The sequence below is a fragment of the Syngnathus scovelli genome, chromosome 6 (assembly GCF_024217435.2).
Source record: "Syngnathus scovelli strain Florida chromosome 6, RoL_Ssco_1.2, whole genome shotgun sequence".
NCBI classification, from domain to species: Eukaryota; Metazoa; Chordata; class Actinopteri; order Syngnathiformes; family Syngnathidae; genus Syngnathus; species Syngnathus scovelli.
In genome coordinates, this window is record NC_090852.1 from 5,520,804 (window position 1) to 5,744,467 (window position 223,664).

Below are 223,664 nucleotides of genomic sequence, written 5' to 3' on the forward strand. Positions count from 1 at the left end.
CAACCACAGCGCGCCGGCGGGCGCTCACTGTCGCATTGCTTTAAGAGCGTCTTTGTGTTTTAGGATGGCTTTACTGCTCCCACTTGCTTTCTTTGGAAGCATGATTAGGGGTTAATACAATCCTCAAAGTGACGAAAATACGTTAACTACGGAGTCAGTCGGCATCCGGGCCGCGCGGTCGGGTTTTCTCGACCGCCTCATCTCGCGAGGTTCGACCTCCGAATTTTGTTCAACAACCGAAGAAAAAAAAATCTCGAATTTTTTGTTCAAATTCCGATTTGTTCGAGAACTGGGACGTTCGAAAACCGAGGTTTGACTTTAAAATAAATAGATGCAGCTCACAGACAAGTCCCGCTATTTGAGCTAATTTTAGAACAGTCCTGCGGGCGACTCATGCGGTCCTCACGGGCGACCTGGTGCCCGCGAGCACCGTGTTGGTGACCCCTGGTCTACCTCATATCCTTGGCTCCAGTAATGCCGACTCCACTATTGTTTGTCAAATTATGCATCAACACCTTGCTTTTTTTTATCTTTCAGATACCTGTGGCAGCATGCTAACGACACTTCAATGATTTTCTCAACAAAAAAAACCCTTGATCCTCTAAAGTAATGTTTGCCAAATTACATGCGTCTCTCGCTTTCAGATAACTTTGGCTGAGCTATTGTTTCTCAAATTATATGCGACAACACCTTGATTTTTTCTCTTTCAGATAACTTTTGGCACCTGTAATGCCGCCTCTGTCACAAACACCCCCTCCCTCTCGTGACCCCCCACTCTGACACAAACACCCCCTCCCCTTCGGCTTCTCAACAAAAAGGCTCCCTTCAATCTCACACGTACGGGCCGGAAGCAAAGGTAGCTCAGAGGGCTTTTAGCAAAGCTAGCTCAGGTGCTGCACCTGTCTTGATTCATAAAAATACATGCCCATACATATCCACATCTTAAAAATGGCGCCAGCAAACCAAAATGGCGACGGTCAAAGATGGCGCCGTCACGACTGGCGCCATCTTGATGCCCCCAACCCTGCCACAATTCAAAAGAGGGTGATTTATGATACCATAACAAGTCATAAAAAGGTCATAAAATTTTATGACCCCTAACTCATTTGCATATGAATAGACGTCAAAGCCTGGTGCATTGAATATCTCTCTCACGGGCTCCTGGAAAGAGGCCAGGAAATCGATGAAGGAGGTGAGAGCCCAGTGGAGTGACACGGTGGGCATCGCTTCCCCATAGCAAAAGAGAATGCCGTTGGCCACGTAGAAGCCCGTGACCCCCGACGCTCCCCTGCTGATGCGGCAATCGGGGACAATGTAGGTGTTGAAGGTTTGCTCGTCACAAACGGCTCCGATCTGGACGATATCGCACACCTTGCTGTCTGCGGACCAAGGAGAGTTCAAAAAGGCATGTTAGTTTCACTAAATTGTCTTCAATGTATACAAAACAGAAGATGTAAATGTGACAAAATATCAAAGAGAATTGGGCCTAAACACAAGTATGGTTGAATATGTTCATAGAGGTGATGACGACACAGGTGGACTCCGATCATTTAACTCAACGTTAGATCATTCAGAAATAATTAAGGAACTACTGGAGGAACTGCACTAAAAGGAAAAAAAAGGGGAGGGGTGTGTGAAGAATTCCGTATGCCCTACTTTTCCTATCTATTTGTAAATAAAAGTTTAAAATATACATTTCATTCCACTTTACAATTGTGTCCATTTTACTATTCTTTCACAAAAAAACATCAATTGTATCCTTTCACCTGAAATGTAGAAAAAGATCAAATAAAGTGGGCTGATACTTTTGCAAGGCATTGTAAAGACAGCTGCCTGCATCATAATGATGGACAACATGGACCAATGGGCGCTGCTTCCGAATTGTCGACTAGTCTCGAAGATAGAAGGAAAGAAACCAAGAGGGGAAAAAAATCGCCGTCGGACTCATGTGCACTGGCTTGCTCCTGTCGCCGTTAAATAAGTTTGAAAGGAAATATGGGACACTTAAATGAAGGCGCAGTCGACGAAATTTGTTACAACCGAACAAAAGTTATTTTGGCTCATAAATTCTAAGAACATCAACTGATAAAGACGATGGAGTACGCATCATCATTCCGCCCAAATATGTCGAGTACATAACAACTCGTAAAACGTCTATCTGAGATAAAACGAGTTGGTCATTAGTTAAATGTTTTTAAATGCCATTAAGTTACATACTCAATCCAGTTGTCGCCAAATCAAAGAAAACCGAAGTCATCTGCAAAAGACGATATCAAAAACAGATTTAGAGACAGTGACAGTCGCATCGTCGTGTAAATTAAAACATGATAAAATGAAAAACATGGCTTTTAAAAGCAACGTTATAAGCTCGGCAACTCACCGTGATGAAGCGTCGGGCAACCGCTGTTATCTTGCGCTTTCGTCGCCGGTGCATGCTGGGAAATGGAGTCCAGCGCTCCTCCTTCGGCGCAGCAGCATTTCACGCGAGCCAGAAGACACTTCATTAGACACACGCGCCATCTAAATTGGGCGGTCTACTTAAAAAATGTCCAATTAAAATACATTTCCCCTGCGACATATCACTATGGAATTTATGAGGCGCATTTCATTTCTAATTTTTCTACTATTAACATTATCAAAGTCAAAGTCAAAGTCAGCTTTATTGTCAATTTCTCCACATGCCAAAGACACACAAAGAAACCGAAATTTCGTTCCACCCTATCCCACGGCGACAAGACAGACAAACAAGTAAACAAGTATAACAAAAGCGTGCTGAATAAATAATGAATAAATAACACAACAATAAATAAATAAATAAGAGGAGCAGAAAAAAAAGGAGCAAGTGCGCGTACAGCAGACATTCCCGAAAATAGCGCAACAGTGCCGCACGCTACGCAGAAGGGGGTAGCGAGTTCAGGGCCCTAACAGCCTGGAGAAAGAAGCTGTTGGCGAGTCTGGTGGTGCGGGAGCGCAGGCTCCTGTACCTCTTCCCAGAGGGCAGAAGGTCAAACAAAGAGTGAGCCGGGTGACTCACATCTCTGGCAATCGAGGTTGCCTTGCGGGCGAGATGGGAGGTGTAAATGTCCTTCAGGGAGGGGAGCGAAGCACCAATAATCTTACCAGCCGTATTCACTATGCGCTGCAGGGCCTTCAAGTTCTGTTCACTGCAGTTACCACCCCAGACAGCGATGCAACTGGTGAGGACGCTCTCAATGGTGCCATGGTAGAATGTAGACAGGACTGCCTGAGGAGCACATGCACGCCTGAGCTTCCGCAGGAAGTACAGGCGGCGCTGAGCTTTCTTTGCCAGTGACGAGGTGTTTGCGGACCAGGAGAGGTCCTCACTGATGTGCACCCCCAGGAACTTGGTGCAGCTCACCCTCTCCACCACAGCACCGTCGATGATCAGCGGCAGGTGTGTTGTGTGACCCTTCCGGAAGTCAACAATGATTTCCTTGGTCTTATTGACGTTCAGCAGGAGGTTGTTGTCCCTGCACCACGTGGTCAGAAAGTCAACTTCCGACCTGTACCGAGTCTCGTCGCCCTTCGTGATGAGACCCACCAGAGTTGTGTCGTCAGCAAACTTCACTATGCGGTTGTCGCTGTAGGTCGCAGTGCAGTCATGCGTCAGCAGGGTGAAGAGCAATGGACTGAGCACGCAGCCCTGGGGGGCCCCCGTGCTCAGCGTGATGCTGGCGGAGATTTTGTCGCCAACACACACCACCTGAGGCCTCTGACAGAGGAAGTCCAGTATCCAGTTTCAGAGGGAGGTACTGAGGCCCAGCTCGTCGAGTTTGCAGATGAGTCGCTGGGGCACAATGGTGTTGAAGGCAGAGCTGAAGTCCACAAACCTCACATATGAGTCCTTTCTCTCCAGGTGGGTGAGGGCCGAGTGGAGGGCAGAGCAGATGGCATCCTCAGAGGACCGCTTGGCACGGTACGCAAACTGGAAAGGGTCAATGGTGGGGGGGAGAACGGACTTGATGTGCTCCATGACCAGCCGCTCAAAGCACTTCATGATGATGGGCGTCAGTGCCACAGGGCGGTAGTCATTGAAGCAGGACGGTGCAGGTTTCTTCGGCACAGGAACGATGGTGGCAGCCTTGAAGCACGAGGGGACGATGGCCTGCTGCAGGGAAACGTTAAAGATGTCCGTGAAGACACCCGACAGCTCCCCAGCGCAGTCCTTCAGCGCTCGACCCGGGATGTTGTCAGGGCCCGCCGCCTTACGGGTGTCAATAGCGGCAAGCGCCCTCCTCACACCGTCGGCAGAGAGGCGCAGGGGCTGCTCGTGTGGGGGGGGACTCGTCTTCAGCGGGCAAGTGCTGTTCTGGGCGTCGAAGCGAGCAAAGAAGCGGTTCAGATCGTTCAGCAGACGGACGTCACCCTCACAGCTCCTCGGCGCGGGCTTGTAGTCCGTGATGGTCTGAATGCCCCGCCAAAGGCTACGTGCGTCCTTGCTGTCCTTGAAGTGGGTGGAGACCTTGCACGAGAACGCCTTCTTCGCTTCTTTGATGCCTCGGGACAGGTCGTCCCTCGCTGTCCTCAAGCCAGCCTCATCCCCCGCTCTGAAAGCCTTGTCCCTGGCCCTCAACAGTCTGAGGACAGCCCCCGTCAGCCACGGCTTCCAGTTCGCGCGAGTGACGACGGATTTCGAGCAAGTCACATCATCGATGCACAGAGTCAGTATACTCCTCTATGTCCGTCCAATCGTTGTAGGTGGCTGCCTGCTTAAACAAGTCCCCGTCAGTGGTGTCGAAGTAGTCACGAAGTGCCTCGGAGGCACCCTCAGGCCACACTCGAACCTGCCTCCGAACCGGCCTGGATGCCTTTACCAATTGTCTGTATGCGGGCAAAAGCAAAACGGTGAGATGGTCAGAAAGCCCCAGATGGGGGAGGGGGGTGGCTTTGAAAGCTCCCTTTTGCGCCGAGTAGACTAGGTCCAGGAAGCTGTCTTCACGTGTCAGAAAAGGAACATGCTGGTGAAGCCTCGGGAAAACAGACTTCAGGTTGGCATGATTGAAGTCTCCAGCGAAGATGGTGAAACCGTCAGGGTGCGCTGTTTGCTGTTCACTGACAGCCTGGTACACTTCACCAAGCGCCGCGATCCTGTCTCCTTCGATGTTGGAAGGCGGGATGTATACCGCGACTAGCAGAATCGCGGTAAATTCCCTCGGCAGATAAAAAGGACGGGACTTAATGATCACAAACTCCACAAGCGGCGAGCAGTGCTTACATACCACCACAGAGTCCCGGCACCATTCTTCTCGGATGTAGACGCATTATTTTGTGTGCTGTGAAATTGACAAATACAGCTGAACTGTACTTGGGATGCGTTTCTTTTAAATGAACTAGAGAGAGTCTGCGTAGCACTGGTAGTGGTTTTCGTATCACTGATAAAAGAGTAAAATAAGAAAACATATTTTTTGGAAAATAAGTGTATCATCATATAGTCATCTTTAAAAATATTCATATTATTTTTTTAAAATAGGTGTATCATATAGTCGTCTTTAAAAATATTTCTTTTATCTTGCATTTTAAATTATTCACCTATTTTGTGTGCTAAATTGTTATCATTATTTTTTATGGATTTTTTTGGTTAAAAAAGAAATTGATCAAACGTTTGGACACCTGTCGTATCCACACGAGTAAGTTCGCGGAGGATCAGCCCACCCACAAACCGGTGACAAGAGAATCCCAGGATCTTGACAGATTTTCTGCCGCAGAGTAAAGAAAAAAAATATTGTTTGACAAGAAACATGAAGTAGGCACACTTGAGTTGCTTTACTGAGATTTCAAAAAAGTGACATCATGTGCCGGTTCTGACCACCAGGCCTCGAGTTTGATATACTACGAGGTGATCATGGAATTCCACACATCATTCCACTTTGGGTTCCACACGTAAAAGAGCTCCTGCAGCGCCTTGGCTTGCTCCAGCGCGTTGTAGACGTCAAAGCGCTTGTGCAGAAAAGTGTGCACCAACGCTTTCAATTTGTGACCACACTCATGTTGGAATCTCCTGCTGAGCAGCCAGGTGTCCAGATAGCAGGGCACGAGACTCTGCAACTTGCACAGGAAGGAGAACTGTGCCAGTACCCTTCCAAGGATGGGGGTGTCAAAGCGCTTGGAGTAGTGAGCCGCCAGGAACACGGGCCTCTGGAAAGAGGCCAGGAAGCGGAGGAAGCAGGGGAGAGCTCGCTGGAGTGGGACGGTGGGCATTTCCCGCCCGTAGCGGAACAGACGGCCGTCCTCCACGGTGAAGCCCGAGCGTGTGCGGGTTGCGCTGCTAATGCGGCATCGGGGGATAACGTAGGCGTTAAAGGTCCTCTGGCCACAAGCCGCCCCGATCTGGATGATGTCACATTTGTTAGTGTCTGCGGACAAAAGAGAGTCCAAAAGTTAGTTCCACTTTGGGCTAAATCGCTCAGCTGTTGTTAGGTTACGGATTCTAGTTATTGATCTGACTCCAAATTGCGATCAACACTTAACACATAAATTGCTATGTCCTAATCCACACACTGGCGCACCTAACAATTTTGCGAGTTCGTTGTGTCAAAGAGAAGACCAGTAGATCAATCAGACCAAATTTACCAATTGTTTATTCCTGACAAAGCGCACTAATACAGGCCTGGGTCCCGGGTCCCTCACACTAAAACTCGTGCGTTTTTGTGACCACCAAAAGACGACACATTCTTCCGGGTTGCCCAGTTTTAAAGAAACACAATATGAATATTAAAGCATGCAAAATATTGTGAGATGATTGGTCGATGGCCATCTCCTCCCCGTGTCGGCGTTATCGCTGAGGTCAGGTGGTTGGATTTCCCCGCGAAGCCGGGCAACATAGACGTGCTGTTGTTCTCGTTCCTCAACGACCTTGAGATGTTCTCGTCCGGTACTCCCTGTCTGGGCCTATACACAACACTTCAACGAAAACAAGTTCATGCAGTTTGCCTGCACATTCTTCGCCAACCACCAATCCACACGAGCACTCCAATACTAGATATTATATTAATATGATTATAAGTCTAACACAACCTTAAAAATATGTTTGCAAACTGCCGAAAGCACATTTTCCTTTATTCCCTCTCATGACCTCATTTATGAGGTCATCACCCGTTACTTTAGCAAACAGCTACCAGCGCGCTGTCGATCCTTCCTTCCCCCCGCTGCTCATGTTGAGTCACCAGGGCATATTGGCCCATCGGTGGCAACGGGCCAACGGTTTTCTCGATCAACCGGACAGTGAGTGACCTAATACATGGAATACAACAACAATCGCATAAAATCATAATTGTAGTAAAAATAGCTACAGCAACAAGCACAGACATGATGAGCCCTTTCCAGCTTCCGAACGTTTTCATCCAATCAGACCAAATATTGGTGTGTACACCTGAATGATCTTTCATCTTTTTGTTCAGTGTCCTTAGTCCTTCCAACGCCCTGGTCAGTCGGCCTCCTGGTGCCGTGTTGTTTGGGATGAAAGTACAACATGCATCACCAAACATTCCACACACACCATGTTCCTTACCCAATAGCATGTCCAACGCAATTCTATTTTGGAACGCCATTAACGACGTTGCAGCCAATTGTTCATGAACTGCGGCAAATGATTCAGCTGTATAATTACCCAGTCGTTGGACATTGTAATGAACGTAATTAATACGGTCTACATTTTTATTGGGGGTGATCCATAGGAAGATACTTTCGAATCCCGAGGACACTTGATTAACGAGTTTATACTTATCTGGCACACCCCGGGGCACTCCTATAGTGTCAATATATGTTGGATCGTCGTCGCTCAACCACGGGGGCAAAATGTCTCTTTTGGCTCGCTTCAGGAGCCCCGCCAGTGGGGACTCCAGGTTCCAATTGAGATTCTGTATTTCAATGGGGACAACCACCACAGGCATTATCAACGACACGAGGGCACAGATACCTGATGCATTCTTCGGCAAGCGATCCTATAATTTGTCATCTCCACACCACAACCAGATGTCACTGGTCTTCCTCTGCTCCTTCCATCATTGCTGGGTGAATTCTGGCATGTCCTGTTAAAGCTTGAAAGCAAGTGAATTTGGAAAAAAACTTTGTATATCACAATTACAAATTGAAACCTACTCACCCATTTCTATTTTACCACTCTCCCCCTTTGACACATTCACCCAATGTGTCATTACGTATCAAAAGGAACCTGCAAAGCGTCCCCTCTCATCACCACACTCATTGTAGCCAGGCCTGCGGAACCTCTAGTTACCATCTGGGCCCCGGGACCATCACCCCAAGTCCTTGAAACTTGACTGTCCACCACACACACTCAGCAACACAAACAAAAATCCTCGCACTGCTGTCAGTGAGCTTATAGCCCGGCTGACAGCGGACATTTGTACACACAAAAACAGACATCAAGTATCAAAATTAAAACAGTCATAAAATGAATCCTGGCGCCCGCGGATCATGTCCTGAAAACCACGTCATCAACAAGTTCATCATAAAAACCAAAAGGGCAAGGGTTAACATATTCTTGTAAATCCAACACAAACTTTCCACGAATGCAATCGACAACCTGCAAGAAGGAAAACAAGTTACGCAAGCAACGCGCAATCCGCTCCTTGGCTGGTGGCTGATGCTGCAAAAAAAAAAAAAAATAATCAAGTCACACAGAAAAACAAAGCAGAGCGTGCTATTGTCGCAAACACGTTCAAGCGTCAAACAATTGGTCACTGTCCACCTAGTCCGTCACCCCGTCGGGTGAGCTCAAAGTCGTCACACGTCAAATCGTCCAAAGTCTTGCTGTTCCATACTAGTTCTGTCTTGTCTGACCATATCACTGAAATGGGCCTTCTCCATCACACCGTTTTGTTGTCGATGGTGCCCCTGATTGATCATTGAGCCATGGTTCCGGTCAGAACTCATCACTTACCAGTTCCAGACCCTCCAGTCTGTACCACCCCTTCAGGTGAGAGGAATTTTATCCTCAATTGCAAACACATCACCCCAACTTCAGACCTCTCTGGCCAATCATACTGCGCACACACAGTCATAGAGGATCACATGCGCACGCACCCATCCACACACTCGCAGACACACACATCCGTCTCTATCACTCAGCTCTCCTCCCACACTAAGCAAAGTTAGTATGTTAGTGTGCAGGCAAACATTGACTCCTAATAGTAACTCTTCACATTTGGACATACTTGTCAACATGACCTATTGTAAAATCTCCAATTCAATTTTCCATAAACTCGCCCATCAGATTCATCGCAAATTGTCATATATGTCTATCTGGGGGGAGACGACTGTGGGACCCGCGTGTCAGGGGAGCCTCCATAACCTCAGATTGCTCCTACAAACTCGATCTCTATTAATTATCCTAATTAAATTCAATAAAGATGGGTCCGACTATTCCCTCTGGATTTTTACATCATCATTTGGCTCTCCCGTTTTTTCCTGTTGTCTAGCTCAAATATGTTTCTCAGTCTGCTTCTCTTTATTGCCCCTCTTGGCGAGTCTAACTCGCCCCTTTTTCTCTTGACCGAATCCACTTTAGTCCAAATGTCCTATTCTAAAATGTATCTAACTCGACTTCTACTTCTTATGCCTGACGAGCCAAAATATCAGATCTCGCTCTTGTTTCTTACCGTTTTAGCCTATTTGTTTTATCCAAATCTGTTCAATCTCTGACTATGATGCTTTTCTCTGTAGCTCTACGCATTATTCAATTTTTTATCAAATCTCCTCAGTTTTGTCAAACTCAGTGCACAATGAAGCTCCTGTCCACCTTGACCCACGCTCCACCCAGTTTGGTAACGCCACAGCAAGGAGTGCGATTTGGCCGTCGGACACTTCCAACACCCCTGCGTCCCAGAGGCCACACAGAGTGTCTTCCATGCCTTGGTCCGCCTCTTTCGGCCAACGATATTGAGGCCGTTTGATAGGCTGCGTCTCATCCATTTGGAGATCAATAGGGGCCACTGAATGACAAAACCCGACATCAAATGGACCCTGGGACCACAGTGTGTCGGGCAAGGCCGCCAGCATTACTTCAGCATCCTCATGATCAGTTAACTCCCTACCGTGTGTGCGGGACACCAACATCATCTCCAGCAATCCTGTGTCTGCCATGGGTTGTTTAATTTGGTATGCATTCTGAGACTCAGACCAGTACAAATTAGGAATGTGAGTTTTCCGCCAATCGGTCTATTGCAACAACTGCTTGACCATTGAGCCCAATTGTCTGGCCTCGTGTCCTGGGGCAAGAGCCAGCGAAATGTGTGGCACCCCTTTCTCTGTCATTTTGAACCACTGCATTTGTTCATATGTCAATTCAGTTGCCGCTGCGACTCCCTCTTTACCAATAAAAATGCACGATGAAGTTAAATCCCACATGTGCCCTTCAATTTCTTCAAACAAATCCCGATATACATCATCACTTTCGGTCATAATATAGAGTGCAATGCAAAGGATCAACAGGTGGGTGGTATGGCGCCAGTGAGCAGATCCAGGGCTTCCACAGTAGGTAGGTCGAGAACACACCACCACCAGCAGGGGTCTCTGGCTCCAGCCTGGCCCAGTAGATGGTTGCAGTTTCTGCTTCTGCCGGTAGGGGCGCCATCAGCCACTGACCATGTTGTTGTAGCTGCTGTGAGCACTGGATGCTGACGCCATCTGGAAATTGAATAATCACTCCCTCTGGCCCACACAGAATTCTGGCTTGAACGGCTGACAGCAAGTCCCTTCCCATCAAATCGATTGAGTGTCTGTGGAATGGATGTATTTGTACCACAGTCTACACCAGGGGTGGGCAAACTTTTTGACTTGCGGGCCGAATTGGGTTCTAAATTTTGACCGGGGGGCTGAACCAGGACCAGATGGATGTAGTGTTTGTGTGAAGTAATATTAACGACCTGTTAAGGTCATTGCATAAAAGGTTTTGGCCTTTAGTAGGTAGTAAAGCGTGGATATTCAAAAAAAGTTTTTTGAAAACAAATGCATTTATTAACAGCATTAAAAAAAAAATCCCTAAAAAACTGCTATCAGTGATTCTCATAAAATACGACACTGTTATTATGAATAACAGTCTCCATCACTTCAGTGCCTGCAGGTCAGATTAATGAAAGATGTTTATCTTATGAGATCACATCAAACGGCAAACATTCTGACCAAGTATATCATCTTGAAGAATCGGTGAAAGCATACATCCAAATAAAGTAATCAAAACGGCAACACGGTGAGGGGTATCTGAAAATCAGAGTTTTAACTCACAAACACCTGGTAACAGAGGTGAGGAAACGGGAAACACTTCCTTAAAGTAAGCCTTAAGAACTTTACAGGTTAAGATTAGTCACAAACAGGTGGTGCATCAATGTCCTTGAGCATCCTGCATTGTTTGAAAATGAGAATGGTCGCTAGTTTCAATCCCTGCTATTTGTACAGATCATATTCAAAATGCATTGTTTTACAACAAACTTGAAAGCCTCCCCTTCATTTTCAGTGTTCATTTGATGTTGATGTTCATGTGGCTGAACGTCACGTCGCGTACGTCGAGCCAAATTGGCCACTCTTTTTAAACACTCGGCTTAAGAACTTTACAGGTTAAGATTAGTCACAAACAGGTGGTGCATCAATGTCCTTGAGCATCCTGCATTGTTTGAAAATGAGAATGGTCGCTAAGTTTCAATCCCTGCTATTTGTACAGATCATATTGAAAATGCATTTTTTTACAACAAACTTGAAAGCCTCCCCTTCATTTTCAGTGGGAACAGTGTTGTTGGTCTCCCTTTTTTTGCTAGTGTGTCATAGTCTGGAGTAAAATTTGTTGTGGCAATTCTTAGGAGAGATCCGAGGTGTTGGTCCGTTTACCTAGATCTGTGACGGGTTGATGTTGATGTTCATGTGGCTGAACGTCACGTCGCGTACGTCGAGCCAAATTGGCCACTTTTTAAACACTCGGCACTCAGTGTCCACCTTGCTTTTCCTTGGGCGACTCATTTTAATGGAAGGATTCCAGGGGAAGGTTTGTGGGTGGCTTTAGCGTAAAACTGTATCCGAAAGCTCGGCGCGCAAATTACAAGAATGCTGTCGTCACAGCCCACGCTCTAAATTCGGTACTGATACAAATAGAGCGCGAGTGCGCCATTTCCGTACTACTGAGTACGTATACGCACTTGTAAGTGTGCACCGAGCTTTCTGACACGGCTTCCGGTAGTAAATGCGCAGGCGAGTGGTTCCCCATCTACTGGGGAGACGCAGTCATTGCAGGCAAAATTACTGAGAAAAAAAAAGTTTAATAATACAATTTATTTAGGGTTGGCGGGCCGGATTAAACGGTCCCGTGGGCCGGATGTGGTCCGCGGGCCGTAGTTTGCCCATACCTGGTCTACACCCTGTCCGGGTGATCACAGTTTCAAGTGGTTTGGTAAAACGCAGAGTACGTGGTTGTCCCGAGAAGCCGACTAAAGTTGTTGTTTTCTTTGACAGTGAGGATACAGGAAGGGCAGTGTTTATTGATGAATAAGTTGCTCCTGTGTCCACCAGCATCTTCACAGGTTTTTCCTTCCACTGTCACATGAAGCATTGGCTCCGCCGGGCCACTGCTTTCCTGGCTCCCCGGGCAGCCCTATTCAAATGGTCCACACCAGAGATCATCATGTTGGTAGTACTGACCTCCGTGCGTTTGTGGGCGGGTGGCTCCGCGCGGTCGATACTGTGGGCATTCTTTTGCCCAGTGGTCGGTTTCGCCGCAGATGAAGCATGCGTTGGGCGAATGGGGTTTGTATGCTGCCCTCCCCGGGTAAGCAGGTGCACTCCCTCCCCGGCCTCTGTATCCGCCCCGGAACTGGCCCCTTCCGCGCCCCACCACCTGAAGAGCCTGTGACATTTGCATTTCCTTTTTCTGTGATTTAGACTGTTTAGCTTCACCATGCATTTTTGCCAACTGTAATTTCAACAACTGTTTAGATAATGCGTCTGTCTCGTTTTCAACTTTAGCTTGTGACTCAGTGAACATTCTGCAGTGATGCAAAAGATGACGTTTAAATCGTTCTTCGGCACAAACCAGAATGTCAGGATCTGACATTAGCTGCTTCTTCACATCTGGCGGAAGTCCATCCAGCAGCGCCGTTCGGAAGAGCACCTCTGCCTCGTGCGTGAGAGCCGGATGGCGACCTGTGGTTTCAATCCAACTCTCCACACATGTTACATAATGTTGTGCAGGTGACATTTTCACATCATAAGGAAACATAGTGGGGGCCAGATCGGTGGGTTGTGGGAAAGTCAATTTAATGTTTTCAAACAGGGGCGCTGCTACTTGTGGCAAGGGCACCTCCCTCCCCAGTCTCGCTGTGCCTGCTGCTTCCTCAATTGCCTGCAATTGCACTAGGGAGCATGCTCCTGCCAACATCTGGCGCATGTCACCGAGTGTACAGCTCTGCCCACTCATCAGAGCCAAAAATTTGTTTAGCCACACCTTGCCTCCTCTGTGAAGTGGGGGCATATTTTCCATCATCGCGGTCACATCACGGAGCACCATGGGCTCGTAGTGCTGACCGCCCGATGTGGTCACCAGCGGACACATCAATTCATTTTTCTGCACCTCGGCCTGTGTCATCTGTCCCTGACCACTCCGCAAATTATATTTTCTCCGTGTCTCTCTCTCTCTCTCTGTTGCCCATTTTAACATCTGCGCCGGACTGGCTTGCTCTTCCTCCCCTGGTTGGACTGCGTCGTGAGCTCGGACTGCTCCGTCCTAGAGCATTGTTGGGATGCGTCGGTAGCGGGTCTGCGAAGCAGCGGAAGAGGGGCCAGCGCGGAGACGTCGGGCCAGGCTTGCGGCCAACCCAGCTCGCCAGCCGTGCCTTCCATTCTCCTGGCGTACGTTCGTTCGCGGGACGACAAGATGGGTTGCGTTCGCCTGATAGGATCCACGAACCGGACAGTGCGTGCCTGCTGTGTGCTCGTGTTCACAGTGGCCTGGTTGACTGTCATCTTTCCGGACTCTGCTGTGCATCGGGAGCGGCTAGCGTGCTATCACTCTTATTGTTCATCTTCTTGTTTTATTTTTCCTGTGTTGTTTACTTGTATGTGCGTTGTGAACTCTGTCTTGTCACCCTGGGATAGTGAGAAACGTAATTTCGATCTCTTTGTGTGCCTTGACATGCGGAGGAATTGACAATAAAGGAGACTTTGACTTTGACTTTGACTTTGCTTCAAACATTCACTGAGGAACTCACACTGTCCCTGCCCCGTCCGGGCTATAGCACCCCCCGTGCGAGGGGGGGTCGCGGCATCAATGTTGACCGGTTACAGGCTGGCCATTTCCTGCAACAATCATGATGCCGGCCCACCGCCGGCACGAGCATAGCACAGGCCCACGCGCACAGCCCAGACCCGCGACTACGCGCGAGTGCAGGCACGCTCATCAGTCTCAACCTCTCAAAGGGCAGGCCAACTTTGCTGTTGCGCCCTTCATCATGTTCACATTCGACATCTTTCAATGTCTTCTACACAACATTTGTTGTCTCTTATTCTCATCCTATCAAGCCACCGTTCTAGTAACTTTCTGTCACACACCTTATTTTCTCTACTGCCACACCTTGCTCATCTTAGTTTCTCTAACCAACTTAAACACACCATTGTCCACTTCTCAATTTCCCTATTATCGCTCAAAAGCCTCCTAAACATTCTCCATTACTGATTTCTTCCATAGAACACACATCTCACTCACACACACTCATATACACACCCACTCATGAGGATCCTCTGCGCGCACACACACTCTCCCCCCAATTTGGTTCATTTTGGATGTTTTAGCGGTCTGATCTCTCACAGAAGGAACTTTTACCACCGGATATTTTTTGAGGAGGCCTCACTTCCCCTCGGGGATCTCTTTATTAACCCCAGCTATTTGAATACGATCGTCACCGCACCCTTGTCCGCCACGACGAAGCACTAGGTCCCTGACCTATCCGTAGTACGCGCAAGTCCCTGACTTTACCGTACACGTTACACACGTAAGTTCCAAACTTATTCACCGTATGTATCTTAACTTCATGCACACCTTATTTGATCTGAACGACAGTCTCCTCTTAAATTTCCTCTTTCAATTTGCAGCATTTTGACTTATAGTAACAGGTATTCTGCTTACCTTATCGGTGATGAGCTCAGGGTTGAGGAGACGTTGTACCAGCTCAACGTTGTGCGCTTATTCCAAACGGTTCGCCGACCGGGAGACAGTGTCCCTGACACTGTCCGGTGTCTTGGCTAAAGACCACGAGTTGTCAATTACCCTTCTCTTGACATCACGTCCGCGGTCACCAAGAAATTGTTAGGTTACGGATTCTAGTTATTGATCTGACTCCAAATTGCGATCAACACTTAACACATAAATTGCTATGTCCTAATCTACACACTGGCGCACCTAACAATTTTGCGAGTTCGTTCTGTCAAAGAGAAGACCAGTAGATCAATCAGAGCAAATTTACCAATTGTTTATTCCTGACAAAGCGCACTAATACAGGCCTGGGTCCCGGGTCCCTCACACTAAAACTCGTGCGTTTTCGTGACCACCAAAAGACGACACATTCTTCCGGGTTGCCCAGTTTTGAAGAAACACAATATGAATATTAAAGCATGCAAAACATTGTGTGATGATTGGTTGATGGCCATCTCCTCCCCGTCTAGGTGTTATTACTGAGGTCAGGCGGTTGGGTTTTCCCCGCGAAGCCCGACCACCTGGACGTGATGTTGTTCTCGTTTCTCACCGACCTTGAGGTGTTCTCGTCCGGTACTCCCTGTCTGGGCCTATTCCACAACACTTCGAAGAAAACAAGTTCATGCAGTTTACCTGCACATTCTTCGCCACCCACCAATCCACACGAGCACTCCGATACTAGATATTATATTAGTATGATTATAAGTTTAACACAACCTTAAAAAATATGTTTGCAAACTGCCGAAAGCACATTTCCCTTTAATGTTGTGGGGATTTTTATATAAAGGAAATTTGTCTTTTGTGTCTGTTGAAAATTAAAGATTACTGACAGAGCCATAAGAAAATATTGCTTTATTTATCTGATCATATTGGAATATATTTGTTAGGTTTTCAGTAGGTTTAATTAGGTTCACTAGACTATATGCGTCATTTAAAAAAATTTCAATGAACATTCGATCAGTCCGGCCCTTGGCTTGTAGCAAAATTTTTTATTTGGCCCTCCGTCCATTTGACTTTGACACCCCTGGTTTAACACAACCTTTAAAATATGTTTGCAAACTTCCGGGTTGTTCTGACAGATCGTCGCTCTTCGGACACCAAGTATGGCAGCGGACAAAGAGGTATGTACGGCTTCGTGCACCAACTGCACCCTCCTCTTAGAGAGGTTGTCTCTGCTAGAGGGACGTGTCCGCCAGTTAGAGCAGAATAGTGCGATAACAGTAGTTGCGGCGGACACAGACGCGGGCTGTAGTCAGCCCGCTAGCCCGGTTAGCATTAGCCCCAAGCGGCTTGCTAATCGCGATGAGCCAGGTAAGACGCATAGCCGTCCAAAGTCATCTCGGTCTACTGGCCCTCGCACTTTGGTCATAGGCGACTCCATTACCCGCAACATTACCCTTAAAAATCCAGCCACGGTAATGTGTATTCCTGGGGGCAGAGCACCCGACATAGAAGCTAATCTTAGGGAGCTGACTCGCAATAGGCCTAGTCAACAGCGTAGTTCCAACAACACTAGCTACTCGGACATAGTGATACACGTCGGCTCCAATGATGTTTGGATGAGACAATCAGAGATCACAAAGAAAAACATAGCGAGGACTTGTGATCTTGCCAGAAAGATGAGTCGGCATCGAGTATTTGTCTCTGGCCCCCTGCCTGGGAGAGGCACTGATGAGAGGTTTAGTAGATTAGTCTCCCTTAATCGATGGATGGCTGGGTTCTGTAAAAAGCAGGGACTGTATTTTATAGATAACTGGTCCTCCTTCTGGGGCCGCCCCGACCTGCTGAGGAAGGACGGCCTTCACCCTAACCGTGAAGGCGCCTTCACTCTTTCTAGGAATATAGATGACTGTTTGAGCCACTCGTGACAGGTCACTTTAGAGCAGGCCAGGGCACAGGTGATTAGACCACCTGTGAGGATGGGTTTGGAGTCTGTTAAGTTAAAGTTAACTAGCGCTAGGCTAGACTTTCAGCATACACATAGCTCCTCGTGTAGACTAGAGCGCGACAGTTTAAATAGTGCTGCAGTACACATAAACACACTTTCTACTGGGGTAGTAGACAAATCCAATCACTCCGTCCCGACCGGTCTTGCTGATGAAACGGTGCCTGTTTTAGATAACTTTACATGTGTAACAAATACTCATCATCAAATTCCCACGGTCGTTTCATCCCACCGCCCTAATAAACTTTTGAGAGGTGATATTAGGCCTAGAGAACACAATTTTACTCGCATCCCGTTTAAAAATCCTTCGATAGATACGCACCCTGATCAACCAATTACACTTAAATTCGGTTTTATGAATATTAGATCACTTCATACGAAAGCAGTTCTCGTTAATGACCTTATCACGGAACATAATCTAAACGTTTTTGGTCTTTGCGAGACCTGGTTAAAACCTAATGAACTGCTGCCACTTAACGAGGCCTCGCCTCCAAATTTTGTGAGCTCGCATGTGGCTCGTCCTCGGAAAAAGGGTGGGGGTGTCGCCCTCATCTCAAATTCTGAGCTTAGATTTAGGCCTCGCTCAATTCACGTATTTAAAACATTTGAAGTTCTCATTGTGCGATCCACTGCGTTACCGTCATTCTATCTTGTTGTTATTTACCGCCCACCCGGGGCTTACTCTGGCTTCCTGGATGAATTTTCAGAAGTTGTGGCTGATCTAGTGACAAATGCAGATAATATAGTTATCATGGGTGATTTCAACATCCACATGAATTCACCGTCAGAACCACTGACTTCGGCATTTCAAACTTTAATCGATACGTTTGGTTTTACGCAAGCTGTACAGGCAGCAACGCATAAGAATGGAAATACCTTAGATCTGGTATTATCCCGGGGACTAGCAACCTCAAATATAACAGTACTGCCGTACACTACTGTTCTGTCTGATCATTTTTTAATAAAATTTGAAATTTTAGTTCCTTGTCAAAGACAAGAGAGCAATCAGAATTACAGCAGCCGTAATTTTAATTCCATGACTGCAACTGCGCTATCTGAGTTACTGTCGCCGGCAACCGCCATGTTTCCCGCGTACAGTGGCTCTATCGATAATCTTACAAATGAATTCAATGCGACATTATTAAAAGCCATCGACTCTGTGGCACCGCTACGTCTGAAAACTCGCCGTAGATGGCCAACTCCGTGGTTCACAGATGAAACACGTACGTTTAAACAATTATGTAGAAAGCATGAGCGCAGATGGCGTTTAACCAAACTTGAGGTTTTCCATCAGGCATGGAAGGACAGCCTCCTGAAATATAAAGATGCGCTTATTTTAGCAAAAACTCGTTATTTTTCGCAAGTCATTAATCTTAATAAAAACAATCCTAAATACTTATTTGATACAGTGGCAAAGCTAACTCTGCGCCAGCTGACCCCCGATAGCTCCTTCCACTCAGCTGACGAGTTTATGAAATTTTTTGCTCAAAAGATTGAGTCCATTAGGGACGAGATCAAGAATACAATGCCAATCGCTCCGCCGGTTACTAGCGCTGGGGATCATGCAATAACCCTCTCAAATTTTAAAAGCGTGTCCCTTGAAATGCTTACAAAATTGGTTAGTACGGCTAAACAAACAACATGTTTACTCGACCCGCTTCCAGCCAAACTACTTAAAGAATTATTTCCAATTTTAGGACCGTCCGTCTTAAATATAATCAATCTGTCTGTTTCCTCTGGGATAGTGCCAATAGCCTTTAAAACCGCTATTATTAAACCACTACTTAAGCGAGCAAATCTTGACCCGGACTGTCTCAGTAATTATAGGCCAGTTTCAAACCTCCCATTCATAGCAAAACTTCTCGAAAAAGTAGTAGCACAGCAGCTTATTGATTACATGGTCGCTAATAATCGATATGACTCTTTTCAGTCTGGTTTTAGAGCTAATCATTCTACAGAGACAGCACTTGCTAAAGTGACCAATGATCTCCTCATAGCTATGGATTCAAATACGTCGTCTGTATTGTTACTACTTGAGCTTAGTGCTGCCTTTGACACTGTAGACTTCGATATTTTATTAGGGCGTCTTAAAAGTTGTGTTGGTATCTCAGGGTCAGCACTAAGCTGGTTCAATTCCTATCTATCAGGCAGGACGCACCGAGTGGTCCATGGTAATACGTCCTCTGAGCTTTCTAATGTTACGTGTGGTGTCCCACAGGGATCGGTACTCGGACCGATTTTATTTAATATTTATATGATTCCGCTTGGGGACATAATACGTAAATATAATATTAGTTTTCAATGCTACGCGGATGACACCCAATTATATATGCCGTTATCGATGACAGATCCACAGGACTGCTGTAATCTCGAGGCGTGCCTTGCGGAGATTAAGCAATGGATGTCTCTCAACTTCCTTCGTCTTAACCCGGATAAAACTGAGATGTTGATAATTGGTCCTACTCGTTATCAACATTTATTTAAGGAAACCACTATAACTATAGATAACCGTACTATCACTCAGAGTGATACGGTAACTAATCTCGGGGTAATATTTGACCAAACGCTCTCCTTTCAAAAACACATTAAGAATATAACCAGGATTGCGTTTTTTCACCTTCGTAATATTGCTAAGATTCGTCCTATCCTCTCGACCGGGGATGCGGAAACTATTATACATGCGTTCGTCACGTCGCGCCTGGACTACTGTAATGTATTATTCTCTGGTCTTCCTAAATCCAGTATCAAAAGTCTACAGTTAGTGCAAAATGCCGCTGCGAGGCTGCTCTCACGGTCAAGAGAATTTGATCACATTACCCCAATATTAGCCAAATTACATTGGCTCCCGGTCCATTTAAGATGTGACTTCAAGGTTCTTCTACTAACCTATAAATCACTGCATGGCTTAGCGCCTTCATATCTCGTCGACCTAGTCGTTCCTTATGTTCCGTCTCGTAACCTTCGTTCGCAAAACGCTAGTCTTTTAGTTATACCGAGGGCCAAGAAAATGTCTGCAGGGTCTAGAGCAGGGGTCACCAACACGGTGCTCGCGGGCACCAGGTCGCCCGTGAGGACCGCATGAGTCGCCCGCAGGACTGTTCTAAAATTAGCTCAAATAGTGGGACTTGTCTGTGAGCTGCATCTATTTATTTTAAAGTCAAACCTCGGTTTTCGAACGTCCCAGTTCTCGAACAAATCGGAATTTGAACAAAAAATTCGAGATTTTTTTTTCTTCGGTTGTTGAACAAAATTCGGAGGTCGAACCTCGCGAGATGAGGCGGGAGGACCCGAGAAAACCCGACCGCGCGGCCCGGATGCCGACTGACTCCGTAGTTAACGTATTTTCGTCACTTTGAGGATTGTATTAACCCCTAATCATGCTTCCAAAGAAAGCAAGTGGGAGCAGTAAAGCCATCCTAAAACACAAAGACGCTCTTAAAGCAATGCGACAGTGAGCGCCCGCCGGCGCGCTGTGGTTGCGCGATCGGACCAAATTAAGCTCCCTGCGCACTGAGGTCCACTAAAATTTAAGAAAGTACATCAGGACTTTAAAAATATTTTCAAAATTTCAGCGACGGCTCTGTCACAATAATGCGACCAGCGCGGTGCAGTTGCGCGCTACGGTTGCGCGTTCGGCGGTGCGCTGCAGTTGCGCGATCGGACAAAATTATGCTCCCTGCGCACTTGGGTCCAGTTAAATTCTGGAAAGTACATCAGGACTTTAAAATTATTTTCTAAATTTCAGCGACGGCTCTGTCACAGTAATGTGACCAGCACGGTGCAGTTGCGCGGTGGGCGACGCGCTACGGTTGCGCGTTCGGCGGTGCGCTGCAATAGCGCGATCGGACAAAAATGCGCAAATGAAAAAATGCTTAATAAAAGAGTTTTTTTTTTTTTTAGTCTTGGAACGGACCAATTTTTTTTCCTATTATTTGTAATGGGAAAAATAGATTCGAAATTCAACCGATTCGCTTCTCGAACCGCCTTCTGGAACGGATTGTGGTCGAAAACCGAGGTTTGACTGTATTTTTGCTATTCTTGTTAAAATCACACTTACATGTGAACTGGAAATGACAATAATAACACATAGTGAAAGCTAAATTGAGCAAATTGGCTATTTCAGAAGTGTGTGTCAAACTGGTAGCCCTTTGCCTGAATCAGTACCCAGGAAGTAGCTCTAGGTTTAAGAAAGGTTGGTGACCCCTGGTCTAGAGCATTCTCTATTCGGGCTCCAGAGCTTTGGAATGCCCTACCAATGGATATTAGAACTACTACCTCAGTAGAAACATTTAAGACACGTTTAAAGACACATTACTATGAGATGGCCTTTAACTAACTTGTGATGGCCGATTTGGCCGGAGTTTGTTCTGTTCTCTCTGCCCACCTCCTCCCCGGCTGGGGAGGGGGTTAGGTGGCTCAAAAGCTGATAGCGGCTGGCTGGATTCTCGGGGACCAGTTCGGGATGGGGGAGCTGCGGCTCGGCCCCCTTGTGGACACTGCCAGGACAATCGAGGGCACCTCCGACATCCATTTTTTTTTTTCATTGATTTTCATATTATGTATTACTTGTGCACTCTCTGCATCCATTAGAACCTGGTGATCCTGAAAGGGGGATCCTTCCATCTGTGGTCCCTTCTCAAGGTTTCTCATTTTCCCCTGGCAGGGGTTTTTTGAGTTTTTCCTTGCCCTTTTGGGAGCTTATGATCAGGGGATGCTTTGAGAATAATTGTCAATTTTGGCTATGTGAAGCCCTTTGAGACTGTTTGTGATTTAGGGCTATACAAATAAACTTGACTTGACTTAACTGCCGAAAGCACATTTTCCTTTATTGTTATCTTGAGAATTTCGGACCTAACCGCAGATGCTTCTATGAAATTGTTCATGCAGGTGATGAGGAACTTAATTATGAAGTCCAAAAAGCATTTTGTTTGACATTTGACAAAAAAATGAATCGCTATTAACGGCAGAAGCTTCATCATACCATCACACTTGAGGCGGAAAGTGGAATGTCCAACTCAATCAGCAGACCTTAACCAAATCAAGCTTGTCAATATGTCAAGTGGACCAATGGGTGTGTGCCGACCCTTGCATAAATGAGGATGAAACGAGCGTTTGCATCGGCTTCTGTTGATCACCATAAAACACTGTTTAGTCCAGGGGTCACCAACACGGTGCCCGCGGGCACCAGGTCGCCCGTGAGGACCGCATGAGTCGCCCGCAGGATTGTTCTAAAATTAGCTCAAATCGCGGCACTTGTCAGTGAGATGCATCTATTTATTTTACAGTCAAACCTCGGTTCGAACGTCCTGGTTCTCGAACAAATCGGATTTCAAACAAAAAATTCAAGATTTTTTAGCTTCAGTTGTCGAACAAAATTCGGAGGTCGAACCTCGCGAGATGAGCCGGGAGGACCCGAGAAAACCCGACCTCGCGGCCCGGATGCCGACTGACTGTTGTTATTGTATTTTCGTTACTTTGACGATTGTATTAACCCCTAATCATGCCTCCAAAGAAAGCAAGTGGGAGCAGTAAAGTCATCCTTAAACACAAAGATGCTCTTAAAGCAATGCGACAGTGAGCGCCCGGCGCACTGCGGTTGCGCGATCGAACCAAATTAATCTCCCTGCGCACTGAGGTCCACTTACATTTTGGAAAGTACATCAGGACTTTAAAAATATTTTTTAAATTTTAGCGACGGCTCTGTCGCAATAATGCGACCAGCGCGGTGCAGTTGCACGGTCAGCGACGTGCTACTGTTGCGCGTTCGGCGGTGCGCTGCAGTTGGGCGATCGGGCCTAATTAAGCTCCCTGCGCACTGAGGTCCACTTACATTTTTAAAAGTACATCAGGACTTTAAAAATATTTTCTAAATTACAGCGACGGCTCTGTCACAATAATGCGACCAGCGTGGTGCAGTTGCGCGGTGGGCGACGCGCTACGGTTGCACGTTCGGCGGTGAGCTGCAGTTGCGCGATCGGACAAATATGCGCAAATGAAAAATAATGCTTAAAAAAGGCGGGGTGTTTTGTCTTGAAACGGATAAAAAAAATTCCCATTATTTGTAATGGGAAAAATAGATTCGGAATTCGACCAATTCGCTTCTCGAACCACCTTCTGGAACGGATTGTGGTCAAAAACCAAGGTTTGACTGTATTTTTGCTATTCTTGTTAAAATCACACTTACATATGAACTGGAAATGACAATAATAACACATAGTGAAAGCCAAATTGAGCAAATTTGCTATTTCAGAAGTGCGTGTCAAACTGGTAGCCCTTTGCCTTAATCAGTACCCAGGAAGTAGCTCTCGGTTTAAGAAAGGTTGGTGACCCCTGATGCAGCTGTATTGATATGAAAAGAATTGTGGTGCTCCGATGGCCCATTTTTCATTCAAATATTCTGCATTTCTTTTTATCAAGAAAATCAAACAAGCCTGCAGTTTCAATTTTCTTAATTTATTTTGGAAAAAGATTGAATTGCGAGTGTTTTCCAAGGCAGTAAATGTTGCGTTCACGTGAGAGTTCGCAGGGTTGTTCAAGATGAATCATAATACTGAATTTGTGTTTGACTTGAATTCCCCTTAAATAATCACGAACCTAAGGTCAGGTTTTGCTATTAGTAAACAGATTTGTGAAAAAGAATCAACAAAATAAATAACCTCCCATTTGCATAAATCTGCAGTTAGTCTGATGAACTTCCCCCATAGTCTTTTATTTACTCTTACAACAATAGACATGTTTGTGTCATTAAAATAATAATAATAATTAAAAAAAAGGAACACAAATTGCACCTCGTATATAACTATGTACAGAGTGGCGCAGCCAAAACCTTGTTTAGTTTTTCTTTGCTGGCCTTGTAGCACTTGATCGTACGCAGGATAATATATCCTTCATAAGAAATCCTTTGAAACCGCAGTAAGCGTGGACATAAATAAAACTCACATACAGTACATACACTGTGTATAAAAGAGGAACAAAAAGGACCCAAGAAAGCAGAGCATGCCTTCCGGTGACACTTACATTCACTTTTTTTCCCCGCACAAATTATGCAAAATGAAATAAACGAAGAATAGAGAACGATTATCACTTTTGTTCATCCAGCTCATTTTTGTGTGTGTGTGTATATAGTAAACTGAGGCGGTGGAAAGCTGCTTAATACTGATGGTCTTGTCTCACAGTTTTATTGACGGCCACCCATGAGGCCTTCATGAGCCTCACTGCACGAAATATTTGGCTGCTACGTGTTTTGGTTTCTGTGTATTAAATGCTACGAGTGGACGGAAGAAGGAGGAGGAAAACGTCAGAAGCATCTGGACAAGCGCCTTAATGCGTGTGAATGAAAACCAGTCAGCTGTCAGAGTGAAGTTTTCCCCAGTTTGGAATAAAATAGCAAATACTTTGATGGACTGACCTAGAGAATATGTGCGTGTATGTGTGAGCCGATACGTAAAAAAAAAAGTCCGTCAAGTGTTGACCGACAGAAACTAAGCATATCAACACTGTAACAATGACAGCACACGTTATTACAGTAAAAACGGAAGAGAGAACTTCAAGTGGTGACGTCATAACACTGATGTTCACAAGCGTGGCACCGGAATGAAAGCGTGTCCTAACTTTCGCTTGCTCTCTATGTACATGTTCTTGCCATGGGACATGGTCAGAATCATCCAATCTTCCGCATCGCTAGCCCGCGTTTGAGTGGTCGCCAGCCAAGCGCGTTCGAAAGTTTGAGTCGCGATGGAAGGAGGCGGAGGTGCTAATCGCCATGACGTCACGCTCAAGCATCGAACTTCCGTGTCACCGGACCACTTGAGAGAATGGATGATTATGGCCTTCTTTACTAGGGCTGAACAATTCCTCAAACTCATGTCGTCGAACACAATAGGTTGCAATGAGGGGGGGGTTAATTCACTTCTGTGGGTCAGCATTTTTTTTTTTCCCTTAAAACGTTGATGTGATAAAAGCCAAATCTGCGGCTTGTGTCCTAATCTTATGATTTATGTTCACACTTACAAATGTTGTGAGGGTGTTATAGTCAACGCCTTAAAGATGGCTAATGTTTGGTAAATATATAAAAGGTTTTCATATTAATTTGTCCTTTATTTTAGTATCACCTGTAAGACCAAAACATTTTGGTATGATGAATCTTGTTTACGCCAATGCAGATGAATTTATTGCTTGTGTTTGTTGAAAAAAGGCTGGGGAAGAGAAGCTTGAAAAGGATGCCCGCATAGTAAATCACAATGGCAATATTGAGGTGAAAAAAATACAATGATATAATTATTCAAAATTGTTCAGCCCTATTCTCTTCCGCGTAAAGTGTCAGCTGTGGCGCGCTTTCTTGACAGGAAGTCAAGCATGCTGCATCTCGGCTAGTGTGTAAACGTGACAAGCGGATTTAGTTTAGCCTGGCTTAGCTTAGCAGAGTTCAGCATAGCTGAGCGATTCGGTCATGATGGCTACAAGCTGAAGAGGACAGACGGCCCACTCCAAGTTCAGTGGCACTTCCTTCGTCTTCTTCTGCGCTCTGGCTCAGTGCTCACCTGCCCTGCCGAGGAGGGGGACGGGCGGGGGCGACCCCCGTGACCAGTCTCGGCCGAACCTGAATATCGAGGCCTTCGTTCCTCCCCGTCACACCATGAACTCGTTACTGCCGTACAGAACCAGCTGCTGCGGCGCCGAGCCGAACTCGGGTTCCCTGCGGTGTCCGCCTGACATCTCCCTCGGTGAGCTGCGGCTCAGGCGGAGCCTGTGGCTGGGGCGGCCTTTCCCAGGCCGCCGCCCTGACTCGGACGCATTTCCTGCCCCTCCCGGGCTGTAGGGGGCCAGCAGGGGTCCCGACGACGATGAGCGGAAGCGGTAGTGAGGGGAAAGCGAGTCCGACGGCGGCTGATTGAAGCAGGAGACAACGGAGGCCGAGTCGGCCGAGTCCACCGAGTCGGCATGGCGACGCAAAGGTCGCCTGCAATTCATCTCCCATTTTCGGGAGCCATAAGCGCCCGATTCTGTGGAGTCGGAACAACTAACGCTAAAAAAATTTCAAAACATATTTCTCCTGTGCTGATTGATAGCATCGTCACTTACAGTTTCTGTGTATCTAATCAAATTCTATGATTTTAGTTCAATCCTTACCGGGCTGCTCCCCTGTGGCACCCTCCGTTTCCATGGTGATGTTCTCGGAGCTGTCGGCCGTGCCGACGGACGCTTCCGATTCTGGAGTGTCGTCGTCGGACACTCGCGGTTCCAGGATCAACATCTCATATGTCAGCTCCTCCCTGGAAAAAAAACAACACATTGTGTACTTCCTATGTGACCCTGCTCATCAACTATTTAATTAACTAATCAACAAACAGCAATCAAATCTTTCATACTTTTCTTTCTGCAGACTCTCAATCTGCTTGTTGAGGATCCGTTCCTCTTGTTGCATGGCGAGCTGCTGCTGCTCGCTCAGCGTGCCCTCGGCCGCTTCCTCGCCGGCCACTCCCACGCTTTCGCTGTCCGCCACCGGGGGGCCCGCCCTGGGGCTGAGCGGCGGAGACTGCGCGTGGGCGCCGCTTTGCCGAACGCGGCTCTTGCTCTAAAAGTTTGGACACAAACAAAAACAAAACGTGCGCTTCTCAATATGGCCTGTAAATATTTTTAAAACAAACAAAAGAGAAACAATGATGGCAAAACACACTGGAGACTTTCTAAAAAAACTGGAGACTTTCTAAAAAAAAAAAATACACTTGCTTACAACGTACAGATGTGCTAATCACAAGAACACAGCTAACAACAAACTGGAGGGGATGCTAGTAGGACACTCACAGACTCAAAGAAAGGCTTTACCTTCAGTCGGGCAGCGTTAGGCTGCGTGTTAGCCAGTTAGCAAAAACAAAAATGTGTCAGTGCGGCAATAAAATTATCGTTCTCTCTCCGAAATACTCATGGAAGACACACAACACAACACCGACAGCGCCGCTAGCTGCTATTGCTAATATTGCTATTCAAACAACAAAACAATAAGCTTTGTGATTTTTTAAATTTGTGAATAAATTTAGACATGGTGCTTATTTTGGTGCGTGTATGCGCTGTGGTGCCTTGATAGCCGAGTTTGAATTTTTTGGGGCATACAAGCGGGCAGACGAGACAACTGCGAAGACTTGGACTGAACGGGACAGACAATGGTGATGGGCGGGCGCACTCGGAGAAGGGGGCATACATACCGGGGTGGCAGTGCGGGCTATGCTCATAAACCTAACAGCGATTAGTACAGGTTTCTGGAAGGAGGGGTCGGGGTTGGGAAGGGAGGACAAGTCGGGGTTAGAGAGGCTCGGGGGGCCTGCCGCCGTTGCTCAAAAACGGCTCGTAACACACTCAATACAGTTGCACATCCGGTCTCGTGCAAACAAGCCACTGCTCACCCCGCCCGCCTCGAATATTGGGCTCTGAAATTAAATATTGATATTTTTCTACGTCCACCAAGGATCTTTTTTTTTTTTAAATAGACTCTTAAGTGAAAATGTTGAAATTGTTTTTCCCCAGTGTCAAAACGCAAACCAAAAAAATTTGTTTTCATGGCGAAAATATGAGCTGCAAACATGGCTGCCGCTTCCTGAAGCTGACAATCGCGCAATGCCGAGCGTGGCGCTCTTACCATGGACCTCCTGACATGGCTCAGTCGGCTCTTGGCTTTGCTCTCGGCGAACTCCAGACTGTTGATGTCCTTCAGACGCGCTCTGTACTTGCTCATCTGCTCATTGATGATCAGCTCCACGCACCTGCAAAAAGGCCCCAAAATGTACATAGCATCAACAACAACGCAAAAGAACCACGATACTCTTCAAAAGTACAGTAGTACAGAAGAAGATGAGTGGACGCACGCTGTGGTCTTGCTGATGTCTTGGACGCTCTGCAGGGGGTCGATGGTGTCGGGGCAGCGCAGGACGCACGGGGCGAAGACGATGGCCAGCGCGTTGGCCGACATCCTGTTGGTGTCCTCCTGCAGCGCAATCCTAAAACCAAACATGAAGAAACGGAAAACATTGTGATGCGCTATGAAGTCGTGACATTTTATCAGCTCCAAATTAAAAGCAAAAATCTAGTTGCGGTCTCACCTGACCAGGTGGAAGATGAGGCGTTCCAGCGTGCTGAGGTGTGTGCGGCTCAGCTGGTCGATGACCGAGTACACACCTCGGATCACCTCCCGCTTGTCGGCTTGACCTGAGCGCCCAAAACGGCACGTCGTCACAAAACGAGGACAAAGGGCGGGGCGGCGTGACGTCACTTCACGCCACGCCACGCCACCACACACCACGCCACGCCACGCCACGGGCTTACCCATGGCTCGGAGGAACTCCTCGTAGAGCTCAAATGTCATGAGCGGGCTGGGCAGGTCGCGGAGCCACTGCTTGAACACGCTGGCGATGACGTGGATGTTGTAATCGTCCAAGATCACGCTGCTCACGTCTGGAAAGTGGCCAGCCACACGTGACTTCCGTTGCCTCGCAACTGGCCGAGCGCTTCGGAAACTGACCGGTGTCCAGCCCCTGGCGCAATTCCTTGATTTTATTGGTGGAGCCCGACTTCCTGTAGATGCCCTCCGTGTAGAGGCCGTGCATCTCGATGTAATTGATGAGCTTCTCCACGAGTTGGGGGACATTACGCTCCTCGCCGGTCAGCCTGGAGAGCTCCACGCCAAACTGACGAGGCGACAGCTCCGGATCGTACTTGGCCGCGCGCGCGACAGTCTCGTTAAGAAGGAAAAATAAAAAGACGACGACTTTCGCCAGCAACGAGCGTGGGTGCCTACCTTCTTGCTGCACTTGGTGGCCATCTTGGAGCAGCACTTCCTGTGGCAGGCGTAGCGGCAGACTGCAAGACAGCACACGAGAGTCTGTGCTTTGATAGCTCAGTCGAGGCATCTCATTGGTTGACACGTGAAGCCAAAAAGTGCCAACCCCATCCAAGATGGCATTACCGTGGAGAAAAATAATTTAATCAAATTTTTCCTCCCTCGGAGAAGAAGGATAAGTGTCAGGTAAGTGAGTTAGTGAGAACACGGCGCTCACGTTTGCAGACGCAGGCTCGGTCCATCATCCAGATGAGCGACGAGCAGTACTCGCAGTACGTGGGGATGCTGTACTGCGTTGACTTGAAGATGTGGCCGTCGTGCTCCTCAACCTGCGGGCGAGGGGGCGGCAACGACCAGCTCAGGCGACCGAGAATCACCACTCAAAATGGCCGCCTGGCGTTTTTAACTCACAATGTCAGTGTCCTTCTTGCGCGACTTCTTGCGCTCTCGTTTGGTGGCCTGGGAACAAAGACACGGAATTGAACTAAATTTGATATTTATCATTTTTAAAAACTGACAGCGTGAGCTGACTGATAAAACAAATCATATTTTTGGGTTGTAAGTGGAAGTTAATGAGTAGCTTACATTTTTTTCCAAAAAGCAAATAATTAATAATAAAATAAAAATGAAACAATAAAATTAAAATAATTTAAAAAAATAAAATGAAAAATCAAATAATAAATCAAAAATACATATATTTAAGGCTAGTGTAACATGAGCTTGAAATGATGTTACTTTTCATCCAGGCAATTCGATTTTTTTCTAAATTGGCTCCCGCGGCAATGACGGTTCATTCTTTTCTTACCCTGCCGATGGTCCCCTCCATGGGCTTGTACTCGGTCATGAACTCGTCCAGGAAGACCTTGAAGGTGTTGACCCACACCTTGACCGGCGACTCGTTCCAGTCGCGTTGCTCCAGCCGCATGCTCTTCTCCAGGATGTGCTCAAAGAGGGCGTGCAGGTCCTTGTAGCGAATACTCCTCCCGTCGTCCATCTGCCCGGCGACACACATGTTCGTTTGACATGGTCCACATGGGCGAGTCCACTGCACAAGATGGGGGGATGGCGTACTCACAGCCAGGGCGGTGGAATACGAGTTGAAGATGTTGATGCGGAACTCCTTCAGGGCTTTCTTGAAGACCACATCCACCATGGTGTCCTTCTTGCCGTTTTCACTCTCCAGGTCGGCGATCTGAAGGTACAAAGGCAAAAACATTTTGGGCAGTTCCCACACGTTCATAATACTAAGTGGTGTTTCCGGTGAGGTCATGGAAATATTGGGAGCAGCTCTGGGATGACCTAAATGCATTTTTGGGGCGGGCACCTTCTTGAGCAGGAAGTCGTTCATGGTGCGGTAGTCGTGAGCAGAGCTGAGGATGTGCAGCGTGTCATTCTGCCACTGGGCGGGTTCCAGAGCCACGCTGCTGATCTTCAGGCTGCGCCGCCGCCGCATCTTGGGAGACGGCTCCTTGTTCTCCTTGCTGTCCCGCAAGCCCCGTGGCACCGACACTGCCTTCAGGTCGGGACTAAGAGGAGGCGACGGGGCCTCTGACGGACGAAAAAATAAAATCAGCTGATGTAAGATGCAGCTTTTTTTTTTTTTTTAACCTCTCTTACCGGGTGTCTCAGCAGCACTTTCGCCCCTGCTGGACACTTTTTTCCCACCATGTTTACTTTTACTCCAGAATCGCATCTTCCCTCTCATTCTGCTCCAAATGACGAAAGTGAAAGAAGTGACAAGACACACATGATCATTTGCGTGCATCATGTGATCTCTCTACCTTCCATCGTGACTGGAGGTTTTCCTCAGCACCTCCACTTTCCCCAGATCTCCCGATGACATGGTCTTATGCATCTTCTTTGGGTCTTTGTGGGAATCCTGCAGCGGAAGACATAAAACCAGAAGAGTGAGCAAGCAGAGCGTTCCCAAAATGGCCGACGGCGTCCTGGGATGCTGCGAATGGCGACGAAGCGAGAAGGTTTGTCCCCAACGTCGGAATATGCGACTCACAAAAAGTTAGGTCACTTGGACTTTGGGGTGAAATTCCAGGATGGAGCGTAACCTTTACAAGTCACCTTTGACCTTTTAACTGAGCGCATTTTTGGTTCATCCTGAAATTTCTACTTTGTGTGGGTCGTGTCTCATTTCTCTTTTCATGGTGAATTAAATGTTGATTAGTAACAAGAAAGAGGACAGGATGCTCTTGATCAAGCGTCATTCGAGCCAGCATGCATCAGCGCAGCTTCTCTTCTCAAGAGTTGGATTGGGTGAGTCCAGGCCGTGCAGCAGCTGGCGCCATCTTCTTCGTTTCCAAGCAGACAGAAAAACACTTTGTCGTTACGGGAAGAGAGAGCCTGTGAAGTAAGAAGGCTCTGCCCCCGAGAAGTCGGCGGAAGTGGCGGGCGGGAAGACAAAGGAGGCCGAGGAGGGGTCACGGGGGGGATTTACCATCTCGGAGTCACTGTGATAGTCGGCCTTGGGGCGCGTGCGCGGTGGGCACGGGGAGGGGGGCGGCGTGCGGGAGTGGGCGGGGACGTAGTACTCGTCGTCGTCCGAGCGCGTGGCTCCTTCCGAGTTACAGCGCGTGAGGAAGTCGGAGCGCGTCCGGGACATGCGCGCTTTCTTTTTGGGGCCCGGCCGCCCCACCTGCTGCTGGGCAACCACAGCAACAGCAAAAATGTTCACAAACCGCCAAAGCGACTTGAGGAGACCTTTTATAGCGTTTTTCCACAATCTCAAAAACGGTTGTCCGTCAAACCTCGTTAGCAATTAAGCGGGGCCGGACCACTTGCTGCAGTGTGTGAAGTGTACATTTACCTCTCTGGTCCTGGAATCATCTTTGAACATGGACAAAGATCTTCCCTGGGTCACCAAATCCTTATCGGACCTGCAAGGAACACACATACACGCGTCTGGACCTTTTAGTAAACAAGGTCAAAGGCCATGTGGTGGTTGGGACTTACTTGGAGAACGGAAGCTTGCGTCTGGGTGGCGCCGTGTTGGTGGGCTTCTCCGTCATGTTGACAATGACGGTCTGAGCCGAGTTCTTCTTGTGGGCTTTGGGTGGCTTGGTGTCAAGGAGCGGGCTGGCGGCTCCCTGCCCACGCGGGACCGTTTTCTTCTCCCGCTGACCCGGGCGGACGGTGGGAGAAACGCCGGCTTTGGCCTCCAGGGTGATCTTGATGTCCACTTCTGAGCAGCAGAGGCCAGGAACTTCTGGGCTTGCCTCAAAAGTGGCTGGAGACGGAACCATGGAGGAATCGCCTTCCTCAAAAGTGGACTGTGGAGTTCTTTCTTCTTCAACGGTAGATGCTATCTCCAAACCCAATATGTGTGTCCGTTGGGAACTGGCTTGCGGTTCTCTGCATTCAGAAGTTCTTTCTGGACTTTGGACTACCGACGACCCCTCTTCCAGAGGACTCTCTTTTTGCATACTGATCAAGACCACGACGGGCTTTCGAAACGTGGACTCCCTTCTGTCCTTGGAAGACTTGCTGGGACTTTCGCGTGTCGGTTCTCGGACCGGACTTTGGTCCGAAGCGATGTAAAACGTTGCCCTCGGGCTCTCGGTCCTGAGCGGTGACTCCGTCTCGGGCTTTTCGTTGTGGTTTGAATCTCTCGCTGGCTCTGAAGTCAAACGTTCTCGAGGCGCGGTCAAACAGGACGTGAAAGCTCCTGAACTTTCGGTCTCTGTGTCCTCGGCAGTGAGCGCCTCAAAGCTATCGAGAGGCGAATGTCTGCGATAGTCCTCCGGGCGACAGGTGGCGCTGTCTGGTTCCAACTCTCCTCGAGGAGGCGTGTTGACATTTCCGGTGCGAACCTTGAGGAGCTCCAAGCTGAATTGTGCCTGCTCCAGCTCTCTCATGCGCCTGCTCTCTCGCTTGGCTCGAGTCTTGTGGCTGGCCTCGTCCGCGCCCCGACTTCGATTGTCTTCCGCCGGTTCCCCGGAGAGGTTCTCCACGTGATCCTGTTCCGAGGTGAGGTCGTCGTCGTCGGGTCCTTGAGTGATGGGCGCCGCCGCTTCGTGCTGCTGCTTCAGTTCTCGGAATCTATCGATTTTTGAAAAAGATTCATTACCGGCACAAAGGTTTTTTTTTTTTTTTTTTGCCTCTCCCACTCACCCTTTTGCGTACCTTAGGCGGGCCAGGTAACCCCTCGCCATGGCCTGCAGCAGCATCGCAGTCCTGCAGGTCTCACAGTAGCGTCTCCTCTCAGCGAATCCCCTCCAAGCCGCCTGGATGGCGACAGCCGCCGCCGTCCTTCGGCGCCGGCGCGTCCTCCAGCTCCTCTGGATGGCCACGGCCGAGCTGCGCCACCGCAGGAATGTCCGGCGCTGCCTGCAGCGCCTCCAGGCTGTCTGGAGGCACACAACCGCTCGCTCCTCCAGCCTCAGATCCATGGCGGACTCTCGAATGAGGCAGCATCGCCACCAGCGCTTCAAAACAAAAAATGGAGGCCAACGGGTTTTATTTGATTTGCTGCTGTTAATTATTTGTAATCAAAAAAGTCCCACTTGGATGACACGTGCAGCCAGGCTCATCCTGACAAAGTTGCTCCTCTCCAAGACGGCTCGGAAGCGACGCTGCAGCGTGATGATGCGCCGCAGAACTTCCTGGTGCAGGAGCGTCTGAAGACGTTGACGTTCCGCCTCCCGCAGGAACACCTGCAAGGCCGACGGGTGGATTGCACCCATCAAAATGTGCGGATGACACCAGGAGGAGTTTGCGGCTCTCTTTACCGTGGTGTTGCCCACTTGGTAGCCGGCCGGCATCAGATGGATCTGCCTGAAAAACTCCCTGATGCCCAACTTGGTTGCGGTTGTGCCTCGAGGCAGCAGCACGTGAAAGTGATGCACGAAATCCTGGAAATGACATCACGCTTACTGATGGGGGAGGAGGAGGTCACAATTTTTTTTTTTATTTCCAAGCACAATAAAGTATATTACATTTTATGCCATTTTTTGCTCATAGCATCAGAATCTAAAATGGGCCCAAAGCTTTACCTGGAAGGTGTACTTGACGCTGTAGCCCGATTGTCGGATCCGGACGGTTTCCAGCATCCCCGTGTAGCGCAGCTGCCTCAGCACTAAGCTGTCATTAAAGCGCAACGGCAGCTGACAAAGACAAGAAAATGATTATTTTTAAATTTATTTATCTTAGATCATATTTATTAAATTAATATATAATATAAAGAAAAGTATTGTATTTTTAATATAATATTATTATATTAATATTTATAATTGTGTTTTTTTTTCGTACCTTCTCAGCATTGGAGCGGATGCACTTGACAAAGTACGGCTCCGATTGGTTGAGCGTCTCCATCAGTTTAGTGAGGGAAGCCTGCACACGCAAACACATTCTCGTCTTGTCCAATCAATTTAGTTGAGTCCGACAGGCAAATTTTCATATATTTTTTTAAGAGTGAGCAATTAGTATTTTCTTTTGAAGTCCAGCAGGGGGCAGCAGAGAGCAAGCACTCACCTGGAACTGAGCGCTGATGCTGGGCGGTTTCTTCTTCTTGTGCAAGTGAAGCAACGACTTGGTGATGCGATCGTGGAGCGTCACACTGCTCAGGTGACGCAGAGATTTTACGTCCAACAAGTGCTACCAATATTAAAAAAATATATATATTAACACAAGTCCTCTTTCATAATTTGATGTCGTATTATCTATCACCTTGGGCAGGCTGGGCTTGACTTTGCAGTTTCTGTTTCTTCTGAAAAGTGAGATAAACAAGTCAGCAAGGAGAAGTTGAGGCAAAAACTTAACTTAGACAATAAAATACTTACAGTAAGATTCCCTGAGCTCGTTCCAAGAGTTTGCTGTTGGACGAGTTGACGAAGATGCCGTCCTCTCCCAGGGCCGTCAGGCTCCCCGCCGACGACAGGCGTCCCGACCTCGGCCCGCGCCCATTGCAGCCGGCGCCGAAGCCATCCCTGTACGGTGATAAAAAGCCAAATAATGACAAGGAACAAACGACGAAATGACGTCGAGGACTCACCGGCCGGCTTTCTCGTTCAGGGTGTTGGCGCCTTGAAGATCTGCCAGCGGAGAGCGAGGGTTCTTCCTGGTGATGCCTGCACGCCAAGGAATGAGAGGAAAACAAGATGAGCCGTGACTTTGCTACAACAACAAGAATATCACAAACGACAAAAAATGTCCAGTGCAGGCTCCCGCTTGTCCACAGGGGACGAATTCCAGATTTCTTTTCCGATCAGTCACAAAGGAAATTGCGCGGGCGAGGTTGCATTTCTTACGGCGCGCTGCCGTAATAAAAGCTTCTTGCTTCTGGTGTTATTGACCACAAGTGACAGCCTCAACCTGGAATTGATTTCTGAGCGTTTTCACTTGAACTCACCTCAGAAATGTGCCGCCATTTTAAAGCCCGTTAACAAGGCGCCGGCTTCCAAAAAAACGTCGCTTACAGGAATTTGTGGGGGCTCTAAAAGCGTGCTTGTTTCACACATGACCAGTCTGAATGTAATTTTATTGAGTTGGACAAATGTCTTCTCTTAAATCAAATCAATTTGTGGCAGGAATCGACGTTTTTTTTTTTCTTAATTGTGAGCAAGTTGGAGCTGTTCCCGATTGAACCTACTTACTGTATTTCTCATCCTTGCACCTTTGAAGGATCTCAAGGCTCCTCTGGTGAACCGGGTGATGAAGGAAACTGAAACTGTCCACGGTTTTGACGGCGGCGCAGGGGACGGCGGAATCGTGACCTAGCCATCAGATGTAAAAAAAAAAAGGTCATTTTGGGATCTGGTGATTGAATTGATCATTGATTTTGTTAATCGATTATTGAAACAGAATTGTTGAGCCTCTAATAATAAAAATAAATCGCTGTCGTCCGACCTGTCTTCTTGTATCGGCATCCGGCCTCCCTGAAAGCCACCAGGGCCCGGAAGTAGGCGCGCAAAACAGCCCAGCGGAATGTGGCCACCGGGTCGATTCCCATCAGGCCGCAGATGAAGGCGTTTTTGCTGCTCTTCAGCAAGGCCACCACGTCGGGACGCATGTGGTCCGTGTTCTTCTCCCGGAAGTCCTGAACAAGGCACAAAATATTTTTCGGTGTGGTAGATATCTCGCAGCCGATACCTCTCGGCCGCCGGCGTGATCCAAAAGACTGGAGCGCTTCCAGCAAAGTCAAAGTCAAAGTCAGCTTTATTGTCAATTTCTCCACATGCCAAAGACACACAAAGAAACCGAAATTTCGTTCCCCCCTATCCCACGGTGACAAGACATGGCTCACAACAGACAAACAAGTATAACAACAGCGTGCTGAATAAATAATGAATAAATAACACAATAAATAAATAAATAAATAAATAAATAAATAAATAAATAAATAAATAAATAAATGGGGTAGCGAGTTCAGGGTCCTAACAGCCTTGTGAAAGAAGCTGTTGGCGAGTCTGGTGGTGCGGGAGCGCAGGCTCCTGTACCTCTTCCCAGAGGGCAGAAGGTCAAACAAAGAGTGAGCCGGGTGACTCACATCTCTCGCAATCGAGGTTGCCTTGCGGGCGAGATGGGAAGTGTAAATGTCCTTCAAGGAGGGGAGCGAAGCACCAATAATCTTACCAGCCGTATTCACTATGCGCTGCAGGGCCTTCAGCACATGTGCTTCTTATCAGAACGCAGCTGGGAGGCGAGCGGGAGAATTAGATTGAGCGGGTGGACGGGGAGGGGGAAAGACAAAAGTAGGTCGGCGGCACGACGAGAAGTTCATAAAAGGCTTGGACAAAAAGGAGAGGAAAAGATGTGAAACGGGCCAATTACACTTGAGCTCCGCTGTAGCAACATAATCTGCTGCCGCCGCAAAAGTAGATGAAAGTTTTTAAACTGCCTGCATCTATATTGAGCAGGAAAGAAGCCCAAAAAAGTGATTTGTACTCTAATGAGAAAGAATCAGATCCGATCATCTTTTTTTTTTTTTGTCACACTGCAGAGCCAGAATTAGAAATTCCGAGCTCACCTTAACTCCGTACTTGACTTTGCCGGCGTAGTGCGTGATGATGAAAGCGGGCTCCATGACGGCGGGGAACTCGATGTAGCTGTTTCCCTCATGCTGACGCTTGAACTTGTCCAGCAAGGTCTGATTGGACGCCTGAGGGAAGCTGCCGTCAAACCAGACAAATGAGGACATGTCGCTTCCTGATTCACGCACCCCCCTCTGAGGCGTACTTGCACTCCTCGTCCAGCAGGTGGAAGAGCGCCGTGGGTTTCTTGCTGATGAGGTTGATGCAGCTGCTGTTGTCGATGTAGTCGATGGTGTGCCAGCTGATGCCCTCGACTCGGTACTCCTCCTGCCAGAAGACGGCAAAGCGCTCGCAAATTTGGAACCCGCAAAACAAAGGAATGTGGCCAGAGTTGCACCTGCTCCAGCTTGAAGATGTGCTGGTTGAAGTAATGCTGCAAACGCTCGTTGGCAAAGTTGATGCAGAATTGCTCAAAGCTGTTGTTCTCGTAGTCCTCAAATCCAAAGATGTCCAACACACCGATGGAGAAGATCTGGAGGAAGGCAACACGTGCTGATAATGTCAGCTGGGTTTTGTATTTTTCAGATTTGCGGCCATTAAAGACGATATTGGCGATTGCCTTTTAACTCATTCAGTGCCATCGATGGTTATAGACGTCAAAGATATTAACTGGGTCGGCAGGACGAGGCCTTTCGTTAGGGATTATTTATCTAATTCAGGGGTGGGCAAACTTTTTGACTTGAATTGGGTTCTAAATTTTGACTGGGGGGACCGAACCAGGAACAGATGGATGTAGTGTTTGTGTGAAGTAATATAAACGACCTGTAAAGGTCATTGCATAAAAGGTTTTGGCCTTTAGTAGGTAGTAAAGCATGGATATTCAAAAAACGTTTTTTGAAAACAAATGCATTTATTAACAGCATTAAAAAAAAAAAACACCGCTAAAAAACTGCTATCAGTGATTCTCGTAAAATACGACAGTTATTATGAATAACATTCTTCATCACTTCAGTGCCTGCAGGTCAGATTAATGAAAGATGTATGTTTAATTTATGAGATCACATTAAACGGCAAACATTCTGACCAAATATATCATCTTGAAGAATCGGTGAAAGCATACATCCAAATAAAGTAATCAAAACGGCAACATGGTGAGGAGTATCTGAAAATCAGAGCAGAGTTTTAACTCACAAATACCTGGTAACAGAGGTGAGAAAACGGGAAACACTTCCTTAAAGTAAGCCTTAAGAACTTTACAGGTTAAGATTAGTCACAAACAGGTGGTGCATCAATGTCCTTGAGCATCCTGCATTGTTTGAAAATGAGAATGGTCGCTAGTTTCAATCCCTGCTATTTGTACAGATCATATTCAAAATGCATTTTTTTACAACAAACTTGAAAGCCCCCACTTCATTTTCAGTGGGAACAGTGTAGTCTGGAGTAAAATTTGTTGTGGCAATTCTTAGGAGAGATCCGAGGTGTTGGTCTGTTTACCTAGATCTGTGACGGGTTGATGTTGATGTTCATGTGGCTGAACGTCACGTCGCGTACGTCGAGCCAAATTGGCCACTCTTTTTAAACACTCAGCACTCAGTGTCCACCTTGCTTTTCCTTGGGCGACTCATTTTAATGGAAGGATTCCAGGGGAAGGTTTGTGGGTGGCTTTAGCGTAAAACTGTATCCGAAAGCTCGGCGCGCAAATTACAAGAATGCTGTCGTCACAGCCCACGCTCTAAATTCGGCACTGATACAAATAGAGCGCGAGTGCGCCATTTCCGTACTACTGAGTACGTACACGCACTTGTGAGTGTGCACCGAGCTTTCCGACACGGCTTCCGGTAGTAAATGCGCAGGCGAGTGGTTCCCCATCTACTGGGGAAACGCAGTCATTGCAGGCAAAATGACCGAAAAAAAAGTTTAATAATACAATTTATTTAGGGTTGGCGGGCCGGATTAAACGGTCCCGTGGGCCGGATGTGGCCCGCGGGCCGTAGTTTGCCCATACCTGATCTAATGGGAAGGCAAGAGGAACAACCTCGATAAGAAGCGCCGCCGCATCGACCCACCTCGGCGTGATCGACATGACGTCAGTGCCGAGGGAAAACAAAACACCAGAGGGGGTAACGTGAGCTGATGGGGAATTCAATGCCATCTGCCCAAATCTCGGGGTGGGGGCGGCATCCTGGACTTTAGCAAAAACGTCTCACCTTTGACTTGTCCTCCAGGTCCTTGTTGTTGAGCAGAGCGTGATTGGCCCGGAACACGATCCAGTCAAAGAGAGCGCTGTACAGCGATTTGGCCATGGAGTCCCTCACCGTGCCCGCCTGCGCACAACGTAAACAAAATTCAGCTCCTCAGTGACGGGTAACAACGTCGAGTATAAATTGGCATTTTTCAAGCGGTTCGGAAAATGGATACATGGATAGATGGATGTTCTGAATGTGAATATTGAAGGGTAGGTGTCGGGTCGGGTCGTTCGGTTCAGGGCTTGGTGTCGATGTTGACATTTGACATTCATGCAATATTTGCGCTGCCTTCAACACAACAGCAGCAAAACAACAGATTTGATTTGGCCTATTTTCCACTGAACATGAGCTCGCCATAAAAATCACAGACATACTATAACAATAATAATAATAATAGTAATAATTAAAAACTAATAAATACTAATACTAATAATAATTAAAAACGAATAAATAATACCAATAATAATAATAAACATCTTATCAATAAAGTCTGATACGTAAGACGGCCAATCACAGAATAGTGAGACAGCGCAGAAATGTGAGAGAACGTCTGGTTGAAATGTATTGAAGGAACTCTGAATGCTAGAAAAAATAATTGTTGAAAGTATTGCCATGAACACATCCAGTTTTTGTTAAGAGTGCAAATTGCGAGCCGGTCGCAGCCTTACTGTGGCGACAACCAAAATATTTTGGCTTGTTTTGAGGTCTCAACAATAGCTCCTATTTTTCCACACTGAATGAAAAATGAAGGGAGCAAATATTTGTCCCGCTGCTTCATGGGCACGCCGAGCTAAATATGACTTGCAAGAAAATTTTTGCATTTAGGCAAAAAAAACACCAAAAAAACATTTGCATTATTGATTCTTTGTGTTATTTTTAGCCGCTCAGGCTGCATTGCTTGGGTTATGCAAGAAGGTTATGAATAATTCAAGCAGAGAAATCATAATGGGAACCCGGGGGGACTGAGAGTTGTGATGCAAATGTCGAAGTGTTTTCCTTGTATGCTTCCTTGCTTAACTCTTTGCAACCATCGCATGCACGCGTCTCCATTAGATAAGAGGAAACATTTGTCGACTATTGCGGAAAGTATCTGCAGACAGCGGAGGCTGACGGCGGGAAAAAAAGAAGTCTACACACCCCGCAGTATGAATTGCGGCTGCCTCGTCTGCCCTCATATTTAAGAACATGTGGCATCATAAAAGTCAGGACTAAACGTTTGCAGCTCTTTTTTGGGTTGCGTCAAAGCACACTTTGGAGGCTGCCTGACTGACATTATGGCGCTCAAATAAGTGACATTGATAATATACTTCAAAAACTTTATCTCGCTACCAAAACAATATAAAGTTGAGTACAATCATTTGAATTAAAATAAAGCTCCTTCACCGACTTAAAAAATACAATAACAAAATAATTAGATAAATAAATAAAAATAAATAAATAAAAATAAATATAACCAATCAATCAACTGAAAGAAAAAATATAATGAGCTCAGCTTCTGACACAAGTCAAGGTTTCAGATCCAACAAGGCGTATTTCCGCGGGCAGCGTTTGCCCATTGTGGGATTTATTAAAAGCTCAGTTTATGCCATAAAGCTTCTACAAATCTCAAGTTACAGATCTGCTAAAGCCATTTTGCAGGGGCTCTCTGCCAAAGATAAAAAGTCAGCATTGTCATTTCAGCAAAGAGAGAAATCTGTATGCGGCACTCGCATCGGACAAAGCTCATGCGGAAGCTCATTTGTCACTTCCTCCGGGACAGCGCCAGTGTCGGACCCCTAAGAGCGGGTCAGGGTTCTTTCTGTGAGATGAGCTGCGAGCGCCCGTGAGCCAAATTGATGGGTGTTTCTGCCGGAAGGCAAACGGTCAAGGTCCGGCTCCGAGCCCTGTGGCGCTCCGCTCCATATGACAGCGTGACAATCGGGTCGATTGATTGTTCAAGCCTAAAATAAAGTCAAGCACCATCTCGTCTTTTGGTTCAGCTGAGGGACAGTTACAATGTCAGCTCGTTGGCTGTGTCGCATATTCCAGTGGAGGCTTCACATTCCTCAGACAAGAGCACATGACTACATGCATGGAGAGGGTGGAGGTCCGGCATTGGGGGGGCGGGGGGCTTGTGAGCAACTATTGTTAGTGCACAGATCAGATGTGCATGTGGGTGGTGGTCGGCTACGAAGACTGTGTGTGTGTGTAGTACTTCCTTCCTCAGACAACAAAAGCCCCGCGGCCACAAGCAGTAGGCCGGACGGCAAATTAAATTCTGCACAGTAATCGAGTACTCGCAGATGAACTGCTGAACGGTCGGCGTGGGCCCAATATCACATCAAAGAGGCGGGTGGGCGGCTCCACGACGACGGCTGCTTGGCACGACAGGAAACGGGAAGTTGCAGGGGGAAGCGGACGAGTTTGCGCGTGCGAGTCGGGCCACAGAGACAAACTTGAGGAAGCGCACCAATACAATCGAGGCCTGACGCATTTTGTCGCAAAACCGTGACTGAAGCTACTTCCTAGTCAATGATTGGAAATGGAGGGAATTTATTTATTTTTTTTTTAAATAAAAGTTGCTACTTCCTGGTCAATGATTGGAAATAGAGGGATTTTTTTTTAATAAAATCTGCTGGTTAGCATTTTGATACATGCGCGAATCACCTCAGCAAGTTTGTAGGGCACGATGAGCCTCTCGCCAACAGTGATGGTTTTCCTGGTGGTCAGCGCCTCCAGCAGCATCTCCTCTTTCACCTAAAATCAAGACAATGCTTAAATCCCTGCGGATGATCCTTATATGAAATAATTATAAACATAATGAATTTAATTTAACAGCAACAATTATTATAATAATAATTATTAATATTGACAAAAAAGAGAAAATCCACGTGCAATTCACACTATCACATCAATATAGCCATTTAAATTGAATTGAGAAAGATCGAATTCACACGTCAATACAAACAGCCATTTAAATTGAATTGAAGATAAGGGAAGTGAGCCCACAAAGGGTAAAATGTTGGTTTTGACATTAGAACAACTTGTTCCACTGTTGCTCATTCATCTTTGACTTGTTAGTCATCTTTAACCAAGCAAGGAAAGTCCTTCCCGCTTTCGGCATCTTCCTGGCGAGCGCCCACCAAAGCGGACCAAACTTGGCAGCGGCCCAGCCATTGATGACACATGGCGCGGCGGGAGAAGCAGATGTCAGAGCCGCACGTCACACGAGGCAGCCTCAGGGATTAGTAAATAGTATCACCAAAGCGAGTGTGGACGTGCGAGGGTATTAGCGGACTTCATTTCACACTGCGGGCTAATCCCTACGCAAGGTGCAAAGAGCACGCTGGAAGCTGCCAGGCAATTGGTGGGGGTGTGCTCGGTAGCACAGATCAGAGCGTTCATAAACACAAAAGTGTCAGAACTGATCCGAGGTCACATCAAAACATCACCATTGACAGAAAGCTCCGGAACACTTTGGATGTTATTTCCCCAGAGCCGCGACAAACGTGTTGTCCCTGTGGAGCTTTTAAATTAGACCTTCAGAGAAGCAAACGTTTTTAGCATTTTTTTTACCTTGATGAATGCGGCGTCATCACGCAGATGACTTTAAGCGCGTCAGTCCGTGGCCGCTAGTGGGTAAACGAACCCGCGTGGCACAAGAGGTTTAAAGGGCTAGGGACATCCCTTTTTTTTTTTTTTCAATTAGAACGGAATTTGATAGAATGTATAAAGTGAACACATTTGCCGCATTGGAAATTAAAAATGGACACCGATTACTAAGAATAAAGCTGAAATGAAATGCCAGTTTAACGATCGGGTCCCGCACGAAGCCAAACTGGCGGCGCCATTACTGTGACGTCACAAGTTGTACATCTGGATGTCAACAAACCCAAACAACATGGCAGATGATAGCGACAGCTCCGTTTCTAGCGGCAATATTAGCATCATTTTATCCGATTCAGAAACCTCTTTTGACGCAGAATATGATGAATCTAGCAGTTCACTTGGGCTGAGCTGAGCACATTTTCTGAATTGTGCCCCTCCCGTCACTCTGGTTAGGTTGGCATAGTAAAAAGTGCTCTCGGGGGCTTTAGAGTGCCGAGTTGATCTCGGCACATGAAGACATGACCACCTGTAACGTTTGGTTTAGGTTTTATAACCATTTTTAATTTTATTGCTTAAATCGCATTTTTTCGTCGAGCTGAGCACGTTTTCTGAATTGTGCCCCTCCCGTCACGCTTCGACATACTTTTCAAAGTCAAAGTCTCCTTTATTGTCAATTCCTCCGCATGTCAAGACACACAAAGAGATCGAAATTACGTTTCTCACTATCCCAGGGTGACAAGACAGCGTTCACAACCCACATACAAGTAAACAACACAAGAAAAATAAAACAAAAAGATGAACAATAAGAGTGATAGCACGCTAGCCGCTCCCGATACACAGCAGAGTCCGGAAAGATAAGACAGAGTTCACAACGCACATACAAGTAAACAACACAGGAAAATTAAAACAAGAAGATGAACAATAAGAGTGATAGCACGCTAGCCGCTCCCGATGCACAGCAGAGTCCGGAAAGATGACAGTCAACCAGGCCACTGTGAACACGAGCACACAGCAGGCACGCACTGTCCGGTTCGTGGATCCTATCAGGCGAACTCAACCCATCTTGTCGTCCCGCGAACGAACGTACGCCAGGATAATGGAAGGCACGGCTAGGCGAGCTCGGTTGGCCGCAAACCTGGCCCTACGTCTCCGCGCTGGCCCCTCTTCTCTTTTTGTTTACATTCACTGAAGCTAAACGCGTACAACTTGAGACGTCATGAGATGTCACTTCCGGCTGGCGGCTCGGTGCAGTCAAACTCGTCTGTGCGGCAAATTTAAATTATATTTTTCAGAGCAACAGCTTCCTTTTCGTTGTTTCGAGCGTCAATTTATATTTATAAGCCCATAAGCTAACTAAAACCGATTTATACATATACCGGTGTCTCTAGCCCTTTAAAAATAGAACGCGGCCTGCCGGGACCTTGTGTAAGTGCAAGGCGGTTTGTGTCAAGCACCTCTTCACTCCCACCGTCACCGCAAGCTGTGCTTGGACCAACTGAGCCAGAGACGGACACTTTTCTTTTTGAAAGCCACAAATTTATATGGTTATTATGCTCCTCCGGTGGGCCATACATCACGGGATAACTTGAGGGAGATGACAAAAAAGCAGCCAAAAGCAACAAAAAAAAAGCCCTGCAATGTAATGTCACGTAACACACACCCACAGTAACACGTTAGCTTTAGCCTTAACATTACAAACAAAACCATTAGCCTCAACATTAGCCAAAAGCTAGCTGGCGCTAACGCTGCCGCCAACGGATGATTTTTTTGTGAACCGGAGTCGCATCATACCGCGTCACATCTCGTAAGACGATGGCTCCGACTCACAACTCAAGTAGCAATGACACGCTCACCTCCAACAGCTCCGAGACGATGGGAAGGACCTCTGGGTTGCAGATGTCGATGGAGTCGTCCCTGTAGGTCTTCTTCTTGTAACGGATGTTGCCGAGGTGGAGGATGGCCGACAGCAGCGAGAAAATCCTGCCAGGGGGTAGAAGAGACCCGTAAATATTCATCCGTCACAACCCATCATTGTCATAAATATAGAGACTGAGACACTTTTTTTCAGTAGTTTTGCAAAACAAAGTGCTAGCCTGCTAGCTAACATCAGCTAACAACAATCTCATTGTTTTTATTTCAGACAGCTGTTTTGTAGGTGGCTAGTGTCTGAGATAAACGAAATATGAGCTTGATTCCAAGTAGAGACAGAAGGAATTTTGTGAAGACAGTATCTATTTCAACGTCAAAACAGCAGACGTGCCGAATCCGAGCAATGGAAAAGTCAACGGATTAGCCTGCCTGTCTCTCAATGGGCATGCTTGCTATGTTGGCACCGCACTGTACTATTTGACTATTATACATTTGCGACGCAGAGACAAAAGCAGCAGAGCACAAAAGGGGAAACGTGAAGCTGAACAAGTGATTGTTCTCATCCTCCTTAGTCGCCGTTGCGGCAACCGCATTGTGCTGAGCTGGTAATGAACAGCCACAAAAATGTTGCGCATTGGCTTCACTCTGGCATGGCCCGGAGGCGGCCACGCACAATATCGCTGCGGTTCCCGACTAAGTATCTCATCGCCGCGCACATCACGGCGGGTGCTGGCGCTTACTGTTTGCGTGTGGCGGGAAGGAAGCCGACCATCTCCATGGCCAGCTGTAGACGCTCAAAGTCGTGTTTCAAGTCCTCGCCCTCCACGCTGAAGCAGTCCTGCTGGTATCACAAACACCCACAGGAAGACATGATGTGGGTTTTTTTTCTCCACCTCGTGTTACATATTACATTCAAGAGCAAGTAGCGAGCGGGCCTGCCGGATCCGCATTTGGCAGCAGAAACAACTGAAATAAACATCAATGCACACATTGGGTACAACCTCAATTGGAATCAATTTTCTTGACTTGTTTACAGTGGTAAACAAGCACAAATTTCTGGAGCAGATCCTCTTCTGCGCCTACCCGTTACTTGACGGAGATACACGTCGGTGGCAGTCGACGTTTCGAAAACAAGCAAGCTCGTCTTCACGTCCAAAGCTTCTTCCCCACATTGTTTCCTCCCGGAGAACAATCGAGCCACTAAGCTCGGTACCAGACGACACACATTCATGTTTGTTTGCCCAAAAAAACAAACAAACCCGAGTCAAGTCACCAACCAACATGGTTAATAAATTTTGTTGTCATGTCAAATCTGTGAAGGTCAGAGAAACACGCCACTTAAGCTACGTGTCGCCACGCTGCCTTCACACACAAACCACGTTGGGATTTACTGTACCCTTCCAAAATGGACTGAACTGCGTTGCGTGGTGGAAACTTTACTTTGACTTCACTCAAATGAAAGCAGCTACATGACAACAGCAGCAGCAGCCATAAACATATAAATAAAGCAAAGCACCGTGCGCGCACATTCCACTCAGGCGAACACCTAAACAAGAGCACGCATACGATGGAAGAAGCACCACGCCGAGGAGGCTCGCGACCCAACAATGTTTGCTCTTTGCGTGGAGGTCTAAAGATGGTTGGTGACATCATCTCTTTGGACAGCAAGGTCACAACCCACGAGGAATTTGACAAATAACTGTGTGTCAGTCAAATACTTTCAAAAACACAACCACCGGTCAGCGGAGTTGTTAGCATAGTTCAAACTTTGTTTTCGTCCGTCAAAGGATCCCCTCCCTTCCCTTCCTCTGATTGGCGCCAAGCAACCCTCGTGTATATCAAACGCAAGCGCCATTTAGCATCTGATCTTAACCTAGCATAATAGCGGTCAAGCTAGCAAATAAACATTCGGGATAATTACAAAAAAAACTTTGTCACGATCCAAAGAGCAAAAATGACGGAAGCGCCTTGCACAGCAAGCAAGGGAGAAAGTTCAGGACAGGAAGCCAACAAAAACAAGCACGTCGTCTTCATAAATGGGTCAAAAAATGGATCATAATGAGTGGCGTGTGGATCCTGAAGCCTCTCCCCTTGAGAAGGTGCTCTCCGATTATGACATCATCAACCTTTGCCTCGCAACAGAGCACTTCAAAATCGGTTCTCGAGGGTTTCCCTTGACGCAGATGTGATATACTGACCAGCTCGCTGTCAGAGTAATTGTCCCAGCAGAGTTTGTGCGATTTCTTTGTCATCTGCAAATGAGGCAAAAAATGTTAGCAGGATCGCAACGACACACCGCGACACCGATCGCTGGCTGACTCAAAATGAAAGCAACAGCAGCAGATGAATGATGGGAGGAAAAATGAAAAATACTCATGAATATAAAAAAATATATATATATAAATATAAATACAATAAAAAATATAAAAATAAAATTAACAAATATATAATAAATAAATAAACAACAGGCTACTTTAATCATTAGCGTATTTATATTGTTGGGAAAGACATTTGGGATGGAACATTGAGACAGATGGACCGAAGGGGACAACAACGCGCCGGCAACTAAATCTGAAGGAAAAAGCAAAATATGGATGAGCATGTGTGCAAGACAAACATACTCGAGTGCCAGCGGCCCTGGCGCGTGAACCGCAGAGCGCGAGTTATTTTGTTACCATGGAAACAGCAGCGCATAGTAACTAGATGCAGTCGGGATGATGCGACGGGGTCGTGTGGGGATTTGCTGAGTGGCACACGATGGGCAAAGTGATACTTTGTCTTGCTCGGGAGCCAAAACGCTAAACAGACGTTTGTCCCGATGGCTCACGCGTGAGGGCTTGGAACCATTCCGCTGATGACATCAAAATCACAGCAAGGTGCTCCGCTTGAGTCAACATGACAAAGTACTGACCTGGTTGAGGTAGTGGTATTCCTCAGGTTGGAGCAGGTGGAAGGATTTCCTCTCCTCCTCGCTGGCTCCAGCCAGCAGGTAGTAAAAGACGTGGTAGTTCCTGCAGCACGACAATCAAGTAGCAGCCCATGAGATTCTTTTTTTGGTGGCTGATATCGACTTTCTTCCCGAGAACCGATACCCCCCCAAAAATAGGACAGGTATTGGTATGATACCATCTTTCTAATTGACAATAATTACTTGTGCAGTAAAACTTAAAAAAAATCTATACGAGCAAAACGGGAGGGTCTTAGTTGAGTGCCTCCAGGCGGTCATGAGATGCTAAGAAAACGGAGGTGCTTTCAGGATTGAGTTTCTTTTTCAAAGAAATGTGTATCTGACATTTCATCTCCAAGACACGAAAGCGCGAGGCTCAAATTTCTGCTTTGTGTGATTTATGACTGCGGCATATCGGTCAGGCCCGATTGTGGTTGGTTGATTAAATCATCGAGTACAACAGTCAAATCTGCTCACTTGTACACAAACTGCAACTCGTACCTTTCATTATGCTCCTGGTAGACCAGGCGAGATTTCTCCAACAGGTACTTCTCCACATAGGCCCTGAAACCCATTTTAAGAATGAGGTGGCAACACTTTTGCTATCTCTCATTATTATTATTATTATTATTGATTGATCGATTGATCGATTGATTGATTTCTTTATTTCAAACATCCAAAACAACAAAGAAAAAACAAAACAAATAACACTCTAAAGTGCCACATATAAGTCCATACAACAAACAAACAAAAAATAAACCAACAAACAGAAAAAAAAAAAATAATAATAATAATACATAAGTAAATAAATCAATAAAGAATGCTCGAAAAGGAGTAGGAGGAAGCATAGCTTTTTAGATTCCTATATTATCATGACGAACTTTACAGTTTTTCTTCCTGCATCATGTGTCTTACCCTCTAACAGTGCCGCTGGCTTGGTAGTTGACCTGGATGAACTTTCCAAAGCGGCTGGAGTTGTTGTTGTGGGCCGTCTTGGCGTTGCCAAAAGCCTGAGTGGAGAGGACGGAGAGAGAAAAAGAGAACGCCACCGTCAGGTCGTTGATGACAGACAGGGTGTGTAGAATTAAACAAGCAGGTCATTTAGCCAGTCGTGGCTCCGCCCCCACTACAAGCCAGCCCTGCACCATACTGCTGAATTCCTAACACACCACCGTCACTATTCATGGAAGCAGACGCATCCATCATTAGGGGCCTGGAGAGGTTGCATGTAGGTTCTCATTAGGGATGTGCCGGGGCCCTCACTGGCAGATAAAAGGAGGAGATGACAGGATGTAGAAGATGACAAGAGACAGAGCGAGTGAGAAGCCAGAGGGCCGCAAGGCAAAGAAAGGTGAGGTGAGAAAAGAGATGTTACATGAGAAGAGAAACATATTAAAAAAGTCAACACATTTTATAGAAAAAGTAAAACGCTAATAATGTACCCAGGAATTTAAACACGTAGTGTATGGAGCAACTTCAAGTAAAGATTATTTCGAAAACTGCATGTCCAACAGTTTTGTGCTTAATTTGCATCTTTGTGTGCACTCATTTATAGACACGCAAAAATAATGATTAACTTTTGAAAAAAATTAAATAACTCATTTATGCTAGCTCAGTTCAAATGACAGATTTGGATTGAGCTGCACATTTGTTATGATTCTGCAAATGCAGCACGCTGCACTGGCTACGAAATAGCATTATGCTAATGTATGCTTCACACACACCCAGGTTTTTCCACGCCGTCACTTGTTTCTTCCTCTCCTGCTAATAATCATTTTTTTTCAGCCTAAGAGGAAACAAGTCATGTATTTCCAAGACAGGATTTAGCTTGTTAAGCAGAGCGTGCGGAGGGGGTTAGCCAGTTAATTATCATGTCAGGATCTTCCTGTTAGCAGGGGGTGAAATCATACCAAATACCAAAAACTTTATTACGTTCTTCCTCGCAGCACAGCAGCAGTATTTTGCCATCGGCTACTGAAAACCTTTCAGTGACCTACATTGGGAAACACAGGTGGACGCGTGCCAAATGGGCCACAGTTAGCTTAGGTTTTGTTAGCTTGTCTGTTTTGTGGAGATTTAAAATGATGACATGCTGGCAGCTACTTCAGTTAGCTTTTTTTTTGGTCGATATGAATGAAAAAGGTCTTTGAATAGGCTCATCTTTTTCTCAAATTGTTGTGTGACACTAAGTGGGTTTGGGTATTAATTACAGTAGCGTGTCAAGATCTACCCCAAAGCAGATCAAATATATAACCTTCATACTTCTTGCCTCTGGCACATTGACTGTCTTTTACAAAAACATTGGCTGACCTACTTACTGAGCTAGCTGTGTTAGCTTAGCATTAGCTGAGTTACCGCACCTGTAGAACAGCTGGACTGAGGTGCCAAAACAATGAAAAACTGCTCTTATCTTACAAGCTTGTACAATGTTTTTGTCTGATTAACAGATTCCCTGGTGAATTAATACAATATTTTGGAATTTTAGATGGTTGGGAGCAAAATGGAAGCTCTGTAGTTAGCATAGCACAGCATAATCATCATACTGATGGCCCAAAAAATGAAATCAATTTGCTGACCTACTTATCGAGGTGGAGACCTGCTACATCAACTGTTAGCTAAGCATCCATTAATTGAAATATCATGCCCGTTTCATTGAGAACAACGGTGTTAAAATGAAAAATAAAAATAAAAAAAATCAATATTTGTCCACAATTTTAAACACCCCAAAGCTAATTTCAAACACTTAAAAATACTTCTCTGTTCATTTTTTTGTTCTATTAGCTGAGATGATCCTGCTATTGAAGAAAAAACAGACGGGACTGGAAAAGAGGAAGGGCGGTTACATGACTGAGGCTCAAGAGCTTTTAAGAACATGTGTGCAGTGATGGCAAATCATGGACATAAAACACAAGAAGGGGAAATGAGTTCATGAAGTGTCTGGTTATCCCCTGAATCAAACCCAATAGGCATGCATTCAACGCTAAATAGCAGCATTTCCTTCAAGACCGTGCCTTTCTTTGGAAATGTCAACCTGCCATTGACCTCACTTATTGGCTGAACATTTAGTGTGCTCGTTAAACGGGAGCGCTCTAATCTTTCTTCTCTCCTGTTTACGAGCTGTATTCGCCAACAATTTATCTCGTTTCACCACCAATTAAAAACGGTGTTGTCGTTGAATTTTTTTATATACCGAATCCCAGGGTAAGTTATTATACGAATGTCAGTGTGAAGCTTTCAAGTCCGTAAAATGTCTGTAAAAGGTAAGCTTGAACGGATTTGGAGTGGAAGAACCTCCATCGGGTCGTGGGAAAGGAATGGTGGAAAAAGCACAAATGTTTGAAGAAGAACAAGTCACTGTGCCGTACCGCATCCTTAAAAAGTGTGATTCACTGTCTTTCTTTACGACTGGCGCAAGCACGCAAGTGACACATTTGTTGACTCTTGAGCCATATGAGCTCTGGCCAGCACGTGGGTGAGCTGGAGCCCAAGCCAGCACCCGGGACTGGTCCTGGAACCTAGAACTCACGTTCACACCGAACGACCGTTGAGTCTTCAATGACCCTAACACGAAAGATGGAGTAATGAAGTAACAATCTCTCTCTCTTACTCTCTCTCACTCACTCGCTCTCTCCATTAATGGTTGCTGTCACTGCGTTGGACTACATCTGGATCTCAATGGCCACGGGAACGACTCAACTCAAAGGGCCAGCGGGTGGGGCGGCAGATGAAGCGAGAGAGGATGCACAATGAGGATGAGCCGACTTTTGCCAGACAAGTACAACCCGGTGCAAAACAATAAAAGTGAACGGTGTGTTCATCAGTTATTCAAAAAAAATTGTAAAAATATTTACCTTTATCATATCATTATCATCATGTCTTTCGAGGCAGCCAAGGACAAAACAATGGCTAAAAATATTATATAACAATTGTATTTAAAATTAAAATTAATTAACTAAAAAATATTTAAAATTAATAAAACTGATTTACATTTACATTAAAATTTACATCATAATATAGCCAAAATATACATTAAAAATACAACATACAATAGGAATATAAATGAATATAACATTTTCATACATAAAATAACAAAACCATAATAATAAAATAACCTCCATGTTTTCATTCATTTACACAAACTTTTGCTTCCAAATCATTATTATATCATAATAAATTGAAAGTGAATCTATTGTCAACATTGATGCTTTACTGCTTGGCTGAGTCCAATCGTGTGCGTCTACAGTTTAACAGCCACCGACTGTAAGTGACCAAATATGGCATTCAAATGCTAAGAAGCTTGCGCATGTTGTTGACCCAGCCAGTATACTACAAAGACATTTTACTTGACTTGTTCAGCGTGACTCAGAAGCCAAAGCTCCTTCTTTACGAGTCCATTTGAGACCCAATTTGACTTTTTTGGCTGCTGTCATCAAATCAATTCCTCTCGAGTCTTGCGGCCACAGATGTCGTACGGCGTCCCCGCCGCCGAACCCCGTGGAAAAACTTGACAGGCGTTTAAGTCCGACAAAATGCATCAATAAATTATAAGGCAGCTGCGGTGGTTAGCGCCGCTGCCTTTTAGCAAGAAAGCTTGGCATTCGTTGAGGACTGCGGCTCTACTAATTACAAAAGTAAAGGCCAAAACATCCTGCCAACGAGCATCTCGCAGCATAGCGTCTGACGGCAAACGCTAGAGTTTACGCCAGGAGGTAGTGTGGGAAAATCCCGCAGTGGAGTGCTAATCCCCTCGGGAGAGCAACACGTATATAAGTGCAACCAGAGATGATTCATTTGTGGGGGTGGAGGCTTTATACACAAAGTGTGGCACATGCTGTGCATTGGTGCTCTAGTTATACATCATATAGAGGGAAAAAAATGCTATATGAGGTCATGAAACATCATACGGTGTTCCGTTGTTGCTTCCACTATAGAGCCTGACCATTTGTTTTTGTCTAACGCCTTCATGGGAAAAATAAGACGTCATCAAAAACAACGGGACCTAAAACGCATCCCTGAGGAACTTTGTTAATAATTGTGACTGACTGGTTCTTACTCAGGCTGGATGTACGAAACACATTTGGAGCGGACTTGAACCAATTCCCTGAGGAACGCCACTCAAAATTGGGACCGTATTTGGAAAACAAAATCATGTCTGGACTATACAAGCCATTAGTACCATGTACTAATTTATACCAGATTTTACTCTGCTCTGCCTCTGCCTCTGGCTCTGCAAACACACTTGGATGAATTTGGTGTGGAAGAACAATCCCTGACTTGAAGGCGTTTGGGAGGGCAACAATACTTTTAGTTCTCTCAAGTTCATTCGCGAGGAGAATTTTTTATCAGAAGAACGGAAGTAGAGAACAATGACCTATTTGCCTTGCTCTGAATTTGGCTCAAAAAGCCATTTTGGTCCAATGGGAGGGAGCAGAAACACCATGAAATATTTGTCTAACAAAGCCCGCAGTCAGAAGCATTTAATTTAGTGCCGAAGCTTTGTTGGAGCGAGACCGAGCAATGAAACCTTTGGTGCTTCAGAGCAGATGTGTCTGTCACAGAAAACCGCAGTCTGACCGGGGAGATGCAGACTCTCCAGTTGTGGTGTAAAAGTCCAAAGCGACGAGGAAAATCTCACATGACGAGCTCGCCGCAAGATTTTGAGTTGTTCGCCGTATTTCACGGCTGTCAAGAAGCCGAGAGGTCATTAGAGCGTCCCGGCGAGACACACTGCCCACGGCTTGGGGGATTTTCGCCCCGGTGGTGAGATGATAAACATCTTCCCACACTTCGACGGCACGATCATTTCTCAGCTGACAGCTCGTACGAACCGACGTTTGCGTCAGCGGGGCCGTTGTCGGAAAACTCGATATAGATGTAAAGAGGACCTCTGCTGTTGCCATGGCAACCACAAAAGATCATACTGAGGAGACTTAAAACATCCGTGAACTAGCCAGGACGGCGCATGTGTTGGAGTGTGACCAAAGTTAGCGAGTAGCATTAGCATGATGTGCTTAACTTCTTACCACATGATCATGGCAGAATGTTCACAATTTACAATTTTTTATTAATATTTTTTCCCCTCTGAAATAACTCATTCACCGCCAACCCAGTTAATATCTTTGACGTTTATAACCGTCAATGGTACTGAATGAGTTAATTGAAATAAATAATTGACAGATTTATCACCACCTAAAATAATTGGCTCTAAAACTGAAAAATGTGCAGCCGTGTGATCGGTATCGGAATCAGTATTGGCCAATCTCGCTCATGGAGAATCGGCACCGGAATCGGCAGCAAAAAAGCCCAATTGGAACACTACTATTCAGGTCATATCACTCCAAAAAAACTTTTATAATTCATGACATAAACATGGTGGACTTAGTGCGATTTTGGCCAACAAGTCCACTTTCCAGTTTCGCCGAGTCCAAAAATCTACTTGTCGGCGTCCAAAGCAAATAGCTGCAGTTTGGATGGCGAGTCTTTTGGCGGTGAGTTCATAACTCAGTGCACAAGAGCCAAAATGGAAGGACTTGTGGAATTCTGGTCCCGCGTCTCGATACATTGATGCGCGCCGTGTTGGAAGCATGAAGGGGGCTTACAAAGGTGTTCGATTAAGACACAAGTATCTCCTGTTGTCTTGGATGAGAGACTATGTGGAAAATTGGCACACCATGCATTATTTCCTTTTTATTTTTTTTGTCCCTCTCTTCTTGCCATCTTTTTCTCCCTGCTCTGCCTATCTCAGGCCGCATGCAAGCATGCAGCAGAAATAACAGCACCAAAATTCTGTTTTTACGCCGCAGATCAACCGGGCGTCTTCATTAATCTGTTATGGAAAAAAAATGCATGCAATTAGCATGCGTGAGCACGGAGAAATGTACAATAACACGCATCAGCCAAATGCAACCCATTTTTGCCCCTTTCAAAGTTGGTGAAAGAAGGAAGAGAAGAAGACAAACTTTACTCCCCCTTGTTTTCCATCAACCAATATTTTCCATCAATCAAATGTCATCGGGACTTGGAATGGGGTTTGTTTGCTCCACTTTCTGCCTCATGTCAAGGTCAGCTAAGTACACATGGCGCTTGTTTTGCTTCTGCATGCGGAAAAAGGATTGGGCTGATGTTCAGTGCATCGATTCGAGTATGACAAAAGAATGTGGGCCGGCCACCCAAAAATAAAATATTGGCTTTTATCGCTGATAAATATATACAACATATGATTCTATCCGTCAAATATCTTTTGTTCCTAAAATGAATCAAAATACTTAGCAGCACTTTTGCTAGCAAAAGTGGGGCACTGGGTTGATACAAATGACTCCCATCACGTGTCCCTCGCCAGCCCTTTGAGGATTACGCCACCGGCTCTCATCCCTCGGGGGGGGGCTTTCATCTCCTGCTTGTACCATCAGGAGGACCATGCAGGCCTCACTTTGATGGATCCCAAGCGGGTTCCAGCCCTCTCTCCTGCGTGTCCTGGGTCGTCCCCAGTTGGGACATGCCCGGAACACGTCACCTCGAACACATCATCCTAACCAGATTCCTGAGCCACATCGTCTAGCTCTTTGTTTTGAACGCAGGTCCGTGCCAAGTCAAGTTTTATTTTAAAAAGATTGACTGACAAACCACTTAACAATAAGGCTACCATTATGAACAGTTTATCAATTCAAATAAACGACTTCATGAAACATTCATACAGACTTCATGCATCGTGGTTAGATTTAGGTGGGGCAGCAGCTTAACGTGCCCAATTGTGAGCACACGTCTTATTTGGAACATCATCACTTATAAATCTCAATACAAATTAAAATATATACAAGAGGGCTTATGGGTGTCGGTCATCATAATGCCGATGATAACCCAAACACTGATGGAATATTTCAAATGGAAATCCCCATTATTTAAAATAAAGACTCAAAAATGAGAAAGGTTTACTAAAGAGATTAAATCATTAAATGATTAACTTCATTGTTCATCACAATAGCCTGTGGGGTGGAGGGAGGGGCTGTCTTTTTTTTTAATTTCTTATTTTGATTTTGCGGCACATATGAAGATTAAGCAGCTTTGAATTTCAAATGAAAGCCAAAACAGTTGCCCTATCTCTTCCAGCAGAAGGATTTAGCATGATTAGCTTGAGGCACATAAAGGCCCGAGGCAACAAAAAACACACCGACACATTTTCACATTTTCATTCTCAAAAATAACTAAAAGGACGCTTGAGACTTTTCATACGTCTTGACTTAACAACCGATATGCCACATTCTCGCTGGTCGTAGCTGGAACGGAAGATTGAGTTAGCGCAAGGGGCCCAGATGGCTTCTTTGCAGCTAATGCTTGTAATCGCATCTGCTTCTGATGGCGGTGGCGGCAGCGGCGCTTCGATTGAATCAGGCCCATTTGGAGCGTTGGGCCACTTCCACTCGAGTCTGTTACGACACGTGTACTTCCTTCGCTTATTCCAAAGTCGAGTTGGCTGCGCAAAGGGAACATGTAGCGTGTTAGCATAAAACATTCAAGCAATAAGTTGTCAGGGGAGCCACGGGGCACAGATGAAAGATTTTTTTTCTTCATCTGTTCAGAAGATGGGAGCCCAATTTCAGAACTTCCAGCTGGTTCTTTGTGTTAGCTTGACATTTTGGAACCTTTTTAATTACTAGTCTACAGTTAGCCGTGCCACAATGTACAATGGTGACCATGTTAGCGGTCTTTAAACCAGGAAAAGAAAAACTCAATGTTTCCAGACCAAAAAAAATGGAAATTGGCATATTGTATCATCTCTGTCCTTACCACAATGTTTTATAGCACAGCGATTTGTTTTTTATTTTGGAATCGAGCGCAACTTGACTGCTTTGGCTCTAGCCATGTGTTCATTCATGTTTAGCATCTTGACTAATCTTCTTACAAGCTAAATCAATTCTAGTCATCATTCCAATCGCACATCAATCTAAAGATAGACCACGATAACATCATCAGTCACAAAAATGGGGAAATTCCCATTCAACAAGATCAAAACAAAAACAAAGACGTGCTCTACCAGAACCAGTGAAAAACGTGTTGTCGCTACATCACGTCTTTCCAATGCGCAACATCCCACTCGGATCGAGCGAGTCCACGCCGCGCAGCTGTCTGCAGTCAAATTGTCCTGGGCTTTCCTGAGAACGCAAAGCAGGAATGCTCCCCGAGAAGGACAGAATGTGAGCACCATAATCTGGCAAACAGATGTTTGGGGAAGAATGCTGGCTTGCCCAGAGGACACGGATTACCGGCGTGGAAGCGCTAACAGGAAGTTGTGCCGGCGCATCAGTGACGGTTCGTCAACGCGTAGCCATGTAACGGCGCTAACCAATCAATGATCACTTCTACGAGAATCCTGGAAAATCAAAACGTCCCGTCACAACGTACGAATCATAGCATCGGCTAGCATAGTGCAGACAATGATATGGTAAGAGAAGCAGAGGGAAGTTTACAAGTGGCACAATGGAAGGCGGCTGCGAAAGCCTTTTCCTTTTGTCTCGGGTGAGCGAGTTCACCTCTTCTGGTGTTGTAACTGTACACCGAGCTCGAGACTGACTAGGTGAAAGCGAGGAGCTGTCCTCCATCCCGGGCCACTCGTCTCCACCTTCTGGAGCCGCAAAAAGAGAGGATGGCCTGGGAACTACCTGGAACCATCCATCAGCCGCAGGAGACAGGACGTGTCCCTCGGGGGGCCTGCCTGCCTTAGTGCACTGAGGACATCTGGATGGGAAGCATCTGGTGGAGGGGGCGGGGGAGGGGAGGGGGCACTTCTGCGAGAGGCCACAACAGCAGGCTGTCATCTGGACTCGGTTAGCATCGCGCAATTGGGCTCGGCGGCCCAGAAAGCTTTTGCAGAAGGTTGGTAAACAACACAAGTCAAGGCAGAAACGTGAGTGAACATCTCAAGTTCAACAGAGCCATTACAAGACAACATTGACATTGAGCTCTCGCCAACTAATTGTTTCTTCCAACGTGCGTACTTACGGGCATCACTTAGACACATGGCAATTAGAGTAATAGTGGGACTCAAACACCTGATGCCTCAGGAGACATCTGTTGCCACTTTGGAGGCGGAACCACGCAAAGTGTCTTCATGCAGACGACGTGTTACATTGCCTGAACAGTTGCTGAGGGGGGGAATCATCTCATTTCGGTGTTGACCGTGAAGTCATCGCAATAGAAAAAGAATTTGTGACGTGTCGTCATTTCCAAGCAACATTGAGCAGTTTCACGCCAAGCAGCTGCACTGGAAGCTGTCAGCTGTCAGCCCCCTTGACGCTTGCCAGATGATGAAGCGTAAATAAAGAGCTAGCAAGCGAGCAATCAAATTGCCCGTCAACATCAAGCGCTGCGTGCGGACAACACCTCCACGTGCATCCTGACAGCTCAACTCAACAATTCAAAAAAAAAAAAAAAAAGGTCCTGAATTGACCGGGTTGTTTCATCACCTCGCAAAACATCCCCAATGATTTTTCATAATCCATAATCCATTTTTGGTTTTGTAATCCAGGATGGATTAGTCACCATTTCATGATCTTTTTTTTTGTGCCATCAATGCAGAGATTGAGCAAACTCGGTTTCTAGGTCACATAGCCTGGATATACTCGTCATATCATACGCGCTAAATATAGGCCGCGGGAGCTTTCTAATCTGTTTCACAAACTGCGGCATCCCGAGGCCAGAGGACCAACCTGCTGCCTTCTCGTTATATGTCGTCTGGGCTTTTGTCACCTCCGCGTCTAATTTAGAACATACGAGCGGGAAGTGAAGCCCCGGGAACGAGAGTGAGGCAGCTGCACGCCAGCCGGACTGCTGGGAATTCCCGACCGACTAAATGAAGTCCAATGAGCCTTTGGTTCTGGAGAGAGCACATTTACAGCCACGATTACTTGCCGTCTTATTTTTTAACTCGCTATGCCGATTTTGAGCAGATTGAGTTAATTTTATTCTAGGTTGCTGATTGGGTGGGTTGAATCCAAATCGTTCTTTGCAGAGGATAAAAAATATATGCCCACCAGTACACCAACAAAACAAAAAAAATGTCCAAAGCACGGCTTGAGGCAGGACTGCGCTTGCTCGGACAGACGCCAAAAAAAGTGCAGCGTCGTTGAGTCTTACCTCCAGCACGGGCCCCGCCCCCAGGATGATCTGCTCCACGCCGCTAGCGAAGCCCTTCTGGCTGAGGGCAGTCAGGTGGTGAATGAGAAAGTTGGTGCTCTGCGTCTTGCCAGAGCCGCTCTCGCCCGAGATGACGATGCACTGGTTGTGGCGACGCTGCAGCATGGCGTGGTAGGCCACGTCGGCCACGGCGTAGATGTGCGGCTCCAGCTTGCCCAGCATGTGATTGTCGTAGAGCTTGACGTACTTGGGGTTGTAGATGGGCAGGAACTGGAAGGGGTTGACCACGATGAGGATACTCCCCACGTAGGTGTAGATCTTCTCTTGGCGGAAACGTGCCCGCAGGCTCTCCAAGAGGGCGCGCTCCGTCAGTTCGGGGAGGGCGCACAAATCCGTCGGGGGGTCGCTCCCCGCCGGTTGGGGGAGGAAGCCGCGCTCCACCATGCGGCGGCGCTCCTGCGTCACCCGCAGCCACATCTGGAGGCTGCCGCCGTAGTGGATGGAACCGTCCAGGTTCTTTTCGCGCAGGAGGAAGCGGTAATCGTCGCCGCTGCCCAGCCCACCGCGGTTCTCCAAGGCGCTCCTGGGCCACAGCATCATGCGCTGCACAGGGCAGTCGCCAGGGTTGAGGATCCACTCCTCGCCGCCAAACTCCTTCACCTCGGCCAGCACGTAGCATTTGGTGCGCTCCAGGCGCAGCCGCTCGATGAGGCACTCTATGGCCTCGGCCGCTGTGGTGTTCTTGCAGGCGCTGACGGGGCAGTAGATGGTGCCCTCGGCCAGGGAGCCCGGGTAGACGCGAAGGCTGAACTCCTGGTCCTCCAGGCGCCGCCGCATGCTGCCGCTGGCGGCAGCCATGTTGGTGCTGCTGGCGTAGCTGCAGCTGCCATCTTGTAAGCTCATGGTGGCACAGCCGCTCCCATCAGCGCTGCGCTCTCGCCGGGCACGCTGGCAGCAACTCAGGACATCCCAACCTGAAGGAGACAAAGCCTGGTTGGTGAAAAAGCACGTGCTGGGATACTGGTGAATTTTTTTAAAAATATTTGGAAAAAACTAATAATAATAATTTGTTTGCTTCATTATTGACAACTCATTCATTAATGCATTTCTCTCTGGCCGTCAATTAGGGCTGCATATTATTGGGAAAATATCATTCAGCACTACAGTCAATCAAATGCGTATTTTCACTATTTGTGAAAATAAATCCATTCCAAACACTCATTTTCAATCAGAAATAATCGAAGTAGCATCTATCGTGGGAAACCAGCCGAGTCGTCACATGGTGGTGACCACTCAATAAACTCTCTGTTGGGGTGCTGAGAGGGAACTTCGGCGATGAATGCGGTGAAAACCAAGTCCGCAGGCACATGAAGTGATGCACAACAACAAGATGCTTTATGCATTGACGCCGTGTCACTGCCGTAAAACCATTATGCGTGTGTGCGCGTGTGTGATCATGTGACAACTCAGAGAACAGAATCCCGCCAAGTGCCAAAATTAACAGCTGCCACCTTCCGCACAAAAGTGGCTGTAATGAGCCAAACAATGGACTAATTCACCGCTCACGTCCTTGTCTATAGTGGCCAGTCTCTCACACACACACACACACACACACACACACACACACACACACACACACACACACACACATACATACACGCACACACGCACACACGCACACACACACACAAACACACACACACACACACACACACACACACACACACACACACAAAGGTTAATTGATGCTAACAAGGGCAGTGACCAATGTCGCTACAATGAAGCACAAGACTGATTACAACATACTGTACAAGGGTTATTTCAAAGGCAACATGTCGCTACATTAGTTAGCTTTCAATTTCACAGGCCTCGGAATCATTTCTGCTTTCATAGTTCAAGTTCCTGTAGTTTTCTTTACTTTGCTGAACCCAACAGGATTTTTTTTCCAAAGCTGTGGAACCTAACGAGAACATAACATTTAGGAAAGCCTGAGCTGGGATTCGAACGCAGAACCACAAAACTATGAAGCAGATGGTTGGTAAACGATCCACTATGCCCCTATGGAAAAAATAGTGTCTTGGTTGAACTCAAGCAAAGATCTCAAGGGAGCTTCTGTGAGCTCCTGAGACACGCCTCCTTCCACGCTTCGCCCACCCTCCGTGGAGCAAACACACAGCCGACAAAGAGGCCGACTGTGATCCGCGACTATACAGGGCCCGATTCCAAAACCAGATAAAGTGAGCGACTGAGGGCCGCGACCAAAAGGAACAAAATGGAAGACAAACAAGATGACCCAAGGAAGTGACAAGCTCTTCATTGACTTCAAATGTCGGCCTTGCGAGTCACACCAGTCGTGCGCTAGTAGAAACAATTCAACATGTATTAAAAATTTTGGTAGGTCACAGTGTTCAGAAAATTGCTTTTTGTAAAAGATACTCAACAAAGACAACACCAATGGTCTCAAAATAATCGCTCACAACCTTCATGTTGTCGCAGATTGCCAACAAACATTTGGCTAGCTGTAATTGCTAATGTACTTATTTGAATAATTCTATGTAAAAAAAAAAAAAAATCATGCTTTGAATCAGCAGGCTAACATAGCAACGGTTGCTAAGCTAGAGTTCATGACCCCAAGACGCAGGCCTCTGATGAGCATATCGCCGTTTGTTTGAGTTGCTGTAGCAAGTTAGCTAACCGCCGTGACAGCCATGTTGGGAGGGGCGACTTTGCCATTAAAGGCAATGTGTGGACATGAAGAATTTTCAGCGACAGTAAAAATGTACGCTAGCAGCTGCCCTAGCTACTGTGAATTTCTGGAGAACAAGCTGTCAGAAATGTAAAGATGCCCTTTTGGAAATAAAGGATATTACAGATTACCATAGGATAAAGCTAAAGCCCTACTTCGAGTAATGGTTTATTTTTTTAGGGGATGTGAGGAGGGGGCGGGGTCATAAGCGATGAGTCCCACTGAATTGACTTCTCAAAATCCACTCGACAACCATAAAACACACACACACACACACAAAGCGCAATGGATTAATTTTTGGGATTTTTTGTGGGTTTCTCGTGTCCCTTTTAGGAACAGAAAAGCTATTTGTCTGTTGTTTATGTGAACACTAAAACAAATTGAGATGTCCTTTAAGACCAAAACGTTCCTGGTTTCTTTTTGCCTTTATACTATAAATTCATTTGAAAAACAAACCAGTTCTGGTCTGAATCATTCTTATCCTCCTCTTCCGCTCCCCTCCCTCATTCTTGCTCTGCGGCCTGCATTCAGTTCTCACCAGTGTAACAGCAATAAACACCAAATCTCAGCATTCCTCAACACACACACACACACACGCACACACACACACGCACACACACGCGCACACACGCACGCACATATATAAACATACACGGACTGCACTTCAAATCTTTTGACACAGGAAGTGTGTTTTCCTGCCTGAGCCCAAACTCAGACTGATACTGTAAACTCAAAGAAATGGATCATTGCGGGAATTACATCATGGCACAAAACACATAAACTACACGTGCATGCACTAACACATACACTAACCCAGTGTTTCCCAACCTTTTTTCATTCATGGCACACCTTTTCATTGGAAAAAATCTCGCGGCACACCGCCAACAAAAATCTGTTAAGCTCCTATATTAAAATCAGTTATATTACAACGAAACACGTAGAGTCCTATTCCTATATATGTATGGAGAGTCGAATAATTTAATAGAAATAAATACTAAATATTCTTTAAATTGTATTCCTTTTTTTAAATAAAAGTGACAGTTTTTTAAAAAGGTTTTAGACGGTGTAAGAAATAAACTATTTAAAGTGATTGTGATTAAAATAAAAGAATCAACGTGATTTTGTTTATTGTTTTAGACTAGGTCTATAAATATTGCAACAATAAGAACAAAGTCACTTTTAAAGACGCTCTTCTGTTCTGACAGCAGCTGAGTGGCTATCACAGTCGAGGAGTCTCGACTTGACTGCTTATTTTACGTATGTGAAAAATCCAATGCAGGTTCTCCGGTTGAACTGCATTCTCTGATTTCCATCGGACCACAAACGCACCACAACCATCATAGTGTCTGTCACTGTTAGCAAAAGCACACAGCAGCACACACATAAACTGAATATGTGCCGATGCAATACAATCATATCGACACAATCTGAAATCTCAAGATTCTCCGATTCTCCACACATGCACGATTAGCAAGTGGCTGACCAGGCCTTGCGCGAACTGACCACTGGTTTGGCGATCCTGTTTACAATGCGCTCCGTAATTAATATTGGACAGTCCCACGGCACAGCTGAGCGTCTCTCATGGCACACCAGTGTGCCGCGGCACAGTGGTTGGGAAACACTGCACTAACCGACTCACTCACTCACTCACTCACTCACTCACTCACTCACTCACTCACTCACTCACTCACTCACTCACTCACTCACTCACGGAATTGCTATCTTATGTCACACAATTAAACAGATTAAAAGAATAATAAAAAGTTTGTCACAACAAATGAGTGCCGAGTCATTGGAGGCTCTGCTCGGTTGAGATGCCACAACAACACAAAATATGTCACTAGACACACACACACACGCACACACACACGCGCGCACACACACACACACACACACACACACACACACACACACACACACACACACACACACACACACACACACACACACACACACACACACACACACACACACACACACACACACACACACACACACACACACACACGCAGGTCCGAAAGTGCATTGTGGCGTCACTAATATTGCAACAGCGTCCTGTTCTGGGATGACATCATCCCAAAAGCGGAGGTATTGATTTGAAACCCCAACCCTGTAAAAGGGACAGCCACTAAGGGAGCATCTGTTGCTATGGTTACCGCCACACACTTGCTTGAAATCAATTTGAGCAACACTTTGGAACGAGGGCCAAATGCAAAAATGTAATCACTTCATTGGATGAAGAACTTGTTTCATATTATGATCAACTTTGTTTGTGAACTCTTCTATTTATACTGCATACATTATATAGTTTTATTATTATTTATTTTCATTGTATTTATTATTATTATTTTTATTAGTAGTAGTTATTATTATTGTGGCTTTCTAGATTTCGTTGATAAATGATCCAGAATTCATATTATGCACTCTACATTTTATTTGTAATTGATTCAGTTGTAGTTTTGTATTTTCACGAAGTTTTAACATAGGTATTGACTGTAACCATAACGGCAGCGGGGGCAGGGGGCGGGTCCTAACGCCTCCCTAATACCGCCATCATTTTCATTGATCCGCCGGTTAGCCACGTGCCTTTCTGCGGGGACAATGATCAATATCAACTTCTGGTTTCTGCGCATTAAAACGATCGATGCTGAGATGAGACTCAATTTTTGGAACACTGCAGCACATCATGCTAGATTTTTTTTTTTATTATTTAGCTGGGCCGCGCTCCAAAACGCACTCGAGAGGAGCGCAACAAAATAACAACTCAGCGCGAGGAGACGCAACATTGACCGACGGCGCTCAAAACCGCACGACGTGTTTAGTTCTTGGGGAAAACCCCACTATTGTGCGGATATGACCTTTTTTTTTTTTTTTTTTTTTTTTTTAAACCTTTTCACCATGACGTCACAAGTGGCAAAAGCTCAAGCGATTTTTCAGAGCGGGACTATAGGGGGAAAAAAAAACATCTGAAATGATCAGCATTCAAATGTCTCCGTCCAAAAAAAGATGTTATGGGATGTAAAGGAAACGATCATATATATATAGCATTCGTCCTATCTTCTTTTATCAAGGGATCAGCCAGACTGCAAATATGCGAGGGTCAACTGCGCTCTTACTTCGCTGACACTTTTCTGTTTTTAGACGCGTCACAGCAGGAAGTGCCGACAACTCCGACGAAAGCCGAAACTGTCAGCGAGGTCAGAGTTCTTCTCTTGGCCCCTAAAACATTTTGTCAGAGCACAGGAACTTGACTTCATTCATTTTTCCTACTTTTGTCATCATCTGTGCAACATGGGTTCGTTTCACACTCACAAAACAGGTTTCTGATTAAAACGTAGAGAGAATGAGTTTTATCTGTCAACCAGAACCGACACTGATATTAATCTTGCTGATGTCAAACACAAAGCGATGCAATGGCGCTATTTGCCAAATACTGATTCATAAACCCAAATTTTACAGACCCTCTTGCACGCCTACACGTTGAAACATGTGTTTGACGGACATATTTGTTGATGGCAGTAAATGGTTGGATTTTGATCGACGGGTATAAACGTCCACAGGAGTGAATGAGTTAAATAATTGTGCCTTGGTGTCTATTGTTTAGAAGCATTAAGAAACAGTTGCTGCTTTTATACAAAAGTGGGCTTTGTATCCAAGTGTCAAGGTCCTCTTTTTGGTTGAGCTGTGTGGTCACTTTCACTTCCACTTTGGAGGCGCTCGTGTCGCATCACTTCCTGCCTGGGTTACTCCAAATCATCAGAGAAGCTGTGCTTCCCCTAGTCATGGAGAAACCAAAACGAGTTGAAACTAACTCGCAGTCTCATCATCAAATAACTTCTAAAGAATTGAAATCCAAACTTACGCTTAGTCATCATTTTTACCCTAACCCCATTTGAAACACTTGGCCCAATAATCATCATCGTGTGTGTGTGTGTGTGTGTGTGTGTGTGTGTGTGTGTGTGTGTGTGTGTGTGCGTGTGTGTGTGTGCGTGTGTGTGTGTTTTATACAGAGGCTGTGTGACGGACGGGATGGTTGCCACCTGCACGACGTGACATGACAGCGCGTGAACACACTCGCGTGTGCATGCGTGAGAGGAAAGAGCGCCACGACGAGTATCAATAACAGTTGCAAGAATGCGGTCATTAGGGACGAGCCTCGGGGCACATCTCGTTCAAGCGAAAGCTCATCGTGCCATCAACGCGTATCCGTCTCATATCAAAGTTCACACACTTAAGAAGATGCGCCCTGGACAGGTCGCCAACCAATCACAGTGCGCAGAGCGATAAATGTTTCCGTTTAGCAGGCAAGACCTCACCGATGTCGGTACACGTGCTGAGCGCAGCATAGGAACATCGCAACAATAACAATTGTGGTTTTGATGTGATACTAACGCGGAACGACCTATTTTCCTCAAACGCATTTTTCAAAATTCATCATACATGCATATATACAGACAGACGTGTCATTTATCACAAAGACACGCACACAACATGTAAGAGGTGGCGTGCAGATGCTGCGCCCCCTCCCCCCGCCTTCTTCCAGCCACCAAATCCATTTAGCGGCCACTGTTGGTGCGCGTGCGCGCTTGCCTTCTTCTCAATGGCAGTCGCTGTCCTTCCTACTTGCTCTAATCGACTGTCAGTCAAAGACGAACAGCACTTGCACTTTGACTGGCCTCCAGTGCACCTCGAAGAGTCTCAAATCGTCCAAATACGGAATCACAATAAACGACAAGAAGTGCCGGTTCAATTTAATGCGGCCGAGGCCGACTGTTCATGAATATTATTGTGATGACGATCAACAATCAATCAAGTGAGATTAGATCATCACGATGGTCACAATGGAAGACCAATCCATGATGGATTAGAAATGGGGATTAGGCATCAACAAGCGTGCGTGTGTGTTTCTGGTTCTTTGCCTTCATTTGAATTAATTAACTCCATTTTGACAACACACACACGCACAGAGCCATTTCAGCGCCACGACAACAGCCGACGCCACAAACCAATCGCCACCCACGTCTCATTGTAGCCGGCCAATCAGAGCGCTCGGTGCTCCTCACAAGTGGAAAATACTATGATGATGAATCAAGTTTGCGTTATTTGAGGAGCTATTTGCATGCAATACGTTCAAATATCACATTTTCCATCGCATCTCGCCTTCGCCGCACGGCAGTTGAAGAAGGGGTGATTCCGATTGCTGCGACTTCCTCTAGGACGAATAGTTTCCAAAAGCTAAGTGCCTCGCAGGCTGTCGTAAAAGTGGAGCCTCAACCAAGGGTGACGTTTTGCACATCTTTGACAACGAATGACATTTAATGGCGAGTGTCAGTCGACGCGCAGATGTTGATCATCTGACTGCAACCACCGCCGCCGCGCTACAAAGCGTTTGATTGTCTCCAGACGCTTCACTCTAATCAGCCAGCGTGACGCCATTTGCTTCATATGGCGGATCTCTTCTTTGTGCCAACAACTTCAGACGAACGTACAGTACATACTATACTCCAGCTCACCTGATAAGGTTTGAGGCAAAAAAAATTCCACAATCACTAAGTCAAATGATTATAAAGCAGAAAATGAGTAAACAAAAGTAGCGCCTAAAGCAAAACACACAAAAAAAATGGAGCACAAGACAATTGCGCCACTGACAGAAGTGAGTGGCCCTAAAACACACCAAATCCAATTTTACTGCAATATTCTTTGTTTTGCCCTGAAGGAAACATTTGAGCTGAAAATGACAATGATGGTATCAAATGAAGATGACCCCGCCCCTGTGGCATTGTGTGGCGCTCTATTAATAGACCTACATACGGGAACGTGGCGCCAACACGGTTTACAAAGCCATGACCTCATCTTGGTGTTAGCTTACGCCAAACAAACCTCCGGCGACTTTCCAGCTCGACGGCAAATGTAAAGCTCCAATTCGAAATCGATTCTCGGCCATAACGTAAAATGAGTCGTGCTCAGAAATCGGAAAGCCCAAAGTCAACGCAAACATGCTCGGCTTAAACTTGTGTGACGTCCCCCACATTAAACACAACGCAGGGAAACTGGGAAATACAAGCCGCACTAAAGGCATCAGTCAGAACAAGACTGTCGCAGTCAACTATTTTTCGATTATGCAAGCAATTAATCGGATAACATTTTATTTTGCACAAAACCATTTTCATCTCAGTTATTGTTTTCTAACGACTTGATTGAAGTTTATTTGTGATGGAACAAAACTAAATAACAATTAAGCAATGTAACATGCGAAGGATTGATGTTGAGAACGGTTTGGAACCGATTCGGTTAACTGCTTAGGTCATTATGTTGTAAAGTCAAAGCAGATGTTTGCAAATGTCTTATTTTGAAGAAACACAAAACACGGTCGGTCCGTTTTCGAAAAGGACGACAAATATCACAGACTGTTGATTTGAACAATTTTACATGCAACAATGACTTGAAAAGATGACTCAATTATTAAAATAGTCGTCCACGTGGAACCGAATTGCGGCCTTGCAGCTTGGGGGACGGGAACAATTGCTTGCAATCAGGTACATAATGTTGTCTTTTAGGAGTCATCCAGTGCGTTTGGTCGACAAAAACCCAAACTGCGAGCGGCACGCTCTTGAGAGAACCCTCATTGCGCCGTCATCTTTGCTGACATTAACATTTCATTTGGCTTATTATGTAAGTGGCAAAGCCTGCACAAGGCGGGCTGAGCACATCATTCTGACAGCAGGCAGCTGGCCTGCAAAGTCACCCACGCAGCGGCAGCACAGACAAGGCCCCCCCCCCTTATCCCCTCCCTCCTCCAAAATCCCTCATGTGCACATGCAACTCAGGGAGACGTCAGAGCTAAACGTGCGAACATGCCAACGTTGAAAAATCCACGTTGGATTAGGCCGGAAAGGCGGGAATGTAAATTCAGAACTACTACAGCCGGTGTGCCACAAGGGTCCGTGCTTGGCCCCAATTATTTCTGGGTTTTCTTAAATGACAGTTAGTGCTGGCGCTTTTGCTTTCTGGGAAAAAACGCGTGACATCCACGTGAAGGGGATCACATGTATTCAAATTAACTAAACATAATAATTAAAGCCCCGATGTGATGTCACGGTTGTATTTTGGTACAAATAGCCACAGGCTAGCTGTTTTGCCCCCCCCCCCCCCCCCCCCCCTCCGTCGAGCAAGTCTATCATGTGAGCTATCGGACAAGAGACTTGAGGGGCCGCCGTGTCGTCTGGATGAGATGGCCAGTCTCAACTTGTCAACTAGCCCACGGCAGCGTTGTCACACCGGCTGACCAACAAGAACACGAGTCTCCACTGAGCCTAATGTTTGTTTAGGGAATTTGCAACCAAGTCGAAGTACCTGGACAAAAAGTGTGGCTTAAGTTGGAGCCTTCGAGTTGATCATCAGCCAACTGGGAGCAGCACAAGACTGATAAACAGCCGCTATTGTGTACACGAAGATGGTCTCAGCTCCTCTGTACGGCGCTAATACGTCTTGCATCTTTGTTTTTGCTAGTTTGACGGTTAAACTTCAACTAGGAAGGGGCAATATGCAACTTGAAGCCTTTTTTGTGACAATCGCTTGGACCCCAGTCTTTCTATCGGACTAGTTGGGACGCGTGTTGAGTCACGGCCACCATTGTATGTCAAGTTAAAGAAAACATAAATCAGACAAAAGATGGTTCACATCTCAAAAATCATGCAAAATTGGACCTCAAGGCACAAGTGTATGAGGGTCATAGTAAGAAGCCCCAAACAGCTTGAGAGCCCGCGAGAGTCCAATATGATGCTAGCAATGAATGACTTGCATTTGCGGCTTCATTTTACAATCACTTAGTCTTTCATTTTTAACTCCTCAAGCAACATCACTTGCAAAAATGGGAGGGGGGCATTCACATCAGAACCTTGCTTGATTTATTTCTTTTTTTGGGGGGGCGGCTGCAAAGGAGATTGGAAGCACCCCCCTCCCTTCTGTCCTTCCCTCCCTCCCTTTAGAAGGGACTGCGACAATATGACTACATGAACACACATTGTTCAGAGCAAAAATATATCTATGCGCATGGAGACGTTAGATAAGAAAACCATTTGACATTCAAACGAGGCGGCTGCGACAAGGGGCGCGTGTGTGTGTGGGGGGGAGCATATTCCACCTTTTTGGTTTCATAACCGCGGTATGTGACTGTGGACATGATGACAGCGTGCAACATGATGTCCGCACAGAAAAGAAAAAAAAAAAAAGACAAGGAAGGAGAAGGGGGCTTTGGTCTTACCTTCTCCACCTCCGCCGCCGCTGGGTCCTCCTCCAGTCCGCCCGAGCAACGAGGAAGAGCGGCCAACCGCCACCGAGTCAGCCGGAGCCCACTGCGGTGCGTCCGGACACGCCAGCCACAATCCGCCGGTCCGATGTGTCGATCATGGAGAATCAAATTCCGGGGGGAAAGCTGCTCCAGTGTCTGTGTGTGTGTGTGTTTGGAGGATTCTGGCAGAATCTGTCTGCCGTCCTTGCCGTCACTTCACGTCACCTCACACACGTCACACACGCCGCCGTCCTCTCTTCAAGGCTTCCTCCACACAACTGCGCGTGGCCGCGCCGCGCGTCCACGCGTGGGATGCAATAGGGAAGTGGTGAGAAGGGGGGAGGGCGGAGGGGGGGGGAACCCTCCTACGACCACAATAACAAATCAGATTTAGACTAGCAATTGACCGCTCACTTCGGAGGGAAATTGGATAGATAGAGAGAGAGAGAGAGATAGCGAGATTTGACATACTCCATCAGTACCCAAAACCTTAAAATAAGGCCACTTGCCTGATCCCAATACCTGGTATATTTGTACTCGCTCATCCCTAACTTATATACATAAATATGAAAATATAATTCACTCCCAAATCACTGCTTGCTCATTTTAGTAAAATTAACGTTTTCATATTATTTTTATGTGACATTGTCATTTAAAAATTCATTTTACATTGTTACATATTCCACAAAGACTTCAAAAACTAATTTCGCCTACAAATGATTTGACGTTTGCTACGACGCTTGACCTACATCCGATAATCAAGGTAAGGTCGCCCTTGTGTGGTTAAAATGAGTATTACACATAACCCGTTTGGTTGAGTCGCGCAAACTAGTCACCAATTTGTTTAATAAACCGCAGCTAAAGTTGTGATTCAAAATACGCAAAAAGTATTTATAGTAGTATAGTATGTACAGTACAGTATAAATATTTTAAATTGCAATTTTGAGTACGAGCGGTACAAAGCTTGTGTACACTGACCAAATTTGAATAGTGTCTACAAAAAGTGACATTAGAATTAGAACAGTTTGTTAAACAGCATACAAAATAGAAATGTTTAATATAACAACAATAATACTCTGTAACGTTACATTCGACGCCATTTCTGCATATGGTTTGTGTTTAGGCGGGAAAGAGACGCTTGTGTAGACAACATGACGTCACAATCACGCGACACGGTTGTCAAGCCCGTGACGATCAAGTAAACAAACGACAACAATGGAGAACATCCAGTCGATGGTGTTCTTTCTGCTTGGCATGTGGCTCTTTATCACGAGGAGAAGGCAAGCTTTGTTCGAGAGGAGATTGCAGGCTGCGCGGAGGAACACTGCGGAGAAAATGAGGAGAGTTTGGGAATTGTTGGAGGACGACCCCTTTCCGAGACGAAGACGGCGGCGCCAGATGGTAAGAAAACATTTTGGGATAAATCAGCAACGATGTGACTTTTTTCGGCACGATGGTCCAGTAAACAAAAAAAAAAAAAAATAGCTGATACAAGCTACAATAACATACTTGAGAATAGATCTTTAAACTGTCAGGAAAAATGTCAACAAAACCAAGCTTTTTGAAAAGCCAACAACCATTATTGGAGCTAAGAAACCCATTTTTATGGCAAAGAAAGAATTGGTTTGGTGAACTACCACCACGAGTCAATGAATGATACTAATAAAGAAACAGCAATACATTAATCCAGCAAAAGTCATAAATAGGGTCAGTCAAAAACAACATATTACGTGAACGTGTTGTGACTACTAACAATCTCCACCAGGGTGTCTTTGCAGGCATAGTACTACTACTACTATTTCTCCTTTGATAACCAAACCCAACGCGATGTGCTTTCCAGATGCTTCAATTGCTGCTCAAGCGCCGGCGCCGTCCGAGCATCTGGGTGGTGCACCGCTCTAACATGTGGTGGGACCAGATCGTCCCAGGCTTCACGCGCGCAGAGTGGGTGCGCCACTTCCGCATGTCCGAAGCGACCTTCCTGGACATCTGCTCCAAGCTGCGGCCGGCCATGGAGAAACGTGACACCAACTTCCGCGTATGTGTCCCGCTCAAGAAGCGAGTGGCCGTCGCTCTGTGGAAGCTGGCCACCAACAGCGAGTACCGAAGTATCGGCCACCTTTTCGGCGTCAGCAAGACCACGGTGTGCCGCTGCCTGCGGGAGTTCTGCTCGGCTGCCTGCGCACTGCTGCTGCCATGCCACATTCGCTTTCCCGACCCGGAGATGCTCGCCGAAACGGCGGCTGACATCGAGGCAAGGTGGGGGCTTCCCCGATGCGTCGGGGCCATCAACGGCTCCCACATCCCCATCATCGCGCCTCAGGAGAAGCACCGGGATTTCATCAACGCCAGGGGCTGGCATTCCATCATCCTTCAAGGCGTGGTGGATGGCAAGGGGCTCTTTTGGAGCGCATGCGCCGGCATGGCAGGAGGTCTGCGCCACGCCCGAGCACTCAGGGAGTCTACGTTGTGGGAAACAGCCGAGCAAGGGTGCTTGGAACCCGGCTACTACATCCTGGGAGATTCGCCTTATCCGTTAAAGACGTGGCTGTTGAAAGCATTTCGGCAGGACGGTACGCTGATGCCAGCGCAGCGCGCGTTCAACGAGAGCGTGCGCTGCGCCAGAACCATGGTGCGCACAGCATTTTCCAGACTCAAAGGTAGGTGGCGCTGTCTGACCAGGAGGAATGACAGCGACATCCAGATGGTCAAGTCCATGGTGTTGACCTGCTGCGCCCTGCATAATATATGCGAGAGACAAGGAGAGGAATACAGGGACCGTTGGGACACTCCCGCTGTGACAAGAATGCAGGATGTGAATGACGAAGAGGAGGAGGAAGAGGAAGGTGGACATGTACGAGACGATGTGGTGAGATTTTTAAGAGATGTAACAACTTGAAATAATAAACTTTTATTTTGTATTAATGTTGCCTCTTGTCATTTGTAGAGTTGCAAGGATTTAAAAAAATGTTGCCAATTAGTCGGGAATCCTCTGGTGAGGTTTTAAAGCAATACTTTGTGTGGTGATACACATACGTGGGGTTAAACATTAAGCCGCAGGTCCAAGAATGCGCCACAAGAGAGCGCTGCTGCATAAGCGTTGCTGCAAACTCGGGTCACTTGTCCACTGGCAGACTTGAATAATATTGGTAATTTGGGGAAAATATGATCACGTGGAAGCATGTATGTGAGCACATTTTAAATCACTACTAAAATCACCCGAATGGCCTTGATCTTAAATAAAAGTATACACACAAATACACATTTAAATAGCTTTTTAGTAAATCAAACTGCTATAAAAAGATGTGGAAATTCTTGGTGGTTCACGATGAGGGAGAGCACTGGTGGCCGCATGTGACCTGTGCATTTGCAGCGTTATTTTCTGAGCGGAACACGAGAAGGTGCCTCATTAGAGTGTTGTTACAAGAAGAGATTAAAAGCTCAAAGTGTGTCACGGCCTCAAAGTGCAGCAGATGGCCTTCACGCATCCTGCATGGATTGTGTAACACACACTTGTGCTGTTATGAAATAACCAAGAGCACACACTGGTCATCATTTGTGTTCACTCAAAGAAGTCTTTTGTGATTTCAGTTGAATTAGCACACTAACATAAATATTCACACTTGTCGTTAAGGTCATGGTCAAATTCCACCCATCAAGACGAATAGACACTTTGACCACATTTTTTCCTGCAATGGCCATTGTTGTGCTCTCTGTTGTGCGCACCTTGGCCACCTGGGAGCAGTATAATAAGGACATGCATACTCAGAGGAGGTCATGACTGCTCAGGAATGGGTGTTCTTCACAGAAATAAAGAATAAATCCCTTCAGCAAACACATTTGACCTGAAAAAAAACAACTTGTTACTTTCACAGTATTTTACGCACTCGGGCGCTTGTCGCCTCTGAACCGATTCTGTGCCGCTTAAACTGAGTCTGCTTTGTACCTCTCAAAAGTCAAAAGTGTCTCGATGCCTCAGCGCGTGGCCTTTAAAAGTAAGGCATTAAGAATGAGGTTTTTATTTCAAATTGCTTGATGTGAGTCGCACGTTGACAAACACGAGGGCACGAGCGCTTTCCGAGAAAGGCCGCGGTCATCCGTCGTCCTCCCTTGTGAGCTGACTTTACATAAATGTCTGATTGAGATTAAGGTCGGGAGAGGACGGCGGCCGTCATGGGCATTAACTAAATGACACAAATCCAATCACTACAATACAGACCAAAAAATATGACCGCAATTCAATGAGGTTGGGACATCACATAAAAAATAAGAGCGTACAACAATGTGCAAGTTTAATTGAAAACAAGATATTGAAAAAATTTTGATAAATGTCCTGACAATACATCAATAGTAGTCATTTTAGAGCTACAATATTATTAAAAGAATACAAAATGATAAATGGAGCAAATCACTACTTTTTCCCCAGTAATTTTGCTCTTTTTTTTCTTCTCTGTGATAACAGCAGACACGGCAAAACATTTTTAAAGCCTTTTTATTTTATTTTTTTACAATTATTTTCCCCACCACAAATGACAAGCTTATCCACAGTGTGGACTGTCCAACAATGGAAGCAAACTGTCACCGGGAAACAAAACAATAAATACCTCAACTATGCCAATCTTAAGAAATATATACACATAGAAAATAGAACTTTGGAGAGAAACTGCGTAATATTGATTAGACCGGGAAGATGTTTTGAAACAAAAGTTGCCCCGTGCCCGCCCCCCCAAAGCCAAAGTTTCTTTGGCAAAGTGCTACATTAAAAAGATATTACAAACGTACGCATCTACGACGTTACAGCTGATTGCATATGATCGTACACCCCGAAATGCTTTATTTGTTCTGTTTTGCACACGGAACCGACGTTTGGGCTGAAAATCAGGAACACATTCCTCCATAAGACTTAAAAGGTGAAGTCCGTTTGTTTGGCACAAACGGGTCGGGAAGACAGACGGGGCCACAAAAATGTAACCAGGTCTTACCTGCAAGTATTCTGCGAGCACCTCGCCAATGTCAACAAAAAATATATTTAAGTTTTCAATGTGGATAAATTAAGACTGGCCAATGACTTAGTGGAGTCAAAAAAGTGGCGTGACAATAGCCAAACGCGACATTGTAACAGTTTCATTGGCTCACACGATCCTTTATTGATGTCGACCATCTGATGACTTCTCATATATTGACCACTGACCCTTGACGTTGATAAATCGAACTGGCCAACAAATTCAAATGAACCAGAATGACTGACGCCTTACGGAATTCTTTTAAGTACTTGTAAAAAAAATAAAAATAAAAAGTTGGTTGAAACTCACATCCCTGTCGATGAAGCGGAGCGGTCGGCGACATGTTTTGTCCCAACGTGGCCGTCACAAAGTTGTCCCAAAGCTACTTTGAAACCAATGCAATGGGGGGTGTTAACAAATCTTGTTTCTTACTCGACACCCTCTCATTGATGGTGTCAAGAAAAAGGAAGCAGGAAGGGGGGGTCAGGTAAAAGCTGGCATGTGACAACTTGCTTTCAAGCGAATTAATTCGCAGTCTAACAGGGGAAAAAAAGAGCCTTGATCCTTAAGGTATTAGGAAATGGCAGGTGGGGGAGGGGCTGTCGAGGTGGGCTCACTCCTCATCCGAGCTGCTGGCGACGTCCAGAGAGTAAAGCATGAAGGCCAAGTCGGGGCGGGCCGGAACCGAGGGATTCCCCGGCTTCACCATCTCGAAGCCCATGTAGTGGAACGTCTTGACAATGGACACTGGCAGTGAAAAACAACACCTTGAGTTTTATGGAAATGTATCAGTGATTATTTTTTTTGGGTTGGAATGTCTTATTTTTATTTATTCATTTTTTTGGCCGGCAAGTGTCCAATTGGTGGCCGAGCCAACAATTGTAACGAGCTTGTTACGGTGCACAGAATCAAAAAATAAATCTTACGTCGATCCTCTCGCCCTTTGCAGAACCACAGGAAGACCGAGTTCACCTTCAGCTTCTCCTCTGCAAACTCCAGCAAAGCGGTGAGCCTGAAAACACAAGTCCGTCAGTGGATGGCGGACTAGGGGTGAGGGGAGGGGGTGAGCGATGCCGATGACGCAGTCTTCTCCTTTTACATAAGAGCTGCGAGCGCTTTATATAATATTGCGGTGGCACAGCCGACGTCCGATTGGCCGCGGCGGATGTGCATGTGCTCACAAACTTTTGACAGCAAGTCCCTGCCTCACCCTTCTTTGCTCCCCTCGGCCAGCGGCCCGGCAGGAATCTCCAGGAAGAGGCTACCTTCCGACAGCACCGTATCCCAAGAGGCCAAGCGGCGCTCGCTCAGCTGGTAGCGGAAGCGCAACGGCGAGGGGTTCCCATTCAGCTCCACTGCCTGCGTCACCGTCAACTTATCATCCTGCGGGCGTAAGAGGCGCCTTCCGTCAGACGAGGCTCACGGCAGAGTCACTCGCTAGGCGGCTAAAGTGCTAGCTGCTGGGCTAGGTGATTGCGAACTGTTGCTGCTGTTTTGGTTAGCAATAGAGTTCATATGGGCACACTGGGCATGTTGAGTTAGTGGAAAAATATTCACAGCTGAGTGCAAAACTGCATTCAGATGATGCCTATTCAAGTTCAAGTTCAAGTTTACTTTATTGTCAAAAATCCTATGTAACAGGGTTACCACAGAAGTTTGAAATTGCGTTTGACCAGTCTCCAATGTGCAGTTTAACTAAAAACATTTAAATAAGACATTGACATAAATCTCTTTCTTTCTCACACACACATACACACAACACACACACGCACACAGCTAACTTACTCATACTGAATTTACAATTTCTTTCTCTGACATATTCATTCACAACATAAACACAGACAATGCACACTTACACATTGCAGTCATTCAAACACTAACATGCTGATAAACATGTGCAATACTATACAATAAAATACTCTCTCTCACATTCACACACACGCACACACACACACGGTGTGTAATAAGAGTATTGACAATACAGACCCACACACACACACACATACATACACAGCAGCAGAAGTACAATCAGTGGTCATAGAAGTAAAGTGAAAAAGTGTAAATCTGTATATAAGGTGCACGAGTAAAGTGCCAAGTGGCATGGTGACTTTGGAATGTTCAAGTGGTTTTCCTCAGTGTGTTCATGAGTCTGATGGCTTGAGGAAAGAAGCTGTTAGTCTGCTTGTGCGGCACCGCAGGTTTTTTGTGTGTGTGTATTTCAAGATGACGGTGATGAAGCCAATAAGCTCCATGCGAAAGACAATGAGTTGGTTATGGCTGGTTCCCCCGGCGGGCAGAGTCACATGTGCGGCCTACGACACACGCATGCTAATAACACAGCAGCTTGTGTTTGCTTATGCCTGAAATTGATGAAATTTAGCTTGAATGATTTAAGTCAAGCACAAAATTGTGTGCAGATGAAGATAAGAGAACATTACGATGTCCTCAACCCTAAAAAAAAAAAAAAAATACTACAGAAAGTCCAATTCTTTTACTTGTACAATTTTTAATTGGAGAAAAGTCATCATGTCATTTTGTGAACACATGTGTGGCTTCTTCTTAAGAAAACTCATTTTGGTGTTCAGTGAGACAAAATTTGAAGGACACAAACTTAAAAAAAAAAAAAAAAAAAAAAAAAAACACACAACTACCCTCACATGTATACAAAAAGGGATTTTATATTTCTACATTTCATTACAAGGTAAAAAAAAAGCGTATGAAATGTTTGACTCTCGCTCACCTTATGTAGAAGCACGTCATCAAGAGCGTGATCCCTGAAAGTCCCTCGCCCACCCGGGATCTTCAGCTGTGGGTGAGGGGCATCAGGAGCACCACTGAGGCCCTGGGGGAGGAGGAACGGAGCCTGGAAGCCGCAAGCCCAATAACCACGAACTGCACAGAAAAAACGCGCCGGTGAGTTGCGTTTGAGGGAACACGTATGCTTGTTTAAATTTTCCTTTATGAGTGGATGGGCAGCGGTTTCCTGAATTGAAAAGAATCTGTCCATTTGATACAATATCTGACTTTCTTTCTCCTCAGCCTTTTATTTGTTGTCCCAGTGTATGCAAAAAGTGTGGCAGCAAAGCGGACAAGGAAATGAAAAAGAAACAATAATGAAATGAAAATGTCAAAGCTATTATTTTGACTCCAGGGCAAATGCGTGACAAGACGGCCCATTCGGTCTTTGTGCGAGCGTCCCATTCAAACATCTTTGACACTTGCAACTGTGTGCCACGTTTCCACAAGTAAATAAATCCATTCAATTCACTTCATTTTGTTAAAAAATAAAATTAAATTAAAAATAATACATAAAATTAAAGATAAAATAATTATATATGAATGAAGAAATAAAAATCAAGCTCGACCTTGGATAGTAACAAAAAAGCACATTCCTCAAAAAAATGGCGCGTAGTTCCGCCCCCTGACAATGAACGCGATGCTGGGTGGCAATGCGTTGCGAAAGAAAATTGCGAAAGTGCCAAAATGCCGTGCTTTGACATCAGCACAAATCCAGACCGAAACTATAACAAATTTTGGGCTCAACTTCAAATTCGGGTCCGGTCAGTTGAATACATATCGCTATGCAGACGACATCAGTGATTAGAGGCAGAACTTCCCAACCAGCACATGATGGATGGCATGGCAAGACTCCTCCGCAAATAGCCCACCGGGGGTTTCTGCCAGCACTCCTCTTGACTTGCCACGGCCTTAGGTGACACGAGACAAGACTCATTCATGTCCAAGCGGGTCAAGCAGGGGAGCCGGCGACCCAATTGCGAAGCCATCCAACCAAACTTTGTTTGCTAGCAAATGTTGACATAGACGTCACGTGCGGCATATTTGTTTTTCTGCCCATGACGACCAGCGCAGCTCCCATTCTGGCCCGACTCGGTGGTAAAAAAAAAAAAAAAAAAAAAAGTGAGAAGCGCCGGACCAGCGCTTGCCATCGCAAGTCACGATAAGAATCACAGGAGGAGAAACAGATGGGCAGGACACAGATGAAGGAAACGATTAAGACTCAGCTACCACCGAGAGCTGCTTGTCTTTTTTTTTCTCCTCCATTGCGCTGCCAGAACCCAATGGACGCGCCAGCTTGTTGTGAAAGGAGACACTGTGACATTTCAATCGGACCCCCTTCCCCGAACAAAATAGTCGCCCTGGTCAACCTAAAAACTGAATCTAGGTTATGTTTTGAAGAAGGTCAAGCAACGCTGGTGGCGAAGACATTCAGAGACGTTGAGAAGCGTTGCCCTTCCTTGCGCCGTTTGGACCAGAATCGGACGATTGGTTTGAAAGGACAACAAAGGAAGGAATGAACGTTGAGGTGTTTGGAGGACAGCCAAGAGACACGTGGGGAACAAAACATCCCTGGCTGGAGAAGAGCGGAAAGCCTTCCAACGGCACAATGGGATAGAGAGAGGTGAGTGGAAGTCGTACGCTGGGCCGTCGAGGGCGAGGATGCCGCCTTTCGACTCATTTGCATTTCGGCAAATCTGCATTTGAAGAAAATTGGAGCAACAAGTTGAAAAATCATCTTGCGGACAAGCCAAGTGTCAAATAGCTTGATTATTTTTTTCTTGTGCTTTTCTGAGCACATCTGGCTTTGAGCAATTTCCATGGCAGCTTCTCCAACACCAACTGTCAATGTTTGACCTAAGCAAGTTTGGCCGTGTTGAAAGTGCAGATAAGAAAAAGCTTGATCGCGTCGCGAGTGCCCACCATCCTGAACCCTGAACGCGAGTCAAATAACCAAAAGTAGCCCAAAACAACAAAACATTGACTTCTTCTCTGGCGGCTTAATTTCTTCTACACATTGACCCAAAGTGAATCAAGTCAAAACAAGGCTTGGCCCCGCCCACCTCAAAGTCATCCGCCGACATTGTTTTTGCTTTCGGTCTAATCTGAAACTACTAGACTCCACACATTAAGCAAGACAGTAAAAACAAAAGCGTGTGCACAACATGGCAGGGCGTGTCTGAAAGCACCGTGGCGGCCAGCCAGCGCATTACAAAACAAAACCCAGCACATGGACCGAGAACACAACACGTGAGTCGCGCTTGAAACTTTACAAGAATGTCTTTGAAGAACCATAAGGTGAGTTTGTTTGTGAACAAACGGGCCATTGCAAAAAAAAAATATTTTGACATTAAAAGCCTTCTCAATATGAACGGAAAAAGACTCAGTATAAACTACTCTGTGTCTCGAGATACAACAACTGATTTGAATGAGAAAATCAGTTTGGATTCAAAGCATGTACAGAATCGAATCAAACGCTTCACTTTGAAATTGATGGGAGACTCAAATGATGCTTTATTGGCGTAAGAGACTGGAGCACTGACAAGTTCACAAGAACATCATTACATCATCCTTCTTCAAACTCAGCCGTACCATAATGGATTCGGAATTCCACCGTATCGAACCAGATCCAATGATTCCAAAGCGCTCCGCAATCGTATCAAGCCGCTTTGAAAATGGCTGGCAGCCAAAACGTTAACCTCTACATGGATAGGCCGAATTAGGACGTTGGCATGTGGCCCAGAAGCACTTAACATCTAGTGTGACGCATTCAAGCTCGCCCCAAGCCCAAGCGAGGCCTCAAGCCAAAGCCGGCACGCTCGGATGCTTTGGGCTCGGTGGATGGAAATTTTGAGCCCCGCCGTGCATAACAAGACGCTTCGGCGTGGAGTCCGTGACTATGCTTATACGTCCGGACCATTGAGGGTCAAGCGAAAAACTAAAGCAGTTTTGCCCACCTGGAATTTCCCAAAAATATTTGCCTTGAGTCGCTTAAACACAACACCATGATGCAACCACAGTAGCATTCAATCAATGACAACGTTTGCATCCAATTACAACTGGCACTCAACATTTCAAAGCCAAGCCGAAGAAGACAATTACAATTTGCACCATTGTGCTTGAGGGAAGACATGCCAACCAGCCGCAATCATAAAAGTGAATATAAAACAAACTGAAGCATTTCACCAAACCACAAAACCAATTAAAGTCTGCGAGCTTGATGCTGACAAATAGCAAAGGCAGGCAGCGTGACAATTAAATTGGGGAACTATACAACTTTTTCTTTTGAATTATGAAGAGTTTTGTCTTTTGATAACTTTTACTTGACTTTGATCCCATCTCATTTCAATACTACACCATTCATTTGGAATCACTCAAACTTTACAGTATCATGATGACGATACAACAGATTTGGAGAAGCAAGCTTTTCCCCATTCATGGCCTTAGTGAATTATTTTTTTCGGCCAAAATTTTTTTTTCCAGTACGAAAACTATGCAACATGGAAAAGTATATTTACACAACAGACAGTTCGCCAGTTCTGTTGATTTGCATAACACTACATTGGAATTGCAATTTGGGTGACGTAGTATATTCTCCATGTTTGTCAAGGCCAAAGGTCATCACTGTATTAAATCATACGATCAATGAATAAGAGTGTCGTGCATTAAAAACAAAAGTTCGTATGCGTGAAGGGAAAAGGTCTTCATGGAGACACGATGGAACATTCCAGGTACTCGACATGAAGAGGAAGTCGCGACATGTTTCCAAACATTACACAGCAAGCATGTCAGTCCAAACATTACACAGCAAGCATGTCAGTCTAGGTTTGTTTTTAAGTTTTGTTTTTTTCTAGGAGGCGCGGGGTCACTGGAGAAAAGCTTTGCCTCGGAATGCGGTCAAAATGACAAAAAGTGAACCAGTTCTTAACATTATTATTAGCACGAGTCACTTCCTACCTTTTGTCTGCGTTCAACATGACAGCCTCGACAACAGCTTTTTACGGTCCTTGTTTTTTTGAAGGAATAAAAAAGTTTTATGGGAAGCAAAAAGGTTAGGCATAAAAACTCTGCGTTCGACGAACTCCAACGAGTTTTATCCGTGTGCTTCAGTTTTGTTTTGGTCAAGGCGGAAACGGAATCAGCATAAATTAGCTACAGCCAACAAACTGCTAAAACAGCGCTTGCGCTATTTATATAAAGAAGACGCCGCGGTGCATTGTGGGTGAGTCCGCCCCCTCCCAAGCCTCATCAGGCCATCTCATAAACAAAAGGCTGAAAACTTCAAACAACACTATTAAAAAGTTGTTTTTACATTTTATGAAAATATTCTTTATTTATTCGCATGTTACGTCAATTAAAATTAAGGGTTACTCACGAGGGCGGCTGTAGGCAAACTTTAGTGCATTTTCTTTCTTCATTAATGAACAGATTCTGTTGATAAAATCGTTCATTCTGATAATAAAATATTTTTTTTCTCATTCTTATGGTATTATTCATAATTAATCGTTTCCATCTCACTGTCTTCTATCTTATTCTGTCTCACCAACCACCTGGATGTCCTCCCTTAGCTTCTTTTTGGCCTAATACGTACTTGCATTCATAACATACTAGAGCAGGAGTCACCAACACGTTGCACGCGGGCACCAGGTCGCCCGTGAGGACCGCACGAGTCGCCCGAAGGACTGTTCTAAAATTTAATTTAAATTTATTTTACAGTCAATCCTCGATTTTCGAACGTCTTGGTTCTCGAACAAATTGGAATTCTAACAAAAAAATTGAGGTTATTTGCTTCGGTTGTCGAACAAAATTCGGAGGTTGAACCTTGCGAGATGAGCCGGGAGGACCCGAGAAAACCCGACCGCGCGGCCCGGATGCCGACTGACTCCGTTGTTATTGTATTTTCGTTACTTTGAGGATTGTATTAACCCCTGATCATGCCTCCAAAGAAAGCAAGTGGGAGCAGTAAAGCCATCCTAAAACACAAAGACCCTCTTAAAGCAATGCGACAGTGAGCGCCCGGCGCCCTGCGGTTGCGCGATTGGACCAAATTAAGCTCCCTGCGCACTTAGATCGACTTTAATTTTGAAAACTACATCAGAACTTTAAAAATATTTTCTAAATTTCAGCGACCGCCACAATAATGCGACCAGCGCGGTGCAGTTGCGCGGTGGGCGACACGTTACGGTTGCGCGTTCGGCGGTGCGCTGCAGTTGCGCAATCGAACAAATATGCGCAAATGAAAAAAATGCTTAAAAAAGGCGGGGGTTTTTTTTGTCTTGAAACGGATTAAAATTTTTTCCATTATTTGTAATGGGAAAAATAGATTCGGAATTCGACCGATTCGCTTCTCGAACCGCCTTCTGGAACGGATTGTGGTCAAAAACCAAGGTTTGACTGTAGTTTTGCTATTCTTGTTAAAATCACACTTACATGTGAACTGGAAATGACAATAATAACACAGTGAAAGCCAAATTGAGCAAATTGGCTATTTCAGAAGTCTGTGTCAAATTGGTAGCCCTTTGCCTTAATCAGTACCCAGGAAGTAGCTCTCGGTTTAAGAAAGGTTGGTGACCCTTGTTTTAGAGTATTTTTCTTCTTGCTGTTCACTTTGCCCGAGGGACTGACCTACATCTCCGCAGCTTTTTTCCACCCTAAATCTTTGCTCTTCGGGATTAGTTTACCATCTGATAAAGGTGTTGCGTCTACAAACCCTCAACTAGTTTTATTTAGCAACATCTGTAGCTTTAAATTAAAGCAGAGTTGGATCATCGTCTGGTTTTCTATTTTGAAATGTTATGCCATCATGGGATGATACACATCCTCAAAACGAGAACAGAATCCCTTTTCAGCTCAAGACGTCCTCTTTGAAATTGTCCAGGGGCCCAAACAAGTGAACATAGCAGCGGCGTTATGTAAAGTGGAATGGAAAAGAGTGCTTGTGCCAAGCAGATTACCCAATCAGTAATAAGATAGCGGGCCGGGCTACTTGATCCTGGCACGTTAGCTGCTTGCCTGACGAAGGCGGCTGGTGATGGCAAGCGTGGCGGATCAGGGTGGGGGGTGGCGCATTTCACAGTTACTCAGCAATATTACAGAGCCCCTCCCCCATTTAGTAGTTTAGTTTCTATTTTATTACTGGTTTATAGTACCCCCTCAGCATATTGATTGGTAACACCGAGCGAGGCCAAGGTCTCTAATAATGTCAGGAAATGTTGGCCCAGTAACCTCATTTGTGCTGGATTTTGGTCATTAACATGACACTGGATGATTGTTTTCTCGTCGCAAGCTCAAAGCACGAGGGATCAAAATAAACAGAGAGGCCCACTGGAGAGCTGTCAGCAATCAATTTGGAGTTGCTGCAATATTGTCGGTGATGGATCAGCTGCAGGGCCGCCGTCAAATGCTTCAATTGTTAACCTAAAGGGGTCAGAATACAATACAAATATTCAAGTAGAATTTTCCTATTCTATATCTATTTTGTAAGCGAGACACGCTAGATCCAAGTGTGAATGACAAAGACCCAAAGACACAAAGGCACAGGACGTAACGTGAACTTTGTTTACTCAATTGTATACGCAGTACACAATATGCACATGGACATTTGAGCTTTGCATTCTGAAACAAAACAGATTGTTGATCACACAAGTGTCCCAGAAAATAAATAGCGCTTCTCCGTGAGGTCACGCCACCCTCCCGTGATGTTCTCGCTATCGGTTCTTTTGTTTCCAAGTAGCGGGTCAGCAGTGTCGCGCTCAAATGATGACAAGAAAGACGAGATACGAACTCACCTGCCGGAGGGAGATGAGCAGCTAATCTCTTAGCATCTTGCACATTTTGTCTGCGGGAGTGGCAACGGAGCTGCTCTTTCCAAAACGGTCTCGCCCTTTAGCACTTTTGCCTTATGTAAGAGTTCCAAGTCAAACAGGGGCTCGCTCAACCGTCCACAAAAGTCAAAGATGACACAAGTACTCGCACTCTGAACTTAACATAAGTAGAACGTAAAGAATTAAACCGTTTGATGATTACGTGATCGTTCCGGTATGCATAACTCGGCCACCGGGAGGCAGTGCAACACACAGGTACAAACAAAGAAGACTCACAAATATTTGAAGTGACTGACACCAGCGACATTCGTTAGCCCATTCGTGTCATTTTGCATAATTTGTTAGCATTAAGCTAAGTGGATTTGATCTGAGGCAAAGCTATGTGGTTGTTTTCAAATCCCAACATGTAGTTTGTTTTGTTAGCAGGAAATATTCAATCGCTCATCAGCATGCTTGAGTAGTGTTTTTTCACAATGGGGGGGATGATGTAAATCTGCCCAATGGTGAGACGAAAGGCAGCGTCCTCCATGTTGTGTGCTTCAAAGGAATCCACTGAGGGATGACAGTGGGTGATTTATTGATGAGAATAGGAAGGAATAAAAAAGGCAAGTCATGTTCTTCAATTATTCAAGCACAAGCCATTACTGCTGGCGTGAGGCCACTGAATACAGTGCGGAAGCTGGGCAAGGTCAAAAGTCACAATGGTGACAAAGGGTTTGAAATAATTTTTAATACCACAACATGGTCTCTGTACAACACACAAGGACTTGGCATGAAGCCTTCAGCCCAAAAAAACTGGGTCGTTTGGCATAAAAGAGCATTTGAGAGCGGAAGCGGACGACGTTTCCCGCCTTATCATGGAAATTTGTGACCTCGAAGTCCGCACAAGCGTGTGAGAAAAGCTTCGCCGGTTCCCACGCAAGACAATGGCCCGGCCCAGCGGGAGCAAACCGAAATTAGCTATCGCTAATGCTAAGGAAGGCCGGCAGATTGTGGGAACCGCCCCGAGGCTCCTTCCAGGGAAAAAAGTGAGCGAGTGCCCGGCGAAGGAGGCCGAGAGGAAGCGTGAGAACAATGACGAAGCGGCGCGGCCGCCGTCGAGGCCGCCGTCGAGGCCTTTGGAGTAAAAGCGCGCTTTCCCAAAGTCATTGACAAAACAACAAGGCCCGGTTCCCACGCTGACCTTTCCCACGCTGCTCCGCCCTGAGTATTGTACTTTTCTATTCTCTTGTCAGGTCGTTTTCCTGCAACTGATTGTCTTAGCTTATCTTTGTGGACGTGACCACTTTTTTCTTTTGCAACTCCAGAGACGCCTTTTGACAAGTGCATAAAGCTGCTTGAGCGACGACAGCACAGGTGAACAACCATGTCATTTGTAAGGACAGAATGTTCCAAAAGAATTTGCATGGCCAAGCGTAAATGACAGATTAAGTCGGCGAGCGGTGCGTCGTGCTGGGATGCGTCGGCGGTTGCTTGTTTGCCGTGATTCTCTGCAATGTTCCCTTTAATCCACGTGACAAAGACTCATGCACAAAGCTATGTCAGATATGTCCGGCCCGACAACACTGTTTCAGTGCACAGTCCTCCCAATCGCCGCAGTCTAAACAAGCGAGGCTTTAAGAGATTCCCGGGAATTCTTTCCATATTTTTTCCCCGTCCCGGTGAGTCAGTGGATGCCTGACCGGATTTGGCCAAAACACCGTAGCGCACTTCCTGGCACAACGGCTGCAAAAGCCATCAGAAGAATTTAGGCCAACGGCAGTGACTTTAGTTGTGATTTCCAAAAAAATTTCTGATTTTCATGAGAACAAATGAGATGGTCACATGTGTGCCAATGACAATAAAGATCTATTCTATTCTATTTATTAAGCTGCAGCAAGATTTGTCACAGAGGATAAAGAATACATGCATGCGACTGTTATATAGGCAGACGGGTCAGATCTGACATGTGTGACGTAAAATAAGACAAAGACAGGAAGCTGAGGCAAACACTTGACAGATTTGTTTCCACTAGTGGATGCTTTGATTGGGACTAATAAGTTGCCCGAACTGTCACAATAAAAATGTTTATATGAAGACAGGAGAGCTTAGAATGCTAATGCGGCGGGCATGTGTGTGTGTGTGTGTGTGTGTGTGTGTGTATATAACAGATGCTGTTGCCGGGCAGAATTGCTCAGAATTTACAGCATTCTGCAAGCTGCAAACTAGCAGGTTGCAATAATTATGCCTAAATACTGCCTCCTGGTGGCTGCATCGGAAACCGGACATTGCAAAGCTATTCGTAGGACAATGACTTCCCCCAGGTGGTCATCGAGACAATTACACAAGAAAATTCACAAAAATTTAATTAACAAAATCTTGAAGCTTTATTTGAAGGAGTTCCTTCTTTTCCCCCCAAAAAAATTCAAAGGGGGAAAAAAAAAAAGATTGACCAGTGCACCTTGGAATGCTTGATGGTGTGGCCGGGCCTCTGGCAGCGGCGATGGCGGTCCTTCGAGGGCCCAACAAGCGTTCGTCTCCTCCACCACGCGATCAAATCCCCTGACGGTTCCTCTTACTCCTTGCCGATGGCGTAGGGCTCGTCCACTTTGATGACGCCGCAATCTTTGATGACCACGTCTTTCAGGGGCTTGTCGTGACTGTCCGTCTTTGTGTTCTCGATCTTTTTCACAACGTCCTAAATGACAACAACAATGAATAAAGTTTCACATCAAATTGCTCAGATCATTGTTTCATTCATTGAGTCTCAAAGATATCTGAGGAACACTTTTACAAAGTCATGTGACATTCTGCCGTCATGGGTTCACTGGCAGCCCAATTACAATGGATATTTGACGTCTTTAGCCGTTGATGGCGGAAAATGACAAAAAAAAAAAAAAGAACCGAGTAAGAAGAAAAGCTCACCATTCCCTCCAGCACTTTTCCGAAGACGACGTGTTTGCCGTCGAGCCAGGTGGTCTTGACGGTGGTGATGAAGAACTGCGAACCGTTGGTGTCCTTGCCCGCGTTGGCCATGCTGAGCCAGCCGGGGCCGTGATGCTTCAGCTTGAAGTTCTCGTCAGCGAAGCGATCGCCGTAAATGCTCTTGCCTTGGCACAAGAAGACAACACACGTGGATGATTAGCGTGCGCCACCGCAGTCACCGTTATGGCGAGGCCGGCCGGCGTCTTACCTCCCGTTCCGTCTCCCTTGGTGAAGTCTCCTCCCTGGATCATGAAATTCGAGATGACGCGATGGAATTTGCTGCCCTTGTAGCCGAAGCCTTTCTGCAAAACGGTTGATAAAATAACAAAACAAATCAGTCTCCCCTCTGATGATTTCATGGCACGGCAGCTTTTTACCCCTCCTGTTGCCAAGGCCACAAAGTTGTCAACCGTCTTGGGGACTGTCTTGCCGAACACCCCGATGACGATCCTTCCGGCATCCTCCTCTCCAATTTGCATATCAAAGTACACCTGAAATTCAAAATATTATTATATAAGCAATCACAAAAAAGATTCTTTAAGGCTAGCACTACATTGTCCTACAACATTCCGGGCTCAAAGTTACAGTGGCGGTCCCGAAGAGCAAAGGGACTACACATACGCCTGCCAAGACACCGGCCGGGTGTGTGTTTGAGACAATACCTCGAAGGTTCATAATCATGACTAAATTTCATTGGCCCTTCCGAAGCATTTAAGGTGTGACAAGCTCGCGGACTTTGGGAGATAAAATTAAATGGTGACCTCGCTTCAACAGAACACACAGACTTGGGTCCTGGGCGTAAAAACAGTCTAGTCTAGCGTGTTTGGAGGGCGTGTTGCACTCACATGAAGCAGCCTCGCCCCTGATAATTTGGTGACACAAAATAATCTGTGGTCCACATAAAAACAGCGCACCGACATTTTCCTGCCAGGGCAATGGACTGAATTTTGTAGACGTGCGATGCCTGACTGGGCATTTCCACCGCGCCTTCCAGTACTTGCTTTTGTGCTTATTAAGGTGACAAAAAGCAAAAATATTAATTGTTTTGCCAGACATGTTTCTTTTAGCTCATTTTTGATCAGAAACCACTGGTGAAGTCAACTAACTGATGACTAAAGAACAGATGTAGTTTGGGGGGGAAATTTTTTTTTTAAAAAAATCACTTTTGTATGGTGCAATGTCCTCCGGATAAGCGGAAGAAGATGGCTGGATGGAGCAGTGCTTAAATTGTCACAAATTTTTGGTGAGGTTTTAAAGATCAGTCAAATGGATTTAACGGCTGGCAGTAAATAAATTGTAAAAATGCCAACTTTTTTTAACGTAAAAGTTCTGCATTTCGTTAAGTTTTATATTCTAATAACAAACTCGCTGCATCACACCTATGGCCGAGTGCCCCCTCAAAGAATTGGTTGGAATTATTTTCTATTCTGATCATGGGATAGGAGATGGGTTTGAAATGTTTTCAAGCTTCCAGGTGGGCGAAATGACCTTTCAGACTAAAACAAAGGCGTGTGTGTAAGCGTGTGTGCGTCTGCTATATCGCTAGCACTGGCTAGCCAAAAATCCTAAAATTGACACAATGGAAAAAATAACCTCCGTTACAAAAATCAATGTACTGTAAAGGAATTCGACGGTAAGTTCAATAATACACGCGGTTTAGCAATCAGGCGCATGTTCTAAATTTTTCAAATGGAACCCGAGAATGGCAAACATCAGATTGATGTTCGCCGGAGGCGAGCGAGTTGGTTTGGGAATGACGTGGCTTCGCAAGTCGTTAGCATTAGCTCCGATGCAGCATTCCGCCACTCCTTTCATTTCAGTCGTTCTTTGTCGAGATGAAGCGAACTCACTTTAGCGGTTACTTTTGGGCCCTTCTTCTTCTCGTCCGCCGACGAGCCACTGGGAAAGGCGAGAAAAAACACCGAGCCCACGATGATCGTGGCAGCTAAGATGAACTTCATCCTTCTCTCGAAGAGTCTAAGCATCAACGAAAAACAGAGCGGCCAGACAGTGAAGGGCAACCCTGGTAGCTTTATATTCTGAGAGCGCAGGCCGGGGAAAGGGGTACGATATCCGGGGTGGGGACTGCGTCGGAGAGGCCACTCAATTTTCCAAAGTGCAGCTGCGCGTGATGAAGTAGCGACGCGCAGCACTCTGATTCGTTAATTCTTCAGCCAATTGGATACAGACGCGTGAGCTGCATTTTAAGGGGTTTCACGCGTCCAAAGCAGTTATATTTTCTATTTCTATTTTATTACTTCAAACTGAATATATTTAATAATTTTTAAATTCTCTTAACATTTACAAATCAGTTATTTTAAATTTTTGGTACATGTCTAGAATAAAGAGAAACCTTGGTGGCACTAACCTAATCTTAAAAACAAAAAAACTGTTAATTTATGCATTAGATAGCTTAATTGTAAATATTCACTTGGCGTTGATTATGTGGCAATCTTCCGAGAAACGTGCTTCAGTAGTGGCACTTTGACAAAGTTCTCGATTTTGTGGGCCTTTTATTTCACAATCCCTCCAAATGTACAAAAACAGACAACCAAAAAGAAGGCATTCACAATTAACGCCCCCCCCACCCCCCATGTGAGAACAAATAAAACAAAAAGTGTCGGATGCTGCGCAGCTCAAGTGCATCACCAGCTGCAGAGTAGACTTAAACCAAAACAAAAAAATCCTAAATTTGAACAAGTGGTCCCCTCTTTATTCCAAAGAAACAGCCCCACTTCTTCCACAGTATGGGTAGGGGACCCCGCCAACTTGGCTTCAGAGCATTTTGTAGTTCACTAAGACAGTGGAATATAATTTACGCCTCTCCTGTCGATTCCCCTTAACAATTAAAAAAAATAAAAATAAAAATCTAACTTGCAGCGAGGATGTCGTGTTCCCACTTTGGGATTATTTTCCTTTTATGCTTATAGGTCGCCTTCGTTGATCCTCTTCTTTTTTTTGGGCTCCTCCTGCACGATCACGGGGTTGGACGCTTCCCTTTTCAGGAAGGCGATAAAGTCGCTCACCTCACGGCCTCCCTGCAACACCACGACACATCATGAGCACTCGCCCGATTGCCACATTCCTTTTCAGTGAGCGATTTGAACATTTCCATCCTGATGCGATTTGGTGTCATCTGCAATACGCACCTCGTATTTCTTTGGTTGCATCTTACTACCAGCTGGCGCAAAGTAGATTGTTGGGAATCTAAGATCACAAAAGTTTTAGGTCATGCGACAAAGTCGTTTTGCGTTTTTTATTTACGTTCTGGAATTTTGCCCTGGACTCACCCGCTGACTTCATAAGGCGACGGCACGTCATTGGCTGTGGCGTCCATCTTCGCGATGACCAGGTTGGGATCGTTGGCGAGCTGAATGAGACACCAGACGGCGCTTTAGAATCGTGTGTCAACTGTAACCGGGTTTGAGTCGAGTTGTTGCGTGTGACAACCTTCTCTGCCAGCTCCGTGTATTTGGGCTCCAGGCTCTTGCAGTGACCGCACCACGGAGCGTAGAACTCGATAAGCGCGTCTTTGCTGTCGTCGTTCGCGATGGCATCAAAGTTCTCTGCCACCAAAATCTAAAAACGCGCGATTGGTGTGTGAAAGCGGCGCTTATATCGCTGGGGGGGGGGGGGGGGGGGGGGGTCAGCTTTCGTAACAGGCTCACCTTGACGGGTCCGTCGTTGTTCTCCGGGATGGGCTCAGACTTGAGGTAGCGCTTCAGTTTGCCGTCAAAGTAGTCCCGCAAGAAGCTCTCCAGAGCTTTTCCGTCGCGACTGTTTTGGACACCCGACGGGAAATTCGACGGGAAATAAGCACAACTCATCGACGTATGCTGGGTCCAACTTGACTTACGTGAACTCCTCGGTCATGACGTATTTGTCTCCGCCAGCTGTGCGCATGGCCACCACGGGGACCTCTCCTTGGGCGCCGTCCAGGCCGAACTCCGACAAGTCGTGGCTGAATGACTGTTTGCTGGCCACGGCGAAACGGAGCTCCTTGCCCTGGTCCAAAAAGCTCTTGGCCACCTTCATCACCCTGCGAACACACCAAGGAGGCTCACCGTGACGGTCAACCTTTGAAAAGAGAATTACTGTACCTGTTCCTCCAGTAGTTGGAGCCTTTTGGATTTTTGTCATAATCAACATCATAGTAGGCCACCAGCAGGTCTTTCCCCCTCAGCTGATCTTTGTTGTCGTCAGTCATGTGCGGGCAGATGCCAAAGCTGAATGAAGGACATCACGTTGTGAGCGCTTAGCAGTTTTAGGGTGAAGTCCAACATTTGTGCTTGAGAAAAAATTAATGTCTGACAATGTACATACACGCTGTCCTTGATAAATGTTTTGATTGTGTTTTTGGTGCATTTCTCTCCGCTGAATTTGACCGAGCCGTCTTCAAATTTATTGCTGAGTCGGGGCGGGCGGAACAGGATGACTCCTCTGGAAAATGAAGAAAGAAAGAAAGAAAGAAAGAAAGAAAGAAAGAAAGAAAGAAAGAAAGAAAGAAAGAAAGAAAGAAAGAAAGAAAGCGTGGTGACAGTTGAACATTGGTGTGATGAGCATCAAGTGGGGTGAAGGAGGCGGGTGGGCGCGTACTCACTCTCCGTCGACACCTTGGCTCTTGAGGAGTGCCTCCACGCTGGTGTGGGCAAAGCGGTAGTTCTCCCTCAGGTCCTTAGCGGCATTCTGGAATTCCGTGTATGCTGGGCTACTGTTGTCGGCAAAGAAGCCTGGAGGGGAGCAGGAAGAACGGCAAACCCAGAGAATGAGAAGACTTCCAACTTTCACTATTGGTTAACATGTCATGGTTTGTTTTTTTTACTGTTGAGAGCAAAATTTTGCTCGCCAACAGTTTGCCGGTGTTTAAGGGGTGGACTCACCAACAACGCTGGCGTCTTTGTCTGCAATGAACTTCTCAAAATCCGCCTCAGTGGTGAGCTCCACAGAGGCGGGACCGGCCTGCTTCTTCAGGAAACTCACAATCCCATCTAGGAGATACAGGGGGGGGGGGGGGAATAATCTAAGAATACGAAAAAATGCTCAAAGCCTCACAGTCCAGTCTGTTGGTGAGCAATGCAGTTCGCCTTGGTAGTTGCTGTAAAATCGCACCTGCAGATCTGGGGCCATCATAGGGCCCCGAGACTTCTCCGCTCCTGAAGATCTTCAGGGTTGGGTAGCCGTTGACTCCGAATTTGCTGCAAGTACTACTGTGAGCTGTGCAGTCAACCTGGGCAGAAAAACACATCAAGTGTTAAACAGACCACAAGAGTTTGAATAAGTTATATAAGCAATTGTCCTATCAGGTACCTTGGCCAGAGGGACGATGCCTTTGAGACGTGTGGCCGCTGCCTCGTACTCGGGGGCGAGACGTTTGCAATGACCACACCTTGAAAGGACAGAGGAGACATTAGAACTAACCTGTTCTCTGCTTGGTAATTAAGTGTTTGCTTGCCTGGAAATGTTTATAAAGCCAGATCACATATATGCAGGAACGCAAGGCAAGATTTCAAGGTACTGGGTGAGGTGCCTTACTCAAGGCCAGACAAGACACCAAGAAATTGTCATTTTTACATTTGTCTGACCCTATGGTTCAGTTCTTTCAGATGAGCTCTTGCTGCCGTTTTTCTTTTGATGTACTTTTAGTACTTTTTTTAAAAAATAATGGTCTTAAACAGTAATACTTGACCATTCTATTTTAACATTGATTTTTATGGTCAAACACTGAATTGTTTTTACCACCTTAAAATTTAACAAGTTGGTCCCTTATGCATTATTTAGTCTCCCCCCCCCTCGGTAGGACCCACAATGTACTTTGTTCTCAATTCTTGTGTGACGTTTCTTTGAAAAAAAACAACAAAAACATTTTGTTTCGCTTTTAAAAACCTTTTACGTTTCGGTTCTGAGAAACACGCCACAATTTGTATGAGCCAATAAGAGGCAGCCACCCAAACTTCACCAATCGGAGCATTACAACAGCGAGCAGTCACGCCTCCAACTTCCTAGTGCATGCTAAACGGTGCTTAAAAGTACAAAAACAACGTGGATACTGCCCTTAAACAATCACGTGAACGTCATAAAAAAATACGGCTCCGCTTTTGTGAACTATTACATACGTAAATCCTCTATTTGGGTACATGGTTTTATTGCAGTGTGACTTTCGTCTCTTGTTAGCCTGTTAGCGTGCCAACACTTCATCACGAGCCTTTTTTCTTAACCATAAAAAAATAAACAACTCCCTGCAACACAAGAGTGAAGTTACTTCTAATATGTGCATTAAAACAGGCATTGTTACAAACCTTGCAGGCAAGCTGCATATTGGGTCAATTTAGACGTTTAACGCGAAAAACAAGCTAGCGTCGCCATTAAGTTTACTAACGGTTCACTCTTTCTAGTGAATGTGGGGGTCGGTCTTTACAATTCTCACCAAGGGGCATAGAATTCCACGAGGATGAGATCCAAATTCTGAATGCCGCTGTCAAAGTCGTCGTCGGTGAATTCGAGCACGTCGCTGGCTCGGGAGAGCCCAGCAAGGGCGGCCAGGAAGATAAGCCTCAGCATCGCACTCGGTGCCGGCTCAACAAGTCTTCCGAACTGGATTGCAAATAACGTCGTGAAAGGGGTGCGAGGGGGAATAGACGAGGTTATGGTGTGATGGTTCGCTCCGGGCTGCGGATCGAAAGAAAAAGATGGAGGAGGCGGGGAACATGCTGAAACAGGCCTCGTCGCCGCTCCTTATCACACTGTGGCAGCCCGCCATTGGTCGGGTGGTTGTGTCACTCACCACTATCAGCCAATCGGAGGGCAGCACACCGGCTGTTCGTCGAGAGGCGACCAATCGGAGCGCGATTTCATCGCACGCATAAGTCATTATGACGAGCGTTCACTGGAAGACCTTTAACCACGGATAGCGCGTTTTAGCAACCCGTTATACGATGTGCCAACATAGCGGCCATGTTGGGAGGGACAACCTTCTCGTCAAAGTCAATGCATTGACAATGAAATTTAACTTCTCATTTTTCAACCCATTTGCATGAGGTTTACTTTCTGAAAACATCAGAACGTGTGTTATGAACGCAGAACATCTGATTTTCATTTGTTTTTATACTAGCTGAGAAATGCTATTCCCAGTTCCCTTGTCGCAATATTACGACGTTGCATGCAATCATGTCCTGAACAAGCTGAAGTATTTGCCCCTTCTAGCTCAGCATCGTCGAAGCCCAACATGAGTAGGAGTAAAACAGTTGAAATTCAACCTTTGTAACCCTTAATTAATCAACATGAATGGCCTTAAATGTATGTGATTGATCACTGCGCCTCTTGAAGGCTTTCTCTTTTCTGTTCCCCTTCCAAAGTATTGTCACATAATCGATCCTCCAAATATATAATCAATCATGTATAATCATTGTAATTGTCCGGAGATAAACTATAAATGCAGGAGCTGCAGTGAAAGCGATTCTCGATTTCCTGTTGTGACTAACCTGAAATTACATCAACTTGCCAGCAGAGTGCACTCTCAATTGCAAAGTTCACTGCACCAGCTTATTTACAGGAAATGTGCAATCCAGTTGCAACTTTCTAATTTACTGTAAACATGGAACTCCAGCAGAAGGCTCAAATGCAACTGAATATTTTAAATATTTTTGCCGGATGCCAAAACAAGACAAATTTGACTGAAATAGTCTTTAAATCCACACACTGTTGGCTTCAGCATGTTCTGTAATTCCATTTTTTCCCCTCTCCTTTGTCACCATACAGTGCTCGTTTCTTTCCTACCCCATCGGAGCCCCCAGTGAAGTGGTTGCCATGGCAACCTGCTGGCTCCTCTTATCATAATGTGGGTCAAGGAGGAGGGAAAGATGCTGATGTCATGGTTGCCGTTAAGAACCTCCAATGCTTTATGTCTCCACGAAAACACTGTACGCATTGTTGTCCACGTCCAGACAATAATATGTTGTGCGCCTCACAAGTGGAAACAATAGTTGATTGGGAAGACAAGAGAAGTCCGTGAAGACCTCCACCAAGGCTAAACGATTCAGTATTTTTAAAGTATTTTTCCAAAGAGATGTTATCCAATTGTCTTCAAACTGTACTTCATTTGTTGGCTTCCCAAAGTGAAAAAAAAAACAGTCAGGAGACATCATCCTTCCTGCTAAATAGATGATTTGTTTAATAAAAGACACCCGTGTGACATTCAGTGATGAGCTGCTATGATATTGCTTCCACAGCTTAATACAGAAACCGACTTGGACATTTTGAGAGTCACATTTCAATCCACTTCAAGTGATGTAATGAGTCGCATGAGCACCATGGAGGAGGAGGTGGCATGCTCAAGGGGGGGGGGCAGAGCCAAACCGGGTCGGATTCAGTGGGAGGGCGATCATCTTGGCTTGTGGACTTTATTACTTCCAATGATTACATTCAAATGAATCCCACTGAAGCCTAGCTCAGCGTTTGTGCGGCTCCGGAGTGTCAGGACAATTCAATATTTGGATTATATAAGAAGAGGAGGGGCTTATTCTGTATTAGCTATGAAGGAGCACAAAATGAAATATTGACATCGATATCTCTGTCGATATCGATGGCCACAGGCTGGGGTTGTGTCAAGGAGGTACGGTGTGAATTGAGGGGGGTGGGGGTGCAAGTGTGCTTAGTGGGGGGAGGGTAATCTACTTGAACTGCTTGATGGGCGCTGGCACCTTGATGTCCTGGCCTTTCTCCAGTCTCTTCTCACATTCCACCAGGTAGTTGACGCCGTCCACCACCGTCTGCACCAAATGGACCTGTGAGCGAGAACATGAGCATCTATGAAGTACGGGACCAGTTCAAATCATCTCGAAAGGATCCCTGGAAATTGGCATATTGAGCTGAAAATTGAAAAATGACCATTTTTTTGGGCAGCGGCGTTTGCATGGTTCATAAAGTACAAATTATAGTGTCAATTTTCTTATTAAAAAAAAAAAAAAAAAAAAACATTGGAAAAATTGTTGTATTATTTCGGAGGCTGAAACGACATTTGCATTCTTTGAAATGGGGAAAGATGATTTTGATGATTCAACTTAAAACTTTGATTCGATTTCTCGGAAATTCTGACAAGAAGGTGAGTTCTACCTCAGACTGTCCCAGGCGGTCCAGGTTGGAGATGTCAAAGGTTCCTCCCACGGCGGCGGTGTCCACGCCGCCTGTCCCTCTCTTCTGCAGACGCAGGTTGTCCAGGATCTTATTGAAGCGAGGGTCCTGGAAGGGTCCCGGCACAAAAATGAGACAAGCCCCACCCCCTCACCACGGGAGGTCTTCTCTCACTTGCCTTGCTCAGCAGGGGCAGTTTAACGTGGACCCCTGCCCGTAGTCCGGTGCCCAGGTTGGAGGGGCAGGTGAGGACGTAGCCCAGCCTCTCGTTCCACATGAACTCCCAGCCTCGCTCCTGGATCAGACGCTCCACCTGCAGGAGAAACCTTTGTGCTAAATTTCGCCATCTCCTCTATTTCTGTCCTCTGGTCTAAAAATGTTGCCCACACACAAACGCACACACACGACAGCAAAGGCAGAGTGAGTCGAACCTCCTTGAGGCCTTTGCAGAACCTGTCAAAGACTCGTTTCATGTTGCCTCCCTTCTCCATGGAGATGACCCTGGTGTGATCTTCCTCATTGATCCAAATCAGGAAGGTTTTCTCGTTGTTGTGCCTGCACAGCAAAAAAAAAAATTCGCTATTTTCTCCACAAACCAGCTCAGTGGCCTAGTGGTAGAGTGTCCGCCCTGAGACTAGAAGGTTGTGGGTTCAAACCCCGGCCGGGTCATATCAAAGACTATAAAAATGGGACCCATTGCCTCCCTGCTTGGCACTCAGCATTAAGGGGTGGAATTGGGGGGTTAGATCACCAAATGATTCCTGAGCGCGGCACCGCTGCTGCTCACTGCTCCCCTCTCCCCCAGGGGATAGATCAAAACCACACAGGGGTGGGTTAAATGCAGAGGACAAATTTCACCACACCCAGATGTATGTGTGATGATCATTGGAACTTTAACTTAACTTTTTAACTTTAAATGTGTTCATGTTTTTTGTGCTTCTGCTTGTATCTTCTGAGTTAAGTATGAAAACAAAAAAGGCTGATTCATTCGTAAGGAGACAATGGAAAGGAAAGGGAAAGGAGAGCAGGTGAATTATTTAGGGGAAGGTGATACGCCACGAGTTTTGCCGATTGATTCTGGCCCGGTGACAACGCCATGCACGGGCCTATTCATGACTATGCGGCAAAACTCTAAAGAGCTGCTTTGGACTCGTCCAGCACAGCTCAGCAACAAGAAAAGTGCATAGCTTAAACTTTGAATCCCCCAAAATTGGGAGCCAAGAGCCAAGTTTTTTTTTCTCTAAGTTTGAGATCATGCCTGAAGAAAATGCCTTTGAACCTACCAAATGCCGCGGGCGTCAGGCCAGTCACGAGCCATTCCGGCACAAGTTAGCAGCGGGGACACCGGCTTGTCAAACAGGAAGTGGTCCTGAGGCAAACAAAGGGGACACGTGCCGTTAAGCACACAAGAGGCAAAACACATTAGTCATTGTCTGTGGATCTGAATTTGGTTCTGGCTCACGTCAATGAGTTGCTGCTGCTCCTTGTCCGTCATCTGGGTCAGGCTGTAGTAGCGGCCGGCCAGATCGCCCTTGAGGCCGGCAAGGGCGTCCACCACCACGCGCTCCACTTCCCTGCGCTCAGCCCGCGTGCAGGCAGGCGGCAGGCCCAGCCCGCGGATGCTGCGGCCCGTCCTCACCCGGGACGACAGCACGTAGCGCTCGTCAAATTGGCCCGACTGGAGCTGAAAGCCGCCAAAACACTTTCATATTATTTCAAACTCACCTTGACAGACAATTGAATGGCTCTGTGTCACTTCCACTAACAACCTGTGCTAAACTTAGCTCCTGCCCGACATGCAAAGCCGTCGATGTAATTCCAACCTACTTCCCTGACAACATTTGCGAATTTCCTGTTGGTCAAGGCTTTGGCGCCATGTTGTGGCATTTTAGTATATAACAAAAATAGCTAAAAACAAACACAAAATCTCCGTGAAGCACTACCTTGCTGGAGTCCAGATCGGTGGGGTGCTTCATGGTTTTAGGATCGTAGCCGTTGTGCCGCTCTTTTATGATGGGGTCCAGCAGGTCTGCAAACACCTGCAAACAACAAACAGGCACAATTGAATCACCAATTTCATCAAGCTGTGCAGTGTTTTTGCCTGCTATCATCATTTTGTAGGCTTTAACGTCGGACCATGTTCCAATGTGCTTTAATTGCAATTGAATGAAGTTCCACTCCAATCCTGTAGATGGCAGTAATGCACACTGCAAAACAAACATCTTATTTAGCTTCTTATTTAACCAGATGCCAAATTGCAACTAGGGCCATTTTTGAGGCAATTAATCTATCAATTTTAAAATTTACACTGCAAACAAATTTTTAGTCACATTCAGCAAACGTCAGGCAGCGGTCGGTCATAAAGGCCACCTCGTAGGACTCCTCGTCTCCGGCCACCATGCCGACCGTCTTGATGAAGGGGTGCCCGGGGTTGTCCACGCCCGTCTGGATGGCCTGGTCCAGCGAGTAGCCGCTGGGCGTGGCCTTATCGCAGAGCTTGGCGTAGATGGCGGGCGTCAGGTGACTGGCCATGCAGTTGTTGTGTTTGCGCAGATCGGGGTACTCCGCACTGCGCAAATAAAAGACAGCGGACGCGCATTGATATACAATTTGTCTGAGCGTAAGATCCACTAGAATAAAATAAAAGCCTGAGCTCCAGTAAACAGCTTTGATATTTTGTTGGATCCGGGAAATATAAGACATTCATGATTACTTTCTGTTACTCTATTTCTTCCAATCGCGATACCTCACCAGGTATCAAAGTCAAAGTCTGCTTTATTGTCAATTTCTTCACATGCCAAGACACACAGAGATCGAAATTACGTTCCTAGTATCCCACGGTGACAAGACATAGTTCACAATGTACATACAAGTAAACAACACAAGAAAATAAAACAAGAAGGCACAAACAATGAATAAATAAGAGTGATGAATAAATAATAAACTAATAACACAATAAATAAGTACAGGACGCTACGCAGAAGGGGGAAGAGAGTTCAGGATCCTAACAGCCTGGAGAATGAAGCTGTTGGTGAGTTTCGCGGTGCGGGAGCGCAGGCTCCTGTACCTCTTCCCAGAGGGCAGAAGATCAAACAAAGAGTGAGCGGGGTGACTCACATCACTCACAATCGTGGTCGCCTTGCGGGCGAGATGGGAGGCGTAAATGCCCTTCAGGGAGGGGAGTGAAGCACCAATAATCTTACCAGCCGTGTTCACTATGCGCTGCAGGGCCTTCATGTTGTATTCAGTGCAGCTACCACCCTAGAAAGCGATACAACTGGAGAGGATGCTCTCAATGGTGCCACGGTAGAATGTAGTCATGACGGCCGGAGGAGCACTTGTTCGCCTGAGTTTCCGCAGGAAGTGCAGGCGGCGCTGAGCTTTCTTCACCAGTGACGCGGTGTTGGCGGACCAGGAGAGGTCCTCACTGATGTGCACCCCCAAGAATCTGGTGCTGGTCACCCTTTCCACCACAGCACCGTCGATGGTCAGCAGCAGGTGTTGGGTGTGACCCTTCCGGAAGTCAACAACAATTTCCTTGGTCTTGTTGACGTTCAGCAGGAGGTTGTTGTCCCTGCACCACGTGGTCAGAAGGTCAACCTCCAACCTGTACTGAGTCTCGTCGCCCTTGGTGATGAGACCCACCAGAGTCGTGTCGTTAGCAAACTACACTATGCGGTTGTTGCTGTAGGACGCAGTGCAGTCATGCGTCAGCAGGGTGAAGAGCAGCGGACTGAGCACACAGCCTTGGGAGGCCCCCGTGCTCAGTGTGATGCTGGCGGAGATTTTGTCGCCAACACGTACCACTTGAGGCCTCTGACAGAGGAAGTCCTGTAGCCAGTTGCAGAGGTAGGTACTGAGGCCCAGCTTGTCGAGTTTGCAGATGAGTCTTTGTGGCACAATGGTGTTGAAGGCAGAACTGAAGTCCACAAACAGCAATCTCACATACGAGTCCCTACTCTCCAGGTGGGAGAGGGCCGAGTGGAGGGCAGAGTAGATGGCATCCTCAGAGGACCGTTTGGCTCGGTACGCAAACTGGAAGGGGTCTATGGTGGGGGGCAGAATGGAGCTGATGTGCTCCATGACAAGCCGCTCAAAGCACTTCATAATGGGCGTCAGTGCCACGGGGCAGTAGTCATTGAAGCAGGACAGAGCAGGCTTCTTCGGCACAGGTACGATGGTGGCAGCCTTGAAACGCGAAGGGACAATGGCCTGCTGCAGGGAAATGTTAAAGATGTCCGTGAGGACACCCGTCAGCTCCCCAGCGCAGTCCTTCAGCGCTCGACCTGGAATGTTGTCAGGGCCCGCCGCCTTACGCGTGTTGATAGCGGCAAGCGCCCTCCTCACGCTGTCGGCAGAGAGGCACAGGGGCTGCTCGTGTGGAGGGGGAGTGGTCTTCAGCGGGCAAGTGCTGTTCTGAGCGTCGAAGCGAGCAAAGAAGCGGTTAAGATCGTTGAGCAGACGGACGTCGCCCTCACAGCTCTGCGGCGCGGGCTTGTAGTCCGTGATGGTCTGAATGCTCTGCCAAAGGCTCCGTGCGTCCCTGCTGTCCTTGAAGTGGGCGGTAATCTTGCAAGAGAACGCCCTTTTCGCTTCCTCGCTGCCCTCAAGCCAGCCTCATCCCCCGCTCTGAAGGCTTTGTCCCTGGCCCTCAGCAGCCTGAGGACAGCCCCCGTCAGCCATGGCTTCCAGTTAGCCCGAGTGACGATGGACTTCGAGTGAGTCACATCATCAATGCACTTTGTGATGTAAGAGGGAACAGAGTCAGTATACTCCTCTATATCTGTCCGATCGTTGCAAGTGGCCGCCCGCTTAAACATGTCCCAGTCAGTAGTGCCAAAGCAGTCTCGAAGCGCATCAGAGGCACCCTCAGGCAACACCCGTACCCGCTTGCGAACCGGCCTGGATGCATTCACCCTTTGTCTGTATGCAGGCAAAAGCATAACAGTGAGATGGTCAGAAAGTCCAAGATGGGGGAGGGGGGCAGCCTTGAAAGCTCCTTTATGTGTAGAGTAGACCAGGTCCAGGAAGCTGTCACCACGTGTTGGAAAATTAACATGCTGGTGAAGCCTCGGAAAAACAGACTTCAGGTTAGCATGATTAAAGTCCCCAGCGAAGATGGTGAAACCGTCAGGGTGCGCCGTCTGTTGTTCACTGACAGCCTGGTACAGTTCACTAAGAGCCGCGATCCTGTCGCCTTCGCCTGCTTAAAAAACGCCTCACCTCAAATAAATGCAAACCATTTCAAATGTTGATGCTGGTATGTTATCAGGCATGTGCATAATAATTGACTATAAATATTAAAGCTGCTTAAGTGGCTTACGACTCGCCAGCGTGTCGACCGTGAGGCGGTAAGGAGAGCTGATACAGCTGCTCTTTAATATTCCACTAAGTCAAGGCCAGGAACCAAATCCAACCCTTCACATTATTTACTACTGAAAAAAATCAAGTGTGTCCTCTTCATGTTTCCTGTTATATTAATTTTTTCATTTGAGCAGAAATTGTGCACCAAAATTGTTCTTTCCTTCAATGGAGTCCACCCAGCGGCTGGCAACCTTGCCAAGGCTTATCTACGCAAGATTACACCACACACAAAGTCGACTCGATCCGTTCAAAGGCTAATTGAAGGCATATTTTATGCTCTTGCCTATTGGGTCCAATATTTGCCCGAGGCCCGATTTCCTAACGTGTTTAGTCTCCAGGTAGCGTCTATGTGAATTTTAATTACGGGGCTTGGTTTTATATCTGGCTAAGAGATAATGTTTGCCTAATCTCTTATGTGTGCAGCTTTGTAATGCATGCAGACGTGCCTCGGGACACGTACACACACACAAGCAGGCGTTTATCAATATATTTCAGGAGGCCAGTGGGAATGAAGGGAAATAGTGGCTCGCTAGACTTGGTCAAGAGCCTAAGTACAGTTCAGTCGTACTTAATTTTTGAGTTAATAATATAAAACATAGTTTGGGCGAATTAAACATTTGTCTATTTTTTGTGTCACATATTCAGATTAAATTTATTTTAAAGTGCAAAAATTTCATGCTAAAATTCCTTCAACAAGAAACACATTTTAAGAGATAAAATACACAGAATAAATGTCTTTTATGTCAGGATGCTAATGTTAGCCCGCGGCTGATTATGACGGGAAGAATAGCCTTTCTTGAAGCAACTAGTGTTTTAACTAGTGAATTAACTGTTTTTAATTATTCAAATATACATTTCATTTTCACATTATCTTAAAATAATTAAATGTTACTTCCTAAAAACGTCAAAAATGCTAATTATCCTGCCCCCATGAGCAGACTTCAAATTAGAAGGAAAAGTAGAACGGGGCCATAGAGACACACTAAATTATAGAATTGATAGAATTAATCGCGGGATTGGCCGTTCACTGCCGTTACCTGGCGGGGTAGAGCCTCCGCCCGGATGCTCCTGCATTGACGTGCTGCCGGTGCAGTAGAAATCCGGCCGTCAGAGAGCCGCCGACCACCGAGAGGATTCCGATGGTGCGCTTGGAGGACAGGAGCCTGGAGAAGCTGCTGGCCATCTTTCCAAAATACGGAATAGGGCTAAATAAGAGGTGAGTTGTGAATACGGAGACGGGGGAGGAGGGCGAGAAGGTCAAGTGGATGTGGGCGTTGGTGCTGATGGAGCCTGTGAAGGAACAAAAATCCAGCAGAGGATAAAATAGACACCATCAAGCTAAAAGTGGAGGCACAAGAGCAACACCGGATATTTGCTTTCAAAATAAGATAGAGCGGCTCAAAAGACAGACTTTTCTCGAATTATGCAGGTTACAAAATGACTCCAATGTTTGTAGTTGCATTCCTGTCTCAATCAATCAACAACAGATTAAAATCAATCGATTCGCGTTGCCTGTACGAAAATGAGTTAACCTGGTTTTATTGTGAAATGTGGCTACTATTTTCGGATCACCGCCAACTTGATAATTGAAGTACGTGGGGTGAATAATGAAGGGCATCAGTTGCATATGCTGCAGAAAAGACAGCGACTAAATTCAAAAGATACGCTAAATATTCAGTTACCGCACTCTTATTAATAATTACTTTAAAATGCATTTCAGATTTGCAGTGTTGCGACATCTTTTGAATTGACTTTGAATCTCTTCTTTCGTCGATAACTGCTTAAGACGTTTTCTGAACGCTTTATGACGAAAGACGACGTGCAGCGCAATATAAATAAAGATGTATCCGCGACTCGTTTTAAAGCACAACTTGGTCCAATGTCACAATTGCAATTCAATTGGAAGGGTAAGGAGGCACGTCATTTTTAAAGAAAAAAATACCCAGCGGCGATTACAATTCACATTGTTGCATTTTATTACCCGAGCAAAGTGTGGATTTGCACTTGCTCCAGTCACGAGGGTGCTATTCACACCGAGCGGGCCATTCCTTCCCACTCCATTAGGGACCTGAGCTCCTTATCAAGCCATCGGGACTCATTCGGGATCAACGTGCAACTCTGTATTTCTGCACGGAAGTGAACATGATTACGCGGGCGGGCACGATTAAGTTGCAAGCATTAAGTACAATGAAAGCATTGGCAAGAGACGCCTGTTGAATGAACGCGCACCCAGACCAAAGTCCGTCGTTAGTGGAAGGATTTGAAAATGCGCCGTTGCGTAACTTCGCTGAAATCGAGTGATATATTCTGCTCCCACCTGCCAGACCTGAACACAGAATGTCTGGAGAACAACAGTAAACATTTGATATATGTTCAAGCAGAGGAACTATACCAAATGATTCCCGAGCGCGGCGCCGCTGCTGCTCACTGCTCCCCTCTCCCCAAGGGGATGGATCAAAATCACACGGGGATGGGTTAAATGCAGAGGACAAGTTTCACCACACCCAGATGTGTGTGTGACGATCATTGGGACTTTAACTTTTTTAACTTTTAAAAGCAGCATTTATTCACAATATTCACATAACAAATAAAAGCTTTAAACATGTCTTGACTTAAAATCAGTTGAAAAAACAAATAAATTAACATTGAGACAAATTCCGACAACATGAGGCAGAGGGAGACAAATTCCGACAACATGAGGCAGAGGAAAACGGTTTCACATTTTGAACATGAAAACCATTTGAAAATTGAACTCAATCAGTCCATCAATACATCCAAATTTACATACATAAAAACAGCGATTAAAACTAAACCATCACTGAAGCAGCCTCTTCCTGCTGGCCGAGCGTCTGGCGGGCAAGCTGAAGGCTGAGACCTTGTCACCCGCTGCTGCCATCCTCCTCTCGCCTGCTAATTCATCTACAAGAATCCACACGGACAAGATCCGAGATGATCTTAGCCAGGCTTGAAACGTTTCGGAAGAATACTGAAGCGTATTCAGTTTAATGTGCATTTGTCGTTTGGTTAAAGTTGAGGCCCAGACGCAGGCAAGACTGTGTTGCTTGTGTGTGTTACCTTTCAAGCGAGGTGTTCTCCTGCTTGCCGTAGCCGGCTTTCCCTTGAAGAGCATCGGAGACTGAGTGAGGGCCAGAATCCCACCGGCTGTGACCTGCTTCACTGAGCCGGGAGATGTGGCTATGGCTGAAAAAAATATATAAATTCAAAAGCAATTTAAGGTTTCTCATCATTAAGAGCGAATGGCAATCGTTTCTATACAGCAAACCTGTTTTTGGCAGGGCAGTGGACTGAGCAATACCACCCAATGCTTGCAATTCCTGATAACTACCACAAGATAGAAGTAAACCAATTGTCCAAATCAGGCCTGTGCAGTTTTCTATGTCCAAACTACTTCTCTTCTGCCTTGCCAACCAGAATAAAAGTGTAGTATTGCAGTAAAATGCAGGCAAATGACGCGGGAAGCTTTTTCAGTAGATGAAGCTCGGAAAACAGTTTGGACAGAGTCGCCAAACTTGCAGCTATCACATTTGTTCATTCCCGTCTTCGACTCGTCAGTTAATTGGATGCATTATTTGATAAACTTTGCGAGGTGCTAGTATTATTCTGTATTAATTTTAGTACCGTAATTTCCGGACTATAAGTCGCGGTTTTTTTCATAGTTTGGATGGGGGGGCGACTTATACTCAAGAGCGACTTATATATGTTTTTTTTTCACAAATTTTTACTTGATCATTAAGACATCACTTACAAGTATAGTTGACCACTTCCCATGTTATTTTTAGTATAGTTGATCACTTCACATGCTTTTATTTCTTTATCTTGAACATATTCAAAACATAAAAAATAGAGAAAACATCAAATAAAGCAATTAACACTTTAAAGCACCATATCCAAGTCCACTGTCTGCTGTATGTACACTTGCTCCATTTTTGCTCCTCTTATATTTATTATTATTATTTATTATTATTTGTTTATTTATCATTTATTCAATACTCTTATTTATTCATTGTTAGTGCCTTCTTGGTTTTTTTTGTGTTGCTTGTATGCATATGTGTACTATCTCACCGAGGGATAGAGGAAATGTAATTTCAATCTCTTTGTGTGTCTTAGTATATAAAAAAAATATATCGACGATAAAGCAGACTTTGACTTTGATAAAACAACCAAAAAAAATTATATTTTCAGACGAAACTGGATGAGGGCGCTCTAAATTTTACCGTTGGCCGTGACTCATCAACTGGGTGGGCTTAAGAAAAATGGCACCAAAAAGAAACTCATATTTTGCAGGTTACAAACTTCAAGTTGTAAAATATGCAGCTGAAAACAGTAATCGAGCAGCAGAAAGAAAGTTTGGAGAACCGTGATGTACCAATGGATTACTATTTCAAGTGACGTCAGTAGCGCGGCGCGCCGGTTGTTTACATACAAACGTGCCCACACAAGGACGACCGGCATCATTAGCGGTGATCATTTCTAAGTGACACGGAGGACAAAGAGTTTGAAGGAATTAAGGATTTGGAGTGACATAGAAGGTTTGAAAAACTATTATGGCTTTTACGCACGCCCGGTCTCTACTGAGTCGGGGGCCGACGATCGGCCGAGTGGTTGTCCGCGAACGGTGCGCGGGGCTCGGACATGGCCATTACGCACGCCCGGTCTGTCTGGAAGTCCACGCCGCCACACGCTTGGAAGTTTGTTTTGTTTAATAAAGAGCCGTTTACCAAACCTACGTCTATCCTTGTACTTTGTTAATGCTACAATATAGTTATATAGTAGATCTGTGGAATAAAGACGAGGGTGACGTCAGGGCGCACGCGCGGCGATGTTGACAAAGGACGAGGAATTTGATCGATGGATTTAATGGAATTAAAGTGCACGGATGGTTTGATAATATTATTGGCTTGTATTATAGTTATTTAAAATATAGTTTATCTATCGTTATATGAGCCTGTGGAATATTTTGAAGCGCAAGCGCCCTCAGCCGTGCGCACCCATTGTTGACAAAGATCGATCGATGGATTTAATGAATTGGAGTGACACCGATGGTTTTATAAACATGTTATTCATGTAATAGTTGTCCTTAATCACTCTATATGTTACGTCAGGCCCGTTCTCAGCTCTTTGTTTGTGTTTGTCAAGTTAGCATACCTATCGTTTAGCCTGTTGTTGCTATTTAATGAATTGGAGTGACACCGATGGTTTTATAAACATGTTATTCATGTAATAGTTGTCCTTAATCACTCTATATGTTACGTCAGGCCCGTTCTCAGCTCTTTCTTTGAGTTTGTCACGTTAGCATACCTATCGTTTAGCCTGTTGTTGCTATTTAATGAATTGGAGTGACACTGATGGTTTTATAAACATGTTATTCATGTAATAGTTGTCCTTAATCACTCTATATGTTACGTCAGGCCCGTTCTCAGCTCTTTGTTTGTGTTTGTCACGTTAGCATACCTATCGTTTAGCCTGTTGTTGCTATCGTTTAGCCTGTTGTTGCTCGTTCATGACTGTTTTTGGTGTGGGATTTTGTCGAATAAATTGCCCCCAAAATGCGACTTATACTCCGGAGCGACTTATATATGTTTTTTTTCACTTTTTGGGGCATTTTATGGCTGGTGCGACTTATACTCCGGAGCGACTTATAGTCCGGAAAATACGGTATTAATTTTCTTACTGGATGCGACGTCTCTGCCAGCAGCTTCCCACATCATGTCTTCTTCATTTCGGTGAGAATCGGGCACCATCAAGTCATCCTCGGGACAGGGAGGAGACGCGTCTACCGCAGGCAGGTGAGCGCCTTTGAAAGTCCAAACTTGGCCAGTAGTTTTAGTGGCGAGCTCATCCAGGTCATCCGCCTCCGACAACCTGCTCACTCCGAGCTCCGCCTCCTCTACCGGCTCACCCTTCCGGCAGCGGTCTTTGCCTCCGACGGCAGCCACGAGGGGTCGTTTCCTCCGGTGCCAGCTGTTTAGGTTGTCCGGGGTCACCTTGCCCGCACTTTGAGGGGAGGGGGAAAGGGGGAAGACGTCCGCAATCGCCATGGACGATGTGGGTTGCCGTGTGGGTGTGTAGGACTGGCAGATGTGGGTCTGAACAACGACGCCTTTAGCGGGCGTAGGATGGCTACATACGGAGGGTGAGATGGAACCGGGATCTCGCTGCTTAGGGACCAACGGCAACGGGCTGTCCACCTGAGATGGTTTCACAGCAACGAGAGGGCTCTGAGACCCGTCCTCCACGAGAACATCGTTTACGTGCATGGAGTTGGTACGTTTGACTTTGAGTTTGGGGAGCCCAGACGTTTGCATCTCCATTTCTACGTGATATGAAGGCGATCTTGGCAACGCCATGCCTTTTGGCTGGCGACACCTGGGCGTGCCTCTTGGGGTGGAGAACCTGGGGGAGGCATGAAGTGCTTCACCCAAACGCGCAGCTGCTTCACGCTGCTGGCGGTCGGGCGTCTGTCGGAAGCCATAGCTGCGACTGGATGGATCTTGAGACTCGAGCTGGGCTGTCCAAGCGTCTTGGCTGGATTTTGAAGGCTTGCGGCAAAAGCAAATATTCATCTTGAGGCCTCCGCTGAACTGTGTCGCGTCCACAATGTCATTGCTGTCGTCCATGGCTAAATTGAGTCCTGACGAGTCCAATAGCCATGAATCCGATTCACAACTTTCAGACTCATTTGTGGCGTGCGAGTTGCGCGCTCTCGAGTTCTTACGGGCTGTCCTAGCAACTTGAGCAGACCTGGCGTTTCGCCGGGACGTTTTGGGAGACAGAAACGTACAGACGACCAAAGCTGCAGACGCTTGCTTACTGGGGGAGGGAGTCTTTGGACTTTCATCAGATGTCCGTCCGGACCGAGTCGCCATTTGGTGAACTGGGCTGGGCATCCCGGTGTGAGCTGTACCGCTACGTTCTTCAAGCAGTGAAAACAGCAAAGGCGGCGCCGTCTCTGCTCTCCAGTTTCTCGTGGCATCTGGTGAAATCCTTTTTAGGCTCACCTGACAAGAAAAAGTACGTGGTGAAGGCGGACACATCTTCCCGGGGGTCTGGAAAGTCTCCGCTTTTTCACCGGGGCTTTTCGGTGGGCTGTTGAACTTGTTGGGCGTCTTGAACAATCTGGGCGATTCGGGCATCTTGAAAGTGGGCATCCTTTCTGGCGCCATACATTTTCTCCGTGGGGACGGTGACCAAGACACCATCTTTTTGGGAGTCCTGAATGTTGGATGTGACCCAAAGGAAGAGGCCGATTCCATAGTCTTGACGGGAGTCTTGAGAATTCCCTTCAGCGAGCTGGTCAGAGGACTTTGCTTGGTGGGTGTCTCCGGCACAAAAGTTTTTCTGGCGGGAGATCTGAAAGGACTGTCCCTCAGGGCCATACCCGTTTGTGCGACGGGGCTCTCGGCGCCGGGTAGACCATGTAGCCTGGGAGAAAACTGAGTTTTAGGGGTTCGAGGCGTTCTGGGAGATGCGCTGCCCAAATCTCCTCTGCATTTTCCACGCGTCTTTTTCGGTGTCTTGTTGGGACTCTACACAGGGAAAGGAATTGGTGGGCAAAGTTAGAACACAAGTTTTGGACTTATAAGCTGATCTAGGATTTTTACTTCAAAGACACTGGAGTCTGCAGACAGCCGAGTCGTGCTGGTCCAGGTTGAGCCCGCCGTGGAAGGACGAGCGGGAGACTGGGTGGCCCCAAAAAGAAGCCTCATGGGAGAGCGAACTTTTTTCACGTTAACGTCACTGACGGGGCCTTGGCTGGGCGAAAGCTGGGAGGCGGACAGCGCCCGCTCCAGGTTGCGGGAACGCGCTTGGGAACTTGGATAGAAGGTGTTTGAGTGTCTCCTGGCCAAGCTCTTGATCCTCGGGCTCCTTCTGAGCTCTGCCGACGGTAACGTTCAAATCGTTTCTTTCTCACGCACTCCAAATGCAAAAGTCATGAAGCGCAAACGCAGAATTTCGTACCTTCTGCTGGTTTTACTGGCGACTCTTCCACAATACAATCCTCATTTAGGCCGGAGCAAGTGTTTGGTGCCGCATGCCGCCCCATTTTTTGTCGATAAAGGAGCCGATCGGACACCTGCTTGTGGTGGGGGGTCTCGCACACTTGCTTTGTTAGGAGTCTGTGCCTCTCTGAAGGAGGAGCAATCAACAATAGTCAATGTCAATTTCTCTGAGCAGTGACTTTTGGTTACGTTTCATACCGTCAGACTTGTGCGACGACTTGCATTTCAGTCGCTCCACCGCAGAGACAGACTGGCTGCGTGGGAGTTTGCTCTTCTTTGATGGAGACGCAACCTCTTCATTGAACAGGTTCCTTCTTACTTTGGTAACTTCTGAGACAAATCAGAAAGAGAGAATCAGACTCTCCTTCAAGTATAGATCCAAATTTCAGCAAAGTATTTGAAGACACTCAATTAGAAAACAAATCATACCGTGCGTTTGTTGCTTTTGAGCTTGCGGGACTGCGGCCGCTTTCTCTGGAGATGTACGGACCTTTGCTTTGGACTAAAGGAAACAGAATAAAATGGGAGCGTAGGAAGAAATACCCCGACAACACGCGTCTCGACCGGTCTTACAGCCCGTCTTGTCTTTTTGGGCATGGCTATCTGCCGTAGACTCTGCGACGATTCGGTCATGCTGCGATGACGAGTCAGCATACTGCTCCTGATAACAAAAGTGACACACGACAGAAATTGTGCAGAAGATAAAACATGTTGATAAAACTAACTGAATCTGGAGGGGAAAATCTTTGAAGAACAGCGGCTACAACGCAGCAACCTCAACATTTCAATTAAAACAAGATTCACGGGAGCCTCCTCTCACCTTCGCTTGGTAGCGGACCGATGACGCAGGTCATGCAGGCGATCGCTGCAGTTGGAAAGCGAGCCGTGCAAAGAGAGGCAGGGTGAGGATGCCGCCGGAGAAACGCTGTCCTTGGTGAGCGACTCGTCGCTGAAGAAGTCGGCAGGAAGGACGGCCGCCAAGGCCTCTGGGATCTGCGTGCCCAGACTGTGGTAAATGTCGGTGAGGACCCTCGGGATGGCTGTCAAGAACCTGCAATGACAGACTTGTCTTGAAAATCTTTTTGCCAATGAAGCACTTTGTCAAACAGCATAACTGTGGCCTGCGAGCTTAATGCTAACACCCGATGCAAAATGGCAAACGACGCCAACGGGTGGCACACTTACGCCGGAAGGACTTCATTCTGAAGGAACTTTGCGAGGCACGCCGGGTCTTTTGTCAGGGATATAATTCGGAGCATTTCAGCCACCTTGAGAACAAACGGAAAGACCTTCATTGTGAAGCTTTAAAGTCTTTGTGTCCGTGTTGATGTCATGTCTTTCTTTACCTCCTCTGCCATCTGTTCATCATCCAGAGCATCATCCTCCTCCGGGGATAAAAGTCTGCATAACTCCAACCTGAGCAGCGCCTGGAGCTGACACCTCGTGCAAACAAATATGCATTACAACCATTCAAAGATCAACCTGATAGATTTGTATTCAGTTCCCAGCGGAGGCAACTTGTCCAACTTACTCTCGAATTTTGCTCTCCACATCCGCGGTGGAGCCATAGGCCTGCCTGATGGATCCGCTGCTCTTGAGAAAATGCTGCTGGGAAAACCCAAGGGTCTTGACCTGCGAGGGAGACACGAGATGATGCGAGAGAGCGACAAAGAGAGACATCATTCACAAGAAATAACTTCTCACCTGCTGCTCGGATTCCACCGCAAGGAAGGTTTTTACGGCAGCCAAAAGCTGTTGAGCACCAGCGTGGAGGGAGGAGTCCCTCTCCGCGATGCTCTTCTCATAGACGGAGCGCACGTGGCACAGCAGCTCAGATTTACTGGAGAAGGCTGACAAAGGAATTCCTTCGGCTTTGCTCTTCCCACTCGGGCGTCTCTTCGCCGTTCTGTCCGCTCCTTTCCCCTCCGACGTGACCGGCTCTGCATTGGCCTGGCTTTTCTGGGCCTTCACGTTGAGCCGCGCCACGTTGAGCATCTGCAAAGAGCGGCTCATGGTCTTCATTTTCTGCTTCACCGGCGTGCGCTGCGTGCTTCCTGTGGAAGGGGAAGAAAGAATGACGCATTTTGCTGCACTTGAACAAAATCCATCCAATTTGTCATTCTTACGCTTCTTGCCCCTCTTGTTATCGGCACCCTTTGACGACTGATAGAGATCTGCCAGATTGCTGATCATCTCTGTCTGGAAGTGAAGCTCCTCTTCCTCGCTTGGGTCCGGCGCGGCGTGAAGCAACCTGATAAAGAGTGGAAGTCGTACGGCAAAAGCGTTTCAGCCACAGTTTGAACATTTCATGCAGTTATTTTGCGGAGCACACTGTGAGAAGCACTGAACGGGTGCTTTTCTTCTTCTTCTTCTTCTTCTTCTTACCTGAATGACTCCATTAAATGGGAAGTGACCCCCGACTGATCCGAATGAGGAAACCAAGTCTCACACAATCCGATTCTCTGCGAGCCACGACCGAGCTCCTGCTGCGCCCACTCGGGAACCGCATAAGGAACATTTGGCTGCTCTGAGTGAGAGCACAAAAGGAGACGGTGAATCAGCAGCACGTTTGAATACATTTAATCTCCATGTTCATCAATGATATAAATGTCTACCCTGTACCGTCATCGGGACTGCCATCATCTTGCTCCATCATGTCGTATACAACGCCCAGCACACTGCTGACTACTTCTGGAAGGTCAGCTAAGATTTCAGCTGTGCCGCTGCTGCTGGAAATGATATCGGTGTTGTCAAGGTGACGGTGCCGAACGATGGAAGGTTGGAGGACGGCAAGCAGAGCAGAGGAGTTGGACAAGGGGGAGAGGATGGCCGAAGACGACTGGCCGCTATGACACACCTCAGCAAACTGGAGGGGAGAAATGATAAGCCAAGTAGAATTGCCAAACAACCTGGACCACTTCATTCAAACAAAATACAATTTGCTGAACACAATGAGACTGCTCACCATGCGCAGCGAATGAGTAGCCAGCTCCACCAGCGTGCGTTGGAAGGAAGCAGCACCTTGCTCGCTGGTGTTGGCGCACCGAAGCTGCCACGACTCTGTGGAGGTGTGCGACAGTAACGAGGCGTCCCAGCCCCACAGCACACCTTTCAGACATACTTTCATGCCCGGGGGGAGAGGCCCTCGCCTGCAGGTCACCGGCTCTAGAGTCACAGTGCAGCTCTGGGCGACGCCACCTGAGAAACGCACAATGTGCCAAACTGATTTGCACACGTTGACATTTCATCCCTACAGTATTGGACAAAATTGCAATGTTCCTCAAATGGAGTCAGGGTCACAAAACATATGTACCTGCGTCCAGTCGCAGAGTGCCCTCCGTGACAGGAAAAGCAAGGCGGTACTGCCTTTCAGAAGACAGCAAATATCCCAGACTGGACCGGAACGGGAAATTCTCACTGCAGTCTGGCTTCCCGGTGCAGTGGCGGTTAAGCAGCGCGACTGCGGGGATTACTTTGCCACACACCTGTGCCAAGACTTGGGCTAATTTGTCAAAGCCCGAATGGTCCCCACTTAGCACCTCCTACATTTGATATGATGATGTCACAATCACAAGGAGCAGCCAAAAACAAATTGGACACGGTATTCTATACTCACTGTTGGCTGGCTACTTACATTTCCATGTGATGTACTGTCAACCCAGTGCAGGACAACCTGCCTCTGAACCAGCATATCCTGGATACTTTTGGATAAAATGTCCTTGGACACATCAGCATGGAGGTCAAGGTTCCTCACGCAGAGATAATCTACCAGTTGTGTCCAGCTTCGTGGACACTGTGCCACAATAAACACCACATTTTTGGCGTGATTGGTAAGGTGTTCCTCTTCTGATAAATGAACACCTCGACTCGTCTTCCTGGGCCGCAGTGACAGTTTCGTGGGAGAGGTGATGTCTGGTCGGTCCCACTGGAAATCGAGTAGGACTTCTTTGAGAGCATTTTGCACGGAGGCAGATGGGCTGCAATGCTGGAACGCGCATATTTTCTCTCTCCCGTCAAACTTAGCATCGAATTCCACACTGAAGTCCTCAAAGGCTTTGTGGCGAAGCTCCTTGAAGTCCGAGCCTCTCGTTATGAAGGCGGCACCTCGGCCAGTCTTGGATTGGAAGAATTTGTAACCCCAACGTACTTTGTCGAAGCCATACTGAAATCCGAAGTGCAGCAAAATTTGCAAAATGCCACGTTTCAAGACATAACTCCCGTTTTCTAGCCGATCGCTTGATAGTTGATCTTCGTAATCCAGGTCGACGACAAAAAACAGGTTGTGTAAAGCCATCCCGTCAAACAGCTATTATCTTCGACGACAAGCCATTAAATTATTATAATACGAGTGTACCCAACGAGCCATCACTACTCAACTCGGTCCCTTCATTGTACCGCCATCTAGTGTAAAAGACATTTTAGCGAAACTAATGTTGACGTTTCTTGCTAGCTAGCTAGCATCTTCGCTACCACGACACTTTGAGATAACGAGACATTTTCTTCAGGTTCTGTCACTCCCACAATCGCCACCGTCCTTTGTAAATAATCGTACTTTACTCATATTACTGCCACAAAACTATTCCAAGTAAAACGTTACTTTAGATGTTACTCTCAGTTCGCCATTTTCTCGTCTTCGTAAGTTAACCGTTCGCGCGTCTTGAACAAGAGCCCGCCTTCTCGACAGTGATTGGCCAAATCCGTCAACAACAACAACCTTATTGGTCCAAAGGAGGTACGTAGCAATTCGCCAGATGTCAGTTGCCAAAGCCTAATTGGCTGCTTCGACCCTCTGTCACGTTAATGACGCTGCAGGGCCAAATGAGGGAGCAACAGGCCCCTCCCCGTCTATAACTTTTAAATATATACGTACAATGTGACGTCACATTACAGATTATAAACACGACGATGTACTACTGTTTCTTTTAATACTCTGGTTATAATCACATTCAGAGAAATGCGAATGCTTAGTTTTAAATATTCTACAATTATATGAATGTTTGGGTACATTATGAGTACAGTACATTGCATGTCGTAATAGAATCTTTACACTGAAGGCGAAGTTTGGAGCGACCGACCACAAGTGGGTCAACCACTCATTTCAATCATAATCATTTTTCTTCAGCAGCAGGGGGGGATGAAGATCTGAGGAATGAAATCAGGGTGTCCAATGATTTTCTCCACTTGCTGATTCTCACCAGGCCTTTTCCCTTTAAACATGGCAGAAATACATATTTAGAATGTATCCTTTTTGTAAATGTTGCTGTGTATGTAGTTATTCTGCACAAAATTCTGGTCAACTGTGTTTTCCTCATTTGCTGGGTACGGAATTGAATTTATTAATCATGCAAATTGGATGGCCTACCTCCGACAATGGTATCAACAATATATATATATATATTTTTTTTTTGCAGGACTTTGTCGTCATATATGATCTCGCCTAGGTTGCTACATCGGCTTGAGCCGTTGGACAATGAGCTCCTATGCACATCTTAAGGCAAGCGTATGAATTTGAATGATGATGCCATCATTAAAATGCAATTGGGAGGCGAGTGCGTCGTATCTTTTTGTTTTCCAGTCGGCACGTCCAATCACTAAGCCTCTCCTTTCAAAGCAAACATTGCACTCAGCGCTATTATTCTTTACATCACGCATCCCAATCAGCAATGAGATGAAAATGAAATGGCAGTGACGTCTGTTATGATTACGGACCAAAAATAAATCTGGCTAGACCAGAATGTCCTCCGTACTAACAAAACAAGGCACGGAACACACTTCTTATCTGTTTTAACTCGCATCGAGGCCATGGGAAAACACAAACAAATTTCTAAAAGAGGGTCACAAGTACTTGAATGTTTTGTTGATGAGTCTACTGATATGATTGCTGATTTAAAAAATAAAAATAACATCAAAAGTACTTGAAAATTCCTATTTGCAATTCCAACCAGAAGACGAAGCATTTGTCTTTTAAAGTGAGTGGTTTGTGTCACGTGTAAGCGGGTTCCTTGTTGTGCCAGCAAAGGACTAGCAAGGACCCTTAACAAAATGGCCGCCGGTCACCAGGTCAAAATTTGCGTCACGCAGCACACCACATTGACAACAACCTCAATAAAGGTTATTTGGGGTCGTTTGAACATCCAAGATTCAAGAAACAAGTCAGATAACTCAGACTACTTGAAAATATTTATTAAAACAACATTGCGTTGAATAAAAAGTATACTGAATAGAAAGCACAGTGGAAAGGTTAACAGTTTTGTTTTGAAAGTCGACACGACTTCACGAGTCAAAGGAGCGTAGCAAAAGTTCACATTTGGTTATGAGCAAATCAGGAGAATAAATAAACATTTTTCACTTTTCTTCATACGTGTTCATTCACCACCGAGAGCGTGAACTCCTCAGAAAGCTTCAGCGCCGAACCAGGCCACTGTGTCGCTTCGTCGTGCTACTGACAACATTAGTGGTGCGGCTACTAGCGCTTCACTTTTCTTTTTCTAGATGTACAAAAAATAATAATAATAATAATAAATCACTGCTGTGTCTTTACAAAAAGCGCGACAGTAGAAAAAGAATACATTTGAAACCTTAGAACAAAGTTGATGCTGTCTTTGTATGCTATTTAGGTTTCTTTATAGATGACTGCGTGAAATTGCACATAAAAAAAAGATTCAAAACCAACCATTCTAAATGGTTAAATTCAAATGTATTGTTAGATACAAGTGAACTGAAATGTTGGATTAGAACAAGTTTAACAAAAAGGTTATGCACATTTAAACCCCCAAAAAATTGAGTGATGCTTTGGCAAACCACTAGAGGGAGCCCACGTACCTCACTTTTAAAGCCACTATTTTAAGTACACTAAAATGTTTCAATGTTGTTGCGCAACAAAACTTAAAGCGCATACATTAGAAAGGATGTCGGAAATAGCGCTGCCTGCTTCTACATGGCACAAGTCACTTCATGCATCTGCCGCATGTCGATATGTTAGCAGGTATATTAAAAGCAGACTTTGCCGCCGTTTGGGTCACTTCAACCTCCAAGAAGAACCGCGAGGGTTGTGGAGCCCCGCCCACCCTTCACTGGGTGGAGTCAGAGTCACTGGAGTCCATGCTGGCCTGCGTGGGCGACGGGGCGCATTGACGGTGGGCACCCGGGGAGCAGTGCAGGGTCTGGGTGCTCCTCCTCAGGTTCTCCAGGGACTGCAGGAAGGAGCGGCGAGCCCGTTCCTCCTCCAGAGGCGACGAGCCTTCTTCTTCCACCACCTCGGCGATCTCGGCGAAGGTGACCGGCTGGGTTTTGAAACGGGCCTCGCGGGGTCGCCGGGCGCGGCTCTTGCCCCTGGGCGGGCCCTTGAGGACAGGCAGCTGCTGAGGGAACTCCTCCATAGCCGAGGCCATCAGGTGCGCCGGCAGGACATGGAAGCCGGATGCCTCCGTCAGCATCGGACGTACGGCAGCCATTGGTGATTTGCGAACGCAGGAACCGACTTTGGACTGTTTCTCGGGTTGTTTTTCCTCAGAAGTAGAAAAAGCGAGCAGGCAATCCACTTTGAAAGTCATTAAAGTCCAGCACGCACGCACACACAAGGTCAACGCTTGTCAGCATAGAGTGGCTCCTGCGTGTTTTGTTTGTTGGCTGAACTCTCGCAGCCCTCAGCAGCAGCTCTCGCTTTTATTAGACGTCAGCCCGCCCGCCCCCCCCCTCACTCCATATTGGTCTGGCCAACCTCCTCCCCCTACGTCCTTATCCGGTCTTGGTTCCGCCTTTGTAGGATTCAGTCACCCAACTCAAAATAACAAAAAGAAGCATAAACACTTGTCGCTGTACTTGAAGTGATTTTTCAGCTTGACTTCACTTCAGTATCTTGACTTTATATTTTTAGCTTCTACATTTAAGAATCCATGTCTTTGTCAAAATAGGCTTGATGACAGATGACATATAAAATTGCTAGGTGGGCAACCGACTGGGGTGGCATTGGACGGGTGACCTCACGCTCCGTCACACTCTTTGGCAATGACGTGATTGCTAGAAACACGAGCGTGGTGTGACAGCGTGTTGCATCTTGTCATGATATGCACACTTTCTTACGGCCTACGTCTACGTATTTTAGGTCCATCCGAGGGTGTAGCAGCTGCTAAGTCGTGACATCATATGAAATTTTTGGGAGCGTGCTCATAATTTGCAATCTTATTTGTGAAGCGGTTAAAAATAAATAAATAAATAAGTTTAAAAAAAGATAAAAATAAATCCGATTTTGGTTATCCAGAAAAAACCTCATTCATAAAAATATTTTTTTTTTTATGAAACAAATGTCATAAATTTTGCTCTTCATTTAAAAAAGAAAAATCAGCCAAGTGACAGCATTTCATAAAGTGATTCAGCAATGACTGAGAGTTATGAAACAAGGGCATCCCAAGGTTTAAGAGCGCAAGTGAGACATGTCCGCCACTTGACACGTGTGTGTCTATATATGCCAAAGTGTGTGTGAGTGTTGAATTACATGGCAAGCACACATTTATTTACACAAGGCACAGCTTGGGCATGCACACTGTGCAATACAGGAAGCTAATCCACAAAAAGGAAGGCGAGGACGTGGTACATTCACCATAAACATGTTTAGGATTTTTATTCCAATCCTGCTCACTCCAGCCCTGAGAAAAACGCTCAGGCAGGTTTGGAGGGGTGCAAGGTGAGCATTCCCCGCAGCGGAGGGCAATGGACCCAACACATGGGGGGGGGGGGGGGGTAACCAAAATGTCAAGAGGAAGGTGGGAAGTAGTGAGGGGAGGGGTGGGAGGTCGCAAATCTTCACAACCTCATTGCCAGCTTCTTCATAATGCCACTTTTCGGTGAATGGTGGACAATTTTTGCTCTGTAAGCAAACGGGCAAGTACCAGGTACCAGAAAGCGAGTGCCCCAAGGTTGACTCCAATTGAAAATGACAACAAGAACGTGTTGGGTTTGGGCGCCACTTGAAAAGTTGTTTTTATTGTCGATTTTAGGGTTAGCCTTCTTCCTAAGCAACCGCCCAAGAAACCCCCTCTGAGTCAGGATGACACCACAGGAGACACCTGTGTTATTTATAAACTTGTCGAACAGGAAGTATGCAAAACAACTTTTACTATCATTTGTCAAGCTACAATCTAAGATCCAAAAAGGAATTCTGGCTTCAGAAAAAACGATGATGCTCCGTTTTGATAGAGTGACAATGTCAGATAGAGAGATTTTCTTCTAAATGTTCATCTGTTAGCACGATGTGGCCTGATGACGAATCACCTTAGCAATCAGCCAGGCAGGGGTGGATGTCAACAACACTGGCTGAGGTCAGGTTGTCCATTTTTCCAAAATTAGCAAAGGGGGCCGCCTGAAATAGACACGTGAAAGGCACCGCCGTGCTTCTCTGAAACCTAAATTGGACTGGTAGCAAGGAGGTTTCTGATCAAATGAAAATGAATTATTCCAAGTCGAGGAACCCAAGGGGGGGGGGGAGCTGGGTTGGTGGGATGAATCCCCCGGCGACTGCGGCGAGCCCAATCGGTCGGCTCTTTCTCAAGGGAAGCTTCCTGGCAAAACACAACGTGACTTCACACGCCACTTAAGACTGACAAAAAAATAATGTTGACAAGGCCATGCTTGAGCATATGAGAGGTGTCTTATAATGTCGACATGTATTTATATAAAGGGGGGTGGGGGAGGGGTGTGTGTGCAGGGAAGCCATTTTGTCACAACTCCACTTGCGCAACAGATGGCAAATCGTTCCCGGAGTAAAAGCTGATTGGGTTCCCCACGGCGGGCGGGAAGAGAGGAGCTCCCGTAAATGCGAGCAACTGGTCCAATTTTACGCGGAAGCTGTCGGCTTCTTCAACAATGGCTGTCGGGAAGCTCACTTGATCCAAAACACAACACCGATTGTTGACATATCAACCTGGATTGCCGGAAGAAGTTATTGTCTGCATTTAAAATGGGCCAATCACACGCACAGTGCATCAGAGCTTTTGGTTGGACTTCCAACAATGCTGATATAACATCACATCTGGCGTTGATGTCAAAACAGATGCAAGTCGAATGTGCAAACAGGATGCACGGATTGCAGCATGCACCAGGCACGTGCACTCATAGGAGGCAGGTGAGGCAGTGCCTCACCTTGCCATCAGGGGCGGTAAAGGGCTCAACATGGTTTCCTCAGCTGTCACCATAAGTTGTTAAAAAATGAATAATATAATAAAACATAATATAATATCTGTCCTGTGGTCTATGCTTTTAATGCAATTTTGGTGTGTTTCCTATACATTTGGATCATTTTCATAGTCAAAATAGTGTCATGCGGTCGCGTTTATTTTTCCGTTTTTCCGCCTTTTGTTTGTACTTTTTGCCACGTGTTTTCCCTCGCAAGAGGCGCTTTGATTTGTACTTTTGATCAGTGTGCTTGCTGGAATAAATCCAAGAAAGAAACGACTCTGCATCCGAGTCCTCCGCCTTGTCCCCAGCCTGACAGTACACACTGGCCAGACATGGACTCGGCAGAGTCGGAGCACCTGTGCGCCGCAGTGCGCTCCCATGCCTCACAGCTCGCCCAGCACCAGAAGCAAGTGGGCGACTTGGGTGAAGAAATCCGAGGACTCGCTAAGTGTCAAGAAGACTTCAGAGGTGCGGTCGCCACCCAAGTAGCAAAGCTGGGTCAGCAAATGCAGGACGTGCTCTCGCTCTTAAACGCGGGACCAGCAGCGACCTCCAGTACACCTGCTGCTTCCCCAGTTACTCCCCTTGCCATAGCTCCCATGACCGGCGGTGCCAGACTGGCTCCTCCAGAGCGCTACTCCGGTGAACCCGGCCTTAGCCGGGCATTTATTACAGAATGCGGGATGCACTTTGAGAGGTCCCCAGCAGATTTCCCCACCGAGCGCTCCAAGGTGGCCTACATGGTATCATACCTGACGGGGAGGGCCCGCACGTGGGCCACCGCGGAATGGGCCAGGGATTCCATCTCCTGTCACTCTCTCCCCGCTTTCATTAAGGCTCTGCGAACGGTGTTCGATCCAATCTCCGCTGACCGAGAAAAGGCTCGCCAACTCTGTCAGATAGTCCAGGGACAAGACACTGTCGGACAACATCCGTTTCCGCACGCTGGCCGCGGAGTGTGGTTGGAACGCGACGGCACTATATGACATCTTCCTCCGGGGCCTCTCTGGATCCATACAGGATCAGCTAATCCCCCTAGACCTTCCCACCGACCTCGACGCCCTCATCGCTCTGGCTATCCGCACAGACAACCGGCTGCAAGAGTGGAGGAAGCACCGAAGCAGGAACGCCCCCGCCTTCGTCCCAGTAGCCGGCCCTGCCGTCCTAGACGTTCACCACGCCAGGCCGGACGGGGATCGGCAGTGCCAGGAGCCAGAACCGATGCAGTTGGGCAGAGCTAAGTTAACAGAGGAGGAGAAGTTACGGCGACGCCGAGAGGGAAGATGCTACTACTGCGGTGAGCTCGGACACCTCCTTCTCTCTTGTCCAGTGAGGAGGACCCTGAAGGTAAGCGCCTTCTCTGCGGCTCTGTCCCCGGGGCGAGTGCTCCCCAAGGGCAGGATTACACAGTTGGGAAAAGAAATAGAACTTGAAGTACTAATAGACTCAGGAGCGGATGAAAGCTTGATAGACTGGGCATTTGCTCGCCGGTGGGGGGTAAAGACTGAGCTGCTGAACATTCCCGTGAAAGCTAAGGCACTCAATGGACAGGCACTTTTTGAAATAACTCACATAACAGAACCAGTCTCGCTGTCGATAGGTCCCCACCAGGAGAATATAAGGCTACATGTCGTGACCTCTCCAATGAACCCTCTCATTCTCGGGTATCCATGGCTTCAACGCCACAACCCCGCCATAGACTGGGGATCAGGGGAAATAACGGGATGGGGGCCCGACTGTCATGATTCCTGTATCAGGTCTAACCCGCGCGCTGTGCCTCCTGCTCTAGACGCGCAAACCCCAGACTTAACCGGGGTCCCTGCGTGTTACCACCCATGGGCCGAGGTATTCAGCAAGGCCAAGGCTACCTCCCTACCTCCCCACCGTCCGTATGATTGCGCCATTGAACTCCTGCCGGGTTCAACTATACCCAAGGGGAGGCTTTATTCTCTTTCGGGACCTGAAAAGCAAGCCTTGAACGAATATATAGACTCCTCCCTGCAAGCAGGACTGATTCGACCATCATCGTCGCCTGCGGGGGCGGGGTTCTTTTTCGTGGGCAAGAAGGACGGCACCCTACGTCCCTGTATTGATTATAGTCCTCTCAATCAGATCACAATCAAGAACCGGTATCCGCTCCCACTGATGTCGACCGTGTTCGACCAACTACAGCAAGCCCGTGTGTTTACAAAGTTAGATTTGCGCAACGCATACCATCTAGTGCGCATCCGGGAAGGGGACGAATGGAAGACAGGGTTCAACACCCATCGAGGACACTTCGAATACCTAGTCATGCCATTTGGCCTCACCAATGCTCCCGCTGTGTTTCAGGCCATGATAAATGATGTTTTGAGAGACTGTTTGGACCGTTTTGTATACGTATATTTGGATGATATTTTGATTTATTCCCCGGATCTGAAGACCCATAGGATTCACGTCGAGACGGTGCTGCGACGTCTCCTTGCACACCAGCTATACGTAAAGGCCGAGAAAAGTGAATTCCACAAGAACACCGTATCTTTTCTCGGCTTCATCGTGGCCCCGGGCAAAGTTGAGATGGACCCGGCGAAAGTTAGCGCGGTTACGGAATGGCCTACCGATGACTCACGCAGAAAGGTGCAGCAATTCCTGGGCTTTGCCAATTTTTATCGGCGGTTCATCAAGGGCTTCAGTGCTACGGCGGCTCCCTTGCACGCGCTCACGTCTCCTAAGGTCCCCTTCCGCTGGTCGGCGGAGGCGGAGGCGGCCTTCCAGGAGCTAAAGAACCGCTTCAGCACCGCTCCCATCCTCACGCTTCCTGATCCGTCGCGACAGTTTGTGGTGGAGGTGGACGCCTCCAATCGAGGAGTAGGGGCCATCCTATCACAGAGAGCCAAGAGCGACAACAAGCTACATCCGTGCGCGTTCCTGTCTCGACGGCTGACGCCCGCCGAACAGAATTATGATGTGGGGGATCGCGAACTGTTGGCAGTAAAACTGGCATTGGAAGAATGGAGACATTGGTTGGAGGGTGCACAGCAGCCTTTTTTGGTTTGGACAGACCATAAAAATCTGGAATACATAAAGTCAGCCAAGAGATTGAATTCCCGCCAAGCCCGCTGGTCACTTTTTTTCAATCGCTTTAACTTTTCTCTGTCTTACAGACCGGGATCCAAAAACACCAAGCCTGACGCCCTCTCCCGTGTCTACAACTCAGATCCAGAACTTAAGAAACCCGAATCCATTCTGCCTCCGCATTGCCTGGTGAGAGCAGTGACCTGGCCAATCGAAGGCCGGGTACAGCGGGCCAATGGAAACAAGCCACCCCCTAGTGGTTGCCCGGAAAACAGACTTTTTGTCCCAGATCAATTCCGATCCCAAGTCATCCATTGGGCTCACACCTCCAGACTCTCTTGTCATCCAGGCATGCGCAGAACCCTGTTTGTCATCCAGCAGTGATTCTGGTGGCCCTCCATGAGGGCAGACGTCAAAGAATACGTGGCAGCCTGTACCGTCTGCGCTCGGAATAAGAACTCCCACGGCGCCCGTATGGGGTTGCTGCATCCCCTACCCATTCCTTCGCGTCCGTGGGCAGAGATATCCATGGACTTCGTCACCGGGCTTCCGGCCTCGCATGAGCGAACCACCATACTCACGGTAGTAGACAGATTCTCAAAGATGGCTCACTTTATCGCCTTGCCCAAGCTCCCGTCCGCTAGACGAACAGCCACCGTGATGATGGACCACATATTCCGGGTTCATGGGTTTCCGAAAGACATTGTCTCCGATAGGGGGCCCCAATTCGTATCCAGGTTTTGGAGGGAGTTTTGCAGGCTCATAGGGGCAACCGTGAGTCTCACGTCAGGCTATCATCCGGAGGCAAACGGGCAGACGGAACGTATCAACCAGCAGTTGGAGACAAGCCTCCGCTGCCTGGTCTCCCAGAACCCCTCCTCATGGAGCAAGAACCTCACCTGGGTGGAGTATGCCCACAACTCCCTGCCCACCACGGCTACAGGTATGTCCCCATTCAAGTGTGTGTATGGCTACCAGCCCCCAGTCTTCCCTGACAGTGAGCCGGAGGTGACGGTGACCTCGGCCCACGCCTTGGTGCGCCGCTGTCGTGGCGTCTGGTCGGCGGCACGGGCCACGCTGGTCCGACAGGGGGACCGAGTCAAGCGGATGGCTGACCGGAGGAGACGTCCGGCGCCCGTGTACCAGCGAGGTCAACGCGTCTGGCTGTCCGCCAAGGATCTCCCCCACCGGGGGGACTCCAGGAAACTGGCGCCTCGCTTCGTGGGTCCGTTCCCCATCACCAAGGTCGTGCACCCGGCCGCGGTGCGTCTCCGCTTGCCCAGGTCTCTTGCAGTCCACCCCACCTTTCACGTCGGGAAGATCAAGCCGGTTGTGGACAGTCCATTGGTGCCGGACCCTGCGCCGCCCCCGCCTCCGCGGACTGTGGGAGGTGGGACGGCCTACACCGTGAAGGAACTGGTGGACGTGCGCAGAAGAGGCCGGGGCTGGCAGTACCTGGTGGACTGGGAGGGTTATGGGCCGGAGGAGCGGCAATGGGTGCCGCCTAGTTATATTTTGGACCCGGGACTGTTTGAGGACTTTTATGCGGCTCACCCTGAAGCTCCTGGGCCATCTGGGATCCGGCCCTAGGGGGGGGGTTCTGTCATGCGGTCGCGTTTATTTTTCCGTTTTTTTGTCTCGTCGATGTCGTAACTTTACTTCCGGTTTTATTTTGTCATCCCTTCCGTTTCAGTTCGTGTTTCCTTCCTCGGTGTTTGGTTGTCTTGTCTTCCCTGATCCCGATTGTGTGCACCTGCGTAATTGACACTAATTGTCAGCACCTGTGTCCCCGCCCTTTTGTGTGTATTTAGTCCGTGTCTTGTGCCAGTGTGTCTTGCCTCGTCCCGACCACCAGCGATTCCTTGACGTCCGAGCTCTCAGTAAGACCCCTCCTTTTTGTCTCGCCACAGAGCGACGCCTTTGTTAGTGCCTTGATCCCCATTGCCTTTTTGTCTCGCCCCCGAGCGACGCCTTTTGTTAGTACTGTGATCCCCATAGCCTTTTTGTCTCACCTCAGTGCGACGCCTTTTGTTTGTACTTTTTGCCACGTGTTTTCCCTCGCAAGAGGCGCTTTGATTTGTACTTTTGATCAGTGTGCTTGCTGGAATAAATCCAAGAAAGAAACGACTCTGCATCCGAGTCCTCCGCCTTGTCCCCAGCCTGACAAATAGCTGTATTTCTTGTTCAAATAACAACGGGAGACGAGAATCATGGAAGCTGAGGCAGTGACAGGTAGTGCCTCTCAGGGCGTGCGTGTGAGAGTGTGCACCACTCACACACTGTACTGAGCGCGTGCAAACGGCGCGTGCTTGCAGTCAGCGGGAAAATACGGGCCTTGAGGCAGCCAGTACTTTTGCTTCAAAGATGGGGCGATAGTGAGCCTGCGGCTAATTGTTCATGACACGAGTAAATGCGAGAGTAAATTAAGAAGAAAAAAAAAGAAAAGAAAAACAACCAATAACATTCGGTGCTAACGCGTTGCTATTTGGCTTTATTTTCCCTGAAAATGGAGGATATAATCTCGAAGATAAGAAATTTTTCAAAACTTGACTTTCAGTCAAAGCAAGAAATCATAAGTAAGGGAAGACCAAGATTTGCGAGGATTAATTCAAACTACGGGCCTCCCGGGACGGACTACAACACGTTCGTTTCAAAAGGATTGGTACTTTAAAAAAGACTTCATTTACAAGTAAAGGTAAGAATACTGCAGTGGTGTGTTTAAATGTACAGTGGTGTGTTTAAAATGTTATTAAATTTAATCAAGAATGGGATAACAACCATGTATGCTTGTAAATCTGACTTGTGAGTCAGTGCCCTAGCGTCATACAGTACGTTTGTAAATCTGACTCTGAGTCAGTGCCTCACCAACCCCAACCCTCACCGCACGTCACTGGCAGGCACTATTTGGACCCTAAACATATCACGGGAGAGAGACTATTGCATTTGATTTCTTTTTGGTGGCTGGCAAAAGACATGTAGGAAATTTGATGAGTTTATCACATGTGCTGCTATCACATGCTAATGCTAGCATTGTTCACCGCCGTCAAGCTACGATAAGCCGTTGCGTTGTTGACAAAAAACGAAAAAAACATGCACTATTGCTTTAAGAGCTGATATGATAAAATACACAAAGGTCAAACAGAGCTGCATTGAGTTTTCCACGGGGGCATATTTGTTTTTGCTGATGTGTCCATGCGTGTCCATGTGTACACAGACCGTGTAGGAAGTCAAAACGCACACAAATGACAAAACGTGTGTCCCAATTTTAAAAAGGGGGCCGCAAAAAACAAACAAAAAAAACATCTGAAATACGGAGCGGCGACTTGTAAACTTCAGCGGGTGATCCGGGTGTCTTTTGTAAGCGCCGATTGATGGAGCGCGTGGCCCCCCCCATTCTTGGCCAGACGTCAGGCCCAAGCTTTTGTAGCGGCGCCGGGGGAGGCGGACCATAAAACACCTGTGACCTTATCCTTTTCTCTCTTTTGGACGCCGGCAAAGTGCAGCGCTCTTGGTTCCCACCCACGCTTCCTTTAATATTAAACACAATATATTGTGTCAGCGCTGTGTGTAAATCCGAGCTGCCTGTGTGTGTGCGTGTGTTCACACACTGGCAAGGAAAATAAAATTCCAGCTTGTGTTACATATTCAAAATTAATTTTTGAGCCATTGTAGCACAATCAGCCTGAAAATTACAATTTTCAGAAAATGACAATTGAGCAAATCGAACAAAATGCAATGGAAATGATTTGCATCCATTTCTAAGGATGTGTTGATTTGAGATACAAATTTCACACAATGACAAATGTGTGTGAATCACGACCGAGAACAACAAGGCTGATTCAGTGTCCATTTTAGGAGAAAGCAATTATTCAAAAGCAGGCAGTCTTTTAAAAGTCGCTCCACTGGGAACAAGCGGGAAGTCTTCCAAGAAGAACTTGTCCACCTCCAGTGTACTTTGGCCTGTGCGTAGATTAAGAACACTAAGAAACCTAAACAAAGTCTGTCTCACATTTTGACTTCCAGACCTCTTAGGATAATACTTGTAAATATTATACTCTGCGTGAGCAACATTGGAAAAAGCCAGTCAGCGTCGCCGAGAGGTTTTTACAAAAACCGAGCGGGATGAAGATTTAACGGTCGCTTTCCGCTTGAGTTCCTCTTTGAGTGAAATGTCACGGCGTTATTGAAGCAGCCTGCGCAGTCGGGCCTGACAAATTGTCTCCATTACCGCTTTTTTTGTCTTCTGAAAAAGAGAAAGCCAGGAGAAAAAATGTCAAGGGAAGAGTCAAGCGAGGTCACAAAAATCATAACCCTCGCTTTTGAGTGACAGGGATGTTGACAACTAATAATCCGATTGTGGTGCAACACGGGCTTCCTCTAGTCCAGGGGTGGGCAAACTTTTTGACTTGCGGGCCGAATTGGGTTCTAAATTTTGACCGGGGGGCCGAACCAGGAGCAGTTGGATGTAGTGTTTGTGTGAAGTAATATAAACGACCTGTAAAGGTCATTGCATAAAAGATTTGGGCCTTTAGTAGGTAGTAACGCATGGATATTCAAAAAAAGTTTTTTGAAAACAAATGCATTTATTAACAGCATTAAAAAAAAAAAACATCCCTAAAAAACTGCTATCAGTGATTCTCATAAAATATGACACTGTTATTATGAATAACAGTCTCCATCACTTCAGTGCCTGCAGGTCAGATTAATGAAAGATGTATGTTTATCTTATGAGATCACATCAAACGGCAAACATTCTGACCAAATATATCATCTTCAAAAATCGGTGAAAGCATACATCCAAATAAAGTAATCAAAACGGCAACACGGTGAAGGGTATCTGAAAATCAGAGCAGAGTTTTAACTCACAAACACCTGGTAACAGAAGTGAGGAAACGGAAAACACTTCCTTAAAGTAAGCCTTAAGGTTAAGATTAGTCACAAACAGGTGGTGCATCAATGTCCTTGAGCATCCTGCATTGTTTGAAAATGAGAATGGTCGCTAAGTTTCAATCCCTGCTATTTGTACAGATCATATTCAAAATGCATTTTTTTTACAACAAACTTGAAAGCCTCCCCTTCATTTTCAGTGTTCATTTGATGTTGATGTTCATGTGGCTGAACGTCACGTCGCGTACGTCGAGCCAAATTGGCCACTCTTTTTAAACACTCGGCACTCAGTGTCCACCTTGCTTTTCCTTGGGCGACTCATTTTAATGGAAGGATTCCAGGGGAAGGTTTGTGGGTGGCTTTAGCGTAAAACTGTATCCGAAAACTCGGCGCGCAAATTACAAGAATGCTGTCGTCACTAAATTCGGCACTGCTACAAATAGAGCGCGAGTGCGCCATTTCCGTACTACTGAGTACGTACACGCACTTGTGAGTGTGCACCGAGCTTTCTGACACGGCTTCCGGTAGTAAATGCGCAGGCGAGTGGTTCCCCATCTACTGGGGAAACGCAGTCATTGCAGGCAAAATGACCGAAAAAAAAAAGTTTAATAATACAATTTATTTAGGGTTGGCGGGCCGGATTAAACGGTCCCGTGGGCCGGATGTGGCCCGCGGGCCGTAGTTTGCCCATACCTGCACTAGACTCTAGTGGAAAGTAAAACGTTTTGAGAACCATTGTTTTTTCAGAGGGCGGCTCGGTGGGGCACTGGGTAGCACGTCCGCCTCACAGTTAGGAGGGTGCGGGTTCGATTCCACCTCCGGCCCTCCCTGTATGGAGTTTGCATGTTCTCCCCGGGCCCGCGTGGGTTTTCTCCGGGCACTCCGGTTTCCTCCCACATTCCAAAAACATGCTTGGTAGGCTGATTGAAGACTCCAAATTGTCCCTAGGTGTGAGTGTGAGTGCGATTGGTTGTCTGTCTCTGTGTGCCCTGCGATTGGCTGGCAACCAGTTCAGGGTGTCCCCCGCCGACTGCCCGATGACGGCTGGGATAGGCTCCAGCACACCCGCGACCCCCGTGGGGACTAAGCGGTTCAGAAAATGGATGGATGGATGGATGGATGTTTTTTCAGAAAGCTATTTCTACGGTTACTATTATCATTATTACGATTATTTTTTTTTTTTGCGTGTAGACAGACATCTAGTGTCTGTTTAACACAATCACACTAATTGCTGCAGGGACGCAGCAACCTTTTCATATCGGCGACATTTGGGCAATTTTTTAATTTTGTGGTAGGCCGGATTAAATACTTTTGTTAATTCTAACATTCTAAATTGGCACATACATTTATAATTAAGTAAAGTAACTAAATAATATTGTCGTGCCTTGACCACAAAACAAAAATGCAGTAACAATGTTCCACCAAGAGGTAGCAGTATAAGCAAAGGCACCAGTTTGGATCTCGTTTTGGAATTAAATTAGCGAGGTCAATTATTTTCAGTTATTGCCAAACTAGTCACTGTAAGTGAAAGCACACTCAAGTTCAGAGTGCCACTGATAAATAAGAGTGTTATTGTTTACATTTATTCGGGCACAGCACACAAGCCAATGAGTGGCGTATTACATCATCCGAACAGCTGTTTCCACACTCCTACAAACCACAAAAATAAATATAAATCCACCAGAGTCGATCTAAAGTCAGAGTTGTTATATCAGCTGTGACGTTCTGGTCTAATGTTGTCAAATGTGAGCACATTCATCTTCATTATGGTTGGCCCAATTGCTTCTGTGCTACTTTGCCTTTTTATTGGTCCATGACCTTCACCCTGCTCCCACATTTGAAGCTCTGATGTGGCTGCAGCAGAGCTCTGGGATCACACCTCCAACTTTGGAGTTAATTGTAAAACTAAACATGAAAAACACACATTGTGTATTTAAGTTCGTTTTAGTCCAATTGACATACTAACGGAAAATTTCACGTGAAACTCTTCTTTGGAAGGAGGAACACAATGCTCATTGAAGTGAAGTCAAAATGGCGGCACAAATGGCTGAATTTGATACATTTCGTTGAATGATTTTATTAAGTGTACAATTGTACACGTATAAGTGTTTTGACTCAAGAGTACGCTCTACAAACAACTTCAACTCTGATCTCAAGCCACGACTGTATTTAGATTCATTGTGCATTCCTCTTCTCCACCCCCAACAGGAGAAATCTTTTCCAAATGTGAAGGTGGGCAAGGGGGGACATTCCCAGGAAGAGGCGGCCTCCACGCTGACGGGGCGGAGGAGTGAAAGGATTCATAACGGGCCCGAAACCGGCGCAGCTTGAAGACGTTTGCGCCGCCGAGCAGCTGGCAACGGCCCACTTGGCGCACGTCACTGGCCCTAATCCTTTTTCCGAGCAGCTTTCGACACTCATCTCTGTGTCACGTCTACACGGTGCTATGCTAGGCTATATGCTACGCTACACTATATGCTACGCCTGGCTGCTTTGTCGCCAGGAGGCAGTGCGCCCCTTCGGAGCAGGTGGCTGCAGCTGGGCTCATTATTCACTGCTCAACTATGCGCTTCCCCTTTGATTCCCCCCCTGAAGACAAACAGGTCTCAGTTTTCTTGCTTTCTTTGCAGGAATGCGTGCTCAGTTTCACGGTGTCACGTTGACCCGGCGCCCCCGTAACAAGTACGATGAGGAAACTGCTCTTTCAGGATTTGCATCTGCGCTGTCTGGATTAGGCCTTGAAGATGTTCACATTTACATCAGCGTTGGGCTTTTATATATTTTATATATTATATTGATATGTTTTATATTTTGTTTATTTTATTTATTATTTTTATTTATTTTTTTTATTTTTTTATTTTTTCGGCTCCTCCTATTTATTTATTGTTGTTTATTATTGTTGTTGTTGTGTTATTTATTCATTATTTATTCAGCACGCTTTTGTTATACTTGTTTACTTGTTGTCTGTTGTGAGCCATGTCTTGTCACCGTGGGATAGGGGGGAACGAAATTTCGGTTTCTTTGTGTGTCTTTGGCATGTGGAGAAATTGACAATAAAGCTGACTTTGACTTTGACTTTGAAAATCCGTCAAACACAACAAAATGTGTGCCCGATGAAATTAACGTTGAACATTTTGGCCATAAATCCAAAAAGTATATTTGAGGCCCAAATGACACTGCTTGTTTATTTTTACTGCCCTTCTCATAAGGCTCAAAACAAATATTTATAAACACATATAAATATTTTTTTATACAGGTCACATTTTTTTAATCTTGGTGACTTTTGGACTCAAGTACTGAATCAGTATTGGTGTTAAACGAGACCCAACGAAGACATTTTCTGTGGCCCCGAGCAGGTGGGTGGGTTGAGGTGGGTGGGTTGCTTGGGGGGGCGGAGCTAAAGTTGCAGGGAGATCCAGGGTTTTGATTTCCTCGGCTCCCGAGGGGGATTTGGCAGACACGGGGTAATTTGTAGTGAAATTTCCAGCTCACTTTTGTTTTGCAGGTGGCTGAGAATGGAGGCAGGGCGTGGTGGACAACCACACAAGCAATTTGCTGTGTGTGTGTGTGTGTGTGTGTGTGTGTGTGTGTGTGTGTGTGTGTGTGTGTGTGTGTGTGTGTGTGTGTGTGTGTGTGTGTGTGTGTGTGCGTGTGTGTGTGTGTGTGTGTGTGCCTGTTGAATGTGTTTGGTGTCCTTTTTGATCAAGCGCCATGAAATTGGGGCAGCCAAATACTAGCTACATTTTTTATTTTTTCTCAGGTTATTTTAGAAATCTCTAAAAAGATTATCGGGAGTGATTATTTTGAGGTGTGTCAAGGCGACCTAATTAATTGTTGTTATTTTATTATTATATTTTAATTTCTTCTTTTCTTACTTTCGGATGTAAATTACTTTTCTTTAAATTTTTCTTTATTTCTAGAAGTTGTTCGAAAATAAATAATAGTTCTTTCATTTATTCAGTAATATGTGGGAAGCCGGGAGCAAAACAAAACTTGGAATCGAACCGAGAACCATTTAGCAAGTCGCCCAAGTCGGTGGATACGATTAACACGGAGATTAAAGAAATAAAGATTTACAATGTGTGCCAGAGGTCACGTAAGCAACACGAGGATTGTAGCCAAAGCACATTTCGCTTTTGCAGACTTCGGGGTGGCTTTGACTAAAAAAAAAAAAAATGACAAGACTCTTTGAACGCAAAGCTAGCCTTAGGACGGTATAATGAGCGCCAGATGTTGCAGCAAGGTGTCGGTCGGCAGAAGCAGCCAAGAGTCTTTTTCTCTGTTTGGACCGCATCGATTGCGTCTGAAGTATCGGCCGCGCTGCAAATGTGAAGTCCATTAGCCACAAGAGAAATTGGGTGTCAAAAAGAGTTGCCAGGGAAGAACCAGAATCAATTGGAAGTTCCGAGCACCTGTTTTACATTCCGGCAAGAATTCACTCCAAAAGATGGTTCCGCTTCATTCTTCAAACTGTCCATATTTTTACAGATATTCTCCATCACAAAAGGATCTGGGCGCGTTAATAAGTGACAGGGAGCAGGCTTTGCGCTTTTTGGCCAGCACACAATGGAAAATGTTGAAAGAATCTGGGATGACAGGCATGGCCAAAGAGAGAATAATGGCGAGTGGAAATGACGGGATGAGACTCAACCCGCCACCTGCTCGCTGCCAACAAAGCGGGCCGCCGACATCTGATTGGCGCTTCCTGACCAAGCTCATTTACGTCTTCTCCTCATGCTCTCAATGGCTGTTCAAAAGTATTTGCCCGGGCCTATCTTCAGCTTCTCGTTGCTTTTTGGAAAGATTGCCGCGAGACAGCAGTTTCCACCATTTTTTGCTTTTCTGCGTTTGAGGTATTTGTCGAGCCGACATTTGAGCTGAGCAGCAGACATCGCGATTTAGACGGAATTTCCATGCAGATTGCGCTCACCTCCATGCTGTCAGGTGAGCGCGATTACAAACGGCATCAGGTCTATTTATGAGCGTTTGTTTTGGCTCTGAATGCGAAATGAAAACAAGGAGGACAACGCAATCACGTGGGAGTCGCCACGACGACAGTGGGAGCTGCTCAATCCAATCAGGGCGGATATTGATTCTGTGGCCTGGAGTCATGATTTTGTCTTGCTTGGCTATTTTAGAGTCCCTTTCAAAATAGAGGAATCGTTTACTTATTCAAATATTACCAAAGGAAAAGTCATTAAAAAAATAAATAAAATAAATAAAATAAATAAAATAAGGAAGGTTAGGCGATGTAAAATGGCAAAGGTGTCCTGTTTTGAAGGCCTCACAACACAAAAAAATGTGCTTGCTTTGTCGGCCCTTTTAAATCACTGACCGGCCTTCTGTCAGTTCAAAAGAATAAAATTGCCAGAAAGCTGGAATATCTGTCCCGCGTTTCATGGCGAGCCATTCAAGTGCTCCAGAGACATTTTCTTCAAATGAGCGAAGCACATGTGCCTCCAGTCATTGGGGGGCAATGACTTGCTGTACAAAAAATAAAAAAAAGTTCCCCAGTAGAGTTGAGCAAGCTAGCCTAAGTAGCTAGCCATCTCAATTGCATGGTGGAAAAGAAGCAGAGGAAATTCAAAGGCTCTCAATCATCACAGAAGTTGCAGCACGTCCAATCTAGACAGACAGAAAGCGAAAGATACATGCACGCTTGCATCCTCGGCCAGCATTGAAAGTCGTCTTCCCTTTATCTCATCACGCATCGCGGTACTCGACTGGGCTCAAAACGAAGACATGTGGAAGTTGTTTATGCCGCTTGTGTGAATTTGGTCAGTTAACAAGTACCTTGTGATTTTCTATTGAGCATCACATTTAAATACGATGGAAATTAATTTTGGGGGGAGAATTAAAGTTTTACGTTGCTTGGTGACTCTTTTTATCTTGCGCCCCAAAAAATCTAATACTAAACTAATACTACAAATAATTTTAAAAATCCAAAATAAAAACGCCCTAAAACTAATACTAAAAATAATAAAAAATACATAAGAAAAACTCAACTTAAACGAAGTAAAAAAAAAAAACAAAACAGTAAAAACTTGCTTGAATGAAAAAACTAATGACCTGAATTTTAACACTAAAGTCAAAACCAAATAAAAACAAGCTATAATGAAATATCCAATATTATTAAAATCCGGCGTCTTTCAGCCAAAACCAGTGGAGCTCATCTCTTGTGGAAAACGGACGGCCGGGCGTCTCCAACGTGAAACTGAATTGGCCTTTACAGACAGCTAATAGTAACGCTGATGATGTGCCCGGTCTTATGTTGTGACCTGATTTGTGCTTCCATGGATACCAAAGGGGTGGGGGTGGGGGGAAGCGTCAAACAGGATTCCTTTGTATGCTCCGAGTGCAATGCACACATTCTGTGTGTGTACGTCAAAGTGATGACATTGCCATAAGCCATTTTTGAGCAGTCGGTACTTTTGGCTGGGAGCTACAGCTGCCCGTCTATTGTCACTCAGTCAGGCGTGGGCATTTTTTTTCCCCAGCGCTATTTTTAAAATTCATTCCAAAGCCGAAGGCCGCACGACTACCAAGAACTCGAATGTTGTTTGAAAAGGTATTGCTAAGTTACATGACCCGAAAGATGACAAGCGCTTGGAAATTTTCATCAGGTCGGAGTTTTGCAGTGAGTGGCAACAGCCGTCCGTCTCTGTGATAAGAGCCAAAGACCTCTGGATGGAAGAGGTTCTCATGGGTGGCTTTCAGCACCTGAATGTGTTGAGGAGTGTGTGAGGGTGTGGGAAGTGTGTGTGTGTGTGTGTGGGGGGGGGGGGTGATGAGTGCAAACTAGGTTGGTCGCCGGGGGATCACGTCAGCACGCACATTGCCCACCGAAGGAACTGAAAAGTAATCAGAGAGACAAGACTAGTCGAGCAGTCATCCTAGCCAAGCTGAACACTTGGAAAGCCGCAAAATTACACTTTTTAGGCTTGTGGGCAATGGCATGGTTGCGGGGTTTTTTGCTTTTAATTGTGACAAGTAGATGGCGCTACACTGTGGCTTCGTTCAATGTAATTTGTTTCCACTCTTATTAGTACAGCAAAAAAAAAGTTTCTACAACACAATACATTTTGGATTTCCTTATTTTTGATGTTCAAGCCGACTCGGGGTCGGAATTGAAACAGCTGCCTGTGCTGCTCGGCCTCCAGCTGCTCCCAAATTGTCCCGCCATTAAGCTATTATGCCTTTACGAGGAGAGAAGCCAGCAAAGCCACCAGAGGTGCTTCACGGCCTCGTTCTGTAATGCTTCATTATGGCACTTCCACTCGACACAGACTGGTTTGAGGCGAACATTGCCGAAATGGAGTCAGTCCTTGATGTCAAACGCAAAGCATTCAACAAGTACAAGCAGCACCCATCTACCGTATTTTCCGGACTATAAGTCGCTCCGGAGTATAAGTCGCACCAGCCATAAAATGCCCCAAAAAGTGAAAAAAAACATATATAAGTCGCTCCGGAGTATAAGTCACATTTTGGGGGCAATTTATTCGACAAAATCCCACACCAAAAACAGTCATGAACGAGCAACAACAGGCTAAACGATAGCAACAACAGGCTAAACGATAGGTATGCTAACGTGACAAACACAAACAAAGAGCTGAGAACGGGCCTGACGTAACATATAGAGTGATTAAGGACAACTATTACATGAATAACATGTTTATAAAACCATCAGTGTCACTCCAATTCATTAAATAGCAACAACAGGCTAAACGATAGGTATGCTAACGTGACAAACTCAAACAAAGAGCTGAGAACGGGCCTGACGTAACATATAGAGTGATTAAGGACAACTATTACATGAATAACATGTTTATAAAAACCATCGGTGTCACTCCAATTCGTTAAATAGCAACAACAGGCTAAACGATAGGTATGCTAACGTGACAAACACAAACAAAGAGCTGAGAACGGGCCTGACGTAACATATAGAGTGATTAAGGACAACTATTACATGAATAACATGTTTATAAAACCATCGGTGTCACTCCAATTCATTAAATCCATCGATCGTTCTTTGTCAACAATGGCTGAGGGCGCTTGCGCTTCAAAATATTCCACAGGCTCATATAACGATAGATAAACTATATTTTAAATAACTATAATACAAGCCAATAATATTATCAAACCATCCGTGCACTTTAATTCCATTAAATCCATCGATCAAATTCCTCGTCCTTTGTCAACATCGCCGCGCGTGCGCCCTGACGTCAGCCTCGTCTTTATTCCACAGATCTACTATATAACTATATTGTAGCGTTAACAAAGTACAAGGATAGACGTAGGTTTGGTAAACGGCTCTTTATTAAACAAAACAAACTTCCAAGCGTGTGGCGGCGTGGACTTCCAGACAGACCGGGCATGCGTAATGGCCATGTCCGAGCCCCGCGCACCGTTCGCGGACAGCCACTCGGCCGAGCGTCGGCCCCCGACTCAGTAGAGACCGGGCGTGCGTAAAAGCCATAATAGTTTTTCAAACCTTCTATGTCACTCCAAATCCTTAATTCCTTCAAACTCTTTGTCCTCCGTGTCACTTAGAAATGATCACCGCTAATGATGCCGGTAGTCCTTGTGTGGGCACGTTTGTATGTAAACAACCGGCGCGCCGCGCTACTGACGTCACTTAAAATAGTAATCCATTGGTACATCACGGTTCTCCAAACTTTCTTTCTGCTGCTCGATTACTGTTTTCAGCTGCATATTTTACAACTTGAAGTTTGTAACCTGCAAAATATGAGTTTCTTTTTGGTGCCATTTTTCTTAAGCCCACCCAGTTGATGAGTCACGGCCAACGGTAAAATTTAGAGCGCCCTCATCCAGTTTCGTCTGAAAATATAATTTTTTTGGGTTGTTTTATCAAAGTCAAAGTCTGCTTTATCGTCGATATATTTTTTTTATATACTAAGACACACAAAGAGATTGAAATTACATTTCCACTATCCCTCGGTGAGATAGTACACATATGCATACAAGCAACACAAAAAAAACCAAGAAGGCACTAACAATGAATAAATAAGAGTATTGAATAAATGATAAATAAACAAATAATAATAAATAATAATAATAAATATAAGAGGAGCAAAAATTGAGCAAGTGTACATACAGCAGACAGTGGACTTGGATATGGTGCTTTAAAGTGTTAATTGCTTTATTTGATGTTTTCTCTATTTTTTATGTTTTGAATATGTTCAAGATAAAGAAATAAAAGCATGTGAAGTGATCAACTATACTAAAAATAACATGGGAAGTGGTCAACTATACTTGTAAGTGATGTCTTAATGATCAAGTAAAAATTTGTGAAAAAAAAACATATATAAGTCGCTCCTGAGTATAAGTCGCCCCCCCACCCAAACTATGAAAAAAACCGCGACTTATAGTCCGGAAATTACGGTACAAAAAACTTTCAGGAACTGAAGTCTGCACGGGCTAACGTCCAGAGAACAGCCCGCCGCTGCGCGACCGACTACTGGATCCAGCTGTCAGAAACCATTCAAAATGCTTCAACTAATGGCAACGTCAGGGCAATGTACGAAGGCATCAAACAAGCTACTGGAAAATTAGTGAAGAAATATGCGCCCATAAAATCCAAGACTGGTGAAGTCATCATTGACAAAAGCAAACAGCTACCGAGATGGGTAGAATACTACCTCGACTTGTATGCCAATCCATCGTCAGTTTCGCAAGACGCAATCAGTACGTTAGAAGACCTTCCTGTGATGGACGAGTTAGACTATGAACCAACCTTAGATGAGCCCAGCAAGGCCATTGATGCTCTAGCATGTCGGAAGTCTCCTGGTGCGGATGGAATACCTCCCGAGCTAATCAAGTGCGGAAAACCAGCGCTTCTGAAACCACTCCACGAACTTCTGTGTTGGTGTTGGAGAGACAGCAAAGTACCACAGGATATGAAGGACGCAAAGATTGTTACACTGTACAAGAACAAGGGAGATCGTAGTAGTTGTGATAGTTACCGTGGTATCTCTCTACTGAACGTAGTTGGCAAGGTCTTTGCCCGTGTTATCCTTGCCCGCCTACAGGTCCTAGCTGACCGTGTGTATCCGGAGTCACAGTGTGGATTCTGAAAAGAAAGATCTACAGTCGACATGATCTTCTCATTGCGCCAGCTACAGGAAAAATGTCGAGAACAACAAACTCCACTTCATATTGCATGCATTGATCTTACCAAAGCTTTTGATTCGGTGAGCCGAAGTGGTTTATTCCAAATGCTGAAGAAGATTGGCTGTCCTCCACAGTTGCTCAGCATCACAACCTCCTTCCCTGAAAATACGCAGTGCACCGTTAACTTCAACGGTACATCATCGGAACCATTCACCACAAAGAATGGGGTGAAACAGGGTTGTACTCTGGCCCCAACATTATTTGGAATATTCTTTTCACAAATGCTCAAGTTGGCATTCAGTCATTCTGAAAAAGGCGTCTATCTTCATACTAGGAGCGACGGAAAGTTGTTCAACCTATCTCGCCTAAAGAGTAAATCCAAGGTCCGCACCTTTTTAGTACGCGAACTGTTGTTTGCAGACGATGCAGCCTTAGTCGCACACACAGAGAGTGGTCTTCAACAATTGATGGACAGTTTTACTAATGCTTGTAAAGCATTTGGATTGTCGATGAACATCACCAAGAGCAAAGTCATGGGTCAGAACATACAGGTACCACCGTCAATCAGTGTCGAAAACAATCAGCTTGAAGTTGTGGATGAATATGTCTACCTGGGCTCAACAGTCGCCAGCAATTTGTCACTGGATGCTGAAATCTCAAAGCGCATAGGCCAAGCCTCAGCCGTTATGGCTAAGCTTCACAAGCGAATGTGGGGTAACCAAAAACTCACAGTGAACACCAAGCTCAAAGTGTACCAGGCTTGCGTCCTCGGAACATTGCTGTACGGTAGTGAGTCATGGACCATCTATGCTCGCCAAGAGAACCGACTGGAAAAGTTTCACATCCAGTGTCTACGTCGGATTCTGGACATCACTTGGCAAAAGCGCGTCACGAACACTTCGGTGCTAGAAAAGGCTGGTTCCCTCAGTATGCATCTCCTGCTTTGTCAACGTCAAATGAGATGGCTTGGACATGTGCGCCGCATGAATGATGGAAGGATCCCAAAAGATTTACTCTACGCTGAGCTCGCTTCAGGACATCGCCCGAGGGGTCGTCCAATGCTGCGCTTTAAGGATGCGTGTAAAAGAGACATGGTCCTTACAGGTATCGACACGAAAAATTGGGAACTTCAAGCGATGGATCGTAAGTCCCGGCGCCAAGTCATTCATGATAGAGTAAGGAAAGGCGAGGAAAAAAGAATCCAGCATTTGGAAAGCAAGCGTGAACGCAGGAAACAGAGACAGGAAGCTCAGGCCCAAGAGCAACCAACTCAATTCGTATGTCCGGCTTGTGGGAGAGACTGTCATGCTAGAATCGGACTGCTGAGCCACTCAAGACACTGTACTTTACTCCAGTGATTCCATGCTCCATGGCGCTACCATTGTCTCTCGAGACAGACGGATGCCATAGATAGAGCTTTATTTTTTAACGAAATCTGTATTTTTATTTTTATTTTTTTGTAAAAAGTGCTCACTATTGATGTGCAAGCACCCTCTAGTGTTACACAAAAGAATCACTACATTAAATATATAAAGGTACAGGGGCTGAATTGAGCATTTTCCCACTGCACTGTCAAAAACATGCGTGTGCATTTTTGTCATTTAAAAAAAAAAAATCCAAAATGCAGACACCCCTGATGGAAAAATTCTAACTGATCTCGCAGCTATCAACAATTTGTCATCGATCCTTTTTTAAAGCCGACATTCACCTCAAGGCTGTGAGGCAGACGTGTGAGACAAACAGAACGTACTTTCTTATTGCTCCAATGCCAAACCGTGGGGGGATGAAGAGAAGCACAAACACATTGATCGTATTTGGAAAAGCCTCTTGTTTGGGATGCATCCAAACGCAAGGAGCCAGACCAAAGCGTAAGAGTAACACTCTTGGAAGATACACATAAATGTGTATACATACACACACGCGCACCAGGATTACAGTCACAGTAACGTCGCCTCGTCATAAAAACTAAACCTTGTTTAAACTTTTGCTATGACAGCACCGACGTAGCTGTATACAGCTAAAGCAGTTAACATTTACCCAACGCGTGGTTCACATTAAGAAAGAGACGAGTTGTACCAAAAAATAAATACCGTAATTTCCGGACTATAAGTCGCGCTTTTTTTCATAGTTTGGGTGGGGGGGCGACTTATACTCAGGAGCGACTTATAAATGTTTTATTTCACAAATTTTTACTTGAGCATTAAGACATCACTTACCGTATTTGCCGGTGTATAAGTTGACTCGGTGTATAAGTCGACCCCCTAAAATTCGACGGAAATTTACGATTTTATGATATATCCTTTGTATAAGTGGAGCTCAATTGTTGCATTATATTAAACTTCAAAATTCAATATGCGAAATTTATTGACGAAATGTGTTCAAATTCCGGGAGGCCGTGCGCATGCGGCTGTTTATAAGCACCCCGGAGGAGATCGCGGAGCCTCATTCGACTTCCAGCGGCCGGCGAACTAGCGCACGCCGCCCGGCACCACCGGGAGGCCGGAAATAGCTCCAAGCCGAGCGGATCGGCACTTTATAAGCACCGCGGAGGAGATCGCGGAGCCTCATTCGACTTCCAGCGGCCAGCGCACTCGCGCACGCCGCCCGGCACCACCGGGAAGCCGTGCACACGCGCCAAGTGGCCGGAAATAGCTCCCCCCGAGCGGACCGGCTCTTTATAAGCACCGCGGAGGAGATCGCAGAGCCTCATTCGACTTCCAGCAGCCGGCGAGCTCGCGCACGCCGCCCGGCACATCCGGGAGGCCATGCGCACGCGCCAAGTTGCCGGGAATACCTCCCGCGGAGCGGATCGGCTGTTTATAAGCACCGCGGAGGAGATCGCGGAGCCTCATTCGACTTCCAGCAGCCGGCGAGCTCGCGCACGCCGCCCGGCACAGCCGGGAGGCCCTGCACACGCGCCGGGTGGCCGAAAATAGCTCCGGCCGAGCGGATCGGCACTTTATAAGCACCGCGGATGAAATCGCGGAGCCTCATTCGACTTCCAGCGGGCCGCGCACTCGCGCACGCCGCCCGGTTCTAAAGTGTTCGCCTCGGCTGGTTCCCCATGTCGGCCACCACAAGTGAAAATTCGGCCTCTTCCCCTGGAAGTCCGGCCAAGTTTGGCGAATATTTTCTAAATGCCAACGACTCAACCGCCGTAAAGTGTCCGCCTCGGCTGGTTCCTCCGGTCGGCCAGAACAAGTGAAAATTCGGCCTCTTCCCCTGGAAGTCTGGCCAAGTTTGGCAAATATTTTCTAAGTGCCAACGACATTCATTTAGACATGGCGATTGAATGTTTACGTACCGGTAGTTATTGTCGTTGCTTGACGCGCGATGACTCGCACATTCGCTCAATACCCAGTACTTCCCCCTAGCAGTCATCGTCGCTGCCTGGCTTTCGATGTCCGTTATTGAGGTGAGAATATTTGAAATTGTTGCTGAGGATGCGTGTTAATGCGACGAACGCTTTATAATGATTCAGTTTCTCGCTGTTTGATGAGCCTGACGGACGCACACCCACGCACAATGAGATGCATGAGAAACAGCCTTGGTTACCATCACATTTGAAGCGATGAATACGAAGTTAAATTTTATGACTCGGTGTATAAGTCGAGGTCGATTTTTTTCGGTCGATTTTGGATCGAAAAAGGTCGACCAATACACCGGCAAATACGGTACTTACAAGTATAGTTGACCACTTCCCATGTTATTTTTAGTATAGTTGATCACTTCACATGCTTTTATATCTTTATCTTGAACATATTCAAAACATAAAAAATGGAGAAAACATCAAATAAAGCAATTAACACTTTAAAGCACCATATCCAAGTCCACTGTCTGCTGTATGTACACTTGCTCTATTTTTGCTCCTCTTATATTTATTATTATTATTTATTATTATTTGGCCTGTTCTCAGCTCTTTGTTTGTGTTTGTCACGTTAGCATACCTATCGTTTAGCCTGTTGTTGCTATTTAATGAATTGGAGTGACACCGATGGTTTTTATAAACATGTTATTCATGTAATAGTTGTCCTTAATCACTCTATATGTTACGTCAGGCCCGTTCTCAGCTCTTTGTTTGTATTTGTCACGTTAGCATACCTATCGTTTAGCCTGTTGTTGCTATTGTTTAGCCTGTTGTTGCTCGTTCATGACTGTTTTTGGTGTGGGATTTTGTCGAATAAATTGCCCCCCAAAATGCGACTTATACTCCGGAGCGACTTATATATGTTTTTTTCACTTTTTGGGGCATTTTATGGCTGGTGCGACTTATACTCCGGAGCGACTTAAAATACGCTAATATTAAAATAACTCCGGAAAATACGGTAATAATGATAAAAAATATAATAAAATAAAAAAGGAAGTTGAATCTAAATAAATAAATATATAAAAAAATAAAATTAAAAAAAAGTTAAAAAAGCTTTCTTACAGCAAATGAGCAAACAGTTTTTTTTAATCATCTTCAGTATACTGCAGGAGCAAAAATGCAGCTCCGGAAGAGAGTCAAATTTGAGGCTGGGACTACAAAATAGATCTGGGCAGGTTTCCAAGGAAACAAACTGTGCTAAGGCTTTGTTGACAGTGTCAATACTTGTTGGAGTCCACTTAATAACAAAATCCATCTTAAGGAAAATGAGCAGTGCCAAGTGGGAAAATGAACAACAGAAGCGGCGTGACCATAATGAATAAAAGTGTCGTGTGTTTGGTTGACCCATGTGACTCCTGTCGAGAAAATAACGACAAGTTGTTTGCAAATTTTTTGTTGGTGAGTTCCAATGTGGCACACTTGCAACGCGTGCGGTTAATTTATGACGTTTGCCGATGACTGGCAGTATGCAATATTGAGAAAAAAAAAAAAATTCCAGCCTTCTTCCGTCCCTCCCGCCTTCCCTCCCTCTCTCCCCGGCTTGTTTTGAAACTCGTTTGGTGTGGAAATTCTCTGGAGTTGCCCACGGTGAGAGGTGTCGAGCAGGTGTGGGTATACTTATTGCCCCCCGGCTGGGCGCCTGCACATTGGGGTTCACCCCGGTGAACGAGAGGGTAGCCTCCCTCCGCCTTCGGGTGGGGGGGACGGGTCCTGACTGTTGTTTGTGTCTATGCACCAAACGGCAGCTCAGAGTACCCACCCTTCTTGGGGTCCCTGGAGGAAGTGCTGGAGAGCGCTCCTTCTGGGGACTCCATCGTTCTACTGGGTGATTTCAATGCTCACGTGGGCAATGACAGTGAGACCTGGAAGGGCGTGATTGGGAGGAACGCCCCCCCCCGATCTGAACCCGAGCGGTGTTCTATTGTTGGACTTCTGTGCTCGACACGGATTTTCAATAATGAACACCATGTTCAAGCATAAGGGTGTCCATGTGTGCACTTGGCACCAGGACACCCTAGGCCGCAGTTCGATGATCGACTTTGTAGTCGTGTCATCGGATTTGCGGCCGCATGTTTTGGACACTCGGGTGAAGAGAGGGGCGGAGCTGTCAACTGATTTCCACCTGGTGGTAGGTTGGCTCCGATGGTGGGGGAAGATGCCGGTCCGACCTGGCAGACCCAAACGCTCTGTGAGGGTCTGCTGGGAACGTCTGGCAGAATCTCCTGTCAGGAAGAGCTTCAACTCCCACCTCCGGCAGAGCTTTTCCCACGTCCCGGGGGAGGTGGCGGACATTGAGTCCGAGTGGACCATGTTCCGCGCCTCCATTGTTGAGGCGGCCGACCGGAGCTGTGGCCGTAAGGTCGTTGGTGCCTGTCGTGGCGGCAATCCCCGAACCCGCTGGTGGACACCGGCGGTAAGGGATGCCGTCAAGCTGAAGAAGGAGTCCTATCGGGCCGTTTTGGCCTGCGGGACTCCGGAGGAAGCTGACAGGTACCGGATGGCCAAGCGGAACGCGGCTTCGGCAGTTGCTGAGGCAAAAACCCGGGCGTGGGAGGAGTTTGGTGAGGCCATGGAGAATGACTTTCGGACGGCTTCGAGGAAATTCTGGTCCACCATCCGGCGTCTCAGGAGGGGGAAGCAGTGCAACGTCAACACTGTTTACAGTGGGGATGGCGTGCTGCTGACCTCGACTCGGGACGTCGTGAGTCGGTGGGGAGAATACTTCGAAGACCTCCTCAATTCCACCTACACGCCTTCCATTGAGGAAGCAGGGCCTGGAGACTCTGGGGCGGATTCTCCAATCTCTGGGATCGAAGTCACTGAGGTAGGTAAAAAAACTCCTCGGTGGCAAGGCCCCGTGGGTGGATGAGATCCGCCCCGAGTTCTTAAAGGCTCTGGATGTTGTGGGGCTGTCATGGCTGACACGCCTCTACAACGTTGCGTGGACATCGGGGACAGTGCCTCTGGATTGGCAGACTGGGGTGGTGGTTCCCCTCTTTAAGAAGGGGGACCGGAGGGTGTGTTCCAATTACAGGGGAATCACACTCCTCAGCCTCCCTGGTAAGGTCTATTCAGGGGTGCTGGAGAGGAGGGTCCGTCGGGAGGTCGAACCTCGGATTCAGGAGGAGCAGTGTGGCTTTCGTCCTGGCCGTGGAACAGTGGACCAGCTCTACACCCTCGGCAGGATCCTCGAGGGTGCATGGGACTTCGCCCAACCAGTCCACATGTGTTTTGTGGATTTGGAGAAGGCGTTCGACCGTGTCCCTCGGGAGGTTCTGTGGAGGGTGCTTCGGGAGTACGGGGTGCCGAGCCAACTGATAAGGGCGGTTCGGGTCCCTGTATCACCGATGCCAGAGTCTGGTCCGCATTTCCGGCAGTAAGTCGGATTCGTTCCCAGTGAGGGTTGGACTCCGCCATGGCTGCCCTTTGTCACCGATTCTGTTCATAATTTTTATGGACAGAATTTCTAGGCGCAGCCAAGGCGTTGAGGGGGTCCGGTTTGGGGACCTCAGCATCGCGTCTCTGCTTTTTGCAGATGACGTGGTGCTGTTGGCTTCTTCAGGCCGTGATCTCCAGCTCTCTCTGGAACGGTTCGCAGCCGAGTGTGAAGCGGTCGGGATGAGGGTCAGCACCTCCAAATCCGAGTCCATGGTCCTCGATCGGAAAAGGGTGGAATGCCCTCTCCGGATCGGGGATGAGATCCTGCCCCAAGTGGAGGAGTTCAAGTATCTTGGAGTCTTGTTCACGAGTGAGGGGAGGATGGAGCGCGAGATCGACAGGCGGATCGGTGCAGCGTCGGCAGTAATGCGGACCCTGTACCGGTCCGTTGTGGTGAAGAGAGAGCTGAGCCAAAAGGCAAAGCTCTCAATTTACCGGTCGATTTACGCTCCTACCCTCACCTATGGTCACGAGCTATGGGTCATGACCGAAAGAACGAGATCCCGGATACAAGCGGCCGAAATGAGTTTTCTCCGCAGGATGTCCGGGCTCTCCCTTAGAGATAGGGTGAGAAGCTCGGTCATCCGGGAGAGACTCGGAGTAGAGTCGCTACTTCTACACGTTGAGAGGAGCCAGATGAGGTGGCTCGGGCATCTTATCAGGATGCCTCCTGGACGCCTCCCGGGGGAGATGTTCCGGGCATGTCCCACCGGTAGGAGACCCCGGGGACGACCCAGGATGTGCTGGAGAGACTATGTCTCTCAGCTGGCCTGGGAACGCCTTGGGATCTCCCGGGAAGAGCTGGATGAAGTGGCTGGGGAGAGGGAAGTCTGGGAGTCCCTCCTAAAGCTGCTGCCCCCGCGACCCGACCCCGGATAAGCGGAAGAAGATGGATGGATGGATGGATGGTGTGGAAATCAGAGGCACTCAATGTGTGTGGCGGAGACTCACATTTTTGCGCAATATGAAAAATTGGCGCAGCCATCCACTTTTGAGTGTGGGATCACCCAGTGAGCTGAAAGAAAGCCCAAAGTGTCTTTCTGATGCAATCTTGATGGCAATAACGTTTTGCTCCTGGCATCAACAGCCATCATCATTATTGTCAGCGTGATTATAAATTGAATTAATTTCCCTTCTTTGGGCTGCTTGTATGAATTTTGCTTTCATATCTCATCTGGATTGAAGAGCCCAAGGTGCAGTTTAAATGCAACGTGTCATTTTTGACGGGCTGCAGCAGTGAGAACAAAAAACAATTTAGATCTCGAGCATTCTTGCGGCCTTCCTCCGAGAATCAATCGTTTCTGTTTAGGCTTTGTTTGCACTACTTAAGCAGCAAGTCGGATTGAACATTAGACGGCAATCTACAGTGTGACGATAGCATGCTCGCTATTGATTTTATCGTCTTTGAATTTCATTCTAAAAGCCAATCTTGCTTTTCGACACCTCCTGAACTGCCCAGAAGACACGACGAGCGTCAAATGAAATTCGTTGGTGCCTGTCGTCTGCCTCACAGATGATATGAAAGTCCAGTTGGCTTCTTCAGTGACAATTTTATTCTAATTTTTTTTTGTCTTTTATCCAAAGTGACAGTCGTGGCGAGATCAAAGCGCATCCCGCAGTTTGCCCCTTTGGCACTTTGTCTGAGAAGGCCGGCTTTCAAAGGCCTTTGAAGCAGTCGAGCGGCGTTCCAAGCTCGCGTTTCACAATGATGGTCAAAACATCCAACGGTCGAGAGTCGATCGAGGATCCGACGCAATATACCAAGCCCCAGAACGCAAACTTATGACCAACAGGATTATGTGCCCGTAAAAACCTCCTGCTGACAACACTTATTCCAAGCTCTTCTTCACGTCCCAGAGGAAAGATCGATTGCCTCGAGAAGCTTTTAAATGCGTATATTATCTCGCAAACGTGGCGGGGGGGGGGGGGGGGGGGGGTTTGGGGGGGAACTGCGGTGGTCGATTGAGGTCTTTCATAAAAAGCAAAACAAGCAGGCGAGGACAAGCGCTTGGAGCCGAGGCAGACTAAAAGCAGCCAAGGTCAAAGGCGCTATCGAATCCAGGCTGTCAATCAAACGGAGAAAGAGCACTGCCACACTGAGAATACGCCTCCGAGACAACCGGCAAGGTGAAAGACAGGATGGCAAAAAGAAAAGTGATAACCTTCGGAAAAGTTTCAGAAAAGAATATGACACGCTTGTCCAGGGGTCGGAGTATGAGCGCAAAGGCTTTTGGTGGTGCGCTGCGATTGGCTAGAAGCCTGTCCAGGTTAAACCCCGCCTCTCCCCAAATGTCACTCCTGGTGCTCCCCAATGACCTGAGGACAACCCTAAAGTCTAAAGAATTTTGTTTGAATCTATCTATCTATCTATCTATCTATCTATCTATCTATCTATCTATCTATCTATCTATCTATCTATCTATCTATCTATCTATCTATCTATCTATCTATCTATCTATCTATCTATCTGCCTGCCTGCCTGCCTGCCGGCCGGCCGGCTGCCTATCTATCTATCTATCTATCTATCTATCTATCTATCTATCTATCTATCTATCTATCTATCTATCTATCTATCTATCTATCTATCTATCTATCTGTCTGTCTGTCTGTCTGTCTGTCTGTCTGTCTGTCTGTCTGTCTGTCTTTCTGTCTGTCTGTCTATCTATCTATCTATCTATCTGCCTGCCTGCCTGCCTGCCTGCCTGCCTGCCTGCCTGCCTGCCTGCCTGCCTGCCTGCCTGCCTGCCTGCCTGCCTGCCTGCATCTATACACCGTTTCTGATTTAATGAGCGTGTTACATTCTTTCAATCAATTGCAGCAAGTAGCGCACTCCACCATGCATCAGTTGCCTAAAGTCAAGATTATTCAACAATCCATTCTATGCAATAGAGCAGAATTCTTAACCCATCACTGATCAATTTTTATACTCCGCCTCTTGTCAAAATCCATACAAAGCGTCGACACATGGCTCGGCCGGTTTTAAAGTCGGGTGAGCGAAATGAAGCTTACGACGAACAAGGACAGGTTGAATTACATCTGGAGTTTGGGGGCAATTCAATGGGAAGCGAATCAATCCCAGGATTAATTGTTGCGCCACATCCTGAACACAAGACACTCGATACAGCCGCAGGGAGACGGCGGGGAAATGAAGTGAAATTCGCCCGGCGTCTAGCAGCAGTCAACAATGGTACTGAAGAAAACTGCCTTTCACCTGACATGAACTGAAAACTCTGCATTCATTTGTTGCTGACTTTATATTAGAAATATTATAAGCCCCGCCCCCAAAAGAAAAAGCAAGGCAGTAAACTGCCTTGCCAAAATTCTGCGCTTGACATTCTAGTATTGAACATTGATTGCAGAAACAGACTAAAAATTTAAAGATTAAAAAAAAAAAAAAAAAAAAAAAAACGCTTAGGATCCGATCCGTTCCTAGCAGTTTCGACGACGGGCTCATTAAACGCCGCCTCCCCTTGTGTGACAGAGACCATTTGTTTCTCCTTTCCGGATGCGACAAGTCAGCAAGCGCGTGAAGAGTCCTGCCTGGACACCTGACAAATGAGAACGAGTGCGGTCCTGCCTCCGATGCTGCGCCAGAATCATGTCTGCGAGGAATCAATTTCCTACTACCAATCTCAGCTCCGGCGAAAAAGCCACAGGATGTTTTGCAGGGGTGGGGGGTGTGGAGGGATCATCCACGATGGAAAGGGGACGCCATACGTGGGAAAACAGATGTGGGGAGACTCACATATCTTTATCAGTGCAACTCTACTAACATGATAGATGCTCGCTGTATATATATATATATATATATATATATATATATATATATATATATATATATATATATATATATATATATATATATATATATATATATATATATATATATATATATATATATAATTGAAAAGAAAATCTCCAAATGTGTTTAGACCAATTTTAGGAAATAAATTGACGCTCAATGTTTGCAATTTTCACAACATTTGATCATTCTAACCTCGGAAAGAAATTTATAAAGAGAAAAGAAGCGCTTGAAATTTACTGGGAGAGTTCAACTCGGATTCAAGATTCAACTCATTCAAGAATCAAATATTCGTTCGCATGATTTCAGCAGAAATGCGGGAATGAGGCTTGTCAACTTTACACTGCTAGCAAAATAGCGCACCAGAAAGTCATTTTCACCCACAACAAGCGGCTATCTTGTCGAAAAAAAAAACCTAACGTCACAAAGATTCGTAGCAGCGCTCTCGACGAAGGCACAACGGGGATAAAAACAAATGAAATGCTGGAAAAGCTACAAAACTTTTTCTTATCTGTCTGAGAGGGGTAAAGGGAAATTTATCTGCAAAGCTTTCCTTTGATACTCCTTGGCAATAAAGTTTTCAAAGGCTTGTGCGGAACACATTCCGTCAGTGTGTCCCTTCAAAAAGCTCGCATAGCGCTTTGGCTCGTGAACGTTTCCTCGTCATGCCCGAATATATTCTGACTCATTGTCCGCCTTTATGCGAATGAATAATTGTGACAGAAAAAGCGAAGGCAATTGTTCCGTTATAAAGGCAAGATATTCGGAGAATAAGCACACACTTGGCTAATTACTTTTGAGCCATTTATCTTCATCTAGAAGGCTTGCAGATAAGCAAGCAACTCTATTGATCTCGAGTTGATGTCTGAAAAACACTAAAAGTAGCGTTTGGCTCGGGAAGACATTTCTTCCCCACTCTATAAAACGGCAAGGGAGGGACCAATTAATGGACTCGACATTAGAAGATTTACAAGGTAATATATTTGCTCCTAAATTCTCTCGGCGAGCTTTCTTATCGAAGCTAAGGACAAACTGGAGAGTTGCTTATTCAAATTGCAGAAAAGTGGAGATTTATGAGTTGCATTTGGAAGGGATGAAAAGTCACATGCGAAGCAGTCCACATGCATAGTCCAGTCCGGATTTACATTTTGGATGATGGATGAAGCGTCTGCGTAAGGTGTAAAACAGCTGTGGAGACTTTCACACCATCCAACGGACGAAAATGAAAAGCCGAGCGTGTGCGTCAAAAGAATAATAAATCCAAAAATGGGTTTTGCATTGTAACTTTGTGATGAGCTTATTGAAGTTTTGTTTACATCCTGTCATAATGAGGGATGGAAATTAGCCACCGCACGTCTGGGCTTTCCTCTACAACACAGGTGTCATACATAAGGCCTGGGGGACCAGATACGGCCCGCCACATCATTTTATGTGGCCCGCGAAGACAAATTGTGTATCAAATTCATGTCATTACGAAAATTGTAAATTGTCTTCATTTTAAAAAATAATCTTTTTAAAATACAGTTTTTACTAGTCTGACTTGAAAACGTATTTGTCTGTTTTGCAGCTTATACTGTTTAGAATATGAGGCATTCATACATTTATTCGGGTTGACATAATGGCCCTCCGAAGGAAACTACAACTTTGCGTTATCATGACGACGACAGAGTGACTCCTGGGAGAAGGTACAGCAGTTGTCATGGTAAGGTTTGTCTCCATTGGTCAATGATTTGCTTTGGACGACTTCTTGGATTTGTTGCCAATTACGAATGGCAGGATATGAATTGTGATGCTACATTTGTTTTTTTTCCCTGACAACCAGTCATAACTTTGAGTGTATCTTTTTGAATGTTGAGCTAATAAACATGAGTGATATTTCAGATGATCTCCATTCAGTGCCACTGAGGGATGACTATCGCAACTATGATCCATTTGATGCTTGGCTGAGTGCAATGCTAAAGCGAGAGCACCCGTACGTCTGCATTCAATCATTCTGTAAACAGATCCAGAAAAATGATCAGATCCACGCTTGGAAGTGGCTCTGAATTTTGATTTCAAGAGACGTACTGAACAAAAAAACAACTTTTAGGTCAAGGAGTGACATTCTACGGTTTTGTTAACAATCAGACAAATCTCATTTTCATCCAAATCTGTGGAAAACGTTTGATTTTTTTAAGAATTGCTTGAGATCTCCGCGTACTGTAATAAAAAGCCAAAATATTTCTAGCACTTTCCACGGCTTGACCCCACCAAATCATTCTAAGCAAAAGTCAGAGTAACAAAAGTAGTTTGACAAGTCTTGACTAGCGAACGTCATGAGAGCTTGTTTCCAAAGCTATTTTAAGATTCTTTTGTGAACAATAGCACAGCGCTTATAGTAAAAGAACTCTCTCTCGCTGTATACGAAAGTTGTGGGCGTTACCGTCGAGTCACTGAAGTGTGAGATGATCCGTTTCACGGCATAGTTCAGTGACGGGGCCTTAAATTCACCTCCAATGGGTGAGTCATGTTTACGTTGTATTATTAAAAAAAAAAAATCCAAGCTGTCTGGCTCATATCTGCCTGATATCGAGTGAAAAATGAAATAGATGAGGAGGTTGAACTCATTACCACGGTTCAACGCCACGGATCTCCTGATATGAATTCATTTCGAGGACAAGCAGACAACCTTCGCTGAGAGCTTCACAATGAGAGGCCAGTAGTTCAGATTTGAGCATTCTACATAATGCTCAGCTCTTTGTTGGACAGCTGCGGTTTTGCCATTATTCACTCCAAAACAGGTTTGTTGCCTCTTTCTCAAAATGGCCGCCCCTTCCTGTCACATAAAAGCATTTGCAGCAGTCCAGGCAGCTTTGCGTACTTGTGGGACCCATCAAGTATTCAAAGTATCCCATTTCCCTTTGTCGAATGTCTCACTTGAGACACGGCACCGCCCTGGTAGCCTTTTATCAATACTGTGAAATTAATACGGCGTTAAGTATCTTCGGGGTAATTTGTCTTACTCTGAGCCAATCAACGTGACACGTATCTCTGGTGACTGGGATTCCAGTTTGTAAGTGATCTATTTGAGCACATGTAAATGACAGAATTGTGAAAGTTTGAATGCTACAACCTCCGGCAGTATTCCGAGGTACGATCCTAGAGGCCCAATAGAATCACGGTCTGCTAATGAACTTGAAAGACTGCGCGGTGTTATTCCATCATATTACGGCAATTTGTATCTGGGAAATTGAAAACAAAATTGAGGTTCTGCACCTCCATAAATACTGATTTGCAGTCAGGCGGGGAGAAAAATATTCAACCTGAGATGAATATCCATAAATGCCGCGTTCCAATGTTTGGCGCTGCCAATGTAGGCAGCAGTTTGCCCAGCCCAGCATGTGCTAAGCTAATTTGTGGCACGCTACTGAAGATGAGGAGGGAACAAAGTTTCCTTTATGCGGCACACCGAATAGATGTGTGTCTTTGTCTAGCACGTAAGCAATCCCTTTTCCCTGCTGTGATGGCGTAAACGGTGAAAGCCAAGACCGCCACTGAAACAGCTTTTAACTTAATAGGTTGCCATTGGCGCATGCAGCAATTACAGGGACGTGTTAGTCCACTGGCAGAGTTTCAAATATCTCTTTGTCGGACGACACCAAATCGTGTTCACCATCGTGAAGCTATTTTGGGTCATTTGCATTGTGTAAGGTAGAGGCAGGATGTTTGGCGTGTTGGCTGTGATTCATATATTGTACGGCAGGGGTCACCAACCTTTCTTAAACCGAGAGCTACTTCCTGGGTACTGATTAAGGCAAAGGGCTACCAGTTTGACACAGACTTCTGAAATAGCCAATTTGCTCAATTTGGCTTTCACTGTGTTATTATTGTCATTTCCAGTTCACATGTAAGTGGGATTTTAACAAGAATAGCAAAACTATAGTCAAACCTTGGTTTTTGACCACAATCCGTTCCAGAAGGCGGTTCGAGAAGCGAATCGGTCGAATTCCAATCTATTTTTCCTATTACAAATAATGGAAAAAAATTTAATCCGTTTCAAGACAAAAAAAACCCCGCCTTTTTTAAGCATTTTTTCATTTGCGCATATTTGTCCGATTGCGCAACTGCAGCGCACCGCCAAACGCGCAACCGTAACATGTCGCCTACCGCGCAACTGCACCGCGCTGGTCGCATTATTGTGACAAAGCCGTCGCTGAAATTTAGAAAACATTTTTAAAGTCCTGATGTACTTTGAAAAATTTAAGTCGACCTAAGTGCGCAGGGAGCTTAATTTTGTCCGATCGCGCAACTGCAGCGCACCGCCGAATGCGCAAGAGTAGCGCGTCGCCGACCGCGCAACTGCACCGCGCTGGTCGCATTATTGTGACAGAGCCGTCGCTAAAATTTAGAAAATATTTTTAAAGTCCTGATGTACTTTCCCAAATTTAAGTGGACCTCAGTGCGCAGGGAGTTTAATTTGGTCCCGCAACCGCAGGGCGCCGGGCGCTCACTGTCGCATTGCTTTAAGAGCGTCTTTGTGTTTTAGGATGGCTTTACTGCTCCCACTTGCTTTCTTTGGAGGCATAATTAGGGGTTAATACAATCCTCAAAGTAACGAAAATACAATAACAACGGAGTCAGTCGGCATCCGGGCCGCGCGGTCGGGTTTTCTCGGGTCCTCCCGGCCAGTGACGTGCGGTGAGGGTTGGGGTTGGTGAGGCACTGACTCAGAGTCAGATTTACAAACGTACTGTATGACGCTAAGGCACTGACTGACAAGTCAGATTTACAAGCATACATGGTTGTTATCCCATTCTTGATTAAATTTAATAACATTTTAAGCACACCACTGTACATTTAAACACACCACTGCAGTATTCTTACCTTTACATTTAAATGAAGTCTTTTTTAGAGTACCAATCCATTTGAAACGAACGTGTTGTAGTCCGTCCCGGAAGGCCCGTAGTTTGAATCAATCCTCGCAAATCTGGCGTTGGTCTTCCCTTACTTATGATTTCTTGCTTTGACTGAAAGTCAAGTTTTGAAAAATTTCTTATCTTCGAGATTATATCCTCCATTTTCAGGGAAAATAAAGCCAAATAGCAACGCGTTGGCACCGAATGTTGTTGGTTGTTTTTCTTTTCTTTTTTTTTCTTCTTAATTTACTCTCGCATTTACTCGTGTCGTGAACTTTTAGCCCAGGGGTGGGCAAACCTTTTGACTTGCGGGCCGAATTGGGTTCTAAATTTTGACTGGGGGGCTGAACCAGGAGCAGATGGATGTAGTGTTTGTGTGAAGTAATATAAACGACCTGTAAAGGTCATTGCATAAAAGGTTTTGGCCTTTAGTAGGTAGTAAAGCATGGATATTCAAAAAAAGTTTTTTGAAAACAAATGCATTTATTAACAGCATTAAAAAAAAAAAAAAAACATCCCTAAAAAACTGCTATCAGTGATTCTCATAAAATACGACACTGTTATTATGAATAACATTCTCCATCACTTCAGTGCCTGCAGGTCAGATTAATGAAAGATGTATGTTTATCTTATGAGATCACATTAAACGGCAAACATTCTGACCAAATATATCATCTTGAAGAATCGGTGAAAGCATACATCCAAATAAAATAATCAAAACGGCAACACGGTGAGGGGTATCTGAAAATCAGAGCAGAGTTTTAACTCACAAACACCTGGTAACAGAGGTGAGGAAACGGGAAACACTTCCTTAAAGTAAGCCTTAAGAACTTTACAGGTTAATATTAGTCACAAACAGTTGGTGCATCAATGTCCTTGAGCATCCTGCATTGTTTGAAAATGAGAATGGTCGCTAGTTTCAATCCCTGCTATTTGTACAGATCATATTCAAAATGCATTTTTTTACAACAAACTTGAAAGCCTCCCCTTCATTTTCAGTGGGAACAGTGTTATTGGTCTCCCTTTTTTTGCTAGTGTGTCATAGTCTGGAGTAAAATTTGTTGTGGCAATTCTTAGGAGAGATCCGAGCTGTTGGTCCGTTTACCTAGATCTGTGACAGGTTGATGTTGATGTTCATGTGGCTGAACGTCACGTCGCGTACGTCGAGCCAAATTGGCCACTCTTTTTAAACACTCGGCATTCAGTGTCCACCTTGCTTTTCCTTGGGCGACTCATTTTAATGGAAGGATTCCAGGGGAAGGTTTGTGGGTGGCTTTAGTGTAAAACTGTTTCCGAAAGCTCGGCGCGCAAATTACAAGAATGCTGTCGTCACAGCCCACGCTCTAAATTTGGCACTGATACAAATAGAATGCGAGTGCACCATTTCCGTACTACTGAGTACGTACACGCACTTGTGAGTGTGCACCGAGCTTTCTGACACGGCTTCCGGTAGTAAATGCGCAGGCGAGTGGTTCCCCATCTACTGGGGAAACGCAGTCATTGCAGGCAAAATGACCGAAAAAAAATGTTTAATAATACAATTTATTTAGGGTTGGCGGGCCGGATTAAACGGTCCCGTGGGCCGGATGTGGCCCGCGGGCCGTAGTTTGCCCATACCTGTTTTAGCCGCAGGCTCACTATCGCCCCATCTTTGAGGCAAAAGTACTGGCTGCCTCAAGGCCCGTATTTTCCTGCTGACTGCAAGCACGCGCCGTTTGCACGCGCTCAGTACAGTGTGTGAGTGGTGCACACTCTCACACGCACGCCCTGAGAGGCACTACCTGTCACTGCCTCAGCTTCCATGATTCTCGTCTCCCGTTGTTATTTGAATAAGAAATACAGCTATTTTGACTATGAAAATGATCCAAATGTATAGGAAACACACCAAAATTGCATTAAAAGCATAGACCACAGGACAGATATTATATTATGTTTTATTATATTATTCATTTTTTAACAACTTATGGTGACAGCTGAACAAACCATGTTGAGCTCTTTACCGCCCCTGGTGGTAAGGTGAGGCACTGCCTCAACTGCCTCTTGTGAGTGCACGTGCCTGCTCCCGGCTCATCTCGACCTCCGAATTTTGTTCGACAACCGAAGCAAAAAATCTCGAATTTTTTGTTGGAATTCCGATTTGATAGAGAACCAGGACGTTTCAAAACCGAGGTTTGACTGTAAAATAAATAGATGCAGCTCACTGACGAGTGCCGCTATTTGAGGTAATTTTAGAACAGTCCTGCGGGTGACTCATGCGGTCCTCACGGGCAACCTGGTGCCCGCCGGCAACGTGTTGGTGACCCCTGGTATAGTGTGTCGGTCTCTAGCCACCGAGAAGCAAATCAGATTTCAAAACATTCAACGAACAAAAACAAACAAATTCTTACATTGATTGGGTATAACACCTTAGCTCAGAAAAGGTTACATTCAATTTATGGCATTAAAACCAGTGACCTCAAGACAAGATTTTGCATTTTGACGTTGGGAAAGAATCCCCCCGATTTAAATCAAGGAGCAGAAGCCAAGAGTCAAAACGGTAAAATAAAAAAAAAGGATTATAAAAAAATATTGCCGGAACTGTTAATGTGCTGCAGTCAGAGCGTCCTGACCGCAGGTCAAGTAGCTGTCTGATGAATTAATTAAGGTCAGAAGCTGATAGCACTTTCACGGTCGTCTATTGCATTAACATGCGGTCTCTCACGTATGGCCTGCTAAGAAACCGTTATTTACACAAAGAAGGCGGTAGAGACCTCCAATAATATTTAGTAGATTGTACAAAATACGGAAAAGGATTCATGCGTGACGCCATTGAGAAAGCTAACAGCAGTCATCGGTGCTATTGATCCTGTCATTGGGTCAGAGGTTGAGTGACTGACAAAATTTACAGGTAGAATATAAAGTGTACCATTCCAAAACGTCACGGGTACCTTGGAGTATTTTCTTTCCTGGGTTGACAATTTTGACTGCAGCCACTTTTCAGTGTGTCGCGGGTATCATTTCCTGTCACTGATGCCGACCGCCTGGGAGATCAGAAGAAGAAATCCCAGGGGGTGTTGATCCAGACGTGCGCTACGGTTTGAGCTGCTGAATTACGTTCAAGCCTTCACCGTGTTCAAGGAAACGGAGCCTGACGTTGCCCATAAGCCCGCCCACGTGTCATTGAATATTTATCAAGTATCTGATTTGAGGAGGAGAGATTTGGCAGGTCCCCTCAAGGCCCGCCGCAACTCTACACCCTGTAATAGAAGCTCCAAAAAGGCTGCTGTCATTTTTTTTTCCACCCCGAGGACATGCTTCATTAATTACAAGCTGGCTGCTACACTGCAGTCCCTGAGCGAACTTTTCCACATTAGCGCAGCGTTAAGAACTGAATTGTGAAATTCAGAACAGATCGAAAGATAACACTGCATGTTTCAAACTGTCAGACATCTTGCAGGAGCTCGCCCCTCGTGGCAAGATCCAGGTCAACAGATCAATCACACGCTAGCTGATGTGCTCGCTAACGTGTTAGCTAACATGCTAGCAAACACGCTAGCTTACACGCCAGCTAACACGCTAGCAAACATACTAGCTAACACGTGAGCTAACATGCTAGCTACCTTAGTCTGTTCTAAGCAATCTTTTGCCTGTTTTTGTCAATCCTGACCTGTTTCTTTTTCCGACTAAGTGTAATTCTGTTTCAAATCACAACTGTCTAGAACCGTAATATCACTAGCAATGTTTTTTAAAGTGGGATTAGATTGTAGCCAGACGTGTAGGTCAAATGCAGGCATCAGAGCGCGTGAAGCAGTATTTGATGCTCTTTAATTTCTCATTACTCCGAGCGCTGTGACTCAGTGAAAGACCCTCCGGTGTTGCTATCGATCGTCTGCAACTGGAGCATTAGCCATTCTCGGCTCGACGGCATTAAACTCAAATCATTGTGTTCTATTGTTTGGCGTGTTATATTGATTTCCTCCCCGGGTTTCACCGGCTGAAGAGAAATATGGTAGCTTGTACACGAAGAGCTGGATCCATTCGACAACAATTTGTGAAAAAGCCATACAAAGTACAAATTCCATCTTTTTATTGTGCTCTGTAAATAAATGGCAAAGATATCGTAAGTGGCACAGCCTGAAGCAGAATCGAATAGCGTGGATTGCAAACATTGGAATGCCTCAATCATTAGTCCACGTTTCATAAATTCATCCACAAGTTTCTTTTGCCATTTTCACTCTTACATTTGACACTCAGGGTCTTCAAGATTAGTGGTCTGAATGAATTTGAAAGGCAAAGGCTGTGAAGGTCTGACAATATTTTCTGGCATGACCAGATAAGCAAAGGCACACTTTTGCGCTTTGTAACGGTGACAAAAATCCACCAGTCAAGACAAAAGTCAAATCAATAAGCATGGCCTGAACAATGGCGAGGCTTCTTTTTTTTTCCCCCGCCTCCGTTCATTTGCATCTGCTTTTGTTTTCTGACCCCATGTGACATTTTCTCATTTAAACCTTTGTAGTTTTTGTTTCGACAGCCAACAAATTTCATGCCAAAACACGGGTGAATTTATGACGTTGTGCGTTAGGGTTAGGGTTATTCAGCCCAAACAATGTGTCGGAGGTGGCAAATATGCTTCTCTCGCCTCCATCTAGTCACATTTGTGCCCACTAAATTCCGTATTGTACACTAAAGCTGGCAATTACCTTTTGTTCTTTGACTGGTTCATTCATCTGAACTTCCTTTTGTGTACTCTGACTAAAACGCACGCAGCGCAGATCCTTTCCAACTGTTCACCCTTCAAGCACTGGGGGGGTCTCTTAGAAAAGCTAACGGTCATTCCAGGCTTTGTACACACTCCACTCCCGTCCGACCGACCCCCTGCTGCCTTGCACCTTCCAAAAAATGTCAACGAATATTGATTTAGCGCTTCCTCACTTGAGGTTGGCGCTTCTGTGCGACCACAAAGTAAAAAAAAAAAAAGGGCTTGACCTTCATAACATGCTGCTGCTAGACTCTAAATACTTCATCTGAAAAATAAAGTCTCTTTTGTTTCTTTGCTTTTTCAACCTTATTATTTACCTTTGCCAGCTGCCTAAGATGAAATAACTGAATTATTAGTCCAGGGGTGTCAAACTCATTTTTTTCGGGGGCCGCGTTGTAGTCATAGTTTCCTTCGGAGGGTCATTATGACAGTCAACCCAAATAAACGTATGAACGCCTCATATTATTTACAGTATAAGCTACAAATCAGACTAGTAAAAATTGTTCAGAGATTTTTAAAAAGATGATTTTTAAAAGTCTTTCCATGGGCTCACCACCTGTGGGAGGGGCCAAAGGGGTCGGCTGCATTGTGAGCTGGGCGGCGGCCAAAGGCAGGGACCTTGGCGGTCCGATCCCCGGCTGCAGAAGCTGGCTCTTGGGACATGGAATGTCGCCTCTCTGGCTGGAAAGGAGCCCGAACTGGTGTGTGAGGCAGAAAAGTTCCGACTAGATATATAGTCAGACTTGCCTCCACCCACAGTTTGGGTTCCGGTACTAGCTCTCTCGAGAGGAGCTGGACTCTCTTCCACTCTGGAGTTGCCCACAGTGAGAGGCGTCGAGCAGGTGTGGGTATACCGTAATTTCCGGACTATAAGCCGCGACTTTTTTCCAAAATTTTGAACCCTGCAGCTTATAGTCAGGTGCGGCTTATATAAGATTTTTTTCGTGATTTTTGTGATGACTTCATCACTTTTATACACTCGTAAAAAGGCTGTGGACCACTGTTGTGCGGTATCTTGAAGAAAAAAACAACAACAAAAATACTATTTTGAAACACTACTATGGCTGCTGCTTATTCTGGCTGTGTTGCTTGTGACTATTATGAGCTTTAGTAGGAATGCACGCTAGGTGACCTGCGTCAAAGGGCTCTAAACCCTTTCTCTTAGAGATTACACAAAGCAGTGACGCTGTTTGGACCATCTGCATTATATTAAAACCCAATCAATCAGCATTTAAATTCAATTCTTCTGACATTTTGCTCACCAAAAACAAGTTGTAATGAATGTGAACTTTTAATGCATTTTATTCAGAAGGTTACTTTGAACCCTGAGGCTTAAATGGCGGCGAGGCGTATTTATGGATTTTTACGGCTTTGTCTTTCTTTGTAAAAAAACTCATGTGCACGTGCGGCTTATAGTCCGGTGCGGCTTATGTAAGAAAAAAACTAAAATATCCCTGAATTTTAGCTGGTGCGGCTTATAGTCCGGTGCGGCTTATAGTCCGGAAATTACGGTACTTATTGCCCCCCAGCTGGGCGCCTGTACACTGGGGTTCACCCCGGTGAACGAGAGGGGAGCCTCCCTCCGCCTTCGGGTGGGGGGACGGGTCCTGACTGTTGTTTGTGTCTATGCACCAAACAGCAGCTCAGAGTACCCACCCTTCTTGGGGTCCCTGGAGGAAGTGCTGGAGAGCGCTCCTTCTGGGGACTCCATTGTTCTACTGGGTGACTTCAATGCTCACGTGGGCAATGACAGTGAGACCTGGAAGGGTGTGATTGGGAGGAACGGCCCCCCCGATCTGAACCCGAGCGGTGTTCTATTATTGGACTTCTGTGCTCGACACGGATTTTCTATAATGAACACCATGTTCAAACATAAGGGTGTCCATGTGTGCACTTGGCACCAGGACCCCCTAGGCCGCAGTTCGATGATCGACTTTGTAGTTGTGTCATCGGATTTGCGGCCGCGTGTTTTGGACACTCGGGCGAAGAGAGGGGCGGAGCTGTCAACTGATCACCACCTGGTGGTGGGTTGGCTCCGATGGTGGGGGAAGATGCCGGTCCGACCTGGCAGACCCAAACGCTCTGTGAGGGTCTGCTGGGAACGTCTGGCAGAATCTCCTGTCAGGAAGAGCTTCAACTCCCACCTCCGGCAGAGCTTTTCCCACGTCCCGGGGGAGGCGGCGGACATTGAGTCCGAGTGGACCATGTTCCGCGCCTCCATTGTTGAGGCGGCCGACCGGAGCTGTGGCCGTAAAGTCGTTGGTGCCTGTCGTGGCGGCAATCCCCGAACCCGCTGGTGGACACCGGCGGTAAGGGATGCCGTCAAGCTGAAGAAGGAGTCCTATCGGGCCGTTTTTTGCCTGCGGGACTCCGGAGGCAGCTGACAGGTACCGGATGGCCAAGCGGAACGCGGCTTCGGCGGTTGCTGAGGCAAAAACCCGGGCGTGGGAGGAGTTTGGTGAGGCCATGGAGAATGACTTTCGGATGGCTTCGAGGAAATTCTGGTCCACCATCCGGCGTCTCAGGAGGGGGAAGCAGTGCAACGTCAACACTGTTTACAGTGGGGATGGCGTGCTGCTGACCTCGACTCGGGACGTCATGAGTTGGTGGGGAGAATACTTCAAAGACCTCCTCAATTCCACCTACACGCCTTCCATTGAGGAAGCAGGGCCTGGAGACTCTGAGGCGGACTCTCCAATCTCTGGGGTCGAAGTCACTGAGGTAGTTAAAAAACTCCTCGGTGGCAAGGCCTCGAGTTCTTAAAGGCTCTGGATGTTGTGGGGCTGTCATGGCTGACACGCCTCTACAACATTGCGAGGACATCGGGGACAGTGCCTCTGGATTGGCAGACTGGTGGGGTGGTTCCCCTCTTTAAGAAGGGGGACCGGAGGGTGTGTTCAGGGGAATCACACTCCTCAGCCTCCCCGGTAAGGTCTATTCAAGTGTGCTGGAGAGGAGGGTCCATCGGGAGGTCGAACCTCGGATTCAGGAGGAGCAGTGTGGCTTTCGTCCTGGCCGTGGAACAATGGACCAGCTCTACACCCTCGACAGGATCCTCGAGGGCGCATGGGAGTTCGCCCAACCAGTCATGTGTTTTGTGGACTTGGAGAAGGCGTTCGACCGTGTCCCTCGGGAGGTTCTGTGGAGGGTGCTTCGGGAGTACGGGGTGCCGAGCCAACTGATAAGGGCGGTTCGGGTCCCTGTATCACCGATGCCAGAGTCTGGTCCGCATTTCCGGCAGTAAGTCGGATTCGTTCCCAGTGAGGGTTGGACTCTGCCAAGGCTGCCCTTTGTCACAGATTCTGTTCATAATTTTTATGGACAGAATTTCTAGGCGCAGCCGAGGCGTTGAGGGGGTCCGGTTTGGGGACCTCAGCATCGCGTCTCTGCTTTTTGCAGATGACGTGGTGCTGTTGGCTTCTTCAGGCCGTGATCTCCAGCTCTCACTGGAAAGGTTCGCATCGCAGCCGAGTTTGAAGTGGTCGGGATGAGGGTCAGCACCTCCAAATCTGAGTCCATGGTCCTCGATCGGAAAAGGGTGGAATGCCCTCTCCGGATCGGGGATAAGATCCTGCCCCAAGTGGAGGAGTTCAAGTATCTTGGAGTCTTGTTCACGAGTGAGGGGAGGATGGAGCACGAGATCGACAGGCGGATCGGTGCAGCGTCGGCAGCAATGCGGACCCTGTACCGGTCCGTCATGGTGAAGAGAGAGCTGAGCCAAAAGGCGAAGCTCTCAATTTACCGGTCGATTTACACTCCTACCCTCACCTATTTTCACGAGCTATGGGTTGTGACCGAAAGAACGAGATCCCGGATACAAGCGGCCGAAATGAGTTTTCTCCGCAGGATGTCCGGGCTCTCCCTTAGAGATAGGGTGAGAAGCTCGGTCATCCGGGAGAGACTCGGAATAGAGTCGCTACTCCTCCACGTTGAGAGGAGCCAGATGAGGTGGCTCGGGCGTCTTATCAGGATGCCTCCTGGACGCCTCCCTGGGGAGGTGTTCCGGGCATGTCCCACCGGTAGGAGACCGCGGGGACGACCCAGGACGTGCTGGAGAGACTATGTCTCTCAGCTGGCCTGGGAACGCCTTGGGATCTCCCGGGATGAGCTGGATGAAGTGGCTGGGGAGAGAGAAGTCTGGGAGTCCCTCCTAAAGCTGCTGCCCCCGCGACCCGACCCCGGATAAGTGGAAGAAGAAGATGGATGGATGGATGGATGGATGGATTCAAGATTCAAGAGTTTTTTATTCGCCATGTTTGAGCGTGCCAAACAAGGAATTTGACTTCGGTAAATCACAGCCTCTGTTCAACATGGATGGATGGATGGATGGATGGATGGATGGATGGATGGATGGATGGATGGATGGATGGATGGATGGATGGATGGATGGATGGATGGATGGATGGATGGATGGATGGATTTTTAAAAGTGAAGACAATTTGCAATTTCAGTAATGACACAAATTTGATGCACAATTTGTATTTGCGGGGCACATAAAATGATGTGGCGGACCGTATCTGGCCCCCGGGTCTTGGGTTTGACGCCCATGCGCGTTAGACTGAATTCTAGTGGCGTGATTGCCAACTTTGGTCTTGCCTGGCTGCTTTTTCCTCATTTGACTGGCAATCCTCTCTCACGGGGCCGTCCGTCATCTGATAACCTCAACGCTGCTGCCATTCACTTTGCCAGAAATCCTTAGAGGCTTGTCAAGTAAAACAAATACCCCTGATTTCCCTGAGGTGTAATGATACAGATGCTTCTGATTTTACTGTCGTGATTCTACACGTCAAATTATTTTGCACAGAACACGTTTAATAAAAAATTAAAGATGGGAAGATGACGCTTCTAATTGTTGATGCTTTACCGCTCATTATTTTCAGCTCTGGGCTGAGTGCGGATGATTCAAGTCTTGCAAAAGTCATGAGTATTGAGAGGAAGACTGGCCCCTGTCTGCACTTCATGCCTGGTTCTTCTCGTCTTGGCTTGCATACTCAGGGGACCACTTTTTGGTAACACTAGATGCAGGCATTGCGTCACTCTTTCTTATTCTTTTACCCTCAAAGACCTTTGCTGAAAACAGGAAGACAGGTTTAACACCTTCTTGTGTGTCTACGTACCTTTCTTAAAATATTTCTTGTTTTATTTCCATCACAGAGAATGAATGTTTAGACTACCTTGTGTGTTTTTGAAGAAAGTTCCGTTCACATCGGAGCTTGTCGGGGAATCGTTCAAGGTTGCAAATGTTTGCAAAACATTCGTCAACTGTTTTAGTGGTTTATCTTGATGCAGGTCAATTTGGAACATGTTCAAAATTCCCTTGTGAGAAGAAATGTGCAGGTCTGCCCAACATCTGGCAACCGTTTGGCTAACATCCGCAACCCTGACAAACACCGATCGGAAGGCAGCGAATCGAAATTGTCTGCAATAAGGAACGGGACACTGCATTTGTGATGTGGTTAAAGATTCCATTGCCAGCGTTTTCAGAAATTTCTGCCATTATACAGATCGCCTTTGCATTGCCTTGGGAATTTGATCCAGTGGGCTGGCTGCCTTGACAGGAACAGCCCTGCAGTAACATTGTCAAGGCAAGACCAACTCTTGTAATATAGTGCTTCCTTCAAAAGCAGATGTCTTGCTAAATCACCAATATGTAGAAAGTCTGCCTTACAATAACAGCGTCGAAACAGTGTTCAACGGCGCTAAGCACAATAACATCTGCCAAAGATTTGATACTTTGGTTTGTAAAGTGCACAACTTTGTTGGAGTAGTGACTAGCTACCAATAGCTACCAAACTTTGACTCTTGCTTTTGTAAACTAAACTGTTGTCACAAGTATTTATGACCAACTGTTAATTGTCAATCCAAAAATTGTCGGACTGCTGCTTGTTTAAAATCGTAAAAAAGATTTCCATCGGGATTGATTCCGGCTTGCCTTGCAAATATCACATGAAGTTAATCTACCAGACGACGACTCCACCACACAGAACCTCACTATGCAAATAATGGTTTCTTTCTGTACTTGACTGCTTGATCTGTTCCATTATTTCAAAGGCACACCTGCCCCCAGAGGCTTTCCCCTTGTCACATAATGATAGATTGCTATTTCAATTTCATTTGAAAGTCACTCGGTCCAACAGGTAAATGAAGTGTGGGTGGGTGTGTTTATTTTGCAGCGGTGAATAAGATGCGTGTACACCACCCGCCTCAGCTTGACTGACATTGAATCTGCTGGTATTTATTTGAACTGACAGATGATAATATCAATGTGTGGGTTATTTCCAGCACGGATGACAAGTCAATGTAGCAACAAAATACAAAACAGAAATAGAGGTATGTCTCATCATGCATACAATACATTGACAAATCGTATTTATATAAATGCTATTAATCCATCGTAGATTTATTTATAATCCAAAGTGACAAACTGTTGGCTATAATTTGTACAAAAATGACAGCAGACCTTTTAACTACACTGACTTTGGTAAGACGCCCCAAATAAAACCACCACCACCACTTTCTGAACCGCTTAGTCCCCACGGGGGTCGCGGGCGTGCTGGAGCCTATCCCAGCCGTCAAAGGGCAGTAGGCTGGGGACACCCTGAACCGGTTGCCAGCACACAGAGACAAACAACCATTCGCACTCGCACTCACACTCACACTCACACCTAGGGACAATTTGGAGTGCTCAATCGGCCAACCAAGCATGTTTTGGGGATGTGGGAGGAAACCGGAGTGCCCGGAGAAAACCCATGCAGGCCCGGGGAGAACATGCAAACTCCACACAGGGAGGGCCGGAGGTGGAATCGAACCTGCACCCTCCTAACTGTGAGGCGAACGTGCTACCCAGTGCGCCACTGAGCCGCCCCAAATAAAACCGTTTTTGTGTTTTAGCTTCATTGGCTGTGCCGATTTTTAGCTCACTAAAGATTTTTTAAATGTTTCTAATTTGACTACAATAAAGGCAAAGGACATTATATTTGAAATATCCCAATTGGATATCGAGGGATAAAATAAGTATGTGGTTCTTTAGTTGAGATACATTGGTCACGTGAGCTAAGCTAGGTAACAATGGCAGTTTGGCTGCCATAACATTTGGCTGCCTCCATCCCTCACAGCAGGATTAGTGTCCAAGGGTCCTGTTTAATTGGGCCTGATTATCAGTCGCCAGTGCTGCGGAGAGAAAGGTCATTTGGTCTGCCATTCAAAGACTTTTGGGCCAATTAATCCCCCAACAGCCAATGTCGCCTCCCCCCTTAGACTTTCAATCACTCTTGTCCAATGTTATTGTCTCAATCTTATTTGGGGAAAAAAATGCTGGCTAGAGTCACAACACAAGCTTTCTTCGACTCAAAGAAAGTGACCTTGTTTAAAAAAAAAAAAAAAGTCATTAATGGTTTTCTAGCTTGGAAGCAACTGCTGGGTTCCGCTTTCTTATTTCATTAAGCTTTGCAAGCGCTTTTGAAAACTTCCCTCAAGCCTCAGTGTTTTCTTAATTCAAGCTTTTGTCTGGAGTCACTGAAAAGGAGTCATTAAATGTATGTATTACAGGTAATGATTTCCTTAGGGAAAGTAAAAAAAAAAAAAAAAAAAAAAGCCCAATTATCCAAATTAATTGGATGTTGGCCATATCAGGAGAATAGTTCGCCTAAAGGTAAATTCATTCAATGTATCAATGTTGTTTGCTGATTAGGTGTTTCTCAATCTAAGTTCTTTGTAATAAGGGGTATTTTAACCGAAATACTGAATTTTAACAGAATTTATTTGGGTGCAGCGGGCACATGGCACACACTGGGGCAAAAAGGGGGCGGGGCTTTAGGGTCCCGGGAAAATGGGAATGACCCGGGGCGAGTGTTGCTTCTCCAATTTGTTCTGCAGTGATCCAAGAAGGTGACTTTGACTTAAATCTTGCCTCCTACGCCCAGTGAATTGTTAAACTGGGTGGGAAATTAAGATTTATCTTCACATCTGCGAGGCGTTCGGTATTCCTAGTCACGCGGCAAACAGATCAGCATATGCTAAAGTAGACTTTGAAACGTTGTCGCTGCATTGGGTTTCAGTATATTCTGGAGGTATAAAAAAAAAAAAAAAAAAAAAAAAAAATCTGATTGTCAAGGCTTAAATCTCACTCACGATGGCCCGCGCTGGAACTGAAACTTCATTTCCTGTCAGCCCCCCAGCGCCAAATTTGACCTCTCACACAGTGAACCCCATGAATGGACAATAGTGCCCTTCAGTGGGGCCCCGGGGCCGGAGCAAAGCCTGCAGCTGGAGCACATGGCCGGGCTGCTCCGGCCCAGCCCCAGGGCATGCTGACAGCTGAGGAAGATCACTGAACTGTCAAGGGGACGTTTAGGAAATGTTGCGGAAAGCACATATGTGCGGCATGAAAAAAGTGACCTCAACGCCAGGCAAGAAGATCAAAACTTTGGTCTGTTTATTAGATGCAGAGGTGGCGTGGCCTCAAACAGGTGCTCATGACCTTAATCTGGTGGATGAACCCCACAAAGCCCTTCCATTTATGGTCCACTCAAAGGAGTTACTATGAAATATTCTGACAGCACAAATGATTTTCTAGATTCTCAACCATCCCAAAGATGAAAATTCACAAGTGATACTGACCTTTTGATGTGAACACAGTTTTGCAAGTTGCTTGAAACATTATGTCAAAGTGGCTTGCTCAAATGCAGAATATCAGTTTTCTTAAACATGAACATGTCTTATCTTGCCTAAGCAGAAAGTTAGTTGATGTGCCATGGGGCAAGGCGGGAAAAAAAAGATGCTAATGGACAAAAGGGAAAGCCATCAGTGATTAAAATCACGCTAGCATCAATAAGCGTCATTCTTCACGCTGCTGTCCAAGAAGCCATTTACTCTGCAATGTCCTCCAAATAGTCGCCGGTGCCCTGGCCCCGCTTCCCTCTCCAAATTACTTATTAGCATAATGATGTGTGCTGCTTGGCGACGTCTTTTAATCAACCCTACAGTCACTCGGTAGCAAGCAAGTAATGTATTCTGATGCACGCTGACGCTATCTTCTGGTTTATTCTGAGTTCATTCGGTCTGGCGAGGCAGATAACTCACAGTACAGAATCATGCGAGCTTAGCATTTGTGATATCTGGCTGCTACGACTTACAACACGACATCTTCATTCTTGTTGAGCGTAGTTTGTCCTCAGTAAAGATTTGACATTTGCCTAATCTGGCCCTGCAGGAAACAAACTGTCCTGGGTCCACTGGTGGAAATTGACATTCCCTGTGGCTGTTTTCAACTCTGACAGTGTCTCAAAGCTTTGGTTCCCAACACGACATGGTGGCCATAGCAAGAACACACGTTCAAACATTGCTGTTGTACAGAAGGAACTTAGAATAAAATAAATAAAATAATAATAAAATAAAATAAATACATATATAAGTAAAACAGCATCAGCTCTGGCAAGGACACGAAAGGTCAGACTGCTCGCTGTGCAAGTCGATTGAACGATGGCTCACAATTGCGAACAACTACTACAGAATGGGAAATCCATTCGAGCAATCTGTGATGGCGTCCTTACATCAATGTCACCAGACGGCACGAGAGGGCTTCGAGTGCAAGTGACACCAATCCATTCGCTCATTAAAAGTGAGATCCAAGGCGCTTCTGCACTGAACTGCTCTAAATGCTGATTTACGACTTCAAGATTGTAGACCTGCATGCTTGGTGTCACTCAAAGGGACCCAAAACTTAGGCAGTTCATTGAGAGCTTTCAATAAGAGAGATACTGTAGGTACCTTTCACATTGGAATGAGTATAGTACGGATTCCTGGTACCTGGGAATCAGAATTTACTGTCCTTTTGTGACCCTAACCTTGAAATTCTCCAATTGGTTTTTCCATGAGCGTTGGTTCCTCTGGCCTGCTTTAAATTCTGACAATACAATGTACACATCGCACCCAGCCTGCTTCTTCCGCCGTCTCGGTTACAATATTTCAACACGGGCTGGGGGGGCTCCAAGCCTGCCACACCCTGCAGCTGTGCACCTGGAACAGCTCCCATTCCAACACGGCAGTGAACCCAACACCTGTTGGCACCTGAGGCCAGCTAGCGCCTCTGGACCGTCGCCGCCTCAGGAGCCGACTGACTAAACGTCAAACTAAGTGAGCTACTGTCAGGAAAAGGCACGCCCCAATACGTTGATCTGGAGCAACACAATTGTCTCTCTTTAAGTCTCATCTTATGGTGAAAACAATTTTTGACTTCCCTTTAAGTTTGTGCAAATTTTGCCATTCACATTAAAATTATTATCTCAGCCTCCTTTTCTGTGTGTGGTGTATTAGCGAAGGTTATTCCCTGGTGAGACTCCAATTAGAGAGCCGAGACCGCCCTGGGGTTAATTTTCTGCTATGTGTTTTGGGGAGCCAGTTGCCAGGCGCAGCCATGTGCATTAAAATCATTAGCGGTGCTTTGGCGCATCACCCGAGACACTAAACACTACTAATGCCCCGTTGGTGCCTTGACATTTATTAGCTGCCAGTCATCTATTGTCACATAAAGCCGTGCGGTTAGGTTTCAGCGTTAAATGGAAATCATGTTTTTCACACCTGTGTTGACACTAACAAAATTTCACAATAAAATAAAATTTTAAAAAGTGCTTATTTTCTTACAAGTATTCTCCGAATAACCAAACCATTTGGTTTTCCTAATATTGTCTAGGTAACTTTTTATTTAATTTCACAATAAAATTTAAAAAAGGGTGCTTATTTTTTTCCAAGTATTTTCCGAATAACCAAAATCTCATTTGGTTTTCCTAATATCGTTTTCTAGGTAATTTTTTATTTAATTTCACAATCAAAAAAAAAAGTATTTTTCTTATGTCTATTTTCATTCAAAGTCATTTTCAATATTTTCTAAAAGCATTCTTAGTCAACTTTGTTATTAGGCTTAAAGGTACACATTGCGATAATACGGTATCGGACTAGGGCGATGGGGGGCGGAAGAAAAACCCAAACCTTTGTCTCTCTACAAAGCACTCATCAGTCTGCGGATTCATTGAACTTTACATCACCCGGGAAACCCCTTTGAGCTAGCATTAGCCAATCGGCTATATAGCAGCTCACGTCACACAGCCATTAGGCCATTTTGTCTTCTTTAAAGCCAGTTGTTGTTTTTGGTTTTCCGTCTTCAATTCAATGTGTTTAACAGTCTGGCCAGCCGGAACCAAAAATCGGCAGGCAATCTGCCAGATTAAAAGTAAAGATTACGTTAGACCCTTTTCAACTGGAAAAATGGCCCCAAAACAAAAACATTGAAGTGACTTTACACGGTTTGTAATTTCTACGTAAACATATTTTGGAATTGACTTATTTATCTGTTGCTGGTTTGATTGTGGGTTTTTTTGTGTGATGACTTTCTGTTTTGACAGTCGTGGTCCGCTTCAATATTTTCTTAAGGAAAAACGAGATACAGCATCCATCGTTCTTGTGAATGATGATCGAGATTGCACGGTGAATTTCTGCACCATTCACGTCATTATTTCTTTGCTCGGCTGGAAAGAAAGATGAGGGTTTAGTGTAAACACCTCGAGAGGGCTTTTTTCTATTTTGCTGTGCAGGTGAGAAGCGGAGTTCCCTCCACAATACACCAATCACGGAAGCGTAGCTATTTTTGCATCGAGTTCTTTGGGTCAGAATGTTCGCAGCGGGGCGAGTCTCTTTCAATTGATACAGTGAAGCATTCTGAATGAGAATGGCAGGACTCAATGTGCATTCCAGCGGGTTTGAGTCCTTACAGAGGGCCGGCCAATGAATGAGAAATCAGCATCTCTATAAAACGCTCTATTTGGCACAAGGATGGGTCCCCCTTCCTTCCCCTCTCTTTGGGACCTGCTGCCCCCCTCCTCCTCTCCTCCCCCTCCCCACCCCCAACGGCCATTCTCTTAAGCTTGGAATCCATAGGAGGTTTGTTTGAGATGCGAAAACCAGTGTGAGAACACTGGCCATGGGAAAAATCTTTTGGTCGGGTCTGAATGGGGCCATTAAATAACTGGACGGGTTTTTTTCCCCTCTTTTTCAGGAACTCCTTCAGTCAATGGGACAAAGACTATTCAAGGAAAATAGCGCTTCATTGCTGGCTAATTTGAAAGTGTCAGAACCTCGTTGGTAAATATGGTGGAGGCCTGACTTGATCCAAAGTCAAGGTTCTGTTTAGCTCCTGGCGTTTGAACATGAAAAGAAAAGGCAGAGCCACAACGATAAGCAGCCGCAGACATTAAACCGAGTTCCAATTAGAACATTTGACGTTATTTGTGGATGGCTGGGAGTCTTTACAAAGGGTGCAAATCATACTTTTGAAATTGATCTGCACAAAAAAAAAAAGGCGTGCCTGCGTTTTTGTGCCAACAAGCTCATATTGCCTTGATGGATTGGATCGATGTGTTGCAATAGATGAATCCCAGTTCTCAGGGAACAAAAAAGTCCCCGGGGGGATGAAGTTGACAAAAAATCCAATTGAGAACAAAGTCGGCACACTTGTCTGTGCCTGTACAAGTGGTGCTTTGACACGTCGCTGGAATGTCGCGTAAAATCTAAAAGCGAGGCGTGTCGAGTAACGAGAGCTTTTAACAACACATCAAAGGCTCCATTAAGGCGCCGCCGCGTGACGTCAAGTTATTTTCCGAAGTCGCGAATATGACTCAATGTGTCATGTTTGGCCATGGTGTGTTGAACTAAAACAGCGGGCTGTTGAAATAAACATCTTTTTGGGAGGTCCATGGCTTTAAATAACAGCGGGGGCCGAGCTTGACAGCTGCCGTGGCGGCGAGGGAGCCAATCACAGGTGCTGTGCGGGCCACAGGCATGAATTTGGGCAAGTGTTTGACAGAAGAGGCCATGTGGAGAAGAGAGATGACAGGTGACTGATCCAGCACGGCGCTGCCAGAATTAGTTTGCCTTGGGCTGCTCCGGTAGAAGCACGGCTGAGTTAATGGAAATGGCAACGTGGAAATGTGTTACACGCCATATTATATCCTATGTTAGATCAAATAAAGAAGGTGCCACTGAAATTTATGGATGGATATTTCGTTCTTAGCTCAATGAAATTAGTAAACAAACACCTTGAAATCTATACAAAAACCTGATAACGGCGTCCACTTGAGAGGACTCAGCAAATTTTCAAAAATATATTTCGTATTGTAAGATTGAAGGCTAGCAATGACGCTAAAGAGTCGAAATGTGATGAGAAAGCAGTGGAGTGAAGAATGGATGGTTTTTGTTTTCGAGCAGCTCCCACACAGAAGCTAGCAGCTCTCCTCCATCAGTAAGTCAACTCTACTCGTCTGCCAAGTTTCCATCGCTGCAGCAAAAAAAAAAAAAACATGTGCAAGCCAGGGCCTGCTTCTTAAACCCGCCATTTTGACACTCTCTGGCGATGACGGGCTTTGTGTCAGGCAGAAACAGAGAGAGACTTTCAAAATGCTCGCTTCCATTTTGTCATCAATGGAAAATGGTTTCAAAATTCCCGCCAGTGCTGCACAAGTCGGTCTGTCAGCATCTGAAAAGTAAAATCTTCGGTCGCTGGGAGGCAAACGCTTAAAGCGGTAATCCCGAATGTTACGGCCAAACAAAATGGGATGCGGTTGATTTAAACTGCCGGACGACTTACATAAGGGATTCATTGCTGAGCTCACGACACATCACAAAGCACGAACGGGTCATCGCCGACTGTTTTGCGACCAAAGAACAGCGAGGGCCATCAAGTCCAATCAGCTTTGGTCACTTGTATGCCTTCCCAACGTAAGGAAACGGATGAATGGCCTTTGAAAGAAGCTGAGAGAGAGAGACAGAAGAAAATGAAACATCACCACCATAGCCAGTTTTCCCTTTCCTCTACCAAGGGAGTTGATTTTAATTTGAAATCATTGATAAGGATGACTGATAAGGTGAAGAGATGCATGCAAGAGAGAGAGAGAGATAGCAGAGAGCTAGATAGATAGCTTAATAATAATGAATAATAAATAGATCAAATGATAAATAAATAGATCAAAGAATTGTAACATTAGACTGCAATGCCTTATTTACTTTGGCAAAGAATCTTGCCGCATGAACGTGATCAGTCTGAGGTCCATCTCTAAACCGTCCGGTTCTCTTTTGTGCATTTTTTTTTTTTTTTTTTTTGCATCTGTCATGGCTTCTCTGCCAAGGCTTAATTCAGCTGTTTCCCTTTGCAGATAGCAAATGAAAAGATGTTTGCCAAGCTCCATTACAGGCAGTTGCCACTCGCGTCACAGGCGCAAAAAGAGAAGGCCTTTTGGATGCTATGAATAATGCAGGAAATGTTTAAATGCAAGAGCAGATAGAAGATAATGACTGCAAGGAAGATCAATAAAGCGCTGGGGAAAGGTTAACACCACACGATCGGCTTTGCGCTAGTCACAGCTGAGGACTCTATCAGTCCAGTGGATAAAGGGAGATTGGAAAACTTGACGCTTGATTGCTCACGTACTCCTCTTTTCTTTTCTTTTCTTTTCTTTTTTTTTTTACTGCTATTGTATTCTTAGAATGCAAGGCGGAGGTTTTGTCTCTGAAATCTAGCAGAAACAGTTTCAAACTTTCGGAAATGGAGGTTAACTATTGCATCTCACCAAAGTTGGGCAAATTTGAAGACAAAATGGAGTTTAGTCTAGGATTGAGATCATCCAAACGCATTATGAATTAATTAAATTTGTGAGTGTTGGCCAGTGGAATTTGCTACAAAGATACAGCTCACCTTACTGTGGAAAAAAAAAAAAGTCTCAGCTGGAAAGCCAGCGAACATGTGTTAACCATCTGGAATCACCCAAAACTATTCTGAGTCATTTTTATTTGATCAAAGATGTGTGCTTCTTTTTCTCGCCTATTGACGATAATTATCCGAAGACTATCCAGCACGATCTATCCGAGTGAGTTATTTGACCGGGTAATGCTGAGCCCAAACGGACTTTTTCAATGGAGCTGTTAAGCGTTTGCTACCAGAGGCCAGAACGGCGCTCTCATGAAAATGAATGAAGACGCTAACCTTTTTTTTTTTTTAGCCACAGCTTACTGTCAGAGCAGAAGGAGCCTCAAGGTTGTGGAAAGCAGTTTTTCTAGTGCCCTTTTGATAATTGCGGTAAAAACAATATTGATGTTGAGCCCACTTTAAAAATAAGTAGAACACTTTTTGAGATAGAAAATAGAGACAAACAAGCCTGACACGAATGTGATTTGCATCATAATTGAGCCTCATTTGGATTTGGATTTATTTAACTCGGGAAAAAAAGATGCAAATGAATTTTGGAACTTGTGACCAAAAACTCATTTTTATTCGTCGTGTTTATATATTTCACAGTGCGCCAAGTTGTAACATAAAGAGGTCAGAAATGATCGATATTTTCAGTTGTACTACCGTATTTGCCGGTGTATTGGTCGACCTTTTTCGATCCAAAATCGACCGAAAAAAATCGACCTCGACTTATACACCGAGTCATAAAATTTAACTTCGTATTCATCGCTTCAAATGTGATGGTAACCAAGGCCGTTTCTCATGCATCTCATTGTGCGTTGCACTTAGAAAATTTGAACCGGGCGGCGTGCGCGAGTGCGCGGCCCGCTGGAAGTCCAATGAGGCGCCGCGATCTCCTGCGCGGTGCTTATAAAGTGCCGATCCGCTCGGCTTGGAGCTATTTCCGGCCTCCCGTTGGTGCCGGGCGGCGTGCGCGAGCTCGCCGGCCGCGATCTCCTGCGCGGTGCTTATAAAGTGCCGATCCGCTCGGCTTGGAGCTATTTCCGGCCTCCCGTTGGTGCTGGGCGTCGTGCGCGAGCTCGCCGGCCGCGATCTCCTGCGCGGTGCTTATAAAGTGCCGATCCGCTCGGCTTGGAGCTATTTCCGGCCTCCCGTTGGTGCCGGGCGGCGTGCGCGAGCTCGCCGGCCGCGATCTCCTGCGCGGTGCTTATAAAGTGCCGATCCGCTCGGCTTGGAGCTATTTCCGGCCTCCCGTTGGTGCCGGGCGGCGTGCGCGAGCTCGCCGGCCGCGATCTCCTGCGCGGTGCTTATAAAGTGCCGATCCGCTCGGCTTGGAGCTATTTCCGGCCTCCCGTTGGTGCCGGGCGGCGTGCGTGAGCTCGCCGGCCGCGATCTCCTGCGCGGTGCTTATAAAGTGCCGATCCGCTCGGCTTGGAGCTATTTCCTGCCTCCCGTTGGTGCCGGGCGGCGTGCGCGAGCTCGCCGGCCGCGATCTCCTGCGCGGTGCTTATAAAGTGCCGATCCGCTCGGCTTGGAGCTATTTCCGGCCTCCCGTTGGTGCCGGGCGGCGTGCGCGAGCTCGCCGGCCGCGATCTCCTGCGCGGTGCTTATAAAGTGCCGATCCGCTCGGCTTGGAGCTATTTCCTGCCTCCCGTTGGTGCCGGGCGGCGTGCGCGAGCTCGCCGGCCGCGATCTCCTGCGCGGTGCTTATAAAGTGCCGATCCGCTCGGCTTGGAGCTATTTCCGGCCTCCCGTTGGTGCCGGGCGGCGTGCGCGAGCTCGCCGGCCGCGATCTCCTCCGCGGTGCTTATAAAGTGCCGATCCGCTCGGCTTGGAGCTATTTCCGGCCTCCCGTTGGTGCCGGGCGGCGTGTGCGAGCTCGCCGGCCGCGATCTCCTCCGCGGTGCTTATAAACAGCTGCATGCGCACGGCCTCCCGGAATTTGAACACATTTCGTCAATAAATTTCGCATATTGAATTTTGAAGTTTAATATAATGCAACAATTGAGCTTGACTTATACAAAGGATATATCATAAAATCGTAAATTTCCGTCGAATTTTAGGGGGTCGACTTATACACCGAGTCGACCTGTACACCGGCAAATACGGTAAATGTTGCTATTTAGAACATTAGCATGTCTTGAAATGTATCTTTACATTAAATAAGTGTCAATTCCTCCTCTTGCTTCAATTAAACTCTGTGGTGAACGGAGCCGCCTGCAAGTTGAGACAGAAAAGACCAACTTGGCCCGAAGGCAACTGTCTATGACTCACTGATGTTATTTTGTCTCTAGCAATGAAATTCTTTATTTTTTCTGTTTCAAGTCTCTTCCTGTTCCACAACTTTTTTCAAGAGCAACACCACGAGGTGTTGATGCGACGGGCCGTCACTTCGAGTTAACAGACAGTCAACCGTCATCGTCCCGCCCGTCGACGAGCACCTGACTAAACAGCCGCTGACATCTCGTCTTTGTCGTAGCGCTTCAGCTATGTGAGCAGGGTGGATTTGCACGTATCAACTCCACGTTCATTTCAAGCACAATGCGGAACGTTCCACAATCAATCCGTGACTTTTTTTTCCCTATTTAGGGTTCGAGTCGATTTGTAATTTTAGTAATGATACAAAGTCGATGTAAAATTGGTCTCGCGGGCCACATAAAATTATATGATGGGCCGAATCTGACCCCCTGGCCTTGAGTTTGACACCAGTGGTTCAAAGTGATTTATGAATAACTTGCAAGCCAACAATGCAGCAGATTTACTGGGCCGTGGAACGGATTAAATATAGACTGTTGTTGTTTTTTTAATAATGTTGGCTAGGAGGAAACAACAGCAAGCACGGTGCCATTAAAGTCTGAAACAGGTTTCAGTCTGCGTCCAGAGCAAAGTGACTTTGGGTGGCCGATCATATGAAGACACCTGCAAAAAAATTTAACTGCATCTATTGTGACAAGAGGGAAAGGAAGGGCAGGATATAGCCAGCGCCGCAGCTGTGCACACAGGACAGCACCACGGGACACGGTCAAGTTCAACAAGCGCACAGATCGAGCCAGCCGGGGCTTAAAAGACTTGACGAGAATTTGGCCTGATTATTTGGAACCACCCACAAACGAGTAGCAAAGACTTGAATGAATATATATTGAGTCGAAGTCCATCAATCTGCTTTTACAATTTGCCAGCACACTATAGCGGTTGCCATTTTTTTGGGTCACACAATTATTATATGTATATTTTCTTATAATTATTTATTATTATATATTTATTTACAGTGGGGGAAATAAGTATTTGACCCCTTGCTGATTTTGCAGGTTTGCCCACTTGCAAAGAATGCAACGATCTATAATTGTAATCATATGTACATTCTAACAGTGAAAGACGGAATCCCAAAGAAAATTCCAGAAAATCACATCATATGAATTTATAAAAATTGATAACCGTCTGATGAGGAAAAACAAGTATTTGAACCCCTGGAGAAACAGCATGTTAATATTTTGTAGAAAAGCCATTATTGGCCAGCACAGATGTCAAACGGTTTTTATAGTTGGTGACAAGCTTTGTGCACATTTCGGCAGGGATGTTGGCCCACTCCTCCCTGCAGACAGCCTCCAAATCATTCAGGTTCCGAGGTTGTCGCCTGGCAACTTGAATTTTAAGCTCCCTCCAAAGATTTTCAATTGGATTCAGGTCTGGAGACTGGCTAGGCCACTCCAGAACCTTGATGTGCTTCTTCTTCAGCCACTCTTTTGTTGCTTTGGCGCTGTGCTTAGGATCGTTGTCGTGCTGAAACACCCATCCTCGACCCATCTTCAGCTTTCTCACTGAGGGAAGGAGATGTTGGTCCAGAATTCCACGATACATGGCCCCGTCCATCCTCCCCTCAATACGATGGAGTTGTCCCGTCCCCTTGGTTTAAAAGCACCCCCAAAGCATGATGTTGCCACCACCATGCTTGACGGTGGGGATGGTGTTCTTTGGGTTGTACTCGGTGTTCTTTGCCCTCCAAACACGACAAGTTGAGTTGAGGCCAAAAAGTTCTATTTTGGTCTCATCTGACCACATCACCTTATTCCAGGCCTCTTCTGAGTCGTCCAGGTGCTGAATGGCAAACTTCATGCGGGCCTGTACATGTTTCTTCTTGAGCAGGGGCACCTTGCGTGCGTGGCAGGATTTGACGGCGTAGTGCAGGGGTCACCAACCTTTCTTAAACCGAGAGCTACTTCCTGGGTACTGATTAAGGCAAAGGGCTACCAGTTTGACACACAGTTCTGAAATAGCCAATTTGCTCAATTTGGCTTTCACTATGTGTTATTATTGTCATTTCCAGTTCACATATAAGTGTGATTTTAACAAGAATAGCAAAAATACAGTCAAACCTTGGTTTTTGACCACAATACGTTCCAGAAGGCGGTTCGAGAAGCGAATCGGTCGAATTCCGAATCTATTTTTACAAATAATGGAAAAAAATTTAATCCGTTTCAATCCCCCCCCACACACACACACACCTTTTTAAAGCATTTTTTCATTTGCGCATATTTGTCTGATCACGCAACTGCAGCGCACCACCGAACGCTCAACCGTGGAGCGTCGCCCACCGCGCAACTGCACCGCGCTGGTCGCATTATTGTGACAGAGCCGTCGCTGAAATTTAGAAAATATTTTTAAAGTCCTGATGTACTTTCCAAAATTTAAGTAGATCTAAGTGCGCAGGGAGCTTCATTTTGTTCGATCGCGCAACTGCAGCGCACCGCCGAACGCGCAAACGTAGCGCGTCGCCAACCGTGCAAATGCACCGTGCTGATCGCATTATTGCGACAGAGCCGTCGCTAAAATTTAGAAAATATTTTTAAAGTACTGATGTATTTTCCAAAATTTAAGTGGACCTCAGTGCGCAGGGAGCTTAATTTTGTCCGATCGCGCAACCGCAGCGAGCCGGGCGCTCACTGTCGCATTGCTTTAAGAGCGTCTTTGTGTTTTAGGATGGCTTTACTGCTCCCACTTGCTTTCTTTGGGGCATGGTTAAGGCTTACAATCCTCAAAGTAACGTAAATACAATAACGACGGAGTCAGCCGGCATCCGGGCCGCGCTGTCGGGTTTTCTCGGCTTCTCCCGGCTCATCTCGCGAGGTTCGACCTCCGAATTTTGTTCGGCAACCGAAGCAAAAAAATCTCAAATTTTTTGTTCGAATTCCGATTTGTTCGAGAACCAGGACGTTCGAAAACCGAGGTTTGACTGTAAAATAAATAGATGCAGCTCACTGACAAGTGCTGCTATTTGAGCAAATTTTAGAACAGTCCTGTGGGCGACTCATGCGGTCCTCACGGGCGACCTGGTGCCCGCGGGCACCGTGTTGGTGACCCCTGGCGTAGTGTGTTACCAACCGTTTCTTTTGCAACTGTGGTCCCAGCTGCCTTCAGTTAATTCATCAGTTCCCCCCTTGTGGTTTTGGGATGATTCCTCACCATTCGCATGATCAGGGAGACCCCACGAGGTGAGATCTTGTGTGGAGGCCCAGACCGAGGGAGGTTGGCGGTGGTGTGGTGCTTCTTCCATTTCCTGATAACTGCACCGACAGTTGATCTTTTCTCTCCAAGTTGCTTTCCGATTCTTTTGTAGCCCATCCCAGCCTTGTGCAGATCAACAATCCAGTCTCCAGACCTGAATCCAATTGAAAATCTTTGGAGAGAGCTTAAAATTCGAGTTGCCAGGCGACAACCTCGAAACCTGAATGATTTGGAGGCTGTCTGCAGGGAGGAGTGGGCCAACATCCCTGCCGAAATGTGCACAAAGCTTGTCACCAACTATAAAAACCGTTTGACATCTGTGCTGGCCAATAATGGCTTTTCTACAAAATATTAACATGCTGTTTGTCCAGGGGTTCAAATACTTGTTTTTCCTCATCAGACGGTTATCAATTTTTATAAATTCATATGATGTGAATTTCTGGAATTTTTGGGGGGATTCTGTCTCTCACTGTACATATGATTAAAATAGTAGATCGTTGCATTCTTTGTAAGTGGGCAAACCTGCAAAATCAGCAAGGGGTCAAATACTTATTTCCCCCACTGTATTTATTATTATAATTTTTATATTATTTTTATTTTTTTATTGGGACTAACGACTACTAGCCGTTTTTCATGAGCAAAAAAGCTGCAAAATGCGAATCGTTTTAGTTCACATTAACAAATGGAATATCAACGTAAGCAAGCAAAAAATGTGGCCGTTCACCTTTTGTGTAGAAATTTGAGGAGCGAGAAATTAAAAAGACAGCTGTCATATGGAGATAGCCTTCAACGCTCAGCAACATACAAAAAAAAAAAAAAAAAAAACATTTGCCAGGCTTGGCATTGTGCTCAGTGTCCAAAAACTTCGATTTGCTCACCAATGTTTCCGCTATTTGTCTTGACGTGCTTCCTTTCATCGAGCTCAGCAACGGTGAATTATTTGTCTTTACAACTTGACACACTCTGTCTAGCGCGGCCCACATTCAGAATTAAACAGTCCCCCCCCCCCCCCCCCCCCCCCCACCCCCACCCACCCTCAGTGGATTGCATTCTGGCTTTTCAAAAGACCCGGAGGAGAAAGGCGATTGTGTAATGAGGCTTTGCGAATTCACGCTCACTCCTCGGTGGGCACGAAGGGGCCAATTTGCAAGCGCCCCCCCGCATCGTTATTGAACGTGGCCATAATTCCGCACGGCGTCTCCGCGGAGCTCCCTCTATCACCTCTTAATGGAGTTTTGGAATTCAGCCTCACACCTCGTTATCAAACGGCGGGCGGACTGCTGATGAACATGTATGAGAAATATGAAAAGGTGCATCATCGCCATCTTTGATGAGAAGTAGCAAGACATATTCAGTATTTGAAAATATTGCTATGAATACAAAATTAGCTTCTAGCTAGCATAATGGAGAAAACAAGACGAGATGACACGTAAGCTTTTTGAAGCAATTCTGAGGAATTCTGTTTTAAAAAATATGTTGTCATCATTTCTGGTATCTGCTTGTTCAGATTTGAGTCATCAAGTGTCAGGTTCTGCCTTTGCTTGGCGCATGGCCAACCAACCCCTCCACAAAATAGCATCAAGACAATCTGTGATGCCTGAACACAAATAAGAGATGAAAGCCTAACTAACCTCCCCGCACGGGTAATCGTGAGCTAAATGCACTTAAAGCAGGTTTTACTAGCACAGGTTTGTTTACCAGCAAGTCAAACAGCCGCCAAAAAAATTGTTAATTCCTTGTTGATTTGAATGTCTGGCGCCACTAAAGGTAGATAAAGTTATACAAAATTTAACCCAAAAAAAAACATGAAATGTCCTGAAGCAGCGTTTTTGACAGTACGAGGCCAAGCTATTTATGTGAGAACAAAAAAAAAAATTCCATCAGGTCTCGTGAGCAGTTTTTCATTGTTATATCAGTCCGAACAAATGCACATTTAGTTCATAAAATGTAAGATTGACTCAAGCAAGGCGGCATGTGCAACAGCTGCGTTTGCGAAGGCGGCTAGCATCCGGCACCTCCAAAAATGAGCGGGTCTTTCATGTCGCTGCCCCTCAAAGGCCATCTGGAATTGGAGAGCTCTTTTCTGGCTACTCATGTCATGTGAAAGCTCTGTCCAGTGGCTGCATACTAATGGAGCATCTCCTGCTCACTATTTGGCAGACGGCAACAAAGGCCCCGCTAGCAAACAGTCTTGATTTGGTCTTGGCAGTGGTGGAGACCTGGGTGGGAAATCTCAACACACTCTGGCGTAATGAATTTTTCTGATCAGAGGAGGAGAAACCAGAGCTGGGAGAGCAGCCCGTGTGGGCAGGAGTTCAGGCAGAGGGGGGGAGGGAGGCTTGTGCTGGTATTTGCCTGCTTGCAGCCCAAACACAGGTGCAGCCTCCCCCCCCCCCCCCCGACCATCACAGCGACCAGCGCTTGGACCAACCCTTTGCCGGCTCCCGCAACTGTTGCATGGTCGCCAAGGAGATGAGTTCAAGCGACGCAAGATGCACGGTTGCCCCCCCCCCCAAAACAGATCCGACGGCGCGGATGTTGCGGCCGCCACTTGTTCCGGCGGCGCGGATCCAGCGGCTGTCACCGTCGGCCTTTAACGGTGCATGACGCACGGCCGCCCCCCGACCCAGTCCCGACGGCGCGGATGCTGCGGCCGCCACCAGTTCCGGCGGCGCAGATCCAGCGGCCGTCACCCAGTCGGCTTCAACGGCGCATGACACGCGGCCGCCGATCCAGTCCCGACGGCGCGGATGCTGCGGCCGCCACCAGTTCCGGCGGCGTGGATCCAGCGGCCGTCACCCAGTCGGCCTTCGGCGGTGTGTGACGTGCGGCCACCTCCCCATTTCCTCCCGGCCCATGTTGGACAGTCTTGGATTTTTTTTTCTTTTTTGGGACGTCGGGAGCCGTCCCTTGTGGGAGGGGTACTGTCACGCCCGTGCCACTTCGCTCAGCCACACCCCTTTCGTTACCGTAATGTCTGTCACCTGCTTCCTCTTGTTACCCTGTGTATTTAAGCCCTGCCCGTGTGTTTCTCCCTGTCGGTGTCTACTGTTGTGTCCATTCCTGTTCGTGCCCAGTGTTCCTGTTCGTGTCATCTGGTTTTCCCTGGGTCTGTCTGAAGGCTCACGGTCGGAATTTTAATCTTGTCCAAGGGGACTTCATGTCGGTCAGTCTGTCTGTTTTGCTGGCCGTGAGTCTTCCTCCCGTCTGTGTCGTTCGTTCCCCACCTGCCTCCCTTCCAACTCCTTTTCCCTGCAATAAATCCTGGTTCAAGCTGCATTTGGTCGCCCTGGCTCAACTCATTCCTGACATGCACCCCCAGGAACTTGGTGCAGCTCACCCTCTCCACCACAGCACCGTCGATGATCAGCGGCAGGTGTTTTGTGTGATCCTTCCGGAAGTCAACAACGATTTCCTTGGTCTTGTCGACGTTCAGCAGGAGGTTGTTGTCCCTGCACCACGTGGTCAGAAGGTCAACTTCCGACCTGTACCGAGTCTCGTCGCCCTTCGTGATGAGACCCACCAGAGTCGTGTCGTCAGCAAACTTCACTATGCGGTTGTCGCTGTAGGTCACAGTGCATCTCAAAGCACCACTACACTGTAAATTGAATCTGTTCATGGCCAAAACTACTTTTAGAATGTCAGACAAAGCAAAAGGCTTTAAAACAATATGAATCCCAGCCAATTTATTATTGCAATCATTCGAATGTGTGCGGACTTGAACGCCGCATGCTTTAGCGAGCCTCCCTGGGAGCAACGAGGAGGGTTTCGCAGATGTGGCTCGGCGTCACGCAGTGCCGATCATTGTCTCCCTCACACTTTCTAACGAGCCATTTCTCAATATCCACACAGCGGACGGAGCTCGCCGCGGAGCAGAGCAGCGCCGCGCAGCTTCCTTCTTCTTTGCAAGTGTTTGGATTAAACGCGCAGATGTGGCCACTTGTGGGACTTGGTGTCACATTATGTGTGTTTACCGATCGACTGGTGCTTGTTTGCAAACAGCACAAGTGATTGGCTTCGCTCCGAATGAAGCTCCAGGCACTTTTTGTCTCCGCGCTGGACGTCATGTGCACGTTGGCGGATTTGTCGCGCAGAGAGTCGCCGAGTGAGGGCGATTGCGGATTACACTGACACTGGAAGCGTTTATTTGCTTAGAAAAAGAGGGGCTTTCTCAGGCAGCGTGGCGTGGGCGTCTGGTCCACCGTCCTCTGGGTTCCCGGAGAACTCCATGCAGTCGCAAAGGTTGGTTCGATTTTCCCTTATTAAATGATCTTAAAAATAAATATACGCGCATTTGCAAAATGCTGGGAAATATTTCAAATGCTGCTGGCAGAAAAAGTGAATGCAAACCTGTGGACCAGCGTTTCATTTCTCGACCATTCATCACATTTAAGGCCAATCGGTGGGAGCAGTGAAATCACCCATGACGACCCCTCCCCCCTCCACACACACGCACACACACGCATCCTTGTTAACCTCCCTCTGCAGGACCCAACTTAATTTACCGAGTTCTGGGGTCCACCCTTTCTAGTGGTCCAAGAACTATGAAAAAAATCAGGCAACTCCCAAAAAAAATCTTGTTACTAAAAATCACTTTCAATAAACACAATTTGAAACTTTTTTTTTCATGTCAGTTTTTCAGTCATATCTGGGGCCTGTTTCTAACATTCCGGCTTTGCGGGGTCCACCTTTACACACATGAGATTTTTAGTCAGTTATGGGGATCGCTTTTAATATTTCAACCTTAAGAGGTCTACCTATACACACATTATTTTTTTAGCCAGTTATGGAGCTTGCTGTTAAGATTTAAGACTTGTTAGGTCTGCCTTTATAAAGAGGATCTATCAAGTTCAACCCCAACCCTAATCTAACCCAAACATGCATTTGTGTGGACTTAATCATTTGAGAAAACCTAAAAATTTTGTTAGTGTTATTAATACTTTCATCTGGCTAAATATACTAGATATACATTGAAATGTGCATTCTAAAATACATTCTGAAGTCTTTATTCAGATTCTGGTCCATTTTCCTTGGTCACAGTCTTAATATTCTTCAATTTGTTCAGTCATATTGGTACATTTTAAAATATTTAAATTCTGCATTTTAGCTAACTATAAAGTACACAGGATTTACAAGTAATAATTGTCGAGTCAAAATTTTAAATGGACACATTACAAATGTAGCCAATGAATAAAGGAACTTATTTAATCTAACATTTACGAACAGGAGAAGTGGAGCATAAAAAAAATCACAAACAAATAGTGAACAAATGGTGAAACAGGACCAGCCATGTGTTTCTATCTCTGTTAAGGGAAGCTGTTTCACTCATTTTCTCCTCATGGTGGTTATTCTCTTTTTGACAAAGTACTTAACAGCGCGGTGCTTGTGGTTCTGCAGCAATGCATCTCTCGCAGTCAAGCTTACCAGGAACCTGATTTGTCAATATATACTTCCTTGAATGTTTATTTACTGCAGCACATTCCTCTGGGGTCCAGCTTCTTTTCACAACTTTTCCGTTACCTAAGGGCATAGGAAGAGCACTTTTTAGTTTACAACTTAATTAGAACAAAATTGCATAAAGAATACATTCACTTTATGTACAATTATCCGACAATATAATTCAAATGAGATATTTTATAACGTCAACTATCTTTGTCAACAGTGATGAGCCTACAATAGACATAAGTAAATCAGTTAATATCTGAGATATTAATCCGGTCATTTAAGTTGCTAGGTGGTCTTCAGTGTCAGCTGTTTTGATATTAACAAAATTAAAAATAGATGCACAAAAGGGTAACATTAGAATGCCCCCAGTTTTGGTGGTGGGGGAAAGAGGTCTCTCATTTTCTTGATTACTTTTAAGCAGTTTTGCATTTGACCAGAATGTCACTGCTGGTAGATGAAGCAATTCCTGGACCCTACAGAGGTTGCACAGGCAGTCAAACTCCACCATGGCAGCACATTGGGATGCACCATTTCTCTGACAAAACCATTAAGAACAGATACAAGTTGTTGCAAAATCAGGGAAAATAAAAAATAAAAATCAGAGAAAAACTTTTTTCAGACAGTGTTTTACATGTATGGGGAATTTGCTTTGATAACGTGCTACACATGGACAAACAAAGATGATAAAAGTAAATTTGGAAATATATAATGTGTAAAAAATTAAATGCAAGCTGTATAAGAATGGTATCTGCCTTGGTGTGACAATGTGTGAATTTGCATATTCACTAATAGGTTAATCTAGAGCAATTTTTCTTTCTCTCTTTTGAGGTAAATGTGTCATGTATACATTACCTCTATTTAAAAATAGATGTAAACAAACATCTCACATATAATCAAGGTTAGCAATGACCTGTAACTCACATGAGAAAGGATGGGTCAATTTTCATTTTATGACAAAATTCAAAAGTTTAGACCTTACATGTCTAAGAAAAAAAGTCAAGTGGTGTTTAATATATCTTGCTTGGGTCATCTAAATCTTAGTAAGCAGCATATGTGAGGATAATTAGATACTGATACAGTAGTAACAATTGGGCAATTTAAAAGCAACTGTGATAAAGTTATATATTGAAAAGGATTACTCTAAACTCACCTCCCTTTTTGGCAGACTTTTCATTACTTGGGCCACGAGATGCGGAGGTACAAGAGGTCACTTCTATCACTTCTGGGATCAGCCCATCTGAAATGATGATTTTTAAGTACAGAAAAAAAACACAGTATAGCAATATTCTAAAACAAAAATTAACTGCACCTGTATAAGAATGCTTGGTCAAATTTAATATACTCTTGTTTTGAGCAGATTGATTTGCAGAGGTACAGAGCAGTCCTTTTGGGAATCATTGTCAGTATCATCACTGTCTGAGTAGTCCACTTTGAGAAACTCCTTTGATAATTGATAGCTCTACGGAGGGAATTAAAAGAAATGTGTTGTTAGTTTCTGCAAGCTACTCTTATATGCTGTATTAATATAAAGACTAGAATTTCTTTGCTCAAAATAATTAAAATTTCTGTCCAATATCTTAACTGGTAGACGACCGGTGCTGTACACATCCTCTGAAATATGCCAAAACCTTATATCACAGGAAATTTTACATATAAAACATGGAAAAGGCTCCAAAATTTACAACAAAGAAGCCACAAGAAACCATATTTCAGAAATCTGTTATGTGTGTGTGAATGATTGGCTTGGTTGGAATAACCATGACAACCTTAGATCCATACGGAGGGCCCCACAAGTAGCCATCAGAAATCTGTTATGTGTGTGTGAATGATTGGCTTGGTTGGACACCCATGGGCGCATGTTTCAACAATCCATCTATAGGTGTGTGTGCCACTGGTTCGTTTGGGCTCTATGAGGAGAACCACTAAAACCGTGTGATCCAATGGTTGGCTGAATGCTGTTTAAGGTACCTTCTGACTAAAGAACAGCTTTCCAACTAAAAGCTGTAAACTAAGAGAACAAGAAAAGGTCTACAAAGTTTATTTCTTACAACAAAGTCGCACTGAATGTTACCCGTTGGCTGGCATCTTGTTTGATGTTATCATCAGGGTCAGAGTCCTGCCAAGTTCTGGCTGGTTCAGGCAGCGCACCATCAACAGGAGCCTGAGAGCCTGTCACCTGGAATTAAAACCACAAATAACTTACCAACATCATACAGACACCACAAATGACAGACTCAAGACCTGTATAGTTAAATCATGTGAAGTTAGTCCCCGAAACCAAACAAGCTTTTCTAACTAAAGTGTTCCAGTCAGTTCTGGATGTCTAATCAGGTCCTATAACAGCATCTTTATGGATGTAGTGGAGCATCCTTCAGCATGACACTTTAGCCGTTTAGCTGTTGAGGATGTGTGGAACTATAGCTGTAATATAATCAGCCTCCATAATGTCCATAACCAAAATATGATCTAAAAACATGAGACAACCTTCGATCCATACGGAGGGCCCCACAAGTAGCCATCAGAAATCTGTTATTATGTGAGTGTGAATGATTGGCTTGGTTGGAATAACCAAGACAACTTTAGATCCATACGGAGGGCCCCACAAGTAGCCATCACAAATCTGTTATGTGTGTGTGAATGATTGGCTTGGTTGGACACCCATGGGCGCATGTTTCAACAATCCATCTATAGGTGTGTGTGCCACTGGTTCGTTTGGGCTCTATGAGGAGAACCACTAAAACCGTGTGATCCAATGGTTGGCTGAATGCTGTTTAAGGTACCTTCTGACTAAAGAACAGCTTTCCAACTAAAAGCTGTAAACTAAGAGAACAAGAAAAGGTCTACAAAGTTTATTTCTTACAACAAAGTCTAACTGAATGTTACCTGTTGGCTGGCATCTTGTTTGATGTTATCATCAGGGTCAGAGTCCTGCCAAGTTCTGGCTGATTCAGGCAGCGCACCATCAACAGGAGCCTGAGAGCCTGTCACCTGGAATTAAAACCACAAATAACTTACCAACATCATACAGACACCACAAATGACAGACTCAAGACCTGTATAGTTAAATCATGTGAAGTTAGTCCCCAAAACCAAACAAGCTTTTCTAACTAAAGTGTTCCAGTCAGTTCTGGATGTCTAATCAGGTCCTATAACAGCATCTTTATGGATGTAGTGGAGCATCCTTGAGCATGACACTTTAGCCGTTTAACTGTTGAGGATGTGTGGAACTATAGCTGTAATATAATCAGCCTCCATAATGTCCATAACCAAAATATGATCTAAAAACATGAGACAACCTTCGATCCATACGGAGGGCCCCACAAGTAGCTATCAGAAATCTGTTATTATGTGTGTGTGAATGATTGGCTTGGTTGGAATAACCAAGACAACTTTAGATCCATACGGAGGGCCCCACAAGTAGCCATCAGAAATCTGTTATTATGTGTGTGTGAATGATTGGCTTGGTTGGAATAACCAAGACAACTTTCGATCCATGCGGAGGGCCCCACAAGTAGCCATCAGAAATCTTTTATGTGTGTGTGAATGATTGGCTTGGTTGGACACCCATGGGCGCATGTTTCAAATATCCATCTATAGGTGTGTGTGCCACTGGTTCGTTTGGGCTCTATGAGGAGAACCACTAAAACCGTGTGATCCAATGGTTGGCTGAATGCTGTTTAAGGTACCTTCTGACTAAAGAACAGCTTTCCAACTAAAAGCTGTAAACTAAGAGAACAAGAAAAGGTCTACAAAGTTTATTTCTTACAACAAAGTCTAACTGAATGTTACCTGTTGGCTGGCATCTTGTTTGATGTTATTATCAGGGTCAGAGTCCTGCCAAGTTCTGGCTGGTTCAGGCAGCGCACCATCAACGGGAGCCTGAGAGCCTGTCACCTGGAATTAAAACCACAAATAACTTACCAACATCATACAGACACCACAAATGACAGACTCAAGACCTGTATAGTTAAATCATGTGAAGTTAGTCCCCGAAACCAAACAAGCTTTTCTAACTAAAGTGTTACAGTCAGTTCTGGATGTCTAATCAGGTCCTATAACAGCATCTTTATGGATGTAGTGGAGCATCCTTGAGCATGACACTTTAGCCGTTTAACTGTTGAGGATGTGTGGAACTATAGCTGTAATATAATCAGCCTCCATAATGTCCATAACCAAAATATGATCTAAAAACATGAGACAACCTTCGATCAATACGGAGGGCCCCACAAGTAGCTTTCAGAAATCTGTTATTATGTGTGTGTGAATGATTGGCTTGGTTGGAATAACCAAGACAACTTTCGATCCATACGGAGGGCCCCACAAGTAGCCATGAGAAATCTGTTATTATGTGTGTGTGAATGATTGGCTTGGTTGGAATAACCAAGACAACTTTCGATCCATACGGAGGGCCCCACAAGTAGCCATCAGAAATCTGTTATGTGTGTGTGAATGATTGGCTTGGTTGGACACCCATGGGCGCATGTTTCAAATATCCATGTATAGGTGTGTGTGCCACTGGTTCGTTTGGGCTCTATGAGGAGAACCACTAAAACCGTGTGATCCAATGGTTGGCTGAATGCTGTTTAAGGTACCTTCTGACTAAAGAACAGCTTTCCAACTAAAAGCTGTAAACTAAGAGAACAAGAAAAGGTCTACAAAGTTTATTTCTTACAACAAAGTCTAACTGAATGTTACCTGTTGGCTGGCATCTTGTTTGATGTTATCATCAGGGTCAGAGTCCTGCCAAGTTCTGGCTGGTTCAGGCAGAGCACCGTCAACAGGAGCCTGAGAGCCTGTCACCTGGAATTAAAACCACAAATAACTTACCAACATCATACAGACACCACAAATGACAGACTCAAGACCTGTATAGTTAAATCATGTGAAGTTAGTCCCCAAAACCAAACAAGCTTTTCTAACTAAAGTGTTCCAGTCAGACCTGATGTCTAATCAGGTCCTATAACAGCATCTTTATGGATGTAGTGGAGCATCCTTCAGCATGACACTTTAGCCGTTTAGCTGTTGAGGATGTGTGGAACTATAGCTGTAATATAATCAGCCCCCATAATGTCCATAACCAAAATATGATCTAAAAACATGAGACAACTTTCGATCCATACGGAGGGCCCCACAAGTAGCCATCAGAAATCTGTTATTGTGTGTGTGTGAATGATTGGCTTGGTTGGAATAACCAAGACAACTTTAGATCCATACGGAGGGCCCCACAAGTAGCCATCAGAAATCTGTTGTGTGTGTGAATGATTGGCTTGGTTGGACACCCATGGGCGCATGTTTTAACAATCCTTCTATAGGTGTGTGTGCCACTGGTTCGTTTGGGCTCTATGAGGAGAACCACTAAAACCGTGTGATCCAATGGTTGGCTGAATGCTGTTTAAGGTACCTTCTGACTAAAGAACAGCTTTCCAACTAAAAGCTGTAAACTAAGAGAACAAGAAAAGGTCTACAAAGTTGATTTCTTACAACAAAGTCTAACTGAATGTTACCTGTTGGCTGGCATCTTGTTTGATGTTATCATCAGGGTCAGAGTCCTGCCAAGTTCTGGCTGGTTCAGGCAGCGCACCGTCAACAGGAGCCTGAGAGCCTGTCACCTGGAATTAAAACCACAAATAACTTACCAACATCATACAGACACCACAAATGACAGACTCAAGACCTGTATAGTTAAATCATGTGAAGTTAGTCCCCAAAACCAAACAAGCTTTTCTAACTAAAGTGTTCCAGTCAGCCCTGATGTCTAATCAGGTCCTATAACAGCATCTTTATGGATGTAGTGGAGCATCCTTCAGCATGACACTTTAGCCGTTTTGCTGTTGAGGATGTGTGGAACTATAGCTGTAATATAATCAGCCTCCATAATGTCCATAACCAAAATATGATCTAAAAACATGAGACAACCTTCGGTCAATACGGAGGGCCCCACAAGTAGCCGTCAGAAATCTGTTATTATGTGTGTGTGAATGATTGGCTTGGTTGGAATAACCAAGACAACTTTCGATCCATACGGAGGGCCCCACAAGTAGCCATGAGAAATCTGTTATGTGTGTGTGAATGATTGGCTTGGTTGAAATAACCAAGACAACTTTCGATCCATACGGAGGGCCCCACAAGTAGCCATCAGAAATCTGTTATGTGTGTGTGAATGATTGGCTTGGTTGGACACCCATGGGCGCATGTTTCAAATATCCATGTATAGGTGTGTGTGCCACTGGTTCGTTTGGGCTCTATGAGGAGAATCACTAAAACCATGTGATCCAATGGTTGGCTGAATGCTGTTTAAGGTACCTTCTGACTAAAGAACAGCTTTCCAACTAAAAGCTGTAAACTAAGAGAACAAGAAAAGGTCTACAAAGTTGATTTCTTACAACAAAGTCTAACTGAATGTTACCTGTTGGCTGGCATCTTGTTTGATGTTATCATCAGGGTCAGAGTCCTGCCAAGTTCTGGCTGGTTCAGGCAGAGCACCGTCAACAGGAGCCTGAGAGCCTGTCACCTGGAATTAAAACCACAAATAACTTACCAACATCATACAGACACCACAAATGACAGACTCAAGACCTGTATAGTTAAATCATGTGAAGTTAGTCCCCAAAACCAAACAAGCTTTTCTAACTAAAGTGTTCCAGTCAGACCTGATGTCTAATCAGGTCCTATAACAGCATCTTTATGGATGTAGTGGAGCATCCTTCAGCATGACACTTTAGCCGTTTAGCTGTTGAGGATGTGTGGAACTATAGCTGTAATATAATCAGCCTCCATAATGTCCATAACCAAAATATGATCTAAAAACATGAGGCAACCTTTGATCCATACGGAGGGCCCCACAAGTAGCCATCAGAAATCTGTTATTGTGTGTGTGTGAATGATTGGCTTGGTTGGAATAACCAAGACAACTTTAGATCCATACGGAGGGCCCCACAAGTAGCCATCAGAAATCTGTTATGTGTGTGTGAATGATTGGCTTGGTTGGACACCCATGGGCGCATGTTTCAACAATCCTTCTATAGGTGTGTGTGCCACTGGTTCGTTTGGGCTCTATGAGGAGAACCACTAAAACCGTGTGATCCAATGGTTGGCTGAATGCTGTTTAAGGTACCTTCTGACTAAAGAACAGCTTTCCAACTAAAAGCTGTAAACTAAGAGAACAAGAAAAGGTCTACAAAGTTTATTTCTTACAACAAAGTCTAACTGAATGTTACCTGTTGGCTGGCATCTTGTTTGATGTTATCATCAGGGTCAGAGTCCTGCCAAGTTCTGGCTGGTTCAGGCAGCGCACCGTCAACAGGAGCCTGAGAGCCTGTCACCTGGAATTAAAACCACAAATAACTTACCAACATCATACAGACACCACAAATGACAGACTCAAGACCTGTATAGTTAAATCATGTGAAGTTAGTCCCCAAAACCAAACAAGCTTTTCTAACTAAAGTGTTCCAGTCAGACCTGATGTTTAATCAGGTCCTATAACAGCATCTTTATGGATGTAGTGGAGCATCCTTCAGCATGACACTTTAGCCGTTTTGCTGTTGAGGACGTGTGGAACTATAGCTGTAATATAATCAGCCTCCATAATGTCCATAACCAAAATATGATCTAAAAACATGAGACAACTTTCGATCCATACGGCGGGCCCCACAAGTAGCCATCAGAAATCTGTTATTGTGTGTGTGTGAATGATTGGCTTGGTTGGAATAACCAAGACAACTTTAGATCCATACGGAGGGCCCCACAAGTAGCCATCAGAAATGTGTTGTGTGTGTGAATGATTGGCTTGGTTGGACACCCATGGGCGCATGTTTTAACAATCCTTCTATAGGTGTGTGTGCCACTGGTTCGTTTGGGCTCTATGAGGAGAATCACTAAAACCGTGTGATCCAATGGTTGGCTGAATGCTGTTTAAGGTACCTTCTGACTAAAGAACAGCTTTCCAACTAAAAGCTGTAAACTAAGAGAACAAGAAAAGGTCTACAAAGTTGATTTCTTACAACAAAGTCTAACTGAATGTTACCTGTTGGCTGGCATCTTGTTTGATGTTATCATCAGGGTCAGAGTCCTGCCAAGTTCTGGCTGGTTCAGGCAGAGCACCGTCAACAGGAGCCTGAGAGCCTGTCACCTGGAATTAAAACCACAAATAACTTACCAACATCATACAGACACCACAAATGACAGACTCAAGACCTGTATAGTTAAATCATGTGAAGTTAGTCCCCAAAACCAAACAAGCTTTTCTAACTAAAGTGTTCCAGTCAGACCTGATGTCTAATCAGGTCCTATAACAGCATCTTTATGGATGTAGTGGAGCATCCTTCAGCATGACACTTTAGCCGTTTTGCTGTTGAGGATGTGTGGAACTATAGCTGTAATATAATCAGCCTCCATAATGTCCATAACCAAAATATGATCTAAAAACATGAGACAACCTTCGGTCAATACGGAGGGCCCCACAAGTAGCCGTCAGAAATCTGTTATTATGTGTGTGTGAATGATTGGCTTGGTTGGAATAACCAAGACAACTTTCGATCCATACGGAGGGCCCCACAAGTAGCCATGAGAAATCTGTTATGTGTGTGTGAATGATTGGCTTGGTTGAAATAACCAAGACAACTTTCGATCCATACGGAGGGCCCCACAAGTAGCCATCAGAAATCTGTTATGTGTGTGTGAATGATTGGCTTGGTTGGACACCCATGGGCGCATGTTTCAAATATCCATGTATAGGTGTGTGTGCCACTGGTTCGTTTGGGCTCTATGAGGAGAATCACTAAAACCATGTGATCCAATGGTTGGCTGAATGCTGTTTAAGGTACCTTCTGACTAAAGAACAGCTTTCCAACTAAAAGCTGTAAACTAAGAGAACAAGAAAAGGTCTACAAAGTTGATTTCTTACAACAAAGTCTAACTGAATGTTACCTGTTGGCTGGCATCTTGTTTGATGTTATCATCAGGGTCAGAGTCCTGCCAAGTTCTGGCTGGTTCAGGCAGAGCACCGTCAACAGGAGCCTGAGAGCCTGTCACCTGGAATTAAAACCACAAATAACTTACCAACATCATACAGACACCACAAATGACAGACTCAAGACCTGTATAGTTAAATCATGTGAAGTTAGTCCCCAAAACCAAACAAGCTTTTCTAACTAAAGTGTTCCAGTCAGACCTGATGTCTAATCAGGTCCTATAACAGCATCTTTATGGATGTAGTGGAGCATCCTTCAGCATGACACTTTAGCCGTTTAGCTGTTGAGGATGTGTGGAACTATAGCTGTAATATAATCAGCCTCCATAATGTCCATAACCAAAATATGATCTAAAAACATGAGGCAACCTTTGATCCATACGGAGGGCCCCACAAGTAGCCATCAGAAATCTGTTATTGTGTGTGTGTGAATGATTGGCTTGGTTGGAATAACCAAGACAACTTTAGATCCATACGGAGGGCCCCACAAGTAGCCATCAGAAATCTGTTATGTGTGTGTGAATGATTGGCTTGGTTGGACACCCATGGGCGCATGTTTCAACAATCCTTCTATAGGTGTGTGTGCCACTGGTTCGTTTGGGCTCTATGAGGAGAACCACTAAAACCGTGTGATCCAATGGTTGGCTGAATGCTGTTTAAGGTACCTTCTGACTAAAGAACAGCTTTCCAACTAAAAGCTGTAAACTAAGAGAACAAGAAAAGGTCTACAAAGTTTATTTCTTACAACAAAGTCTAACTGAATGTTACCTGTTGGCTGGCATCTTGTTTGATGTTATCATCAGGGTCAGAGTCCTGCCAAGTTCTGGCTGGTTCAGGCAGCGCACCGTCAACAGGAGCCTGAGAGCCTGTCACCTGGAATTAAAACCACAAATAACTTACCAACATCATACAGACACCACAAATGACAGACTCAAGACCTGTATAGTTAAATCATGTGAAGTTAGTCCCCAAAACCAAACAAGCTTTTCTAACTAAAGTGTTCCAGTCAGACCTGATGTTTAATCAGGTCCTATAACAGCATCTTTATGGATGTAGTGGAGCATCCTTCAGCATGACACTTTAGCCGTTTTGCTGTTGAGGACGTGTGGAACTATAGCTGTAATATAATCAGCCTCCATAATGTCCATAACCAAAATATGATCTAAAAACATGAGACAACTTTCGATCCATACGGCGGGCCCCACAAGTAGCCATCAGAAATCTGTTATTGTGTGTGTGTGAATGATTGGCTTGGTTGGAATAACCAAGACAACTTTAGATCCATACGGAGGGCCCCACAAGTAGCCATCAGAAATGTGTTGTGTGTGTGAATGATTGGCTTGGTTGGACACCCATGGGCGCATGTTTTAACAATCCTTCTATAGGTGTGTGTGCCACTGGTTCGTTTGGGCTCTATGAGGAGAATCACTAAAACCGTGTGATCCAATGGTTGGCTGAATGCTGTTTAAGGTACCTTCTGACTAAAGAACAGCTTTCCAACTAAAAGCTGTAAACTAAGAGAACAAGAAAAGGTCTACAAAGTTGATTTCTTACAACAAAGTCTAACTGAATGTTACCTGTTGGCTGGCATCTTGTTTGATGTTATCATCAGGGTCAGAGTCCTGCCAAGTTCTGGCTGGTTCAGGCAGAGCACCGTCAACAGGAGCCTGAGAGCCTGTCACCTGGAATTAAAACCACAAATAACTTACCAACATCATACAGACACCACAAATGACAGACTCAAGACCTGTATAGTTAAATCATGTGAAGTTAGTCCCCAAAACCAAACAAGCTTTTCTAACTAAAGTGTTCCAGTCAGACCTGATGTCTAATCAGGTCCTATAACAGCATCTTTATGGATGTAGTGGAGCATCCTTCAGCATGACACTTTAGTCGTTTTGCTGTTGAGGATGTGTGGAACTATAGCTGTAATATAATCAGCCTCCATAATGTCCATAACCAAAATATGATCTAAAAACATGAGACAACTTTCGATCCATACGGAGAGCCCCACAAGTAGCCATCAGAAATCTGTTATTGTGTGTGTGTGAATGATTGGCTTGGTTGGAATAACCAAGACAACTTTAGATCCATACGGAGGGCCCCACAAGTAGCCATCAGAAATCTGTTATGTGTGTGTGAATGATTGGCTTGGTTGGACACCCATGGGCGCATGTTTCAACAATCCTTCTATAGGTGTGTGTGCCACTGGTTCGTTTGGGCTCTATGAGGAGAACCACTAAAACCATGTGATCCAATGGTTGGCTGAATGCTGTTTAAGGTACCTTCTGACTAAAGAACAGCTTTCCAATTAAAAGCTGTAAACTAAGAGAACAAGAAAAGGTCTACAAAGTTTATTTCTTACAACAAAGTCTAACTGAATGTTACCTGTTGGCTGGCATCTTGTTTGATGTTATCATCAGGGCCAGAGTCCTGCCAAGTTCTGGCTGGTTCAGGCAGCGCACCGTCAACAGGAGCCTGAGAGCCTGTCACCTGGAATCAAAACCACAAATAACTTACCAACATCATACTGAGAGTAATTCAAATAAAAGAGACAAAAATCTTCCTTTTTTTAATAACAAATTAATATTCCAACTTGCATACTTGATCTTACTGACTTACTTTTTCACGCCATGGCCATTTAGAATCACCATAGTTGTAATTGATTTCAGTTCCCATTTCTATGTTTTTGATGGCAAAAAGGCACAAATGGGGCTCGTCATTTACTATTTTTTTCATGGTGCAGTTTGGAGACTTGTGGTTGTCATTCACTAATCTTCCAAGAGAGCCATCCTCTGTTGATGCATCAATACTAGGAAAGAAAAAACAGAAATCAAACATTTTGTATCATATAACTAGTTTTTTAGTAAAATAAAAGTTGGCTTACAGAAATAAAAACTTGCAACATTTCAAAAGAAAAGTTGAGAGGGAAACAATGTCTTTTTGAACATCATAGCACTAAATAAAAAAAATTGTTAATGCCACAATCCTGATGTGTTATTGAAATATTGCTTCTGAGTGACTCACTAATTTAGGGTATTTTATTCCAGTCTCTTTCTAGAGTTCATAATTATTGTATAGAAAATATTTGGATATACATACCACCAGTAATGATTCTGCCATTCAAAGAAAAGAGAAATGTACTCTCCTTTTCAGAGTACTTGCTTGTTTGGCATTTTTCTGCTGACAGAAGTTGACCCCTGTATTATAAGATGAACTCTCCTTGTTCAAAGTGCTGGGTAGCAAACACGCCTCTTCCTGCAAGGACATTTTATATAAAACCATTGGTTATGAGAAAATATTTATTTAAGATACACCTTTAACCAAATAATTGTGGTGTTATCTTACAATTTTAATACTAAGTTCTCGCTTAGAAACAGAAATACAACAACCAATCTGAATTTGATTGTTTTTTGTGTTGTTTTATAAAATAAATAAATATATACTTAATGGATAAATGGTCTAAAAATGAGTTTATTACCTTTTTGATCATCAATAAATCTTTCCACTAGTCCAGGTTTGTCCTTTGAGGATTAAATGTAAAAGGCTGCTTCATCAGCAGGCTTTTTTCTTGCTTTCCTTTTGGACATTTCTGGCTCTAAAAAATAATTCAAAACATGGCAGAGAGAACTTTAACAAGCACTCTATATTAATTTTAAAAGATTTGTAATCATCCACTGTATAAAGACTGAAGGAATAAGCCTGGCCTGAGAACTAACAGAACAAGAGTGATTAAAGAAAGAATATTTTTCAGAAAATACTGATATATTAATGAAAATGTTTGTCGGTTTGAAGCTGAGCTTTGTTACTTTTAACTAGTCACAGTTCCAACCAGGTGCTGCATCCAAAGAAAAGTTATTTCAATAGTTTTACCAGTATAACTCGTTATACTTTTCAGGAGCTACCAACTCGTTTTTATTATGTTTGTGTTTGAAAAGTGAACGTAGCATCCTGATTAGCGGTTGCTAATTAGCCAATAAGCTAGTTTCCGGATAGTTTTATTTGCGTCAGAATGCTTGTGTTATTTAAAGAAAGCATTCTGATAGAAAACCACCGAGAAATACAGAAGACATGCAGATATATCATAACACTGAGCACACACGTGTTTGACGAGTTTTGAAGTGGTTTCGGCAATTACGGCCAGAGTCCGGTTCTGGGCTTAGCAATTATGAAACATTAGCACATCGAAATCATCCTGAATATAACACGGAGCAATTATACATTCTGTCGTTCTCTTTTACACCATTGTTTTTAAAACCACTGCAAGCTAAGATGAATAACAAGTTAAAAAGCCGGACTGTCTGAGGGGAAAACGTTACGCCATCCGAGTGACAATATACCGAATCCGAAGCCATAATCATTGCATATAAACCCCTCGGGGTCTGGACAAAAAGCATTTCTACATCAGTTTCTTGTACTTAGTATTTACATGCAGTTGATTTACTCACCGTGTATGTTGTGTTTCGTTATGAGCAGCGTGTCTTCGTCGCGGAGCAGTCTCAGTCTGGCGGCGTCACACGTGGCGAAGTGACGTTAAGCTGGTGGTTTTAGCCGCATGAAGCTAACACATGCAATACCTGCTGATTTAACTAATATGTAAACTGATGGTAAAGAATAAATTACTATTAATTTATACCTTTATTTTTATGTTTAGAACATGAAAAATGCACGAGATGCTGATTTAACTAATATGTAAACTGATGGTAAAGAATAAATTACTATTTATTTATACCTTTATTTTTATGTTTAGAACATGAAAAATGCACGAGACAGTTTTTAAAATAAGCCTAATAGAATGAGCGTATTTTTATAAAGCAAGTGTAATGAATATTAAATAACGTAGATAAATTGCAATTGTAATGCAGGAATTTTATGTTTACAGTATTATTTTAGCTGCTATGGTTACTAAAATAATAATTACCTGGTTTAAATCTACAGGAAATAGCATTTTATTTTCTTAATCAACACTCGGATCACGAGGTGCCCTGATTGGTTGAATCACACACACTTCCGGTAGTGTGTATACTTGCAATACCACTTGCCATGGTCGGGGGGCCGCTACTGAGCACACACACTTCACACACACAATTCTCAACATTGCGACCATGAGGGGTAAGTGAAAAAAATTCGTGAGGCATGTTGTTAGAGCATTTCAAGCTGTTTTAGAGTGGTTTCCCGAGTGGGGTCCATGATTTTGGACCCCACAACGACACAGGGCCCCACTTTGTTGGTGGGCTCCCTGTCTTCGGACCCCCCATACTAATAAAAACAAGTACACACACACACACACACACACACACACACACACACACACACACACACACACACACACACACACACACACCTTTACTGCACATTTTCATGTTGGTATGCCTTAATTGCATGACAGCTGCAATTAGCAATAAGCAGACTGTCCAATAAGGTTGACGTTTAATGACAGGTTGGGCTGTCCTCGTTACACCATGTGCGTTTGTGTCAAGGTCTCGGGAGGTCCAGTTTATTTTACAAGCGCCATCTGTTGGAACAGGCGGATTAGTCTCACTGACTGCACGCTCAGGTTAATGCACATCATTTGGAGCTGCAGTGCTCGTCAATATATGCCTTACCGGATTTTACAGGCAGAATCACAGATTTAAACACCTTGCTCCATGAAAGCAAGCGGCTGAGATGTGATAGCTGGATCTTTTTTTTTTTGTTTTCATGCTGCACGGTGCCTGTAAGAGGTGCGACACAATGTAGATTCATATATATATATATATATATATATATATATATATATATATATATATATATATATATATATATACATACATACATACATACATACATAACCCTCAGCCTGATGCTATGTATGTGTGTGTGTGTGTGTGCTTGTATATATATATATATACATACATATATATATACAAGCACACACACACACATACATAGCATCAGGCTGAGAGTATAATTGCCAAAGTTGTTATACAAAATAATGCAAGAATCCTGTTGCCTCGATTCAACCTTTGCAGAGCACCGTGACCTGGATGACTGAGAATCTAAATAAGAGGAAAACAATATGCAACATTAGTCTTTTTTTTTAATTTCTGTTATTCATTTTATTCAAGAATTTTATTCAGTGACTATTATGCTTTTCAGCTAACGATACATAGCCTACGACCATGTTGCGCATAAAAAAATGACAAATTATTAAAAATGGCTATTGTGGTGTCATTTGGATTTCATTTAAATAATATCCCTCTCAATTAGCTAATAAAAGCAGAATCGAACTGTACTAAGCATGCTACATGCTACTCTTGTTTCAGATCCATATTTAGCTTGCTAGACGATTGGTCAGGTCTTTGTGTCAATCAACCGGCCATACAAAACGAAAGCTCAATGACGACGGCTGGTGCAGATTGCCAGAAAGGCCTAAGTTATTTTCTATACATGCTTGCTGCACAGCGTAGTTAACAACGTAAACATACATTGTACCTCATAATTTACCCCTTAGAGATTATCCTCTTGAGGTTGTCCAAAACGGTCGCTGTGTGGAGACTGTCACTCAAAATGATTCATATCCAAGCGCTAAGAGAAAGTCAGCAAAAATGCATCTTTGTCCGAAGGCCCGAACAATTCATCAAATGGGAGTAGATTGTTGGAGATGTGTCAGAGGAGGGCTGACCACCCTTGTTGCAAACATTTAAACCACACATGACATCTTCATCTTTGTCATTGTATTTTTTTAAATTCAAGGTTTCCCATACTTATAAAAAGAGATTATTTTCTGGAACACAAACTTAATCAAATATATCAACATGTAATGTACATAAACCTCACAAAAAACATTGACTGTTGGGTGCCCTCCTTAAATTTGGGACAACCTGATGTGTGCATCAAATGACCCTGCTTGGTGTTTGTCGTGCTTTGGGGTTCCTGCACTGCAGGAATGCGCCTCGTGGCTCGCTTTGCGACAAATACACTCACAAATAAATAACAGTAAGTGACGTTTTTCCCCCTTGTCATTTCTTCCATTGTGGTGAGAGCCCAACGCTACGACTTTCATATTAGCTGCGTGCTACTATGCTCTAGCTATGAATAATTTATTAGTTTTATTATGCTGGAAGCAAAATGTCATACAAAGCAAGTTTTGGTGGTTTTGCATGGTTTTACAACCAGAGCAATATTTTCTTTTTAGCTGTCTGTGCCGATTTGTACGATACATTTTCATTAATATATTAAGACAAATAACAGCCCAAAAATATTCAATGGGGAGTTTAGGGGAGTTTCCCAAAATACGTTTTTCATTCATTTTTAAAATAAATTAAGCTTCATGGCGTGATAAAGCACAAAAACCGTATAAATATTATTTTGCGCTTCTTTGTACCGGTTGTAGCTCCAATAGTTTACAGAATGACTTCCTTTCCGATTTAATGAGTGATTTTTTGACTCTGGTGTCGTGACGTATTCATCTGAAATATAGTTTTAAAATGAGCGCGGAGATGGAGTTAAATTCATCGTGCTTTGTGAACGCTTCAGTCGTGGAACATGTCTACGCATTGAAGTGTAATTCGAACCGTGTGGAATGGGGGGGGGGCGCGTAAGTGGGGCCCGAATGGGGATTGGTTCGCAGTCGGGTCTCCCTTCTCCCTCCCTCCCCGGCTGGCATCCACACATCTGCGGCTACCCCAGCCAGCACGCTCCCTCTCGCGAAGGAAAGAAATTATGACCCCCTCGCTCGCTGCCTTTCCAACCGCGGCTGGCTAGCTCACGTTCGGTCCACTTGCCGGTCACGAAGGGAAGTGATGAGAGAGGACGGGCACGACTTGAGACTCGTTTTCCGGACTTTTGTCAACTTGTTCCCCGCCGTGTCGCCTCCTCAACCAGGCAGAGGAGTGAAGGGCGACCCCGAGCTGGATGGATGGTTATGGGGAAGAGAGGCAGACCCTCGGCGCTTCAAGTGTGCAGAGTCCTCGCTCTCTTCTTATCACTCTTCCCTACAGGTAAGACGCAACTTTGTTAGTATTTTTTCATCTTATATATGATAGAACAATTGAACACTTACGTTCCACCATTTTTCCTTGCGTTTGAACCGGTAACATTGGCGCCGCTAAAAGTATTGGAAATCGGCCAAAGTGTCGTAAAAGCGTCTTCAATGCTAACGATTTACGCAATTAGCTACAAATGGCGATGATTGACGACCAATTGCGCTTGGGGGAAATATATCGATTGAAACGGGGGCAATATATTGTATACACTGAAAATAATTGTGAATTTCTTAGCTCATGGAAATACTTTTTCCCCTTACATCTGCTCATACCAAAGAGGATGGCTCAGTGTTGAGCCGTTGTTATTGCTGTCTCTAAAAATAATTTAAAAATTGTTCAAGTTTGAGTGTAAGAGAGGGAGTGGGCAATTTGATACTTGAGAGCCGCAGCCTTTTTTTAAGGCCGTGCTTAATAGGGAAAATTGGCACTGACTGGTTTAACGTTGCTGTGGCAGAAGCTATGCTAATAAACGCACATTTGTCACTCAAATAAACCCATTGACAGCAACTTCATGCAACTCTGAATGTTTGCCAAACCCTTATCAGCATGCAACAACAATGTGATAACGTTCTGATAGTTGAGATTGTTACGAGATTGTCTTATTGTCAGCCGCTGAGGTTCGGAGACGCTCATGAGTCTTTCAGGGTGTTTTCTGTGGGACTTTATTGTTGTTTTTACACGCTCCACCAACCGAAGCATCTTAAAAGCATCGCAAGCCAAGAACATTTGTGCAACGGGCTGCCTGGATGCTGTTAACTGAATTGGCGACAAACCACACGAGTTAAAGTTGAGTTGCGTGCAGTGGTTTGCAAAGGCTTTACACAGCACTGCCTTAAAAATTGTCAACTGTAAAATCTCATTTACGATTGCGGCGACGGTCAAGTGGAAATACAAGTTGGCGACTGAAACCACGAAAACACTTATAATGGTGCCATAACACTGCTTTGAATTAATATTTTGAGGTTATATGAATATTGTGTTGTCTCCCTCTAACAGCAAGTCTACAGTGCAAGATCCTCAAGTGCAACTCAGAATTTTGGGCCTCCACGAGCAACTCGGGGCCGGAGGAGGACTTCTGCACGGCGCTACGCGCGTACAACAGCTGCGTGCGGCAAACCGCACGCACCTGCCGAGGTGACTTGGCATACCACTCGGCCCAGCACGGCATCGAGGACCTCATGAGCCAGCACAATTGCTCCAAGGAGGGACCCACGTCGCAGCCACGTGCCCGCACCCAGCTCCCGGCCGCGCCATCGCCACCCGACAGCCAGGAGCACTCAGACGGCCCGGAGGTGTGCCATTACGAGCGCAGCTTCCTGCGTAACGCCGCCCGGCCCAATTTCACGCACTGCGGCTTCTTCGGGGACCCCCACTTGAGAACCTTTGGAGATGACTTCCAGACGTGCAAGGTGGAGGGCGCCTGGCCGCTCATTCACAACAAGTACCTGTCGGTCCAGGTGACCAACACCCCCGTGTTGCCCGGGTCCTCCGCCACGGCCACGAGCAAGGTGAGCTGGCACACATGGCGTTCACATTTCCTCACTCATGGACTATTGCGGTCCGCCAATTACGAACTGATCAATTTCAAAATTGAACCAGTTGTCAATTATTTTGACGATCTTGACTGATCAATGGGATTAAAAAATAAATGTATATAATTTCCAACCTTTCCCACAAAAACACCATCATTCCAAATTGACAAAAAAAGCCTCTTGGATCTTTCTTAGCCGTCTTTGTGTGCTTTTTTTCCCCCCCTTTGGCGTAGTGAACACAATGTTTGCAGGCATTTGGTGGCCAAGCTCAATCATCTTTGCACTCCTAATCATTTCCGCAGAGTTTAATGGCCGCATGAGAAACGTCCCCGAGTAGAATTCCACTGCACTCGTTGCCTGCTTTGTTGACTTTGCAGTTTATCCAAACTCACATGTGCGGTGGGATCATTTGCACTCATCAAAAGTTCCTTAATGATACACTATTACATTTATCAGCTTCTCTCTCTTGCTTTTAAAGTCATTCCATTTTCTTTTTTTTTCCTTTTTTTAAACAATGAGCTACTTGGAAGCAAAGCAGAGACTTGAGTGTGGACAAAAGGAAAACAGGGCAGTGAGCCAAAGGCACCTGTGCAAACAATCTGCTAAGAGATTAGCATTAGCACAAAACAAGAGGCTGGCTGGCAGGCTACGATGGAATCACGCTCACTTTCGCCGCTTTTTTTAATTTTTGAGTATCTCACGGCCAATTACAATGAATCGTCAGTGTCCTTCGTGCACAACGCCAACCAGTTTGGCTTCATTAGCTGCACGCGACTTAGCGCCTCGCGCCCCCTCAGAGCATAGTTGCGGGGTTCACTGGCAGGTTTTGCAACGCTATGAATGGCTCGTCTTTGTGTCTGCACACTGAGGCCCGATTTTGACTGCTGGCTTCTCAGTTTTTTTCATGTTGAGCTAGCTGAAATGTGACTCTGAAGCTGGTGAGACAACATGGCATAGAAACGTTGAAGTACTTTCCTTCATATTTACAGTTGAAATTGAATTTGCATTTGGAATTAAAAAAAAAAAAAATCCCATAAACAATAATGATATTTCTGTTGCTGCTTTAAAACGTTTGAAAGTTGAAATCTCAACTGTTTCTTCCACAGCTGACAATCATCTTCAAGAACTTCCAGGAGTGCGTGGACCAGAAAACGTATCACGCTGAGACGGACGAGCTCCCCGCCGCCTTTGCCGACGGCTCCAAGAATGGCGGCGAGCGGCACGGCACCAACGCCCTCCGCGTGGTGGAAAAGGTGCCCGGCCAGCACGTGGAGATTCAGGCTCGCTACATCGGCACCACGCTGGTGGTGCGGCAGGTGGGCCGCTACCTGACCTTCGCTGTGCGCATGCCCGAGGAGGTGGTGCGCTCGGTGGAGGAGGACGACGGTGGCGAGCAGGACTTGTATCTGTGTCTGCACGGCTGCCCCGCCAACCAGCGTATGGACTTCAGGAAGCTGCGCAACCAGGCGGGCAGCTTCAGCTACCAGGCGGCCAGGGCCAAGTGTAAGGAGCGTTTGCCCGTGGAGGATGTCTACTTCCAGTCGTGCGTCTTTGACCTGCTCTCGTCCGGGGACATCAACTTCACCATGGCCGCTTACTACGCCCTGGAGGATGTCAAGACGCTGCACTCCAACAGCAAGCGCTATCACATCTTTGACAAGGACGCCTTCGCTAGCCGCGCCGCAGCGCATCGCTTCTCACTCCAGTACGTCGTCGCCCTCTTGTGGTGCACGTTTGCTCTTTAGCCACTCCAATGAGTCCTTAGGAATGTCCGCCTAGGATTTCATTGGCTCGGGCGGTTGAGGGGTTGCTTCATCCAACCCAAGCCAGACAAGTCCGAGAAGGACAACATGAGGGCTTTTGATCGCTCACGGTGTCAAGCTCTTTTTTGTCGTTTTGGTGTCCCCTCCGCCGCCATGAATGTGAAAGCATCACAGCGTATAGTCGCCTCATTCAGTAAACGCCTTTCTTTTCAAGGAACCACACTCGATACAGTTGAAAACTAATTTTCAAGACAGAAGCAAGCATGCTTCAAGCCGTTTATGAAGTTTACTGTCAAATTTGCCCTAAAAACAAAAACAAAAAAAATCCACAACATATAGTAAGTAGTAGTCACTGTATTGTTTGTTCGACTATTGTTACATTTATTTTACAAAAGTGTTAGGTTAAAAAAAAAAAAAATGCAGCATCTACAATTTTAGTTTTGCAATTACAATGACAGACACCTCATTTACTTTATTGGGCTACATTAAATTATTTGTCAGGCCTTGTGACACCTAAGAAAAGCAGCGCTGACAAAAAAAAAAAAAATTCCCATCTGCTGTGGAGATAAATGAGTCCTATTTTTTGGTTGTGTGAACGTAGGACAGTTTTTTAGCATCTGTGGTACATTTTGTGGGCACAGTACGTGTGGGTACCCCCACAAATGGCAAAAAACAGTCCAAATTAACTGGAGAGTCATACTTCATTTTGTTTCCTTCCAAAAACTGCATAAATGTTCATCAAATTATTACGTATGTGGTGACAGCACTCAGTGTGTGTAGACATCTAAGAATTTAAAATCACAAGTTGTGGAAAAGTATGGGAAGCAAAGTAATCAACAATTAATGTTAACGCAGAATTTGGTAGGGGAGGACAATTTCTATACAAAATTAAACAAATCCGTGAACTTTTTTTCCTTTTATGGGCTACGTAAAATGATGTGGAGTGCCCCAGGGCTTTGAGTTTGACACCCTTTCATTTGAAACACAAACATACACTTTTTTTTTTTTTTTTTTTTTTGCGGGGGTCACGATTTGAGGCAAAAAAGGTAACGATTCCCGTGGAAGTGATTTGAGGGCTTGAGTCTTTGCCAGAGAAACGAGCCTCTGTGCCAACATCATTAGGACTGAATTTTGACAGCGACACTTGTACGGGCAGCTGTTAGTCCTGATTTCAACGTGAGCTCTCGGGTGTGCTCTTATCCATCTTTGTTTGATTTTAACACTGAAGTATTTGTCACTGCTGGCTGCCTTTTTTGATTTTTTTGTTGTGGGGTGCTTTGATGACAGACGTGATGCAATTTAAGTGATTGTAATGTGGAATCTGAATCTTGTGTTTGTAGATGTGGTTTGCATTGTGATTTTTATAGTAGCTGATGTGAGATTGTACATAGTGTGTAAAGTTGTGTTAATTTGACTTACTGTGAATGTGAAATATAATGGTAAGAGATTTTTTTTTGCAGAGACATGAAGAGCACACAACACAATGGTCAACTTTTGAGTTTTTTGCTGCTCATGATTGCCAAATGAACGCACTTTATGTTTTTATCCAGCTCATGTTGTTGTTGATGTCGTTTGAAATTCAAAAGGAATTAATTATAAGAATAATAAAACAGCTGGGAAATGCCCGAAGAGATCAAACTGTATGTTTAAAAAAAAAAAGTGGTGCAACACACAGCTGTTTATAATATTAGTTATTTATTGAATAAAAGAAAATATCTTGTTAGTGAACCCTCTTTTTGATGACTTTGCGAGTATGTCAGTCTTCTACTGCCCCCTAGTGCATGTCAGAACGTTTTTCTCCAAACTGCCACTATATTGAAGGCATTTTCTTAAATATACTTTTGATACTGATTTAACAAATTTCTTTACTTTAGTTTTTTTTTGTGTGTGTTGTTTTTAGGTTTGACCTATAAAAGCTTATCCGATACTGAATTTATCATGTAATTTATAGCTATGACGTTTCAGAAAAAACAATTGCACCTGTTGACGATCCTCATCCTTTATTTACATATTCAATATATTGCTATTGGTAGCACAATCAAAACCAACATCAAAATATGCAATACTAAATTTTAAAATTTCAAGTCTGGATTCCTGTCCTACCAGAGACGGGAAAAGTACAAACATTCTGTACTTGAACTATTACTATAAATTCTAAGTAATTATTACTTCTGTAAAACAAAAACAAAAATGCAAGTGTAAACTCACCTCTTGGAATCTTTGGGAAAAACCTCTCATAGGCAGCTGAGGCAGGTTCATGTGTTGACTTTAAAAGTTGACTTCAAATTAGTTCCTCAGTAACATGATTGGAACATTTCTTTAGATTCGACGGCAGCCTGCAGCGTTTGTCACATGTGCAAATTCATCTGTGGCGTTGCGGCGAGCATGCGTGCATGTTTCCGGGTTGTTAAACCAATTGCACGTCATTAAAAAGCTGGACAGAGACAAATCACAAATGGGTGCCATCTTTTATGTGATTGGCTAAACCGGGTCTTTTCTTTTCAGCTCAAATCAATGAGAGTAATCGTTGTCATGCAATTAAAAGTAAAGTAACGAGCATGTTTAGAAGCGGACTCAAACTCGATATACTTTAGTGTAACAGATTTTATTACATATGTCCAAACATATGTACAAGAACATTTTTTCATCAAGAGTGGTTGTTGTCACAAATATAAATTATTTAGACTTTTCCTTTGAGAAGATATCATACAAGGACTGGAGCTTGCGTGACGTGATGGAGGAAGACGAGCAAGAGGAAGCCAAAACACTTTCATTGTATTTCTACCACACACAAAATATAAGGATTACCATTTGGATACCACATGGTCCCTTCATCGAGCCATTCCATACTATGTCCTTAAAATTGACTTTTTTTTTGTTTTATTTTACATCTTTCTTATATATTAGAATCACTTTTATCCAATTTGCAGGGGATTGATTTACTTTTCTGCAAAAATCACTTTAAGTTTTCAGGGACCTCCTATACTTGTGAAAATTTACATAATTATTGGTAACATTTCAAAAATTCAGCCCCTGAAGCCACATGATATTTGGTAGGCACGTCTACCAAGACTAGACCCACAAAAGAAGTCAAGAAGCCAAGACACAGGAAGGCAGCCATTTTTAGTATGGCCACTTCCCGGCGTACACTCATTCAAAACATTTTGCTGGATTGCTAACATTAGGGTTGCAAAATTCTCAGAATTCTTAAGACTGAAAACTTTCCATGGGGATTTTGGGGACTTTGGCTGTAATTTGCCTAACTGAAGGTGGCCTTGTAAACTTCAACACATGGACTCCAAAGTCCCAGACAAGCATGATGCTGATTTTTTTTTGTCCCATTTGAATAACACAGTGAACACCAATTTCAATAATCAACAGCAAGTCTCCACCCAACCATGACTGTATACAGCCCTTACTTAAGGCACAAATGAGATCTGTGTGAGAAGACGGGGAACACAAAATGGGCCGCATTTGGCACTGGGAGTAAGCGTCCTTAAAATGGCGCACAGCCATTCGTTAATACTGTGAGGGGAAAAAAGCCAAAGGGTGTTTTTGATACAAGTAACACTGCTTCTTTCATTTTGATTTGATTGGGGTAGTTTTTAAATTCATTTTCCAACCACTGTGTGAAATTCACCACTTGCAAACGCAATTGATTAGTTACTACAAATAACGTATCGAGGTTATCCATCTTTGCATGATGACTGACAAGCAGAACAATTCAATGTTCGTCCCCTAAATGGCAGCAGGGAAACTAAAAGGACCAGAATGGCTTTGTGTTCAAATTAGAACACCTGTGAGGAAATTGAACCAAGGTCAACATGATTTTATACTTTTTGCAACATTTTGGTGGTGTGCCGTGAGGGTGGGGGGGGCAGTTGAAGTGCGGAGAGCCTCGCCACCACCACGTCACACAATTGGGGGGGGGGGGGGGGGGGGGGTGATGACACATTCTTTTGTACTCACGTTGTCTAAAGACATTTAAAGCTAAAGGCAGAAATAAACAAAACTCCTCCTGGTCAGGCTTAAAAAAACAAAAAAAAAACAAATCAGGCACTTTAAGGTCAGTCAACAGTTCATTGCGTCCTGAACCCACACGAGGCAAGTAGTCCATAGGACTAAACATCCATTCCACCGTGTCCAGTCACTTCAATGAAGATGGTTGTCGTCTATCTGTCTGTGTGTATGTGAGCGCAACGGCATCTACGTCCATCAAGCTTATGACTAGTCCAGTCCAAAGTTTTAAGTCTTCCTGTTGTTCCAGGCGGGCTCGGACGGGGGGGCGTTGGGGTCCGCCGGGGACAGGCGAGGGTCGTGGGGGGACTTCTGGGCCTGGGGGGAGCGTGGGTCCAGGAGCAGGGGTTTGTCCGTGTGGAAAGGTCTGCTGTAGTGGTCTTGGGCCGGCGGGAGGCCGGGCCGATGATCCGGCATGCGGCGGAAGTCCTGAGAGGGGCCGTCGCGCCCCTGGTGGTGGTAGTTGGAGCGGAAGTCGTCCGGACGCCTTCTTTTGGAGTCCTGGTGCCTGAAGACAAAATGGCCGCAGTTTAGGTCCACATGCAACATTTTCTGCATCGTTTGCATTTACCTGTCGTAGTAGGGCCGGTGCGGCCGGTGGTCCCGGTCGTTGCCGTACTGGTCGTAGGGCCTCTTGCGTGGCGAGTTGTTGCGGTAGCCGCCCGAGCTGCGGTATGAGTCGCCGTGGGCGTGCCGCTCACCGTAGTGCTCCTTGTAGCGGTGGCCGTCGTACGGGTAATGGCGCTCACCCGACCACGACTGGTTGCTCGGGTGATTGTACTTGCGCTCCCTCTGCCAGTCCCCCCGGTCTGTGACGCCCAGGTTCGTTCGAACGGAATTTGGCTTCACGTTTGTTATGGTGATTACAAAATAGCAAGTGCTTCCTACCGTCATTGGGGAAGTGGCGTTTGGCGCCCATGTTGTAATCTCGGTGGTGCCCGTGCGGGCCCGACTGCGCCGAATGAGACGAAGCCGACTGCGCGCCCGCCGAGTCGCGAGCGGGCGCCGAAGCGTCCGGCCGCAAAGGTTTTCCTCTCCCGGAGGTCTCGTCCCTCTTCTTGTGCTCCTTCTGGAAGTGTCAGCAATAGATGAGGGATGAGGAGCGAGCGCGCCGGATGAAGCGTGCACAATCCCGAGCCACTTGCCTCTTCCTCGTGCGAGCGTTTCTTCTGGGCCATTTTGTAGAGTTTGTGCAACTTTCGGGCGCCAAACTCGGTAAACTTGGAGACAAAAATCCAGAGATTTCTGTGGAAAACCAGCAACAACGTTAGTATCTGTGGCAGTTAAAAAAATGCTCCAGAGTGGAGTTGGACAACAGCGAGACTAACAGAAAATGCACGTTAAGTCGGGGCTCCCCACCGTCGCCATATTTTCACGTGCTCGGGGTCGTTATAGGCTTTGAGGCACTCTGTGATACGATCTCCGATCTTCAGCAGGCAGGTGCGCGTGTGCTGGAGCTGGTCCTGGTCCGGCAAGCCCTCGTCCGGTTTGTCCAACTGCTTCAGGGCCTTCTTCACGGGCCTCATGCGCTCCTTGCACTGGACACGTTTGAGGGGGGTGGTTACGACCCGGCGCCCGACATCCCTCTGCCCGTCTCGTTGGACTACTCACAATACTGAAAGTCTCCTGGTCGAGTTCGTCGTCCTCTTTTCCCTCGATGGGAACGGGATCGGAGCCCGCCGTGATGTGGACCGGTCCTTGGCTTTTCCTCCCTTTGGTTCCTTTCGCCTAAAACGTTTGGACGAGCAGTTCAGTGCCAAGTGAGTGTTTGTTACGTAAAAGAAAATAAATACAGCGGAGGGTTCCAAGATGCATCGGAGGTAGAAAAAAGGAGACCGACTGACCTTGTCTTTTCGAGCCTTGTTCCCCTTCTCCTTGTCGCCTTCCTTCTCCTTCTTCGGAGTGCCTTGCTTTTCTTTGTTCTCCTTGTTATCCTTCTTCTTCTGTCGTTTCTTGGCGGGGGACTTGTCTGCTCCGTCCTCCTGCGCAAACATTCAATTGTTAGACGACTGTTCACTGCGGGTATGAAAAGTCAACACACCCCTGTTCAATTGCCAGCTTTTGGCTAGGGAGAAAGAAATCTGACCAGATTTTCATCATGAAAATTTGTCAGACTTTCCACGGCTGTGTTTATCGACATTGGTCAATTCCTGCTCTTGCCCCCGCGCGCAAGCTAACAGAGTCTGACAGTGTTTGGGCCCATCTCGGCCTTCACCGACCCTGAGCTCGCCTTCTTCGGACGGATTGTCAGACAAGCGCGGCGACGAGATGCTGTTGCCCTGCTCGTCCTTGATGAGCTTCTCCTTCTTTACCCGAGGCTTCCTCTTCCTCACTTTGACCTGTTGGCCGACAAACAAGGCCGTATGAGCGGCATGGGTAAAAAAAAAAAAATTAAAAAAAAAAAAACCACAAGATGGCGTTTACGGGTTTGACCTCGTCGCCAGTTTTGGACGCGTCTGCGCTATCTTGTTCCTTTTTGAGCAGCTTGAGGAGATACTCGGCTCTGGCCTGCAGCTGCTTGGCCTGAGGCTTCTTGCCCGGATCGTCCGGCAGGATCTGTGCGGATAAAAGGCACACGCAGGCAATAATTGGAATTTTGGTATGACTGCAGGGAGGGTCACAAGAATCGGTTGCATACATTTATTTTGATTGAAATGTGCACTCACCTTTTCAGCCAGCTTGAGGTCAGGATCGGTCTTGATCAGATCCCAGTTGCTGAATCCGTGCTCATAAATTCCGAGCAAGAGCTGCACGTCGTCCTCCACGTTCCAGTTCACGTCGAAGTGGGCGACCTTGACTCTGCACGTGAGCTTGAACCTGCGGGCAAGGTGAGCAAAGTCCATTGTAGTCACGCCGGTTCCGGTCGAACGGGTTGGCGGCTGACTTACGTATTCCTCTGGGCCGGATCGGGCGGCACGGCCTTGTGCAAGGGCTCGAACTCCTCCTCGTGCTGGATGATGGACTTGGCGTTGACCTGCACCCCGGAGATCTTGATGTTGATTCCTCGCCGTTTGCCGGGACCTTTGGCTGCAGTGAGCGCATTTTCAGCTCCGAGGCCAAAAGCGGCGTTTCCGACAATCGCTTACCTTCGACCGGGTTCTCTTTCAGGTTCTCCTCGTGCTCTTGCACGGCCGCCACGCAGCTGCCATGAATGAGCTCGCCCAGACGCTTCAGGTCTGCGATGGACTTGTCCACAAGCTCAGAGTCACGTGCGATGGCTTCCAACCTGGAGACACACGCAAAAAAAAAAAAAAAAACTCCTGACTTTAATTTGTGCCATTCATTTGTTACGGCTGTGCACTTACCTTTCAAGCGGAGCTCCAAACTTCTTGTAAGCCTTAATAAACCTATGTTGACGAAGCACACGGAGAGTCAATTGAGTCTCGGGCGCTTCCACAGCAATGGGAGCAAAACGGTACTGAATACCTGACCTGCGTATCTCGGCATCATTGAAACCCTCCACGTTGTTTTTGCGGGCTCGGGGGCGACCTCGCTTCTTGGGCTTCTTATCTTCATCGCTGTCGTCGGTCTCGCTGTCGGAGCCCGACGACTGTTGCTTGAGCTTGGAGCCCACGTCGCTGTCGCTGTCGTTGGCCTGAGCCTGACGCCAGAAAAAGGGACTCGACTCAGTTAGAATTTTTGATTCAAACTCATGCAACTGTTTCAGTTTTTTTTAAGTCTCTTTTAAATGGATCAAAAGAGTCATTGTGAGCCGCTTACCCGCTTGTTGGAGCTCCTGCTTCTGGGCAGCATGAAGAGATCCATTTCCCGCTGCTTTTCCTCCTCCTCCACTTTGCGCCGCTGCTCCCCTGGGATGATGTCATCCCAGTCCCGAGAAGGCTTCTCCTCCAGGTTGGGTGCGCTTTCCTCCATGGTGGAAAAATTGGCCACCTGCAGGTGTACAATTAAGAAGAAAAAAAAATTCAGTTGGCACATTTGTTTTGGTTCATGAACATGGTCGCAGAAAAACACTTTTCTCGTATGACATGAATAAACAAAGAAAATAAAACACCTTTCTCCTTGTTGGATGCTACGCACTGACTTGGCCACAGTCAAAATGTTGCAGATCCCCTTTTTGCATTTTAACATGGCGACACAACTGCACGTGACTACACAGGCTTGTTTATATTCACCATGGATACCGCAAGCCCAAAATGGCCACCTACTCCCATAATGCAATTTTGGGATAGTGGTATCCATGGTGAAGGTAAATGGTACTAGACTGCATGCAGAGTCACCACTTCTTTTAGATTGTGCAAGATAACGAAACTACAAATTGCGTTTCCATTTATTTCAATGCGCAAACAAACCACAGCATCTATTTGTAGGCACCTTAAACTGAGACAGGAGTTCATCGGTGGCACTTTGGCCCTGGTCACTTTCTCGAGTTTCTGCCAACCTGAGGATCTCATCGATGTCCATTTCCTGCAAGAACAGACAACGCACCGCTTTGGTTTCTAAAACGACGACACGTGCGCTCTCAGCATACCGACAATGAATATCTAAGTACCTGAGGTTCAGACTCTTCTCCTTCGGCCTCTTTAAATAGCTCTTCTGCACCAAACTTGAGGATGGCGGTCAGCTCTTCCTTGTTAAATGGGTTCGAACTGAAGGACAAAAGACAGGGCACGTGTAATCATTCCTGACAAACGCATCGACGCAACTCCCAAGAGGTCTTACTTGGTGTTGCCCGAGTTGCTGTCCAGTACGGTTCGGCCAGTGGTGTCCATTCGCTGGATGACCAGATGATCCAAAACCATCTTCTTCTTTGCCCTCTCGATGATGTCTTCCTCAACTGTTCCCTTGGTGACCAATCGATATATATTCACCTACGATCGGGACCAAAGCGGGAATAACTGCAAATGTAACGTAATTTCCTGACTATAAGCCGCGACTTTTTTCCAAAACTTTGAACCCTGCGGCTTATAGTCAGGTGCGGCTTATATAAGATTTTTTTTCGGGATTTTTGTGATGACTTGATCACTTTTATACATACACTCGTAAAAAGGCTGTGGACCAATGTTGTGCGGTATCTTGAAGAAAAAAACAACAAAAATACTATTTTGAAACACTACTATGACTGCTGCTTATTCTGGCTGTGTTGCTTGTGACTATTATGAGCTTTAGTAGGAATGCACGCTAGGTGACCTGCGTCAAAGGGCTCTAAACCCTTTCTCTTACTCTGCCATGTGACTCAGAGATTACACAAAGCAGTGGACCATGTGCATTGTATTAAAACCCAATCAGCATTTAAATTCAATTCTTCTGACATTTTGCTCACCAAAAACAAGTTGTAATGAATGTGAACTTTTAATGCATTTTATTCAGAAGGTTACTTTGAACCCTGAGGCTTAAATGGCGGCGCGGCGTATTTATGGATTTTTACGGCCTCCAGGGGGCGCTCTAGCAGGAAGCAAGAGCGAGAGACGAAGAAGAGATAATGCGCCGAAGAAGACGTGCTAGTTTGTGTTTTGAACATTTCGCGCATCATGCACACAACCTCATCATGGAAAACACACGAAGAAATGCATTTGATGCAGGTTTTGAAAGGCTGGACTGCTGCGTGATGAAGAGAACGGCACGAGCACAACTTCGCCTCGAGACGAAAGTGACAGTGAGAGCGACAACGAAAAAGAGAGAGACGGTGTGAAAGTGTCTGACTAAGTCATCCTGAGCCTGTTCAAGTCCGACACTGAAGAAGTCGACTTCAGTGGTTTTAGTGCACAGGAGGAAGATGAAGATAGCGATCAATTTTCTGGTAGGCTGGTTATTTTTTTAACCAGCGGTGTTACTGCCGTTATACTGTCGTATTGCTGCTGTGTTATTGCCGTGTTGTTGCCGTGTTACAGGCACTTTTTGGAAAAAGACATTTAAGCGATCAATGACTTTTCTGGTAGGCTGGTTATTTTTTTTAACCAGATGTGTTACTGCAGTTTTACTGTCGTTGTACTGCCTTGTTGCTGCTGTGTTACTGTCGTGCACTTTTTGGAAAAATGCATGTATTTTCAATTTTGTGGTCCTTACTGTTTTCATTGTATTTGCTACCCTTGGGTTCCTTAAGAAATCACGGCATTTCCTATCATTGCTACTATGCAAACGTGATGCTCTGCGATTGGAGTTGCTATCAATTTCCACCCGTAGCATACCTGCTTCTTTTGGCCGATCCTATGAGCCCTGGCTTGCGCCTGCAGGTCATTCTGCGGGTTCCAGTCCGAGTCGAAGATAACGACGGTGTCGGCAGAGGCCAAGTTTATTCCCAAGCCTCCGGCTCTCGTGGACAAGAGAAAGCAGAAATCCTAGAAGACAAGATGATGGCAAAAACAGAACTAGCTAAAAAAAAATCCAAATTAATCAGGCATCAAGCAACATTTAATGTAATCAATTTTGAAACTATGAACAGCACCCGTTGATTACAGCGCTCAAATCTTGACCTTACCTCTGAGCCTTCGGCATTAAAGTGGTCCAGCGCTTGCTTTCGAATTTCTCCCTTGATGGAGCCGTCCAAACGCTAAAAAGAGAAGAGACAAATAACACCATAGTTCAGTCGATGCTGAACTACAGTCTATCAAAACAAATAGCGACAACTAGTAAGGACGGAGCCAAGCGCGTGCGCTGCGCGCGCTACCGGAGCCTGGATGCGCTGATATAAATAACCACGTGAACTGGCCAAGTATGTGTGCTACAGCGCTGATATTTGATCTGTGTCAACACGAACAGGTTGGCTAGCATGAACACACATCATGATCAAGTGTTTTTAAAAGCACTTGCGAGTTTTGGATGAGGACAAACAATTGGTTGCTTTGTCTAGTTTTGTTTCTGTCGCAAGCAATGATTTGACTCCCTTGTTCTTCATCAAACATTACAAAAAAAAATGGTGGTGTCTTGAAAAGGGCTTGAACGGATTGATGGTATTTCAATTCATGTCAATTGGAAAAATGATTTGCATCAGAGTGTCATGATGAAACACAAATCAAAGGGCAAAAAACAACAACAATACGGAATACATAACAGATTTGATTTCGCTGCTGCCACGTTTCTCAGTACGCCGAAAGTAGGGACAAGAAGGTGCCTCCGACCTGAAACGGGTAGCGTTTCTTGGCAAGGTATTCAGCCAGGATGTCCAACATTCGAACCATCTGCGAGAAAATCAGCACTCTGTTGCCTCGCTCCCTCAGCCGAGTGAGCAGTTTGTCCAGCAGCACTAGCTTGCCGCTGCCCCGCACCAGAGCCTGACACACACACAAACACAGCTCAAGTTGATCTGCATTGCCCCGAGTTAAAAAAAAAAAGGGCCTCTCAGCAAATTCACCTGCAGTTGTTCCTGTTGTGACTCGGGCTCGCCCTCCTCAGGCTGCTTGATGAGGAAGCCGTGGTTGCAGCACTTTTTCAGCTCCATAACAATGTTCAGGAAGCCCGAGGAGCTGCCTCGGGTGCCTTTGGAAAGAGCTTTGTAATTCCGCGTTAAAATCCACCTGCAAATTCAAAGAAGTATTGAATTCTTAGCATTTCCGCAGGGGGTTTCAAATTGCTACAGTTCAGAGTTTAATGAACATTTTTCCTACTTGTAAAATTGTTTCTGCTGCGCACTCATGTCAACGCGGAGAATCTGCTCCACTTTGGCGGGAAGCGATTTCTCCACGTCCTTTTTGACACGTCGGAGCAGGAAGGGCTCGAGGACTTTGTGAAGACTCTGGTAACCGTTCTCTCTCCCTTTGCCGTGGTCGTCCTCAAAATCTTCCCACGAGTCAAACCTGAGAATCAGAAAGAAAAAAAAAAAATCTATTGTGCGCCCACCATTTTTGGTGGTTTGATGTGGAACTTACTTGTCCGGCATGAGGAAGTGCAGCAGCGACCAGAGCTCTTTGAGCGAGTTCTGCAGTGGGGTGCCGGTAATGAGCAGCCTATGGTTTGACCTGAACTCCATCAAGGATTTGTACAAGAGGGAGTCGTCGTTCTTCAGCCGGTGAGCCTCATCAACACCCAGGAAGGCCCAGTTGATGTTTCCGAGGACTCCCTGAAAAAACAAAAAACAAAAAAAAAAACAAATTCAATGAATTTATTTATTTTTTTTGCTAGCCAGTGCTGTTTTAGTCAAAGTGAATTAAAAAAAAAAAAAAAAAAACTGTGGAAAGAAGCACCCACACCTTATCTTTGAGGAGAATTTCGTAGGTGGTTAATAGTGCATTGAAACGGATTCTTTTGGTTTGGTGGTTAACCCACTCGTAGTCGCGGATCTATTCAAAGAAGAAAAAAATATTTTTATTTTTATGATCATTGACGAACTGGTGGTAGAAAAGACCACCTACGGTTTTTCTGCTCATGACATCCCCGAGGTAGACCACCACGTTCATGTCGGGGGCCCAGGTGTCAAACTCCCTCTGCCAGGAGGTGAGCGTGGACAAGGGGACCACCACCAAGAAGGGCCCGTACAGCTGGTGCTGGTGGAATAGGTAGGACAGGAAAGAGATGGTCTGGATGGTCTTTCCCAAACCCATCTCGTCTGCCAGAATCACGCTGTTGCACCTGAACATGACGAGGAGATGATTTATCACACTGTCCCTTTAACATCGACACACATGCTTGATTTGAATTTCGGTACCTGCACCAAGAGTGAGCGAGCCAGTTGAGTCCGGCCAGCTGATAGTCTCTAAGTTGCAGGTTCTCGTCTCCGATGTATGACGGCTGTTTTTTCAGAGCGACAAATCTGGGCCTTTGTTTCAACACCTGAGAAGGAAGCGACATATGAGGCACTTCATTTCAAACGCAAAACACGATTGGGCGGGGGGGAATACCTTGCAGTCTTTGGAAGGGACGGTTTTGCTGGAGTTCCGGTTCAAGAAGCTGTCAATGCAGCGCTGGAACTTCTTCATGATCAGCGCCCCGTCTTCCCAGCTGCACTCGGAGTAGGGCAGGCCCATCCACTTGCATAGGTACTCGGGTTCGCTGGACAATATCTTGTGACTGTGAGCTGGAGGACCAAGTGTGTTTAAGCCAGTGCGGACTTGAGAACGCTTCGATAATTTTTACTTTTTTTTTTTTTGCTTACAAGGGAAGTCGGAGGAGCCGTGTGTCTTTCCTGTTTTGGTGGCTGGTGATGACAAAACGGAATGAATAACAGCATGTACGCAAATGTGCAGCGGCTCTTACCGATGATGCGCTCCACAAACTGGAACTGCTTGTTCAAGTCGGCAATGAGCTCCATCTGGCAGTTGTGGAACTCCACATCCTCGGGAGATGCCCTCTTCAACCTAAAATATTTGAATTTGTTAGTTTCTAAAAAGACAAAAGGTGCTTTTTGTATCGAAGCCAACCAAAATGGTTTGTCACCATGCGTTGAGCTCGTCATTTTTCTTTTTGAAGTTGTCCAGCTTCTTCAAGCCCTTGACCTTCTGCTGCGTGAGCGAGTCCAAGCTCTCCCACGTGTTGTGGATGTAAGACCAGCCCTTCCACTTGACCAGATAGTGCGTTTCGCCTACGTCCTTTTCAGGGTCAAAACCTTCACACGGGTCCCCGTTGTCCTGGACGGCATACATGGTCGTGGGAGCGCCCGTGGCTAAGAACCCAAATGGGGTTTAAATAAATGTAAATTTAGAGCCGTCACACATTTCCACTCGGTTCACGACGCACGCAATATTTGTAATCACCTCCTTTCTTGCCAATCCTGGTGTCCATGACTTTCTCGATGGTCTCGCTGTCGTCGTCCTGCTGCTCCTCGCACGCGTCACCCGTCATCTCTATCAGATCGTCAGAGTCCGTTTCAAAGTCATGTTGGTCTTCTTTGTAGCTGCGGTGAGGAAACAGCAGACGTGTGATATATGGTGCGGTCACGCATTGTTCATTCAGGCACTGTTAAAGGCGCACTGATCGAAAATGTTGGATGATGGCCACGACAATGTTCCCAGCAGCCTCAGCAAAAACAAAATAAGAAAAATAAAATACCTTTTGACCTTAGTTGCCCCTCTCCGACGAATTTGTCTCTTTGGAGTGTCGTCATCGTCATCATCCTCGTCATCATCGTCTTCGTCGTCATCCTCATCCTCGGGCGAGGATTCCTCTTTCCTGAGTTTTCTTGCTTTTAGAGACAATTTTTTGTATGATGATTTTGTCTGCGGTCTGTAAAAGAGCAAACGAAGCCCAGAAAAGGGAAGAGGAGAGGGGTTGATCCTCTTTAGAGAGCAACACAATTCCAAATGTTTTCTTTAAAGCAGGAGTGGGGAAACTTTTTTCCTCAGCATTCAGGGTTGGATTTCCATTTTGGAAATAAATTCTGCGCTAACTTAATTTGCTTCATGACACAAATCAAGAGTATCTCAAAGTTCCCAATTGAAATGAATGGAAACGCCATTAGTCCGTTCAAAATTCTCCAAATAGTAATGGATTTTCTTTTCTTTATTTTCTTTGCGTCTACTTCTAATCTCGTCACTTTTGCCCCTGCCAAGATTTCCGCTCTGTACTTTCACAGCAAATGATTATCAATCATTTATTAATTATCCACTTTTGCCTCTACGGTTTTTCATGTGTTTATTTTGCCTGGCAGAGCAGATGAGGTGTTCCCACCCTTGCTTTAAGTCAAGCGAACAACAGACAAAAGGACATGGAATGAAGATGATCAGCGGGTAGCTGTCTGATGGCCAGGTAAGGCCGGCCAGGCCTCGCTAAGCTCTTACCTTCTAGCAGGAAGTCGTCTGGATCTAACTTTTTTCTCTTCCTGCTCACTGTCTGTACTGCCGGAGGCTTCCTCCTCGTCATCCTCATCCTCATCCTCCCAGCTACTTTACGACAAAGAGATGCCACAAGTTCACCCACCACCCACATTACCGCTGTGACGGATTTCGAGTTAGTCATTTTAGGTGTGGTTCAAGTGAACGTGGCAATAACACGTCACCTGGCTGACTGGAATCTAACAGATACCCACGTTCAGATGAGAGGAAATGAGTACCAAATCAAATGCATCAGTGCCATTACGAGTGTCATGAAATGGTGTGAGGGATGCAAATACATGCGAGACCTGCACGAGACAAATACTCACTCCTTTTTTTTTACACGAGCGCTTTTCCTTTTTGGACTTTCATTTTCTGAGTCACTGCTACCCTGCAAAAATAGGTACACAGGTTCAAAGCATCCAATCTAAAAAAAAAAAAAATGAAAAAAAAAAATGAAAAAACTCCAACAGGGGGTCATTGGTTTACAAGGGGACACACAATGAACTGCTTGTAACTTTAGAATAACTTGTCAAGCCCTGTCGGACTCATCGTTTGCTTTGTTTTATACAAGTGTTCCTCATAAACGCAGTATGACTTAATTATTGCGTTTACACACAAATTTGTGTTTGCTTCCGTAAAGAGAGGACCACCTACAGTATGTGTATGCTTTCTTGCGTTTACCCCAGCGCCAATGTTCAGGCGAGATGGTTCTTGTCTACTGCGATTTGACCTTCTGACGCCGTACACGTCCGGATGCTCCTCCCACATCTGAAAATAAGATCAGAATGACGACTATTAACGACAATGCCCCGAAAGTTTAGAATTTTCAAAGTTATCAAAATTCAAGCAAAGTCTTTATTTCCTCACGTAATAGAAAATAAATATCAGATATCAGAAACAAAATAAGCACTGAGTTGGAGGTGCTACTCTACCTTCTTGACATCAGCTAGACGTTCCTTCTTCTTCATTGGCTTGTCTTTGCGATCGCTGCTTGCTTGCCTTTTGGACTCCGCAGACTCGCTCCCGCTCCCCGAGCGACTCTCCGACCCCGAGGAGCTGTTGGACTCCGACTGGCGGGGCCGTCGCCTCTCGCTGCCGTGCTCGCTCTCGGACTGACTTCCCGACTCAGATGCGGAGCGATTGGATTCTTCCGAGGCTGAATTGCTGCGGGGACAAGAACGTGGCTCATTTCAAACTGCATGTTCACACACCTGTGTTTTTTAAGCAAAACACTGTTCATCTGTTGATGAAGAACTATAATAATAACTAATTATACACAATAACTAATATATATAATAACTGTGGAAGTTAATATTTATTTTTTCTTAAAATAGATAATTTTCTTAAGTTGGTACCAGAAGAATTAACTTTCTAAAAGGCGAAAGGTGTTTTGCATTTGGAAATTCAATACAATTACGTCACAGCTGTCTGCTGCCGTTCCACACTGGAACACATGAGGGCATCATTCAACAATAAATTTAAAGCTCTACAATTGAAGCGTCAATATTTAACATGCTTATTTTGAGCATTACAATCATTATTCAAATGGTTCATCAGAGAATTTAAAAAAGGTGACGGTTATGACTGTGTATAGGCAAGCTATAACTACTACACGACGTCTCGCGATGACCTAACCCGGAAGAAGAAAGCTACTTCCCCTTTTCAAAATGAAGGCGAACGACTGATGAAATCTCACGTTCTTATTGGTTGATACGTTGCTATGTGACCATTCGGGTAATCGCGATTTCTCCGCTCAGTCTGTAGGAATGAACACTTCCGGTTACCGAGCCACACACGCAGCAAGCAAACCCAGCGGGGGGAGCAAAGGGCATTTGCACATTTTAAACAATATTTAACTAAATGTTAGTTACTCATTTCGAGAGGTTCAGGTCTACGCATTTCGTGGCTGTTTCCCTGCTGCGCTCCCACAATGGTTACGTGTTGAGAGAGGCAGTATGACACCAAGCAGGAACAAGCTGAAATGTAATATTTAACCAAACTAAAATGGCTGCCAAGAGTGCACAATACTCACAACTGAGAGTGAGACAGTGTTCTCAAATATATACAGTAAGATGTGTGTGTTTTAATAGTTTTCAGCACACAATAGGCATTCTGATAGATTTAAATTTGGCTGCAAATATTATAGTCAAGGAGGCAGAAAACACAAACCAACAGCTCAATTTACCTTATGATCATGATGCAAAATGTGCAAATTTTAGTTTCTTTATTGAGAAAAAGCTGGGGAAGGTGTTAGCAAAAATGGGCCTGCTGTATTTTAAATGTAATTAGACATGTTAAGTCACAAAAAGCATGATCACAATGTAGATTAGCTATAATGCTACATTGACGCGTTCTTGATTAAAGATGTCAAGTCACAAGAAGAAAAGTGTCTACACTCACTGAAGCTACGTTGAAAGAATACATTCCTGCTGATGCAAAAGTCATCCTAGTCTGATTTCAGTAAAGAAAAAAGTATGGCAAGCACTAAAGACAATGAAATAAGTAAAAAGGTTCAAAAGTGAGCAACAATCTTAGTGAAGTTCTATTCAATGCAAATTTAAAGGCTGGCAAGATTTCAAAGTGTCAGATAAATTCATTTGAAAGTAAATGCTGCATTTGATTATCTTGCTCAATAGTTTGTTCACACCCACCATAGTGTAGCAAGGTTAGTACAGCAACAAAAGTTTCATTAACAACAATAACGGGTCAAATAACATTGATACAATGGTGCAATGCAGCACAATGTAGAACTATAAAGCCGTGTTGTTTTTAAGGTAAATGAGAAAAGGAGAAGAAATTATTTGAAACAAAAGAATTAATGCAATCGGATAAAGGGGAGTTCGACCGCATTAATCTCCAGGGACCAATCTTGCAGGGCACTACCAAACTCACTAGTGTAGTGTTTATTAAAAAAAATTAAAATAAAAAGATCGGGGTGTGGCTATTAAACAATATCAAGGTCACTGGTGACAGTGGTGCACTTCGTCAGTGGCACGCATATGCAAATGCTGGACTACAAACATACACATATATACACATGCACACACACACAGGTGATCAACTATGCTTGACAAGGTAAACAAATTCAGCGGATGCCAAGAGTCTATTTTATACAAAACACAATTAGTTCCATACCTGGAAGCATTGCTCTGAGTCGATCCTTCTTCCACTTGCTTTTTATTTCTGTTCTTCATCGTTGAAGAAAAATCTGTATGCTTTAAATGTGTGTCTATATCCTTCGGGAGAGGTGATCTGATGTCCTGGTATTCGTGTAAAAAAAAAAAAAAGTTCCAGGAGGCATAAAGTAGCACACAAGTCCCTCAAGATTGCCTTCGCTCCTCGACAGGCACTTTAAATCCCAAGAGGTGCGACGCCAGAGGCGAAAGTGGAATTAAATACAAATGACTGGGCATTATCTATCATTATCATTATATAGACGGAATATATAGTTCCAAAAGGTATGTGCTTCCCAACATATGCAAGCGATTTGTCCAAGTGCCGAGTCGCATCAATTAATTGTAACTGCGTCATCACGGGGAAAATGACAACATTAAAAAAAAAGTTATATGGGACTAATTCAGCAAATAGTATAAACAGAGCAACCTCATAGCAAGGCAGTACCGATAGATTAACTATTTCGTTTCGATTCGCCGCGGTTGCAAAAAATATAATAAAATCTCAAAAATCAAACCAGACTGCAAAAAAATAAGGTATATGTTATTAAATACAAAAAGAATCAGGTTTTTAAATACATCGTGGGCCTCTCTGAACCAGCTCTGCTGCCAAGCGTCAGAGAGACAAGAGGCGAGCAGCACTCTAAAAATGGAGGCGCGCCATGGCTGCCGGAGCCCTGCATGGAAAACAACGGCAAGCCCAGACGGCTCCTTCGACGCGCAAAAACGGCCACAAAAAGCCCAGCGAAACGGCGTCAAACCCGTCAAAACGTCGAGAGAGTGAGCCGAGGCATCACAAGAACATAGCAGGACGTCGCCTCAGTCGACACAGGGGCAAGAAAAACGGAATGACGACAGCCCATAGCAGCCTTCCTAAGGATCATCCGCCATCTAGAGCTCCTTCCTAGCTCTGAAAGCCTTTGATTGACGTTATTTTCATTTAGCCAACACTCAGGTGATGTTTAAGTCCCTCCCCTTCATCTATAACTTTTCGTTTACAAAAACGTAAAATTATGTTCACAACTAAACGAGCACCACCCAAAGTGTTCGGCTCACTTAAGTGGACAAAGAATAACGAAGAGTGGAAATATTTTCTCCCCTTTTGCAGCAATTGCATCACTTCCTGCATGAACAGGAAGAAGAGAAGCCAGAGAAGCCATTTTAGAAAGCCGTAGGAAGCCATTTCATTTCTCACAAAATGCTACTTAACCATTTCAGAACCTGTTTCACTCTTTTATTAATTTGACATCGTATTGCAGTAACCACTAGGAATAATGACACGAAAACACACTTCACATCCTTTAGTCATACAGAACACTAATATTTTAAATGTATACGAGTAATCAATCTTTCTGGATACCATTCAACAACAAATGCATAGTTTATAATTACTAAGTTATTTGAAAATAACTGTTGCAAACATCTGAAACCTA

General features: G+C 45.6%; 10 protein-coding genes and 4 long non-coding RNA genes across 33 annotated transcripts; 4 read left to right on the forward strand and 10 right to left on the reverse strand.

Annotated features, from left to right (window-relative positions):
* Positions 1 to 23,590: 23,590 nt before the first annotated feature.
* Positions 23,591 to 70,073, reverse strand: LOC125970669 (unconventional myosin-IXAb). Of its 2 annotated transcripts, none has more exons than XM_049723214.2 (45): positions 69,752 to 70,073; positions 58,743 to 59,716; positions 48,528 to 48,622; positions 48,114 to 48,176; positions 47,577 to 47,676; positions 46,864 to 46,917; positions 45,406 to 45,506; positions 44,650 to 44,776; positions 41,855 to 41,944; positions 39,170 to 39,286; positions 37,360 to 37,494; positions 37,168 to 37,289; positions 36,959 to 37,100; positions 35,839 to 36,028; positions 35,586 to 35,705; positions 34,985 to 35,060; positions 34,773 to 34,919; positions 34,660 to 34,699; positions 34,465 to 34,587; positions 34,243 to 34,323; positions 33,987 to 34,097; positions 33,723 to 33,845; positions 33,498 to 33,647; positions 33,118 to 33,419; positions 31,948 to 33,033; positions 31,802 to 31,871; positions 31,433 to 31,633; positions 30,765 to 30,862; positions 30,601 to 30,689; positions 30,308 to 30,531; positions 30,059 to 30,175; positions 29,789 to 29,977; positions 29,395 to 29,442; positions 29,201 to 29,312; positions 28,942 to 29,003; positions 28,666 to 28,858; positions 28,470 to 28,598; positions 28,247 to 28,352; positions 28,013 to 28,144; positions 27,787 to 27,910; positions 27,356 to 27,409; positions 26,979 to 26,999; positions 26,522 to 26,727; positions 26,283 to 26,425; positions 23,591 to 26,155 (listed from the first exon to the last, which is right to left on the reverse strand). In XM_049723214.2, the coding sequence occupies exons 2-45, from the start codon at positions 59,643 to 59,645 to the stop codon at positions 25,782 to 25,784; spliced, it is 7,290 nt and encodes a 2,429-aa protein (XP_049579171.1). In that variant the 5' UTR covers positions 59,646 to 59,716; positions 69,752 to 70,073; the 3' UTR covers positions 23,591 to 25,781. The 2 variants fall into 2 exon arrangements, with proteins under 2 accessions (XP_049579171.1, XP_049579170.1); XM_049723213.2 differs by having other exon boundaries at positions 31,433 to 31,636; positions 33,106 to 33,419.
* An 845-nt stretch (positions 70,074 to 70,918) lies between these two features.
* zgc:113227 (uncharacterized protein LOC541506 homolog) lies at positions 70,919 to 72,703 on the forward strand. Its single transcript, XM_049723243.2, has 2 exons — positions 70,919 to 71,179; positions 71,619 to 72,703. The coding sequence occupies exons 1-2, from the start codon at positions 70,994 to 70,996 to the stop codon at positions 72,675 to 72,677; spliced, it is 1,245 nt and encodes a 414-aa protein (XP_049579200.1). The 5' UTR covers positions 70,919 to 70,993; the 3' UTR covers positions 72,678 to 72,703.
* Positions 72,704 to 74,254: 1,551 nt separating this feature from the next.
* On the reverse strand, positions 74,255 to 81,759 carry LOC125970694 (ornithine decarboxylase antizyme 2-like). The gene is given in 6 exon segments (XM_049723268.1): positions 74,255 to 75,528; positions 75,708 to 75,793; positions 75,992 to 76,164; positions 77,522 to 77,605; positions 77,607 to 77,673; positions 81,535 to 81,759. Coding segments are annotated over 6 exon segments (564 nt in total). The 5' UTR covers positions 81,555 to 81,759; the 3' UTR covers positions 74,255 to 75,394.
* On the forward strand, positions 77,669 to 86,262 carry LOC125970703 (uncharacterized). Its single transcript, XR_007482238.2, has 2 exons — positions 77,669 to 79,201; positions 85,709 to 86,262. It is a non-coding gene; the product is annotated as an uncharacterized lncRNA (long non-coding RNA).
* Positions 86,263 to 86,743: 481 nt separating this feature from the next.
* On the reverse strand, positions 86,744 to 89,461 carry ppib (peptidylprolyl isomerase B (cyclophilin B)). Its single transcript, XM_049723267.2, has 5 exons — positions 89,216 to 89,461; positions 87,743 to 87,856; positions 87,574 to 87,667; positions 87,306 to 87,490; positions 86,744 to 87,078 (listed from the first exon to the last, which is right to left on the reverse strand). The coding sequence occupies exons 1-5, from the start codon at positions 89,348 to 89,350 to the stop codon at positions 86,956 to 86,958; spliced, it is 651 nt and encodes a 216-aa protein (XP_049579224.1). The 5' UTR covers positions 89,351 to 89,461; the 3' UTR covers positions 86,744 to 86,955.
* A 397-nt stretch (positions 89,462 to 89,858) lies between these two features.
* Positions 89,859 to 94,069, reverse strand: pdia3 (protein disulfide isomerase family A, member 3). Its single transcript, XM_049723237.2, has 13 exons — positions 93,790 to 94,069; positions 92,673 to 92,751; positions 92,475 to 92,592; positions 92,246 to 92,353; positions 91,966 to 92,095; positions 91,689 to 91,805; positions 91,466 to 91,591; positions 91,222 to 91,404; positions 91,034 to 91,142; positions 90,816 to 90,944; positions 90,656 to 90,735; positions 90,515 to 90,572; positions 89,859 to 90,403 (listed from the first exon to the last, which is right to left on the reverse strand). The coding sequence occupies exons 1-13, from the start codon at positions 93,921 to 93,923 to the stop codon at positions 90,290 to 90,292; spliced, it is 1,485 nt and encodes a 494-aa protein (XP_049579194.1). The 5' UTR covers positions 93,924 to 94,069; the 3' UTR covers positions 89,859 to 90,289.
* A 1,439-nt stretch (positions 94,070 to 95,508) lies between these two features.
* On the reverse strand, positions 95,509 to 104,156 carry ckmt1 (creatine kinase, mitochondrial 1). Of its 3 annotated transcripts, none has more exons than XM_049723240.2 (10): positions 103,837 to 104,156; positions 102,893 to 103,145; positions 98,862 to 99,060; positions 98,435 to 98,530; positions 97,954 to 98,175; positions 97,775 to 97,860; positions 96,923 to 97,046; positions 96,670 to 96,804; positions 96,474 to 96,599; positions 95,509 to 96,145 (listed from the first exon to the last, which is right to left on the reverse strand). In XM_049723240.2, the coding sequence occupies exons 2-10, from the start codon at positions 103,036 to 103,038 to the stop codon at positions 96,032 to 96,034; spliced, it is 1,248 nt and encodes a 415-aa protein (XP_049579197.1). In that variant the 5' UTR covers positions 103,039 to 103,145; positions 103,837 to 104,156; the 3' UTR covers positions 95,509 to 96,031. The 3 variants fall into 3 exon arrangements, with proteins under 3 accessions (XP_049579197.1, XP_049579198.1, XP_068507053.1); XM_049723241.2 differs by lacking the exon at positions 103,837 to 104,156 and adding an exon at positions 103,388 to 103,542; XM_068650952.1 differs by lacking the exon at positions 103,837 to 104,156 and having other exon boundaries at positions 102,893 to 103,224.
* Positions 104,157 to 104,531: 375 nt separating this feature from the next.
* Positions 104,532 to 156,741, reverse strand: ticrr (TopBP1-interacting, checkpoint, and replication regulator). 4 transcript variants are annotated; one of them, XM_049723225.2, is made up of 23 exons: positions 156,551 to 156,741; positions 138,186 to 138,280; positions 137,974 to 138,080; positions 137,745 to 137,868; positions 113,511 to 115,083; positions 113,190 to 113,418; positions 112,842 to 113,074; positions 112,499 to 112,742; positions 112,262 to 112,403; positions 112,003 to 112,127; positions 111,581 to 111,930; positions 111,408 to 111,508; positions 111,223 to 111,316; positions 111,062 to 111,144; positions 110,697 to 110,927; positions 110,450 to 110,537; positions 110,306 to 110,378; positions 110,075 to 110,206; positions 109,836 to 110,003; positions 109,478 to 109,752; positions 107,548 to 109,402; positions 104,931 to 105,056; positions 104,532 to 104,774 (listed from the first exon to the last, which is right to left on the reverse strand). In XM_049723225.2, exons 5-23 carry the CDS (start codon positions 114,168 to 114,170, stop codon positions 104,671 to 104,673), a joined length of 5,313 nt encoding a protein of 1,770 aa, XP_049579182.1. In that variant the 5' UTR covers positions 114,171 to 115,083; positions 137,745 to 137,868; positions 137,974 to 138,080; positions 138,186 to 138,280; positions 156,551 to 156,741; the 3' UTR covers positions 104,532 to 104,670. The 4 variants fall into 4 exon arrangements, with proteins under 4 accessions (XP_049579182.1, XP_049579185.1, XP_049579183.1 ...); XM_049723228.2 differs by having other exon boundaries at positions 137,974 to 138,094; XM_049723226.2 differs by having other exon boundaries at positions 156,529 to 156,741.
* c6h11orf96 (chromosome 6 C11orf96 homolog) lies at positions 116,039 to 117,545 on the reverse strand. Its single transcript, XM_049723270.2, has one exon. It carries the CDS (start codon positions 117,427 to 117,429, stop codon positions 116,947 to 116,949), a length of 483 nt encoding a protein of 160 aa, XP_049579227.1. The 5' UTR covers positions 117,430 to 117,545; the 3' UTR covers positions 116,039 to 116,946.
* Positions 148,867 to 159,883, forward strand: LOC125970705 (uncharacterized). 2 transcript variants are annotated; one of them, XR_007482241.2, is made up of 2 exons: positions 148,867 to 149,702; positions 149,788 to 159,883. It is a non-coding gene; the product is annotated as an uncharacterized lncRNA (long non-coding RNA). The 2 variants fall into 2 exon arrangements; XR_007482240.2 differs by having other exon boundaries at positions 150,296 to 159,883.
* A 22,173-nt stretch (positions 159,884 to 182,056) lies between these two features.
* Positions 182,057 to 206,066, forward strand: rgma (repulsive guidance molecule BMP co-receptor a). Its single transcript, XM_049723238.2, has 4 exons — positions 182,057 to 182,842; positions 200,883 to 200,998; positions 202,040 to 202,551; positions 203,682 to 206,066. Exons 1-4 carry the CDS (start codon positions 182,829 to 182,831, stop codon positions 204,318 to 204,320), a joined length of 1,281 nt encoding a protein of 426 aa, XP_049579195.1. The 5' UTR covers positions 182,057 to 182,828; the 3' UTR covers positions 204,321 to 206,066.
* LOC125970699 (uncharacterized) lies at positions 183,591 to 186,224 on the reverse strand. Of its 2 annotated transcripts, none has more exons than XR_011087039.1 (3): positions 186,117 to 186,224; positions 185,196 to 185,504; positions 183,591 to 184,120 (listed from the first exon to the last, which is right to left on the reverse strand). It is a non-coding gene; the product is annotated as an uncharacterized lncRNA (long non-coding RNA). The 2 variants fall into 2 exon arrangements; XR_011087038.1 differs by having other exon boundaries at positions 186,094 to 186,218.
* Positions 199,718 to 201,346, reverse strand: LOC125970706 (uncharacterized). The gene is made up of 2 exons (XR_007482242.2): positions 201,061 to 201,346; positions 199,718 to 200,992 (listed from the first exon to the last, which is right to left on the reverse strand). It is a non-coding gene; the product is annotated as an uncharacterized lncRNA (long non-coding RNA).
* Positions 206,067 to 206,924: 858 nt separating the features above from the next.
* Positions 206,925 to 223,325, reverse strand: chd2 (chromodomain helicase DNA binding protein 2). Of its 12 annotated transcripts, none has more exons than XM_049723220.2 (38): positions 222,194 to 223,312; positions 219,991 to 220,222; positions 219,740 to 219,826; positions 219,385 to 219,446; positions 219,023 to 219,124; positions 218,295 to 218,468; positions 218,000 to 218,139; positions 217,683 to 217,908; positions 217,503 to 217,603; positions 217,402 to 217,443; positions 217,148 to 217,323; positions 216,955 to 217,079; positions 216,662 to 216,878; positions 216,500 to 216,589; positions 216,179 to 216,369; positions 215,918 to 216,106; positions 215,665 to 215,827; positions 215,432 to 215,584; positions 214,792 to 214,863; positions 214,502 to 214,651; positions 213,036 to 213,184; positions 212,866 to 212,962; positions 212,688 to 212,780; positions 212,076 to 212,246; positions 211,787 to 211,956; positions 211,661 to 211,702; positions 211,442 to 211,581; positions 211,244 to 211,382; positions 211,022 to 211,172; positions 210,789 to 210,911; positions 210,575 to 210,694; positions 210,200 to 210,337; positions 209,967 to 210,083; positions 209,715 to 209,893; positions 209,501 to 209,600; positions 209,244 to 209,424; positions 208,927 to 209,164; positions 206,925 to 208,863 (listed from the first exon to the last, which is right to left on the reverse strand). In XM_049723220.2, exons 1-38 carry the CDS (start codon positions 222,250 to 222,252, stop codon positions 208,584 to 208,586), a joined length of 5,379 nt encoding a protein of 1,792 aa, XP_049579177.1. In that variant the 5' UTR covers positions 222,253 to 223,312; the 3' UTR covers positions 206,925 to 208,583. The 12 variants fall into 12 exon arrangements, 9 of the variants coding, with proteins under 9 accessions (XP_049579177.1, XP_049579176.1, XP_049579173.1 ...); XM_049723219.2 differs by having other exon boundaries at positions 219,023 to 219,127; XM_049723216.2 differs by having other exon boundaries at positions 219,385 to 219,482.
* Between the last annotated feature and the right edge of the window lie 339 nt (positions 223,326 to 223,664).

Coding starts and splice junctions, on each gene's coding strand:
- LOC125970669 (XM_049723213.2), bottom strand. CDS start 59,645: ATGAGCTTACAAGATGGCAGCTGCAGCTACGCCAGCAGCACCAACATG. Junction 36,029..36,958: donor AAGTCAAGTACGGAGTTAAG/GTGAGCTCGGAA, acceptor TGCCTTGTTCAG/GACTTCCGGGAGAAGAACAC. Junction 28,599..28,665: donor GCGCCAGGGGCTGGACACCG/GTCAGTTTCCGA, acceptor GCCACTTTCCAG/ACGTGAGCAGCGTGATCTTG.
- zgc:113227 (XM_049723243.2), top strand. CDS start 70,994: ATGGAGAACATCCAGTCGATGGTGTTCTTTCTGCTTGGCATGTGGCTC. Junction 71,180..71,618: donor GAAGACGGCGGCGCCAGATG/GTAAGAAAACAT, acceptor TGTGCTTTCCAG/ATGCTTCAATTGCTGCTCAA.
- ppib (XM_049723267.2), bottom strand. CDS start 89,350: ATGCTTAGACTCTTCGAGAGAAGGATGAAGTTCATCTTAGCTGCCACG. Junction 87,857..89,215: donor GCCCAAAAGTAACCGCTAAA/GTGAGTTCGCTT, acceptor TTTGAATTTCAG/GTGTACTTTGATATGCAAAT. Junction 87,668..87,742: donor TGGCCTTGGCAACAGGAGGG/GTAAAAAGCTGC, acceptor ACCGTTTTGCAG/AAAGGCTTCGGCTACAAGGG.
- pdia3 (XM_049723237.2), bottom strand. CDS start 93,923: ATGCTGAGGCTTATCTTCCTGGCCGCCCTTGCTGGGCTCTCCCGAGCC. Junction 91,806..91,965: donor AGCCAAGGTGTCGACGGAGA/GTGAGTACGCGC, acceptor TTCATTTTCCAG/AGGAGTCATCCTGTTCCGCC. Junction 91,592..91,688: donor ACATTTATCAAGGACAGCGT/GTATGTACATTG, acceptor TCCTTCATTCAG/CTTTGGCATCTGCCCGCACA.
- ckmt1 (XM_049723240.2), bottom strand. CDS start 103,038: ATGGCCAGCAGCTTCTCCAGGCTCCTGTCCTCCAAGCGCACCATCGGA. Junction 99,061..102,892: donor CGGAGGCTCTACCCCGCCAG/GTAACGGCAGTG, acceptor TTATTTGCGCAG/TGCGGAGTACCCCGATCTGC. Junction 96,600..96,669: donor AACTGCCCCTGCTGAGCAAG/GCAAGTGAGAGA, acceptor GGACCCTTCCAG/GACCCTCGCTTCAATAAGAT.
- ticrr (XM_049723227.2), bottom strand. CDS start 114,170: ATGGCTTTACACAACCTGTTTTTTGTCGTCGACCTGGATTACGAAGAT. Junction 111,509..111,580: donor CGGTGGAATCCGAGCAGCAG/GTGAGAAGTTAT, acceptor TCTCCCTCGCAG/GTCAAGACCCTTGGGTTTTC. Junction 109,753..109,835: donor GCCAGTAAAACCAGCAGAAG/GTACGAAATTCT, acceptor TACCGTCGGCAG/AGCTCAGAAGGAGCCCGAGG.
- c6h11orf96 (XM_049723270.2), bottom strand. CDS start 117,429: ATGACTTTCAAAGTGGATTGCCTGCTCGCTTTTTCTACTTCTGAGGAA.
- rgma (XM_049723238.2), top strand. Junction 200,999..202,039: donor CTTATCACTCTTCCCTACAG/GTAAGACGCAAC, acceptor TCCCTCTAACAG/CAAGTCTACAGTGCAAGATC. Junction 202,552..203,681: donor CCGCCACGGCCACGAGCAAG/GTGAGCTGGCAC, acceptor TTTCTTCCACAG/CTGACAATCATCTTCAAGAA.
- chd2 (XM_049723215.2), bottom strand. CDS start 222,252: ATGAAGAACAGAAATAAAAAGCAAGTGGAAGAAGGATCGACTCAGAGC. Junction 217,909..217,999: donor CAGGATTGGCAAGAAAGGAG/GTGATTACAAAT, acceptor TTGGGTTCTTAG/CCACGGGCGCTCCCACGACC. Junction 211,173..211,243: donor GATCCGGCCCAGAGGAATAC/GTAAGTCAGCCG, acceptor CCTTGCCCGCAG/GTTCAAGCTCACGTGCAGAG.